General features: G+C 43.6%; 18 protein-coding genes across 50 annotated transcripts; 8 read left to right on the top strand and 10 right to left on the bottom strand.

Annotated features, from left to right (window-relative positions):
• Positions 1-6,527: 6,527 nt before the first annotated feature.
• LOC117141453 lies at positions 6,528-10,863 on the top strand. Its single transcript, XM_033304907.1, is given in 4 exon segments — positions 6,528-7,296; positions 7,362-7,615; positions 8,064-9,184; positions 9,677-10,863. Coding segments are annotated over 3 exon segments (1,944 nt in total). The 5' UTR covers positions 6,528-7,296; positions 7,362-7,553; the 3' UTR covers positions 10,438-10,863.
• Positions 10,864-32,553: 21,690 nt separating this feature from the next.
• On the top strand, positions 32,554-55,609 carry LOC117141447 (sex peptide receptor). The gene is made up of 5 exons (XM_033304901.1): positions 32,554-32,802; positions 33,152-33,336; positions 48,519-48,747; positions 52,467-53,569; positions 53,670-55,609. Exons 3-5 carry the CDS (start codon positions 48,680-48,682, stop codon positions 53,933-53,935), a joined length of 1,437 nt encoding a protein of 478 aa, XP_033160792.1. The 5' UTR covers positions 32,554-32,802; positions 33,152-33,336; positions 48,519-48,679; the 3' UTR covers positions 53,936-55,609.
• A 14,678-nt stretch (positions 55,610-70,287) lies between these two features.
• Positions 70,288-72,360, top strand: LOC117140399 (P protein). The gene has a single exon (XM_033303269.1). It carries the CDS (start codon positions 70,288-70,290, stop codon positions 72,358-72,360), a length of 2,073 nt encoding a protein of 690 aa, XP_033159160.1.
• Positions 72,361-77,373: 5,013 nt separating this feature from the next.
• Positions 77,374-81,402, bottom strand: LOC117140136 (E3 ubiquitin-protein ligase MARCH6). The gene is made up of 3 exons (XM_033302902.1): positions 79,569-81,402; positions 78,125-79,510; positions 77,374-77,926 (listed from the first exon to the last, which is right to left on the bottom strand). The coding sequence occupies exons 1-2, from the start codon at positions 81,120-81,122 to the stop codon at positions 78,137-78,139; spliced, it is 2,928 nt and encodes a 975-aa protein (XP_033158793.1). The 5' UTR covers positions 81,123-81,402; the 3' UTR covers positions 77,374-77,926; positions 78,125-78,136.
• Positions 81,403-81,649: 247 nt separating this feature from the next.
• Positions 81,650-82,333, top strand: LOC117141999 (thioredoxin, mitochondrial). Its single transcript, XM_033305847.1, has 2 exons — positions 81,650-81,919; positions 81,982-82,333. The coding sequence occupies exons 1-2, from the start codon at positions 81,738-81,740 to the stop codon at positions 82,226-82,228; spliced, it is 429 nt and encodes a 142-aa protein (XP_033161738.1). The 5' UTR covers positions 81,650-81,737; the 3' UTR covers positions 82,229-82,333.
• LOC117141998 (39S ribosomal protein L23, mitochondrial) lies at positions 82,284-82,957 on the bottom strand. Its single transcript, XM_033305846.1, has 2 exons — positions 82,582-82,957; positions 82,284-82,520 (listed from the first exon to the last, which is right to left on the bottom strand). Exons 1-2 carry the CDS (start codon positions 82,873-82,875, stop codon positions 82,362-82,364), a joined length of 453 nt encoding a protein of 150 aa, XP_033161737.1. The 5' UTR covers positions 82,876-82,957; the 3' UTR covers positions 82,284-82,361.
• Positions 82,958-83,168: 211 nt separating this feature from the next.
• Positions 83,169-85,943, top strand: LOC117141990 (nucleolar MIF4G domain-containing protein 1 homolog). Its single transcript, XM_033305829.1, has 2 exons — positions 83,169-84,129; positions 84,183-85,943. Exons 1-2 carry the CDS (start codon positions 83,250-83,252, stop codon positions 85,865-85,867), a joined length of 2,565 nt encoding a protein of 854 aa, XP_033161720.1. The 5' UTR covers positions 83,169-83,249; the 3' UTR covers positions 85,868-85,943.
• On the bottom strand, positions 85,942-87,013 carry LOC117141995 (uncharacterized protein C7orf50 homolog). The gene is made up of 2 exons (XM_033305843.1): positions 86,727-87,013; positions 85,942-86,671 (listed from the first exon to the last, which is right to left on the bottom strand). Exons 1-2 carry the CDS (start codon positions 86,881-86,883, stop codon positions 85,995-85,997), a joined length of 834 nt encoding a protein of 277 aa, XP_033161734.1. The 5' UTR covers positions 86,884-87,013; the 3' UTR covers positions 85,942-85,994.
• A 10,311-nt stretch (positions 87,014-97,324) lies between these two features.
• LOC117141986 (supervillin) lies at positions 97,325-198,728 on the top strand. 16 transcript variants are annotated; one of them, XM_033305800.1, is made up of 19 exons: positions 97,325-98,127; positions 111,849-115,890; positions 143,824-145,411; positions 148,647-148,978; positions 151,568-152,089; positions 152,518-152,966; positions 153,113-153,212; positions 153,622-155,224; positions 159,443-160,005; positions 161,007-161,129; positions 164,966-165,440; positions 184,330-184,603; positions 184,802-184,957; positions 194,828-194,969; positions 195,030-195,540; positions 195,605-195,762; positions 195,818-197,836; positions 197,899-198,146; positions 198,206-198,728. In XM_033305800.1, the coding sequence occupies exons 1-19, from the start codon at positions 98,113-98,115 to the stop codon at positions 198,443-198,445; spliced, it is 13,560 nt and encodes a 4,519-aa protein (XP_033161691.1). In that variant the 5' UTR covers positions 97,325-98,112; the 3' UTR covers positions 198,446-198,728. The 16 variants fall into 16 exon arrangements, with proteins under 16 accessions (XP_033161691.1, XP_033161692.1, XP_033161693.1 ...); XM_033305801.1 differs by having other exon boundaries at positions 151,571-152,089; XM_033305802.1 differs by lacking the exon at positions 151,568-152,089.
• On the top strand, positions 98,607-99,019 carry LOC117142001 (mitotic-spindle organizing protein 1). The gene has a single exon (XM_033305850.1). It carries the CDS (start codon positions 98,705-98,707, stop codon positions 98,954-98,956), a length of 252 nt encoding a protein of 83 aa, XP_033161741.1. The 5' UTR covers positions 98,607-98,704; the 3' UTR covers positions 98,957-99,019.
• Positions 98,968-99,582, bottom strand: LOC117142000. Its single transcript, XM_033305849.1, has 2 exons — positions 99,266-99,582; positions 98,968-99,204 (listed from the first exon to the last, which is right to left on the bottom strand). Exons 1-2 carry the CDS (start codon positions 99,548-99,550, stop codon positions 99,088-99,090), a joined length of 402 nt encoding a protein of 133 aa, XP_033161740.1. The 5' UTR covers positions 99,551-99,582; the 3' UTR covers positions 98,968-99,087.
• On the bottom strand, positions 99,637-100,367 carry LOC117141997. Its single transcript, XM_033305845.1, has 2 exons — positions 99,843-100,367; positions 99,637-99,786 (listed from the first exon to the last, which is right to left on the bottom strand). Exons 1-2 carry the CDS (start codon positions 100,308-100,310, stop codon positions 99,637-99,639), a joined length of 618 nt encoding a protein of 205 aa, XP_033161736.1. The 5' UTR covers positions 100,311-100,367.
• On the bottom strand, positions 174,491-175,463 carry LOC117141996. The gene is made up of 2 exons (XM_033305844.1): positions 175,009-175,463; positions 174,491-174,946 (listed from the first exon to the last, which is right to left on the bottom strand). Exons 1-2 carry the CDS (start codon positions 175,420-175,422, stop codon positions 174,599-174,601), a joined length of 762 nt encoding a protein of 253 aa, XP_033161735.1. The 5' UTR covers positions 175,423-175,463; the 3' UTR covers positions 174,491-174,598.
• Positions 175,957-178,301, bottom strand: LOC117141991 (probable cytochrome P450 4d20). The gene is made up of 5 exons (XM_033305830.1): positions 177,951-178,301; positions 177,497-177,883; positions 177,252-177,321; positions 176,993-177,189; positions 175,957-176,926 (listed from the first exon to the last, which is right to left on the bottom strand). The coding sequence occupies exons 1-5, from the start codon at positions 178,111-178,113 to the stop codon at positions 176,208-176,210; spliced, it is 1,536 nt and encodes a 511-aa protein (XP_033161721.1). The 5' UTR covers positions 178,114-178,301; the 3' UTR covers positions 175,957-176,207.
• Positions 188,575-192,425, top strand: LOC117141994. 3 transcript variants are annotated; one of them, XM_033305841.1, is made up of 2 exons: positions 188,575-188,771; positions 190,793-192,425. In XM_033305841.1, the coding sequence occupies exon 2, from the start codon at positions 190,936-190,938 to the stop codon at positions 191,881-191,883; it is 948 nt and encodes a 315-aa protein (XP_033161732.1). In that variant the 5' UTR covers positions 188,575-188,771; positions 190,793-190,935; the 3' UTR covers positions 191,884-192,425. The 3 variants fall into 3 exon arrangements, with proteins under 3 accessions (XP_033161732.1, XP_033161733.1, XP_033161730.1); XM_033305842.1 differs by having other exon boundaries at positions 188,598-188,668; XM_033305839.1 differs by lacking the exon at positions 188,575-188,771 and adding an exon at positions 189,674-190,286.
• A 633-nt stretch (positions 198,729-199,361) lies between the features above and the next one.
• On the bottom strand, positions 199,362-203,599 carry LOC117141993 (purine nucleoside phosphorylase). 6 transcript variants are annotated; one of them, XM_033305837.1, is made up of 5 exons: positions 203,136-203,599; positions 202,591-202,719; positions 201,060-201,131; positions 199,685-200,456; positions 199,362-199,617 (listed from the first exon to the last, which is right to left on the bottom strand). In XM_033305837.1, exons 1-5 carry the CDS (start codon positions 203,264-203,266, stop codon positions 199,531-199,533), a joined length of 1,191 nt encoding a protein of 396 aa, XP_033161728.1. In that variant the 5' UTR covers positions 203,267-203,599; the 3' UTR covers positions 199,362-199,530. The 6 variants fall into 6 exon arrangements, with proteins under 6 accessions (XP_033161728.1, XP_033161724.1, XP_033161729.1 ...); XM_033305833.1 differs by lacking the exon at positions 202,591-202,719 and having other exon boundaries at positions 203,136-203,598; XM_033305838.1 differs by lacking the exon at positions 201,060-201,131 and having other exon boundaries at positions 203,136-203,598.
• Positions 203,600-206,988: 3,389 nt separating this feature from the next.
• Positions 206,989-241,396, bottom strand: LOC117141989. Of its 11 annotated transcripts, none has more exons than XM_033305824.1 (15): positions 240,992-241,396; positions 234,697-236,204; positions 224,603-225,722; positions 214,285-214,305; positions 213,680-214,181; positions 213,193-213,622; positions 212,777-213,129; positions 212,518-212,717; positions 212,281-212,458; positions 211,856-211,909; positions 211,145-211,745; positions 209,761-210,568; positions 209,348-209,484; positions 208,628-208,854; positions 206,989-208,562 (listed from the first exon to the last, which is right to left on the bottom strand). In XM_033305824.1, exons 2-15 carry the CDS (start codon positions 236,195-236,197, stop codon positions 208,296-208,298), a joined length of 6,399 nt encoding a protein of 2,132 aa, XP_033161715.1. In that variant the 5' UTR covers positions 236,198-236,204; positions 240,992-241,396; the 3' UTR covers positions 206,989-208,295. The 11 variants fall into 11 exon arrangements, with proteins under 11 accessions (XP_033161715.1, XP_033161709.1, XP_033161718.1 ...); XM_033305818.1 differs by having other exon boundaries at positions 208,628-208,896; XM_033305827.1 differs by lacking the exon at positions 211,856-211,909 and adding an exon at positions 212,136-212,144.
• On the bottom strand, positions 225,832-226,999 carry LOC117141992. Its single transcript, XM_033305832.1, has one exon. It carries the CDS (start codon positions 226,941-226,943, stop codon positions 225,867-225,869), a length of 1,077 nt encoding a protein of 358 aa, XP_033161723.1. The 5' UTR covers positions 226,944-226,999; the 3' UTR covers positions 225,832-225,866.
• Positions 241,397-254,747: the final 13,351 nt, after the last annotated feature.

Below are 254,747 nucleotides of genomic sequence, written 5' to 3' on the forward strand. Positions count from 1 at the left end.
AAATGAACATAAATAAGGCTAACGGTCGTGTGGTGTGCGCACTATGAAAAAAACTAACATGGTTATGGCAATATTGCTTGAAAGCATCCTGCAACTAAACGCTTGAAATGTCTCACCTTTATAAGTGAATTTCCCAGCCTTAGTGTTAAGTATTGAATTTTCGATTGGTATTGAGTTTTTCCGAGTGTGCAGGTGTGTGCCAAATTTGTGTAATTTTCTAATGAATATTATTCGCACACACGCGTCGAATCGCGAAGGCAAAGGACATCAGGCCGCAGGTATGCAGAACAAAATTAACATTATCCTGCGAGAATTGCCACCCACAATCCGCACACATTGATTAGTGTGTATTAGTATGTACGGCACGGCAGTGACTTGGAGTTAAATGGAGCGTGGCGTGGGTCCTAATGCCCCGACTGTGATGAGGGGATCAGGATCAGGTGAAGGTAAACCGGGGCATTATGACTTGCCTCCAGGGTCTGATGTCAGAGTGAAAAGTTATCCAGGCAGACAGAGCTCATGGGAAAGGAAATATTATTCGGAAAAGTATTGAACAGCCTCGGGTCTTTCAGGTCGATTCTGCAACGCAAGGAAGAGGGGCGAAAAAGTTCGGGACAGGACTTTTTAATTGCGAGCTCTGCATTTCTGCTGGGAAACTTTTTAGGCAAATTAATGAGAAATGCCTGGAAAACATTCCACGCTCGGCAGACAGTTGGGCTTCAAGTGCTTTCAATTTATATGGTCTCCGCACTATGTCCATTACTTGTGGATTTTGGCAACTTCAGCTTGGGTGATGTGAAATTTATGCAGTAATAAGGCAGTATCAGCAACAATTTACCCCGAACCAAAGGCAAACAATTGGCCATGGCCAGCTGGTTTCGGGCAAGTAATTTAATTTTATTATGACATGGCAGTTAAAATGTTTGACTATCGAAAATGGATGGGACTTTTTGCTGGCCATTTTTTCGATGTCGTCTAGTCGGCGAGCACCGAAAGGCGTCTGGAAATTCAGTTAACGCCATTATGTTTTTTGCCCCTCGACGCACACTAAATGCTGTTAGCTGACGGCTTGTCCGCCAAATTGATGGCGCTTTAATAGAAAGAAAATTCTGGGAAATGAAAACCGTCGAACCGCGAAACACCAGCGGCAGCAGCAGGTACTTGATAATAAATTGAAAAATAATATTGAGCAGACTTTGCACCAGTTTTTTGCTCCTTCGGTTCCTTTTGCCTCTGCCTTCTTGTTTGGGGATTGCCTGTCATGTCCTCGCAATCGAAATTCGTGGCCATGGCGACATGAGGACGTGCTCGCCACAAGTGCCTGGGATTGTATCATTGGCAGAATTGCTGAGTCCATGCACTGGGAATAAAGTGTTACCTTGGGAAAGATACCTAGGTGACATGAGGTGAATACCAACCTTTTCTTATCCATTATTACAAAATAAAAGATAAGTATTATTATATTGCCAGCAGTGCCAAATTCTCTGATTAAGCAGTTTCTCAAAGTGCAGCTTTTGGCTTTAACATGCAACAGGATGTTTGCAAAACAGCATTTTCCCAAAAGGGTATCCTTGCACTCGAATTTCCCCCTTTTCTCAATCTTTTTCTTCGGAAAATTTGGTTTGCTTGTTAGGTTTATATGGCAGCAACGGATATTATTTTCCTAGCTTGACAGCCAGCATTCGAAAGCGGAAAGTATAAACTGAACCGAAGAGTTTCCGCTCTCGATGAGCCGGCGAATTGCTATAAATTCCTAGTCGACATGGTTTTGTCTTCAAGTCTGAACTGAACTCAATTTATGGACGAAACAGCTGCTGTGGAACAGCGGAAGTTGATTGCTTTTTTAAAAATGGAATTAACTTTTACTGCAGGCCACACATTTACTATTGGATTAGCGGGCGGAATTTTAATGGCCGCAAATGAAGTGTTACAATTAATAGCCAATAAACTGTGAAATTAGTTTGTGCTTTTATGGTTATTCCTTAATGACATTGGGATAATTAAAAATGTTAAAAGTCGCTACATACGATTTGTATTGACTACGTTTTGTTTAAACAATTTAAATTAAATTGGCAACAGTTTTGATTGAGTTCAAGTGTGAAGTGTCAATTAAATATGAGAGTTACTGGCCGAAAAACCACAATAGAATTAGATTCATTGACAATGTTGCTGGTACTATCTATTTGTTTGAAAGCTAACTAACATGTTGATTTGATCACTCCACTGTTGTTGATGAAAAAATTCTGCACTAGGCAGCCCGAATTTTTCCCAAAATAGATCCATAGTCAGCAGTTCATTCACGACAATGAGGTGTGAAAAATTCTATTTATCGCTGTCCGACTTTCTCCCGTGTGCCCCGCATATGTGGGTGCAATAATTTATTGATATTTTATAGAGCAACAGACAAAGGGAATAATCGCTGGAGAGCCGGGGCTTATGCTGCTAATCAACTGCCGATTGCCGATGGCAGGCAGAATTTCGCTGTAATAAACATGTCGATGAGCAATAAACCAGCGATGGGATGAAATGGCCTAGACTACAACAATAAACAAGTCCGATAAGCCGGCCAGATTAATATCATATTCCGTGGGCCCTGGGCAAACAAATTAAAATGGAAAAGTGCCAGCTCGCACGGAGAGCTGCTAAATTGAAATGAATTGCTGAGCCAGCACCATGGCATATGGCATATGGCTCCACTTGGGGGACTTTGGGTGGGGAAGTGGGCATAATGGTGGTATAATCGAAGTAAATGGCGTGACACTTGGCACACATCGGCGTACGTATTCATAACCACTGCAGTTTCAATTAACGCAGATTGAAATATTAATTCAGCGGCTGCTCTCTAACTGCGCAGCCAATAGTTAATCATTCATGAAATATCGGTTTATTAGGCACTTCCTAGCCATAAACGGAGTTTACTACCCTCGAAATGGGCTATCATTATATTATATCGCTATGTCCCGCCTCGTTTCAATTAAAATAATGAATTGCGCTCCAATCAAAGCCAATTAAGTAATGCAGCTGCCATTTCAACAACACTTTAAATGATTCTGAAAATAACCGAGGAGTGGAGGAAACTGCACAGGAAAACTAATCAGTGCAAAGCAAGCAGCACAATGGCTGGAAAAGTTGGCTGCAACTCAAGCTGTGGCCTAAATGGACTGGCAATTACCTTGAACTAAGCGAATGGCACAGAGATGCCTTCAATTTGAGTCCACTATTAGTGGGAGAAATGAGAAAACTTTTCGGACCAAACTAGGCAACTATCATATTCCTTTTTCATAACCGTAGTTTCTCTTCATTGTTCTCAAATATCTGTACAGATACATTCGCCACTCACTGGGATTTTCCGGATTTGGCCCTAAAATATGCAGTTGTGTCGCCTGTTTGCCGCAGCGTTGGCTTGATTGTCGAGTGAGGGACAGCCGTTGACATGTTTGTGGCTGATCCCTGGGCTTCCATCTCCTCCATGACCACACGACACTCAGCTGTCCGTGTTTGCAGCCGCTGAGCCAAAGCGTTTTGTGAATGCTTAATTACAAATGCGCTCGTGTTTGGGCGCCGACTTTCGGGGCGCCTCAGATCGGCAAATATTTGAGTGAGCAAGCGTTAGCACTCGACATGTTGACACTTTCCACCCACGCAACGCACATTTATAGAAGCAGTCAAATCAATGAGCAAATAGCCACGAAGCCAATGGCCTGCTGCGCAAGTACAAATAATTGGGACATGTTTACTGGAGAAACCATGAGCCTGGCCAGCAAATTTTTAAGATTATACTGAAAAGAGCTACGAGTCTTTATGGTCGGGATCACATATTCAGTTCTTCCTGTGTAGTGCAAATACAGTGTAAAGCGTGGGATCCAAACGTTCCATCAAAAACAGAAGCTAAAAATATGAAAGAACAAGGAAAGTTGGGATGTAGCAATACAAAAAGCTCTTAAGCGCATTCAGGATGGGAAAACAGTGCCCTTGGCACTTGGTATGCATACGTGTCAGAAGAAGACGTTTCCTAATGCCCTTCAATCTTATCTTCAGTTTCCTAGGAACCCAAATCAATGAGCGGCAGCTGTCAATCAAACTTTCAAAGAATTAGCCGGCTAATTGAAGCGGACCCACTCAATAATGGATTTATGTACTTGTATTAATTCCCCGAAAACTCCAACTTAAAGAGGCGAAACTTTCTTCGAAATTACCAGAGACCTTCATCGACACACAGCTTAAGAACTGTGGGTGATAAGAGCTTTTTTTGAGGGTCCAATCGGAGAAGTGCCAGAAGCAAAAACAGCACAGCAAATGCCAAGGAAGTTGAAAGAAAACTCGTACAGAAATTATGTCGAAGTGGGAAAATTCGCAGCAAGCCACAGCAATTAGGCAGCCAGAGAAGCCAAGAAAATTTTCACATGCAGAGCTCGGAATGAAATCGCCAAGCGGTTGGAGCAAGAAATAGGAATGAAAAATTGAGAATTAGAAAACAGCCCCTGGTCATGTCCAATACAAGGAGAAAAGTGGCCAGTTATCCACTTTTTTGTACTTTTCTCTGGGTTTTTGTTCTGGCCTGAACCGCAAGTCATATTGGATTTTATTTTTGATTGTGTTTTGATGGCTGGAAAACAGGACATTTCATACAAAGCTTGTAGTTGTCGTCCACACGGCACAGAATAAATTTAAAAATTCTTGTGCATGAGCATTTAATTGGCTCTTTCGGAATATTGCTCATACGCCGCATGTGCCCACGACAAGTGTTCAATTATATGCGCTTAGCTGTTGCCAACATCGCCCCTTTGGCGTCCTTGATGATGGCTTCCGGTTTTGATATTGTGGCTTCCTCCACGTTTTTCATTTTTTTTCAAGGGAGTACTTTTCGCTAACTAAAAACTCAAATGCCTGAAATGTGTGCGTGTGAGCTTTAAAACCGGATTTCCGACTCCCAAAAAACTGTGCATTTAAAGTGAGCCGGGTCAGCTGCACGTGGCTGTTGTTACCTTTTGGCATAATTTGCTGCTACCATCCCCAGTGATTCCTCGGAATGCTGAAAATGTGTGCCACAGCTTTTCGTTTCATAAATTCACGGCGCTTCTAACCGCACATGAAGGGCTCTCCTGGGCCCTCCATCCTGGCAAAGTATTTCCGGCCAGCGAAATGAGCCAGCTCACATGGCATCCAACGAGGGGTCAGGGACTACACAAATATGTAGTACTATGTTCTCTGCTCATTATATGGCCCCAAGCCAAGAGGAAAACAGAAGGAATCAGTGTTCTGTTCGCTTGTGAGGTCCTGCCTCGAGGACAGGCCAAATATGTAATTGTACTTGGCCAGAAGATGGCTTGAACCCAGTTCGAAGGGTACATAAAAGATACACTTGCCTTGTGCGATGTGTGGCTTTGGCTGCAGAGAAATAATCAGCAATTCCGAGTACATATTTAAGTATTTTTTACATAAAGGTGCAGGAATATGAAATTCTCATGCTTTTTCCCTTATTCTAACGACTTATTTCCCAACTCTACGTGCTGGTCAGTAACCGAATCTACTTTAAAGACATTACCACTGATCCCATTGCAAGATAATCGGATACCATGGCCACTACACCGTGTTTCGCTAATGGGCCAACACAATCAAATCTCCATTTGTAAGGACATTTGCAGTTGGCCAACTGTCAAAGGGGCGTGGCTCGGTAATTAAAATAAGGCGTTGGATGGGGTGAGTGTGGCCTGATTATGTAATTCCATTGTGCCGGACGGAGGTGGGTGGTGGCATTAATAATGCAGATGGCACAGCCTGGCGATGGCTTCATTAGATCGTTTAAATGGATGTTTTGTTGTGCGGTGTTGTCTATTAAGCGGCAAGTGTTGTTCCTTTCCTGAGGTCCTTTGACCCCTTAATTCCCCTCCCTACTTTATCCTGTCAGCTGCCATCGCCAGGCACTTTGGGCAGCCAAAGCCCCCCAAGATACTCCGCTGTTTCTGTCACAGTCAACAAGTACTCGCATTTACGTGACTGGACGCAACTTTAACGGCCTTTAGTCCTTCGGTCGGCAGGCACTTGACACTGGTAGCCCAGCCCAGTCGAGCCCAGCCACCCACTGGAAGACCACCCACTGGAATCGCCGAAAACTTCCGTAATGGGCGGCATACGGTGCGTATTAGTTACATTAGTGGCGACCAAATGAGACAGTGGGACATTTGTTTATTGCTTTACTTCTGCGTGTTTGCATTGTAATTTGGTCCGGGTCTTGCAACGAAGTCCAATTCAATTATAAGCCCTGACCACATGTTGGAATTAGCCAGGCATTTGAGGCTGCCTTAAAGGCTTCCGTTGTATCGTGGTCTGCCATGCTGTTTCTTTATCCCCAATTCAATATTTATGACGGGAATTAATTAAGAATTTCATACACAAACATACCATTTATAATTACCAGAAAAAGAAAAAGCGCTTACCCTGCCAACATTTTTGCCAGTCAGCATCGCTGGACCTTTCCAAGTCACTTGGCATAAGCCCAATCTAGGACAAATCCCCCGTCCGAAAGTCCTCTTAATCACTGTAATGGAAGTTAGGCCGGCTTACAAAACCAAAAACCAGATTTTGTGCTTCAAATCACAAGCACAACGAACGAAATATGAATGGAAAACAGAGGATTTTATCATCACTTGAAGGCTGACAAAACATTTGGCACAATTTACATTGTCCGGATTGATTGCCGTATAGAGGCAAAACACTCCGGAAAGTTGTCACCCTGCTTGCAGTAGGAAAGTAACTTTTAATTAGAGGTTACTGCAGCTATGCAGCTGCTACTGCGGCTGCTGCTAAAAGTGAAGTGAAGATATTTCCTTTGAATCTTGGCACAAACTGCATTCTCCGTATTTTCTCATTTGTCTAATGGAGTTATGTCACCGAGAAATGCGTGAGTGTTACACTCAGAAAATATGTTTAATTCTCAAGAAATTATTTTCTGTAAGTTAGTGCACAGCTTTAATTGTTTCGACATTATTAAAGACAAATGTATAAGAATGCCTTGTGTCGTCTACGTGTACCATGTAGCCAGAATGTTTGTTGCATGTTACATCGTTTTGCCACAAATTGCCGAAATCATCTGCCTCTGCCGGCCCACTGGTCGTATGCGTATTATTGATTACGGGCCGAGGCCTTGTTCTCTGACCATTTCGGACAAATGGTAATGACATTTCTTTGTTGATTCGTTTGGAATCATACCTTTGACCTGCCCTGAACTTGGACATTGTTCTTTGCATGTGGCATGCAATGCCATTGTATTTCGGGAATTTCCAAGCTTAAATTCTGGTAAAATTAAAACCACAACACTGAATTCGTTTTTTATTCACCTAACGCCTGGTGTTTATTTGCAGGTAGCACATAGCACTTTCGCCACGCAGCTTGCATATTTGAGTGTTGGAATTTCCGAAAAGGGAATTTAAATGAAACGCCAGTGGAGCAGCGGGGCGCACTGAGTTGGCAGCCGGACACCGCGGTCAATCAAACGGAGTCCTGCCAGGACATCCCACCACCGACTACCATCTGACCAGGCCATCATTGACACCATGGTCACGAACATGTCGCAGCCGCATTACTGCGGCACCGGCATCGATGATTTCCACACAAAGTGAGTAGAACGAGGACGTGGGCTTAGGCCTGGGCTCATAGCCCCAGGGTATGTCTGCATATTAATTACTTTTTTAAGTGTAATTTACATAATGATTTGCCAGCCGGGGGGCGCATAATGAAATCATGTGTGTAATTGCCTCAGGCCGAGGTGGCAAAAAGGCTAACGAAGTGTACCTAATGTGCATGGGCACCTTCGGATTAAGCTGAACAAATACTCGCAAAAATCCATAAAGCGGTGGCTACAAAAAAACCAATTGGAGTATTTAATATATGCATAATTTTTATAAAATAAAGGCAGATATGTAAAAGGTCTGAGATGAACATTTTGAAAAAAAAAATTGAGTTCAAAGCAACCATGCTGTTTATTCGGTTACTTTCTCTACATAAGCTTTGTTTCCTTTAAGAATTTAATCATACCCAATTTTGTTCTCAATTCTCCTCAACAGCTACAAATACTTCCACGGTTACTTCTCGCTGATTGTGTGCATCCTGGGAACCATCGCGAATACCCTGAACATCATTGTGCTGACCCGACGCGAGATGCGCTCCCCCACGAATGCCATACTCACGGGTCTGGCGGTCGCCGATCTGGCTGTGATGCTGGAATACATACCCTATACGGTGCACGACTACATCCTCAGTGCGAGGCTGCCGCGAGAGGAGCAGCTCAGCTACAGCTGGGCCTGCTTCATCAAGTTTCACTCCGTGTTTCCCCAGGTGCTGCACACCATCTCCATTTGGCTGACGGTGACGCTGGCAGTTTGGCGCTACATAGCGGTGAGCTATCCGCAGAGAAATCGCATCTGGTGTGGAATGCGGACTACCCTGATCACCATAGCCACGGCCTATGTGGTGTGTGTCCTGGTGGTGTCACCTTGGCTGTACTTGGTCACAGCCATTGCCAAGTTCCTGGAGACTTTGGATGCCAATGGCAGGACGATCGCCTCAGTTCCATTGAGTCAGTACATCCTGGACTACAATCGCCAGGATGAGGTGACCATGCAGGTCATGTCGAGTACAACGCCAGATGTTTCCTGGGCGATACCAAGTGATTCGGGCAATGGAACTGCATCTAGCTTGCTGAGTCTTACCACAGTGATACCCCTGACCACTTTAAGCACTGGAATAACCACATCCTCGGCGATGGGTGAGCGTAATGTGACTGTCTATAAGCTGTATCACAGTGCACTGGCGTTGCATGATCGGCAGTTCAGGAATGCGACCTTCCTTATATACAGTGTCCTGATCAAGCTGATACCCTGCTTTGCACTGACCATTCTTTCTGTGCGGCTCATCGGGGCGCTATTGGAGGCCAAAAGGAGGCGGAAGATCCTGGCCTGCCATGCAGCCAACGATATGCAGCCAATTGTCAATGGAAAGGTGGTTACTCCGACCCAACCCAAGAGCTGTAAGCTGCTGGAGAAGGAGAAGCAGACCGATCGCACCACGAGGATGCTCCTGGCGGTCCTGCTGCTCTTCCTGGTCACCGAGTTTCCGCAGGGCATTATGGGTCTGCTGAATGTGCTCCTGGGCGACGCCTTCTTCCTGCAATGCTACCTAAAGCTGAGTAAGTATTCCAGGATTAAGACACCCACTCCTCCGCTGTCTGTAACCCGCAATTGCTTTATTGGGTATGATAATTGACTGAATTTATTGTTGGTGCCTGGGTGGGCCCAGTTTGGCACATTCATCAATCATACGCACCGTTGGCTGCCATAATTGCACCACAAATTTGAGGCTTCAATGAAGGCCTGGCCTTGACGTGTTCAATAAGTGTACATTTTGTTTATCTAGTACACCCAAAATAAAGTAGTCCTACATTTGAAACTCCTCAGATACTATTAAATTGAGAGATATTTTTTAATTTGGCTAAAAGTATAAAACTGAAAAATAAAAAAATATTTTTAACATTAAAAAAATTTAGTTTTTAGCTAGTATATGTTTTTTCAAGTGTTGAGAGTATAAAATCTAATCGCCCTTGAACTTTATGATAGCCCTGCCCATAGATGGCGTGTTGGTGGCACCCGGCATTTATGGCATTTCGATTTTTTCGTTTCAGGTGACCTTATGGACATCTTGGCGCTTATTAATTCGAGCATCAACTTTATCCTGTACTGCTCGATGAGCCGCCAGTTCCGGAGCACGTTCGCGCTCCTCTTCCGTCCGCGCTGGCTGGACAAATGGCTGCCGCTGTCGCAGCACGACGGCGAGGGAAGGGTCGGCGGAAGTGGCGGCCTGGGCGGCTACGGCGGATATGGACGGCAGCGGTTGCTGCACACGGATGCCGTTAGCAAGAGCATGGCCATCGATCTCGGGCTGACGACCCAAGTGACAAATGTGTAGCAGGAGAGCAGCGGCCGGGCGGCGATGTCAGCCGCAGCCGGCGGAGCAGCTGCATCGGTGGCTCTGGCCCTGGCAGCCACTGATTTTGATGGATGTCCGGCTGCCAGCGATACTGCTGTTTCCACTAACGACATCAGCCTGGTCGAGAAGCTACATTTGCAGCCCAGTCAAAAGGGAACTGGGATATCCAGTGGCCAGCATCGAAGGCGGCGCAGTGGGAGTGGCACCAAGTGCATCTGGCCTACGACGGACTGGCTGAGGAAGCTGCGTAACCAGAAGGCTAGGGAAACGGAGGCATCCTCCGACCAGGACATAGAGCTGGGCAAGAGTTCCATCAACAGGCGCAGCAGTGTCCTTCTAATGGTATTATTAAGCAGATCCGATGAGGTTAAAGCCAAGGCGGTTTTGGTCAGTGAGCAGCCGCCGAGTCCAGCGGACGAGGATGTGGATGACGCCATCGACGCCCTCTGGCTGTGAGACTACCCCTCACTTCCATTTTGTACGCCCTGTAAATTATCCAAGTACCCACTAATATTTAACTACCGTGTACAGACCAATTATTGAGACAAATTGTTCTGCGCTGATTCCATTATTTTCCCGCCAGCGTTGTCTTGGCGAATCGAGAGCCCCTTTCGCTGAGGCTTTGCTCTGCTGGAAAATGAGTGGGTTTTCCTCGAAAGGACTCCCTGGAAGCAGCCTGCAACATTTTGTGACCACATTTGATAAGTGATATACTTGACTAAGTTTGCCCCCCTTAATAGTTGTGTAAGTGCTAAGCGCGTCTCTAGATAAAAAACGAATTAGTCATAGTCGAACTATTAATTAAGATATATTGATGCAACAATTCGGAAGCTAAGAGATTAAATTTCTTTTTATATTGAATAAATGTTTTTTCGAAGGAAACGGTGTTTCATTTCATTTTTAATTTACTTATGGTAAGTGTGATTGCGACACTTTGTTTTTATTAAACGAAATTTATATTGAACTTTAATAAAAGACCTTTTCAAGAATGCCTTTGGATGCATTTGGCTGCGGCGAAGGGCTGTTTAATTTTATTGTTGAGTTTCATTTTCGGGGGATTTACTGCCGACAAAAACCCAGTGATTGGCACTCAAACATCAAGCACCCGTATTGCCTTGGTCCTTCAGGCTATCCTGCTGGCATAAGGACGAATAATATAAACGCACAACTGACAGTAAAAAGTGACAGAGCGCAAATGGCAACGTTGAGAACGTCAAGGGCGTTGATTAATTGTAATTTTAATCAAAGGGCGAGGCGAATTTGTCAACAGCGTTCGAGTGGGAGTGGAACACTCACAGAAACAAATAAAAGGACTAAAACTGATGACCCAATTCGTAGCTGCTAATGGCCAGCAGTTTCAGGACGAAGATCTAGCAATAGATATGATGTATTACCCGAATCGAAGGGGCTGCAAACTCAGGAAGTACGCGGCATCGATTGCGATGTCAAAAGTTAAATTTGAAATTACAAAGTGCTAAGTGTTCATCATTCATGCTTCTGTCCCGAGGGTCCTGCCATAAATTCTGATAAAGGACCTCCCAATCTTGAGTGGGTGTACCAGTTGGGGGCATTCAATTCCCAGCCAGACATTTGCCTGCATAACAACTTCACAACTTCACTGTTCATAAATAGGGACTTAAAAGTGCATAAATTCAAGACTTTAATAAATGCCTAATTTGTAATTGTCACTGATTTCATATGATTTGATTCCATGAATTTATTAATCTGTTCAATGGATTTGGCTCACAACGGTGATTGCATATTTGATGAACTGAATTATGCAAATGACTAAGAATGTGACGAAAACCAGACAAGATAGAGAACATAAATGGTAAATTCATCATAATTCAAGACACATTAAGATGACGATTACCAGTTATGCCATCATAAAAGAGCAAAGTTATATTTCTCGAAGTAGATTAACAGCTCGCACTAAAGGGTTCTGCTTTCATGTGCAGTTCCATGGAACTGTAATAATATTTTCTCTCGAAAAACACAATTAGAAACCAATTTATGGTTGCAATCCAATAAGCCAAAGCCCAGGTATTTGCCTTAAATTACAGTTTGGGGGCCATCTGTAAATCCCAAATTGTATTTACAATTTGCAGACACAAGCCGATGAAATGAAACAAAAACACTAGCCCCGAATCAATAGAGTCCATCTCTTACAACGCATAGCCAGTTAAATGCCATTGAAAATATATGAATGGCCGATTCGATATGGTCGTCAACTCATACAGACTCCAACGATTCCAGCTTGGCCAATTCCCTCTTTGTTCGCAAAGGCACAGAAATAGTTTAAATTAAAATAAATAAGATAAACGAACTGGCAACTGAAATGTATTTAAAATAACATTCTAGGTTATCCATTTTATGTATTAAGTGTTGTCTTTGATTTTATATTTAAGCCAAGTTCATTGAATTCACTATCTATTTTCCTTTTTTTTTCTGTGTACAGAAATTGCCAAGTTAACTCGGTTTGCAGCTCTTTTTAGACTGCCAAAGGTACAGAAGTGGAGCGTCGGATAGAAAGTGTGGACAGGATGGGAGAAGCGATATAAATGAAAATGTAATCAAAGGGGTTGGGCCAGCGAGTGTCCGAGGGTCAAAGGACAAACATGGAAAATAAAACTAGTCTCTGAAATCCCTAAGCTCCCCTAGCTCGTCACACATTTGTTACTGGAAAGTTTGTGGTTCGGCAACATCGAAACTTTTCCATGCATTTCGTTCAATTTGGGGTCACTTTAGTGCTGCTAACATGCGGAATACTTTAACGTTTTAAATGAACACACTCCACGGCATTTAAGCATAAATTAAGCTGAAGAACTAAACTATTTGGAGCTTGGATTAATAAAATACGGTCATTTTGGCATACCAGTTTCTAAAGTTCTGCATCTTGCACATAAATCTTTTTAGATAAACAAATTCCCCCTTTAAAATAACCATTTCAATCATTTCCGTTTAATTCACCCCCGAAACTTTTGCAATAAATGAACAACTCCCAGCCATTAAATTGCAACAAAGCTAATTATGCAACTAGTAGTACTAGTGAACCTTCTGGGCGAAAAATCAAATTACAAATTCTTCCGACGAAATATGTTAATATTCCACACCAATTATCGCCAGTAGCCTTAATTATAAAATCAACCCCGGGCAAATTTTAAATGCAATTGCTACAAATTTCATTGAATTAAGCGCACATCAAGGCCAAAAAATTGAGGGCCAAAAGACCTTGGCTGTGAAAATTTTCGGCTATTTAACAATGGCCAAAATGTGCGCGCCAGTTGGTGGCCCAGCAGAAAGGGAAGAAAAATTACCATAATTGCCCGGAGGGTAGGGAAGAAAACTCAAATGGAAACAGCCCCGCAACAGATTTTCCTATGGCTCCTCCCTAATTAGCAACTAATTTATGCTCCCACGATGTGTGAACGTGTTTGCCAAACAACTGCATGTCAAAGTTTGAGGGATTCCAGTCGAAATGGTGTTTCAAAATGTGTAAAAATGGCTTATGTGCAGGAATAATATTTAGAGCTGTAGCACTGGGAACAAGAATTTGCTGTAATTTACAACGCCTGAAAGGAATTCCTTTCATATATTAACGCCTCCGCGAATTTGTTCGTGCTGCAAGGCCATTTCTATTACTCATGCGCAGCGTTGCCAGCGGTTATTTATGCCAAGTCGTTAGCCAGAACCCATTGACAGCTGTGACTCTTGACGCCCTCGCAACATGTGAATATTGTTTACAAGCCCGGCTTTTGTCAAGTGGTAGAAGGCGGGGAAAAATATTATCACACATCCACGATAAGGAAATTGGTAACTCAAAAGCATTCCCGCCACTTGAACATGATAGATTGTGCCAAAATGTCCTATACTAGCAGGCAACAATTTCTTGCCCTTTATCATTAATCAAATTTTTGGAGACTTTTAAAGGAGAAGGCTTTTTTAAAACGCTCACGCAACCTGTGTGTAATGTCCTTCCATAAATGCGCAAAAAACCCCAAATCGCAATAGATTTTTTCGCTAGTTCGTGTGCCGCGCAGAACAAACAAACTGTAGTCATTTGTCAACAAAGTTGATAAATGTTTTAATTATGGCCCACGCCCCAGTTGGTGGCCAAAACGGAATATTCAATTGCGAAAATTTCGTTGTCAAGGTGGCGAAAGGGAAGGCTTTTGCTCTATTGGATGAGGAATGGCTTGGGATTTAATTAAAATGCCTTGCTTAAGAGATTACGAACTAAAAAAATCATTCTGCCCTTTGGAGTGGTTCATTAGTTAAATGAATCAGTTGTTATCACCCGATCTGATATTCACTAATGTCGAACAGCCACGAAAAAGATTATAAATTATTCAGCGAAAGTCGGATAAGCCGGCAGCTACAGACAGACGTAGGCAGCATTGATTTATGCTGATGTTTTCCTATGGTTAGGCATTTGCATTTGGCCCATGGAAATGGCAAAATACTCGTATTTATTTGCCAAATCAGAACCAGCGGAGCCAGACGAGTGCACGTGCCATTGGTAATTGATTGATTGCAAGCAAACACGGGGCAACAGCTGACAAGATAAGCAAACAGCAGTCAGCTCACATAATCCGAAAATTCTGGTAGCGTTTTCGATTTTCATTTCACCCATTTTGGTGCGCGCTTTATGATTAAAGCCTGAAGAGGTTACCAATTTACTTCCAAATCAAGGGAGCATTTCTTGGAAACTTGGAAAAACCCTTTGAATTTAAAAAGCTATTGACCCCAAAAAGTGAAGGACCAACTCTGTAGTTTCCTCGAAATTGAGCCGCTTGCTCCTTAAAGCCGACTTAATTGCTTTTCAATAACAAAACAATGTTCTGTTCTGCCGATCCGTTGAAAACACGCAATGTCGAGCCAAAAAGTCGTAAAAAAATGCAAACAACTGGTGCGGGCCCAAATCTCATTAAACACACAGTCGGCAAACGGAAACAAGGATAACACTACACAACTACAATACTTCAGTACACTGCAACAAATGCCCTGTTGCGTGCTATTTGTCATTTTGCGATTGCGAACGGATGCCAGTGGCCCAGTTAAAGGCGGCGGGGGCGTGACCGCCGACCGTTCGACAACAATTGTTCCGGAGTATGCGAAAATGGGCAAAACTTTCCTTGTTTATGGCTGAATAAATTGTTGGGCTCGCCTTTTGCTTTTCTTGCTCCACCAATTGGCTGAAGGTGTCTACAGGTAAAAAAAGCGGCAAGGAACAAGGAACAGCTAGGGAAAAGTTGACAGGGGTAACTTGGAAGGCACCTGTCAGCAGGCTCTGTGCTGGATATTCTTACAGGTATGTTGAAACTTTGGGCATCCAACTGGATTTAAATTCCGCTTAAAATATGTGCATGCAGATAACACAAGTAACATTCTGTAAAACACTTAATTTTCAAAGAAAACAAAGTAAATACATATGTTAGATAAATAGAATTTTAAATGTGCAAAACTCATTTCCAAACTCCTGTATATCAGAGCTTCTTTGTTTTGCAATTCGACACTCATTAAAACATCGTTGCACTGAATGTTGTCACTCATACGTCCCGTGCGCCCTGAAAATACTTCAACAGCCGTGCCGTGTGTGGCTGTATGCGTGTGTATCTGTGTGTCGTTCGCGGCTGCATGTGTGCGTATCTGTGAGTGGGTGCACCGCTAACTGAGTTGTTGCTCCATTTTGTACGACATTTTTGCGGTGACGACGGCGTAGCAATTGTTTGTCTCCTTGAACCAGTTTTTGCCAGCATAACAACGGAAAATAAAGGCTGAGGACCGACCCAGTTGTGTCAAACAGTTTTTGATGCTACGCCAATTTAAAGCCGTGTGGCAGCCCCAAGAAAAGCCCCGAAAAATACAGGAAAATAAAGTCTGGGTAGCGGACTTGTCCACGTGCCGCTCTGGAACACATCCCAGCCGAACAACAGATACTTTGCTTGCCAAATAAATTTACATCTCTAAACTATTTTGTATAATTTGGGGAATGAACGTTTTGCGTCAGCACCTAAATGTTTGCATTTCGAGTGGAAAATCGTTCGAGAAACACTTTCAGTAAACCGACAAGGCTCCCTCGCCAAGTCAACACCCCTGAGAACCTTCGATTTATACACTGAAAAAAATATATTTATACAAATATAACAGTACTACCACCAAGCTTGTATTATATTCAGCAAAAGGTTTGTTTTTGTAACATATTGATGTATTAGTCAGTAGATATACCATATTTTCTACCTAAATTCATATATTTGTAAGCTTTATTTTTCCCAGTGTCCTTTGCCAAGTATTTACATGCAAATGAAGACAACAGTAGGCCAGCAGTGAGCAGCTGGCAACGAGATCTTCTGCTGGCTGTCTTCGACTGACATTTTAATAGAATTAACTGCTCGGTGAACGAGAGCCGGGCGCCTTATTGTTTTAGATGACTGTCATTAGATTTGATGGCTCAACTGAGTGTTGGGCAAAACCGGAGCCTGACACGTCCGAGCTTTTGAGGCTTAAAGGCTTGCAGCGAACCAGCAGCTAGAGCCACAAAAAAGCGTCGCAATGTGGTCAACTGCCATATTTCAGCACTGAAATTCAGCAAGCTGACATTCTATTTATGCCGGGCATTTAATTTTATTTATGTGACAACAGCCCCAACTGCACCTGGACAGGGGGCGTGGCATCCAGCCATCCAGCCAGGATGTAAGCCGGCGAGGAATGTCGAACAATGGAAAGGATATTTGCTGTGGCGCCCAGCGTGGCTGACACGCTGACAGCAAACACATTAGAGTGTGCAAACTTTTTGAGCGCAGTGTAATGGACTGCCGACAGCCGGAAAAGCGAAGGGACAATTTGAAATATTGTTTCCAAGGTATGTTTTTGAATTATGAGTATTCTTTTTTGTTCTACAATGTTTGCAAGATGTACATTTTTAATCAAATATTGCTTGGAAAGATATTCGCAAGATGCCACAGCAAATAAATTATTCCAAGATCCCAGCCAAGCAATTCAAATGGAGCACATGTATGATATGCGCATACTGCGAATTACATGCATTGCTTAATCGGAATTAGAGGGTAGAAAACAAGCAAATGTCTAAACGAATTTCAACTACTCTGCATTTTAAATAGAAAACTGGAAGACCTATTCAATATGAAGTCCTTAAAAGTGAGTTCACTTCAATTTTCACACTCTTTCACTCTTTGATGAATCGAATTTCAGCTTGCAATTACCGCATTATCTTTGCAATACACTTTACTTTCTTGGCAATATCCAGGAACCTCAATATTTAATAATATTAATATAGAACCGCGCAATGTTTCATAAACAGCTCATAACCGCAGCGCCAACACCAAAAAACACTTGGGAAACATGCGAGCTCTCATGTCGCGAGCAGCGGCAAACTGCCTTGCCGCAAACCACCGACCCACTGGAAGGCACCCACTGAATCCACACCCACATCCCTACCCACCAAGTCATCCAAGTCATATGGGCTACAAAATGCGAGAGTTTATATGCGCCTCGTGTTTGGGTTTTGCCCTCCAGTTTTCCTCTTTGAACTGCGGCAAAATTTGGCCTGAAGAGTACGGAAAAGGGAAACGTAAAATACGAGTGTGTAAATATTATTTTTAAATTGATAGCAATTGAATGAGCAATAACGTAATAGGGAGTAAATGTTGATAGGGACCGGGTTTGCGCATTGATAAATGCTTTGTTCTTGAATCGGTTAGGAAACATCTCGAGAAAAAGGAGCATTTTAGGTGTATATACAAATTCATGCATATACATATTTAATTTGGCTAAGAGAAACTGGTAGAGGGCAGAATACTGGACATAATTTAAGTCATAAGTGCCTCATTTGGAATGGCCATAAAGAGTTCAGCGATCTAGTTGTCAGATGACAAAGCCAAGACCGGATATCTGAGATGGCTTACTCTCACTTTCTTTGTGCCCAATCGCGTACTTGATGACCCTGAAATTGATGCGAATTAGTTTTTTTTCGTCTTTGAAAATGCGAGTGTACTATATATAGTATATCTTGGTTTTTCTTCGCTGACCCTTGACACTTGTGCCTCAGTTTTAATGGTCCGCTGCTTTTGTGACAAATGGTGCGAAAGTTTCCCTTCGGCTTTCCCAGGCCCTTTTCATTTGACGCGGGATTTAATTAAATTGAAAACTCAATCCGTCTGGAGCGCGGCCAGTTGTCAAGTTATTAGTTGCTATGCCCGCGGGACCCAAGTGAAATGGAGGACTTGGGTTTAATTATCATGAAAAAATCATTGAACCCCGGACCAAGCGAACCCTTGGACATTCTGGTCCTACAACTTGGGCTATGACTAGACCAATTGATGGGGCAATTAGCTGAAATGGAATTTGGCGCATGAATCATACACGGAAATCTGTTCCACCTGCTGAATCCTTAAGCAGCTTAAGTCCTCTGATCCTGGACGCACTGATACTGGGCCGCTGCGCCTGCTTAAGTGCAGATTAATCAGAGTAAATGGCCTTCGCGCGGGCAAATATTTAATACGAAAGACAAACAACAGCAGTTAATAGGAAACAATGCTGCGGGAAAACGCACGGAATTTCCTCGCCGAGCCGACAAAATTGCGTAATAAATGCGAGCGCACAAAAGGCAACTTTTATTCATACGGCATTAATATTCATGCCTGCATATACAGCATTCACATACGATGGAGTATATACCCATCCATATTCAACCATCGCATTCAAGCGGAAAATTACAACTTGTGTGTGGAAAGTTTTTCTCTTTATTGTTTTGCCCAAAAAAGCGAGCAAAAGGGTGTGCGTGAGTTAAGCTACTAACAATTGGACGACCATCGTAGATAATAATACAGAAAAATACCTAAAATAATAAAGGGTTTCTTATTCCACAATTCCCTTATTTTGTATTTCTGAGAAAATCAATTTAACCACATTGCAGTGGCATTCTCGATAGCAAATTAATGTAATTATTTGAGCCTCTTGGCATATGGGAATCTGTGCAGCACCCTTCATAATCCGATGAAGTACGGTGCTTATGCAAATTCATGGCATTTCAGCCGTAACCCCCACGAAAATAAGTTACGAAACTTTAATTACAGCACGCCGGCAACAAATTGATTCGAAAGTTGCACTCGCAACGCTCGTTGCCAACAATTCAATAGGATTTATGCGATATGTTTGCATGGCACTGCAATCACGAAGCTCCCGCTCCCAACTGCGTTTCTTCATAATTCCCACGGTGCTGCTGCTCCGGGCGAAAAAAAATGTACTGGCATACCCAAAACTTTCGTTCTCCACGGGTAAAGGGTGCATATGCCCTGGACACGCCATTCCATCGCACAGATAGATCTACGGCCAGAGTTCCGGATGGCCGGCAGCTCTACGTGTGCGGCTGGGTGAAAAAAATTTCTAAAATAATGCACGGGCTCACGCACACACTCATCAGCAGGGATTGCATGGCGGAAATAGTTGCGAAATGGTCGTCGCACCACCGCACCACCACCCACAACCACCAAAACCACCCATGACCACAGGCAGGCGTGTGCCAAAGGGGTGAACCACAAATGTAAGTGCACCGCGGGAATAAATTTCAGCAAGTGTTGTATAAATCTATAAATCCTAATCTTATAATTCAACTGTATGGTGATAATTAATGGAATTGCTTACACTTTTTTATATATATTAAATTATATTTAAGATCTATGATAAGTTAAATCTGTATTGCAATCTATTAACAATATGTTGAGTGCACATATATCCACGCATGGTCGCCTGTGTGCGGAAATGAAAGTTTTCGCAGCAGCGGTCAGGTACGACAAATGCGGCGGAGAAAGGTCAGCGGGCCGCAAACTTGCGGACTAACAAATCGCAATCGGAAACCGGCCAGGTCACGAATGTGCTGCAATCGAATCTGAATGGCGATGGTTGGGCTGCATGACCCTGAGGCTACGAAGCTAGAGCAAAAGTCCTGGCAGAGGTCCTTGCTTAAAATAGGGTGAAGGGAGCTTTAATATGATTCGCGATTTTCAGTCAAGATTTTCAGAGCGGATTTTCACGACTCACTTGTTGAGCCATCGCCGCGTTTTCCAGGCCCCAAAGTATGCAAGGCAATCTGCAGTTTCGGTACTGCTACACAAGTACTTCGGGGAAATGGCCCTAAAAAAAGATACTCCCAGTGTGAGGCCCTGTAAACAAAACGATTATGGGAAGCCAGGACCTTTAACGGGGCAGATAAACAAAACGATTTTCGGGACACACGCATTATGCACGTGATACAATATTCACGAAGGTTGCGCTGGAGTACGGGAATCGTATTAAATATTAATGAGCTCGAAACAAGGAAAGCAATCAAAATGTTTACATGAGCACATTTTCCAATCAGCCGGCGAAGGGGTGTTTTGTCAGCAAAAGTGACAGAAGAAGCTCTTTCGCAAATGGATTTCCCGGTTCGTCATTTAACTATTTTGTGGGCCCTTCAAGGTCGTCTATTGTCCTAAAGGAAACTACGCAGATGGCTAAAATTTATTGTTTATTATGTGCGTTTTATGGCACGCTGTGTTTGTTTGTTTTTCCATTGCGCATTTAGAAGTTTATTAATCATAACTTTCACTACGACGACTTTATGGGCATAAATTCTCGAAATTTGGAATTCCGATGAAACGAAAACAATACCTTTTGGTGAAGTTAAGGTAAAGTGGAAAAAGTTCAATATCACAAAGGGCTTAACGATGGCAGAAAGAGGTTTAAAGGATTTAGGCTTAAGGCTTCGGATACTTTTTGTTCAATTTTCAAGCTAAGGCATATAACCCTCTACTTTAAGTATTTTAATGGTAAGTTCTATTAGGCAAGTACCTACCTAATCTGTTCTTAATTTGAAATTTTTAATCATTCGCAAACTTAGACGCTTGCCATTAAAATCCCATTAAGTTTGAAACTCAGACAACAGGTCACAGGTCATATTACACCTAGCAACAAATACTTTTCTTTTTTATACATGTATAATACACTAGCTAAACACCAAATATGTTCGTAATTAAATCAGTTAAAATGGTATATTAACATAAGAATCTTAATGCTTAGATTTGTATATTATTTTTTAAATAACTTGTTGCATGGTGCTAGCAACCAATTTAGCGTAAATTGTTTTACATTACTCATACGTGCCGTGTGTCGAACGGGAGGAATAGGAGTGGGGTCTACTGCAGAAGCAGCCCACACAAGGACACTAATTGGCCGAATATCCTGGGCAACCGACGGATTGCAATCCACTCGAGTTTGCCTGGGGAGTTTTCCATGCTGCAGAGATAACTTTGAGCTGGCAAATTGAGGGCATTAAACAAAATGTAGCAGACATAATTGGGACTTGAGCCCGGCTTGATGTCTGTGCCCCCGAAAGTCAGCATCATTATGCAAATTGCAGCCAATGAATGCAACTAATACGGGTCGGAGCCCCTGAATCCCGGCCCGATTAGATATAATGTTATTTATAGGTAATTACATGGAACGATGTTCCATTGCAGCGACCACTTTTCGGCGTAATGTGATTTTGGCCGGCCTGGAAATGCCAGGAATTAGCATAATTATCACAGCTGCTCTTGCGTAACAGAATATTTCGCATTTGGGGCTGTCCATCCATCGACCACTGGGTGTGTTTGTCTGGGCCAGGAAACTGTAATTAGTCAAATTTCTGTGGACCCCTTCCACACGATGAGGGGTCAAAATAATTTTGGGTGAAAATCTTTTCTTTGGTAGTGCAAAATGACTGTCCACTTTCAAATGGATATTTCACATTCCCGAAAAAAAAACTTAAGGATAAAAGAGCCTGTTTTTGTTTTTATTATCTCCAAAAAGCAACATAATCCAGGGAATTCTGTGAACGCCCAGAAGATTGCTACTTTGATGATTTTCATGATTTTTTGAGCGAGGTAAGCCTGTCTGCCCAGGGATAAAAAGTATGGCCACAAAAGAATTTAGTGCACTCATGACAGACAGATTCATAAAGTTGACAGTTGGATGCCCATTAATTTTGTCCTCTGTGATTACCTTTTTGCTTTTAATGAGCCCTCGCAAAGCTGCATATCATCACCGCTCTGTCAAACAGAACGATTTATATAAGGGCCCACAAAAAATGATGTTTTAATGCAAATCCCGTTGGCCAGGACTTAGCAGGGCTATTGAAGTTGGACAAGGCATAAAGCCCTCGACTTAAGTTTCAAGGACATTCGCCATTCTGTTCAATGGAGTGCTTGATTGTCCTTCTTGCACTGCCAGCCACGAATGACTCGACGGTGACCTGGAGACGATTCAAGCAGATCTGGAATCTGGCTGCATTTGCATATATTTACCCGACCAAGTCTTTGAACTCCAACAGCGAGTAGTTTGTTAAGCCCGCTTGTTTTCAGCGCCACCCCCACAGGTTCGATTTGATTGCATTTCAATTTAAATGCGAATCCGGGGAGCTTTCGCCTTGGCGCCTGCTTAAATCAATATGCAGGCATCCAACCAGCACCCATCTGAGTAGTCTGCATCTAAATCTCCGGCGGTGGGAAAATCCCTGTTTTCCCGTCTAACAGCTCTGCGGTGGCTCCTTTGAAGGCGTCAAGGAATGTTAGCTTAGTGCTTTAATCACACTGAAAAATAACTTTATCCACGCCATGATATTCGGATAAAATGGCTTCAGAACTAACAAACCTACAAGTGTCTAAAACAATTTCTTCTCTATTTAGCAATTAATATATTTAATATTTCATTTTGTTATACCTCTGATTTCTCTCTGTGTACGCATCTTTTCTTCTGTTGGTTTCTGTATTGCGGTAGGTAGAGCATAACATGCTAATGTCTCGGGGAGTGAGGTCTGACTGACCCTTGATGCTTCGATGCTTTCAGGATTGATGCTGATTCCCGATGTCGGCTGTCATCTCTCCACGGGAAATCCAAGTGGGAAATGTTAAATTCGATCAATTTCCTATGGCCTGTGGAAAATTTTGTGATAAGTCCCCCACACAATTAAGGTAAAATGAGATAGCGACTTTAGGCTGTGCCCACATGTTTTGGCCGTTGCCCGAAACTGTTTTCGAAACTTTTAAATCACTTAATGGTTTTAAAAAGTTTACCCACGCACAAGGATTCACCTTTTTTGGCCACAGGCGGTTTTTGCTTCTGTTTTTATTAGGGTTCGTCCGGGAAAAGTTTTCCTTTTTGTCAATGTTCCTGTGCGCAGCCCATTGTTGGTGTTTTGTAATTAGTTTGAATGCGTCTTTATGGTACTTTTATTTTTGATGGCGCATTGATTCTACACTAAAGTTGTTCTTATATGCCACATGGAAAATAATCTGTTAAGCAGCCATTTAGCTTCTCACATTCGTGTGAAAAAGTCGGAAAATCGCAGGGACACACTGCGTATGAGTACTTTTAATTATGGATATGTGACGGAATATTGATTAGAAGCGCCGAGATGAAAGCTGTTCGGAGTGGGCTTATAAATTATTGGAATTGATTTTGATCAAACAATGACTGGCATAATATTTGATTTTTATTCAATCAATAGTGATTAAGAGAATATTTTACGAACGCAAATGCCAAATGTGTTCAATGTAGCTATAGAAACGTGAGTACAGAAAAAAGGAATGTGCCACATGTGCACAATGAACTTTGGCAACTAAAAGATACTTTTACTAGTGGCTGATGAAGAACAAACTAAAGGAACACATAAAAGGAAATAAGATTATATAAGCCCTCAGTCAGCCAACTGTTGACCTTTGCCAAATCTGTTCTTCAACTTCATTGATTGCTTTGACCAATTTGTTAAGACGCAGAGTAAATCCAACTTTCAACTATTGATTTTTGTGATACGGTCAAAGGGATAGCGAACATAAATATAATCGAAAAAGGCGGTCGAAGGACATCCGCATACACATTGAACGAGCATTAAATATTCAAGGACCAAATGGAGGTGTGCAAAATATGGCCAATACTAAAAACAGACAGGAAAATCCAGTCGCTACTCGCCGGTCCAGTGACAAATGTTATGAGTCCCCAATTACCATCCCTATTAATAAGTTAACGCGTTAACGCATTTCGTTACGCGATGGAATCTCCTCGGTCGGCAGGAATTGTATGTATATGAAACGTGGGAGTAAGGGACCTTAATGCCAAATTAAAATGTTTACGTGACTTCATTACATATTTGCTGTTTTTCCTCCAGGCCCGAAAGTAGCCCCGTTTTCCCATCTTTCGTATTCCTCCGACATTTGCTGAAGGCTCAGCTTTGTGTGCCTGGGTTTATTTGCTCGGGATTTGGCACTCAACTTGACTTGTTGAGTTAATTACTTCGACGGAATGGCGTACAGCTGCCATTGGCGCGAATGAGTTGCAATAAAAGATGAATAAATTAGTCGTCAATCCGAAATTCGAACGTAAATTTCGGTTATTGATTTCCGCATTTCGAGTGCAAGCCACAAGCCAAAACCAACACGAATCCAGACCACATCAGTTGCAGCTCAATCGAGTTAATGGACCAACTGCACACGGAATTTCATAAATTTCCATTAGAGCCGATATTTGCATGTTCGATTGAGCGAGTACATTTCGGTTATTTGGCAATAATAACACATTTGCAGCTGGCTAAGCCGCAGAAAATCGTTTGACTTAGTTAATTAAAATCTCAAATCGTGCCACAAACGCACGCAAAGATTGGGGCAAACATTAATGACAAAGAAGAACAAAAGGAATTTCTGTGGCTTGGCTCTGCCACTCTGGAGAATTTCTGATTGGGAAATGCTCCCACGATATTTAAGATTACATCAAACAACTCTGCGTAATCGCCGCTCAAAATCAAAGCCAGATTTACTCATTAATAAACATTAGTCGGAGATGTTTTGTGGTGAATTCCCTAGGCGCACTAAGCTCATTAATTTGGGGACTAACAAAAACCCCCAAAGAGTTGAAAATTCTGTCAACATAAGCCTTTTCCTCATTCAGTGTCACAACGTGCCTGGCCAAGCATTCGATCCTATAAAATATTTAAAGGCTTCCGAAAAATGGAAAAAATAATAACATGTTGTAGGCAGTGGAGTCGACACTGCATGAAATGATGCTGAAATGAAGCTGAAATGTTCCGCACGCCATAAAAGGGATCAGCACTAGAGTCATTCATGGCTCTCTGGGCAGTCGGCCAAGTCAATTGGCTTATGATTTATGCCGCCCATTAAGCCGAAAGCGGCTCATTGGGCCGGTTCTGCGGTTCTGGCCCACTTCTCGACCCTCTTTTCGACCCGTGACTGACGAAGGCTCAAAGTGTGGCTCCATCCAAATTTTGACTTTAAAATGGGTTCAGGGGAATCATTGTTCCGCTGCCAAAATGAACACTTGGGGCCCAGGCTTGTGGCAGTTAATACGCATTTTATGACATAATCACGAAAACGTAATATTGAAGGAAAATAAATTTAGGGCCACATCTGTTCTGCAAATATTCTATTTATTATTTCGCACGGGTAATTTATTTCATTTGCGGACTTGACTCATTTTTTGGGACTTGCAGATATGAAATATGGTCGAATTTCGGCCAACAAACTTCACACATACCGAGGTAATACTGTGGAAGTGAAAGTATTAATCCGAAATAATGAAAGTCTTAAGTTACTTATGTGGATGGACTTTTATTGTTAACAGTAATTTGGTACAGTGAGGAATAATTGGCCTCGAAATTCACGACAAAGAAGTATTCTCATGTTTCCCCCTGGCTGTGTACTTTTCTTTTATTTAATTTCCATTATTGTGGACCTTCAAAAACTTTTCTTACGTTCGTTAAGAAATTCCTGCTTTTCATACATATTAACTTGCTCGAAGTTAAACTTTTTATTTGCTCACTTACTTTCGGCGAATTTGTTATTTGCCTTGTATTTTTTGAATGGCAAGCAAACGTAGAAATAATACAGATGAGCGTACTGTGCAAACAATTGGAAAATGCCCGTTGGCCAGGCGAATTATGAAAATAAACAGAAGCTACTTTTCCATTTCCTGCCAAAAAATCTGCAATAAGAAGCCGTGAAACTTCGCCGAAACTCCCGGAAGTATGCTTCAGTCCGGAAAACCCACACACACACACACACGTCTCGGGAGCAACAGCAGGCCAATTAGCCTTCTGCGAGTTCTGCGGTTGAGTGTATAATTAAATATTTGCAGCCACCGTAGACTGGCAAGGGGGTGCAGATGGGGATTCCCACGTTGAAGGACTCTTCAGGTGACTTGGCAAAAATTATAATGGTAATTAGCCGCAGGAGCAGGCATTGAAAGGACTCAGCCAGTCGAGAACAAAGTGACTTTAAGGAGCTGATCGATAGAATGCCCTCAAATTAATTTCCAGTTATGGCATTTTATGCACCGGATGCTAGATAACTTGGCAGGCAGCCCCCATGCCGCCCATCCTCGCCATCCTACCAATTTCCCGAGCTTTTCACACTTGGCACAACTTCCGAGGTCCTCGGGCGCTTTCATCAGAAGATATTGCCTGTCCCAGTTGGAAAATTGCTCATTGTTTACAGCTTGCCAAGATGTTGAGCGCATATTCGAAAATTTAAGTTCGATTGTTGACCCAAGGGACAGACCGCCAGAATGCCAAGCAGGAAGCCCGAGTGAACTAAAGTCAGCCTGCTGAAAATTAAATGCTCCGAATTTCTATGCACACTCGCATCCGAGGCACGTGTCAGTTTTATACGTCGTGACTATCAGGAAAACTTTCATATCTCGCACGCAAGGGAAAAGTTTAAAGGCAAGCCGCCACCCGAAATGGTTATTCAATTTAATTTTATATGATTAAAGGGCTTCCGAATTATTGTCTTTAATCTGGAAGTGACTTGGGATATTATATTAAATATTATGAAACAGCATTTATTTTATAAAGCTAAGAAGGTAGTTTGCCAAACGTATTGAATTTAACAATTCTTGCAGCACTTCTATTGCTTTGTTGAGTCTTGAATATTCAAAAAATGAATGCTATCGAAAGATATATCTAGAAATGTATTGCTCTTTAGGCAAGACTCCTATTATTTTTATCTCCATTGTCCCCAAACTCACTTGCAATTTTATCTACTAATTCGATTTATGTTTGGAATTTTTATGAGTGTCGCAGTTAGCTGAAATTGAAATGAATGTTGTGTTTTGTTAGCCTGGCATTTGCATGTGGCTCTGGTGGGTGTTACATTTGCTGCTGACTTCGGGCATATTTATGCGGTTTATTTATAATTCAGGGCACAGAATGGATTCCGTGCTTTTGTCACAAGAGTCGTTATGCTCGGGGTTCTCGCTTAAGAATGCGTATTTAAAATGCAAGCAGCCCATGAATCAGGAGCCTCGAGTGTCAGAAATTACATTAATTCCGATTAGGAAATCCGAGAAATAAGTTCTGCAAGCAAAACTGATTTATTTTTGGACATTTTTCTTTTAATTGAGTTATACGCTCTACTTAATAATTTACAAGCAGTTAACAAGCTCTCAGTGGAAAAGTTTCGCGAAACGACTTCACAGGCAGGATAATTAATTTTGCATGAGCAACCAGCAAACTTGCCTTTGGGACTAATTTGTGCCTTTATCCAACACTTTTATCATTTGATTTAGCAAGTGAATTGCCGAATTACTGAATTACGTATACGCCCTGTAGGAACACCTGCAGGGCCAAGGGCATTGATTAAATTATTCTACCGCCGTGCTTCTAAATTATGCAGCTGTTGCTTTTAATTAATATGCCTAGCCGTCAAGACTAAAGCCAAGAAAAATTACCGCCCACGAAGCGGGTGGAAAATTGAAGGAAAACACTTGGGCCGGCCTGAGCTGAAAGCTCTTGAAAAATGCAAACTGGCTTTTCCGTCACGTCGCCATTACGCAGATTTCTCCAAGGTACGAGGCCCAAGGACCTTCATCAAAAAAGGACGAAAATGGAACGAGAACTGACCACAACCAAATTGCAGCGGATGTGCGATAAAAGTACTCAAACATTTTGGTACTTACATTTCATGGAAGTCAAGCGGATGACATTCATTACAAATGTATTTAAACCATAGCATCCCTTACTAAATTAAATTTAAATAGTAAATAACAGAATGAAGTACTGTCTGAACTAGAGTCCCTTTTTTTCTTTCGGTGCACTCACACCTGACCAGTTTGCCAATTATCTGGGGAGTGTAGTTTGCCAGCTGCAGATGCTGTTAACATTTATCACCAGAAAGCCCCATTCAGAACTTGTAGAACTAGCAAACTCTTTAACTCCTGACGTTTTCGAATGCCCGTTGTTTACTCGACGCCTACGTGCCGCCTTTCGATTTCAATGAGCGCATGGCATCCAGATTGATTTCCAGAGACGACGACCCACAGTCATTGACACGCACAAAGAGGCGAGTTGAAGGAACTGCCACCGAAGTGACCGCAAATTCTTTCCAGCTCCCGTTTGAATTAATCAACTGAACAATTCGAGTTTATTGTTATTATGTCCGTGACCCGATTTACGCATCCGCCACAAGTCGTGCAGGGTATCTGCAGGGTTTGCTGTATCTGAATCTAAAGCAAACTCAGACCGCAGGAGAGACCAACTCACTCAACTTGCAAATGGCACAACATTTCACTTAGCGGCGGAACATGACAAACGAAGCAGCTGCCGAGCAACGAAAATGAGGCTGAGGTCCTTTAATGAGCTTTTGTTTGAGGAAAGTGCGGAGCAGGAAAAGCACTCGACTTGGTTACACCAAATGAACAGCAGCCCCGGGCGCTGCATTTGTGTTTTTTAAGTCGAGAGATACAGTCAGGGCGCAAAATTTGTTCAAGGACATAAGAACCTGCTTGATGGGTTAGTGTTGGCGCACACAGAACACAAGCATGGCTTCCAGCCATACAAAGAACTAAAGCCAGTCAAACCAGTATTTGGAAATTTAAGTTTTCAAGTCACCAGCCACCAGCTCATAATTTGCGACCAGCTATAAAGCCAATTGCGCAACACTGCTAAGTGTATTAACTGGAACTCATTTCGGTCTGTTTCTGCTCATCTTTAAGTTTCTGCCTTACTGACCACGGACTCCGCACAATTTGTTGACAGGACGAGGCACTAAGGGAGGACTCCCGCCCAGCTGCATGGCCACGCCCAGCGTTGGTAGGCGCCACTTCCGTTTCCGCTGCCATTTTGTGGTCGCTCGCATAAATTAGTTTGCTCCGCTCGTCTAATAAATTTAAATCTTCAGCCGCATTAAAGTAAATTTGGGCAACGTGGGTCAGCACGCTGCTTCCATCAACTGGGAAATTTACTGTCGTATTTTGTTTCCTTATTCCTCTTCTTGCTTAGACGCTTTTCTTTGCTGCCCGTCGAGCTTCTATTTGCCTTTTGTGTTGTTTGCCTTTGCAGCGTTTTTAATTCCGAAAAACGTGCTAACTCATTTCTGTGGCTTTGCCTGCCCGTGACAACTTTTACGGTTGGGGATTTTCCATAATTTTATGTGCCACCACGCCTCTGTTTTTTCGTGTTTTCCCGCCGTACTTTTCCTATGTTTAGATTAGCAAGTGGAAAGTGTCCTTGTGGCCGTAAACGCCAACGCTCCGAATAAAATGCAAATCGAAATCGCCACGACTTATGGCTAGCTGTTATTGTAAATAATTTTGGCTTCGGCTGTCGGATATGGATATTGTCAGCGGGCGCCAATTCTATTTTATACGCTTTTGTTTACAGCTGGCATTTCTGACATTTTTTCAGGAACTGGAGCGCGGGGTTCGGAGGGGCTTTGGGAAAAATGCTGAATAAACCAGTGAAAGATAATATTGCAAAGTGAAAAGTTATTCACCCTTTCCCAGCGCCGAGAACACCGCGCTGCGCTCCTGGGATTTGTTGACTTTCGCTGGCAATTCCTGTTTGAAAACTGGGCGAAACATTGGCTGACACATTTCCCTCTACAAGCAAAATGTTTAGTATTACGCTGACGTGTTGTTTGTAAACAACAATGCACTTCATCCCCCTCCGCAAAATGACAACTTGTGTAACGCAAACATTACGTAAACGAATTGTAGTTTAAATATTTATGAGGCTTCAATTCGCCGAATCATTTAGTGGGCTTATCACGATTCAATAGGTCAATTGCTATTCGCATCAGATAAGCAATACAAAGTACTCAAATATTAAATCTCTCCCTTCCCGACCCTAAAAATGAAACAAAAATTCCATGGTATAATTAAAAGCAAAATATTAATATAGATTTGCGGTCTTGCCATTGGTTTTAGGCCAAGTTGATTGGCATGAACATATGCGCGTGCCATGCAAATTTTGGCCCAGCTGTCAGCACAATGCACACTCGCTTAAAACCAAATACGTGAGGGGAAAATCGAATAGAGTAACGCAGCAGATCAGTACACTGCTATAAAAATATATCTGCATTCTTAACACATATGACTGAAGGAGTATTAAATTAGTTAAATCCTTTCCATGTTGATTTTGATTTTTTTAAATTTTACAAGGTAATTTCCAATTCGTTGGCTTCATACACTCTCACATACGCTTTCGCTTCGTCGGGCAACAATGCTTGTTTTTTACATTCCAATTTTCGGTCCATTATTTATGGCTGCAAATATTCGCAGAATATGCAGCGATAAATTGTTTTATTTAATTGAAAAACATTCCAGGCGATTGGGGTTTTATTCGTGTTTCGTGGAAACCAATAGATAGCAACAATATTTCATAGGAATTCGCTTTAGTTGTCAGCAAGTGTTTTCTCCTGAATAATTTAATTAGAAATTTGTTTCCCCCTTGGATACACTATTTAATTTTTAGCTAATGCTGCCTAAATTTATGTATAAATAACTCACCCAGCACGTTTTGCCCATTAAACATATTTAAGGGCGGGCCAACCAATCTAATCGCCATATTAATATTTCACAGAAATTCATTGCTTCCTCAGCGCTGGAAAATCAGCATTTTCTTCGTGATTTGCATTTGACCCAGCTTTTCACTAATTATGCAGTTTGTTGCAGTTTCCACCCATTTCCTGCAGCTGGGAAAACTTTTTGCCTACATTAGGGCATCTGCTGCACACCCGAAAATACGACGAAAAACGATGGCACATTGTGAAATATATTTTCTCCGCATTCCCAGCGGCCATTTGATGGTTCCAAATCCGGAGGCACTATTCGCCACAGCGGAAGTACTCCCCCTCGTTAGCAATCACAGCATTTTGGGTTACGATGGCCAAAATATACCTGCCATCTAGACATAAAACATAAATTTAAAAACTAAATTATGAAATTATTATGAACTCGAATCTATAAAGGAATAGGAAAATAATATTTTTCATAACTCAGTAATGTGTATTTCAATGAATTTCATTCGCATCCGGACTATTAACTATCATTATTTTAAGGACAGCTGAATATGTATGTTTTTGTTTGTTCTGTACCAACTTAAAAGCTCGCATTTGGGGTTCCTAATTGTCTGGGGCGTATAGAGTAACCTCCGCCAGCATTATAAATTCAATTTGGCCAAAATCAACAGCAGTGCAAAGAAAGAAGGGCGCAAAAGAAAGGGACTGCCTGTGGGGCGACAGACAACGTCTTAAAGGATTAAACAAGTAAAAGCAAAAGTGATTGTCATGCGCCTGGAACATGGCAGGCGACACTTTCTCCGCTGGCGTCTCCACTCCCACTTGGACATTTCGCCGGCCCCATTTGCATAAAGGGAACCGGCCATAAATTCAGCCCACAGACGGTTGAGAAGCGTCTGAGCCGCCACTAAAATCTACGGGTGTTTGCCTGACAAATGGCCGGCTATTTGGGACTAGGTAAAGTACTAGAAACGAGCCCACAGATTGGCAGCTGTTCGGGGGTTTAGTTTAACCAGAAAGAATGCCATTTGTGCCGCTCTTAATTTGAGCAGCACTAATTCAGGGATTTAGGATACTTGATACAGGATAATACCAATATGTACTGCACACAATAAGTTGTTCAGCCTTGAAAACATTATTTCAAACCAGCAATAAATTAAAGTTTTCCCAACCACCTTTTTCGCACCTTTAACTCAAACGATGATTTATGACCAACTGGTACTTGACAGTGTTACGCATACGCCACGTGGGCCATAGTGCATAAATTAGTGGAAGCCATTACCATTACTACCAGTGCTCCTGGGACCCGTATCCTTCGACACTTTTTGTGGCCCTAACGGCAACAAAACGCCATCTGTTGTTAGAATTTGGCCTGACCTTAACCTCGTCTCAAGAAAAACCGAAAAGGAAAAGCGAAAGGAAAACTCCGAAGCGAGAGCCAAAAGGAAACGCCATCAAAACATAAACAAAATGGTGCCCAGCAGCTGATGGTCTGCACGGAACAGCTGTTTCCGGTGAGCGCACGCGCAGCACAAAGTCACTTAAGAGAGCCACTTCCGGCTTAAGAGCGTCCCTTTGCAGACCGCCATGGCGTTTGACTTTGCCCACTGTCTTTGCTTGTGGAACCCGAGGATGCGATCCACAGGAAGCAGTTGGCAACGCAGCAGTAACTGCCAGTTAGGCGACCCGAGACTGCGGATTCTGGCGCCGCCGCCACTCGCGCACAGTCTTCATCGCCTCTCGGTGGCGTTCGCATCGTCGGCGCTTCGGTCCCTCCAAGTAAATACTATATCCCCAGCCGAACCGAACCATCCTGAACTGAACCGAACTGAGCTGAACAGAACAGAACTGATTGGGACGCAACGGAACCGTTCACGGATTTGTTGACTTCCATGCACTCGGCTCAGTTGCGTTTTGCGTTCCGTGCGCTGCGGCTGCGTTACTAGCTGAATTCCAGTGATTTATCTTACACAAGTGAAAAGTATTTTCAACAAATTTAAAACTTATCAACATGGTGTTAAAGAAATTTTAAAAATAAATCGCTAATTACATTCATTGAACGAAAAACTTGAAACTTATTGAATCTATTTTCCATTTTTTTTTAAAGAGTTGTAAGTGAAATTAAAAATAAATTAAAATATAACTGTTCAATTGAAATTCATTTTTTTAAACGGTAATTTTAATTTGAGCTAGTTCGCCTAAATCTTAAAAGACAATGAGCATTGGACCGTGTAAAGATTTATGTACATTTCCATTTTCTTCTCTAACCGATGGAATATTTCTAGTTTTATCTTTATGAATTGTGTAAAAAAATGTTATATTATCCACAGTAATCAGTGAATAAACTTCATAAATTACAAGAAATCGATAAAAATGTAAATGAAACAGAAATCGTGAACACCAACACAAGATTTAAATGATAATAATGCATTAGGCAAATGAAATATTCCCAGAACAGCTGTTGAAAAATTTGCATAATTCGGCGTGGGAACAAAATTTTTGGGTCTAGTTTGCAGTAAGTGTCAACCCATTAAATTATTTGTGGCAATAAATTATCAACCTATGTGCGCAGTGCAATAAATGTCGGAATCTACGGGGATGGGAGCTGAAGTCCTTTTTATTTGTAAATAGTTAAATGTCAAATTGGGGCACCGATAAATAAAGTCCGATCGAGTGGCTCTCATAAATTGTGAGAAACTTAAAGCTACTCGAAGGAGACTCCTATCTCGACTTGAAAGTCCTTCGACATGAGAGTAATTGAACGCTTATCAAACAATTGCAGTAATGTTAAGTCGCATTTTCTGCAGATTTCCGGCGAATTTATCCGGCTTAATGGCAGTCTAGTCAATTGGGCAACGAGATTGCTTCCTTTTTTGTCATTTTCCAGCGTAGAAATTAATGGAGTGTTGAGGCATTTCTGCTTAGCACTTGCCTTCCAAGTGGAAGTTCGGATGTTGACAAAGGAAGGATTCCAAGGGGTCAGGTCCTTCAGCTGCGCTCGCAGGAACCCTTCAAGGACTTCCGTTAGCCATCCCTTCGGCAGTCCATTGTCCCCGACATCAAGTTCCAGTGAATTCTATATCAACGAAAGATAAAAAAAGCCAACAGAACAGTGACTTTGTCCTGCTCCTGGAACAATGCAAACAATCACAAAATGGCACTAGGCAAATACAAGAGCTGACCGCTTGCACGTGACATCGGAAAACATAAAAGAAAATTCGAGAGTGGGAAAAGAGTGGCATAGAATGCAAAACAAAGCCTTCGGCAAATAAACTGGCAAAGCAAACTAATGTTTTAGCTTAGTTTTAATTGCAAATGGTTTTGTTAGCGTTAGGCAATCCAAGCGTCTGAATTATATGCCAAATTAAAGATTTCAGTCCATCTGCAATTTAATCCTTTAGTCCGCTTAGCTCTATAAACTTGTCTCCTAATAGTTGCTACATATTCGGGAAACCAATAAACCTAAAACAATAATCCTCTGGCAAAGAAATACATACATTTTTTATGCATTGTGCAGCACATTTAAAAAATGCACGCATTTTCGTTTTCGTTATTTCTTCGATAATCTGCGAACATTTTTGGAAAAACAAGCTTTCCCACAAAATAAACAAGTGCTCAATAGAATGCTCTGCCGTTCCTAAAAATGTTTGCCGTGAGTATATGTTTGTTTATGGTAAGCAGAGGATTTTCCTCTGTTCCTCGTTAGCCTACCGAAAACTAATCAAAAACGAAAAACAAAGTCATCTGTCAATTTGCTGAAACAACAAATAAATAAAATTTAATTAAAGCCTCTTCGTGGCGCTCAATATGTTAGACTTTGCGGATGACTTTGACGGAAAATTTAATCAAAGTTTCCGTTTCGGTTTCGGTTCACTTTTACTTCCTGCCGCCGTGATACGATAAGATTTTAATCAAAAATCAGTTAAAACTTTGCCTTGGTTAAAACTTGGTGGAAACTGCCTCGTCAAACTTGATATGGCACTTTGTTACTTTTTCGTTTGCGGCCGTTTTTTCCTCTATAAATTATAAATTATATCCGGTTCACTAGCGCTGTTTTGGCCCAGGGAGAAAATTGTCTGATTTGCATAACGCGGCGTATGCGTAATAATGATCCAAATCAAGTCTGACGATTTGCCTTATCGACTGTATATTACTTTATTTGCGAAGTCAAAATTTGTAGAGATTTTCCTCGGCTCTTCCTATTGAATTTCATTTATTTACGTGTGTGTAGGTGTGGTTGTTTTCGCCTTTGTTTTATGCACGCACAAATATATCCGTTGGCTTTCATTTTTTGCGTGTTTGAGTTCGTAATTTGAGTTGATTTGTGATAAGGGGGCTGCTGATTTCGATTGTTTTCCCATACTCCAATCTGTCCCCCAAATTTTCTCCTCTTTTTTCGAAAAGTTGACCTGCCTTGACATCATTGCGGGTGCGTTTGTGTGCGTGTGTCTGTGAGTGTGTATTGGTGAGCGCATAGTTGTTGGCAATGCTTATTTTTTATGCTCGTTCGTCGTGATTGGAAGGGTGGTATTCCCGTTATGGGTGTTTATGGCCTGTGCCTGGCATCAGATTTGTATGAAAATGATATGCCAAAAATACCAAGCAAATCCCCCTCACGTAATGCCAATTACATTAAAATTACTTTCAGTCCTGCCAACGGGCAAGAGCGTTTAAGATGGCTAAGGCAATTGAAACATTAAATTCGGTGCATGTTCCCATTACGTTTTTTCTAGCTAAATAAATATTCAGAAATTTCCCTCCACGCACATTTTTATTTAATATCGCGCATGTTTTTTTAAAGCCACTCTCATTGGCAAAACAGAGGATAGAGTACAACATTTTATGTTTGCTTGCATTGGTTGGTACGAATTCCATTTATACTAAAATCTCATGAAACCAGACTACATTCCATTTAAAAAAACTGGTTTACACATAATGCCGCTCGAGTATAACTTATCATTGCAAATATCATACGAAATAGAATGCATTTAAACAACTTTATTTCAAACTGTTGAATGGCAGTAAAATTGAAATACCAAAAAAGTTTGCATTGCATTTCATATTTTTTGATAAGCTTCCCACCCACAATACAAAAAAATAGCACCATGGCAACTGGAAAACGATTCGGAAAACTTGAACTGCACAGGCTACTTTTCCACCCACGCGATTGCCTCGAGCCACGTTCGTTCCATATCCAAAAAACACAGTCATAGAAAAGTTGACTCCTGTTTCGGACTTTGCAACCGACAATTTATTAACAACGCCAACAAAAAAAGTGAAAACTTTCGCCCAGACAGCAAAAATTGTGACAAAAATGTTGGTGGCGAACACTTGAGGCGCTTTACAACATCACCAACTCGAGTGAACACAAACAGAGAGCGGTATATTCGCGATTTAAGTTGGCATCATAAATTCAAAAAGCCAACAAAAATAACCAGGGGACGACTCCTGCATAATTTATGAGCGCTCGAGTGGAGCGAAGCTGCAAAGCAGCGCGGCAAAATGCAAACAAATTTTTCGCAAAAAGTAAAAACGCCTAAAAAGATGCGCAAACTGTGATTATGATTTGCAACATTTGGCCAAAGCTCCGCCCTTAATTGCTAAATGTCGTACAAGCTGAGCCAAAATGCTGGCGACGTGACAGGACTGAATCAGCGATGCTAGCTTGGCTTCTTTTTTTGGTTAGTATCGAACTACAGGTTGTTTGGTTCGTTCGAAATATAATCGAAATCTTAAGGAATATGTTTTTATAAACTGTCTCAACTTGGCTGGGTTCAGCTGGGTTCAGAACTGAAAGTGGAGCCCGTAACAAGGACACCTTAATGAAGCTGCCTCATCGGGATCCGCAACATTTGGCAACAGCAAAGGGCCATTAAAAGTGCGGCTGAATGTGTCCAATGAATTTAACAGTATGCCGAAATCATTTCGACCTGCCCTCATCACAGTTTCATGAGAGTCCGGCCAGAAGGTCCTGGCCAGGAGCTCTAAGTGCTGCCATTAGTCGCCGTTGCTGCTGATTATAGGATATCCCCGTCGTCCAGGACGCCATCAAGTGTCCCCGTAATAGTTGCCTTTATGACAGGACGTTCCGCTGCCTGGCAGACGGCCAAACGCCAAAGGGTTTCCTCCGCCCGATTTTCACGATTTCCACGATTTCCACGAATCCACAGCTGGGAGGCTCGAAATAACAGCTTTCGGTTGGCAATAGCATAAATGTCACCACCGCCGCAGCGATCCGACCAGGCCAACACGTAAAACGGGGCTACGGAGCCCCATTTAAATTACATTTCAATGGAGGAGGCGAACTCTGCCGCCTTCTAACTACTTTCTTGCCAGGCACGTAATAGACAGCATTCTGGAACTGCAAACGCCTCCGTCACTTATTTATTGCCAAGCAATTGCAGCAATCAAGGCGAAAGCGATGGAACTATGCTATGCAGAAAACGAAAAATCAGCAGTTATAAATTCCAAGATGGCACAATCGCTTAACTAGAAGTTCCAATGAAGAATTAAACGATGGATAGAACGCAGCCATTATTAAAGATATTTCGTTAAGATACATTAACTTTATTAATTCCATCTTAAATCTCTGATATTACTGAGCTCCCTCCGTGGTTTTCCCAGTATCTGGAACAAAGTTTTCCGGACCAAAGGGCTGGCTTCATCGGCCTGTGTGCGTGTGCCATTTGGCTTCGTGTCAGCCAAGTCAAGCAAACAAATCATGGTTACAGCCCGAACTGTGGGCTCTGATGTAAAGGCGGTTTTACAATAGCGCGAAAACGCATCGCCAACTGCCAGACACTTTGGCATAATTGGGTCATAAACTAGTCCAAGGATCCGGATCCGAGCCATCGATGGCGGCTGATGACCTTTTCGAGTGCGTGCTTCATTCCGATAAAGTGCAATCGGTTCACTTGGCGGCGCATAATTAAGGGAATTGTGCACGATACTCGCATGTCAAAGGATTCCGAGCCCTCCTATCACAGAGGCAGAATTGGTGAATGGGCAATTGCACAGGGTCCTTAGTTCAGATCTCTAATCGAAATAGGAATGTACAAATTAGTGCAACAAGATAGAATGAAGTATTGCGCTACCTAATTGCATTTATAATATAATTAAGAGGAAGTTAGTTAGTTTCATAATTTATAGAAAACCACCTTAAGCTCACTCATAACCCTCAGGCAAATCAGAATTACTTACTATTTTGTATCCTTTCGGCTTCATTTCCTTCTAATCAGGAATTGCCTTGACCTTGTGCCCATTACAGTTTCTCAATTACAATAATCTGCTTTGATGATTGTTTTACCGATTCTACAAATAAACTTCGACTTGGCCCAAAGTTAATTGGCTCTCCACTCCTTCGAACTAATTTCACTGGGCTATCGTTGGCTATAATAAGCAAACGAGTGAATCAATTTATGCGAGCTCTTACTTTTATGTGGCTACATTTCGGGTTTGGTAAATATTTACTTGTTTCTTTTTTATTTTGCCAAGAGTTATGAAAGTTTGTCACGTTTATCGGCAGTAGTAAACTTGCGATTAGTGTAAATGCAGAGTAATGCCATATTTACTTTGTGGATTGAATGATAGGACATGCACGTACAATGTACATGTATATAGGGTGTCAATAAATAGGAAACCCGAATAAAGTACACAATTTAGGGCCCCCAGCTGAATGACAATTCCTTAGACAAATTTGCCCAAGTACATGGGAACTTACAAGCGAATTTCTCGGCTCTGTCAACAAATCTCCTAAGTGCGAAAACATGTTTGTCTTTAAGCCTTTCGAATCTGCAGTCCTTCGCAATTTGTACAAGTTAATGGACACCCTGTGCCACTCACATCACTCACTTAATTTAATTAGCCCGCCTCGTCCTTAATGAGAACTACAAAAGGCGAGCAAAGGGCAGGGCAGAATCCTGCCCAGCGTGGGGCGGCGAGCGGCACGCCCACTTCGAGTTCATTGTAATGCTCTGTGGTAAAATGCGTAAAATAATTAAAACAACATAAATAATGTTATTATCAACAAACGCAGCTGAGATAGATGTTGATGGGGGAAAGTTTCGGGAAGAGCGGCCAACTCGACTACCCATTGTCCTTGCTTTCCAGCTAAGTAGATTTCAAATTATTCCATTAGTGTTGATGACATTTGGCGCACGTCCAGCGAGTCCTGCGAGTCCAGCCCGTCCTGCTGATGATATGTGAAGAGAAGTGCTAATGCCTTGGTCCGTCTGCCTGGCGAAATTAGATGGGCAACTTAATTAGGCAAAAGTCCGCAGTCCGCAGTCCGAACTCCGGTTTCCAAGTATCACCGAATCACTCGAATCCTTGGATACCCGGGAAATGCCATTCAATTTGTCACCCACTTTATCGCCCGGCGACGACATTCGATCCGATTTCCAGCTGAGTCAGACAAATAATCGCCCGAAACTAGATTTCATCGAGGGCTTAACTAAAAATTAAATGCAAATTGCATGCACGAACGCACCAGACTATGTGATTTATGCGTCTATATGGAGGCAACGAAAACAGCTCTGCAAATGGATACCCATCAATCAGAAGCGAGGACTTAGGTGCTATACGATGCGATGAGCTGGTCCTGGTCCAATTTTCACGTGGAATGGGAGATTAATGACACAGGATTCTGCCACTGGCAGTGTCATCATGGCGGGTATTTATGTGCTAAGTATAGGCATGGCTTAATAAACCAGCATTTGTAACACAAATCTTGTGCACATTTCTGGGGACAGGGTAACTTTGCGCCTGCACTCTCTGCGTCTTGGCCGCCTTTTATGGTTACATTTTGTCATAATTTGCTTTTTCGCCTGACAGCACAGATAAAAAGCTTTCCCAGCAATTGATTAAAGCTGCCAGCAGAGACAGCCGTAATGTTTTAAAGTGCGGGGAACAAATAAAGGACCCCGCCATGGATAATAAATTAACTATGGCCGACACGTAGGCACATAAACTTCGAACTGCTTTTCACTTCTCCACGCCTCCTCCATCGAAGGCAGCCCCAAATTTTGTCAAGTGGTCAGCAGAAAACACCCAAACCATCCGGGGGCTCATGCAAAATTTATATTCTAAGACCTCCCACGATCTGATGCACTGAGATAAATAGCTATTTAAGAGAAAAACATTTCATCAATCCTAAAGCCGCTGAAAATGTAGATACAAGAATGCATTTTTATCAAAGGACTGCTTCATCTGAACATATCTTTGCCACCTCCCTTAAACGTTTAAAATATGTCGTTGAGCCAGGAATTTGTACTTTAAATGTTTTTCTCTGTATTCTGTAGAGAAAAAGTAGGCGCCCACTCACGCACTTGACCTTGCTGGTATTTATTCAGCGAATGACGAGGACCTGAGGAGCAGAGGAGCAGGACGAAGGAGCTCAGCTATTTACAGCTGACTTGGCAGTATTCTTTTTATTCCTGTGCAGCCGCAGGCAGCTGCAGGCTTTTAATTTTTTACAGCTGCTATTAAAAAAAAAAATGAAAAGCGTAGGGAAATATGAGCCCCCAAAAAAAGGGCAACCAATCCGAGGTGCTCGTCTGGCTGCGCCATTATTCATATTTTGACAGCCACCCCTTGGACAGGGCCCACGCGGCGTATGCGTTTTATTTGCTTTCATGATGAACTTTCTGCATATTTTACGTAGGCCAAATATTTTCCCAGGGACTTCTTCTGCCCGACCACCCACCCTGCCGGGGAAAAGCCTCTGAAAACGAGCAGCTAATGCGCGTGAAAATACTTGGCTGCCGGTCTGTGTGTTGTGGGCTTGTTGATTTAGGCCAGAAGGGGTTAAGCAAATAACACAAGTCGGAGACTGAGACTTGGCGATTCAGACATATTTCCAGAGTAACGGATAACTAGGAAATTAAGGTTGGCCACCCAGCATTGACACATCACAATTTCCTGGATTAAATGAGATATTTGATAGGCGCGTTGAAGTATCTTTTAAATGCACCTGTAGCAAATGCTATGCCTTCATTTTCATCCCAGTATTATTAAAAAATTGTGTCATTCAAAAAACTTTACAAGCTTAAATGGGCCGAGAGCCCATACTAAAACTTTATTAAACTTATCAAAGAGTTCAAAGTTCCTCTGCTCCATTAAACCTGTCAAGATTGAGCTTAGGTCAACACATTATTTCATATTCAACTTTATAGACTTTCCTTTTCAAGCGTCAGTGCCAGAGCCATGAGAACCTTGAGTGATTCGAATTGAAACGCACAGAACTCCTTGAGAACAAACTCTTGTTTCGATTTATTTTTTGACCCCTGGCCTGAACTCTCTGTCTGCGTCGTCAACCACTCAAATGTCAAGCAATCGCCAGGCAGCTGACACAACGGTTGCCCCAAAAAGCGGTTCCATTTTAAAGTTTAGACGAAAAAAGTGTAGTTGAGACAAACAACCGCAAACATCTGCGTGGGTGGACGCATTTGCATACCGAAAATAAGGACATGTGTTTGTGCCTGGAACTGATAAGGCCTGCGGCGCAGAAGACCCACAACTTCTGTCGTCCTGCGAAGGACTTGGTGTTGCATAATTTAGGGTGCCATCATCGCCAGAAACAATGGGGCGAACTGAACTAACATTGATTTAAGCAGAACTGCCTTACATTTGAATATAAATAAATAAAATGGTGTCGGGCCCATAAATAAATATGACAAACACCTCGGAAGTCTCAGGTGCGTTTAAGTCAGCTGAGTGCATTTGTAGGCCAAAATGTTTATTAAATGAGTCGTTTAGGGTTAATTTTCCATAATTTATGTGCGAAGGGTTCAGAAATGAGGGAAAAAAAGTGATTTGGGTAGCGCAGAACCTCCGTACTTAACCATTTGCTGATAAGCCGTTCTAATTTGCATAATTTTGTGTGGTATTTTTAAATGTGATTACAAGTATTTTAAATCCTCTTAAAGTTCGGCCTCCAAATTGAATCGTCCTTTGGCTTCGCAAGTCCTTTTATTGCCTGTGGCCATGCAGCCTTTTCCACCATTCGCTGGTGAGATCTGCCTATGAGTTATGATTATAGATATGCCGAGTCCTTCGGCTAAGGCTACTTTAAGTGTGGCCTTCAGCTCGTATCGTCCTCGGACTTGGCCCTAATTTTATTTGCTTTGGTCATGGCAATTACATTGCTGGACATATTCCATTTCGTGTTGTCTATTTTTGTGTTGGCCAAATGAAATTAACACAGCATCAACAGAGACTGAGAAAATGGAGGCAGAGCGAGCTGTAGTTCGTGGAAAACACACATGAAAATGAGATGCCATTAAGAGGGCGGCTGGTGAAAAGGGGGCGGGGCGCTGGCCCAGCAGGCGGTGAAATATCAATGGCAGAACAGCGGGAGAGACTGGTAGAAGCCCGTTTTCCATGCCTGCTACTTATGCGTGCAGCCCACACGCACACAAACACCCCAGGGGTAGACACACAGATACGCACAGAGACACACAGATACACGGCGAAAAATGTGTACACTTTAAAGAATTGAAAACTGAAAGGAAAACGAATTTACTAGGCTCTTAAAATTCCTTGCAAAGGAGTTCGTATCTTTTTCAATTCTTGGAATAACTTTGATTTCGGTACTATTTTCAGATAGTCTTTGTCCCTGTGTAACCATCAACTTATACAATACACCCCATATATATGCGAATTCATCCATTCGCTGGGCTGCCAGAGCGTCGCACTGCTCATTCATATCCATTGTGGGGGAGAAAATGCAATCAAATTACTTTGATGTTTCCATTAATGTCGTTTACTTTAACGCTGAGCAACAGTAGCAGTAGAACCACAACTGAGCTGGAATGATAATGCCGGAATCATCTGTTTTGCAGTTTGCTCCTTGGAATGCCCCATTTGATGTCTCTGTTTGCTCTTGCTGTTTTCCCCAGTTGTTGTTGCAAATCAGTGCACAATGTCCTGCCATCCTGGCGTTTTTATTGGGCCCGATGAGCGTCTCAAAGGACCTGGGCCCCAAGGCCCTCGACAACCAATTCATTTGAGTTATTATCTCGGTATCAATGGCCGCCGAATCTCCTCTGGATTCCACCTGCTGGTGAATGAAGGCTGAGGAGTCCTTAAAGTAGGTTTTAAATGTGTGCTGAGTTGCCTTGAGTTTTGTCTGGAAATATCCCTACACCATCACAGCGATAAGTGTCATTTCCGTTCTGGTTTTATGGCATTTCCCCTCGTCATTATCTGCACTTTGCGGCCAGGCAAACCATTTTTATTTTACAATTTCCATTGTTTGCCGGGCAAGAGAAAACGCATTTCCTGTCCCAAAGCACTGTGGCGAAATGCAAACAATTTTCTGGCGTCGGAAGTGCAAGACGTTGACTAAAAGTGGCTTTAAATGTAGCCGGCTAAGTGATTACTTTGCTAACCAAATTTTGAGAAAAGTAGAAGTAGGCAAACAGTAGCTGCAATTTTTTTTCAATTATTCTGACGACTCGCCGTTTGCCTGAACAAATTTACACTTCTCGAGATCAAATTTTTAATTACTCTTTGCCGTTCGCTATTTACATAATTTCATTTCACGTTCACACCTTCGCCCTGACCTTGTCTCGCCCTTTCAATGGCTATCTGTGGGCGGTGTGTGGTGAATGCTATTTGGCACCGAGTGCACTGACAGACCGACCTTGTCAAGGCTCCGTTGCGCCCCAATGCCTCGCTTTAATGATAGACGACGACCTCTCCAGAACTCGGGCTCTTCAGGCGACCCAGTCAAGCAGTGCCATTCAACAAAATGGCTAAGCAAACAGGGCGGGCGGGCCGAAAGGGGGCGCGGCCAGGACCAACCAGGCAGCCAGCCACTTGACAAGCTGGCCAATTGTTATTGCCCCAGCCAAAGGCGGGAAATAGAACCACCTGCTTATTAGAACAGAGAAGGTCGAAGTAATGGTCCTTTTAGCATGACTTTACATACCGATTTGTGGATTATTACCTCGTTAATGAGATGAACAATAATGATGCTTAAGTTTTCCCATTGGTGTATATGTAGATTTTATATCCTTGCACACACTACTGTTCATTGAAGCAACTACATAGCTGCACTATTTTTTTGACCGCAACTGTCTGCCACTATCAGCGAATTAAGCCAATATCAAAGCAGGTATTTTTACCGCGGGAACACGTGCTTCATGCTTGATTTGAGCTTATTGAAAGGCGTGTGGGTGTTTACTTTCCTAATAACTTTGTTGACAGAGCCCTGAAATGGATAGGCAATTACCAAACCCAATGGGCGACCAAATTGCTGACAATCAAGGGACCATTCTCTGCATCTTTAACCTTCTTCAACACCATGAGTTTCGTCTTTCTGCCACTCAATTAAGAGCAGCATTGTTTCAAAGTGAAGCAACTTGCACTGCCACCCGAAACTATTTGCACATGTCTCAAAGCAACAAATTGCTGGTCTGCCAGGCAACACGTTTCCATTCGGCCCAAAACATGCATCCCATTCAGTGTTATCTCTTTGAGGTTCGGGCTTAAAATGTTGGCCAGCAGACTGAAAGCAAAACCGAAATTCTGTCAAACATTTGGGGGTGGGTGCAATATGAACTCATGTGTAATTGCATTGATAAGCTAATGCGGTTGCTTGCTGGCCAAAACAATGAAGTTAATTACACATACCTGGCTTAAAATACAGCAGAGTAACATAGTCAGCTTATAATTTAGTATGATTAATGTTACACTGCCTGCTTATGTATATGCCAGAGCTGCATGATCCGCTTACTCGAAATTCAATCTCATTTGCTGAACAATTGATTCCCCGCAGACAGAGTTCCATTTCGTCTGCGAGTTTCCCTGCTTTGAATACTTAAAACTCTTTGAGACTAAAATTAGCCCTGGGCTTACCCACTCACCTAGTAGTATCCTCCATTTTAGCAATCTCCCATCTTGTTGTTTCTGGCGAATTACTCACTCAGACAAGACAACATGACGTATGCTTGATACACAAATTCCAGTCAACAGGCGAACATACACTCCAATTTCTGCGACAGCATTTCCATGGAAATTTTTTCGCGAAGGCAGCAAGCAATTTGCCAAACGAACAATGACAACTGGATGACATTTGAATTATGCCTGCGCAGCATGTGTATCACAAGGTTGCGGCTTCTGCGGCCACCTGTGCGTATGAGTAACGTGCCGAAATCATGGCGAACGAGCGATTCGCATGTCGTCTAATTACATCGACAAGGACAGATTTTTGTTTAGCGATTCTTTCTCGTCGAGTAGCGAAACAAAACTTTGACAGGATGTTTGCAGGGAAGTCAGACATCCTGACACAAATATTAGCAGGCTCTAGCTGTATTTATACTTGTGTGCCCATGCACAACCGCCATTTCACTCCTCAGGCTAGACCCTCTGTGTTCTCAGACTGCTGCCATGACTGGCAGCTCGTGTCCATGTGAGCCAAGTGGCGTCGCCATCAAGTCATCGTCGTGACAAACGGCTGCAGCCCTCCAGCGGTTTGGGTGACAAAGTTCGCCGGGGAATCCCCGCATGCCCCCCAAAACATCCGGCAAAAGAGTCTCAAGGAGCGGGGGCTGAGTTCTCATAAGGCTTAGCTGTGCAGTGGAAAATATGTCTTGGTTTCAAAGAGAACTATCATCTTGTATAAGCCTGAAATGAGTTTAAATTAAAGTCGCATTGACGTGTGTAAAATAAAGCACACTTTTAGACACCTTTAAATGGGATGTGAAAGACTGACGTGATGCCACAGAATGCCTATAATTTTCCCATTTTTCACCGTGTGACCTTGGCCATTATCTTCGCTCGACGCACTTGACACACGCTGCAAACGCTGAAAAGCTGAGAGCACTAATGGCATAGTATAATTCTAATCTTTTTGTTTTCCTCCTGCTCGAGACACGAGCTGCCAAGAGTTTCGCTCATTAAATTCCCGGTCAGTAGCTTTAAGGTTTACTTTGCCAAATTGTTGGAGGGTAAGCATTCCTTCCACTTGGCTGGCGAAAGCACTTATCTTAAATTTGATCAACTCGAGCAGCAACTCCAGCTGTCCATCTTCACATGGCGGGCGTGGCGGGGAATGACTTCTGCTTATTTCCGGTCTCGATATTTCGCACTTCCTGCCTTCTTATTTTTTGGCTAACCATTTAGAAAACAATTTAAAGTAATGCCACTGCAGAAAGCAAAGCAAACAAGCAGCGAATAACAAGTTTGCTTACGTGAAGAAGAAAAATGCAAATACGGAGCGAAGAACAAACAGCTGGCGAAGGAAAAGCAAACAGGGTAGCAAAACAATCAATCAATAATCAATAAGGAGCAAATATTAGTTTGAAGAGCAGCAAATAGCGGAACTCAATGTTGGCTTGAATCAAAAATAAGATTTCCCCGCAGCTTGAATTTCATTTCGCTGCGATTGTTGGCCATTTTCCGGCTCCCCTGCCACCTTAAGCATCCATGGATGTGTTGTGCTGTTTCTTCTCCGGGTATTCCCCATACATATCTGCTGTCCTGTCTGCCACTGCGATTTAGATGGCGGCACGAATCCGTTCAATATGGGCGTGACATAACTGGTTTATCGGACGAGGACCAAGCACCAAGGTCTTTGGACCACCACCGACTATCGAGCTGATGTATATGTACGTGCATCCCTCTTGTCAAGCGGAAATAAGTTTTGATTTTAATACCTCTTTCGCTTTCACCTCATACCCACTTGACGGCCTTATTTACGCTCTCATTGTTGCTGCTCTGTCCTGAAATGAAAATGCTTTTCTGGCCCGCCATTAGATTGCCTTTCATGGTCCACACTCAGCAAAAATATGTAATCCCAATCAAGTCACTACCAACTCAGATGCACAAATGAATAATTTGTTTCTGGCTAGAACTTGATTGAGGTATACAACATTTGCAAGGACTCTAGAAATTATTTGTTATAATTATTGTAGGAGTTCAGCATCCCCAATTTCTCTCATTATGCTACCATGTAATCTGTTAAGCTGTCAGACTTTCTGCATAGCAACAGCGTATTATTCTTTGCCATTGTTTGCAAAAATTATAGCATACATCTGCGGCCAACCGGCAGCTGTCATTCATTAATCATTTCATTTGTCACCTCACCAGGACACACAGCACACACACAACTCACACACAACCGCATCGGCACACTCGTGATGAACGGAGCAATCATCCGGCCTCATATAGCCACTATATATTCGCAATTATACAAAATTATTTCCGCTGGGCGGCAGCAGTTTGTATCGAATTTCGAATGAACCATGGGGATTGAGCGGCATATTCTTGCATAACGGCGTTCATCAAGCGGCAATTAATTTATATAATCGAATTATGGCGCGGCACGATTTTAATTAATATTACTTGGCCATTTGTCTTGTGTCATAATAATGGGCACAACAATTACATCAGTCAAACGGAGCAAAGCATCAATCAATTAATTTGACCGCCATTTGGTGTGGCTACAGTATTTAATTTCCACGCAGCGAGCCCAAATAAATTGCATTTTAGCCACTTGAGTACTTGATTAGCCCCTTGGCCTATTTACAGGCTACGCCAAAAAAGAAATTGGTAGCAAATGGAAATTTGCAAATCAAATTACTAAGCTTCCTGCACATTAGCTGCTCGTTCTCCGTGAATTTGCGCCCCTTGCCTTCCGCCTTTCCACTGTATCTCTGCCCTCTATGCATATTTAAACAGTGTGCTGGCTTTGCGGTTTCTGTGCCTCGTGGAACGTGTTAATTGCAGCCACATTCCCCCGCTTTTCCAGCGCTTTCCCAACGCTTTTCCGTCCGCCATCTGCAGCTGTAGCTGCCTAACAAATGCAATTAAAATCTTTGCGCAAGGAAATTGTTGCAGCATGCACGCAGAGATACTCGTACTATAGTTTGGTGGCAGATAACATATTGCCCACGTCCGACGTCCGGCTGAAATTGTACGGACAAGGCGAACTCAAAAAAAGAATCCCTCAAAAGGAGAGGCAAGAAAAATGGCATTTATCTCTGACCATGCTCCAGCCATACAAATCTAATTTAGACCACACGACGGCTCCAGATATTTTATATTCCCCACTCAGTTGCGGTCCATCCTGATCTCCTCCAGCTTGCTTGATGAGCCCAGCCGTTGGCCAAATGAAATTATTTATGGGCCATCCTAGGTCAGCTGGAATTTGGTTTTTTAAGGGTTTGAACTTTGCGGCTCAAAAGTGGCTGAGATTCGAATAGGAGCATTATTTCTTGACTTTTTTTGCATTGCATCCATTAGAGAAAGCACTCCTTCGGAATTCTAGTCAGCCACTTGCCACATAAATATCTTCTTCGGAGGGTAGCTAACTAGTCCTTATCTCAACTTCCCCATTTATCCTCGCCGCAAGTGCACTTTTCCCGCTGCTAATTAAGTTGCAAGGCAGCCTTCTCAGCAGGCGTTGCACGGAGTAGATAAAAGGAAAAGCCCCCGATTTGCAGACACTATGCTGGGAAAATATATATATATACATTTTGCTGGCTATTCACTAATCGGCTTAGGGCAGCCACTATGCGACCACAACAACAACAGCAGCAGTGTGCTCCATGCAATATTTAATCACATTAGTTGATGGGGTAACGGCCATGTACGCAACAATTTACAACTTGCATTAATTATACGTCTAGTTGGACAATGGCGCCTCTAACTATCCCACTCTAAATGTATCTCTATCTCTATCCTTATTTGCAGGGGCCACCCTTTGATAATAAATTATTAATGCATCTGCTGGGAAGGCGGCTCTGCACGGCTGTCCTTGGCAGCAAATCCAGTTGCAACATCGGTGAGTGACGGGCGACAATCACAAAGGACTTGCAACAGTTGCCGTTGCTTCTGCTGTTGCTGTTGCAACAATGGCCGGTGGCAACAATGAAACTGAGCCGCTCTACTGCGGCAGCGGCATGGATAATTTTCACACAAGGTAAGCGACTTTCACCAATGTCACGATCAAGGCCAAGGGGCTTTTCCACCAGACATGGCGACAACAATGCCATAAGCCAACAGTTGGCTGCGGGGGCGGGGGCGGAGGCGGTGGTGGCAACATCATAGCCATTAGCTGCTGGGGCAAGGGAATCGTTCAGAAATCGATTATCGCCCCATTTCGGGGGAGCTTCAATTTTGATTTGCCGTACAATTTTCTCGGGCGATTAAACGACGAAGCAGAACGAAAACAAAAAACAGATTTGTCAACAGCAAGGTCAACAATTGATGGCTGAAATCAATTTAATTGACCATATCCTGCGGGCCCTCCAAGTGGCCATCTGCTGCACCCATAAAAAAGTGAATCCGGGCTGCGAGTATTTATATATTCGTTGCATGCCAGTCGGTCGTAAAACCTCGAGATGATGATTAATAGCGGCCCTAAAAACTTGATGGCGGCTTAGGAAATTTAATTCGTGTAATTTAAGTCGAGTCACCATTCTCCGAAGTTCAACAATGTAAGCGATAATAAATAGTTAAGTCAATTGGCCAATAAACCTATCAATATTGTGCATTTACCACGATTAGACTTCGATTAAGGTGACGATGCAGATTTTTGCAGATAAAATCATATCTAAACTGCCCACAAAGCTATTTAGTTACTCTTAAATAAATATGTTATAAAGTAACACAATACTTTTCTTTTGCCAAAACCAGCAGAATTTTAAATTTATTAATTCGGATTTATCGTAATAAACTGTACTGATTAATGGGCCATGCAAAAATGTCTAGTTTTTCATGGCGCTATTTCTCTTTTTAGTTTCATAAATTAGGAACATAATCCAATCGGCAGATAAATCATTGATGGTCATATATTTGCCGTGATGAAGCTGTGAACTCCGAGTGAACTGCGAATTATTCACTCTACGGTTGCAAAACAGCCACCGAGGGTCACCTCTTAGACCAGGGCTCTTAGTTTTAATTATAGCCAGCCTGGCCAGCAGCAGTGTTAATGGCCACAAAGTGGCTGGCCACAGGATCAGCAGCCCAGAATGCGATGCCGCATTCGCTTTAATTAAAGGTGGTAGCTGGAGTTTGAAAGATGACTGTATGGCAATTAGATGTGTAGCCAGAACACTTGGCCATTTACTTTTGTGTCAAAGACGTGCCAAATTGCCAGCGGAGGCGACACTTGACGCTGTCACGCCCCAGACAGACGCAGACCGCCCCAAAAGCACCCACTCAGCCGTCTCCAGGCGCCACTCAAGCGGCAAAGGAACACCAGAACGACAGAATGCCAGAAGACCCGAAAAAAAGTATACAATTCAAACGCCAATGTGTCACACACTGACACATCGAAGAAGAACCCTTTCCCTGGCGGCAACGTGACGTATACGCAATATTAATGGCAAAGCGAAAAGGGACTCAAAAGCCAAGGAAAAACCGCAGCATAACACGCACAAAACAAGCAATTAACATAAATAATAAAGAACGCACAAAGGCGTTCGACTCTCCGTTGCCAACGAGAAAAGCCATCGAAAAGAATAAGAAAAAACGCCAAAAAGCCCCAAAAACCGAAGACCCAAAAAATGTGTAAAATTGCTTTCGGAAAATATTTAATTTACCAAATGCATGGTCGCTTTTTGCGGCCGCGTACGCCCCGAACAAATAAAACAAATAGGCACACATCGTCTGGCATTTCATGTTAAAGGCTTCTCATGCTGATGGACAGGATACACAAAATATATACGAAGTGAGGTGTGTCTACGTGCCACAAAAACAGCGAAATTGAAACGCTTTCCGAATGCCGGCGACACTTTTTGGCGGCACAACCCTCGTCTTGTCGGCCAACTAACTCCTGGGGAATTTACAACTCCATTCATCAAACTCACAAAAACTTTGCCTGCTGTACAGTCTTGGGTTCGTCGTCGCAGCATTTCACCTGGCTAAAAATCCAGACTCCCAGCCATCCCCGAGTCTAATTTATGGCCTTTGATAATCCATGTTGATGAATGGCGGCAACGACAACAACGTCGACGACATGAATGAAGTCCTGGAATTGTTTTGGACCGGGATGGCATCGGGGCTCCAGGTGGGGCGTACTGGCTCAAAGTTATTGGCCCAGAAATCAGGCATAGTTAGCTGTCGAAATGGAACCCAAATACCGAGAAAACTAGGCAAAACAAGCAGTAGTACACCGGAAAATGCATATGATTGTAAAAACTATATCAATTTACATAGAAGGCATGGCTTTTGAGCTTTCACATTTATAAAATATGGAAAATAATTATAAAAGTATAACATTAATTCTCTTTTGTCAATACATTCAGACACGTTATTCTGCAGCACTCTTATGCATTTATTTCTTTCTGTGTAATCCAGGGGATCCCGGGTTTTTCAATGAAATCCCTTCGAAAGGTATAAGTTCAGAATCGAGAGTTTTACGCCAAGTTGGGCATAGTTTTTCTACTCTAGCTAGAAATAATAGAGACATTTTCCTCCCACTACAACTGATTGCATTGCCGGTGCAGAAAGTTTTTTCAGTTGGCTCGGAAAAATTTGGTTCGCAAACAAATTAATAGGAACTGGCAAGCATTTTCCGGGCAAAAAGCTCTCATCTATGTAGATTGGAATGGAAATTCGGCCAGGATTGCATAAGACCGACCACCTGCAGTGTGGGCTAACACGACTAAAAATTTGCCCACAAATTTGGCTTAGATTCTCCAATAAAACTGTCGTTCGGCCAGGAATCCCCTTTTTGTTTCGAGTGAATGGGGAATTTCGCACGACAGCAATAAACAATTTAACTAAAGTCCTGCCACCGACAGCACCAGCAGCAGCACCAGCAGGACGCACACGTGTCACTCCATTTGGAGAGCTTGGAGTATATTAAACATTTTTTCCCCACCAGTCAGCCGCAGGACTTGCATCCTGCAGGCGCTAAAGTGTCGTGTTGGTGGGTCTCGCCTCGCATTTTCCTATATAAATTTTATGCTAAGTCTAATTTGTTGGCTGCAACTTGCACAAAGGCAAAAAATAAACAGGGCGAAATGCCGAAAGCCAAAACCCAACCGAAACCGTTGAGGGCTGCCTCGCTTTTTTCCTGTGCCGAATTCCCTGAAACTTTGCCCAGAAATTTGACTCCTGCGCCTGGGCCTTTCCTCCTCCTCCACCTTTTTTAGCCTCAAAGCGCTCGACGAAAACTAAACAAAAGCTGGTAAAATGTTTATCCCAGAAGGGGGCGGCGTGGGCGTGGCTGGCTTAAGCCCTAGGCACCCGAGAGTTTATTGCCTCAGTGCTGCAAACGCTGCTGCTTGGCAAGTCAACGGAAATGGCGTTCGGATGGTTTTATTGCCTACTTTGCTGCGAGAAAGCGGACTAGACATGGAAGTAACAAATTGGTTAAGGCTAACTAGAGCATAATAACAGAAACATAATTTGGGAAATGCCTGCCACTCACCCACAACATTTCGATTTGTGTCTTTATTACACTTCTGTCCCGTGCTGGGTTATAACTTTTGGATCCTTGCAGAGAGTTGGAAAATAGTCTAAAAATAAAATTTGCTTAAACTAATGTCACAAGACGGGTTGGTTTTTCAAACAATTTTAATGGATTAATGGGCTTAGGAAGTTATTATACGACATTTTCAAATATTGTTGCGTAGAATTAAAGAGTTAAGCTCACAGCTAATTCTAAATTTTCTCAATTCTTTTTTTCAGTTACAAGAACATGCATGGCTATGTTTCGCTGGTGGTCTGCATCCTGGGCACCATCGCGAATACCCTGAATATCATTGTGCTAACCCGGCGGGAGATGCGCTCCCCCACGAATGCCATACTCACGGGTCTGGCCGTGGCCGACCTGGCAGTTATGCTGGAGTACATACCCTACACCATACACGACTACATCCTGACGGACAGTTTGCCGCGGGAGGAGAAGCTCAGCTACAGCTGGGCCTGCTTCATCAAGTTCCACTCGATTTTTGCCCAGGTGCTGCACACCATCTCCATTTGGCTGACGGTGACCCTGGCTGTTTGGCGGTATATAGCGGTGGGTTATCCGCAGAAGAATCGCGTGTGGTGCGGTATGAGAACCACTATAATAACGATAACCACCGCCTATGTGGTGTGTGTACTGGTGGTGTCGCCGTCGCTCTATTTGATCACGGCCATAACAGAATATGTGGATCAGTTGGATATGAATGGCAAAGTGATAAACTCCATTCCCATGACCCAGTACGTAATCGATTACCGTAATGAGTTACTGAGTGCCCGGGCGGCCGCCCTGAATGCCACGCCCACCAGTGCACCACTGAACGAAACTGTGTGGTTGAATGTGAGCTCCCTGCTGACATCGACCACCACCTCTGCACCACCCACGCCATCGCCAGTGGTGCGAAATGTTACCGTCTATAGGCTGTACCACAGCGATTTGGCGTTGCACAACGCCTCGCTGCAAAATGCAACATTTCTCATATACAGTGTAGTGATTAAGCTGATACCCTGCATAGCACTCACCATTCTGTCGGTTCGATTGATCCTGGCCTTGCTGGAGGCCAAGCGGCGGCGGAAGAAGCTCACCAGCAAGCCCGCCACTCCGGCTGCCAGTAATGGAACCAAATCACCGGCCAATGGAAAAGCGGCGGACAGACCCCGGAAAAATAGCAAAACTCTGGAGAAGGAAAAGCAGACGGATCGCACCACGAGGATGCTGCTGGCGGTGCTACTCCTCTTCCTCATCACTGAATTTCCACAAGGGATTATGGGTCTGCTGAATGCCGTGCTCGGAGATGTCTTCTATTTGCAGTGCTACCTAAGACTGAGTAAGTAAATATGTACTATGCATAACGCCATAATATATTCTACAGATTCCCATTTCCCTATAAGAAGTAATAACCCAATGCCTTGACCTTTTGCCACCAGGTGACCTGATGGATATCTTGGCCTTGATCAACTCCAGCATCAACTTCATTCTGTACTGCTCCATGAGCAAGCAATTCCGCACCACGTTCACGCTGCTCTTTCGTCCGAAATTCCTGGACAAGTGGCTGCCGGTGGCGCAGGACGAGATGGCAGCTGCTCGAGCTGAGCGCTCTGCGGTGGCACCTGTCCTGGAAAAGGGACGACAGCAGCCGCAGGTGGTGATGGCCAGCACGACCACCAACATCACGCAGGTGACAAATCTGTAGCACAGGAGGAGTCGTGGTCGCCGAACTTTGCTCAGTCGCCTGCTGAGTGTCCTGAAACGCGGCAGAAGGCGCTCGTCCGGCGAAGGAGGCGTGGGAGGAGGTGGTGCCCCGTTGGCCGGCAACGATGCGGTGGAGCCAGCGTTCCAGGCCATCGTGGTGGTGGTGGACAAGGTGAGCGGGGCCACGGAGAACCAGCTGTACACCGCTGAACAAGCTCGCATTGTGACGTAGTAACCCTGATAGTAGTACATATTATATGCCTAGTTATCCTTGTAAAAAGTAAACTAGTTGTGTAAGAACCCCAGATAGCCACGAGTTATGTGCATACTTTGGTGGGAAATCGTAAAACCCGTACAGTCATAATAATAAAACGCTGGTTCATCACTCATACGCACCGTTTGACTTCACTCTATTCCCCATTCACAGTCAAGTAGAAGCTGTAAAAATGCTGTGCATAAACTAGCTCGTATAAGCTACAGCTGGCGTCACAATAATAGTTACCATTGTGTCACAACATAGATTAAAGTCAAAAAATATATAGTTTTGTAAAATGTTTCATACATCTATCTTTATATTTAACTAACACAATTCAGAAACTTTCGCTTTCGCTTACTAGTATAGAAAAGCATGGAAAATGTTTTATTTTCCCCACTTGTCCCAATTGTACGCAGTTGTTCAGCTTTTCGGCATGAATCAAATCAAATATAGTAAACTTTTGCATCTTTTCCACTTTGATCCCATGCGTTTTCATGCTGATTTCATTCGCATAAAGTATGCAACACACGAACTCACTCAAAACTACGAATTTTCGGCAACGATTTGAGCAGAATATTTGCAAGTTGTTGTACAGATTATACATATATACACACACTTATGTCCGTATCTTTATTAATGGCAATTAAGTCCTAGAAATATTGACCTGATATTGATGCAGGCATTGGAAAAATAAGTGGCAGTTGCAGTGCGGTGCGTAGGTAAATGAAATACTTTGCGAATTCTATTTTTGGAAATCGGAATTTGGGCTGTGAATGAAATTATAGTTTTCTTGAACGCACTCGGGAATTCAGTTCCGATTCGTGGGTTACTGAATTTATGGGAAATAATTTAAGGCAGTCACTGCAGCTGACCGAATAATCCAATGAAACATTGCATAAACATTTGCAGTTTTTCCACACTTGGGAAAATTGCAATTGCAATCGCGTAAGCCCCTCGACGAATGACAAATGGCCAGCGAACGCATAAATTATGGTGATTGAAGTATTTGCATTGAGCCCCGACAAATATTTCCAATCTCGTTAATAATAAACACGTAAATCAAACTACGAATAAGTACATGTGAATACACCAAATATGTGTAACTGTGTGTTGCTTGAACAACGATTAAATTAGCTGCTAAATTAACGGAAATTATATTAAATTAAATGAATTAAATTATAAAGTTGCCACTTTGCTTACTGAAAGTAAGCATAAATAATAGATTAATTGTTGTTTGTTATGCCCATTTAGATTGACGGATAAGTGTGATTTAAGCTACTCAATTAACCAATCGAGAGCCACCAAAAGGTTTATTAGAGCGTAATTAAGTTTTATATATAACAAAAAGGTTTAAATCGAATTGAAAAGCTCACTGATTGGTATTTAAATTAAGCAAGCGCTAAACATAATAAAATTAAATTGAACACACCAAAGTTGTTTCATTACGAGCCGACATAATTTTAAAATAACTTATGCGAGTTTTTCAATTATTTATGAAACAGGCCAATAAAGCGAGCAAGAGCTCCGCTTTGAAACATATTTTAGGAAAGTTTAATTTGCATTAGCCAGAAAATACGGCGAACCGCAGGGAAAAGTTCACACAAACGTATAGAAATGTTTACTCGTAGGAGGAAAGGGAATCCAAAACAATAAGCATGAGAAATGGGCCACAAAACTTTATGGCCCAAACGAGCTGGGAAAACGTGGCAGGAGTTCGGCGAAAGATGAGAAATGCTGGCTGCCAACTTTCCTAGTTCCGAGTAGTTGTGCAAAATAAAAGATTACTTCAGATTGCACTAGCCTGATAAGCCATGGAAATTGCTGTCTAAAAGACAAGTTAGTGGCGGTCAAGACTCGGGGCTTGTAACATTTCATTTGGCTTAAAGTTAGCAGACCGCGCTCAGCGGAAAATTCCCAGTAACTTTTTGAAGTTAAAATTAAAAGGGGCAAGGCCAAGTTAAACGGGTTCGCTAAGGATAATCATCTTTTGACGCCCCTCATTATCTGTACGCGTACTGGTAAGTATCGCAACCCAAGCCCAATCCACCTTGATTTCCGCCCTTTTGCTTATTGAATTATGAAGCCATTTAAAGGTTGTTCCCTTTTAATCTGCTAATTAACTCAATTGACACCTACCTGGGCCTACTTTTACCCAATTATAAGCCCACCACCTTCGGGCCTCCTTTTCTGTCCGCCGATAAGTTTACAATTTTGCAATTAATGCCCCATTTTGACGGCTACAATTGGCTACGCTTTTATTACCACCATTGTTTATTTGGCCGTGCTCAATTAAATATGAATCGCAACTTGGCCCCCGAATACCAGGCCATAAAATGCAGCGGTTCGGGACCAGCTTGCGGCACTCATAAACACATTTTATCGAAGGCAGTTAGGCCAAACTTTGACCATTATTCGAACGTGCTGCGACTGGAATGGAACGCCATGCGATTGCATATAGGAAAGTGGTAAAATTTGAACCGCCTTTAAATGGTCTTCAGTGCCCTTGAATTCATTCCGTATGCCCCTTCATAGACAAATTATATATTAATTTAATAATGCTTCTTGTCATATGTTCACCTGTTGAGTATACGCACCGTGGGCTTGGCAACTTGGGGCGCTGCTGCTGCTGCTTCAAACTTTCCATATGAAAAATTGATTGAAAAACTTTGCACAAGCCAACTGGCCCTCAAAAGGCTGCAACCCAAATCCTCCACCTGCTTTGCTGCACTTGGGTGTTCGGTGGTGAAAGGAAATTCCCGGTAGCAACGCAACGGGCAGCACGATGGCATGGCAACCGAGAGCTCTCCCTTTTTGGGAAGTGGCGCATGCAATCTTTAGTCGCCTCCTCTGTTCCCCACTTAAACGGTGGCCAAAAGGGAGTTGCCCCACAAGCACCTCCGCCCCCATACCCCTCACCCCGCGCCCATTTGCATAATGGATTTGACTACAATTAGCTGGCAGCTGCAGCTGCTTCTGCCAATGACATGATTTCAAACTGGCCCAGCAGGGTCATGTCTCGATCGCAGCTGAGCTGCCTGTATCTTATATCTTTTGCTGTGATATAGTTATAGTATAGAACTTCAGATGTTCCTATAATATTACCATATGTGCCTTTAGATATTCAGTATGAGTTAAAAGGTCCAAGGGATTCATTGTTGAATAGCTGCATATTTTTTGGCTACCCAGTTATTCATATCTCATCTGGCAGTTGAATATTAAATTTGAATCGCTGAGTGCTTAAATTAATTACGAGCAATTCCCCGCTTTATGTAACCATGAGTTGCCAGCACTGAGCCACACAGCCGTGAACTTGATTCATCCGAGCCCAAGGGGCTGACAGCAGCAGTCGTCCTGGAACATTGCATCACTGCAGCATCCTGGCAGCCGGATTCGGTTCACTCGACATACGAAATACGAAACACGAATGGAAATGGAAATGGAAATACCAGACCACGTCTTCTGTGTGCAAGTCTCCCAAGGCCTTTAACCCTTTGCAGGGGTACTCTGCATTAATACCTGGCATCGTGCCCCTAATTGCAACCGCTTTAAAATACTTTTCGTGCCACTTAACCGGAGAAGGGGGATTGTGGAGCCAACAGCGGAGCAGCCACTGTTGCCCTTTCGGTGCCCATCCTTTGCCCATCCCGCAGCTGCAGCTACTGCGCATCTAATGAGGCTCATTAACGTAATTACGTCATGTTGGCATATAACTGGCAAAAATCCCTGCCTCTTGATTACCACGATGATGAGGGATTGTGTGTGCACACACTCCATTGCTTGCCACATGGATGTGTAATCCGTATGATGCCAAAAGCAGTTTGTTTATTAATATCTGCCGAGCGAATTTCGGCGAAATTCAGCGAGTGGCCACAGATTAGCAGCTAATTTATAAAGTCGCTTCTGGGAATCACAATTTGTTATAATTATGCAGAGGATCAAATTCGAGGTCACTTTGGGCAAGTATCCTTATCCTGCGGCAACTTTTTGACATGACTATAAATAATGATAAATATGACAAAAAAAATACATTGTGAGATACTTATAGTCGAATATTTTTGGGTCCAGTAAACTTTTGCTACCACGCAAATCACTGAGCCGAAAGTGATTTGTCAAATGCACTTTGCACCGAATCGAATCGAGAACCCAAACTCAGAGATTCTATCCAGACTCACTTCTGATTTGCAGACTCGTGATGATCCGATTTGATGGAGCAATAGGAGCCACGGCAATTAATCTAATGGCAGACGTATAGCAGGGCCTAATGCATTCCTAAATAATTCAGGTGGAAATCAGCTTAATGTTCTAGTCTGCCGGCCATTTCGCAGAAACTGGAAAATAACATACTTAGGGATATTCAATCTTTGTCAAATTATTGCAGCGGGACAGCAGCAGCAGCAGATGGGCCAAAACCCTGTCTGGGCGAAACTCAGCTTACATATAATTGCTTTTCCGACCAGCCAACAATTTTTCAAAGAAAATGTCTTTGCCGCTTTCCGACCAGAGCTTTCATGTAACTGTCAATTGTCAGTAGCTGTAGTTGGTGGGATTTTCTTTCGGTCAGCAGATTTGTGTCTTGAGATTTAACGCCACGCTCGAGTGACTTGAGAGCTCCCCAGATGCATTAGTTTAAAAAACCGGCTTTGAAGTCCTTCTTGGAATATCGAAGGACATGCAAAGAGATACGTTTTAACAAATATAATATAATAATTGCATAAATGACCTCGAAACAAATTCCTCATTTTACAAGCTTAAAATTCCTAAGAAAATAGTAAGTAAACAATTGTTTTCCCGTAAATCAATAAACATAAATTCCATTTATTATGATGTTTACCATTTTCAGGACAGGCTATTGCTTTTGTTCCATTTTCTGTGGATTCTTTTTTATTTTACATATAGAAAGTTGTTAAGCCCGTCCTAACTTGTTTTTTTCAAAGTCAAAAGTTTGTGACCCGGAAAATTGATTTAAGCCTATACCAAAATGAATCCATTTTTTCTAGCATTGCTTTTAAGATAAAGAACCGAAATAAATTCATTTTCGAAGACAAATTTACCTTTCGATTAATTTACCTTCCTCTTTGGCAATTAATTTTCTCGTATAGAAACTCAAGTGTCGCGCTCGACTTACCTAAATGCCATTTCATTACCTGTGTTTATCCGCCGAGAAGCAAAATGAAACATGAGCACGGAAAAAATGGCCGGCTGCCCGTTTGAAATTTATGGCGACCTCTACGAAACGGCAGCACGAAGTGGCCAAAAAATGTTTGATGTAAATAATTAACAAGCCCTGAGAGATTTCGAGTACGAGCAGGGGATTTCTGCCCCATGGAGCGCTCTATCAAAGTGGCCGAAAGTTACTAGCTTTATGGACCTTCACTGGGAAAAGCGGGCAAAAAAGGGGCCAGGAATTAACTGTGGTAATTGAGCGAAATTGCCACAAATAAAATGGCCAAAATCTCCCGGGCCTTTTTGTTGGCTTAAACTAGCGTCGGAAGTGCGCGCACATAAATTAGTCAGAATGCTGCCATGCTCTGGCCAACTCTTCACGAAATGCCCAAAAACAAAAACGTTTTCGCTTAATGCAAGTCAATGTTTCTGCACATTTTGAATAACAAATGAATACGCGCAACAGCTTGAAAGTTTATTAATACTTAATCAATACAATTAGTTGACGCGCTACGTGACTCGATTAAATTTTGATCGAATGAATTAGGCACCGAATATGTTCAATATTTAAAGCCGGCTCAATTTCTTGGCAACCGAACGGAGCGAGTAACTTCAACAGTTTTAACTCACCAACAATCCCCTGGTTTCCATACCAATAACCAACTTTTGGCACATCAAAGCAATTGCCCTAAACCACATTTAAAATAATTGCTGTTCACCTCTTTGAACCTATCGCAAATATACTGTCTTTTGACTGGTTTAGTTTAATTTGGCATGATACTTGATATGTACGGAGAAGCATGACCTCGTAACCATGGCTAAAAATATTTTATGCGGTAACGAGGAAAAAAAATATGTGTATATGTATGGGTGGCTGGAAATTCATACGAAAAAGGGGCAAAAAGCACGAAAATGTCAAAGAAATAAAATGGGATAAAGAAAGAGTCGAGCGCAGCTACAATTTCAAAATTTGAGATGATTGGATTATTTGCTCTTATTGTTTCCCTCTTGACAACTTATACTTTTTTTTAGATCCCAATGCAATTTTGTGTCAAACGTGGAATCTTCACAGTGCACTTCACATTTTATTGTTCGGCAAAAAGAAATCATAGTTTTGCTGCACTTTTCCGTTCGGCATTCATTCATCTTTTCGCCATCCGCGTGGGGCCAATCTACAAAGCTGCAAAATCAGCTTGCCACTCTACTCGAGACCACTCGTGTTCCCGTCTCGATTTGCATAAATCGAGCAACAAGCTGCTGGGGCAGATGCAACAAACAGGCAGCAGCTAAAAGCCAGCAACAAAGCCAGCCAACTAACGTCATTTTTAACACCTGGCAAGAAGCCGAACAAGTCAGTCAGTCTAACACACACACATGATGGTGAATGTTTGCAGAGCAAGAAAAATGATCACTACTTCACGCGCCCCGAAGTATGCAACAATATATTTCAGATGCAGTAATGCCATTTCTACTAATACAACAATACTTGCAGACACGTTGTCAGTGAATTTAATTGGCATTGCCCCCTAAGTGTATAAATAATCCTAACATTTTCTTTAGATAACTATTTATTTGCGCAGTGCACACTCGTTATGGTTATATAGAGATGGTTTGTTGCCACTTATGTATGTCGGTGGTGTGAAAATTTGCTCAACATTTTGCGACTCAACCATCTGACGGGTGCTCAACTTTAAGTGCTCGAACATAGTGAACATATTCAAGCTGAAAAAAGAGAAACAACTATGGCGTCTGTTAGCAAAGTTAGTTTTGCAGCGGAATATTCTTCAAACTTTTCACTCACTTCCGCCGCTGGCAAAAAAAAGGCGTCAAGTACGAAATACCCTTAATTAATCTGCCCGGGTCAAAGACGAAATAAAAGTTTGCAAAACAATGGCTAAGTATTCCTCTTTGGCTTCTGGCATTGACTGGCGAGCTAAGGAAAAACTTTAAAACTTTGACCCTTGGCGAATTTTTAAATGAATTGTGCAAGGTGCGGCGGGGCGTATGTGTAACAATTAACTGGCTTAATTAAAGCGATGCTGTCATGACAACATCCAGCTATCTGAACGTGGGTGAAAAAATGTAAGCTGCAAAGTTTTCACTTAGCTCCTAAGTGCCATTGGGGAGATTTTCCAGCCAAGGACTCTTGGTGGCGTACGCTGAATATTACGCATACGCCGCATATGACGCGGGCAATTTGCCAAAATATGCTTGCAAATAGAAAAAAAAAGAGCACGCAAAACGGAGGTATGTAAGTGTAAAGCGACATGGGGCCTGGCTTGCTTCATTTTGGTTGTATTAAACGAAACCGGATATCCTATTTTATCATTTAATCAGCTGGTCTCACTATTTTCGTCAAACGATTGGTGTGACCCCTCTCCAATTAAAAAGGCAAGAAATATTGCTTTATTGACAGATCAATTGAGATCTTTGAAACTCAAATTTTTGTAGAGCATTCGCCTCTTCACCTGCATAGTAGAAATTTTCCGCTTGCCGAAACGACATCGATATCCTTGAGATGATGGTAGCCCAAAAAATTTTCCAAAGGGGAAAAAAGCGTCGAAATGAAATCTTCGCTTTAGCCTAGATGTCGCTGCATCCCACGCTTTTCCACTTTCGACATCACCAGCAGTGGTTCCCGCTCGTTGACATTTCAATCGCCTTAAGTTGTCGTGGACTTCGCTACCCGTTTTCCCTTTTATCTGCTGGTTTTTTTTTAACCGGCTGCAGCGCGGCCTTAAACAATATGCATAGATTGAAAGTGGCCGGCAGGGAGCTGACAGCTATTGGCCTTTTATTGCATAATCCGCGGAGCGCTTGGCATGACCGACTTCGATCATGTCGGGCTGGACGGGATATGGGCTCTGGTGACCGATAAGGGACTTACGCTGGCAAACCCAAATTTGCATAACAACTTCCGCTGTGTTTGTGTCCGTTTGTTTGTTCCCTGTCCGATTTTGTCATTAGCTGGTTTCTGTGTTTGTTCACCTGTTAAACCCGTTGATTGCGGGCTATAAATGGGATTTGGTGTGGGATCCTGTTTCTGTGTGATGCCAAAAAAGGAAAACACACATCGCATATGCATTTATTGGTCGGTGGGAGTCAGTCTGCATTAAAATGCATTCCACATTCAGGAATTCTTTTATATCAAAATTGGCTTTAAGCCAATAATTGCAGATAACGAGCTCCATAGTTTTGAATACATTTGATTTGAAATTAGTCTTGGGGGCGCCATAAATAGTGATTGCGTTGGGCTCGGACTGCAAACAGGTATAAACAAACCACAACAAGCCAGCAAACCTATTAGCATAAACCACTTGGCAGATAATCGCACCTTAAGCTGACTCCCAACGAAATGCAATAACATAAAAAAGAGGCAGAAGGAGCAAATGAAAACAATTCCGAGTCCTTGAACTTGGTATTCGTGTTGCGAATTTCGTTTACTGCCAATTGCTTAATAGTGATGACAGAAGTACATCTTTGTTCGTAGGTAAAGTTAAAGGTACTTTAAAAAACTAAAACAAAAATAGGAGCTTATAATAAATGCTACATATAAAAAACAGTGTTATACGTATTATTAATTTTTCTTTATGAAAGATATCAAACTTAAGCACGGCGTACCTTTTCTTAGATCCTTCCCATCTCTGATTTTTTCCCGGCAGATGGTGCGCGGTGGATGTGGCAATAAAAGTTGGCCACCGCTTGGTCGTGAGATTTACTGCTGACTAAAGGACACGCAAAGTCTGTGTTTGCATGTCCACTCCAACGATTTGCTGCAGTTTGCTCGAATACCTTCCGCTTTTCCACCTGCCACATTCCGCGATTTCCACGCTGGACCAGCGGAAAAACGAGGAAGAAATAACGAGGAACTAGCGCTGCAAGTTAGGTTGGAAGTTGAGACAAGAAAAGGAAAATTAAAATCGTTCAGATTGCTGGGAGGTCCTTTGGCCAAGACAATGTGTCAGGCGTCATCGGACGGGTCTTAATTAAACTGCATGCCAGGGCTTACTCCCGGAAAACCTGACGTTGGCCATTAGTGGGGCCAAACTATACCGCCTAAGGAGCCAAGGAAATGTGCAGCGCCCACACTGCGCATACTTAATATCAATTAACTGTCAGTAAAGGCAACTGCAGCAGCTGCAAAGTGATTATAATTAAAACTTCGAGTACGGGCCAGCTAATTAGGAGAACTTGGTCAAAACATGCATTCTATTAACCGCAGTCCAGGACTGCAGAACGGAAAAACGGAGGGTCGGAAAAGTTTTCAGCTCAGACGGAGGACAAAGTATCTCAAAAGTTGTCTGCCGGCGGCTTGTGCCCAAAATCAATTGAGAATTAATTAGGCGGCAGACGAAAACTTCGATGCTGGCGGCATTTTTCAACAATTATACAGCAGGTGAGCGCAGATGAAAGATGAATGGATGAATGTGCTCCGGCTTTCCCTCAGTGTAGGCTGTGATTCGATTATTCCAAACGAACACGAATTGAAGTGTCGCCTTACATGGTACTCACCAATTAATTACCCAATATTGTAGTACACTTAATACTGGCCAAATCCCAGGCGAAGTCGTGGCCTGGAGCTTCATTGGTTTCGTTCATTTATATCCATCGGCTGTTGCTTGTATTTAAAGGACCATTAATTTGCATAAAATTCGCATAAAATGCACTCCATGAATAAGAAACTGCTGAGCAGACTGAGTCGCAGGATTACAAGTCCCTCAATTGAATCATCATTAAGCATTCAGTCCTCTGCACGAAAATCCCAGAAATTTACATTCACATTTCGCCAAATGGCTCGAAATTATTCCCTTCTGTTTGGTCTACTAAATAAATTCCAAAGTCTGCTTGCTCTCTGCCAATTTGCTGTGCGTCTTTAAAATGTTCAATTAAATTTCGTTTGCACAAAACTGTTTTTCTTGTGATAACTGGACAAATTGCATGACAAGTCGACAACGAGCAAGGTGGACAAAAGGACAGGAAATGGCAACAAGTTATGACCGGACTAGAAAATAGCAATCTTTTAGCCAATTGGATTCTTCATTGTTATTTTTTTAGAGCCACCCCATCCTGCGATAATAACTTAACATAGACAATTTGGTCTTGCCTTTGTGATTTAAAGAGTTGTTAATACTTGTCCCCTACCATGTTTATCTGTTTTTTCTGCCAACTGATTTATGGCACCTTCGCCTGGCGCAGGACATTGCATTTTTAACCCTCTACATCCGATAATCCCCGGCCAGTTAATTGCCAGTCGGGACCTTTGCACACGACTCTCGATTTAAAGCCCCACCTTTTTAATTAATCTCGGGGGGCACTGAAAGTTGAATGCGCCGATAAGAGGGAATGAAAACACACGCTGTTTACCAATTAATTGTGAAAAATGCTAATTGGCACTGCCAGTCAATTTCGTGTTGATTTTTCGCGTTAAGACACGGCAGCCGCAGCAGCTTATCGGTATTTGCACAGGACCTGCCTAAGGAGTTGGCCATTAAAATCTAAATGAAATGCTTTGATTCGGCGCGGTCAGTGGCCATAAATTTAATGACTTGCCCTGCGGACCGAGATTGCCTTATTTATGGCCAGCAATCTCAATCTGGGCCTGCTTAATTAGATTATTTACGCAGTCCGAAAGGCTTTTGAGCCCACTCTATTTGGGCCAGCGTTTTATGACGCATCTAATGGACACACAGTCGCCGTCGCCCACAAATCCAATGGATCGATGTTGGCCATCGACCAAAAACCGCAATCATTGCGCTTAAAACGAATCAATTAGAGTCCTCCGAACCTCTGACCTATCAACCATTTGGGCGGGTGGTTCTGCTCATCCAGCCCACCTCCCATAGCAATATGCCGATGATGATGTGGCGACAAGAGTTATGGCCTGCGGAAATAATTTCAATGTGCAGGCGGCTGCGGAAAATTCGGCACTAAGCTCGTAATCCCAGGATTCCAATTTCTGGCGGCTATAAAACATATTAAATCCTGATATTCACAAGATACAACCGCATGTATTTACTGCGTTTATTTATAATATAAAATAGAAACTCATAGAATATAGTTTTGAACTCATTGCCATAAATGTACACATATATATATTACTTTTACTTTTAGCCATAAAGTGTGACATCATTAGTGGTTGTTAGGCAATATTTATATTTAACCGCCCACTTTCTCCCATTTCGCTGCAGATACTTTTCTAGGCCAAACATTTCATTAGCATTTCTGTCCCACTTGTTTGATATGACAACAGTTTAATGTCATCGATCAATTTAAGTGGGTTTCGCCAGCAAGGGACAGGAAAATTTGCCATTAATTAGCCAAAGCTTGGAGGACATCCCTTTCGACTGCGCCAGCAAACCCGAAGAAAAAACACAAAAATGGCAAAAGGAAAAAACCATAGAAATAACAAACGATGCAAAAAATGAAACAAAAACAAATGAGACAATCGGCTAGACATGGAACGTGGGTTGTCTCTAATGATGATGATGGGCCTAAAAACAAACTTGGCCAAACAAAGGCACACAAACTGTCGCAAATGTGTGTTTGGCCCTGAAAAGGGTCACTTAAAACTCCCGAATTGAGGCATTAAATTTAGAAAAATATGTAGGAGAAATGTGAATTCAAAGTAACAATATTTTAATAAGCAATTAAATAGTAAATTTAGTTTCAATTCAAATTGTATTAGTTTGTGATACTGGCGTGTAATTAGGGAATTGCCAATTATTGGATTATCAGCTGTAAAAATCAGTAGGCTAATTATTTTAAGCCAAATTGCTGTTTTTATTGTTTGCATTGGCTTGTCTATTAAGCATTTCCATATATGAATATTTAATTTTTGCTTATTTAATCAGCGCAACATCTCTGTAATTATTTTCGTAGTTGGTGGAAACACAAACAACGGAGTCAGAAACCAAATCAACAAAAAAGCAGCTCGCTTTTCAGCGCGAAATTCAGGAAAGTTGCCCCATTATATGCCGCACGTGTTTAAATATTCGTTTTATTTTTCAATTTTAACCGCCGAGTTAATCAGGCGACGTGCTCTTAACGAGCCCTTTGTTGTGCCCATCGAATGACGTGCGGCATTACTTTATAATATTTTAATAAACAAATGATGCAAATCGAATTATGGCTGTCGGGATAAATGGCATCTGCGAGAGAAGCGCATAATTGAAGTGAGTAATACACTTACTGCTAAATGTTTCAAATAAATGCGATAAATGTGTTGTTAATATATTTAAAATATATACAAAATGCATTGAGGGCTAATTCGATGGCAAAGCCTTTTAAGCACTCAGGTTACCCCTATAAAATCCATATTAAATTTAATGATTATCTGCAGAACCTAGCCAAGATGAAACACACATTTGATGGCCATTTCTGGACAGGACGGCTTACGATAACCGTTTAATTGCATATTAAAAGGGCCCAAGTTGAGCACGAGTCTATATGGTAATGGTAAATGCAATTACTGCGAAATGCCTGCCAGTTGTTACAAAATTTAATTACAAACGTAAATGTTGAAAGATGTGTGCTCCCAGCTAGCTGGCAACATCATTAACTTTTCACAGGCCAACCGAAGCAGCCGCTTTTCCTCCCTCCTATTTTCCGCGCGCTTTCCCCCCATCCAAATGGAAATATCACCGCAGGCTAGATACATAAAATGCCATGTGTCCACACGAAGGTGGCCTCCGGAAGGAGGAGCTCAAGCTAACCGACGGATGAGGACGAGGACGAGGACGAGGACTCCACCTTCTGTCTCTTCAGTCAGTACATATTATTTTTCAATTAAAGGACAGCTAGAGCTGCACGTCGATTCCGGGTATCCTGTTCGTATTTTTAAAATCAATTATGCAAATGGCCGTTCCTATTTTCATAATCCACATCGTAGAAGTAAGAGATATATTTACACATATATAATGGCCGCAACAACATGATAACAATTTGCATTCATGAGCACTTGTTGAAGAGTTCGTTAGCTCGGGCTGCTTTTTCCATTGTTCTGGCCAGGCTGACGTCAGGATAGCTAGGAGTGGGCATAATCCGGCGGGCAGGAGGAGCACTTGTCCCTGGGATTAGCATCTTTATAATGCGGACAGAAAAGTTTTGCCGCCCAGCTTTTGCTCACACTCGATGGCTTTACATGCGCTCATAAATCAGTCAGCGAGTGGTGGAGTTTTTCAGAATTTCAGCAAGGGCCATATGTTACGAAGCTGAGTGAACCAATTTTCCATTGAATTTTTAACAATTTATTGCGGCGATATATCAATCCAAAACTTTGCCAATTGGGAATCTAGGTGGGCTTTCCACGCATTCGAAATTCAAATAGGTTTACAGGCGAGCGGACTGAGTTCCTTTATCTCGTTTTCGCCCGAATTGGCAAACTTTTCATTAGCTAATGCCAGCGGTTGGCAATTAGCCGTGGGAGTCAGCTCTGTATAATAATCCCCGCCATTTCACCCACTAATTCCACACAATTTGAGCCGCGTGCCGCGCCACTTGAACTCTTGCGAAACGAAAGTGAAATCAAGTAAATTATTGTTTTTGATCCGAGTCCCATGCGAGACGCCCCCCCTTTGGAGCTCTGGGCGCCTTCACTCCCACAATAAATTCGAATAAGCCCACTTGCGCCGCCGAAATATAACCATAACCATTAGTTCATCCACATCTGCACCTCGAATGCCTGGATAACTGGATCCCGGTATCCGTGGGACTCAGTTTCCTGGGGTCTCGGCATTCCTTTGGCCCCTGAGCCGTCGACTTCAAAGGCGTTTAGCAGCAGCTGCTGCCGCTGCATCGCTGGTATTTGGTAATGAGCTCCTGGATGGAAGCCTAAGCCATTCTTGGGAGCTTCCAGTTGATACTTTGTCCACCTTTACCCAGAAGAGGCCTGCGGAAGCACATAATAGATGGCAGAAGGTAGCTTCAGTCCGCAGAGTCCCGAATACTCTAACCTTGCTTCAAAAATGAACACCACACGCTCAGAATATTTGCTTTTCTTATGTTGCTGATTGTTATGTAGTATTGTTTATTGTTACAAATAATTGTATAGATTTTTATAATGACATATTTGCAAGTAATTCATAAAATTTCCTTAGAGAGAGTATCCATTATCGTTTGCCCCACATGACTATGCGTATTATATTCGCAGTCTACACACACACACACACCCACACCCACATTAAGGTGGGCGTGACCCGTGCGAAATTCGAACGACAGGACAACTGTCAAAGTGTCGACCCGCCAGTCGTCTGGTTTTTTGGGCTTCGGTGCTTCATTCTGGACTCGTTTGGGGTTTGCTTTGCCAGCTGTCGACATTTGGCTAAAACACTGGGGTGACAACACTTGTGCGATGCCAAGGGTCAGAACATTTGGCAACAGTCATCACACGCCGCCCACCCTTCCGCCCACATGACTAATTAGGCAGCAACATCGGTGGATGGTGCAGGAAAAACAACTCTCGCAGACATAAAGCTGCGAAAACTAGGCCAAAAACTGCATTAATTCAGTCACAAAATGTTGTGAGTACACAGAGAATAAATTCTGTATCATCTAAAATGGGCTTGTTTCAGATTCAAGCCTGACTTAATTAAGGAATCACATTTAAATCTAAATTATTTCTCAGCCCTGCTTGTCCTTTTGGCAATGTTCTATGGATAACTCGATTATAATTTAGATTTTTAGCCTTGAATTTGCCAAGCTATTTTCCCACAGCTTCGTCCTGACTTGTGTCAAACAATTCAGACCTCATCGCCGGTGATATAAATTGATGGCATGTGCAAATCCCATTTAATTGCCTAGGCAACAGCAACACCTGCATGGGTCGGTGACCATTTTCATTACGCCGCCTGCTATTTGAAGCGGATCTCAGACAGTCTGCAGTGTACTTCGTTTCCAATTAACCGCGCTGCCATTTAAAGTTGATGTCAGGCCACTTGTGGGAATTAAAAAATGGAAATACAGAGCGAATGAAGTGGGCAAATTGTTGCAGATTGCCGGGGGATCTGGGATGTGGAATCTCACACATCTGCGGTACGTGCAGCGACCAGATTGAAAGCGCTGACTTAGATTAACGTGCATGGCGACAAATTGTGGGGAAAACTAAAGTGGATTATATGTGTCGTCGGGGACAGGGAAAATCGAAAAATGACCCAGCTTGAAGGCGAAAGAAGCAAGTAAAGTTGCTGAAAGTATTGAAGATACTTTTCGCCCACCTCATGGGCATAATATGCATATTTTCAGAACTTTTGCCGCCTGAATAATCCTCTTGAATGACACCCATTGTTTGTTTGGCCAGCAAAGTTGCTCTACACATACATGGTATATAGCATGCTATATAGAAACAAACAGCAGGAAGAATAGCAACAATTTTCCCAGATTTGTCATGCATCAAATACTGTTTTGTCCATTTCCATATGGCAATCCCATGCTCCTGCTTTATGTCGGATTTTCCATTCTCCGTCCATTTTGCGGCGTTATTAAAAAGTTTGCAATGCAACATTTTCCGCTTTTCCACACATCACGGCTACAATTTTGATGGTCAGCTGGGAAAATGGCTTTCACCTACTTTGGCCTACTTACACAGAACTCAAGTTTTCCCTTTGCATTTTTCCCAGTTTGTGGCTACACATTACCCACATGCTGACCGGTTGGAAAATAACCATAGTGGGTTTGAGTTCCCTTATTAAGTTAGCCAGACCACTTTTCACAAACATGCTCAGCGGCCAACTGATGTTGCCACAACATCTTGAACGGAAAAGTGCTGAAAAGTCAAAAGGAAAAATCTGTGGTGCTTCCCCTTTGGGTTCTTATCAAATGGATTAAAAGTACTTTAAGTGGTACATATATATTTCGTATCACGAAACTGATGTTTGACTTATACTTCAAATGTTCACATTAGTGCATTCCCAAAGTAACTTTGATCCATATGGCCGACCATGAATCCAATTATCAAGAAATATCGCTTAAGGCTAAGGAGAACAGAACGGGACTCTACCACTGGCTATGTGTTTCGCATCATCCGAATTGTCATTCTACTGTCGCTCTGGATCGGATCCACGATCATACTGTTTCTCCACAAGCCTGAGGAGCTCGCCACGTCGATGGTGACCGTGATGCCCAACAAGACGGCCCTCCGGAATGTTAAGATGAAGCAGGACTCCGTGGAGATACGCCTGAATGGGGCCATAAATGCGTATCTGACGAACCACAGGGTTAGGACATCCAACTTTTCGGCTGTTGGAGTTCGATTGGAGTGGCGCGATCGAGGCATGAATCGTAGCCTTTGGCGCACTGGCATTTGGATGGTGTACATGTACACGGATAAGAAGAAGTACCTGCAGGTTCATAGGGTCTTTCAGTTCTCCATTTCGGGATGGCAACATGAGAGGTCCCTGATCCAGCGTACTTTGCCAAATGATCGTTCTCTTGAGAGCTCCATCTATGACTGGGCCTTTGCGCAGACGGTGATCTCATTCGAGAGCATGAGCAAGGATCCGGTGGGTCTGCTCTTGACGGTGAACAGCACTCCGTTGAAGCACGGACTGGGTATACTGTATGCCGCCCTTCTGGTCATTGGTCTATATGCCATTATCATCTGGGACTTTTCGGACCGTATCCTGAGCACTTTGCTCATAACAGCAATGTCCCTGGCCCTGCTCACCGTTTTGGGGAACAGGCCCACTGTGGAAACGATAGTGAGTTGGGTGGACTGGGAGACCATGATGATCCTGCTGGGCAATATGGTAATAACATCGCGCATGGCAGATACAGGCTTCTTTGACTACCTGGCCATGGTCGCCTATCGCATCTCCAAGGGTCATGCCTGGCTGCTGATCGGCCTTTTGGGATTCTTCGTGGGATTGACATCGACTTTTGTGGACAATGCCACCGTGGTGCTTCTCTTCTGCCCACCCGTCATTCGATTGTGCGAGGTGATGGACTTGAGGACCACCTTGGTGCTCGTCATCGTAGCAATCTATGCAAATATCGGAGGGTCCATTACCCCAGTGAGTGGGCCACCCAATACCATCATAGCGACCAATAAGATGGTGGAGTCCGCAGGGATAAATTTTGTTCGTTTCTCGCTACTCATGCTCCCGACTGCTTTGATCTGCCTGGCGTCTACCTTCGGCCTAATCTACTGGACCATGGATAAGAAGATCTTCATCCTGGACGAACATCAGATGAATCTAGCAAAGAAGCGGCGAGAAAATATCAGAACCTCATTTGATATCCAGCTGAGGATCGCCGAACTGCGAAGACAGCCAAGGAGCAGGATGATCCCTCCGGCTGAGGGCTACTTCGTGACCCTGGCAACCTTGGAGGCGAGCAATTTTGTCCGCAAGAAGGTGCTGCTGGTGGAATCCCTCCTGGCCCTGGGCTTTGCCGCCTTCTGCTTCATTCTGCAATCGGTTCCCTGGGCCATTCCCGGAGCCTCTCTGGGCTGGATATCAATTCTGTCCGCCTTTCTGCTGCTCATCCTGATCGACCAGAAGGATATCGTCAAGGTCATGGCCAGCGTCGAGTGGGGCATCATGCTGCTTCTCGCCTCTCTCTTCATTCTCACCATGGTCGTCGATGAACTGGGCCTCATCCACTGGCTGGGCTCTCTGGTGCTGTCTGTGATCCTTCGAGTGGACGAGTCATACCAGACCATGGTCGGCATGCTCCTGATCCTCTGGCTTTCGGCCCTGCTCTCCGCCTTTATCCACAATGCGGCGGTGGCCCCCATCATGGTGAAACTCTGCACTGACATGGTCGTATATGACGAGGTCCAGATGCGCCTACTGCCGCTCATCTGGGCCACGAGCATGGGCACCAGCTACGGTGCCAATGGCACGCTCTTGGGCTCCCTGGCCAACGAGTTCGCCGCGGTGGTGGGCAAAGCTCATGGCTACAGGATCACCTTCAGGTCATTCTTTGTGGTTGGATTCCCTATCATGCTCTTCACCGTTGTCATCTGCTCGATTTTCCTAATTATTGCCCACTCAATTTTTGATTGGCATTAGATTCGAAAAGCTTTCATTTGTTTGTGATAAAATTTATACCATATTTTAAAGATTGTTTTGTAGTTCACTATTTCCTAGCGTATGTATGCGTTTTTCCAAATTTGTTGGCCGGTAACTGCTCGCCCACCAAATATTCGCTGAAACCATTGAAATTGCTGTTTAGGGCACAACACCATTTTCCGACGAGCGGGGGAAAATGCAAATGAGTTTCATTGTTTTCCAGTCATGCACACATGCACTGAGAGAAACCAGTGCTATGCAGCCATATGTTAACATTCTTTTATATTTGTAAGTCAATGCTGGCACATTTTTCTCAGTGCATGAATGCGTATCTATGCATTTGCTCGCACATATAGGCGCATGTACATATATTAAATCGCGTTTTCGCTGGCGTCTTTTGTTTAGCAAATTGAATTTTTCATTACCGCCTGGCCAAGTGCTGTTGTTGTTGGGTTCTGCAATGCAGTTGGCGTTGCTGTGTCCTTTGGAGCCCCGTGAAGGACCCCCCTTGCCCCCATCCAGCACTCGGCTAACACACACGCTCTCGGTTTATAATTGGATTTTGATTCGTTTTGCATAAAAAGTATGCTAACATCCAGACGCCAGACAATTCGGCGAAAAAGCGCTATGTGCGTTCGAATTTTATGGCTTCCACAGAGGCGTCGCTTTGTCCAGGACCAAAATCGAGCAAAAAGTGCGTGACCCAGTCGCAATAATAGCGAAAAACATCTGGAGTCCTTATTGAGCTGCTCCCCCTTCCCGACCCGATTGACATGTAATTCGACTGCATTCCTAGTCAGTTGTATGTCTATGGCTTTTGTATTTATTGCATGCCATATTTGTGAATTTACATAATGGGCTTACTTACATGCGTCATGCTTATGCAGCTTCATTTGATTGCCACAAATATGTCCAGTTGGCATAGAGAAAAATCACTTTTCGGCCATATCAAGCAGATGTTGTTTAGATGACTTAGTTTATTATATGGGGCTCTGATTGGGGATTTATTCATATCAGTAATTTAATATTGGGGTCAGAGAATAACTGAAAAGCTGGCATGTTATGTATGTTTGTGGTTTGTAAAGATATCAATATCAATAATGATGGCTCTTTCTTAACCAATCTTATATCTACTTGTTTCAACTCATATTTTTAGTTGTATCTATATTTTTCTTCACTTTTAAACGGTTGAGACTACACCTTTAGCTCTTAATGTCCCGAAAATGTCCCCAAAGGGAACAAGGGTTTCCTTTACCCTTCTCTCAGCTTCTCCATTAGCCCAACTAAATTATGGCCAACTAAAAAAATGAGTTTACAAGCTTGCGGGAACAAGTGGCTCGTAAGTCGGGTTAATCTCTCCATCTAGTGGCCACTTGTCCGATCCCAACCAACACATAAATCTGCCCCATCCACGACTGCAGTGGACACTGTCCACGAGCACACCTTCCTAATGTCCCATTCTGTGAGGCATATTTAATTTTTTGGCCCAGTCGAGTCCTGGCGCCGACATGCGTGCTTTATGGGCCGTAATCCCGGCGAGGAGCAGCAGACGCACCACGGGCACTTAGCACTCCTTAAGTTTTACAACTTCACGCTCAATCAGACGCTGCCAACGGCTGCTGGCCATAAAAAAGGAACACCCCGAACTCGAACTTTAACCCGGACCAAGTCCGATGCGGATGTACTTTTTTATGTATCTTTAAGGTAGCGTTAGAATTTGGGCTGGGCTCTTTTTTTGGTCTATTGTTGTGGTTGGCAGGAGCCCAGAAAGTAAATAAATACGCATGGGTATTCAGCTTTCCCAAATCCCCTTCCTTTATCGGTAAACCAGATACCCTTTCTTGATTTGAGGTATATTAACGATGATGGAAGATATGCAAAATGTAAAAACTTTTGATCACTGTTTATGGTTCCTTTTCTGCTTAAAAATTATTTCTTTGCTAATAAAAGAGTCGTTAAAAATTAGAATAACGATTTTCCTGAATAATATAAACTTATCTACTTTTTATTGCTAAAAGGGACTCCTTGAAAATCCATATTTGTGCTGGAGTAAATAAAGATTAAAGCCAAAGGATAAGTTTTAGGAGCACATATTCTATTATTTGGATTACTTGAGAAGAGAATTCGTCTGGTGACCGTCTCACTTCCTGTTTTCCTGTTTTTGTTTTCGTTCTGCGGTGGTTAACTACTTTGTGTTTTTTAGGACTGACCGCTCTCGCGTTTCCCATGGCGATGCTTTTATCCAAATTATTTTATTTTCGCCGGCAGAAATAATAAATTATGGCAACGGAAATCAAAAGGCCACTTCAGCGACGGGCGAGTGTGGCAACCAGAACCGACATATTTGGATATGGATATCCATTCTAGGGATACATAGTTGCCACGTCCGTGGGATTTGCAGGAGGGTTTCCGGATGCCTATGATGGCTATAATAAAGCATAACGAGCTTAAAGCGGGTGTCAAGTGGGTGGGTGGTGGTGGTGGGGCAGGTTGCTACACTCTTGAGATTGCTGCAACCGTGGCAACTACAACAACAACAACAACAGCAACTTGGACGGGTTGTTTGTTTTGTTTTATGGCTAATTTTAGACAATTTATGAAGTGTTGGTTATGCTTGATAAGAGCCTCAAGCGGCAGCGACAACAATAACAAGCTGCGGAGCAATTCATGCAAATGAGCTCGGCTTTAAGTCCTCGCCCTGCCACATTACGCATACGCCCCGTAATGCGCGACAAATGATAAAGCCGCGTAAGCCGCTCCCGAGCTCTACATACATACATGAATGCCTTTCCACCCTTCCAGAGGCACAAAGTTATCACGGCTGACATATGAAGTTGTTAATTTTGAGCAACAACAACGCTCGGCTCAGAGTTCAAGATGAAAAAGCGAATGACATTAGGCATTGTTGACAAGAGTGGCTGAAATCTTCATCTGAATGTGTTTTTTTTCAACTTCCGCAACTTCTGAAATTGCCTCCTAATGTTGCCCAGTGGGGAAGGCAGGAAAATAAATTTGATGACTTGGCAGTGGTAATTAAAAATGAACCGCGGAAATCCGAGCGCAAATTAGGGTGAATTAGCGCAATGTCATAATAAATAAATAATCGCAATGAATGAAAGCTAGTCGGAACCTTTTGCATTCATTTGTAATCAAATGGAGCCAAAACACTTAATAAGTGGTAATTGAAAGGTTTCTGCGGAAATTGAATCCAGCAAAAGGGAGCAAACTAAAGGCCAAATGGGCCAAAATGGAAATGAGTAATGCAATTTGCAGCACAGCCACATTTCGAATTGGCCACAGCTCGGCATTTACTGTTTACATTATTAAAAGTAATCAAATCACACTCCCCCTCTTTGGGCCATGGTCGAAAAGAGATGGACGATGGCCGATAGCGAGACTGGTTTAATTATTCAAATGAAATTCTAAATAAATTGATAGGCAGCAAGTTGGCAAGTGCTGTGTGTTTTCCACTGGAGTGGCGAGAGTTTTGTTAGCCAACCAGTGGCATTTTCAAAACTTTATTTGTCTGCCTGCTGGCATTTGTGGCATTTTCTGTGGTCCTTCCGGAATTTCTGTGTCCCCCTCAAAGGGGAAAAGAGCATTAATGTGGCAACAGCTTAAAGCTGGAAATCCGTTTACGCTTACCAAGTTTTGCTGGCCGAATATGGACTTTATTCCAACCTTGATGGAGCCATAAAATTGCATTGTTTTGATGCGTTGTCAGCCTGGAGAATGTTTGCGAATTATGTGCGATTTTATTAATGGCCCATCCGACATGGATGACTATTGATTTATGGAGGTGCGACGAGAATGCGCTCGCTGCATCTCATCCTCGTTGCCAGGCACTCGCATAGTTGGAAATCCAATTAAAAGTACTTCTACTTGCAGCCATTCAACTTAATGAACTATTTCCTTTGGGCTCCTCCAACCAAGCAGCTTCAGATATTTCAAAATATTTGATTTAACTATTTATAACAAAGTTTGATGTTTGTAAACCTTTAAGAAACAATTTATTCAAGTCAATCGTCATCATGCGGTGCCCAAATGGAATTTATTCCAATTTACCCACTCGCATCTAGTGACTGGTTCAATGAACCGCAACGCAAACCCTTCGCTTCCTGGCAGCAGGCGGAGGAAATCTGGGCGATGGATCTACTATCCCGATCCCGCCGTGGGTCACTCCAACACGCGCCAAAGTTTGCCAACTTTAAAACGCCGTATTCCCATTTGGCTGGGTCCTCCTACTTAAGCACGCGCTGGCAGGGAAAATGTTTCGGCAACTTTCAACTTTGACATAATGCAAATTATTTGATTTCGCTTTATTATTTGTTTATCTCTGCGCCTCGGCCATCTGCAAGTTTGCTAAGTGTTTAATTTGGCCAAGTCGTGGAGGGGCGGCACTGGCGGCGGATGAGGACCTGCCATACATTTTAATAGCCACGGCACATAAGCCACTTGGCTTTCTGTGTGTGTGTGTGGGAGGAGTGGTCGTGGTGGCCATGTCAAACCACAAAACAATTTAAGTTGCAAACATTGAAAAGTTTTCTATTTCTGTTCCCTATTCTATTCTATTTGTCGCACAACAAATTCGCAACAGTCGAAACTTTGCTGGGGGAAGCGAACAACTTTTCAGCTTTTTTTACCAGGAATTTTCGGGGCGACCATCCTGGAATCTCCCTGCTGCCGGTCTCCCTCCACTCCAGCTGGTCATCCCTCATACGTGTGCAGTGGGCGAGACTCGTTTCTGTCAATTGCCGCTGGCACACAGGGCGTATGATTGACATCGCCCCCATAATTTCGCTCCTGGCCAACTCAGCACGAATTCAATGATTAGCTCACTTGAGCGGAGCGCTCATCCATTGACTCCACTTACATTATGGTGCTTCATTTAATATGTTTGGACGTTGATTAATTGTCTGTATATATTTCTTTTCGACTTGGCACAACAAATGCCTTGATCAATTTGTTTGCAAGAAGATTGTTTCGCCATCATCTATAAACAATTTCGAAGGCTTCTTTGAAGTTTAAAGTTTAATTTATTAATTAATTTTAAATCAGTTATATTTATAATGTTACATATGTAATTTTTACAGTTCGTAAAGCTAGCTCGAAAATGTTCATTTTTCTATTCCACTATCCATTCGTTTTTCACCACTTTCACCATATGGGATTTGGTTTGTTTCGGGGTTTCTCTAAAGTTCCTAAAGTTGACAGCTCCCAGATGTAGTTTCTGCATACGGCTCTAATACAAGGTTTAATCGCTGCCCATCGATTACTTCTGTCAGTGCGGATGTGGCGGAAGTCAAAATATCATACAACTTAGGATCTATAAACTGTGTAGCGTAAGGATTTAACAACAATTGCAGCTAACAAATTAATCGTAAAACAAAGAGGGGAAAAATTAACTAAGCTAGAACAAAATTTCCAAATCCTTGCGTTTCGCAGAGTAATAGATGGTAAACAGGGATAAATTAGCAGCAGAAGCATCTCCACGACGAAAAAGCACGGAGCCTTCAACATCTTGATCATCATGGTGTCCTTCTCCTTGTCGGGTTGAAATAAAAATCTTCAAATAGAAATTGGACATGCTTTAATTGCTTAAGATAAAAACTCAAGATTGCCATCATTTTCAATAGAAAAACTTAAAGAATTCAAAGAGTTTAACAATTTGATACGTGAACACCTAATAGCCTTCGTGAGCTGATACTTTATTGACTCCCCTCCTGTCGCACAAATTAGAAACTGAAAAGCCTACGATTCGCACCTGATCATCTCGTTACAGAAGTTCAGCCAACTCGTGCTCCTGGGCCAACTGTTCCCGCTCTCGCTCCCGATCTCTCTCCTGGTTCTCCCTTAATTCGCGGGCCGCCCGCTGTTGCTCCTTCTCCTCCTCCTGCTGCTTCTTGCGGTGCTCATAGTTGACCAGCCTCTGACCCACCAGGTACTTATCCACCTTGATGGACAGGTAGAGCTTCTTCAGCTGGTCGATCTGGAACAACAGGATGCATATGCTGCCCACCGCAATGAAGCTTACGGGATACACGAGCCGTGCGACGACATGCTGCGCATAGGCGTCTGCTAGGAAAATCGGGATCATCATATGTCCCATGACATAGGGTATGGCCAGGGCCAGACCAATGGTAGTAACGACCGGCACAGCCAAGTCCCGCATCACAAACTTCAAGTCGAAATCGCGCAATCCATCCATGTAGGCTCGCTCCAATGCCCGCTTCAAGTGCCAGTCCGGACCCATCAGCGTCAAGGCGATGGCTATCTTGCAGTAGAGCACTCCCAGCGCCCAATCCTCCCATAGGAAGTGGATGGGTGTCTTGCGTAGTGGAACGCGTAGGGGAATGACCACCGCCAACTCCATCAGCAATCCAATCAGCAACGGAACCAGCACGAAGATTCCCAGGAGTGTTAGAACGGGCAGGGCATATTGCAATGCCACTCGGACCCAGTGCTTTACTTTGTCGACAATAGCCGCGCGGCCTTGTGGCAGCAGGGTGACCACCGCAGCTACTGCCCGGCAGACAATCCAGCACAGGTAGCCACCAATCTCAGCGGTGTACAGCTCATGCGAGCGCAGTAGTCGCTCGTTCTTTCTGGCTCCTTCCGGATCGATTGGATCTAGATTTCGTACCACTTCAGCCGCTCCTTCTGCGGCTGCCGCTCCGGCTGCCTTCTCACCCGGCTGGGCGGACCAGAGCATCATCAGCCGCCGACCGATGTAGACTGGAACCGTGAGCGTCAACATGGCAGCACAAACGATGGACAAACACATGAGTGCCAACAGGGCACACAAACGGATAGCGAACAGCGATGGCTTGTCGTACGGCTGGAATCCCACGGGTGCATCCCGTTGCATGATGGCCTGATGGGCGGCGGCAAGGTTTCGTGGTGCCGGCGCCGGATCCACTGGCGGTGGCGGTGGAGGAGGTGGTGCTGGTGGTTGGGCTGCCGCCTCATTTACGCCAGCGGCATTCTCCACGCCTTCTCCAGCAGCGCGAATGTCAGGTTCCGGCTCCGGTGCTGGGAGCAAGTAGCTTCGGATGCCCAGCAACCAGGCCACCGCTGTGCACCAAATGCGCAGCAAGCCCTTTAGCCAGATGCGTGTTTGGGTCTGCTCGAAGAAGCCCGGCAAGACGATCTGGAATGGCGAGTTTAGATTGTTGACTTACATTCAAATAAGTTTTTGTGAAACTTACTTGTAAAAGCAGCAATTGCAGATTGACCTCTGAATCGCCACTAAGTGCATATGGCAAGAAGTCCGGACAAACCAACTGCAGAATTCTAATGGGCAGCCAGAGCATCAAGAGCACTGCAAATCCAAAGATCATAGCCGAAGCGACCAGCCGCCGGATGTGTCTCACAATTGGTACATGGATCATTTCCTGGATGGGACTGAAGTCAGGATCGTTGACATTGCGGAATATCCAGAGCACTCCCGGTCGCAGGACCTCGCGCAACAGCGATACAAAGGCAGCGAAGTAGTAAACGTATACCATGCCAAACATCCAGTGGACAAAAAGTGAGGTGCCCGGAGCAGCCCTAAAACTCTCTTTGCGATCCTTGAGGCTGGCATCTAGTAGGGGCAACGAACAGATGTCCAGCCACCAGCCGCAAATCAGCGGGAGTACTCCGATCTCCAACACCGACAGCAACGACACCTTGACCACAATATAGCACAATCCAATGAACCAGCAGACTCTCCGCAGGCGGAAAACTCTGGAGAAGAAGTGCAGCACCACCAGGGTCAATCCAATGCAGCAGTAACCGAACAGCGTGGTAATCAGGCCGTGAAAGTGCAGCAGTGGTTTCTCGGGCTGCAGAAGATCCATGGAGCTCAGGATGAAGTTGCCCACGCAGTAGGGACAAAAGGCGAATGTGAAGATGAACATGGTGTTCAGTGAGATGATCCAGAAGACGTGCTCCAGAAAAACTAGCGAGCCATCGAGTCCGAGCAAGCGTTCCCAGGTGAGCTCCTCGGCAGCCCGATCCCACTCCATGGGATTCCAATTCTGCTCATCGGCATCGGCGTCCACGACGGGAGCTGCAGCCGCTGGAGCAGCATGCTGGGCCTGGGCACCCTGCCCCCCGTTGTCCGCTGGAGCCAGAGCTTCATTGTCTGCATTGTTGTTGTCGTCCTGGGGCTGTGGAGCTGCCTCGGCGGCGGGAGCAGGCGCCGGATTAGCAGCCGCTGCCTGCAGAGGGGCATCGTCACGCTCCAGCCAATCGGGTCCGCCGCCATGCAGGATCTGCTCGCGCAGCCAGACCAATCCTATGAAGGACAAAAGCGTGCATATGACCACAAAACAGCCCCGAAAGGCATCCGCTGCCAGGTTTTCCACGGAGAAGATGTCGAAGGGCAGCGTGAGAATCATATCGAAGGAGCTCGCCCGGAACAAGTATCGGTAGGTCCTGTAGGCAGACAGCGGCACCACTGCGAACCAGGCCAACCCGACCAGGGTGTAATGAAGCCAGCAGCGGGCGCCTCCCAAAACGGCGGACATCAGTCCCACGAGGACATCCTTTAGCGGCAGGACTCGCGGCATATCCGGTGCATAGATGGGCTGGAAGCTGAAGGGGTAGCTGCACAGCTCGCAGTATTCCTTGTGCGAGTAGCGCATCCATTGCATCAGGCAGTCCTGATGGATGTACTTGATTGATCCCGTGCAGATGCATGGGTAGAAAAGAGGCCTATCCGGCTGTGCCTCGCATCTGCACACGCGGCAAATGTCGCCCTGCGACAGGTCGTCCATACTGATAGCTTTTTCCCTGATCCTTGGTCTTCAGTTTGACTGAAATACTAAAGTTCCACTGGCCATTTGCGAAATTCGCTGGACAATTTCCGTAATTGACCCGAGGGTACGGGGGTTTCAAGACGATTATTCCCGCTTTTTATGAGCTCCAATTAACCTTTCGATGATTACGGACCGTATTACGATTGTAACAATTGAATTTTAACCGAAAAGTTGGGATATTATTACGACAAAACAAAACAAGCCTACTTCTCAAAAAAAGTAGAGCCAATGTGTGCACACCATGAATTTGGTGATTATTTTCACAGCGGAGATGCCAACTAGATTGAGTGCACGAATTTTCGTTATTTATTATAAATTCAAAATTCAAAAAGATTACATAGTCTTGCTAAATAAATATAACTATTTAACTTAATAAATATAAAATAAATTCTCACGACTTATGCAAACAGTGACCGGGAAGTAACAGTTTCATCAACAGTGTGTACACACATCATTAGGCAATACCAATCCATCTGGCAACTCCCCACTCATTGTTGTTGTTCTGATTCCCTTGTCATTATTTTGCAATCAATTGCTGAACTTTTTGCACTGAGAAATTGTAGAAAATAAGCCATGCAGCGACAGATTATTAACATTCTGGGACAGACAACGCGTCGTCTGACTAGCGGCCAGCAAATTCGCATGCTGTCAGTGTCTGCGCCGCGACAGGAGATCTTCAAAGTCCAGAGCGCCGAGGACTTCGACAAGAAAGTAAAGAACAGCCAGCAGCCCGTGATTGTGGACTTTTTCGCAACGTAATTTTCATATTTTTAATCTGAAGACATGGCATATTAATGTTTATATTGTAATCCTCAAGCTGGTGCAATCCCTGCAAGCTGCTGACCCCGCGCATTGAGAGTATTGTGGGCGAACAGGCCGGTTCCATCAAGCTGGCCAAAGTGGACATAGATGAGCACAGCGAACTGGCTCTGGACTACGATGTGGCCGCCGTGCCCGTGCTAGTGGTGCTGCAGAACGGCAAGGAGGTGCAGCGCATGGTGGGCCTCCAGGACGAGGACAAAATCCGCGCCTGGGTTGCCGCCGCCGTCAAGCAGGCCAAGTAATAACCAAGAAATCCCAAAAAAATTGAGGTTGACCTCCTCGCAAATAAAGCTGAGCTTTAGGTTAATTCGGACTTTCGAAATAAATGTTTATTTACCCGTTGAAAAGAAAAGTACTAAGATTACAGACTAAAAACTAAATGGAAAACCAGCCCGGAGTGCCGGGTCGTTTCTTGTTCCTGTCCAGAAATCTGCGGAAGCCGGCTTTCGATTCATCCAGCGACTTTTCCTCCTTGGCCTGCTTCTCGGCCTTTTCGGAAAAGAAGTCGGGGAAGACAAAGGACTCCTCCCTGGGCTGGAATACACAAATATCATTGGGAATATCCATTGAATCAGGGGTTTCTAGAGGGCCATACCAATGTTACATAAGCCAGCTTCACGTCGTCTTTTTTGGTGATGTAGCCGTAGGTCTGATCCTTCTTGGTCTCGCCCATGGCAATTCGAGTACGCACATCCACCACCGGCAGCTTGTAGATCTTCTCCAGATAGCTGCGCACATCGTACTTGGTCATCTCCATGGACACCGAAAAGGTGACCACATTGGGCGGCTGTTCCTCCGTGGGTCGGATTAGCTTCATCCAGAAGTTGGGCAGGAAAACGCGCAGCTGCGGATTGCCGCGCTGGTAGATGGGATACCACCTCGTGGACATAATTGTTCACTAATCTTAAATTCTAATTCAAGAATACAAAAATTAAATTAATTGTTGTGCGTTTATGAAATGCACTAAAAAAGGCCAAGGGTTTCGGGCGGACACAGGCGTGGCAAGGGGGTCGAGTAAGATTGTAAACTAAGACTTAATGTATTTATTAATTTATTTTATTATGCTGCCAACTATAAAATATTCCAAATTTTTACCACTTTTACAAAATAATATAACTAAATCCAGATTCCTCTAAAACTGCTGTTACCTACACCCGTGTAAAAGCACGTGGGTTGTCCAACACTTGTTTTGAACAGCTGATTGTCAACCACAACAATTGTTAAATTCGGTCCAGCTGAAATCTCTGGTAAAGGCCGTTGAAAATGGCAAAAATAAAGAAAAAGGAGGCGAAAGCTAAACCTTTGACCCGCAAGGAGCAGAGAAAGCAGAAGTCGGAGTTCAAAAAGCAGAATAAACGACTTTATTTCGCCGGCAAAACAAACGGTTCACAGCGCGTGGCGGCGGCGGCAGAGGCGTTGGCGGCGCAGTCGCTGCTGGGCAAAAACAAGAAGAAGAAACGGAGCAAGAAGCCGAAAATAATAAATCCAGATGAAATACCCAAGGAGCAACTTTTGTCCGGTGAGATAGACAGCGACGATGACGAGACCATAGATTCGGATTTCAGCGATGCGGAGGTGGATGCTCTGATGCCCGCAAGGGAAAAGGTGGAAGTCTATGAACCACTGGGAAAGAAGGTAAAGAAAACGCCAGGAGGCGCCATCCAAAGACAGGATGAAGAGGCGGTCAGGCGGAAGGAACTGCGCCAGCAAAAGGAACTGGAGAGCAAGTCCAAGAAGCAGCGAATCAAGCAACTTCGCATAGAGAACGAGGAAGATGATCGCGAGATCAACAAGCTGGAGAAGAAGCTGAAGCTCAACAAATCCAAGGACAAAAACCGCTTGGTGCGGAAGATGTTCAACGATGGCCTGGACTACCTGCTTGACTTTGTCCTGGATGACGATGAGGAGAAGCGGAAGTGGGAGGAGAAGCAGGAGCGTAAGAAAAAGCTGAAGGAGCAGCAAGAAAACGAGGAGGAGGGAATGTGGAGCGATGAGGAAGAGGATGAGGAGGACAGGAATGAGCCCATGGAAAACTTTCCAGAAGAAGACAGTGGCTCTGAGGGTGAAGATGATGATGAAGACCTAAGTGGAGAGGAAGAACAAAGCGAGGAGGATTCGGAGCAGGAAGAGAATGCACCTAAGGGTGAGTACACACATCATTTACAGTTATTCATTTAATTAACGAATTAATTACAGTTAAAGAGGATATCTACGGACGCAAACGCGATGCCGAGGGAAACATCCTGCCTGATCCCGTGGAGCTCGAGTCCTCAGCCGCCGGTCAAAAGTACATACCGCCACATCAGCGAGCTTTGATGGCAGCCAGCGCGGGATCAAGTGAAAAACAGGCAGAGATACTAGCTCGCCTTCTAAAGCAATGCAAAGGTCTGCTCAATCGATTGTCAGAAGCGAATCTACACAAGATTGCCGCCGGCATCGAGGAGCTGTACATGAAAAACTCCCGCTACAACATGAACGAGACCCTGACCAAGTTAATTCAAGAAGCCCTTCTGGGCTCCACGCGAACCAACGAGCGAATGGTGCAGGAACACATGGTGCTGCTGGCCTACCTACATGCCCAGGTGGGCAGCGAGATTGGAGCGCATTTCCTGCAGACTTTTGTGGAGATATTCGATGGTTACGTCAAGAACATCGCTAGCCTGCAGGTGGAGGATAAGCAGCTGAATAACCTAGTACTGGTGCTCTGCTACATGTACCTCTTCAAGATCTACGAGCTGAACTTGCTGATGGAGCTCATAGGCAAATTGTCAGATCATCTTTGCGAGAAGAGCGTGGAGTGCCTTTTGCTGATCTTCCAGTCCATTGGCTTCCGGCTGCGCAAGGACGATCCACTGGCCTTTAAGACCATGATGCAAAAAGTTCAATCGCAAATTGCCAGTGCCCCCCTGGAACTGAAAGAGAATCCGCGCCTGCGTTTCATGGTTGATATTCTGAATGCTGTCAAAAACAACAACATGCAAAAGCTGCCCCAGTATGATCCCGAGTTGGCGGAGAATCTGCGAAAGCGCCTGAAGGCCATGCTGAAAAATGATCGCTACGTGGTGACTCTGAACATAACCCTGGAGGACCTCCTGCGTGCTGATAAAGTGGGTAAATGGTGGATTGTGGGCTCCGCCTGGACGGGAAATCTTGATGAGATGGGATCCGCAAAGCAAAAGCAGGATAAGAACTCATCGAAGTCTGCCAACGGAGGCTTTGCGGACCAGCTACTGGAGCTGGCCAGAAAACAGCAGATGAACACAGCCGAAAGGAGGAATATCTTCTGCATCGTCATGAGTGCCGCCGATTATGTGGACGCCTTTGAGAAGATTCTGCATTTGGCTCTGAAGGACCAGCGAGCGGTGGCCTACGTGATCATCCATTGCGCTCTGAATGAGAAGCGTGCTAACCCCTACTACGCTCATCTGGCCCTTAAGTTCTGCCAATTCAACAGAAAGTTTCAACTTGCTTTCCAGTTTGCCAGTTGGGACAGAATCAATGATATCGATAAGCTTTCCAAGTCGCAGATTCGCAACCTGGCTAGTTTTCTGCAGCAAGTAATCCTAGCTGCTGGTCTGCAGCTGTCAGTGCTCAAAGTCGTGGACTTTATGCAGCTGGACAAGCTCAGCTTTTACTTTATGAAGGAAGTGATGGTCAGGCTGCTTTTGGCTAACGATGAACGCGAGATTTATCAGACGTTCGAAAGAGTGGCCAAAAACACCAAGCTGCAGCAGTTTAAGCAAAGCGTAAGGCTCTTCCTGCAGCATTTTCTTTTGAAAGAGGATCAGCTGGACAAACTGAAGCTGAAGGACGAGGATCGACAGCTTCTGCAGCAGCGCGTTGATCACATAGACAAACTTTTAGCCTATGTGGACCTGTAGTTATAAGTAAATTTGTAAAATGTTATACATAATGAGGATGCTATAAAACAAATCAAGAACAAATTCTTGTAAAATAGGAAGGCATGTGTAATTTATTCCTAAGGCAAAAATTAACAACTAACATAATCTAGTCGAAGCTCTGGAGGAGATCGCGTGCCCGCTGGTACTGCGTGGACTCGATTAGCTTTCGCCTTTCCGCCTCGTCCTCCAGTTTCTCGCCCTCCTTGTCCAGTTTCAGGATCACCTCCTCGGCCAACTGACTGATCTTGGAGCGCGCTGCTCCCTGGGAACTGGCCAAATACTCCAGAGCAGTTGGCCACAGCTCCTCATCCAGTTTCTCCACATCAAAGGCGGTTTGTTGTATGGAAATCTGTCGCAGTTTGTTGAACTTCCAATCCTGGCGGGATTCCTTCCATTTCAGTAGATATTCCTTGTTGACTTTGGCATCTTTGTTGGAGCTCTGACTCTTTTGGGCCTCGAGGCGCTGCTGGTGCTTCTGTTTCTTCTTTTGGCGCACGGTAACCACTGCATAAGCGTTCTCCGGACGAGCTGCTTCTTTTAGTTGCGCTGTTGTGGGTTGGGAGTCCGCATCGTCGTCGTCTTCCGAGTTACATTCCTGCGTTTTGCTGCGTTTCTGCTTTTTGGTTTCGTTTGCATCCTGCACCTGTTTTCTCTTTTGGGTCTTCTGAGGAAGACTTTCATCGCTTCCACTGGTGGCCACCAGCTCCTCCGCTTGGTTTTTCCTTAAACGTTTCTTAGTGACCGATACTTCTGCTTCTTTTTGCCGCCTCTTGGCGGGTTTATCTGTAAATGTTGGACATGTTACAAATAGCCGATATAGATTTGAGCTGAAACCCACCTATTGCGGCCTCCTGTTGATCTGCCTGTGGAGCTAGAATCAGACTTTTGTCGGCCACCTCGTCGTCGCTGGCCGCATGTTCAGGGTTCTCAGCCACCTCGTGCTTGCGTTTTTTGCCCTGGCGCTTGGCCTTTTTCTCCAGTTCAGTGCGGGCCATTCCAGAAGTGTTCCGTTCAAAAATCAACTTTGTACACCAAGTTATTCAAAAGAAAATTTAAAAATCCTCTTAAGTTACAAACAAAATGTGTTTCTGTGTGGCGTTGCCAAGCTGGTCCCAAAAACCGCTGTTAGCCAACACTACAAAGTGCGGTGCTCTCGCAGTCTGGCAGCAGGCTCACCATATGACTAACCACAATCGATCTGGCAACGGCGCCAAACAAATGCTAAATTTTAGCTTTCGTTTAACAATAAATAATCAAAACAAAATAAATAAGCTATAAATCACAAAAAGTGCATTTCGCGTGTGTATGGGCAGCGCCTATGCCATCCCACCGTCTCTTTTTAAACGAAATCGCGCCAAAATCAACAAAATACGTGTCGTGTTAAAGGCGCGTAAATAAAACCGGTGTGATAGTTGTGATTAATTAATGTAAGAGTGATTAAGTAGTTAACAAAGCTTTGATTAAAGTAAAGAGCGGTATTAGCCGTATTACAGGTAAGTTTTTTGCGCAATTTATCCATATTCCATTTTTCATCTGGCGGCGGCAACAACAAATCCAGCCGGCAAAATGCAACTGTTTACTTGCGCGTGTGCATGTGTTTTCGGCAGTGCGTGCGTGTATGTGTATGTGTCACCGGCAAATAAAAATGAAAATTCCTGTTTATCGGTTTTAAAACGACGAGGAAATATCCAGATGTAAATATAAAAGCAAGGAAAGGCGACATATTGATAAATGCGAAGGCGGGTGTCCTGCAACAGCTGTTGTTTGCTTGGTGGAGTGGTCCTGCGTTCCAGCTGCATTTTTCAAGGTACGTACAAGTGTGGGTGTAAGCCGCCATCAAAACTTACCGTTATAAGTTAAGCAATTACACGTTTTACCGTTTTATCTTAGATTTGCGAGGGCGGATTATTATGTTTTCAAATATATGTACATTCCAAATCAAATTGATTGTTAATGAATGCTTGTCGAACAAAAAATATCTTTAGGTCGGCCAACTTGAATCCATGTGGAAGTTATAGTTGAAATTTAAAATGTTCTATAAAACACATTTCTCGATTTTTTCTAAAATATATATCCCGGAAATATTTAGTTTAAAAATTCCTCGCCAATTGCAATTTTATTTTCAACCGCTGAACGCCGGCGCGCCTTCCACCCAAAAATCGTTGTAAACAATTTGCTACGTCGAAATGTTCACACATAATTTCTTCATTATGCTTTGGCTCTTTGAGTGGTTTTCCGGCATGGGCTAAAATAGCATTTTCCGACTTTTTCTCAGTTTTCCGCCCATGTCGAGTGAGAGAAAAGCTCTCACTCAGGGATCGCCTCAGAATTTGTTGGCCATTGGATTCCTCCGCTGGCCATTTAGTTCTGCTTTGGTTGTGTTCCCGGTCGCATCGCGTTTTCCCTCGCGTTTTCCGCTTTTCCGTCGCGGTCTTCGGTGGCTTTCCACGCGTTTCTATCCCAAGTTCTAAGCAAATCTCTTTGGCTTCCGAATCGAAACAATCCCAAAGATATTTCAGTAATTTTTCGGTGGATATATCGTGAATATCTGGGGTATTAGCCACTACTATCTGATTGTTGGGGCGGCATCTTTACTGGCTAATTGGATTGCCCACAGTCACAACAACAAAAGTGCAGACAGCGAGCTGTCACAACAAATAGAAAAAGAATAAGGCTAACGACTCCGGTTAACTTCGCCGGTTGCACGCGTGTGTTCCCCTGTGCCTTTCCACTAATCAATATAGTGGCATTTGTTTTGCGCGCGTTTTACTTTCTAACATACTTCGGACCCTACTTTTTACTTAACCCCCCACTGACTGCGGTTTCTGTGACAACATGAGCGGCCTAAACAAACCCACCTGAAAGGCCAACCCCAAACGGAACGCAGAATATATCGTTCAACTTTCTGTTCTGGAATGATGAAGCTCGGCATGTTGTAAATGCTCGACAGTACGCGCTATAAGTGTAAGTTCAAGTCAACCCACATTTTCTTTGGAACTGTCCTCTGATTAGGAGCATAATATTATTAATAGTCTACAAATTAAGGAACGCAACTGAATATTGCTTGAAGTCTATATCATTTTTGATTTTATCCATGATCCAATTTAAGATCTATATGCTCTTTTTCTCTCTGTGCAATTTCCTTGTTTGTTTATAAACATTTCGGCACATCCGTTGGACCGACTATTACATCAGCTGAGGCGGGGAGGTGTGGCCGAGGTCCACTTGTGTGCGTCCATCATGATTCAGATTCAGATTCGGATTCAAATCTGTATCTACTGTATGCGCTAGCAACTTGTATCTATTTGGCAGCCGAATCTCCTGAATCGTTTTTCACCTCTGCCGTTCTCCGCTGGCGTGTGTTTTTCCAATAGTTTTCCTCTAAAAATGGATCAGTTCGTCGGCAATTAAGGCCCCCCAAAAATAAAATATATGTATTCGGACTAAACTCATTCGTTCGTCTAATATGAATGAATCGATGCTCCACATAATTTCCCCTGAAAGTTTAGGCTGTAGTGGAATTCGTGAAGCTGTATATCATTCCGGCGGTTTTGGAAACTAATAAATGGGAATATTTAATATTTCCATCTTGATGAGTAATGAATCGAATAGTATACCCTGGATTTCGAGCACATACCTTGCGCCTCAAATGCTCTTTTGTACTTTCACTTTGCCTTGCGGCACTCGTTAAATGTATATTTCGAGCACAAATGTCAAATATCGCTTTTTAAGGGTCAGCGGCTAAACATTCTGCTCTTTGCATACTTATTTTTCAATGTTGCCCATTGCAACTTGGCAAGTTGGCCAACGAAAGACGCCCTTTGGCTCATCGGTGGTTGGTTGTCGGATGGTTGAGTCATTCTCCATTAGGGGTTGAGTGCAATTTCAAACCCCACAGATAGTTGGGTCGTAAATTCTCTGACCAGACTATGAGCAAACAAATTGCCGGCTTTCTTTGCAGTATATAATTTAGCTTAAAATAGTTTCTTTCCATGAGCTTTTTGATTTATTTCCTAAAGCGCAAGTGAGGCGCAAATATGAAAATACACATTCATTGGGTTTATTTTGATTTTGCTCGATTTCGAAGTCAGATACTTTTATACTTCTGTTCTATTCTGTTCTCTTTCCATTCGAATTGACGTCAAATTGTTTATGCAGGCCATGGGCCGTTTAGTTGATGGCCGGCTGGTTTATATGTTCTCTATATGTGGATATCTACCTATATGTATGTGCTACTGTTTGCCGATATTGCGATTTCTATATAGGGAAATTAAACGTTCCGATTCTCAATGCAAGTCAGGATTTGGCGACTCGAGGGCGTCACAGATTTGCGCGTTCGAAACGCGACTGAAATATTAATGCACCGCCTGCCTTTTCGCCTGTTTTCCGAATCGTTAAATACACATTATAAGGCCATATTCATTTTTTGGCTTAAATGGCGTCGCGCCGACACGCGCACTTCCGTCACCGAAATGTTTTCAGAGAAAATCCCAAAAAACAATCGCCACATATAGAGAGAAACAAATACAATTTGTTTTTCGGGCGACAGAGTAACGACATGGGGGAGCAAGTGTTTAAATAAATTGTGACAGATTGTTGGGGGTGGCACTTGGACCGCATTCAATAGCTATATAATATCAGGGTCCCTTTACGATAAGTCGCGTAATTTTAGCTCGTTAAAATATGAAAAATTGTCTGGCCAAAACAGAGCAAGACGGTCAAGTCGGGTATAATGGAACGTCCGCAAAGATTAATGAAATGCGTTGAAATTCTTGGTGTAATGAGCCGTATGAAATTGTTAAATATACTCTTGAACAGTACAATGATCTGCGGATAAAATATATTATTGATAAAGAATGTGCATTAAATGTGCATTGTATTAATAAAATTTCCTAAGATCTATCGAAAACTAAAGTGAATTCCTTAGAATAGAAACTTTTGTATATATTGTTTCTCATAAGAAAACCCCAAACATATTTTAAAATGTTTTCGTAGATTTTCAAAACTGTCTTTAAATAAATTTTGCAGAAAGAATTCCATTAATTTAGTAGACAGACCGACAGACAGATATAGAATGGACAAACAACAGCGGGATAGCTAAAATAATCCGCCGATCTGACGACATCGGTGGCGATATAGGAAGGCCTTGGTGAATGTTGCAAAAATACGAGCACTTTTAGTTAGTCCATTTGGTTTCACGTGACCCTGAAAGAGCAAAATTGAGCATGAAATATGGCTAACTGGGTCAGTACAAGGGGGCAACATGGGTTGACTCAATTTCGCGGACATTGAGGTCGGGAATAGATAGGCCAACCCGCTGGGAGCATGGCAACCACCCCCATTCACCCAATAAACAATCCAATTAAACAATTGCCAGGGACAACGAGCGATATCCCAATGCGTTTTGCATTGCGTGTGCTTGTTTGGTGGGTCTTAATGGGTCAAGTAGGTTCGTAGTATCTGATGGATAGTTTCCCAACTATAAATTTCTTTGCCCTATCGGTTTTTCTCGGCCCGTTCGATGGAGGAAAGTGAAAGTGCGTCGGGCCAACCAATTTAATGTACATTTGTGTTCATTAATCTTTGCTTTTTTTTGGTTTTTGCTGTCCGCCGTTTTTTGCGATAATGCTTTGATTGTTTTGCTCCATGTGCGACTGCTAAGGTTTGATTGATTTGGCGTGCCTGGCGAAAAACTGGAAAAATAGTAGTTTCTTTCTTCATTCTGCGGTCGGCCGCAAATTGATACAAATTAACATTCGGCATACCAAATTTGATTATGAATTTGTTAATTTTGGAGCACTATTTCTGCGATTTGGGCCAGATTTCACACTAATCCGATTTTAGATCATCTGGGGATGAGAAGTTAATGCGTTAGACTTCAGACAACTTAATGACTTTGCTTTGGGCCACAGCACATTTAAGATTTCTATTTGTTTTCACCTGACTATGATAAATGATCATCGCTGTTTGCTTAGCTTGACAGATTGATTGTCGATTCAGTTCTACTGGTTTAAATGAAGAAGTTTCTATTTTTGTTGAGCATATTTTTGTAAAATATCAGGTTAGTGGGGTTCCTACAGTCTTAGTAAACCATTAACAAGAAGAACCCTACCAGGAAATGAGCTTCTTGTGGTCTAAACACACAGCAAAGCAAATGATCGACATTTCTGGTTTTCAGTTGCCATTCTGTCGTTCCGTTTAAAATGCCATAATGCTCGGAGGTTTCTCCCCAATTTGCCCGCTTATTAGCTGCTCCTCAGATCCCAAAAACCTGGCCGAGCAATCAATCCGGCTGTCAGCATATGGGGACAAGATTGTTTGGTGCTCTGTGGGCTTTTGGTATAATTACGTTTGGGCAATTGTCTGTAACCCAATTCGAGCTTGGCATTTCATTCAAGTTCACATGCAAACACGTTTGCTGTTACTCGATATCGCTGCGTGGGTTGGAAAATCGTTTCGCGCCTTGTTTTTCGTTCCTCGACAGAAATGCAGAAAAGATCAAATTGAATTTGCATGGAGCCGAGAGCCCTGGAATACACGATCGTTATGTGCTGCGCCAGCCATGTAATTTGAATTGAAGAATGGTGATTATGATATTTGCATATAAGTTGGCAATTAATTTGCAAACACCGCGAGCGGCACTCCCCTCCGTCAGACGTCAAGGATTGGCCATGCAGTCGCGGATTAGGGTCCGTCATAGGAATCAACATAAAATAGGCAAACAAATTTCTCGAACTGCGTTCAGCCCGAAACGTGCTTCTCCATGGCATTCTTTTCACTATTATACACATATACGTCTACTTTTTATTTTTCCACAACTTTGTCTAGGCAAACAAGAAATCCGTGGCACGTGAGCATTTTACAAATGAACCGAAATCGTCAAGAAAAACCAAAACCAGAAATAACAACATCATAGGTGCGCACCTACAAACGCCAGATTTCATAAAAATACATGAGTAGAGCCCATAAAAAAATTAAAATAAAAATCAAAACCAGCAGCTGGATAGGTAAATCTTGTTTTTTTTGTTTCGTTAATATTCAAACGTACTTTGCTGTCTCTTCATATCGATGCGAACGTTCTACGAGACATACGTAAGGTTTAATGGACATGACTTTGGGTAGGGCAGATTCCTAAGTAGTAGGTGAATGTGGAATTCCCTCAACTTCAAGATTTCATCAACGAATTAGTTTCTTAATTTCTTGTTGCAATTCAACGGAGTATCTAGTGTAGAGTACTCGTATTTTTCCCCAACTATAACCCATCATAACTTGAGATCTGGACGTGCTGTCGATGCGGAGCGGGAGTCGGTTCTCATTTAGATTGCATCTGGCATGACGAACGGACTCGAAGTCTGGGCTATATTTAGGCGAATTGCGCATTGTCTTCTAGTTTCGCCGTCGAGGTGCTGATATAAAACGCCCGATTAAATTTATGCGCACACCATGGAATGGACTGCGCTTTTCCCCAGTGATTTATGCCGCCCGGGCGTGGCAGCTCGATTGGGTGGGTGCGGGTGCAGTTGCTCAGGTCTCAAATACCCCGGCACTGCAGCACCCACCCAATCCTCGAGAATTTCTTAGTGGTCAGATGGTTGGCTGGCCGGGGGTCTCGTTACGTGACCAGCTGGAAAAAATGCAACGAAATGTTTTCTTTTTTAACTGCGAAAGCGAAAATCGAAAGTGCCAAGTGGCAGATTGTCGCCGGTCGGCTCCTTGGATTGAAGCCATCTACTCCTCCTTCTTTTGATCGCCAGTGGCTGGTCGATTGCCGCATTACATCATCTTTCTCATGGCGTATCTCTCGAATGGTCGTCTGCCGGGCTGTAAATACCAAATATAATTGTTTAACTGTCCATAAAATTGAAGAAGCATAAAAGGAGACCCTTTTCTGCGTCTGCCAACGAGCGTCCATTGAACTTGGCGCAGAGTGGGTCTGTTGGGCTCCAAAAACGCCTCAAAGAGATATCTTTGAGCGGCCTCAGACGAAACGAAATTTCACACCAATGTGGCAGAAAGTATCTGCTGGATTGGTGGCTGCCCCCGACTACCTGACAGTGTCCCATCCATCAATCGGTGGAAAAAGATTGCGCCACAGGTCAGCAGGTGTTTGAGTTGTTTGGGGGTGGAACTCATAGGCGTAGAGCCAGATGATCTGCGGTTTGTTTTCCTTGAGAACCGCCAGTTGAGACATCAGAAAGGTGTGGGAAAATGAGGGGAATTGCATCAAGGAAGCTGCATGGTTAGATCAGGGATAATTGGCGTGGGAAATTAAGGTATTACTATTATTCCATATATATTAAATGACCATAAAGGAAACGATCCTTACATTATGCTCTACACTACTTATATTGGAGTCTATTACACCCTGAGGATTGAAGGAATCTTAGGGGCAATAAATAACTAATTACAATTGTATAATTACCCAAGTATCTGGAGCAAAATTGTTAGTGAGTTGGTTTCCTAATCATTTCGCTTAAACACCAGATAAATACGGCACGAAACCGAAACTCTCTATTATATCGGCAGTTCCCTTTCGCCACATTTCGCCACATTCCTGACCATTAACTGCATTTGGTTGGCCACAAAATCTGTCGCCATAAACCGAACGAACGTAAGCCTCGATGGAGCAAACTTGATTTATGAGCGATTGCAGTTGCAGATACATATTTCGCTATCGCCGCACTCTCACTCTCTACTGGTCCATTCGGAAAATGGCATGTCAACGGAAATTGCTTAATCATTTCCACGCATATCATGTACACCTCGCATATGACTAATGCCATCTGTCTGCGATCTTCCTTTCCGCGCAGGTAAGTTTCACCGATATCGTTTTTGGGCCATAGGCAGTTAAAGGAAATCATTGCGTAAGTCAATAAAAAACGGAGTTGATTTGTTTACTTAGGACTTCCCCCCCGGGGAGGAGTTGCGTAATCCCCGGTTCCTGCGAGGAAGTGGCTCGTTAAAAGGGAGCCATTAGCATGTGCAGTCTGAAAAGCGAGGCGCATAATGGATTTTCCAATCAATGCAGCCCATGATTATGCTCACCAATGAAGTTATTGGCTCATTTGGTCAGGCGGCTAGCGAAATATCATAAGTGGAAAATGAACTGAACGGAGATACCCTCCACTCCTTGATTATCGTGGCCATCATACAAACATATCTCCTTCACCACCACCACCACTACTACCTGACCCCTTGTCGCGCCTAACGATCTTTAACCTGGCCAACAACGATCCCATCCCATCTCGGCCCAGACAGTCTGCCAGTCTTTTGTTGTTATTGATCGCCGTGCTGCACAGCATTCAATCGTGCGTCGAGTGAATTTGTGTCTTTGTATCTTTGCATCGCAGTACCTTTGTATCTGGCGAATGCATTTCGTTGTATCTCAAGTGTCTGGGCTTGTTTTTGCCAATGTTTGCCCGGCTCATTTGCAAAATCTGCTGGGTAATCAGACACCGGCTAGGGATGTCAATTAGCTTGTGCGGCTGCTGTTTTGCCAAGTGCGTGACCATTGAACCTGCATTTCCCATTTCCCTGCTGCTTTAAGTGAAAGTGAAAATGCCAGTCGTTCGTTGAACTTGCTGGGAACTTGGCAAAAGCAAAGCTCTCCCGCCCCAGAACTAATGGAAGATTTCATATCTCAGCATTTATGGCCCTTTGCAATCTCAGTGTCAGACTCTAGGAGTCTAAAGCAGACAATTTATGATACAAATTAAATGCATGGAAATTATGATGAATGCGAGGCGAAATTTATGCTGATGACATACCCAACAAAAGAGCGCCAATCCGCCCAGACTCCTACGGCTTCCCAAGCTCCTCCTGCCTCGCCTGCTCCTGCTCCTCCTCGTCCGCTTCCTGGAGGGCAGCTCCAATCAAGAGCCAGACGATCCACAGACAACAAATCGCCGAGTCAAGGAGTTTGCGGCCCAAGTCGTTTGTTGTTCATGGATACACGATGAAAACGATATATTGCATTGAACATAATAATATATTCATAATATGAATATTATGAACGATAATATGTGGCTCTCTCTAAATAAGGATTCATTTTCGATTCATTTTACACAGACCAACTAAGATATTTAAACTTACTAAGTTTATTCGTGCCACTTTCTCTAAGTGTATGTCTGGATCTGGTCCTAAGACCCATTGCCTCCCGCCCCTTCCTTTATGGTTTTTGAGCAGCTGCATGAGGGGCGGGGTGGACCAACGAGGTGGACTCCTTGTGGCTGGCAGCCTGCCTCTAGCCGAAAGTTGTTGCGTATTTAAAATGGAAATTGCAAGTTTTTCGCTGAGCGTTCCCGATGTCTTTTCCCCGTCTCTCTTGCTCGCTCGTCGGCGCTTTTGTTTCACTTTCGTTTGCTGATTGCAGGTTTTTTGTCTTAGCTCATTTTGATTTTATTTCTCCCGTCTTATTCGGTGCATTTATCACGGTGCCACACATTTGTGCCACAAGATGCCAGAGAATCGGGCAGGCATGGCCAATGAAATTGGCCGCAAGTTTCCTTTTCATTTTTATTTTTTATACTTTTGCAAATTGAAAGCCGATTTCAAGGGTGAACGATTATTGGCCAAGATACCGCACCCCTTTCGCCTTGGTATTTGGGTGAAATTTCTTCACAAGATGCAGATCCATCCGCAGTTTTGTCATCTCTCGCTGGCAGGTTATGAAATATTTCGCAACAATTTCCTGTTTTTCTTTATTTCACTTACGCACTTCTCTCCTTTGGCGGAGTTCGGTGGGTTTCTCGGCCGATCGGTATTAATTATTATGGTCTCGTTTTTTTCGCCTTACGGATTTCTGCAGCTTTTATTTTTAATGCCCGGCGAACCTGTTGCAATGCGTTCCACAAGCTGAGACTTGCGCCTGGGTGTGGAGAGATGAATAGTTATGAGGTTTTGGGTTTGGGTTGCATATGACTGGGCTAGGCAATCTTGGTTTTCAAAAGGGTGCCTATACACACTTTCCTTAATACTATTTAGTTTTATTTACTATCATAAAAGTACGAATGATCCACCTCTAACCCATGACCAACTCACGTATGTTCGCCCCATGCTATTCATCCCTTAGTCTTTCCACCCATTTAAATCATTTAGCATTCATTAAGCCCAATTTCTGCCCCATCCATGGTGCTCGGAATAATCAACAAATTAACTAAATTCCTAGTGGGCGCCTCCATCCCCAGAATAATCCGAATTCCGAAGTTGTGACATCAAGAAATGTCGAAGCGATTTCAAGTGCAGCCCCGGGAATCTTGGGAACATAACCGAACATTCCCAATCGTGCGCAACCTGTTTGATACGGCGGCTATCAGAGATATTTCCAAACATGTTCGAAGCGAACCTCATGATGAGGTTGCATGGAATCCATAAGATACAATCCACAAGCTGCTTTGCGGCTACAGCCCAGCGGAATTTCAGTTCAGTTCGCGCTCAACTCACAGACACGATGGTCATTCAAACGCGTTTACGAATAACAATTTAGAAAACAATATTCAAATGACAAATACACTAAATATGCACTAAACCACGCACTAAACCTAAACCCACGAACTGTACATATTTGTGTAAATAAATAAAGCATAAACAAACAGCGAAGAAAAACCTCGAAATACCAAAAGACCGCTCAAGTTCCCATACATTGAGCTGGCCAATCGTGTTTGAAAATATTTGTTTGATCGATTTTGTGCGGTGTGAACACCTTGCAAAGGCATTTGCAAACCTATTGCCATAGCAAGCAAAGTGTGTTAAGCAGGGAAACACCCTCTGAAAAGTTTATGTACTACCCCTTTCGATCGGGCTAATTTCACTGCCACAAGACAAGCGAGTTCAATATCTACCCCACTTGCCTTTCATTAATTTTGTGTTTACGTGCTGCTGACTAATTGCGTTTATATAGCCCGACTATATACAACTGTACAATAAGACACGGCCAACTGTTTTAGTTTGAACGCCTCAGTTAAAGCTGCAAATTGCTTCGCTACCAAGTGAAGTTCTACATTTTCGCAGCGAAAACGTTTTTCAATTGATTTTCATTGAGTGAAAAAGTCCCGAGATCGCCTTCTCTTCGGTTTCCAATTGATCGCAATTGCACCAGACCCATAAAACATACGAAAAGTGAGCTGCATTCCAAGTAGAGCAAGACAGTAACCACTTCATCATCACCACATCAGATGCTGCATAATTAGCATTCGTTGTGCGGAGCGTCGAAAAAAAAGCGGAAAATGTATCTCATACAGGTGAGGCCAAGCGATACAATAGATCCCCCTCTCACGATTAAGTGTTTGCTCTTACTTATCACATGCTGGCGGCACTGCACTTGCCGACTGAAAAAGATCTTCATTTAAGCGTTTTTTAATTGTCCGCCAGCTGAGATTTGAGATTTCTTCAGCATTTACAATTCTCCCCTCCGCTTCAAAATGGCTGTGAGAGGCACGCATCTCTGGCGTATATAATTTGTTTAATTTGTAGCTAATTTATCTTTCCACTTGGCAGCGGGCAGATCGGATGGCGAGCGAATGGGGGTTCACTGGAGCAGGTGCCTCATTACTGAACTTTGAACTTGAAACGGTGTTACGATTTACAGCTGGCAATGTGGATTACGGTTAGGCATCGGGGTTCGGGTTAGCAGAACAAATGTGCCAGCCTGGGATTATGAAGGGAAATCAAATATTCTGACATAGCCACGATCATTAATCACTTGAAAATTATACATTCAATCGATTGGTTTTGAGCTATCTGTCATCATTGCCCCTAAATTATTTTGATATTTATTCAGAGTTCATATCAAGCTATATCAAAATTTGTGCAATAAGTATGTCAGAACAACCGACACAACATAAATCCGACGATCGCTTGACCATCCTGCAAACCATATCGGATGTACTGAACTCCGGCCTCAGCAAAGAATCCCTTAAAATCTGCATCGAACTGGTGGACAATGGTGTCTCTGGTGGCGCACTAGCACACGTAATCCAGACCATTAGAAGGGAGGCTCAAGATGATGAAGATAAGGAAAGTGATGATTCCGGAGAATCGGATGCATCAACAGACTCAACTTTGTACTAAATGCATATAAAATGTATTTTTGTGTTTATATTTTGAGTTTGTTAAATTAAAAGTTCAACTCTCCGATGGTCTGTTTCCGAAATTTGTAAGACGCTGGTTCTTGGACATCCATTGCATGATTTTTGAAGGCTTCAATTCGGGCCGACTCTATTTGCATTCATCAATCGCAAGCGACTGGCATTTCTGAAAACGGTATATGTGCCGGCCAAGATAATGAAAAGCTGCACCACTTTGGCTTGATAGTAAGTCTAAGATGATAATGTGTTTAGCTAAAAACTTTATGGCAAACCGAAGCAGCAAACGACTCACCTGTCTTATGTAGATGGGCAATGGAATGTGCGATCGATGAACATGGTAATCCATTCCTCTGAACAGCCAATAGCCCGGCCACGCCCCCAAACTGGCGAAAAGAAATGGTGCTGCAGTACTGTAGGCCTTTTCAAACGATTGCGAATGCACTAGTAAACGTATCTCCTCGCCAAGATTATGCATCCGAGGTGGGTGGGCTCTTGGCTTGGTTGGTTCCTCCTCCTTTCGCTTGAGCCTCGTCAAGAACTTCTCCTTCAGATTGCCGTAATAATTTTGGATGCCCATCTTCAAAAGGTTTAATTTTCGACCGAAAGTTGTGTATTGTGTGTGTTTAAAGTCTGGACAGAAACATATATCAAGGCTTACCTGAACTAAGAGGAGTCTCCGATGTCATCTGTTTCTTCCTGATTATTGTGCACAGTGTGCATTTCTATTGGTATGCCGGCAGGTCGACCCATTGATATCGTGAACAGACCAGTGGCTAAGATGGCCAACTGCATTAGCTTGGCCTGTTGATAGGTCTGAAATGAATAGTTTTTAATGGGTTAATTGCACGGTAGACTGCTGTATTTCAAACCCTTTGAATGTAAAAAGCGATTCTCTCCGTTTTCCGTGCGGACTGCCAGTTGTAGCCGCGCCAAATCCAAAACGCTGGCCAGGACAAAAAGCTGACTTCCAGATAGGGCATTATATCCATTAACTTCTTCGACAGACCCTGCGGGGCGTTGCGATCTACGAAGTTAACAAACTCTAGCTCGTAGTTTAAATGTGAGGCTGTTTGTTCCCTGAACTTTTGCAACTTGACATCTGGGGTTGGAATATCACCAGAGGTTAGGGGTTCAGTGGTATCAGGTGAAGGGCGTTTAGAGTCCGGCTTCCCAGTTTCCGGATTCCCAGTTTCCTGGCTCAAAGCTTCTGGTATTTGGTTTGCAGAGGTTTGGGTTTCTTCTGCGTTCTCTACATTCTTAGGACTGTATACCACCGCTGCAATGGGGGAAGTGAAGTTATGAAACAACTCGGAGATCTTCTGGAGCAGCGAATCCATGCTGAAAAGCTGAACTTTTTAACTACTAATTTTCAATTTTCCCTAAGGTGCCAAAGCAAACAAGAAAAGCTTGCTGGGTTGTTGGTTTCGTTTGAAAAGTTCAAAGACTCGAGGCAATTGCATAAATTATCGCCTTAACTCGTTCGCTCATGCGGGCTTACATTTGTTTTAAACTAATTTAGCCTATTCATTTTTCTATTTTCCGTCTTTTTTATTTGGGGGGCCCACAGAAGCCGCAGAACAAGCTTCATTATTGCCGGACTGCGGGTGCCCAAGACTCGGGTTCTATAGTAGAGTCTATATGGTGTGCCGAAGTGGGTCAGTTGGTGCAGCGGTTCATGCAATTATAAAGCGCATATCTACAGGTTGCATACCAGATACCTCCACTTCCACCTCCAGCTCGACTGCGACTTGGGTCCATTGTGTGGCAGTAGCCAACTGCTAACGGCTTGGACTACGGCAGGTGTCTCCTCAGTTCATTGTGTGTTTTTGTCTTTCCTCTGGGTCTTGTGTTTTTCGGTTGAAAATGTGGCTTACCTTCGACGAGCATTTTTGTGTGCCAGCTTCCTGCCACTATCTGGATTCTGTAAACTAGTTTTGCTCTCGACGGAGAACGCCTAATGATCAATGCATTTAATCAAGTAAATTACGAAAATGCCGAACGAAAAACAATTTAACGGTGGATAGCATGGAGTTGTATGGCTTATGCCGATGTATCTCCATAGACTCGCTGGACAAAGACGCACCTAATGAAGTGAAAATCTTTGGTTCTATTGTGATAGTTCTTTGATTAGCGGACTTCGTTTGGAGTATTCTTAAGCCACTCCTGATGGTTCATCGATCATGTGGAAAGTTGACATCTAACACTCTAACAGTTCTCTGCATCTGCGGATGAATTGAGAAGACTTAGAATTGATCCACTTGCCCACTTATTTACCTGAGCGTATCAGAATTACCATTTTAAAGCCATTATTTCTCCCCGTTTCCAGCATCTTCAGGCCAAACTACTCAAGCGTTGAGCCCGAATGGGGCTTTCATTCAAGACGCTTTGAAACCACAAATTGCATTTCTACGACTTCACACAGATCGATTCCGAAACTCTGCGTCCCTCAGTATTCTATCCACATTTCTCTGGAACAACTGCCTACACACAAAAATGCCTCTACCCTTTTAACTGTTCAAAGTCAAGCTCAATTAACCCAATTTCAATTTGGAAAATGATTTACAAAAAGCCAAATAAATCGTTTTGAAAGTCTTCGGCCTGTTGTCAAAACACTCGAGCATAAATCAGCGCCACAACGAAATTTCTTTGGCCAAAACGCCAACTCGCTTTTGGGCCCACCTGCAATTAGTGTGCTCAGGTGGGTGTCTCTCTTCTACTCTCTTTCACTCCCCGAATCGTGTGAAATTGCAAATTTGACTGCGGTCAATGTTAATACATTTTTCGATAGAAACCATTAACTGGTATCTTTACTGGTAAATTGTATAATCAATTGACGGCTGTAAATGTCTGGGTTTCTGTGAAAGGTCTGCTCGTGCGACAGGTGACGACACTTCAGGTGTCAAGTGCGCAAAATTCGCTTGAGATTGGTTACCAAAAACGGTTAAATTTGATTACATTAACGGACGTTGCTTAATTTCAGTGTTTGAAATGGTTATGTACGTTTTTTCGAGTGAAAACATTTTATAAAGAGAATAAATCTCGGATGTTGTAGAAATGGTTGAATGATCAATTAAAGCGACCATATTAATTTATAAAGATTTGCCGCGCTGTGTGCTTGGCTTAGAAATCTGAGTTCATAAAAGTAACCTATGGCCATTATAAACACCACTTTACATCTAACAATCCATGGGTTTCTTGCATAAAAGCTTTTAAGCCGAAGACTATCTAAGAACTTTTCAAACCCGGCTCACCTTGACTTTCCATCAAGCGCTAATCTTGATCATTTTTAACTGCATGCCCCTTATCCACTTTGGGCTACCGGCCTTGTCAGAGAAGCAATGAATCTTCAATCTCGTGAGCCTGCCTGCAACGGCAAAAAGCCAATCCCCAATCTTTAGTGCTCGCATAGCATGCCTCATCGTTCTTCTCTCTGCATTATTATAAAATGCCGCATCACTGGCCGCCAATCTCGACTAACCCATCTCCAAAGAGGCCCGCATACCGAAAACCCGTGCATATTACTCAATTTTCAATGCTCAGATTTCGGACAGACAGCGAAAAAAACAAAGGGCGAAACGAAGATGCCACACCAGACTATGCTCGTATATAAACACAAACAATGCCCGGAGTTGACACTTTGACAAATGATATTGTGGCTGAGTCGATAAGAACTCGGAACAGAAAGCCTCATACATCAGAAATGCGACATATTTTTATTCCAAGATTTTTTTTTTTATTGCAAGAGCCAACAAAAAATTGTAAAGTGAATGTGATGCTTAGGCTATCGCTAGAACCTTGGATTGCCGTTACACTGGGTCAACAACTTGGGCAAGACGAGACGATCTATATTGATATTGATATGGATTTGCTCCAGATTTACACTTGAGCGCGTCGCTGATCCTCAAATGTCGTCTGTGGTTTTGGATTCGAATTGGGATGGGTTCGTCTGGGTGCGTAATAAGAGCCTTATTATAGGAGTCACTGGCCATTTGATCTTGGCCAGAATAAATCCCTGGCTTAGCGCTGTGGAATTCTGTTTGTGTTTTGGGCGAGGCTTTCATCCTCTTTGGGATTCCTTTTTCTCTGGGGTGTGGACCATATAATTCCGCATTCCCCTGACATGAAATATGTATCAATTTAATTACCTCGAGGTCCTGAACACGCAATTAAAGTTCAGGAAACCCTTTCCGAACCAACCCTAAAATACCTTTTTACCTTCGTTCCAAACAAACATTTTATGATGTAGCCAGAAACAATAAGACGACACACCCACACCAACTACCTGAAACTAGAGAACAGGATTCTGTAATTCCTTGAAATGCCAGGCTGAAGAAAGAATAAATACTATACGGTTTTGATTCCTACCTGTTTCTTTCTTCGCTGGCCTTTCTTCTCGATCTGGGAGGATGATTTATCTTTGACAAACTCATTTCATGCCCTATCAATTGGGGAAAAGAGGAAAACCTTTGAATTTGAATATTTTACGGAGGTTCAAGTTCATTGCCTTTGAGGCGTGGATCATAACCATTTGTTGAGATGTTTTTTTTGGAGGCGTAAGGGTTTTTACGGGTCTTAACATTAACGTAGCGAATCAGGCGTATATATTTCCCACCTAGAATCGTATTAAAAGCGGAACTCACGCTCCAATGTAATTCGATAGAGCCACGAGGAAAACTTGTTTTCGTGTTTTTCTCCATCGATAAACTTGGCATGACTGAGGCCACAAGTCCGAGGCAGGCATTACTTTTATTGTTGTTATGCCTCTATCTATATTTAATTTAATCGATGCAAATGCTACCCAATGACCTTCAAAAGTCTGCGAAGAAATGCGTTAAAAAACATTACCTTAAGTACCATAATTACGTTCGATTGAACCACTCTACTCCTCATGCCATGCCAGTATTTTTTGTGTATTATTAAGCGAAATTATTGGCTGCTCGTCTAATTGCCGCACGTGTGCCAGCTGGAAAATAAAATAAAAAAGAAATCACAAAATGTGAAAAACGTTTCATATGCTGATGCTGATGGGCATGTCCATGTACCCATGACACATGCCAGGTGGAGCTGCAGCTGGATCGGGGAATCGGGGGATGAGGGCAATCCCCTGCGTCTGACATTGATGAAATGGGCTTTTTATGGCCATGTTTTTGGTGCCCGAGAGTTGTGTAATTGTTGGCTCACGTTGAATGGCATGTCGAATGGAGTTTCGATTCTTTTTCCTTGTTATTCAGATAAAAGCGAATAAAAGGGAAAAGTTTTACTCTTCAATGTTGTAACTAAGTAAAGTGTATACTATACTATACTAAAAGTGTTGGCTTGTTCTCAGCCCGATTCCAATTGATTTTATTATTTCACGCTGAAGTGCGCACGTCGTCTGAGTAAATGAAATTTGTTACGTGATCGTCGCTTACGAAGAGTAAATCTTTGGCATTAAGTGGAAAAATTGTGTTGTAAAAAGTAGATGGAAAATAAAATGGAAAATTACTAGAAAAACCACTGTGTGGTCCACTGAGTTAGATTGATATCTTTAGATTCAGAAATTAAATTGAGTTAAAACTCGGAATCGCAGCGTTTTCTTCAGCTGTTTCTACTTTATTGCACAATTGTTTCTGCAGTATTTCGAGATCGTTTTACGATGCAATTTGCTTTCATTGCACTTTTCTTTGGCTCACCACCAACAGTTTGTTAAAATCCGATTAAAATCAACTGAATCCATATTCGTTGCTCAATGCACTTATATAAAGAAAACAATTTTCCAATTTTGATTGCTCTTCGGGGTTTCGGTCACTCTTTCTCATCCATTTCGGCTCAAGTAGTTACCAAATCCAATTAAGTTCAATAACAATTTGGTGGGCAGGAAGAAGACAAAACAAACAAAATCAAATGGGCTGCTCTTTAATTACTCGGTTTAGGCCTTAGTTTATTGCTCTTTATCGCAGTCCCTTTGCTCATTTGGCCATTTGGTCATTTAATTGAAGCCCCTCAGGGGCAAGTTCGCTGATGTATCTTTCTATTCGATGATGTTGGCTACTTTTATTGTCAAACAAACAAACACCAATCGATGACACTCTTTGGAAGTGGCGGCTTTTAATAGGTTTAAGCCCGGGCAAAAATCGATAGTGCGTAAGTGCTGAGTTTTGTGTTGACCGCTGCTGTCTTTCATAAAGAAGAATGTCAAGAGGCCACAATAATTGCAACTAATCCGCAATGAAGGCTCGAACCTTGGGCCACAAAATCTAGACCACCTGTCATGTATCCATGTGCCAATGTACCAATGTGCCAATGTATCCATGTAGCCATGTTCGCAGTTTGTTTGGCATGCATTAACTGTGAAGATTGAAAGTTTACCATATAATTTCTCGACTAAACCGAACCGTAATCACTGTCCGTTCAATTGCGGTCTTTGTTGCCGAGCGGAAATGTAAAATGCTAGCTTCCGGCTATTTTTCCCGCTCTAAGGATGTTAGAAACAGCTTCGCGATATGCGAAATTAATTTAATGCCTTTGGTCTAGCATGCAAATTGTCGGCTTCCTTCCTATTCGTACTAGTCACTTGTCTAGCCAAAGTCTCAAATGATGCCAAACTTGGCCTTGCCCTCGGAGCTCGTAAATAACGAGAACTAACTATTTGATTCGGCACACATAGTATAAACGATTCAACTAATTCAAAAGTGATTCATTCGCGAAAGATTCACATTTTTCATCCGCAAATCTCAGGTGTATATACAAACTCAAAGATTTTGCCGGCATTAACTAAATATATTCCTATGCGGTCTTTGCACATATATTGTATAATTTTTGCACATCTAGATTTTCTGCCAAAGAAATTTCCTCTAGCTTTTAACTGAACTGTCTGTCAGCAAAGAAAATTGAAAAAGAAATAAACACAAAAATAATATTTTGAAAATAAGCACTGAGTAAAAATGATCATTCACTGGTTTGTGTAGAAAATCAAATACATTTTTGACACCTTACTTTTACAAGGAAGAACTATACCCATTGTTTACTTCATTAATCACACAACTTTAAATGTAAAATATTCATTACCGAAAAACCTATTCATTCTTCATCTAACACACCTCCAAAATAATTACGTGTGCGTTAAATAAAAAAATAAATACGCTTCAAAATCTCGTTTGGCTGCCGCTCAAATTTTGTGTGTACGCATTATAAACAAAATGATGATGTGAATTCTTTTTTTTGGGCCATGGCAAAATCCATTTTGAGTATTTTAAACCCGAAAATATTACGGAAATAGCTGAGTAGCGCAAGAAGATGCACGTTTCATGCGTGTTAGCATATAATGTACAATTTTCGAACAAGTGCCTTTAGCAATTCATAATTAATTCCGGCATACGCCCCGTTCGACATTGAAGTTCGGTCTTACCCGTCGATTACCTCCTTTTTTCAGATGGCTGGGTCAAGGTCTTGGGACTGAAAGTACTCGAGACGTGTTAATGGCTTGTTAATCCCACAAAGCAGCACAAAAAACAAGTTCAGCCGCTTAAAGCGACTGCGAAGCGTGCAAAAAATGCATTTTCTGGCTCGTCTCGCAATAAAATGCTCCGCTTTGTGAACTCTAACAAAGATCGCTGTCTGTGTTTATTTTGAAATCTTTCCCCAGCCGTTGATGTGATTTTCCCTACAAACCCTGAATGATCGTTAAAGTTATACGTCTTTAGTCACTGCCCACGCAAAGCTAAACAAACTTTTAATATTTCCATTAAAAGACTTTGTTCTGTCTTTTGTGTCGACAGAGGGATACGAATTCTATAAACAAACATACAAATTAAGGCGTTAATGGCATATCCATACTGAATCAGAAAATCAATTTGGGCTAAAACTTAAGGTGCTAATTAAACTCACACTTTAAGCAAGAACTTATATTTCTTTTAGAAGTATAACTCTACTATCTTTACTATTACCAATTTCTTCATTCATAGTCTTCAATCTGAGATATAAGCTCGGATTGAGCCATCTCCAGTGAACCTGTTGCTCCGATTAACATTTCATTCATCCAAAACGAAATCCCAAATCCCACATAAGCTTACGCAAAAGGCCTTCGAGAGTTTCGCGTAATTATGCAGATTGTGTGTTTCCCTATCGAATCAAAGTTAACTAAACGCTACAAATTAGCCGGCTCTGCAGCTCAATCTGTGATCCCCCTTCCCAGAAGTTGAATTTATAATCGGACACATAATTTTCATAAATTTAAATGCATACTTACCACCTGCTTGTTAGGCTCCCCAGTTTCCCAACGCACATTTCGTAGCAATTAAAAATCGATTTACATGTGTGTGTCTGTGGATCAAATGCTGATTTCTTTGGCTCACACTCGAGTTTGGGTGAAAATTAATGACTTCCAGTGAAAGTCGGTTTTGTATAACAAACAGCAAGAAAGGTGAAGTGTAAACCAATAGGTAAAATCGGGGGCCCACCGGCCGACTGCCCAAGATCTCCATGTCAAACGCGGCTTTTCTGGGAAAAGTTCAACGCCCCGATATTTGAAAACGAAAGCGACAAGTTTCGTCTGTTTGTTATGTGTTATGTGTTTTTTTTTCGTTTAGATATGCAAAATATTTTCTCATGCGTTGGCCACGCAGAATTTTTATTTTCTTATGAAATTACAGCAGCCACAAAACACTTTTAATGCCGGCGGCTGCTTTCAAAAATTGTTTTTCGCTTTCATGGTCTGTTAAAGTTGTGAGCTGAGTGGCGAAAAGTTTTGAATCTATGGAATATAGAAATTTTTGAAAACATGTTTTGGCCAAGTGGAAAATTGCTGGGGTATAACAAGAAATTTGTGGACTAATTGTAGGAGAAAATAGTTGTAAGCAAACAATTTCTAGCTGAAGAAAAATGATCAAAATGAACTTTTAGAATTATATTCCGCTTCCATAGGATTCTTGAGTAAACCCAAACCAAAAACATAGCATATCAGCATAACAAATTCTCACATATTTCGGCTCCGTCCGACGTGAAAAATGAACAAAATATGCATAATTTGAAATGCGAGGAAGGCTGCAGAGCGATGTTAGCTGAGCGTACTTCCTGGTTCACCCGGCTACCCCAGAGATACTCCTCCCTTCGGCGATTCCCGCCCGAAACAATGGGAATGTGGCAACATCAGCGATATCACGCACTAGTCATTAGCTCGTCGGGATAAACAAACATGCTGACTTGCAGCCAAGAAGTGCAACACGTGCTGTGCATAAATATAAATAATAATAATAAAATCCGGGAGCGGGGGAGTTTCAACCGGAGTTTTTCCAGCCGAGTTGGTCAGTTCTGATGGCGTGTTGTTGACCCCGCGTTTTCGAGCATAGAAATTAGTATAGATTATGCATGCTCGAAAGCCGAACCGCTGGAAGACAGAGACATTCGCTTGTCGGGGGCCATCCCGAATGAATTAGAAGTGGAGCCAAGTGGAGCCCAACCACTTGTTTCTGTCAGCCCCAAGACTTGAGCTCCGCGCAGAAATTTCTTAATTTCAGCTCGGCATTTGAGTTTTTTGCGGCTTTTTTGCATAATGTGTGTGATAAGCTTGGGGGATTTTCCGCTCTGACACAGATATTTCAACTTCTTTTGGCTGCCGCAGAGATGCTTTTGCAAGCGGATGTGGCAGATACTTAAAACGGTATTCAAACAACGCTGCCAAGTTTATAAATACACTTCACTTATCCCTCGAAATGTACAGCACTTACCGCATAAATCTTGGCAGCTTTGAAGTCGCCCCACGAGCAGCGATAATATTAAATTGAAGTCATTAAACATGTAATTAAAATTCGTGTTTCAGTTCATTAACTTTTCGCCGCACAGCTGCGAATAAGGAGCGAAACCGATTTGAACTCATTTTTATTGAAGCGATTGAAGCTGGGGAATCCAAGGTTATCCCAGTTTGCCCAGGTAGTTCTCTACCCCAAGTTCTCGAGGATTGCGACCCATATTGCCGCGTTCCTCGCTCGTCTGATCTTTCCCCAGTGTATATATAGCAAATGTCCGACTATAATTAGATGGAACTCACTTCACCCACTTTCGAGTGCACTTTAGTTTCGCCACCGACTAGATCTTCCGCATAGCTCGGGGCTTGTTTTCGATTTTCCAAGCTGTCTAAACAGTTTTCCTACCTTTGGACTACAGATAATTGCATTAGCCATCGTTTTATATACGAGCCGAGTGAATCATTCGGACATATTTATGTGACACAAGTGGAACATCTTCGATCAGTGTTATAGAGATGCTATTTTCGGGAACATTCATACCCAGAAGTTGGTCACATATTCCCTTCGCCTCTCCCGAAATTAATGATCTTGTTAATCGGGTGACAGAACCACAAACAAAAGGTGACATACACTCATACAAATAGTTGAGTGAAATATGGTCTTAAAGTTCTAATTAATGAATTCAATTTTATTTTTATAAGAATTAATGGTGAAAAATCCATAATCTAGTCACAATACTTTAAAAACACATTTCGAACTTGGGGTAATTTATTTCTGAGTGCAGCCTGTGTTTTTCCGCTGGAGGATGAATGTATGAACCGCCTTCACCTGCAGAGTTTTCCCTGCCCACTTAATTGAATTGTGTATTTTCGGCCTTAATTAAAATGCCCGAAGGCGGGGTAAAAGTTCATTGACTGCCCGCAATCGTAATACACTTTTAATGATCCCGATTTGGGCAAGCTAGAAAAATCAATTTAGTTTCCAGTTTAGCTGTTTACTTAATTGAAATTTAGCCGACGGCCAAGGGACTAACTAAAGGGATTTCCTCTAGAGCACCGCCTCTCTCGCCCCAACCATGTAAAACGCACTCTTGGGAATGCTTCACCCCATTCGTCGGTTCTCTTAAGTTCTATAGGTGCTCTTCTGCCCATTTGGGGAGCTTCTTTTGGGAGCTTTTTAGTCGCCTGCGAATCGATCTTCACGGAAAGTTTTTCCTTAGCCGTAATCAGTCTAGAAAGCGCGAGTGCTCGTGACGGATCGGATCGGATCGAATCGGACCCCGGATTGTACCTTCTATATACCTCGATCTATATCGCGCGAATTTATTTCCACCCAGTTTGTACTTTTGCTGCCTGTTTTATTTATAAGTTTTCTCAAATATTTCTCGTTTTGCCCGTCTTTTTTTGGGGATTTGCCATTTGAGTTTCGGGAATCTCGTTCGGTTTCGCATCTGGAGTTGTTGCGTGTGCTTATTTATAGTTTCCCCAGAGATACAATCGCACGTTTGATATGTGTGCCTATTGTTGTTTGGTCGGCTTGCGCCATTGCGTATGAGTGATTTGCGTTGGCCATCTTACCCAGCCGCATATGATTTTTACTGGCACATTGCCCGACATTACGCAGCTGTTTAGGAGACCGTAAATTCCCCAGTCAACGTTCTCGTGTAATTTACATAAATATAGTCTAGATCAGATTTTATAATGAGTCTCTAAAAAGCGATTGTGAATCACGCCGAGGAACAAAGATCTTTGGGGAAGTCTTGCATATATTTCCATCTGTAAATCAAAGTTGACAAGTGAGCGAACGGTGGTGACCACACGATGAGACATGTGTTCTTGGAAGATTTTAAAATTCGATCGAAAAAGTTCTTAAAATTTTTACTAGACTTTGAATTGTTATGAAAGATAAAAAAAGACTAAAAAGACTCAATGAATAATGGATGCGAGTAATCCATTTCGTTGAAGATCGATCATTTAATATCGAAAACTTCCAAATGAATTGAAACTGAATGGTGCTAATAAGCCAATGTTTTCCATGACAACTCCAAGTGTTTCTCGAGTTCGCTTACAGATGCCAACGATATCGAATGTCATTCGACACGAGCATAATCTCTTTATGCTTATGTTTCCTCATTCATTGTTTACCACTTGGGAGGGAAGCAAGTGTTACCCTTTGGGATATTCTTCTGCCCCCATATCATTTGCCGTCATCCTTAGCTATTTCGAATGGCGTCAGCAACGGAAATGATGCGTCCAGATCCCACACGCCGCCTGGTGCCCCAAAATCGGACCAATTGCGGAGCTTTCTGTATAAACAAATATTATATATGTGCCCTCCCCGTCGAATTTCACACGCAATTTGGTTTATTTTCGTTTAATATCTCAAAAAAGAAAAAAAATAAACCGGAATGAAAATTGTATGGAGAGGGCTGTAAAATAAATTAAATTAATTAGTTTCAGCATTTGTTTGCGGGGCCTTTCAATTGGCAAGTGGGATTGGCAGATAAGATTAAATAGTTCCTTGGGTCTTAAAAGCTTTGATGGATCACGAGTGAATTGGCTGAAATGCTTCCAGGAACCAAACAATACATTATGCATTATGTATAAGCACAGTGGCAAGAGGTTTATCTAGATAAGTCACTTCTCAAAGTGCTCGCTTAACTTCTAATTTGCCATGATAATAAGCTGCTTCCGCTCTGAATTCACCAAAAAAACAGTATTTATGTGCAAGTACTGTGTGGGAGCCGTATGCAAATGATTTTGCTTAGGAAGAAAAAAACCGCACTTGACACGTGGAAAAAGATTGAAGTTAGATGTCTCTTACACTGGGAAAAATGAGCACCACTAAATTTTGTCTAAACCTAGGGTCCAACGACCCTAAATCAGATGGAGTTTAAATTCTGGTTGTCATGTAAATGCAAGCGACGTGAGGTCGTAAAAAACTTAAACCTTTTAGATAGCCGAAAAGATCGTTAAAAACTGACTGAGTTTGCTTATCTCGAGGTCTTCGGGCCAAGTTAACACAAGTTGGCACCACGAAATCTTATCAGACTCGCGGTTCCGCGAGTTGCGGGCAAATAAAACATTCATTTATCTTGATTGCGTTTGAGTAAACTCAACTAAATACTCTCTGTTTCTCTCGTTTCATTTACAGACTGTTCAGACCACTTGGCGGCCACAATTGCCGCTGCCCAGGGAGCTTCAGCTGACCAATGACCGGAGCAGCGCCGACGACCACGATTCAAAGGTGATCACGACCACCACAACCACAGCGGACATCCATCACAACAACCAGCAGGAGGAGGACGAGGAAGAGGATATGGATCGGCTAAGGGGCAATCACAGCATTGGAGGATCCTCGCAGCAGCTTTCTGGCAAACAGAAGTGGTCCTTCGGGAGGCTTTTTCGCAAGAAAAAGGAGGCTGAGAGTGCCTCCTCCAGCGAGGAAGATCGCAAGGCGGGATTTGTGCCTGCCCAGCGTCAGTCAGCCAGCAAGCCGAAGGGAAAACATGGCAAAGGATCGCGAGGTAGCAGCAAGTTCGATCACATTGTGGTGAGTCCGCGGCAAGAGCAGGCTCCACCGCATCCACCCCAACCGCAAATCGACAATGAGTTCTTCTTGCCTTTGGAGGCCATACAACCGGAGCCCTACTATCAAAATCAGCCGGGCTACTATCAGCGATCGAGTAACTCGCTGGACAGGAGATTACTAATGCAGCCTGGAGCTCAGGGAAATGGTTACCAGCAGCCCAAATCTCGATCGGCGCAGCGAGGTCCCAAGCCACCAGGAGCTCACTCCAGCGAGGAGGAACTGATCTCGCTGAACTCCTCCACGTTCTCCAAATACCGCAGCGATGAGAGTATTCATCTGGGTTCCGCTGCTGGCCAAAGTCGACGCAGTCGAGCGGCCCGCAATGAGCGTTACTACAAGAGATTGTCCCGGGATGGCGAACCAAGTCATGGCGGAGCACCCGTTGTACCCCAGCAGCGATACAAAACCCAGCCACTGCCTTTATCCATCTACCAGCCAACGAACGCCTCCACTGGCTATGTCCAGTGGCAACCGCAGCCCCAGAAGAACCTGCAGAATGCGATGCAGAACGATGGAAAGCGAAGCATCAGCTACGACAGTCACATACACCTGCAGAACATGAATGGGAGGATGCAGAGTAAGCCATTGCCACCGCCCCCGCCTCCAAGGGATCCGCTGAGGAGAGTGCATGTTGGAGGTTCCGGGCAGATTGGATCCAGCTCTGGTGACCTGCGTCCCGTGTCCTACGCCTTCGATCACAATAGTCGCTGTGCGTCGGACGATCGCATTTGGCAGCCACCCCACTACCAGTCGGTGCATTCGCTCAACTCCCAGCCCAGTTCGTCAATTGTCAGTGCACCAGTGAGTCAACAGCAACCGCATCACAGGAGATTCATAACTCGATCCGAGAGGAACGCACATCCTGGCAAGCAATCCCTGCCGAATGGTATTGATTTCCACTATGTGGCAGATGCAACGCCACGCTCCAGGAAGCCCATACACATGATGGATGCAGGCAGGATGGACAATACAGGAGTGCCAGCATCCAGTGGCATATTGCGAACCTCTAAGAGTGGGCTACCCACACCAAGTCCCGTTCCCCAGCAGCCGTTGGCCAAACCGCGTTCGTTCTCCAGCTCGCGACTTAGTGAGCTACGAACCTATCCCATGCCAATGTACTCTGAGGTGCAGAAACCTAAGAGGACTGCGCCACCAGTCAATCCCTCGCCGAATCAGGATAACATAGTGTGTGGGAGTCTGCACATAAAACCCACACAAGAGCATGGAAACCAGAACTATGTGGAGATTCGTCATCGGGATGTGCATAAGACCAACTCAATGCCGCACCATTATCAGAACAGGCGATCTGGCGAGGATTTACCCAACAAATATGAGGAGTACGTGGCAGAAAAGAGGGAGCAGCATCAACAGGCACCTCCCCCAGTTTATCCGGAGCGCAAAATGAGCTTGACACCAGCAGTGGCACCACCGCCTCCTGTTTACTTCCCCCGCAAGAAGCCTGCCAATTTGGAGGAGGCCATCAACGAACTGGAGGCCATTTACAAGTCTCTAGGACTTACTGAACCAGCCGAGCCCAAACAGGAGCCAAAGCTAGATATTTCCTCCAAGATGCGGGTACCAACTCCCAGTGATTTTGAAAAGTTCGCCTTGGCGCATGCTGATGACTACGAGGATGAAGATTCGCCAACCGGAGAACCAGATCCAATCAGAGATGATGTGGCCTTCAGAAACCTACAGTTGGCCAATCTGCAACATCGGCCATCGGAGAAGCAGCCTCCATTCGGCATCCCAGTGGGACCCATTGTGCCTGCTCCACAGTCGGATTATCTTCACGTGGAGCCAGTGAGGGTTAAGAAGAAGAGTGGCTCTCCTGACATCATTAAGGATGATCTGGCTGTGCGTTCATTGAGAAAGGATCCTCCTGGTCCCAAATCCAGCTTTGTCTACCCAATGCAAAAGAAGCAACGGGCTATTCGAACCCAATCGGCCAACATATACAATCTGATCCAAAGAGACGCTGCGAAACCATCTGGTGGAGATCTCAAGAGCTACATGGAGCTGACTCGCAACCTTGAAAGAGCTGGCAGCATGTCCAATCTGCAGGGTGAGGATGGCAGTGATACCAAAGACGTACCCGCCACACTGGACCTTCTCCGAAAGTTAAAAGCTCAGGACGAGGAACTCGATTTGGCTAGGAAGCACCACCCCATACCGTTTAGGCATCCCAGTCAGGGAGGAGCTATTGCTCAACTGCCAGAGCGGTTGTCCAAAGAGGAAACACCCAAGGCAGCGCCTGTGCCAGCTCCCCGTAAGAGTCTGACTCCTGAACCCATGCTAGATGATGCTCTCAACAAGATTGCCCAGGATGCGCAGGCCAGCAGCATTAAGCTAAGTCAGGAACTCCATGAACTTCGCAAGGAGGCATTGATCACAGCTGCGAGACCAAAGTTGAATGCCGAGCAACAGAGATTAGAGGATGAACTGCAGCAGATTGAAGCTGTCTCCGAGGCAGCCAAGCGTTGTGGCCAAATGCTGCTCGAAACTCTGCCAGATGCGGGACCGGAGGGTCAGGAACCTCAGGATAAGCCCCTCAGGAAGCTACATAAGGAGGGCAAACTCATCCGAGCTATCGATGAGGTGTCCGAAGCTGCTAATGCGGTCTGTGAGAAGATCCTCAAGGACATAGTGACCACAGAACCACCGGTGGTAGTTCAAGAGGCCCTCCAAGTGAGGCAGACCACAATGACTGGACCAGGCGGAGAACAGCTGGTGATGCCGCATCTTATCAAGAAACTAGATCCCATACAATCCGACAAGATCGAGCACATTGCCAGAAGATGCATGCGGCAGTTGAGCGAACTGGCCAACAATCCGGACTACGACAACCTGGCCACCTGTAATATGAGCAACCGCACCACCAACGCAACGGGAGGAGCAGCCGCTGATGCCACTCTCGTTTGTCCCGTTCCAGAGACCCAAGCCAAGAGCCAGACGCTCGAGGAGATTGACAAGATCATGCAGGAGTGCGAGCGTCAGGCGAAGAGCAGCAGCTCAACCACAACCACCGATGATCAGCGCACCACCGCCCCCAGTCTGACGAGTGGGAGTGGCAGCGGGAGCTTCCCACCCAATGTGAGCACCACCGCCAGTTCGTTCAGCTCAAGCAGCGACTGTTTGGCCAAGTCGTCGAGTCCCTCGCGCGCCAGCCGTCCGCTCTCCTCGAGCATCACCTCTTTCAATCCATATTCCTCCAGCGACTACATCAAGTCGCAGAGCAGTGATTGCCATGCACCAAGCACCGATCCGATCAAGACCTTTAGCACCACCTCGTACGAGGTGCAGTCCACACCGCAGAGCACCACCATTAGCACCAATACGATGAGCACGAGTCAGAGCAACACGATCAGTAGCACTACTAATCCGAGTGTGGAGTCCAAGCCATCAGCCCCGTCGGTATCGCCACCACCCCTGCAGTTGACGCCAGTGGGTGATCGGAGGGGCAGGAACCGGGAGCGGGGAGCTTCCTGCTCCTCCACATCCTCACCTTCACAGTACAACTCGAGCGAGGAGCTGGCAGCCATTTTCGGCATCGAGGAGCAACCGAAACAGCAGCGTCGCAGCCGGCTGACGCGTAATGCCACAGGTAACGGAGATGATCCCGCCACCACTGAGGCCCCGAGTTCGCCTGTTTCCGATTCCGCCAACGCCAATGATACTGCCAATGCCAATGCCAATACTACTAATCCCGCCCAGCTCGATTCAGCTAATAGCGCTACTAATCCCGTTATGAATGTTCAACTTGATGTTACTACTAGCACCTCCACCTCAGCCTCAACCACCCATCCAACCTCTAACGATAATGCTAGCACTTGTAGTAGCCATAGTTATAAGCTAGAGACGATTCCGGAGCAGGATCACGAGGAGGTGGAGTCCACGCTAAAGTTGTCGCCGAACTTCAATAGGATTTATGCCAGCAAGATTCGCATAGTAATGGATCGCGATGGAGAGGCAAGTCCCCTGCCGGAAGGAGCAGCGAATGCTGCTTTAACTCAATTCGATTCCTTGAGTTCTCTGGAAGAGACCTCCTCCAATCCGGATTCTGGGAATGTTAGTCTCACGGATTATCCCCTGGCTAACCATGCGAATGCCTCCCTGGAACTGCAGACCGCTTACAATAGTCGCTTTCAAGTGAGGGAGCATTACGTATCCGAGGTATCCATTAGTGCTTCGGAGTCAACGGATGAGGAGCAGACGGACACGGGTTGTTTAGGAGATGCTGATCGTTTGGAAACAGAAGACTTTCCACCTTTACCCACAGAAGAGGAGTTAGAGGAGAGTCTACGGGAAGAAATAGAACTGAACGACAGTCTTAGTGCGGGCACTTTAAATTTGTCTAGAGAGAGTAGCGGAGAAACAGAACCAACAATGGGGGAAGAAAGCTTAGCGCAAGAAGAATTGGTTGAAGACGTTGAAGAGTTGAACCTTAACGAAACTGTCAGTTTGAGTCAAGAGGTTTACAATGTAACCACTGAGACGCTGCAACGAATAACGCCAGACGAAATAGATGGCCTGAGTTCCGCTATAATTGAGGTTAGCGAAAGCTTACTTAACGAATCTGCATTTGATGAGATGCACTTTAAACTAGACGAAACGGAACTGGACGAATCGGAAATCATTGACAGAATGCTTGAGGCTTCCTTTGACGAGTTAGACGAATTAGATCTTGAGGACACAGAACTTGACGAAAGTCGACTTGACGAAGAACAAAGCAGCGAATGTCAATTTAACGAAACCTATAACGAGCTGGACAGCATAGATCTTGACGCCACAGAACTTAACGCCACTGGACTAAACGAAATTTCATATGACCAGCTGGAGGAACTAGAACTTGACGAAAGCGATTCCGTAATGCCGTTCACACGGCGCAAGAGCATCGTTTACGAGACCCCGCAACTTAACCTGAGCATTTCCGAGCTGAAAGTGAATTACGAAACACAAGCAGAGCCAGTAATTAAATCAGAGTCACTCAACGAAGCCATTAAATCGATGAACAACGATGACAAAGGCGACGAGGAGATGCAGGCAGGCAGTGAAGAGAAGGCAGATGAAGAGGAAGACAGTGTAACTGAGACCCAGACACATCGTCGTCGCAAAGGACTTCCGGCGAATCCCGCTAATGATGATGAACGGCCGTCCACCAGCTGCAAGGCTCTTTCCGTTTTTGGCGAGGTGCGAACTGTGGCACCACTTGCACCACAGGCGGCGGCAGAGGCAGCTGGAGCGGTTGGTGGTGCAACGCGGGGCGGTTGGACTACACTCGAGCACGTATTTGTCGCCTGCACTGTGGGCCTGATTACACCGAACGATTTGCTCACTTTGTGCCTGATCGTAATTGGTGTGATTATCATTATTGCAATTGCGCTCACCTGAGTGCGCCGTTTATGGCCCGACTGTTGTTGCTGTTATATTGTTTGTTGTAATTATGATGAAACTGGAAAGAGAGAAAATTATGATTTTTTATGAATTAGCCACCAAGTGCACTTAAAATTTCCATTTACAGTAATTAGCCTAGGATGAATATACATGCATATGTGTACATTTATGTTTAAATTAGCTTTTATTTCGAAGAACCAAAAGTATTCTCAACTTCTATGCTAAGTGCAATTTACATATATAGTATACGAATCGAAAATTATGTTTATTATATTTTTTTTTAAGCCCACTGTGCAATTGCAAACGAAAATTATACCATTCATCAATGCTCTCTAACCGTGGTAAAAACAAATTAGTTCTTTAACACAGTTTCCTCGTTTTCCTTCTTAATTAATTGTTAATTTGACTGCAACTTGTGCCAATGATTTTTATACGTTTACTTAATAATGCTCTATTAATTATTCAATTAAATACTTAATCCACCATATGTACTCTCCAAAATAATGTTAAGCACATGAACGAGAAATTCGAAAATAATTTACCAATGAACGAAGACAAATTACATTTACCAGCTACTAATGAGAAAATATTTTCTAAAATCTCTGTATATTTTCAGCTCAAAATTTAATAGTTTAAGTTTGACAGCGAACCATTTCTTACGTAGCATTCATTATTTCGCTATAATTTAAATGTTTATATAATTTACCAGACAAATGGAAGCAGGAGCCATGAAGCAAATGAAACTTATATTATTAATAAAATGTTATTTAAAAACAATCTACGATTCTGACAACGTTTTGTTTTAGTTTCCTTTTCTGCGTTGCTAATGCTTTTGATTTATTTATATTTGTGCGTAGTTTGAGTTTCCTATTCCTGTTCCATTTAATTCTCCATGATTGACTAACACATTTCGTAATAAAAGATCAAAATTCGCCAATCGCAAGGAATATGTTATTTAAATGTTGTTGCCGCCGCTAATATGGATTATTGCTAATATTATTGGAAATTTGTTTAAATATTTTTTTTTTCAGATTTTACTTTATGTTAAATTAAAATACCCTTTACTTTCAGAGAAGCGGGTATTTATAGAAAGAAAAGCTGTTTATGTTGGTTTGCGTCTTCGCTAGTTGTCTTTGCATGTGGTGCAAGCTTTTTCAGAGATAGGTGGCGCTTCACAAAATGTAGAATGCCGTGTAAAATTTGTGTAGATGAGTACGTCAAATAAGTGTGGGATTAAAATACTTTTGAGCTTAATAAATAAATTGCAGAGGTTTTATTTTTGGTGTATATAGTTACAAAATTTAAGGTAAATTAGTGGGCAATCACAGAAAGAATTTTTAAAAGCAAAACCAAACTTCTTTCTGAAAACTTTTCATGAACTTCGCAAACCGAAAAGCCTAATATCAAATAGAAATGCAGACCAGACAGAGTTGAACAAAAAACTTTTTAGTGGGCAGAGTAGAAACCAAAAAACTTGCCTAGCTCAAACTTAGTTGCAAGTGTAAAAACAAATAAAAAAGTTAGACATGTTGGAAAAAAATTTGGTCGTGCAGATAAATGTGTATGGAATTCTGTTTACAATTTGTCTGTCTCGTGGGGTCACAGACTGACGAGTACTGCAAAACGCCTGAAAGGTATTTATTTTCCTTTTGAAAATAGAAAAGTTAGAGCTTAAAGCCTAAAGTCTTCGCACGGCAATAGGAACAACAAAAAGGGAAAGTCGTGGCCCCATAATGAAACCAATTCAAGGAGCTGCTCGAACTTTTCTTGTGGCCCTCCATCGGTTCGTGATGTTGTGGCGTAAAAAGGACATTCAACTGCATGACCTGGGTTTGCTCTGGCATCTTATTGTTGTTTTCTATGGCCATTGTATTTGGGTCCTTTTTTCATAATTATGTTCGGCCTTTTTTGCCTAATGAGGTGTATGATTTCGTCGGGTAATTTAAGCTAGGTCGGGAGTCGCAGGGAGCAGAGGCCCATGGGATGTACGTATTTCTTTTTAAATCTCTGCTATCGATCCGTTTGTCGTTGTGGGATTCTGTCCATGATTTATGTCGTCAATCTCTGTGGATGCTTGGGTAATTGAAAATTGGCCAACGGAAGTGTTCGCCTCGACTTTAAGCAGCCACAACAATAAGGTTTTAAGCCAAGAAAAATTCTCCACAAAGAGTTCATTTACCTTAGAAGCCGAGCATTGCTCTCGTTATACAAACACACACAAAATCACTGGCACACCAGGCTAAATAGCAATAAAAATGTCACCCGGCTCTAATTTGTTTTTTGTCTACGCCGGGACTCGCTTGGCAGCTCAGCACCAAGGACCTCAAAATGTGGTTAAGTAAAGGAGGGCTGTGCCATAAATAAACCAACCACATGGGCGTGCGAGTGTGTATGTCCTGGAGTTCCTTTTCTGCATGTTTGCCTCCTTCTATCGCTGAAATAATCATAACTCACTTAACCCCATTAAATGTGCCTGGGAAGCCCAACGGGCGTATGAGCGATATTCGCTTGAATGAAACACCCCCAGGGGGCGTGTCCAAGTGGGCGTCGGAGCGGAGGCGGCAAACGCTTCATTGACAACCTTTGTGCCCGATAATTACTATCAGGCAAGACAGGCGTTCCCCTTTTTCAGCGTTACTCATACGCCGCGTGGTACACCGCAACATTCGTAATCATGTGTGTAAAAATACAGAGAAACAAATTGATCATGCATAAAACATTCTAAAGTTTATTTATTTTTTATATTTATAATATCTCGGTTATGGCATCATCATACTAATAATAACGCACAAAATAGTTAAATAAATGCAATAGATAACGATAAAATCTTGAATTCTTCAGATCAGTTTGATCCTTTTGAATATATTTATTATGTGGATATATACCACTGGAATGAGCAATTATGGTGACACTTTTTCTCGCAGTGCTTGAACATTTTGTGGTCTCGATTGCCAGTCGACGACTCGAGGCATGCGGTCAAGTGTGGGTTGCGTTTGTTTTGTCGCTTCTGTTGCGCAGATTGTTGTGGTTGCACTTCGGACTCCCCTTCGGCCCCTTTTGCCCCACCCACTTTTCCCACCCAAAGTGATCAATTGGGGCACGCCAGAAAATTTTACAGTCGGGAACTTGGACCAAACATAAATTTAGACTAAGGGGCAACTCTTTTTCGGGGTAGGCAACTTGTTCAATTTTGTGTAGCCTGTTGTAGTAGTTGCTTTATTGGGCGTAACGAGAGGGTGGAGGCTCAGGGGGCTGGGGACTGCGAGGTCCTTGCCACTGCGCAGGTACAAACAAAATGAGCTGAGAGAGAGAGAGTTTTGGCCAGGGCGAATTGCAAGGACAACCCAAAAAGAGTCCTTACAGAGCAGTTGAAGTATCATTGCCAGGCTAAAAAAGGGAGTAGTTTTGACAACAATATTTTAAACACACAAATCCAATTAATTCAATAGTTATTTTACAAATTTAAAAATGCATATGAATTTAATGTAATATTTTGTATTGTAGGAAAGGAAAGGAATTTCACTCTTAAAGGGTACAAACACTTTTCACTCAAATTCAACCAGTTTTTAAATGTGTATTTGCTTAGAGAACTTTGTTCGTTGCTCTTGAAGAGTGAGCTTACGATTAACTCTCTTTCTGACCCCCCAATTCGCCGTTTCCAAAAACCGGCTGAAAAAGTCAGCTGTTCGGGCGCTCAGGACTTGGTCGACGTGGTCGTCGCTAGTGCAGTTACTGCCGCTCCTGCTGTTGCCTCTTTATTACTGCCAAATGGTGGCGAAAATCGCATGGAAAACCAGTCTCTTTGCAGCCTTGTGGCCAAGCCATCATCTCATCGGATCTCAGTTCGCGCTGAGTTCTCCAACGAATCGGAAGTGGCGGCGCAAGCAAGTGTGATTCGTGTCCTTCGAGTCGGGTACTTTACGTAAATCTAGAGCGAAACCTGTATGAAAAATCACCGTAACAGTTATTAGAGAAATTCATTAGAAGCAACGAAGCAAGGGAAACCTAGAGAAAAGAACCCAAAACAAAAGCCAAACAAGGTGCGTTCTGTCAAAGTTTTCACATTGTCGGCGGTGCCTAATGTTTGGAGTGTGTGGGAAATGCACGTGTACGCGTGGTTTCCCTCCACCCAAACTCTCTGGAAAATCCGTTCTGGCCAGCAACAGTTACGCGGAATTTTCCGGAATGTATAGCACAACGACTGTTTGAAGTTGTGGAGTTACTTTATTTCCGCTTTGATTGGTCGCTTTGCTGCGTATAATTTTTTGCAATTCATTTCACTTAGTGCGTAATTCATGTCTCCTACATGCTCATGGCCACGCCCCCCGTCGACACCCGCCTCCGCCCCTGGAACACGCCTTTGTCCTGTTTAGGATCCGTCTGACATTTGTTGGCCAATTTCCATTGTTGCCGTTGCCGCCTTTGTTGGTGCGTTGAACTCGCTTGGCTTTTCCCCCTTTCACCATCACTATTACCATTGCCATCTGCCCCCGCGGTATTCAACGCATTTTGGTGGCTCAAGTTCACTTTTGTTACTGCCTTACACTGCTATGTATTTGGCTTTTCTCTTCTTTTGGCTTAGAGTGCAGAAGTTTCCTTTCGACTCATCAGCTTCTCGTTGCAGCCTTTTGGCTTATTTGCATTTTCATTTCAATGAGCGGACGCTGGGATTTCCTTTCCATTTCGGCGTTTTCCACGACTCATTGTGTGGCTAAGGACATTTATGTGGCTATTTTTACGTTTTTCAACTTGCTGCTCGGTTGGTTCTAGCCATAATATGGGCTTAATGTTGCTGAACAGGAAGAAATCTAAGGACGCCATCAGCATAATATTAGCTCTTTGGGTTCTATATACCACCCTTACATCTATTGTATTACCATTGAATATTAAGTACTTAAGACATTTAAAAATGGCTTTAAAAAAGAGCTTCCTGTTGTCAGGTTTTCCTTTCAGTGCATGAGTAAAAATGCAAGAGAAATGTTCTTCTCCGAATTTCAGGTACAAATGTGGAGAAGAAATTCAAGGAAATGAACCAAATTGATTGACAATTGCAGGAAAGACTTTAAGCTGATTGGTTCTTCTTAGAGATTTTGCCGTATAATTGCTGGTGTTTCCGTTCACTTTCATTTTGGGAATTTCTCAGCTTCGTCTGTCATTTGCCACCTACAGATACATTTTACCGTTTCGCTGCTCTGGGTATCCTTCGGATACGTGAGTGATTCAACATAATTATGTTTCATCATCGGCTGGATGTCGGCAGATGTGGCTATAAAGCCGCATTATAACGGTTATTTGTGCACGTATGCACGAAGTAACAGTTAAAGCCAAAAAGTATTTCAACATTCATTTGGCTCTGCGAGCAAATTGCCAACTGATTGTTTTGGTGGTTTCGGCATTCGCGCGGCATCATTAAGTTAAGCCAAAGTGGGTGAGATAGAAAGATACACAGATTCGCACTCATATGCTATCGAATTTGAAAAGTCGGTCTTAAATAGGGTTTAGGCCAATGCGATTTTATCGATAGTAACTTACTATCTTTCAATAGAGATGAGCAGCATAAAGCGATTCAATGAAGCTTTTTCAACAATTTAGTTTCGATCAGCGTAGCTTTGCTGCGACTGTTATTGATTTAAAAAGAATTAAGATAAACAAAAAATATGTTTTTATGAATATCTTTAGATTTTATTTTCCGTTCGACGTTCGCTGTTCGATTCGAATTCAATACACCAGACACGCCCCACGAACTCGATTTTGACCAGTCCAACCACTCCAACACGGATATTTACGCAAGAATTTTGTATGTTGGTAATATTGAACCCGTGGCCAATTAGTGGGCATTAAAGGTCAAAAGGGAGGAGAGCCAAATTCCTGGGCTGTGCAGGTAAGCTCACAAAAAGTGTCCTTCGGTTGAAGTGGGTCCTGTGTGCGTATGATTGCGATTTTAGTCCCCCGAAAAGGGTATAAAATCTACATAATTCAACATTTTGGCAGGCCGTTTAGAAAGTTTTTCCCTTGCCTAAAAATTGCACTACAAACTTGGCCAACTTCTCGTTGCTAATTTGCATTTTGGCCGAGTGTTATTAACTTAAGAACGATGAATGTGTTCATATATGTATGTATAGCTCTGGGGTACTTCTCGGTAATTAATTTTAAATAAAGATCTAACTTTCGGATGGGTCTGAAGCGATAAAGCGAATTACCTTTTTACGGAGTATATGGCTAAATATTTGTTAACATAATTAATTAAAAACGAACTTACTTCGTAAATCATTTTTTAAGGGGTCACATCTTTTTGTTCGTAAATTGTTACTCAATCATTTTGAGCCATACAATGCCTAATTGGATTAACCTCATTCCTGTTTTTTTTGACGATTTAATAACAGCATTTTAAAGACTTCTGTCGAGGCGGATGACTACTACCCATTCCCCTTTGATCCGAGTCCGGATGAAATATGATACAGTCATCCGTTTAGCATAAGACGGGTGATCATTCAGCAGGCGCCAGTAATCCAAGTCCTCGCATCCTTGCCCAGATTTTTATGGATATTGTGCGACGATGTCACGTGACTTTTTGGCCACTGGCAGGGGCCATAAAAGCGGACTTTAATTAAAAGTCCAAAGCGAAATAAGTCATAAAAAGCCAGAGCGAGCAAACAGGCATAAACCATAGGGAGCAAACAAAGAGCTAAAACGCTGACAAATAGCAATTGAAATGTTTGCAAATAAAAACTAAAAAAAAGGAGGAATGGCAAATGAAAGAGTTACAAGGGAACCGGATCGAAACACTCACTCAAGTTTTGCTTTTCACTCAAAAAAGCAGAAGCAGACGCCCACCCCTAAAAAACTAGCTCCCCCACTTTTCCCACCGCTCGGTTTCAACTTTTCAGTTTGAGTTGCCGGCTGTCTGGCAAATTAATTAGTTAATTATGCTTTGTCGCTATTTTGCTACTTTTTGAGGCACGTGCCACAAGACGCGCGACGTGACTTCATCATTTTCGCAACACTCCAATTTATCTGTTGAAATATGTAACTTTTTTGCCGTCGCCTATTAACATGCAATGATTTATGATTAATTTTCCGAACTAGTATAACTTACATTTTCCGTTTTTCCCTCTCTTTACAGGTGAGTCACGACCAGTTTTGAGTACTTCGACCTTCGCCCCGACGACTGTCTTATTTATTATTTTCTGTTTTCGGGTGAGTTAAGGATTTACTGCGATTTAACTTTTTATGGTCGGTATGAAAACAGAACCGTTTATTGAAAAGCCATTGGCACTGCCGGTCGTATAAGCGTTTATGACTCGAAAATAAAACGTATGCTTAAGGAATATATTTGCCATATAAACATGAGGAATTCGCAATGGCTTTTCTTTAAAGTTTCTAACCCAAAATCGGGCTAAGAGCAGCGCCTTGAGCAGTGAAAGTACAGGGTACTGAGATCATATGATGCCATTAGATTTCCACATTTTTAAGGCCATACTTTCTTAATGATTCTCGCGACTTTTCTATGCTCCGCATTTCCAATAGATGCCTCATTATCCGAGCGAGTTTGATTGAAGTGTTTTCAATATTTTTCTTTTTGCCTCCACTTATTTGCATCTGGTTTGATTTACCTGCCTCGCTGGCTCGTCCAATTCCAAATGCAATCTCATCTTAAACTTTTTCTTCTGCAACCATTAAACTTGGAACCTCACCAATCATCGAGACTGCTCCAATCCCCTTTAGCCACGGCCCCCTTTTCGATTTCCGATCCCAACCGAATCGCAATTTGAAGTGTGCCGCCTGCGCAAAATATAAAAAAATAAATAAAATAATACACAAAAATAAAAGCATGCAGGTAGAATCCGGAAAATTCAGTGTGCAGTTTGGCTTTTCTTACATTCAGCATCATCTCGGTAGGGTTTCGTACGCAATAAATATTCTCGTGTTTCGCCGGCAGATATGTGAAGTGTTCTGTGTGTTTATACATATTTAACCACTTTTATGGACGGTATGGGGAATAGTTTGTGGAAATGTTCTCGGTGGCAGTTTGCCTAATGGCACTGAACTCGCTCTGTGACTTGGTTTGGTTCGGTCCACTGTGATCCATTGGACTGGTTGGGTGACGAGCGAGAGATTCTATGACCATGATGGCCACGAAGGCCATTTGGAGCAGACGCGCAGCGAAACGGTTCATTAAGCAATTTTCTATGGCATTTCCGTGCTTTCCGAGCTTTTCATCATTATTACGAACGAGCGAGATCATGGCCAATTCTTGACCATTGCATCGCTCATAACGGCACCTGCATTGCCAACTTTCCTTACCTGTGCAACGTGCATAGGTGTTCATTGGCCACCAGATTCTGTCATTAAGGTACGAGTGCAGTGATCACTGGAAATTGTGCGGAATGGTAGGAAATCAGTGCACTGGTCAACCGAGAATTAGAAATTCTTCGAGTTCTTAATTACGTGTAATTTTCGAGATCATGGTTTCTATATGTCACTTACTTTTCTTAACCCAGTTAACTGGGTTCAATTTCTTCAAATCGCCGGTGTTTTGTAATCTCAAAAAAAGTGTGCGAAAGTATGCAACAAAAAGGTTAGATTGTGTGAAATTTCAAGCTTTTCCGTTCAAATAGATTTGGTTTGCATATAAATTATTGGTAGTGCCCATCTATAAGCACAAAAACCAGTAACCGAATGAAAACAACTCATGTGTGAAATCACATTCAACTATATAAGTGCTTATGTGATATATATCCAGCAAAGCACTCATAAAACTGCAAATTAAGCAATCGTACTAATTATTTCAGTAAAGTATAGGCTTATATTTTTCTAAAAGCATGGTCTGTGATTCTGTTTTGAAGACCCCATCTCGTTTGGGTGCCCTATTAATAGGTTAATTAGTCTGGTACTAAAAAAGTAATAAAAATAAAAAACATTTGGCATTGACTTGTTGATATATCTCCGGGGAGCAGCTCTCTCTCTCACTCGCTCCCACTACTTTCGCAATGACAGAGCCGAGCGCCCTTTCCCTTTTCAGCAATACTCGTAACTGTTGTTGCTGGTTCTTTGCTTCGACTCTTGCACTGCAAACACCCACACAAGTACACTCGCCCGTACCACTCACAGATACACTGCAAGAAATAAAGATACATCTTTATCTTATATACATAAATAATAAATAATAAATACAGAGAAACTTTAAAGCATTCTTTTTTATTTATTTTTGTATAATTTCACATTAACATTTTTGTTATCTTTAGCTATTCAAAACTTTGTTACTTACAAATATTATATAAATACATAAGGAATTGGTTGGGTAATTTAGATACCATATCTATAACAATAAATGAATTACCTTCATTAAAGTACTTTCGACCCCTTTTTGTTTCCGGTGTACTCGTACAATTGCTATCGGTAGACACGATCGGTCGATCGTTGTCGTTGTTGCCATTGTGGCTGTTGTTGCTGTTGCTGTTGTTGTTGCCCGACGGCAGCAACTTTTGGCGCAGCGGCAACTTCCAACTTGAAGCTGGCTTCAGTCTTTTGTTTGCCCTGCTCGCTGTTGGATCGTCGGCCTTCCGATTGGACGTCGCAAATGCAATTGGAGAGTTCTGTCGCTGTTCTGATCAGAGTTTCCGCTCCGGCCGCGTGTGCTAGTGTGTGTTTTTGTTGTTGCCGTAAACAAGTTTAGCAATGCGTTTCAAATCCGCGCCGATTGTTTCGCTTATTGTCATGCTCGATTTAACCGCTTAGAGTTGCGGCAGTACGGAAAAATACACATAAAATTCACAAAAGTTGTGCAAAAACAAAAACCGAAAAAAATGCAATATAAACTGCATGCGGTGAATAATATAATTGCAGTTTACTGAATGAAAACCAAATAAATATAACATTTTCAACACTTCACTTCGGCAAACCATCAGAATTTGGAGTTGAGTTGAAAAGAATTGTAAGTAAATAAAAGAATACACCGCTTTCAAATAGAAGTTTTCAACAATGAAATATACATAATAATCTATTAATTCTGGAAAATAATAGTTGTGTAAAAGATTTAAACCTTCAAAAGTAGACCACATTTTTTGGAGTGTGAAAAGCTAATAACAGAATCAAAAAATGGAATGTGACAGATTGAAATCTCCGTCTACCTCTCACTCACTCTTAAAGCCGTATAAACGGTAAAATTGAAAGCTCTAAATTCGGTTTATTTTCCTTTTTTTTTTGGAATGTTTTTCGGATCTACACTTGACCGACAAAGAGGGAGCGAGAGGCCACTAAGCCTCTGACCTACTCTGTCACTCTCGAGTGCTCCATCTCGCTCGCTCTGTCTTGTTGTTATTTTTAGGCAGCGGCTTATCAAAAGTTGTCTTTATTTTTAGCTTAGGCTACTTTAATATAAATGTACACATTCCTCATGTGCGTTTTATTGCGCGAATTTGTATTAATTTAATTCACTGCTCGACGAGCGTAAGAATCGCGTTTTTTTCCATCTGAACTCTCAGAATAAAGATACAGCTATGCGCAAAATAATAGTTGTTTCTTTGGGGGACTTTTAAATTTTTAATTTCATCTATAAAGGAGTGGAAGAAATATTTACTGAGAAGTCAAAAATCAACATTGCTCTTTTTTTGTCGATGAAAAGAGGTGGTGAATGGAGTGAGGGGGAGGGGGATAGAGAGAGGTGGAGTCACCTGCTGCTTGTTTGTTGTTGTTTCGTTCTTGTTGGGGAGTTGTTGTTGTTGTTTTTGGAGCATTGAGGCGTGCGTTTTGTTTGCGCGCCCTTTGTTGTTATTTTTGTTTTATTGTTGTTTGTACTTCCATTGTTACTACTATTATTGTTACTATTTTGATTGTTGTTAATGTTGTTGCCATGGCAAAATCCAACTTTCAACTGCATTTTACCCGATTGCAGTTTAATTTTGGAAAGTTTAGGCCTTCGGTCGATTTTTCATTTTCAGTCTATTCTAATTAGAAACTGATAGTTGGTTGAAAATTCAAACTTTAATCTAAATCTAAATACAATAGAACATAATGGTAAACTTCATTATAATTTCATTGTTGCTTTTAGTTCATTATAATTGGATTATTTATGTTGTCATTATCAAAAGAACCCTCATCATTTTGCTTTCATATTTCTGCTTTGCATTGTAGCTCTTGTCATTTCCGCCAACCTTTATCTTCTCAATTTTCATTGAATTCATAAACTTCTTGTCCAAGGCTGATTTCAATTGTTTGCATTGCACAATGCACAATTGCAAATCAAATCTGCCGAAAAATGCCGCTCATTACTGCTATTATTAGAATGAATTCGTTCCATTACAAAACTAAAGGAATTTGTTGCAATTTTTCCCGTTGGCGGCTGTTGGTAGTTGGCTTTTTGGCGGATAACTCCGCAACTGCAATTTTGTCTGCCCCTGAGCGCGTTAATTGTTCATCTCGGTTTGGCTGAAACGCGGCACAAAATGCAGTTTTGCGCAGCCATCAGCGAAATGCCATAAAATTTCACTACCGCAGTGGCTGGGATGTATCTTTCTATCTGTTCGTAAATGGTAGATGTATCTTTCTATCTGTTCGCAAATGGTAGATGTATCTGGTTTTTGGAAACGCAGCACTGCGCTGCTTAATTATTCCAAGCCGCCAGCAAGTCAATAATTAACCGTAATACATTTAATTTTCATTTACTTAATTATAGTACTCTTTCTAGTCGCTCTTTCACTTTTTGTGTGGGCGTAGCTGAAATTAGAAAATGTGGTTACGCTCGTGAATAATTTGGATTTTCATTTCCATCCCACTTTGACAATATTCGACATTTTACTTTGAAATAATGCCTCGCTTTTACTATAAGTTGCATATATTGTGTGGTATTTCCATGTGAGCACTTCTGAGAACTTTTCCCCGATAATCCAGACCAAATTATAATTGTAAGTAATAGCACTTAGCATATGTGTGGTTCCACTTGAAAATTTCGCCCAACAATATGCGACCTTTTACTTTCATTTGTGGCCATGACAAAAACTGAAAGTTTCTGTGGCAACAATTGCAGCGTCTTAAAGGTCACCCGACTTGCTGCGCTTCCCTTAGCGAAATGTACTTCTTCACTTTGCGAGTTGGCTGGGGTTATCTTTCTCCGCCGAGAGTAACCTTCAAGTCCACCCAACCGCCCACTCTATCTTGGCTATTCCATTGCCAAGGCAACGCGGAGGAGGTGGTGCTGTCGGTGCTGGATGGCCTTCTTCCGCGATTATGCCTTCCTGTTTTATGACAAACAAAAATTTATGCGTTTTTGTTTTCTTGCTTACGCTTAATAAATCTCACGCTGGTGATTTTTTCTGCTTCGCTTAATTACGGAATTCTCCAGTCGCCTTCAATAGCTAACGAAAGTTTGAGGCGCCTGTGATTTATGTGTGCCGTCAACGGGGCGTATGAGTAATATTAAGGATAAACAAAATGGAGGAGCAGATTGACGAAACGAGCAGCAAGCAGCAGGCGAAATGTCAAATGTCAGTAGTTCACTTTCATTGATTAATTCGATTGCTTTAAAATGTAGAGCCAATTTAGAGAGCGTGCCTTTGCCCCAACAGCACTTAAACGTATTAATTCGATCGATAAATCCGTAAATAGCATTTACAAAACGCGCGACTTTTCAACGTCAGCAGATGGAGATTCCCTCCTCCCCCGACTACAGACATACTATGTAAAACTGTCGCCTCACTGAGTGTGTCTTCCTTCCGCTGGTATTTCCTTTCCCCTCGCTCGCTTCCTGTGAGCTGTCAGCTCAATTGACTGACGAAAGCCCGCCGTGCCGCCCACTGAAATCCGCCCGCCACCCACCGCCCACCTCTCGACGACTGTAGCGAATGTCAGGCTGCGTCGGTGGAATCCCCTTAGTAGTCCTTACACTCAGAAAACACTACGTTAGCTATAAAGATTGATAATATGAGCGCCTTTTAAAATATAATCTCATTAAAAATGAAATTATTTTAACTTCGTTGCAATGTCTTGCAACTAATTACATTTAAACTTATTATAGACGCATTTTCTCCCTGTGTTGTCCTTCGACCTTTTGTTGTTTAGACTCTGTCTGTCAATAATATACAAAGCAGAGCTCAAGCCCTAACATCTATTAAGTAAACAAACAAAACAAATGTGGGGACAGATAAATGTGCCATAAGCACTTGGGGCCCATCGAGGACTCGGATTGACGGGGAAGGACATCGCGGGGCACGACAGGATCGCCTGTCAGGTGACAGAGCTCAGCGAATTTCGGTGACAGCCATTTTTGGCCAGCGTTTTTGGGTGCACTCATCCATGATTCGTGCACCAGCAGTCGCCGACAATGAGTCTTTGTCAATGTGTGGCATCGAAAGATACGGCTGGCAAAGATACTTTTCAGCTTGGTTTGCTCTCTGTGGCCTCATCTTTTGTCCCGGAGTGTGAGGGATACAATTTTTGACAGCTCCCCCGCCTCGTCCTTGTTGGTTGAAAGGGAGAACGGAAATGCGGCTGGGCTCCAAGGGTTGGTAATGAACTTTTCTTTGACAGCCGAATGAATGAGGTTCGAGTAAACGGAATGGGATTACAAATTGATGGAAGTTGAGGCTGAGTGACAAGTGGTGACTGGTGAGGCTTCGAATAGGTGTAATACGACGTGATAATGGTTCTTGAAAGCAAATGCTATAACCGCATTTGGATTACCCAACTCTCGTTGCTAAAAGCGCCATAAACTTGAACGCAAAGAATACTATTATATTGCGTTTAAAGCTTTTCGGCTCTCGGGCACTTAGCCATAATTGAATTCCATACTTGCACTTCCTGCCGCCTGCATATTTTCACTGCCCTTCCGAAACTATTTGGCACACTAAGTCCCTGGGCCACCCACTTCCTCCGAAGGACCCCCCATTCCCAAACAGCGCCCCCAGTAAGTGCATTGCAAGCATAACTTTCATATTGCATTTCCCAGCTCATCCCAACCCCCCGTCGCAACTTTGGCACAGTTGGCAAACTTTCAAGTCGATATGCGACATTGGACATCAAAAGCCCACTCAGGCAGCTGATGATGAAGTTAATGATGGCTATAAGGGTCGATGAAACAACGTACCTATAGCCAAGTTCGGCTGTTATTGAGATTAGAAACAAAAGCTTCTAATTCGGTTTATTTTATCTTACTTAAATGAAGAGATCTCCTTAGTAGCAGAAAAGATAGTTCAATTTTCCCATTTTCTTTCGGCCTGTTTACCTACATTTTAAGCCCATCTTTAAAGAGATTTTTCAAGATTAAGCTACAATAACATCAATAATCATTACCTTTCTCTCTTTCTTCTTGGGTGTTAATAAAAAACTCAATCTAATTATTCATATTTCCTATATCTCAACGTGGCGGATATCTTTTCGCTGTCTACTCGGATTTGATTATTATGTCACGCCTTGTTAATTAGGTTTTAAACAATCTCTTTCGCTGCTCGGCAGCCACATCTTCATTTCGTCTTGCATTCAAACCTCCACTCACAATTATTCAAGCATAATGAAACGAAGTTGCATTTTAAATTTGCATATTTGTCTGCTTGCCCCTCGGTTTTGTTTTTTTGTGTTTGTTTTTACTTTTATTTTGTTTCAGCATTTACGAGCGTCTTCATTGCATAACTGCTTTGATTTGGGATTTGTGTTTTTAACGCTTCGTAATTGGAACAATTTGCATATAAATTTAAGTTTATTGATCAATCAATTATGTGTGTGTCCGTTTATGGAAAAGTGTTCATTTCGCACCGTTTCCAATGGAGTATCTTAAATGGCTCGATAGGCGCCTTAAATTTATGCACGGTCGTGGGAAAATGTTGGTGGAAATGGAACTGGTCCACTTCACAAAAACGATATTAACTTGGCCCAGGGGAAGGCGACTCTTCACGATGGCATCATCAGCGGTGGTTGGCTTAGTCACAAGTCAATTATCGGGTTATTTAGCAGCAGCCTAATTCAATTTGCAAACAATCAAATTTGATTTTCGCATTTCCGTGAACATTTTCCCAGGCCCAGCGCCAATTGCAGCAGATTTGCTTGCATTCATGAATCATTTTCCGAACGCTTTGCTATCTGCTCGTGATTTGCGCTCGATTTGCAATTCATTCATTTCATTTTTTTTTTTTTTGAGCTGATTAGCAACATTGTTTTAGCAATTAATTCACTCTGTTCTGTTACTGTGGGCCTGTGGCTTTAAACTTATGAATAAAACACGAAGATCAGAAGTTTTGTTGAGCATTTTGATACTACTATAATGAATATGAATGATTTGGAGTCACTTAAATATTATTTTGATATATAACATAATAATACGATGACAGGGGGGCTCCTTTGCCTAAGTGCAATGCATCGCCTAGTCATCACAAAGTGCACTTTTCTCACTTCTGTCACCTTCAAGGGCCACGTAATTTGCAACGTGCATTGACGCTGAAATTTCAATTGAAAGCAACAAAAGACAGCTCGCTGTGGGGGAAAAACGGCCAGGAAAGCGAAAAATAAGAATGAAAATATAGCGAAAATGGTGATGGTAGTATAAACAAAAAATAAAAAATAAATGTGTAAGGCAAACTTGACCCTAATACTCGGGAACGTTGCGAAAAAATAAATATTGTGAGCCAACAACAAAGCGCCTTGTTAGATAAGAGTTTTAGTGTTTTCCGCCAAGGTGGGCACACCAATTTCATGGATAAATAAACCGAACCAATAATGACATCACCATTATCGGACTTTGCATGTCAAGTGCTGGATGTAGGAAAGATTCTTTTATGGCGAAATTGAACAAGGCAATCTCTCCTTGAACGCACACACAACTAAACTAAATACTTATTACAGCGCCCAAATCTTTGCCTTTAATGGCCAGCGGCCTTTTCTATGTTAATTTCCTGCATTCTGCATGATTTGTTATTTATTATTTATTCAACACCTTGGCTTATGCAAAATCCATTTACAACCGCCCACAAAATAGTTTAATCCCTAAACTTGCAAAAATAAAAAATACAAATGAAAAAGTACCACAATTTATTTCCGGCGCCCACAGCAAAAACTGTTTACTCGCTTAACAACGCCGCTGTTCGAAAAAGTTGTGGTTCTTTTTGTCGGGTGTTCACTGTCGGCGGTTAGATGGCAGCCATGTTCGTCAGTCCGACAACGGATAACCACATGGCACCCACGTCATCATCAGCATCATCAGTGGCCAAGAGTTATCAGTCCGGTGATTGCTTATCTGCAAATAGAAATGTACTCAAGGGGGGTTCACCCCTTCACATCCCAGCTGATGTGAGTTCATTAGCAGGTTCTCTGAAATTGCAATCTATCTAACTTGAATACTTGGAAATAAATAAGACGTACTTTGAGCTATTTCAGATGCTAACTTCATTTCTATTCTAACGAACGCATTTATTGGTAATAAAAACTTCAAGACAGCGCAAGTTAACACTTAACTGCAATTCGCTGGAATTTTCCCCACGGATTTGCCGGGATATCCTGTTTGGCTGTTCCAGAAAGCTTCTGCTCTTGCCATGCGCCGCAAATTAAATATAATTTAGTTGTGATTAAATGGCACTGCGCAATTATGCTATAACATTGTTGATCAAGTTATTTCCTCAGCAACTCCAGCCACTTGCTTCCTCAGTCTCGGTTTTCCTCGCTTTTACTCTGTTTTTTTTTTTTTTTGCTGCCCGGCTAATTTACTTTCCGAGTTGCCTGTCATGGCAACTGCATTTGGTGTCTCTGGCTTGTCGCTTTGTGTCTGTTAAAGTGCACTCTACTCCATCGCCGTCGCCATGCATCACATGCACATTGTATAAACTACAAACTTAAACTCAAACTCATTGCTCATTCTGGCGCTGCTTTAATTGTCTTGGCTAATTGCGCCAAAGTGCGAACAAGGCGGGCATTTGCAACGACAGCTTGGATTGGATGGGCCCGTTCAATCTGAATGATGGCCAAGTTAGTTGCCCGACGGCCAACGCGTTCCATTCGATGGCTTGATTACTTGCCCCGCGGCCATCTTCCATGCTGCACTGCATCCCAGCCTTGACGGCGTGAAAAGCACTATCAGAATGGCCCACCTGCGACCTTGTGCTCGCCCACTTTTCATTCGATGCCACTCCGCCCACTCGCCTCGAAAAAAAAAACAGGCTCCTAGTGGGATTCACTGGGATCTGGTTGAACATGGAAAGAAAAAGTAGAGAGTGTTTCAAAAGAAAGATTTAACTATACAAATGCACATTCCAAATGGAATATCTTCCCAGTATAAATATAAAAGTCCTGTTTAAAAATATATATTTAAGTACTTTCTTTAAGATATCTATATGATGAATGGCACGTGCATCCTGTCGTTGGTTTCATCTTGACGCCTTTTAAACCGGTTAAATGGGCGTGGCTGGTATTGACATGGTTTTCCTGGCAGCCGCCCACCTCTCGTCTGTGAGTAAAAGTAGGTTGCTGCGGTCAGGTGGCATCAGGTGTGCTTGCAACTAATCCACTTTCATTGCTAAATAATGCGTTCTGTGGTTGCGCCACTAAATGTTATTCACATTCTAGGCCCCCACTTTTGCACTTCCCAGTGGCTGTCAAACTGCGAGTGGCAAAGTGGAGAAGTGGAAAGGGCGCAGCCAGTGATGGATGAAAAGGTCGATAAACCAAAAAGCAAACACTTTTATGGTTTGTTTGGTCTCGTCTTTACTTGGCTTGCGTTTCGACTTCTTGGTGTTTATGTCAGTCGAGAGGGATATACATATATAGGAGGAAATTGGTCATAACTAAAGAAAGCTTGATTTAATAACTTTATTAAATGGCAAGTTATAGCATTTAGATATGTATTTTTTTCCAGTACATTGGGTTTGTCAGTTGACATCACTTGAGTTATAGAACGATGTGTTGCATTATTCAATTGCACGAGTGCGTTTCGCAGGCGCATCAATCATACGACACGTATGCTGCATATTAATAAAGCCCAATTATTGGCATAAATCATGCGTCATGAGATGCGAAAAATCTCGACTGTCGCTCGCTCACATCACTCACACACTGAACTCGCTGGCGGCGGGTGGAGTAAGCTCGGAATTAATAATTAATTAATTAACTGGCCGCGTGCATGTACATTTCCCACTCTAATGGACCGCTTTTCTCGCACCCCTCCCCCCTCCCTGCGCTCGTGTTTACATCATAAATGTTCAACAACAGTGCGAGATAGCAAGACAACAAAAGCGAGCAAAAGAAAAAACAACTTGCCGCTTTTGGCCATGACTCGGGTAAAGCGAGTTCAATTCATACAGCTATGGGTTACTACATAATACTACAAAAGTTATATATTCACAATTAAATAATAGTTCATTTATTTTGTACTTTGTTTTTGGAGACTTTTATTTAAGCTCATTTACTAACATAATTTATAGAAATGCTAGAGCACTATTATTTTCGCCTCCGCTGTAGAAAATGTGTAAATACAATTTGTAGCGGGTGTAATGAATAAGTAAAAAATAGCTAGGAGTGCAAACTCATTACGGAAATGAACGCGCAAGAACAGAATATTGCGAGTGGGCAGGCAAACGAGCCAGCGCAATCAGTGATCTAAGCACACGGCTAGAAATGGCTGCTTTCCAGACATAATGATTTCGCTTAATAAATCAAGATGCAACCGATGCTGGGTGGCGCTTACTGGTTTCAATTTGTCAGCGGCTTAAGTGGCAGGAAGTTTTCACTGCTTTCCACCGCTCTTTTGTCATATTAAACACGCATAAATTGACACCCACAGCGGAAGTTTTTGTTTTGCTCGCTCGCCATAGAGGCAAACTCAATTTGTTGACTTTGCGGGGCTCCGATGCGATATCGCCGTGGAATAGACGAGTGTGTATGATGAGGTCACGTCACTCCGCGTTGACCCCAGAGCCACGTGCCTGAACTGCCAGATTGCGCATACGCCTAGTTTCGCCTTGGTTCGCCATCGAAATTGATATAATAATTGTGGAAATCCCATCCTACGCTTAGAAGAAACGAGAGAGAGCGAGAGAGTGGAGGAGAGCGAGCGAAGTTGCCCTCGCTTACATGCAAATATCGGGGTATAGGGGAGGTCAAAGTTCAAGCACAAAACCGCTTGACATTTGCCATAAGACACACACACAAACAGCCCCTAAAACTGACATAAATACTGGAAAATGTCCGTGTCACACAGGTTGAAAAGCGAGCTTGCCAAAAGTAAAAGTTTTCTATGCTACCCAGGCACTTAGCGAAAATGCATACTGTATATTGGAATATCTTTTTAATCCATCCATTCAAATGTTTTCAATGTGATTTGTTGTATTCCCTATGCATTAGGTAAGAACTAAACTTTTCGGTGGCTTTTTAGTGGTAATGGGGCCTGTGGTGTTTTCTGAATATTAAGTATACGACAGGTTAGCCGCAAACAGGTTGCCACAATTCCAGTTGCCAGCTGAACCAACGCATCCTCCAAGCTGGGCTACGCCAATTATGGCACGCACTCATTAGTGTCCGCTCTTGCATCCCGCTTACCCCGTCGTCCCCTTCCCAGCCACGCCCCCTCTGACGCCCCAAGTTGCGTTTACCGTTGGCCAACCTCATAAACCAGATAATGCCTCAGCCGCAATTCTGTTTCTGTTGCTGGCTTTGGCTCTCCTGCCGTTTAATGAGCTTTGTTTCTAGTTGCTGCTATTTTAGCCATCATGTGGAGCACACGATGCCCGCGTCCCCCGATCCGATCCCTTGCTGCCACTGTCTCTGGCCAAGTCCCCAGGTCTTCCCGATGCTTGAATTGGATTGCTGGTGTGGCATGGTGACATGCCCCGCCATCTGCAGTTGGTACCGTTGCAATTCTGCAAAGTGGCACAGTGTCACGTGGATGGTCTCCGTTTTAGCATCTGCTATCGGAGAAGTAACTAGAAGATAAACAATACCATAATTAACATTTATTTTCCATTTTAATATTTATTTGCATTTATGCCAAACTTTCCTTGTACCAGCGAGCAACAAATATTTATTATACTATATAACCTTCTTCAGTTAGAAAATATCAATACTTGTTATCTTTATTTACTTACGTTTAAATAATTAAATTGATCCCAGAATTGATAGCATTGCACCGTGCAACATGTATCCAACAGCAGATCGATGCCTTTGCATTCTTTCAACACTTGTATCTTGGCCTCTGAGTTTTCCCAGCTTTTCCCCCGCCAATCTCCACTTTCATGCCATCTCCGGCATCTTGGTTTTTCACGCCTTGTGGCAGTTACCGTTGCAGCACGTTTTTCGTTTTGTTTTGGCTATTTTGTTTTGATTTCGCTGCTTCTACTCGGAGCTCGCAAACACAGCGGCAGTCTGGGCACACAGATACAAATACTCGGGGCACACAGATACTCACAAACACATGCTCGCGTTTTGTTTTAATTCTTTTGCTTCGCCGAGTAAGAGATAAAGAACGAAAACGCAGCGCACACAGGCAGCCCCGAGTTCTAGATACTTTTGTCTAGCGTTCGCCGCTCAGTCGCAAAATCGTTTAGCGCCGAGACGGACGGCCAAGCCGTTGGGAAATTATTCGAAACAAAATAAAAAGATACGGGAAATCGCTGAAACAACAGCGAAGCGAAGACGACACGTCGAGTGTCTCTTGTTGTAACGTTGACGCGAGTGAAAAGCGCTTTTCTATTTTCGCCTCAAGTGCAGCCTCCTCGTTGCTGCAAAACCCAAAAAAAAAAGAAGAAAAAAATAGAAAAAAGTCCCCAGCAACGTTTCGCTTTTACACAAAATAAACACTTGACGCGTATGTCTTACTTTCTAAAATAAAATAAGAAAATCCGCAAGAAGATCTGAGAAAAGAAGCTAGACGACCGCGTTTTGGGGCGGGCCAATTTTAGCCAGGTTGACAAAATGCTGGCCCTCAAGGAGTGCCTCATACGGGAGGGTGTTCTCAATCTGGACAGCCCCGAGAAGTACCGGCCGTACCATCTGCACGGCAGCAAAAGCAGCGGCGCCATGGATTTTCCCCGATATCGCAGTTAGTATCCAAACATTCCGGACAGCATTACGCAGTTGATAGCGGGTATCTGTCAGATACGCCGCACTTTTATGAGATAGATGGGCGGCAATTTGTAAATATAGCAGGAAAAATACCTTCTATTCCATGATCCAATGTGTCTCTTAACAGAAGTGCTATTTATAGGTAGCACAATCATTCTCTAATCTGAAAGATCGGATCTGTAAGATACACAGTGCGCTGGCCAGATATATTTGCACTTGTGAATGAGCAAATAAACTAATAAGATTCGCAGTGATTTTCTGTCGTCTGAATCAATCTGTAGCCCAGCTTTAGCTAATATAGATTTCAGTATATCTAAGAACGAAAATACATTGACAATCTCAATATATATAAATGATATTTATCTTTTACTCATTGCTCATAATGATTGCTCATTAGTTTTATTATTTAATAGCAATTTTTATCAAACTGCTATGGCAAAAACTTGTAGACTCTGCCCCGAAAGAATCAGTTTTCATTCCAATTGGTTATTTTTAAACGTTGGCGTCGCAGTTGTCCAGCTATCGTTGGTATTTCCTATATAAATGCGCCTGTTTTTTACTGGATTATTGTTTAATAACTGTTAACGATTTGTGTCATTGTTCACCTGCTGGAGTATTGTTTTACCTTATATTTTTCTTCTGCCCCAACCCTTCTTTGTCTAAAAAAATTGTTTTTTTTTTTCAAAGTTGTCGATAAAGCGAGACAAGTTACCCGAACCCGGACCCAGAAAGATTTTGTCATTTGTCTATGGTGTGTGCGGTGTTCCTTTGTTTTACGCTCGATTGTTGGTCCGTCCGGCCAGCTTTTATTTCATTTCGATTGTCTGTGCATATTTCTCTCTCTAAGTCTTGATGTATGGCCATTTTATTTGATTGTAAAGGGCTTAAGTGCTGAGGAGAGGAGGGCTCCAGTTCGATTCCCCAACCTGCTTATAAAGTTGTTCCAATCAGAGGTCATTTGTGTATAACGACCTGTTATCCAATCTTGGGCACAGAACGAGCGAGAAAGATACTTTGGCCAAGCGGATTAGTGCCGATGGCTATCAATGGAGTAATTTACTTGGGGGGAATTAATTTGTTATTTATGTAATCTACCTTAAATGATTGAAACTGGTCCTATGATGCGGGATTTATTGCAATGCTATAAATCGTTAGAAATGACATGTGTAGCCCGGATGGTTTAGGCCTTAAAATATCTTGGGTCAATAAATATATTGCCAACATAAAATCGTAAAATAATCTATAATTAAGCTTTCGATAAACGCGAACTATCAATTCATTCGGAGGATGATGCATACTAAACCAACAGGGAATCAGTGTTAGACATGACTTGGCCATAGCTTATCGGGGGAAACAACAGCAGTTTTCCTCGAGTGTAAATTTCACCAGCTCACGAAAACTGAGTACTTATGGTTTCGATTACCAAGTTGAAGAAATGTGTTGACTCAAGCCATATTGAGGGTCACTCGCCCAGGGTTATCCATTAAAAGATATACAGAGAGGAGTACCCAGGCTTAATATCCACTTCCATCGACTGCAACCCACGCTCAAGAACTTTTCTTAACCCAATTTCCTGCGATGCTGCCACCCACATGTCTCAGGCGTTCTTTTAACTGCTTTTGATTGCCAAACATGAAATTACACAATTTGATGATGCACTCGTCAAGAGTTTCCCAAGATTCTCCCAAGAAGGGAAGCCCATCAAGACCCGGGCCACTTTATGACCGATGTTGTCGATAAGGCGTTTTCTGGCTGTTGATAATTAAATGTGTGCTTGTTGCATAAAAAAGTGAGCCACAACGGGGAGGGGCGGGGCAAGAGTGGGAGTCCATTTGGTCGTGGGCAGCATGCCCTTGCATTTAAAAATAATCCCAAACGACGTTGCAACATTTCGCTGCCTGCCTCTTCTGTTTTTCTGCGGCAAGCAGCAAACTGCAAACTGTAAACAACGAGACGGCAGCCACTTCTGTAAAATGCAGTTTTTTCCTCAATATTGATTCAACTTCTGCCTTTTTTCGTCCCTCGTCGTTTTTTCCCTCGCGTTGCAGCCACACACGTATTTATAGGCATTGGATGGCTTTTCTGAGTACATTTGCAAAAAGAAAACGGGGCTATGCTTTAAAGTGATGTGCAAAAATCTTGAAGTAAATGCGTTTAATTGATATGCAATCAGAATGATTAATTTATAGCATTTCTGGATAAATTTAACTTTCGAGCTTAAGAGTCACCTGCACTACTTTCGAGCCTAATTTCTGGCAGTGCAGCTTTTTTTCTGGTCTGCCTCCGACTGGGATTGCCTTGACAATATGATATTTTTGCAGCAAGTTTAAGCCGTGCCCCTGTCCCTGCCCCTGCCCCCTTATTAATTATGCAACCTGGGACTGCGGCACAAGACGCAAGAAGACAAGAGCCAATCGATCAATCAGTTAGCTGGCTGAGCTGGCTGCCACACACAGAAGCGTTTGGTAATTCAACGCAACGAAGCCGCAAAAATGTTGACAGCACTTTGTTATTGCATCTGTTGTTTCTTGGTCTTTTTGTCTTTAGTGTTGCATGTGTAATTGTTATTGTGGCTGGAAGCGTTTTGGTTACTCGAACCGAACTACCAGCTGTTTTTACTGCCCATAATAATTAGTCAAAGTTTCTTAGTTGGGCCGTAAGAAAAGTATTGGCCAAAAGCTGCTTGCAAATCGGTTTTCTCGTATAGCCCATAAGGCAACGTGCCAACGGCTTGGTTTATTTATTTTTCTGGTTTCGATTTGGATTTTGGCATGCAACCCATTCATATATATGTTGGAGAATCCCACGCTGGCAACTTGCCTCGCAGGATTTTCATTTGCAATTTGTTTATGGCCAGATTTAGCCATTGCGTAAATGCATTCGGGAAATATAATATTTTGGCGAACACGAAATGTTTTTATCCCACGTTTTTGATCCGCTTATTCAAAAGCGCAGCCCCATGGAGCTCCGTGCATTCAACTCTCGGCCATTGTCATCCAGAATGCCATTTTCGGACTTGTTGTTTTTAAACATTTCACATCTTTGTGGCGTGTTGGCAAAACAAAAACCAAAGCGCGAATATTTGCTTTCAATTATTTATGTTTTTTCCCGGAAAGGAAATTGGCTAGCGAGATAAGCACGAGAGGTGTGCAAGTCTTGTGTTTATCTTTGCGTTCAATATTCTTTTATATACATTCCTTGTTTCACAGTCGGGGTAAAATGTTCTTAATTTTTGGCATAAACTCCATATTTGTTTATGTCAAATATCCACGAAACATCCGCCTTACATTGTAACCAATACTTTCAATATACCGAACTACAAATGCAGTTTTTTCACCCCATGGCATTTGCAATTCTCGGAAAATAGCTTAACACGTGCACAGCACAGATTTGCCGTCTTTATACGGCTTGCCAATTATATGATAATGTATTCTTGCACTTGACTTGGCACAGAAAAGTTTCGCAGGTGATAAAAAATAGACGCGACTAGGAATCCCATGCGATTTTGTTGAATTAAATTCAGACAGAAATTCGTTTAAACGTAAAACGAAAGAAAAACATTACAATTAATTAAGAGAACCGAAAAAGAATGGCGCTTGGCAACATGTTGTTTTACTTTTTTAATTGAGCGTGGGATGTGACAGCATAGGGGTTAAACAGCCCTTTAATTTCTGATTGGAATTAAAAAGCGGTTTATTGGGACTGCTGTTTTCATAGAGTTGAAGCTATGACACAATCTCGCCCACACTCGTCTGCTTTTCCTGCTTTTTCCAAATTGAATTACCAATATTTGTGTGTACTTTTTTGTAAAATAAAATACATTGTTGATATCGGTTCTTAATTATAAATGGTTTCAATTTACTTGAAATGAATATTTACAAACAATGCGAAATGTATAATTTGTTATATCTTTGTGATTATTGTTGACTTAATTTTGTGTATTTCTATTTTTTCCGATCGACAAATTGACTTTTGCTTTGTGGCTGTTTGCTCTCATCGTCTGATAAGATATGCGATCTTACTACTATACTACTATTTGCCCTCTTGAGATGTGCTAACTGTTTCAATATTTGAATTTCACTGGGCATTCGTAATTGCTGGCCAAATATATCCCACAGATCACTCCCCACTCTCTCTTGTTTGCCTGTTAATTGTATTTGTATAATTTTTCCTCATTTTCGACTGCCTGTCATAATAAATTAGGCACAAAAAATTCGCCGAGCTCTTGCATTTGTTCAACATTTGGCCAAAAAGGCCGGTATTTTATTCGAGCACATTCGTGAAATTCCATTTGGGCACTTGGCATTTGAAATGTGCGCAGCAGCTGTCAAATAAGTTGGTTATATGAAATAACAACGTGCATTACTTTCTGTAACGAAATAAGCAAATTTTTCGTTTGAGTTCCCTCCACACTTATGAGATTAATTAGGCCCTCGTGTTAGGTTTCCCAGTTCTACCAATTTTTACCCCACTCACACAGAGCATAACTAATCGCTCATGCCTTGGCAGTTGTCAAATGAGATTTGCATTTACATGCACAGTCACTGCCAAAAGTACGCGGCCAGCAGAAACTGCACTCATTGCCAGAGCAGAGCAGATGCTTGGCTATAAAAAGCAGGCAACCCTCACCTCACCTTGACACGGTTGTAGGTGTTTAGTGGGTGGGCATGGGGCGGCCCAAGATGAGGGGGCGTTCTGGGTTGGCTGTAGAGCATGCCATATATTAATCCGAGTGCTCAGGTGCAATTTAATTGCTGCCAAGATTTGTTTTTTTACGCGCCAAGTGCGGTGCGGGAAAAGTGAATTAGAAAAGCAAACACACGGGCGGCAAGCGAAGGGGGGAACTATACACTCAAAAAAATAAGTAAGATACATTTAAAAGAATGTAATGAAAGTGCATCATCATTATATTTATATCTAAAAGGCCATTGAATTTAATCATTGCATACTTTTCACAACTGCTTCTTAAATTCCCTGTTGCTAAGTGTAATAATCCCCAGTTGGGGGACATCTTGCTGCATTAAGCGGAAATGCCATTGGGGGAATTGAGTTAACATTACTTTTCATTTGGCCCACTCTGACTCACGGTTTTTTTCTCCCCTTTCATTCGCAGAAACAATTGCGGCCTCAAGTGACTTATCCACAGCACCTGCCACTGCCAAGACCAGCTGCCAGCCACCTGAGCCACTGAAACAGAAGCCACCGCAGCAGCAGACCACCAAGGACTCGGAGGATTCCAGTTCACAGAAGAGTGCTCCAGTCCAGTCGTATCGTGGTCAGCATCCGCACTTCCACCACCACACCACGCCCGCTTACTACACGGATCTCCAGCTGAGGATCCACACGCCGAACGCATCGGATGTGGGCGCCTTGAACGAGAACTATCGAAGTGTATACAGTACTCCGAGCACCCAACTGGTGGAACAGCGATCGTTTCCAAAGAGCTCCACGGCCACGAAGGACCCACCGCTGCCCATAAGCAATCCGGCCAGGGGAACATTTTTTCGTGGCGACTCTGCGTCCAGCGACAGCCACTCAAGACTCCGTCGGAGCCAGCAGAGAACCGGCAGCGAGGGACGCTTCTTCAGATACTCTCAGGGATCTGCGAGCCCTACCAAAGGTGAACCTCCAATCGGCCACGAAGGTGGTGAGCAGCCACCCGTTGTCGCCAGTCACTCCCCCATCACATCCACCAGCACCACCACCATCAGTAGTTGTAACCCTGTAGAGCAGGCTAGTCCACCACCAACCGTAGTAAATCCCAGCGGATCCGGTCGCAACAGCCGGCACAAGCAGCGTTTCCACAGTCGATCCCGTCGAGCGGTGCGCGTGCGCAGTGAATCGCGTCCGATTAGCGCCCTCTATGACATAATATGCAAGGAGAAGAACCTGGAAAACAGCAGCAGCAGCAGCAGCAGCAACGAGCAGGAGAAGAAAAAGGATCAGGAGCAGCCTAAGACCACAACCGACAAGCTGGCGACCTTTTGGCCCCTGCACCATCACTACCTCAAACCCCCGATGAGCAGCGGCAACTCGGGCGGCAGCAGTGGCAATCCCAAGCAGCAGCAGCAGCAGCAGCAACAACAGCTAGAGCAGCTTGGACACCAGACACATCTTGTGCTAGGAGCATCCAAGGAGTTGCCCGCGGGCAGCAGCAGCGATGAAGAGGGATGCCTGCGGACTCTCCACTCCAGTCGCAAGGTGACCAATCTGAATGCCAAGGCCACCTCTCTGCCACCCGAGGAAGGACTCTCGGGTGATGTCTCCCTGGAGTCGTCCTCCAACCGACTGAATCTGCGACTGGCCAGGAGCCTGGAGCCATCGGTCCGCAATATCAGTGCATCCGCCTCCAAGGAAGTACAGAGCTACGATGCTGGGGAGCCTGTGAATACCAATCGATTGTTTGTGGAACCGCCCAAGATTCCACTGTCTGCCATCCGAAACACTCTTGACGATCACGACCTGGATATTGAGGAGTGCGACAGCACCACCCAGTTCGATCAGGGGGATGTCTACGATACCCTGGAACGCTGGAGCCAGGGGGTCAGCTTGGGGGCACATCTATTGAACGGCGCGAATGGCTACGATCAATCTGATCCCGAGGCCGACCATCAAACCGATCATCAGCATGCACATCAATCATTGCCAGTAGAACCCAAGTCTCATCACCATCAGCACCACCAGGCCACCAACGCGCGCAGGTAAGCCGGAGGGACCCCATCCCCGCATGGAATCCACCTCCCCAAAAACATCACAAGTCCCTAAATGTATCTCTATCTGTTGCGGGGGCAATTACGCGCATAATTAGCTTCCTTTTCGCCAGTCGTTAGCCGAGGAAAGGTTGTCCTGATTACAGGCAGGTGTTGTTGGGTATCGAACGCCCCCACCATGTTTAGTTATTCCAAGCTGGTTAATTACGCATCGATGAACAGCGGTGGCTAAAAAATAGCAATTTATAATATATAATGTATTTGTTTTTTGTTCATTTTTCATTTTTCTCAATTCATTTTCGTTCTAACCAGAGTACCACTATAGTACAAAAGTGTTTTTCCAAATCCCAGTGTATTCTTTTCGTGCTATTTTTTTAACCGCCACTGTGATTGTGTGTGCTTTGATTGGAATTACTCGAGGGTCATCAAGCTGATTACCGCTGAGGGTGAAAGCGTTGTGTTCTCGGAAGTTGTGGCTGATTAAACAGCAAATGTAATGCGATTTTGGTTGTGTGTATAATTTTATTAAAGCTGGAACTTAGTTCGAAGCTAAACTCTCTCCACTTCTGAGAGTCTAATCCGTTTTAAGGCTGCACCGGTACCGCCATAATCCTTGGCGCACAATCAAAACAAATTGCATGTATTGTGGGCCACCTCTTTCTTGTTGAGATCCATATGCCATCTTCACCCATATTGTTCGACGTCGCGTTATACAATGCGACTTGGCGGCCCTCTTTAAGCCGGGCCCCCAAACAAATCGAGATTCACAGGGGCAGGGGGCTTGTTAACAAATGAAATCCATGTATTGTTCGCCTCTTTTCTGTCGGGTGTTACGTGGTCCATTGTCTTGGGGTTGAGATCGCGATTGGGATTGGAAATGGTCTTTGGGCTTCGGTTTGGGATCGTATCGTATCGCGGCGGCGACATCTTCGACAATCGCGTCAGTGCGTGGAGTGCAATTCGCAGCGGCAGCCGGTGTTTGGTTCCATCAATTATAATGTGATATATCAAAGCGAATGGCACATTGACGCTGTTGTCGCTGTCTCCGAAAATGACCCCCAACCTCGGACCCACCACCTGCTCCTCCTCCTCCTCATCCTCCTTGGATCCGCCGAAAGAAATCCGGCGTAGAAAGCACCTGTTTTACAGCCAAACCCGAAACTAGCGACAAGTTTTTCCAATGGGCTTTCGCTACAAAAATGCCTCATAAAAAACACGCGCAGCATTAAAGAAATGAAGATTGGGGAAGAGAAGAAAAGAGCCAAAGAGACAATTTTCTAAAAATGCATTCAATGTAGAATCTCGACGAGGAAAAATTTGAATGCACAGCAATTAAGTGTGGAATTTATCTGGGGCCCCGTTTGGGCCGTTTGCGGTGTCAACACCGTCATCCGATCACCTGCTGCGTCTGCTTGGGTATCCGTTTAATGGCCAGCCAGTTGGTGGCCAGATTGCCAGTTAGCCTGGCCCAGATCGTCGATGGTCTAGTCCTGGTTTCGCTTTCATCGCAGCTGTGGCGACTCCCAAAAAACGCGAAGCCACCAAAATGGATGAAAAAAAACAGCATCCACGAACTGGTTATTATCACTTTTCCTTTTTCCCCTGAGATTTTCCAACGGGTTGGAAAGTTCTCGGACATCCAGTAGCTGATACGTCATATGCGTCTCTAGCAATTTATACAATTTATGGAAATTTCCATTTGACGGACGGGCAAAGTCAAGCATCAAGAATATAAAACTGAGCGCATGGCAGACGAAGATCGTAATGATGATCACAGCGGAGATTGAAGGCCCGGGGAATACCCTTGAAAAAGAGGTTCCAAGAAGTCCAGCCCAAATGTTGATTGCTGAAATTGCGGTATCGAAATCTAGAAAACAATTAAATTCAACCCAATTCCCTTTCAGTTAAACGGGTTATTTCCATGATTTTATTTTAAGCTTCCTACTTCCTCTTTCCAAGTATCTGACTATGCATTTTAATGAAGCAGACATCCTAAGCCCGCAAAGTCGTAACTCAATCCAACTATCCCAGTTTTCATAACAATTATCGTGGGACTTCCTTATACAAATATTATCCTAAAGTCAGACATATTATTTTTCTTTGGGTTAATCCCCTAACCTACTTTCGCGATACTAGAATATCACTCCCTCGGGAGACTTTCCCGTGTTGACGATCGACATAATCATGCCCTACCTCTCTACAAGGACGGACTGAAAGATATTGTATCTGTGTATCCGTAAGACTGCCAGGCACGAGACATCATAAAGTACACAAAGCACAAAGAGTGACATTGATGCGTCGCGACATTTAAATGTGCAGCCTGTCTACCTGACCAAAAACCAAAGGAAATACAAGCAAACTCACAGATAGACAAACCGACAAACTGACAGACAAAACGGGCAGCTAGACGAAGTCTTGCGCTTGATTGAATGTCTGCGACAAGCTGCAAAATTCTTCACTCGCTCGCTAAACAGATATGGGCAAAAGATGCATTGTCAGCCGAGGATGAGGAAGTGGCTCAGCTAAATGTGGCTATCATTTACAGACGTTGAGATACTTTGCTCGAGATACTTCGCCTGAGATACTCTTGGCTAGCTACCTGCGCACCGCCTTTTGCGCATGCGTGCAATAGTCACACCAATCCATAACAATAACAGACTTGTTACGCTTTGTTCTTTGACGGTCGGGAGATAGAGCCACGGCTTGTGCATATACAGATATATCTTGTATCTGACAAATACCGCTGCTACCTGGCGCAAATGTGCGAATTTTGCAGCGCTCTCTTTTCGCTTTTGAGTGAATTCGCTGCTCGGCGGAGTGACTTTGTTGCTGTTCTCTGTGTATCTGCAAGATACCAAGCGGCAAAACCCAAATAATAAAAAAAAACAGCAACAACACCGAAAACCAACAAAAACAAATAACCGACAAAAAAGCAGCTCCGTGGGTTTCCACTGTGTTTGCTGGGCGAGCCGGCGGCAGTTGCCGAGCGTGTTTGCTGCCGTCTAGCCGTGCCGCATTTAGCGGAACTCTCAAGAGTTGTATCTTTGTATCTGCGATTTGTCGAATGGATATCTCGTTTCACAGAGACTGTATTTTGTTTCGGTGTTCTGATACTTCTGCTGCAGCGTCGCGTGTTTATTTCCGTGTAACTAAATTAATTTAGAAACCGCTTATGTGGGGAGTTCGAGCCAGCAAATATAATAACGTAATCCAACCGCCTCCGCAGATTCATAACGCGCACCACGCGTTCCGCCAGTCGCCAGAGTTCCGCCGGACACTCCCCACCTCCGCCGCTGCATCGCAGTGACGACTCCTCCAGCAGTTCACCCTCACCGACCCGCAGACGGACTAAGCCAGGTGGTGCTCCTGCCGCCACCGATCCACCATCCTCGTCGGCGAACGGGAATAGCTCCGCTTATGAGACGGCAGCCACCACTGTGATGACCCATGACCAGCAGCGAGATCCTCCAGTTGAAGTTCCTAAGGCTCTAACCGTCGAGCCACCGCAGACAAAAGACATCGTCCTGGGCTCCTGCCCCACTGCATCTGCCCACTCAGGTGAGTCCTTGAGTCGCTAATCTGTATCTGTGTTTCGTTGTTGCTTGCGGGACGTCTCTGTGTTGCCTGTTTGTGTTTCGAGTTCCAGTTCGTCCATGAGCGTTTTGTTATGTCCGTGCTACCCCGCTTACTGAACCTTTGCTTCCAAAGAACAGTTTTCCATTCATGGCCTTGGCAGAGTTCTTTATTATCCTTGGGAAACTCTCTTCCCGTTTACTCCACGCATCCTGTTCGAATTTCATTGTTAGGAGGAGAATCCCTTTTACCTTTTATATACATCTTCTCCCTTTTATAACTCTTTATTTGGAATATTAATATCAAATTACCTCTTGTGCTCCATTTATCATTATAAATTTGTAGATCAACACCAATCAAATTGTAGTTATATGATCGAAATTTCCGTCTTAATTACTGCTTAGATTGGTACAGGTTAATTACACAGTTCAGTAGATAATAAAATTAGACCAGGCATTTTTGGTCTATGTAATGATTTTTAAGGCTTTCATCATTCCCAGCCATCCATTTTTCAAGGCTTACATATGACTAATGATGCATCAGTTGTTGGATTACAATATTACTATCTTCTTACATTGAACCCTTAGTATCACAATAGATCCAAATCATTTCTTCTCCGCTGGCTGGCTATTATTTGCCCTGATCGTTTTCTGATCTCACACTTCAATTTACCCTCGCTTAGCCCACTTTGCGAACATTACAAATTCATTAGTTCTTTGGGGAAACTTTCCCAACCAAAGTTCGGTAATTAGCCCGCCCCATGCCGATTCAGCCCTGAACCGTGGGCCTGTCAACGTTTTCTGCAAATTAGCCGAGAAGTAAAGCCAAAAACTCCATCATCGGAAGAGGCGAGTCGCCGTGTTGCTTCGTTTCTGTTTCTTTTGCTTGAAACACTTAAAAGCAATTTAAACTAAATTAGATTTTTGTCGGCTTGCCAATCAAGCGAAAACGTTTTCTAGAAAAATGTTAATTTGGCTCATGAGGCCTTCGGTCAAAACATTTAAATCAAATTGCAATTGAGCAACTCGATTCAAGTCGTCGAATCAATTCCAAAATGTTTTGACTGCCGAGGTTTCTCGAATGTCAGAAAAGTCTAACATTCCGAATTATTATATAAGAAGATAATTTGCGCAATTTTTATTCGCATTATGAGTGTCAGTGTTTCCCAAGAAATGTTTTTTCGCAAACCTTCCCTCTGTATAAATGAATAAAACTGTTTGTCATTTGATAAAACCGATGCCCAGTCTTCACGCAACTTAGGCAAATGAAAGATGCCATAAAATTGCTAATAGACCCCAACCAAAACCCAACCAGACCGCTCTTCGACGACGAGAGCTGTGCCCAATTTTCATTTTATTTATCAATGAATGGATCGGACGGATGGGATCGGATCGGAACCGGGTTTATTTTCAATGGCTGGACGAGGGTTTCATAAATTTTTGACAGTCGTCTCTGTGCGTCTGGCATAACGGATTGAGAAAGTCCGCCCGAAGATCGTTGACATATATCCGATGGTTATGGGAAGTTTCCGTTTAATCGAATAGATTTAGTAAGCATTTGCGACCTCACAGAACGAATGCGCAGCTGCTAAAAAATCAATAAACAACTATGATGCTGATGATGGCTATGATCGATCGATCAGCCGTATCGATTTCGTTTCAATTGTTTTCGGCCTTTGTTTTGCCACTGCGCGTATTGATTTCAATATTTACCAATTTGGCAATTTTTGATTCATTTTATGTGGAATTAATTTGATTTTCGCGAGCTGTCTAGAGGGCCAACGATCGCCCCGAAAGTTTAGAGCGTTCACTGATCTCTGACAGCCAGCAGAAGGCAATGAACGGGCGGAACCCGGAGATGCTGGCAGATGATTTGCCGAAAAATGTTTTTCGCCCCTTTCTTTTGGCCCGTCTTCTGGGTGGATTATGAAATCTTTGGGGTTTTACATAAGCCACCACTTTGGGGGCCAAAACATCAAAGTTGAAATGGATTACAGAGCTTCCAGCTGTTTTGTTTGCAAAGAATCTATGGGGAAATCACAGATTCCTCATCAATTCGATGCCCAGACTTGAGATAATACTTTTTATGGTATTTTCGATTCGAAACCATTACACAAAGTTCCCACACTCAGAGCTCTTCAGCGAGTCATAAATTCTGGTTTATTTGTGAACGAAATCTAATCGCTGGACGATAATCTAATCGCTGGCTCTGTCAGTTTAATGTCCAATAAAGTCAGCAAAGCTAATACATCATCGTTAAATAGAGACCTAATGACCTGAGATCGACTCGAAACTTTCGTTTGGCGCCTAATGCATTTCTTTTGTCCCAGAGACTTTCGCAACTATTTCGTGTTTGTCACCACACCAATCAATCTTAGCCAGCTAGCCATTAGATTGGAGTCGAGTTTTTCCCCCAGACACCCATATTTGCATTATGCAATCCAAAACCAAAACAACAGCAACAGCAGCAACCACAACAAGCAGCAATCATAAGCTTTAATGTCTCACTAAAACTCCACGCATTTTACACTCCTAAAAAATGACAACAACAAAAAAACACATCAAAATGCTACAGCAGACAGCCAAAGTCGAGGAAAAGCTGGCAAATGCAGTATTAATTGCACCTACAGCCGCAGCCACAGCACCAACAACAACTGCAACGCGCGACAACGCAACAGCAGCAACAGCAACAACACCAACAGCAGCAACTGCAGCAGCAGCAAAAGCACTTGCAACAACAATAGCAAACAGCAACACGCCACGCCCATGCCGCCCCTAGCTAATGCCAACAAAGCCCCGTTAATTGTGCTTAAGACAGCCGCATCTGCAGCAGCAACGTCCATTGCAGCAGCAGCAACAGCAGCAACATCCAGCGGCACGGCAGCAACATCTGCTGCTGGTTCGCCCGTCAAGCGTCGCAAGAATCCGCTGTCGCCGCTGCTCCTCGGCAGCCAGTGCCAGTCCACCATTGCGCCTCCGCAGGCCATTGCCAGTCCGCTCCTGAGCGGCGGCAGCTGCTCCTCCTCGACCACCTCGCCCCAATCCTCGCCAGCGGTTCGCACCACCAAGGCGAGTCGTCTGCGCGCCGCCGCGCTTGGTGAGTCTCCTCCTCCTCCTACAAGCCCATCTTCATCCCCGAATTGGTGGAGGTCATCAGGTTTTCCATCTGTCCAAATCCATTAGCCCCGTAGCCTAACCATTGTAGTTTGTTTTGTGTGCACTTATGTTTTCAGGTAACACACAAAACTTTCTCATGCAACCAAACCTCAATAAACAAAGGTTTAAAATCACTTCATATCTTTATAATCGATTTTATATATGAAAGTGTCTATAATCACAATTTTTAAGTTTAAATTTTATTTAATAACAATATCAGATTTCAATTTATCTTATTACCAACTGTCGGTTGAAATTTGTAATAGTTATTGTAGAGAATGGTTGTACGTGTTTCTCTGTGTTGCCACGCCTGCATTTCATCATCCTCAATATCGTGTGCGTTTCCCCTTCTTCTAACCCAACCCGCAGATAAAAAGAAGGAAGAGGAGCAGCGCCATCGCTACAGTTCGCCCGTTTCGCCAAGAGCCTCCAGCAACGGAGGAGTCCAAGCACAACGTCGTCTTAGCAACTCGGAGCTATCGCCCAAGTCGCCAGGTGCAAGTGGATTCACTTCGGAGCCAGTCGCGTCCGCCACAGCGAACAGAGTCTCGGCGAGATCTGCCTCCCATCCTGTGGACACACCGCCCACACAAAGACGACAGCCTCTGGTGGCCGTGAGTTCGGGCATCTCCATGAAGCAGAGTCTCAGCGAGCTGCACTTCACGGGTGGAGCAGTCAGTCCGCCCAAGGCTACGGCGGAATGCACTCTGAGGATGCGACCACGTAGCTCCACCATGAGCACCGAGGACACGGAGAATGGCCGACGTGACCACTTGGCTAATCTGCAATTAAGTCCCGTGCAAAAGCAAAAGCGAACGGTAAGCGGAAACTGCAATTTTCATGAAGTAAACCACATTAGAGGTTAAAGAGTCCAGTTGGAAACCTTCTAAACCTTCTAAAGTGGTTTATCTCGTGAAATTTAATTCTTGTTAATTGCTTATATTAATCCATCTATATTTTACAGCCCGAAGTATCACCACGCCGTTTGGGAGATCGCGACAAGTCGGCCAAACGGAAATCGAATTTGAATCGTTCGTTGACCGAGGAAGCCACCAAGGATGGCGGTAAGTTGGCTGGCAACAGCAACGGATGCAGTGCAGCAACAGCAAACAGCAAGGGGAGATGATCAGCTGGGCACCAAATTCGGAACGCCTTCAAGCTTGAATAAGCATTCCAATGAGTCCGCAGCAAAGAGGAGAGACCTCATTATGATTCATTCGATCTTCGAGCGTCATGTGGCAACCATCGCCTCAGAATAATACGTATTTTAAATACCACTTTCAACACATTCACTTAAATCATTTTGTGCTGCGTCCAGAAAGCTTTTTCACCGAAAGAACTTGTGTAAAATATGTTAAAATCCAAGCTGTGCCGAGTCCCTACTTATTGTTATGCACGTGTTATGTCCAGAATCTGCTTATTTAGCTCATGAGATCCAACGAGTGGTTACTAATTCCTGATCTTCTTTTGCAGATGAGGTTGCCTCCTCGACCCGCCGACGCCGACGTCGTGAACTGGGAATGGCGCGTCCCCTGGTTCCGGGCGATGATGACGCCCTGAGAGATTTGCTAACGCCGCAGAAGAGTTCCTGCAGCGAGTCAACCAACTCCATATCCGAACCACATCTCCAGTTCATACCAACCGTTCGTCATCCGGTTGTTCCAGTACGCACCATGACTGCTGTGCTGCCTGCACCACGACCACTGCATACTCCTGCGGCCCGCAACGTCACCCAGAAGTTCAATGAAAGGACCAAAACCGATCTGGCCGAGATCAAGAAGATTGCTGAGCAATCGGAGGCGCAGATGCAACAGCCTTCGGTGGATGATAACCAGAAAATGTCAGCCATAATGCGCAGGAAGAGCACGGATGAGGGTGGAGCCGCTTTGGGGGCAACAAACCAGAATTCACCACCTGCCCCAAACCAAATTGTATCCATACTGAAGAAGAAGGAACATGGACTTGGCGAGTGCAACTCCAGTGCTTCAAGCAATCCCTCGCCGGTGACCTTCTCTTCTAGCGTGGTGGATCATCCCTTGGCTGGAGCTGGCCGGTGCAAACGGCAGGGAATACTCAAGAAGAGATCCAGTCTAGATGAATCGCGCTACTACTCCCGTTCGCATTCACCCGACGAACGTAGTATTCTCATTAAGTCGGCCAGGAGGAATTCCCTGGAGGAAGCGGGCACTGGATTGAGTCCGGCTCAGGCTCATGGTATCCTCAAGCAGAGCAGCTACGACAGCAGCAAGAGCGACGGCTGCCCTTCGGCCACGGAGAGCCAGCCACACAGTATCCTGAAGAAGAAGGACTCGTTATCGACACCTTCGGACGGAGGATGCCACAAGCATGTTTCTATATCGCAAGCTGTAACTTTGGCTGCTGCTGAACTGGCTGCCCATGATGGAATCACCTTCGATGATGGTGAGGAGCATGAGATACGTCCCATCCTAAAGCAGGAGAGCACCTCCAGCGAGGAGGCTGTGCGTCCGCCAAAGCCCATACTCAAAAAGAAATCCTTTGGCGAGGCTGATGAACACGAAATACGTCCTATATTGAAGAGCTCTCGTAAAAGCAGTCGAGAGGAGTTCGATTTGAGTGGCTTGGAAAACGAGGTCAACGATTCTCTATCGTCAATCCTAAAGACAGACTCGCCGTCCAAGCGTCGGTCGCTCGGTTCAGCTTTGCATGATTTGGAGGAGTCCACCACTTCTCCGAGCTTGCTAAAGAGGCGCACCCGTTCGCTGGAACGTCAAGATGTCCAGCCTGGCATGGATTTGGCAGCTGCACTGGATGCCATCGCCACATCGCAGGCTGCTCCCAGCACCCCGGTGGACTTCGTGACCACACCAACAAGTATATCGGTGGCGGAGCGGATCAAGCGCATGGAGATGCTGTCGACGCCCACTTCCCGTGCGGCGGGTGGGGCCAACAGCAGCTGGGAGTCGCCACTGCAGGCATCGTCAGCGGAGCATGGAGCACCCACCACCCCAAGGGTTCTCAAGCCAAGTGTGCTGCGCAGGGATTTGCAGAGGGAGCGGTACAAAACGCAACCCGTGACCAACGAGGAGATGAGCTTGTAAGTCAAAACTAATTGCTACTGCTTTGTTTTAGGAGTATTACACCTTATAAAAACCTTATAAATATGGATGATTTGAACAACTTCATAAATATCCTTGTCGGGGCAGTATTTTCCAGAATTTCCATTCAAATTGCCACATTCTCGCTCACAAATTGCGCATACGTCGTGTGGCCCGTCAAGCTGTCAACTGATTCTGCAGCGAACGCCAGTTCACGCTTCGTTGGTCCCAAGAATTCCAGCCCCCGAATCCGAATCCCAATCCGTATCCGTATCTGTGTTTGCGTGGAGCAATATTTGTCTATATACTCGCATTCATTGCTATTTTTGGTCCGCCGAGCACATTTCTGGCTGGCACTTGGCCGAGCCTATAAATATTTATACCATCATGGTGCCCACAACCCCGCCTCACTGTCAACTGGAAAATGTACAATTGTTCGGCCATTCATGCGCCATAGTCGACATTATAATCCAGTCATGATCGGCTTAATTAACTTTACTGTGGACATACTCCGGTAAACACATAGCCATAAACTAGCCGATTCCGATGGAAACTTCAACACATTTCGCCCGCGGATATTTTGGCAATAGTTTAATTGCTTTCCCATTGCTCCGCATCCAAATGTCAACAAGTTTCGTTGGCGAACAAGCCATTGAAATCCTCCATGGCTGCTGACCTCAATTCGATCCGCTGTCATATCATTCACTTTTCTTTGCCGCCTTTTAGTTTTTATTGGCCCGACTGGCTGTTGCTGGTGTCACTTAAGCAGCTTATTGCTTGCCTAATTACCTGCGCAACTATTGAGGCCAAACAAGAACACGGCGAAATACAAATAAAGGTTAGTAATGGCCAGCGATTATCGAAGGTCGATTGGATTCGCGAGTTTGGAAGGGGGCATCCATAGAAAGAAATATGCTCATATGTGCGGAAATATTTGTTCCTAGTCTTTCTAGAACCAAAATGAGATACCATCAAGTACTATCTTACCATCGTTTGCAAACAATTAGCTCTTACCAACTATTTGGCCACGAATTCCCACCTGAAATGACAATTTCTGCGAATCGCGGATTGGCCAATGTCGTGCTCGTAAACCCAGTTTCTTTGCTAAAAGCATTTTAGAATTTTGACTAGAAGATAGAGTGGCACCTCTTCCACTTCCACCTGCGCCGCCTCAAAGTTGCCCGTTCTTGTTTAACTGTGTTTTTATGTCAGCATTTTATGTGCTTGTTGGTGAGTGAGTGTTTGGCTGTTATTATTGTTATTGTTGGTTTGTGTTTTGGGGGGCCTTTGTTCCACTCTGGCACTCCCTTCCCTCAAAAAAGCAACAATACAGCGAAATCAACCAACAATAACAGCATAAGCCAGGTTGTTCTGGAAGGCTTTTGTTTTTGTTTCACACTCTCGCTGGCTGTCACATTTGCATTCAGCGAACGGTATTGTCAATATCTTTTGCACTTTTGCCGACGCTTCGTGCCGTGAAATTTATGCTGTCCATATTCGCCAGTTGCACTCAGTAGTTTGCAGCGGGCGAACGCGTTCAGATACAGATATTTTTGTATCTTCTATCTGGAATTTCCGTGCCTGCACCTTTGGACCAGGAGGATTCCCCGGAAGGGCGGCAGTCGTTCCATGTTATTGCTGCAGCGACGTCAGAGCGAAAAAATGTTTGAGGCGTACATCAGAAAACGGTAACAAGAAAACCGAAAATCAATCTCAAAAAAATGTCCAAAGCAAAAGCGAAAGATAGTAAAAAAGTGCACGCTGACATGTGTTGGCCGATTAAATCGATACAGCTCATAAATGTCCAATTCGAAGTTATGCTGTATCTTTCCTAATCTCCCGATAAGATAGCCAACGAAAAAGAGTTAGTCAGCCACAAACGAGACTTTGCCTTTCGGTTTTACGGCTAAAAAAGAATCACATTAATAGCCCAATCGTAAACATGTCAAAATACGAACTTTGCGGCGAGATCTATGCAGGTTTGCTATGGGGAAATAATTATTTTATGCGCCCATTGAGAAATTGTCTGCATGTCTGCATTTTCTATAAATAAATCATGTATGTCACACCTCAGACGGTCGGTCGGTCCATTCACAAATTCTTAAAAATGAGTATTAGGCATAATGACAGGGCCAAAAACAATGCACTTTTATGTTGCAGTTAAGAGTGAAGTTTTTTATGCTTTGCAATTTTTAAGCACTATTATTAGTCATATTCGATTGTACTTTGAATGATGTCCAGTTTTTAGTATTATAGCTGTATTATATTTGCTTTGCTCTTTGCCTTGCCGAAGATTTCTCTTTCCCCAAACGAAAGAGTCAAAGAAAATGCACCGCAAAGGAAAAGCCAACGAAGACATTTCCCAGACAGACGGCGGAAAAGAAGGAAAATACCATACCAAAATAAATATAAAGCACGGGCAATAAAAAAAAAGGCAAGAAAATAAAGCTGAAAATAATTTAAATTTGCCGACAGCGACGTCGACTGCGGCAGGGCAGCCCTCCCCACCACTTTCCTCTGCCGACGTTCTCTGCTCTTCAGCTCGGCGTTTTGTTTGTACAATTTTTGCGCTCAGTTGCTCGCGATCGCTTTTTCACTTTTCACGTATCCGAAGCAGCGCTGAAATATAAATTGTATTTTACGTAAAGAACTCGAATTTGAGTATCGGAAAACTATAGATTCCCCGCCTCGTAGATAGGAAAATAAACAGTGAATAGTGTGTGCAGAAGAAATCGAAACTAACTGATAAATTTATCATCCAATGCGACTCGGTTCGGTCTTCGCGTTATCAGGTGCAGAACCAGATAGTAGGGAGTAACTATACCCTATAGTCGCATGTGTGTGCTTAGTGGAAGGAGAACCACGTTCCCTTCGGAAATTCTTGGCCAGTTGCCGGTGGACGAGCTCGCCAACCGCGTGTGAATTGAAAAAGGTAGTCAATAAAATGAAATTTGGGAAAATCCGTGGAAATTCAGTGAGAAGATGTGTGCCACGAATCGCTAGTTTTCTCGCTCTCGAAATGTATATATTTCGTAATGCGCTAAAAATAAATTCCATGGAAGTGTGCAGTCGTGCAGCCAAATGAAAATTCCAACATTCGAGTGCCACAAATTGCCAAATTTGCCAAATATATTTAAATTATATAGCAATGCCAGTGTCTGCAATAATTTGCGTGCTAAATGTGTGTTTTTTGCCCGTGAAATATTCCGCCAAATGGCTGTTTGCGGTTTGTGTATCCGCTAGATTGGCAAAAGCCGAGAGCTGTTTTTTATATATTTTGGCCAAATAGCTACGCCGCTGCTTTTCGATTAGATCACTCGAAATCTACAGTCGTATATATTTGCTATAATTCTCGACAACTGTTGCCGCAAATCATTATTTTTTTTTTGAGCCTTAAAGTGTTCGAAATTCCAACGAGAGAATTCTCACGGACCGTTTTTGCCTCCACCGCCCTCAGCTGAAATCCAATTAGCCAGTTGTTGCATTAAAATGTTGTATATTTTTAGTCTTTTTGTTATTTTCCGCTTCCTCTTTTCAACATTCGATGTGCGCCAGGCGTGGAAAATAGGCCTGATAAACAAAACAAATATCGGAAAAAGTCGAGAGTCGAACAAGTTGTAGGTGAGGTACTAAATATAGAAGGAAAATGTTCAAGAGGCCTTTGGAGAGTGATCAACTTGCAAGTTTATGCAGCAGAGAGCCTGTGTGTGGAAAAATACACACAATCGGCAGTACATATATTTAGCTTTTATTCCTCTTATCATCAATTCAATTGCCTTTCACTGCTGGCTTTTTATTGCCGAAACCGTTTGGCTAATTCTTCTGGCCATCGACGGGCTTGTAAACTTTTACCTTCGCTCCCCTGGAGGCGCGCAGTGAATCCACAACAGCAGCAGCCGGCAGCGCCAAAGTTTCACCACCAAAACATAATTAAGTTGGCCAAAATTGCCTATAATTATGTCCGAGGGAGAATGATAGAGATGAATGTTCACACAGAGATTCACAGTGTATTAAGCCTGTTGTTATGTAAATTTCTGCGCCGGGGGAAAACAAGAGATTTTAGACAGAAAACAAACAATGTATATGCTATACAAATATTTCTCCATATTTTAATGACATTAAATTATAATATTGACATATTAAAACATGCTGTTAAACCATGAAACCAAAACCATCGTTGACATTCGCTTATTGATTTGTATGTTCCTCTATTGCAGCTTCAAAGCCAACTCCGCGCCCTTCGACATCTCGGCCACATCGGCCTTCAAGCCCACCAAGCCGCTGGACATCCGCTTGACCCACGCACCGCACCCACCGCTGATTTCCCCGATCACCGGACAGCCGCTCAGCCACGTGCCCGCGCCACTGCTGCTATCCTCGTCGACGAACTCGGGAGCGGGATCCTCGTTCCGCCTGGCCCGCAGCTCCACCCAACCGCTGCAGTCGCCGCGAGTTGTCCACTTGGCCGGTCAGGCTACTGGTGGCTCCGCTTTGGCACGCCAGAACTCGGTGAACGACAGCATCAATCTCAGCGAGCAGCTAACCCTATCCATCGGCACAGACAGCGAGCACATCTTTGAGATGTCCGCTCTGGAGGAGGACTCGGCCATCCAGTCGCTGAGCGACGAGACAGCCGCTTCCGCATCTGCCAACTCAACCTCCGCGACCACCGCAACCACCATGACACCGCCCAGTGGCCTCACGCGGAGCAACAGCGTTCGGGCCAGGGCCAATATGTTCCAGCAATTGCAGGAGCAGTCGCGCAACCAACGGGCAACGGGTTAGTATAGTAGCCAAATAATAGCAAAGGTCTGCTGATGGGGAGTTTGTGGGTCGGGATGCCATTCACCCACCTATCAGCAGCGCCATTATCGTCGTCATTCGCTGGCTTCGCAGAAATTAGCATGAAGCAATAAAGCAGACGAGCAGCGACCGCTAAGTGAACCGGTGGCACTGCGAACTTGGTTGCCCCATGTCGCAAACCGACCGGAACAAGAAGGCCAAGACCACAGTGGCCAGAATGGGAGTAGATTAGAGCTGGAGTTGGGCTAGGGCCACAGTTCTTTTCTGTGGAGTTAGCAGTATTGTAGCGAAGGAAGTTAGTTGATAGGAAAATAAATAGATAGGGCTTAAGGGTTGGAGTTAGTTAGTAAATGATTTATGACAATTCTATTTTATGGGCCACTTTGGATGACACTAAGCAAACACCTAAACATTTGAGAGTCCCAACAAAAGCCATACCTCTGCGAATATTAATTAGTTGAGCCCCCACTGCTGGTCAATGTGTGTGGAGCCCACTCCAGAGTGCTTGCCAGATTTTGCCATTAGCTCGGTGTTGTTGCGGCAGGCCTCTCATGGTTGTTGGCCAAGTTAATAAGCTGTAAAATGTGTGTCACTTGCCTCACACTCACCCGCACTTCGGAAAGTCGCCGTCTCCGGCAATCAGCAACTAATTGAGGCTTGCGTGTTGCGCAACATTTGTGACCAGGTGAATGGGACACGGGAAGGGCTAGTCGGGGGTTTCTGGTGCAGGTCACTTTAGATTAGACTTTCGTTATCGAGCCCGTATCGAAGTCATGTAATAGTAACCAGGTCCGCCTGGAGAACTATGCCAAAATTTGAACGTTATTAGTAGTACACTCGAAGAGAAAGCACATAACAATTTTCTTATTCTTGTTTGTGCAACACTTTTGGGATACAACATTTGATTTATTAACTTAGATATGCCTACCACCATCAAGCGGCACAGTACAACCATTGTAATCAAATCATACATTTCAGGAACCTCCACCACCCGTCAATCTCCACCAGCGTCATCGGCGGAGGTGTCTTCAAGTGCAGCCGGCAACTCCATGCAGAGTGACGAGCAGTCCACGCCAAATGCAACGATAGATGCGGAATTCGGTGAGTAACTATATGGATATTAATCGTATCTTAAGGGAGGAGACTGATAACTCAGATAAGCCGGGAACATAGAAATATGCTCCAGCTTTTCCGCCTTTCAACTCCTCCCTCAACTTGGCCATTTTATCTTTTACGTTTGATTTGCACGATGCTCATTTGGAATGATAAACATGTACAAAATACTTATTGTTGTTGCTTACTGTGTCTGTGTTTTCTATAATTTCATATAGTTTTTATTGACTCGCCTGAGACTAATTCATAATTAACTCGAACAAATTCGCAATGGCCGATAAAAAATAAACAATGCCGAATTCGGGATGCAAAAAAAGCAGCCACGCCAAATTGCGCAATGAAAGAAATGGAAAAATGCAAAAGAAATTTGTACTCTAGTTCGGTTTTCCATGCATGTGCGTACATTGGGTTTTCATTTACGAGTTTTTCATTATTTTCGCCAGTTTGAGTTCTCTAACAAATGAATTAACTCCTCGTTACTGTTGCTGTTTTGACTTGTTTTATTGCTGTTGTTGTTGCCGCATGAGAAAACTAATAATAATTTATGCCCCACAACTGTATTTTTATGTAATTTAAGACGCGCGTGATTTATTTTTCCATATTTATTTGCCACATTTCCATCGGGCTCTTTAGCGCAGTTAATTAAGCGTTCATAATTTAACGGTCTTAATTAACAACATTTTTTACGCCTACCCGAATGGCGTTTTCTTCCTTGAAAGTCATCCACCACAACTCCTGACACACTTGAAAATGGGTGAGCCTCCTTCATATCACTTATCGGTATGCTTTATGGCCGAGAGATGTGAGCTTGCGTCATGTTCTTTGTGGTTTGGCCTAAAAACAGGCAGTAAAATGTATTGCCGATAAGCTGGAATGGCGTTGACCTTGATAGACGCCAGTTAAATATATAATTAGCATGCACAAATGTTTAAGGGCCTTTAACAAAGAAATATTAGCAATCAAAAAGCAAATTTTTAATTAGCCACATACATAACTCTGAAGAACTTTACTTGTACCATATCGCGATACTATCATATGATTAGATTTAAATCGTTTCATGATTTATATTTATGATTTCTTTAAGCTCGAAAGCGGTTCCCTTTAATAAATAATTCAAGCCATTTGGCCAGTTCTTCATAAGTAATGTTCACTAAATTTTCCATAATTTCTTTGCGTTTATCAGTCAAATAACCCACACATAACATGTCACTCCGACGCTTACAAAGAAAGTTCATATCAATTGAAAGCGCTGTGGAAGAACCAATATCGAAAGTTACAGATGAAAATGAAAATCGAGAAGATGGCAGTTGTGTGTGTGTGGTGGACAAAGCAAAAAGCGTAAATGGCGCAAAAAGTGGCGAATTATAGAAATTGCTTTGCAAACGCCAGACAAACTTTCTATGATTCAGTTATGCGGGGGTACAAATCATCTTTTGTGATGGTCGGTCGGTCGGTCAGTTTGTCTGGTGCCTGATAAAGGCAGCTGCAAATGATAGTGTGGTGCGGGAAATGTATAGCATTATCGCAGCAGCGGCGGCGACAGCATTTGAGTGTGGGCAGCGGATATAACCGAATGCGCAGCTCGTCATTGAGTCTTGTAAGTCGCCGCATCTGAAAGAAACCACAGGCAGCCAGAGCAGCAGCAATGAATATTTAGACTTTAATAAACTTCCAACTAGTGACAGACAGTTCGAGCAGATTGTGCAAATGCAATGCGTAAGTGGTGCAAGGACCACAAGGATTAACTCTAGCAAAAACTAATCTCTAAACCAAACCCCATATAGAACCCTCATCCCTGTCGCTGGCTGAGCGGCTGGCCTTCTTCAGCAATCTGTGCGAGAGCGGCGGAGGAGGTGGGAGTGCCAGTGCCGGTGGTAGGTACCGCAGTCGCACCAGCAGCTACTCGAGGAGTCCGCCCGGCGATCGCACCACTCCCAGGAGCAGCACATCCGCCAGCAGTGTCAGTGTGACGCCCACGCCCATGGACTACTCTCCGATTCCCCACGACAAGGAGCCATCTAGTCTCACGCTGGAGAGCATCATCGAGCCCGAGCAGGAGGAGGTCAAGGAGCAGGTGGTCCAGGATGAGGTCAAGCTGAGGAAGAAGGAGCCAGTCCAGAGGGAGTCTCCCCAGCACAATGGCTTCCACGTGCTGACCAGGTCCGCCACCGATCCGCCGCCGTCCACCTCGCCCCTACGCATCAGCATACGGACTGTGGGAAAGCTGGTCCTGCCCGATACCTTCCGCGGCGATCGCAACAATAACAGCAGTAGTAGAAGTGGGAGCACCAGCTGGAGCAACTCTTGCATGGTCAAGCTGCAGAGCCTGGAGCCCGTTAGCCTGTCCGTTCATTCGCGCACCATTGGCAAGGTTAAGTCTCCCTTCATAGAAAAGCAGCAGGAGAAGCCACATACTGAGAAGCTAGCGAACGGAACCAGCGACAGTGGCTCCGATTCGGGCAAGGAGAACTGCGCCTCAAATGAGCAGGAACATCTGCAGCACCAGCAGTCGCAGGACGAGGATCGCGCTCCGCCCAGGGTGTCCGAGATGCGGAGGAAAATCAGCCGACTGGTGCAACAACAGCAGCCGCAACCACAGCCCGTCAATCGGCGACACACCACCGAGATCACCTCCGTGACCGTAGGAATGCGATCGCCCAATGTGGACGATCGCTTTGCCAAGTACTTTGGTGTCAAGGAGACCTGCAACAGCACGACCATCCTGCATAAAACCCAATCGCTGCCACCCAGCCAAGTTGAGGCCACCAATGCGCACGTGAAACTACCGCAGATCACTACCGTGGTTTCCAAACGGCGGGAGCTGCTCAAGAGGACGCGACCCCTGTCCATGGATCACTATTCCAGCGGCTGCACCAGTCCCACAGCCATGCCAAGTCCCAAGAGAGCACATTCGCCCGTCGGCAGGCGGAAGGCCGCCATTTCCAGCATCGAGGACATTGAGGTCACGCCCGACGAACTCCGGGCCGCTGGCAGGAACTTCAAGCTGTTGTACGGCGAGTTACTGGGCTGAAAAATTGTCTATTTTGGCCGAGCATTCAAAATTTCCCAATTTTTCCAAATCCCCGAAGTCCCAAACACAAACACAAATATCGCTCTCTTCGTGTGGGTCCGCGCTCAGTGTGATAGATGCGTCCGATCCCGATTCCAAGCTATTAAGTTTCTAGTTGTCTCACAGTAATCCCAATAATGAAAACAAACTGAACGAAACGAAAATTCCACAGATATGTCAAGCGAAAACGAAGTAATAAATGAAAATAAACCTATGTATGTTAGAAATGTATTTAAACCGAGAGACAGTTTTATTCCCAACGGCTCGTATATTATGTCTGGCCAGCAAAGCCTTCCAGTTTACCTTTATCCTATATTATTATTATGCGAAACAGCTTTGTGCTTATTTATACATAATACACTACTTTTTATTTACATTTAAAAACGAATTGTACCTTAAACGGAATTATATTATGATGAGTATGTATTACATTTATTATTATTATTGTAATATTTAATTAATGGAAGTTGTTACACCAAGAAAATAAATACAAGAAATGTGCTAAAGAATGGGAGGTACATACTATTAGCTAAAATTCAAATGCTGAGTAAGTACTTTATCGTGTTTCAGCATGTTTGTGGCCTCGAGCCTTTCTCTGCGCTTTTCAAATTTGTAAATAAGCAGTGACTGAGCATGTTATTTATGATTTTTGCCTGCTTTTAAGGATTGATTTGCTGCATTCGTACTGATTTCACAATCGTCATTATTTGGCAAATTTAACATGAATTAATATGTGAATATTAATATTTTATAGGAAAACCCAGCACCGAACCACTTAAGAGCATTCTTAAGACGGGAATGCCAGTGCTGGGTATGGGGCGAGGTTTAATGCCCGTGGACCTCAATGCCGAGCTGAAGAACCGGCTCAAACGCTCCACACATGCCACCGTTTCCAATCTCCGCAAGTCTGCCACCTCGGCAGATGCCACTAGACCAGCCAGTGATGAGGTGGACAATCCGCAGAGGAATTTAGCCCAGATCCTGAGGAACGTTTCCAAGGAGAACTCCACGCCGAAGCACGATGATGCCGTGAACCTGGTGCGGAATCTCTCCACTTTGGGACAACCTCGATCGCTGGCTCGTGACGATGCAGCCGGGAATTGTGCCTCCGCATCCGAAGGCGAGAGTTCGGGGGGCCGCGAGATCGAGGCCATAATCAAGAACAGCGCTGTGGCCAGACGTCGCCGGCAGCAACAGCAGCAGTCGCAGCAGCAGAATCAGCCAGATGGGTGAGTCCTGGTCCTGGTCCTGCTCCTCCTCGTCCAGTGCTCCGTGTGTTAGTGCACTAACCCATAGCTATTACTAACCTGCTGTAAGTGTGCGACGTTCCGCGGCATCGTGGTTTTATAATCGTATATGTAGACATAACGTTTAGACAGCAACACACATGCATCTAATGTGTGTGCTCCTCAAGACTGGTTCCCAAAAGTAAAACTAAATATTTACAATTATTGTCGAGTTGAGATGAAATTTACATTAGTTAGACGTTCATCACTTTGTATTGAACATTTGTATATGTCTCCGCCACACTCCACACCCTGTGTTCGTTTGCCGAAGAGACTTTTGCTTTCGATTTAACCGATTTTCCGCACTCGAACAAAAGATTCCTAGTCAGAGTGCAGCCCGTGGCAAGGAGCTACTACTGGCCACTGGGCCAGCGGCCACAGCAACATCAGCCGCATCCGCCGCAGCAACAAGGCCAACAACAGCAGCAGCAGCAGCAAGTGTTGCTCATGCAGCAGCAGCCGAAACCCCTTTACAAGCTTCTTCAGCCCAGACATTTTGTAAAAAATTAGAAACTAAGTTTAAACTTGCATTGCTTACTACCGTTTGTGCAAAACTAATTAACTGATATATACACAAGAAATAATATATTTTATTGAAAACTTGTTTAAACGATATATTATTGCCACATTATATATTTTTACGTGATGCGAAAAAGCCGATAAATCAAATAAAAAGAAACATTAATAAAGTTGACGGAAATCCTAATTAACTGTAGTTTTGTTTGGCCACTAACTGTTCTTTCTTACTAACTGAATGTTTAATAACAGCATGGAGTTTGATATAATCGACTGCTTATATTTCCTAAAAGTTCCAAAAGAAGTATTCTATGTTATCGTTTCGCGCCAAACTTCCAAATGGCAAATTGATAATTCCTCTTTTGCTTCAAACTTGATATCGATAACGATACGAATCGATTTTTCTCTTCCACTATAACAGTGTTTCAACCTTTTAACAAAAGCTGTAGTTTGAATGTTACCTAGCAGAATGTCAACCTTAACATTACTGGTAATTCCGTAGTTTCAAACCATCGACCCAAGTTTCCAACTTCTGCCGCACTGGCGCTTTTATCTCGTACAACTTAACAGAAAGAGAGTAAGGAAATGTACTTAAGAGAGAATTAGAGTAGCTGAGTGCAAAAATAATATGGCAGCGTTATCCGCCGCAGTGAAACTGGTCACTCTGTGCCGTATATAAACAGGCAAAAACCGGAATTTTTAAACAGTTTTCGCCTCGAACGGTCGTTTCAGCGTCGCGGAAGAAGAAGAAGCAACGACGCACAGCTGTTTGCGACGCGGGTTTTGTTTATGAAACATTACAACAAAAGTTAAGGATATTAGTGCGCACAAAAATGATGGAATATATTCTATAGTAAATGTACAACGATTTTATTAGGTTTCAGTGCAAATACGTGTTTTACGTTTTAGTTGTTTACCTTTTGCAAACGCGCGCGTTTTTGTGCCGGTTGTAAAAATTATAAATTGAAATTCATCGTTGAAACGAGCAAAATGAAGGTTTTGCTTCTTAATTAAAACAATTGCTGGCAATTGAAAGTGCAAGTGCAAATTGCATCGGAAACAGCGGCTTTTATTGCAGTCCCTGAAAGGTTTGTACAAATTGGAGAGAGGATTCTCACAAAAACCAGAAGTTCCTTTATTTTTCGCAAGGGCTGCATCTGCCAGGTTCCGTCTCGCTCCAACTCCCGTTCTCCTTGTCTTACCTGCAGTCGAACAGCCGAAAAAAAACTGTAAAATGGTTGTTTTGTTTCCATTCAAACATTTTGCTGATTCACCGAAACCTCTGCAGACTTCAATGTACTGAAAAAAGTTGTGTCTAAAAAGTAATGAAAAAGTATTGTGCTATTGAAGTAAAGTAAATTAATAAGTAATGGATTTTTAGATTACTAAATGCCTTACCAATAATTTAAATATATATGTACCCATATTTTTATTGAAAACTTACATCTTTATCAGTTTGGGGAAATTCCATTAAAGTTTAAGAATTCAATGGATTTAGTATATTACTTTGCGAATCTCCTACGGCCAGTTTATTTTTTCAGTGTATCGCCCTATCGCCACAGACTTGTTGTTGATGTTAAGCTTCTTGTCCAGACATTGTTGTTGTTTTCGTGTTTGCTTGCTCTTGGATTCCCTATTGTTTTTCTCTCTCTGTCGATCTGTACGAAAAAATGTTTGCAGCCGATGCTTTTGTTTTGGTTTTATTTCTTTCCAGTTTTTAGAGTTCGACTCGCTTGAGCAATTTTAGCCAAATTTTGTTGACTTAGTCGATTTTAATTATCAAGTGTTTGGTGTCTATTGTCTCTGAGTTCAAGGTCCCAAATTTAGGCCAGTTTTTGCATAAATATCCAAAGCAGACACGTTCGAAAAATGAAATCAATCAAAATTATAATAGTTTTACCTCCAGCAATTTATTTTAACTCTATATTTGTTTATTCAAACATTTCTGAGTTGTATTGCATAATTTCAGTTCGCCGATGAACTCCCCCACAAAACAGGTAATCCAAAAAATCGCAGCTAATGAATAATCAAATGCGGAGCGTATCAAATGTTTAAGTTGTTGGAGAATGCCTTTCGTTTTCAATGAATTTGCATAATTTGTACTTTTATTCACCTTTTTTTCTCGTTCGTTTTGGCCCGTGGCGAATTTCTTTTGGCGGTTCCATTTGATGGGCGAGAAATGAAAACGAAATTAGTTTGCAATTTGTTTTATTTTGATTTGTTTTTTAATGACGAGCGTGTCTGCCCATAACCAATTAAATAATAGTTAATCGCCAGTGAAAATAGTGCAGTCACTGCTTTCAGGGAAACCGATTAGACTCAAATTTCAGCACTTATGATTATTCAACTGGTCAGTTCCTGGGATCTGAAAAACAAATAAATACCTATTGGATGTCAAATTTGTTCAAGGAATATTGACATTTGTTTAGTAGCAACTTTATTAGCTCTGTTTGATATTTCAACAGGGAGAAATACTCGGAAAAGTAATTGAGGAAGGTTTCTCTACACTTGGAAAATATGCCTATGCAGTTTACCTAGATAAGAAGTTGCCTCTTCGTTTTCCCTTTTTAATGGCCAAGTGCTCATTTGTAAACAAACAGTAGATTGGCCATAAATAGACAGTCGAGTGCTGCTTATCGCCTCGGATTTTTATGATAGTCAAGGGGCACTTGGGGTTAATTTCACTCCATACTACACATGGGAAAGTGTTGGAAGTGGATGTGCATCGCCATTACCCCAAATCCACATGCACAACACCCACAGCGAAGAAAGAGAGGGCCACTAGCCGAGGGATAGAGATTGAGATAGCAATGCCCGATCACGTCGGTGTATAGGAAAAACGTGAGTCCAAACGCTAATGAGCCAAAGCAAATAAGCGAGGCGGATTGAAACAAAAGTTCTGCGGGAGAAGCCAGTTCGTTCAGCTGGAAAAACTAAGGGGCCTCGCCCTGTGAACAAAGAAAAAATCATATAAATATATTAAACATAAAGCAGTAAGAAATCATACCATTTGACCATATATGTTGTTATGGATAATCTTCTCTAGACCGATATGTAATTTGCTTTTAAACAAAAGATCTGCCTTCAGATATCTATGCTTAAAAGCCATTTGCCTGAGTGCATATGGCGACTTGGATCGACTGGCATTAATTGAAAAATGCCGCCACCGCCGTCGCCGCGTGATCGAATGATGCATTATCAAACGGAAAGCTTTGCGGCTGAACCGATCCTATACAATGGGATCCCATAGCAATATAGCATATAGTATAGCCGATATCCCCGCCCCCGAATCGAGTGGAGAAACATTTCCATTTGGGGGCATGTTATTTGATGCTGCGCTGCGTGCTAGAGAATGCATTTCCAGATTACACAACCATTAAACTCACATAATTCCAAGGCACTGATCCATTAATTATGTTTTCGCTTCGGTTTGTTCTGCTCCCCCTCCACGGGGCTATAAATATTATTTTTATTGGAAAAATCTGAGCAGCAACAGCAACAGCGTCGATTGATGAAGTTGTTCGCGTCCGGGAAAGTTTTATGGGTCCTGGTCCTGCGACCAACCAATTCCCGATCCAATCGCATTTGCCTTCCCCAAGTTGTCTAAAATATTACACAATCGCTGGGCTCCGGTACATTGACTCCTTTCGGTTTATACCCTGTTTGCTTAGCTGCTTCCCTCTCTGGCCTTTTGGCTACGCTTTGCACAGCTGTCGTATCTGTGTATCTTTGTATCTGTGTGTTTCTGTATCGAAAATGTATCTACCGCTGGCTGTTACTGTCAGTTTCCAATGCTCCGCTTCCTCAATTTGTCTGGGCAAGTGCTTTTGGGGCAAATTGGCCTGTGGCGTTGATTGTCCAACTATCGTTTAATTGGACTTACTGGGAGATAAACCCTTGATCGAGTGCATTATGAAACACATCTCCCACACTCGCAGCTCATTAAATACCCCATCAATGCCCCCTCAGTTTTTTGGGCCAGCTAATTTATGGCTCGTGTGCTCCAAAAGCTCGAGGATTTCGCAATTGGATTCGAATTACTCAAAAATACAACTAGCAAAAAAGCGAACTAGAAAATCCACTGGCAGGAAATGACGAAACCCAAAAATTGGTTTCGTGGATTTAGCTGACTTAATATGACTTTAATGAGGACTAATTGCCAACAGTTGGAGGCGATAGAAACGCTTTCGAAACAAGCAGTTTCTCGAGGAGATTCGAGTATTGGAAATCAATAAAAATTGTACTGTGCTGAATGATAGCTTTTTAATGTTTCTAGCTTATGGTACTCGATAGTCTGTAAGCCCATTTAGAATTCACAAATAAATAGCTACTCAATAGCATTCTCCATTCGCTCTGCCTCGGATTTCCAGGCAGTTAGTGCACATTTCATGAGTCATTTTTCGGCCAGCGCATCACATCCTTTTATGCTTGGACGCCACCATAGTGGCCATGGCCATAAATCTATTCGGTTTTATGGCCAGAAGCGGAAACGTGAGTCGCCGCTTTGTGGGCGCATATTTTATATTTTTAGGGCGCAGGAGACGTAATAGATGCACTTAAACTGTCACTTCAACAGTCCCAGACGGAGTTTTTCCGACATTGACTTTGACACTCGCGAAGTCAACAAACCCGCCAGGATAATATGCAAATCCGCGGGGCTCCTCACTATTTGCATGCCATGTTTGCCTGGCCTGTCTGGCTGGTAAATAAAACTCATCAGGCCAGTTGACAACTCATTAGCCGGGGCATTCAAGGAGGACGTTCTGGGGAGGAATGCCACCTCCTTCGCGTCCCCGTACAATGAACTCATTTCGGACAAAGTTCTGCCCAGCAATGTGGATTCGTGGACTCGCATTCGCTACTTTTGTTGTCTGACAAGCGCTCATAAATCTGCAACTGCAGCTGGTCCTCATACTTGGAAAAATATTTGTGGTATTCTTGGGAGATTAATCACGCGATTTTTCATCGAAAGAAGAGCTTAATTCCTAAAATAAATTATATTCATTCATTTTGTTAAATTCTGATGGATATATCTGTATTTTTGTGATCAAATTGTATCTATAAGATGCGACTGTCAGTTCGGAACTTCATGCACTCTCATTGCAATCTCGATTTTCTCTGTGTGCAGCTTCCAGCGAATGCAAAGTGGAGGTGCCCCATCCCCTGCCCACTGCCCTCGATTGCGGACTCCATCTTCCAGCAGCTGAAAGCAACTTTTTGTGCTGGGCCTGCTGGTTTGGCTCCTTTGTCTGTCTGGCCTGTCATAGATATCATCATTGGGCATTTATTATTTCAGTCCTTCGGTTTGGCGCAGCATCTTCGTGTGCCTGGCTATTCAATTTCCTCTGTACGTACTACGTGGCATGTACTGCAGCTTCGGTTTCCTTGATGTGCGCAGCATTCAGGCCACTTGCTATCGCGTACTATCGATTTCTGGGCGACAGAGTGACAAACAATGAGCTGGTTTCCTTTGATATATTGAATTGCATTGTTTGGCCCTGGCTGTCAGTGCATTGCCATTTCCATTTGCACATCCAGCTCCACCTGGAGCTGCAGCTCCCATCCAACTCCCAGACCCCCAATCAACCCATCTTGGCTGTCGGTTGTCGACTGTCGCTTGTCAGTCAATCAATTAGACACCTGTTGCTCGGTGCTTAGGCTTCTACGCTGAAAAGCGAGACAGCTGGCATTCGCAGACGAACTTCCATATGTCGATAAGTGAGCGCTATAAAAGTCACAAAAACAAATATTTCCATTGATTTATCGAGAAGTTTGAAGCAACTTTTGAAACTGAATATCCTCGAGAGTGGGAAAAGTAGCAAATCTAATAAGTCTTTGGCATTAAATGATGTCTTCATTAAATGCGTCTGTTGCTAGCCTGATGTTGATAGCCTTTTAATCTTCTAAATAGCGTACTCTCTCTTAATCAAAAAGGAAGGCCCGAGCACTTCCATTCCCAGTTTCCTGCGATTTGAAGCCGTCCATCGGCCATCATCATCAGCATCCTCTCGCCATAAATTGTTAATCGATTATTAATGACTTTGGCGCAATTAAGTAACAAACAAAGCAAAAATCGCTTCATCGGGCAGCAACAACATGCCATTACCCATTAACAGGCGGCCTCACAAACTTGGCCAAGACAGCAGGAAAAGGGGGCGGGGCGTGCTCCCTGTGTGTTCACTGACAGTAAAAGTTGCAACTTGCAACGTGCAACTGGCAGCTACAGCAACAGCAACAGCAAAAGGCGGCAAGTGCAGGCCAGGCTGCAAGGCAGAAATCTTAAGAAAATCAACATGCAAAACCAAAAACAACTTACGCCTTAAAATGTGAAAATGCGAATGACCCGAATACACCAACACATAGATACACACACCCATACAGCTGCGCTGAAATTGATAGCACACACGGCGCATGCGCAACACGCCAAAAAGCCTTAAAAGGCAGCAACAGCGGCAACAACAACCACAACTTCGATGACGACGGTCGACGATTTCCTTTTCTGCGCTTTCAGTTGTTGGTTTTTTCAGCTCCAGGCAAACTAGTTTTACGTACAGTTGGTTAAATACCCTGTATACAGACGGATAGCCAAGGTATATTGAGATAATGAGCACATTATGATAATAATATCTAAAGGATACATAGATATAAGCGGCATGTTCTTAAAGCCTTTAACTTCTTGGGCATTTTAAGCATTGCATTTAAATCTTAAAAGTTATAGTTCATACAGGATCTAATTGATTCGACACCTCATTTACTGACTGCCACATGTTTTCGTGGCTTTTGTTTTTGGCGACAACGATGCCGCCATCGCACTTGCAACTTTTCCTTAATTGGCCAGGCTGTCAGCCCGCTTCGTTTTTGGCATAAGCAATTTTCATTTATTTATGCAAAACACTCGCAAATATTTATTGAGCATTTTTCACTGGCGCTCTCAGGTTGCATTAACACATTTCCCCCAATTTTCAGCCAGTGGCCCAATGAAAACGAAAAGTTCACGTTTTCGGACGAGGAAAACTCGTTTCGTTTGGTTATGCATAACGTTGACAAGCCTCAGATTTTCGTGCGGCATTTGTTTTTGTTTATTTTTGTACAATTTTGCCATGGCTGAGTGGGTCCAGAGTCTAGAGTCTCAGGCGAAGCTCAATGAAGCGCGTAAATTGTGCCGTCAATGTGGGTTAGGAATGGCGTTCTGCAGCTCACATGAGTAGGTGATTAATTCCTCGCATTTCAACATCGGTCGTATCGGATGAAAGCCGGTGCGGGAAATTTGTGCAGTTGAGTAATGGTGGCCGGTGCTTGGTCAAATCAATTAAGTTTTAATGCAGCGCTTAAATTAATTAACTAAGTTGTGGTTGTGGCTTATAAATTGCAATCTTTATCACCTTAGCCTACGTAGCATAATCGCCACACCCCTTGAGCATTCCTTGGGATTTTCACCGGCAATTATCAGGGACCACGTCGTAAACACCCAACTACAAGTTGCATTTTAATTAGATTCGCAGCAAAAGTAAATTAGAAACCCACCAGCCAGATAGCCAGCCACTCCCCTTCGTCTGCGGTAAAACGCATCCAGATTGACGTAATCGCATTCCGGGAATTGCACATAAGTGGCATACTGCTCCGCGGTTCTGCTGGCCGGTCCATAAAAAGCGTCTAGCGTCGAATGCCACGCCAATTGTGCTAATAAATGAGCCACTTGCTCTGGGCCCAACAGGTGTTTCGTCTATGGCCATGTCTTTGTCTTCCCCTGAATCTCGTTCTTTTCATTCTACTCAAGCCCTAGAAGGCGGAGGCATTCACAGAGAAAAGCCGACTTGGCCATCGACTTAAAAGGGAAAGAAGCATAAAAAAAACAAAAACCCGAAAGCCATAAAAGCCAAACGTGTTCTTTTGATTGGTAAAAAGGGGCAGGGGATCGCGGACTGGGGATTGGGGATGGGGCTTGGCACCAAAGAGCGGCCAGCTTCAATGGCTTATGGCCATTCTCCAGTTTGGCCAGCTCTGTGTGCTCCTCCACTTTGATTTTCATTGCCATAAATGGCATAATAATTTCGCCTTTATCTAGCTCTGCCATCTCAAGATCTTGTCGAATTATTTCGCATTTGGCTCATTATTGGCTCAAATAATTTCTTTATACGGTATCATTAATCAAAGCGTTTCCGCCTTGAGGTGTCGAAATCGGAAAAGCCTGGGGCTGCAAATCTTTCCTTCGGATCTCATCAATCATGCTCTAAACTTATGGTCATTTATAGGCGAGCAAAGTGGGTTTCATGGGTTTCTACGATTCTGCACACCAATAGCTTGCAGTTAAAAATTAGTTAAAGGTCAACAATTTTAAAGCCCTTCCACTGACACAAGCAAATTGCCAGGATATTCCTTTTCCTAGTCTAAATATTTTGCTAATTCCTTCTTCTTTGCCATTTGCGAAACTCAATCCTTCAACCCCTTTTTGCAGGGTTAATTTATTTGCCAGAGGGTTGAATTTCGAGTTGGGCAAATGTTTGCCCAAGGATTGTGTGCTTGGCGACTGCCCTGTCTTTAATTGCGAAGCTTCTCCTTCAGAAAGTTGTACACTTTGGTGGGCATTAGTTTAACAAATTCAAAAGCTGCTTGAACTGATCCTCGACGTTTAAAGGGGCCTCAGTGGTGGTTGGTGGTTCGGTGGGTGCCTCGGTGGTCGTGGTAGTGGTGGTGGTGCTCGTTGTGGAGGTCGTGGATGTGGGCTTGGGCATGGGCTTCGGCTTAGCGCGGCCATCCAGACAGGCCTGCAGGTAGTTGTAGTTCCTGGCAGTGGACTCCACGTAGTGCCGCTCCGCCCGCTGGCAGCACTGGCCGTGGCGCAGATCCACCACTCGGTAGCGTTCCTCCAGCACGCTGGCCGACTCGGAGGCGTTACCCGAAATGCTGTAGGTGGAGACAGTGTTGTTGGAGCCCTGAAATGGTCGGGAATTTACAGTAGGGGCAAGTTGTTTCATAGTTTAAAGGGTCCACTTACCACATTGGCATGACATTGGAAGGATGCGAGGGTTGTGTTAATATTGTTGCAAGCCCTGAGCTCGCTGCAAACTCTTTCGGATGAAAGTCGGATAGTCCTGCGAGTGGCCAGGAAGTCGGCATCGATACCCTTCCTGGAGTCCGCCGCCGCATTGTAGCACTTGGTGTAGTTGGCACTGTACAGCTCCGCGATCAGGTTGGATTCACCGATGTAGCCACCGAAACATGCCACCGAGGCGAAGGGATCTGTCTGCGTGACCCGTGAATTGAGGAACAGACGCGTGAGGCCATCCTGGGTGGGCAGACCCACGTATGGAGGCAATGGTCGGCTGATACCCTCCGCAGGAGACAAAACCAATAAACCGATCACGGCCAGCGAGGCCAGCACTTTCACGGACGACATCTCGGGACACATTGCAGATATTCACCATTCACCGGAGACAGAAGCTCTTTTGACGCACTGCCTCCGGCGGAGAGCTCTTTTATATGCAAACCCGATGCGGCTGACAGGCGCGATGATAAGAATGTTATGTGATTTCCTTTCGCGATGCTCTTATCTGTTTTGCAAAACTTTTCTATTGCCTTGGCGCATTATCTTTTGGCCAATGATAAACCATAGATAAACACCAGGCTGCTGGCTTGATTGAATTGGGATCTCGGAGAATTTACTGCTTCCGTGCAGTGCATTTCATTTTCCATTTACAGCTCCGATTCATATTTTATATGACGCTGGAGAGCACTTCACAATGGCCGCGAATAACTTTCCACGGTGTGAACGCTTTCTAAGTAGCTGGTTAATATTGGCCCTAGGTAAATACAGTATATTACGTTGATAAACTAGGGATTCTTTATGGCGCGCCACGCTCATCCGCTGTTCAAATACCCTTTGTTTGGGGGCCTAATTTTATAAACATCGCAAATATTGAAACAATAAGCTCGGCGAGTCGCATTGCGATTAAGGGGTTGTAATGGAAGGCGGATGAGTAAGTGATTTATTTAAAAACTATTAACATATTTCACCCCTGAGTTATTAAGCTAATATCAATTCCACGGATCATCAATAAAATACGGTTCTGTTTCAAAAAAGTGTCAATATCAACAGCGTTACAAGTATTTAATGATTAGATAATAATGCTTACATACTAAGTATCACGAACATCGCAGTTACCTTTAACCGAAACCCCAATGCAATTGAAAACTTTAATGGTTCGACGACTTTCTGGGCTTTAGACCCACATTTATGCCCGAAGCTGAGCGCAGGATGAAGTTCAACATGGGCTTGACCTCCTCTCCAAGGGGCAGCAGTTCATAGAACCTGAGGACCTTGCTGATCAGGACCTTCATTTCCAGAACGGCAAACTTCTGGCCAATGCAGTTCTTGGGTCCCGCACTGAAGGGCACATAGGCAAAGGTATCGTGGCCTTGCTCTTGGTCCTCCAAGAATCGCTCCGGCTTGAAGCTGAGGGGATCTGGGAAGTAGGCCGAATCCCGATGGGCGTAGTAGAGAACTAGGTAGATGCTTGTGTTGGCGGGAATGGTCTTGTCTCCGATCTTCAGATCCTTCTGCGCGTGCCTACCAATGGCAGGCACTGGCGGATACAGTCGCATGGTCTCCTTGATCACGCAGTCCAGATACTTCAGGTCCTGTAGCTGGGCTTGGGTCACTGGAGCGGAGGCGTCCGGGCCCAGGACGCGCAGCAACTCCTCGTAGATGCGCTGCTGAACCTCGGGATGCCTGGCGATGGCGTAGAGGGCGTGGGACACACCACTGCTGGTGGTGTCGTCGCCCTCGAACATGAAGGTGTCGACCTCCTCGCGTATGTCCGCATCCGACAGTGGCTGATTGTTGATGCTCGACTGCAGCAGGATGTCCAGCAGAGCCATCTGCGACTTGCTACCGATCTCGGCATCGCCCAGACCTGCAAGAGATTAGACAAAAGTCAGCAGTGATGACATGTGACTTCCTGGTGAGTCAGTGCACCTACTCAGCGGTCGGTAGGTGCCGTCGGCCTTAGCCCGCCGCACGGTTTCTCGCCGCTCTCTGATGACCTTGTCGGTGAAGTCGTGCATGACGCGGATATCGCTCAGCAGTTGGCGGTGCAGCAAAGGTGCCGCCAGCGGGAACAGCCAGTTGTAGCGCCTCGAGAACCTGAACATGCGATCCGGTTGGATATAGACCACACTATAGGGAGTGGAAGTGGGGAAAGTCTTAGCAAGTTTCAGTTTATTATATGTAATGCCCACCTCTTCAGCGCCTTGATATAGGGAAAATCGGGGTCGTTCTGGGCATTCACCTGTACACCCATGGCAGCCTCTGCGAAAAGATTGAATAAGTCAATACTAAATATAAGCATCTTTATTAGTGTAGTAAATTATACGTGTCCAGTAAGCAGAACCAATTCCCAGAATTCAAGTGTGACTTATTTAAGAGTCAAGTTTAATTTATTTTAATTGACGTTTTAAATTATCCTAATCTCATCTCGACTCACCTGTTATCACGTCAAGAGCTGCCAGCGACACGTACTTGAGCATATCCACCGCTGTCTTACCATCGGCCACCTTCCTCAGATTATCCGCCATAACGCCACTATGTCGATCCATGATCTCCACATAGTGTTCAAGGACCTTGAAGTGGAATGCGTGGGTGAAAATCTTCCTTCTGGCGTGCCATTTTCGACCCGTGCTAACGAGAAGTCCGTCGTTTAGGAAGGGTCTCAGATACTCGTAGAGTTGACCCTTTTCCAGGAGAGTGGTGCTACTCAAGATGGTCTCAAAGTACTGCAGGTCCTTCGTGTAGATCAGGGACTCGCCCAAGATCCAAAAACGAAAGGTCTTGCCATACTTGTCGAACTTTTCCCCCACCCATCCGATAATGTCTGAAAGGGTTCAAGGTGTTAGTTTTTTTTAAATATTAGTAGTATTCTTGTGATCGATAGAACTCACTCTCCGCTCCCAAGTGCAGAGCCTGGACACCACAGCCCAGGATCGGAATGGAAATGGGTCCTGGGATCTCGGACTTCTCGAAGGCGAGGACTCGTTGCCGCTTGCGTCCAAAGTCCCAGGTGAGGAGCATGATCAGAGCTCCCGTGATCAAGGTCAGCCACATGCTACTGTGGCTACTGTTGTGATGACCTTTTGGGGGTGATTAAGTCCGCGGATTGGCCCCGAATCCGTTCAGAGTTGGCTGTTTTAATTCGGTTTCACTTTTTGCGTTGTTGATGCCGCAGCTTTTGTAGATCAACTGTTTGGGCCGAGCGATGATAACCGGCCGCTTGACCAGCCAAGCGCAATTTCAGTTCAGTTTTTAAAACTATACGTATTCTCTGTATAATCGGATTCTCCGGCTCTCAGCACGTTCCTCTCCGGGGAACTGGTTTTGGTTGAAACATATGAGTCGTGTTTTGATTATGAGTCCGAGTGTTGCAAGTCGCGGTATGCGATTCGCATTCAAAGCGGCCTTTTTGCTCTGACAGATAGTCAAAGTGACCAAGTCGAATGAACAAGTGCTGATATTGAAAGTGTAAAGTGTGTACATACAGTGAGCGATCGATGTAGTGAATAAAATGAGTAGCTGGATTTATTGGTATAAGTTAAAATCTGTGCTGAAATACCAGTTTTGCTCAGTAGTTACTAAAGTAATTATAATCTCAATTATTTATATAGTCATTGCAAAAAGGGGTCTACTCATTCGTTTGATTCTTGTTATTGTCATTGGACAGTACATTGTTGCCTACTAAAAATTCAGCTCGGTTTCTGTTTTGTCTCGTAATCTAAACGCAATTACTGAGCTTTTTAACCCCAAGCTAAACAATTTTAAAACGAGAACAGCATTTCCCCGCAGTGTGTGAAGTTGCCGATCGAGTAAAAGGCTCACACCTCAATTGTGTCTGGTAATTAAAGGAAAATTTATGCACCAGACCAACCCCTCGAAAATAGCAAATTCGCGACTTGGCGACATGCAGGGCACCCAGGAAACGGTAGCATCTCCCGATGAGCAGAACAAGGCACTTGACAAGCCACCAGTCCAAGCCCTCCAGTTCCTCAGCTCATCCCACCGTTCCCGCCAGAAAAAACAGCTGTGACAATCGGAGCGAGGCGACAAGACACGAGGCCAGACCTCAAGACTGCACTCGGAAAAACGGGCAGTAATAAATAACAAATCGAACTAAAAAATATTTATCTTTTGTATTGATATAAAAATAGCTTGGGGACTGTGTAATTGAAAACATTATCAATCCTAATCTATTTAATTTGTTTTCAAAGTTGATAATATATATAAATTCGTTTGTTTACCAAATGCTATTTTCTCCGAGTGTTTGAGGTCTTCAGTTGAATGGACTGCGATTGCTGCTCGTAGTTCTGGTTGCCGTTGTTCCCGGTTAACTCGTTGAACTTGGCGGCAGAGTTCATTGGAGTTGAAGTAGAAGACCGGGATGAGGGCATGGGCTCGGAACCATTGCGATATTACGATGTGGACGGGCACAAGTCGGCGGAAAACCGGAGACAGTCGTAGCAAGTACATTCACTTGGCGGTCAATTAAGGCACTCGGATGACATCCGCACATGTTCCGCCGACATGGTCGTGGGCCTGGCCAGAAAACAAAACAAGTTATCAAAACGTCGAAAAGACCGAAAGAAGTTTACCTTTTTCCGCGACGATGACGCGGTTCCTCTGACGCCAGCGGAACGGTAAATGGGAGCGTCACATCAAATATATATAATATATCTGTTCTACAGAAGATACCAGATATAAGTAGAAAGAAAAGCAAACAGTCGGCCAAATTGTAGACCATCTGAAAAACGTCGACTCACTTTATTCCCAGGGAGACTGAAGCAAGAATTTCATGGTGGAGTAATAGAGGTAATTATGCGGGTCCCAGAGTTGGGGAGAATATATAGGAAAACTCAATCAATAAGTGCACGCCCATCTGCAAGACCGGGAAAAAGCCGTGACAGGCACGTAGTACGGACAACCCCAGTGAAATATGGATTTCCCCGCCCTAATGGGATTCATATAGAGCTGCATCCCAGATCTTAACCAGCTGTAAGTGGGATTCGAGGAAACTCCTTTGTCTGGCCTGCCCAAAAAACGCATGTTTCCTGCTTCCACTGCAGTCAACACACGGAGTCACTCAACTGCCATTTACCCGTGCCCCAAACTCCCAAAAATCCACACAATCTCCCCCGGATTCAACACCCCCATCCATGGCCATTGGCATCGAACAAAGAGCCGGGCTGAGTTTTGTTTTGACGCATTTTCGGCGTTGTCTCGGCAACCGGCAAACCGAGGAACCAAAAGAAGAACAAGTCTGGGGATCCCCCAGTGGGTGGGGCTCTGGGCGTTGGATGATGGGTGGTGGACAGGGGCTGCTCACTCGAGGGTTGCTTCTGCCGACAGCACGTGTCTGGGATACTGCGCCTGCTCGTGGAAAAACAAAAGCAGCTGATTGCAGGAGTTCCGCAACAAAGTTGCGGAGGCAAATGTTGACAAGCGTTAACCCCAGAAAGGTTGAAGGTCAAAAAACTATAAAGTTTTAAGTTTTAACAATATAGGGAATATAAAATACATCTATTGCAAGGGAAAATCTGCCAAATGCGAATGATGAGGTAAACAACTTTTTGCTAAGATAAGTGCAGCCCATTGCCAAATTTCGATTTCACAAAGCAACCAAAAAGTCGCGACACCTTGAACTTGAGGTGAAATTGTTTGTAGCTTTTAACTCAGAGTAACAATTAAGCAAGTTTTTCAGCTGGGCGCATAAGCAAAACTGCTGAACAAAAGGCCCGCGAGTTGGTAACTACTTTTAAACCTTCCACTGGGCCGGCCTAATGAAATGTCGAATGGCCAGACAAAAGACAAAAGAGCCAAGCAGCCAGGCAAAAAGCGAAAAAGCTGTAAGCCCATGTTGACGTCGTAATTTTGCATCATTACCGCCGCCTTCAACTGCTCTCCTCCGGACTTGAAAAGCGGGCAATCTGCGGCGTGGGAAAGTCAACCCGACGCGATCTTGAATCTGGCCGATTCAATCCGATCTTGGATCTCGGATCTCTGATAATCTTCGCGCATTGTCCGGATCTTCATTGCCTTTCATTGCTCTCATCAACTTGGAGTTTGGCGCCTTCGTGGGTAATTGTCACTCTTTGGGCTGCCAAAATCGCTGCTCTTGGGACTTTTGCGAGTCCCATTCGCTTTCTGCCATAATTCATTGCATAAGTCAATTTCTGCTTACCTGGTGATTTATATGACGCGATGCATTACCGGCAATTCACCTGAGCTTCATATGGCTGCACTGGGAAAAAAGTGTGGCTCTTAAGATCACTTTAAACTCATAGCAATTGTAAATAGTCCCATGGTCATATATCTTAGACAAATATTTGTGTTTATTTTCTTAAAATAAGTCAAATACAATTTAAATAATAGTTGTAGATTTTTCTAAGTGCCGCCACACGATCCAACTCGATGGCCCGCCTGATATCATTTTGCGGTTTGCCATCAAGTCAGATACTTCTGTTGGGAATATATCATGTTTTAGTATTATTAGCTGTGAGATATTATTATTTATACTTATTCAGCCTCAACTGCGGCTGCAACCTTGCTAAAAAACCGCTCAAACTCAACAGTTGCGGTTCGTTTATCTCGAACCGGGTACTTGACATAGAGACAATGACAGAGACCCTCTAGGAACGGGGAGTTGGCATTGATCGTGATCGGGAGTGCAGCAGGCACTCTTCACATCATTTATATGAGCTATATGAGGTATTTTTGCATACATTTTCAACACCTTGAGGGAATCTGTGGGCTTACAACTCCATTAGAGATCATTCCGTGTGAGGGCCTCGTAAAGCGATGGCTGGATGGCGTGCCATTTTTTATGCCGCGCCAAATAGTTTATAAAACAATTCATTTTGTTATATCATTAAGTCGCCATAAACCGCTGCCGCATTGCCAAACTGATCGCGTGATCACTCTCAGTCTCGGTTCACATTCACTTTTGGCCAAAGAAATTTCAATTTTAATTACCGCACTGGGTAATTCAATTACAAAACGCGAGTGAGCCGAGCAAGTGGCCTGCTGATCAACGATCCCTGGAATGGCTTCTAATTATATGCAGAAGCGTCTCAGTTCCGTGGAACCTGAGCTCCCTGAGCTGTCCGTCAGTCGTGTGGAATGGAGGTGGTATCGCCTGGGCTTTCGTACATGTATGTATCTTCAGGGTGTGGCTCAGCATGTCCATTCACCGCACCCAGGAGTTTGGCACTCAAGCTAATTGCTCGCTAAACGCTTTCCAAAGGGCAATTACTGCACTAAAAACTATAGCTATCGACTGTGGAAACAGGAGAAGTTCAAGCCCGGGAGGAGCCACTCGCGTGTCTGCCCTCTGACCTATGGCTCCTGGCCAGCAGATATTCCCCAATCCCAATCTCACTCCACCGCGTCTGCAATTTCTGCCATTATTCCATTAGCCAGGCTTTTACTTTGATTTCACGTCTCAGCAGTTGTGGCTAAACTTTGAACTTTACCAATGCCATTTTCCATGCGGTTATGCATGGTAATTGAAATCGAGTTTTAGTTTTGTTTGGATTTCAATTGGAGACTCTAGCTTAGAGATACAGTTTCAGTGCTATTAATTCTGAGATTCTTGAGATAATACATTTGATTTGATGTCCTCCTGACTGCTTAGGAAATATTTCCAAAACTTATTCGGTTTCCTGAAGTAAGATAATAAAATGTAAGGTGCTAAAACGCTCCTGACATAGTCATCATGTTGCTCTTCAACGGATTTACACACGATCAGCAAACAGTGGACACTTCGTCCGACATTTTAGGTAGATGAGGTCCGAAAACCCAGCACCTGGTCAGCGTTTGCCTGTCGCGGGTCTGTCAAAAATTTTCCAAATTAATATGCAATTTAGCTGTCAGCAGTTTGGCTGTTTGTTTACCTGCCTTAGGTTCGCAGGTGGCGAGCCTCGTCGGGATTGGAACTCAGATACCTAAGTGTACTGGGACCCAATCCATGCTGCCTGCTCATTCGTCTTTGTTCGCTCGTCGCGTGCAGTTCGCTTTTCAATCGCTTTTCCAGTGCCTCTCGCAGTAAGGAAAACACGTGCAGAGATTTCCCAAATGTGAGTGCGCCTTGTTTTTCCTTTAGCATGGCCATTGCCAAATCGAAAACCAAACAAGTTCTTAGCGGTTTCTGAATGCCGCCTGTCGTTCCGAATAATCAGTGACATATATAAATGCCGGGCCCATTTCGTTGGGGTTTTGTTTTCCGCGCGACTTTGACTCACGCTGTGAGATATTTCTCAAGGCGGTCAGAATCCAGAAATCAAAATGTACCGAATCGTGTCCGGTGACTAATAAGCGTCTGCTCAGAAGTTTATGAAAAATCTCCGAGTCGTTCTTAACGGTGCTGCTAAAAAAAAAGTGAATACAAGGCGGTTTCCATTCGATACAGATAGAATCTTGTTTTGCTGAGACAAAGCCCAGCTTTTGATCAATGGAAGTGCTGAATGAAATGTGCGGGAAATAACGATTCCAGTGGAATTCTATGCCATTTCGATCGAGCATAATAATGAATTGTGTTGTCCCTCAACAAGTATTTGAAATTTGTTTTACTGGCAAAACATAATTCTAATAAAATCATAGACCGGCAAGCTTATGAATAATGCAGAATAATATGCTTGCCCCAACTTCCACCGTCTTACATGCTTTAAAATGTCAGTTGGTACAAGGAAACTGAATGGCTAAGAGGATAATCCCCCGAGCCAAGCAATCAACTTGTCTCATTAGCCGCCCGCGGTTTTTTAACGTCAACGTCTGACGGCCAATAAAAATGAGACCCAGCCATAACAATAACCGATCCGATGACCATTTGCAGAAGAAAATACCATTGCCAACTGCGAGGAAAATCGCTGCCCAGCGCCTAATAAAATCCATGGTCCATGGATGGTCCCCTATTAAAGGAGAAAGTTGCTTTGGCTTGGCTGCAGAGGAGGGCAAAAACATTTCAGCAGAAATAAAAGGCCGACTGACTGTCGATCGCTTCCTGTGCATTCTATTCGAAGAGGGACGTTCGAATAAGGCAGCTCCACTCGTTCATTAGTGGCCGAGAAAATGCCATGTCACGAGTTTCCTATTAAGATGGGGAAAATGGGAACGGATTGTGGAGTCCATTGAGGAAAACGCACGTTTTCAGCCATTCCTGCATGCATTCGTATCTGCACTCGAAGCTCTTTATCTCATATCTCGTGGATTCGCACCTTAATTGCCACACTTTATGCGCACTTTTAACGGTCTATCGTCTGTTTCTCTCTCTTGCAGAAATATCGTTGCGAAAAGCAAGAGTCACTCGGGCATATCAGCACCCATCGGCCTTGGCCCCCAGCTACCACCCCTTCCCCTCGGCGGCGGCTTCGTTAAGTTGCGTCATGTAGCCAAGGAGGAGGACACCAGTAGCAGCAGCACCACATCCTCCGCCAAGGAATCGCCAGATAAGAAGGATCTCGGCCAGGAGCAGGCAGAAGCTTCGGGAGACTCATCGCACCCGACGGCTCTGCCACAGTTTCTTCAAGGCGTCCAACGATCATCAACCGAGGTGAGTCTAGTATCCATCTGAAGAAGACGGAAGAGGTTAGATGTTAAGTAGAAAAATCCCAAAGAGTCAAGAACGAATCGATTCCCTTGGATAATTTCAATACAGAACCCCCCTAATTGTATCTGACCTAGTGTCAATTGAACCGATTCACGTGTGAGCTGATGCCAACCATCCATTATCGATTATCCATTTATCCAGGTCATGGGCCCCGATCAGCGCTCTTTGGTGATTTCGAAGACCGGCTCCATTGCGGAGCGTTTGGCGGCACTCCACAAAAGTGGCGAGGACGACTGGAAGAAGCGCATCTCGAAGCGCGACGAAGTCGACGATGTGCACCGTGAAAACTTCGTAAACGTGAGTACCCACCACTTGTATCTGGTATCTGCAATCTTGAATATGGAGTATGTAGTGTATATGGTATCTGGAAGATAGGTTAAGCTGCACTGCATGCGGTGGTCTGCTGTGGACCGCAACGAATCCGATCTCGATCTCGATCGCAATTGCGTGAAAATGGTTTCCTTATTGCTAATCGTTTTGTTTATTAACGTTGTTGCACTTTTCTCTGCAATTTCTGCAATGTGCCCGTTGTTCGTGCAATGCCAACTGAGCGTTAAACCTGACGGCAATGACATAATAATGCGAAAAGTGCAAGTGATACCGATCGCGGAGGGATGAGGATGAGGCTGGGGGTGTTATCTGGATGATGTGTGTGACTTACATCCGAGGAAGGGAAGTGACGTAATTGAAGTGGGTAGCGCGATAAGGTGTCTTTCTGCGAATTGCGTGTATTATGAATAATCAGAATGGATCATAATGCTACAGAAGGCCATTCTATACTTACCGAACCTAAATACCTGTAAAATGTCTCACGGTTACCAAAATGAAATATTCGATAAGAAAATGAATCACTGGCATCTTGATTCGCTATATAATACATTATAATATATTGCTAAGTAATTAAGAATTTTAATGTTTATTTTAAGTTTTACATTGCAGTTTGTCTGTCTTACTTGATAAATTTACATTACGTATACGTCATGTATACTACATGTCGTATACACAAAAACGTTGCATACTTTCGGGCATAGCGCCAACACACGGCATGTTCGAATCTCGTAAGAAATGTTGCATACTTTCAGGGTGACATTGATCCAACTTTGCATTGATTTTCAAACGAAAACGAACTTTTGCACCTTTTTTTGGGGGAAGTGCAAGTTTGGCAAGTTTGCTGTTTTCACTAGCCAACTCAAGAGCTTCGCCTGCTTTTGCCTTATTATTTATGGGCATGGGCACTTTGCCGCTGCTGCTATCAGACCTGGTTTAAAATCCGATTCCGTTTGGACTGTCAATTAGCCGATCCATTGAAAATTGCCGCTAGCTTTTGGCGAGACATGAAGTTTAGTGAACCCTCTCTCTGGTAAACGGTTACTTCTGGTTCATAATTATGCGGGTAGTCTTCGCCCGCCCTTTTCGCGCCTTTCCCCAAAGTAGTCGCCGAAGTAATCACACTTAATTACTGGGACTCCGCCTCCTTATACGAGTTTATATGTGTATATATATGGTGCCCACCATCCCATCGTCTGTTGGGTGGAGAAATTGTGAGGAAATCGTGTCAGAGCGATCTTCTGACCCACACACCAAACAAAATGCATATTATATTCCCCACTCTCAGGCCAAATGAGTTTTCAAGTGCTGTCGCTTTTGTTATTGTTGTGGTTGCTACAGCTGTTACTGTTTTGGGTTCCCTATTTTCATAGTGGCTCAGTGCACTGAGAGAAAGAATTGTGTCTTCCTCGTGAGAGACTAATATTTTATATACTAACTACAAAGTATTATTTTCTGTGTGCTTGACGACAACACAGTGGGACAAGGTCAATGTGCAGAGCGTATATTTAGAGAAGATACATCATCTGAAAGGGAGTGCCCATTTCGCTTGCTCCCCACCCAAAGTTCTACCCTCATTTTCCGCCCCACGACACTTGACGCCCATTATAGTACAATTTATTAATAATTAAGATGAATTTCTGTTTTCCCTGCTCTGATGGACGCGAGACACTCGCATTCATGCGCTGTTTGGCAGACGTCCCAGGTGGCGTATGCGCAATTAGTCTGCCCAACTCTTTGACGCAGTCCCCAAGCGCGTGTCAAGGCAGAAAGAAATCTTTGTAATTTAGCACAATTTATCAGGCCGCGATCGCAGAAAGCGAGTGAACAAACGAGCGGAGCAAATGAAAATGCGCATAGTAATGAAGGGCTCGCCAGAGTGCCGCATCCAGAATACAGCAACAAGCATCCAGCATCTTGCATCCAGCATCTCGCATCCAGCATCCAGGAGTTTCGGTTCCAAGAGGGCAGCTAAAAATATATAGACAGTGTCTAGTTTTCTGCTCCTGCCTTCACAATTTGGAGGCAACTGCCAACTTACATTTTGCCATAATTTTCCAAACTTGCCTTGTGGGCTGTGGCAAGCGCAGCATCTGGGAAAGCAAACCAAGAGCAACTACAGCAGCCAGACCAGACACTCGGAGAAAAAATGTAACTCAAAAATATACGTTTGGTTCCTAAGCTGTAGGCAGTAAGTCCCTAAACTATAAAAATATCTTTCAAATATATTCGTCTGATATTCAACTATTTGATTAAACCTTGGAAATAATATATGTTTTTAAGAAGTTTGCTTACTTTTTTTCCCTAACTGTAGCAACAATTACAAAGCAAAGAAATAAAGATGGAAAAGGAGGCGACCGAAGGTTGCTTTTGGACTGCTTCTAACTGGCAGAAGTTGTTGTTTTAGGGGCTTCGCAGGGTCCGCAGCATTTGATCTCCGCCTGGAGATCTTGAACGTGCTCATCTTCCAGCTGCAGGCCTCGCCTCATGCTGTTGTAAATTGTTTTGTAAATTTGATATACTTGCAGTTTTGTGCTGCAGCTCGCCGCAGTCTACTTCATTATCATTGTTGCAGTTGCGATGTTGCTGCAAAGCTGCAATGTTGCTGCGGTGCTGTTGATGTTGCTGCTGTACTTGTTCATTAGTCCATGCCCTCCTCGCTGCAGTGACAACAGCGGCGGAAAGGGGCAGAAAAACAGCAGTAGCCCGAGCTGTTCATAAACTTCTAAAATCAACTGCGGCCCTCTGTTTTCCCCGTTTGTATCTGTATCTGTATATATATATATATATATATCTGCTGCTGTATCTGTATCTGGCTGATGTATCTACAAGCTGCAAGAATGCCTGCTTATTGCTGATTACTTTTATTGCTTCTGTGTGTGATTCATTACTTCTCGAGATAAGGTGGCTTGCTGCTCTCGATCCTCTACCTTTTTTCTTAGTTTCTTGGCAGCTATTGAATTTTTAGACAATTACATCATTGTGCCTCAAGTTGCTGAACTTGCATTGGTTTATTTTTAGTGCGACTAAATGAATTTCGCGTTAGGCCTTCTTGGCTGCCTTCTTCTTCTCTGGTGATTCATCTCATCAGCTTGGGCAGATGTGGGCCCAGCCCAAAAATTTCGTTGTCCCTTTTTATGTGGTCACATTCCAGTCACGAAGTGTACAGAAGATGTGTGTGTATACAGATGATCGTTTTAAGTTTTGGTACAATGTAAAAGTAAGACTTAAAACAGCTTGCTAAACAATAATGTATTTCGATATACGAATTAAGAAATAATTACAAAGAACCATTACTTGTTCAGTTTTATAGCTGATATTTGGCACTTTATATTCACCCTTTTCATATTTTACCCTTTTTCACGGCATGCCCACAATGATCTTGTTTACAACGCTTAGTTTAATTTAAAAACCCTTCTAAGCTGACGTCTTCGCAGCTTCGTCTTTCTCCTCGTCATCGGAGACTCGCAGCTTCGTTTTCCTCGAAGACCCGGCTTTTGAAGAATCCGATCCAATGCGATACGATGCGATCCCGAGTTTCCGAGTTCCCGACTTCGGCGGTCTGTAAATTTACGAGGCAGTTTGAATCGCGACTTGGAAGCGAGTGGTTCGCACTTCGCAGCGGCAATTCGAGTTTGATTTAAGCTCTCGATTCGCCAGACTTTGTTGCTATTGTTATTAGTATGCATTATTACCCGCTGCCGGTTTCAATTGACATTAAAATTGATAAGCGGCAACTAAAAATAAAAATAAAACTGGAGGCCCGCTGCGAGTTGCATAAAAAGTAATGCGAAGTGGTTTCCTGAGTTGCATAAACTGTCGAATGCAGCAGGAAGCGAATGGCACTGTTTTTACTTATCTATTTTTCTTTTTTTTTGGTTCGCATTCGCTTGGCAGCGGCTGAAAAGAAAAAGTGAAATATGAAATTATGAAAAGCGATATATAAATACCAAAGTGTTTCAAGGCTGGCTATTCCACTTGTGTGCACAAATGGGCACAAATACATACGTGACTACCCACCCACCTGCAAATACAAAACTTTCTCAAAGTGCGACTGTCAAAATAAAATAAGATTTGACATGAAATCTCCGAAGTGACCGCAATCTCTTTGGCCATTACAAATCGCGTAGACAAGATTCGGAAACAGAACCAGAACCCACGCAAGTGATTCAGAAATAAGTATTTCACTTTGCTCGACACAAAATGTGTTCTGAAATCCGAAAGGCGCATCTGTTTTCACATCTATGCAAATGTCTATATTAGATGGGAAGATTTTACAGAAAGATGACACAAATTTCTAAGGGGCGCAAGATCAACAATTAGCAATTAATTCCCATAAATCACAAAGAGGCACCCCAGTTGCTCCGCTTGTTGTTGTTGATCGTGCCTTTCTATATTTGGTTTATTTACCTACGTGAGCTGTTTGCATATGTCGCGTCTCTGATAAACCAGGCAAATAGCACCCAAGATGATACAGAGCACAGTGGAAATGTGGAAACCCCTGCAAATATTTACACTTATTTTGCAAGAGATAAATAATATATTCCTGAAAGAACCTGAAAAATATAACATGCTATTAAAACAAAAAATAGGAGTGCGAACTATTATCATATAAACGTATATCTAAATTACAAAAAATATTAACTTAAAATACAAAAATTATAATATTTAGTACAAGTTTCGCAAAGGGTTAAGTTTTGCTGAAAGAACTTCTTTGAAATGAAAGTTGCCCATTTGCTGGCTCCCTCGCACGCGCACGCTCTTATCAGACATGACCAACTACTTGACCCAAGCAGACCCAACCAGAACAACAACAACAATTGCAGACCGAACAACAACAACAGCGCAACAGCATCATCAGATTGCCAAGAAGAATTCTGCGCAAGTGCAGCAGGTTTGCTCTCTCGAAGAGCGAGCGTGAGGCGACTGCGCTCGCCAAAGAGAACAGACGAGACTGCGAGAGAGCAAAAGCTCCCCGCTTTGGGGAGCAGTTTCGTATCGCACCGCTGAATTTCGCATCGGCATTCGCGTTCACGTCTGAGTTCGAAAAGAGGAGCCGAAGAGAGGAGAACGACCGCGAGGCGCAACGGAATACAAAAAGCGGCTGAAGAAACAAAAGAATCCGATCCGAAACAGCTCGCAAAAAACTAAATTGCAACTAAATAAATAAATAAATAAAGCTCGGGATATCAGATGTCGGGCCAAGATAAAAATACGCACTAATGAAAATATAAATATAAATATTAATGCAAGCTGCAGTCGCAAAGTGCAAAGCGCAGTGGACACCACTTGAAGAAAGGTGTGTGGGTGTGTGAGGATGTAATCCTTAAAACTACGAAACTTTTGAATACGAGTTTGCAATGTTTTGAGTATCACTCATAATTTTATAAATGTCATACCAAGCTTTTTTTATTCAAAACAAATTGAACTTAAGCTGAAGTGGTATAAAACATAGCAAAACTCAAAACAAAGCTTGAATAAACATTTAAACAAGAAAATAACACATAAATACCTAAACATATTTGAAAGAAAGAACCAAAATCTGCGAAGTGTAATGACCAGCTCTTGAAAACACTTTAGAAACAAAATCTGGATAATTTCCAGAACTCTTTCACAAATAAAGAGAACATACATGCATATATTTTTGTGGACACAAAAAGAAAAACGCGAACTAAGTAAATAAACCAGTCACGGAAGACATTGCTAAATAAATAAAAACTCCAAGTAAATATTTTGCAATGTGTTCCGTTCTGCCAGCCGTGAAAATAAATTAAATATCCCGTTATTTAACCAATCCCCTTGCAGAGTGATGTGATGTCATAATAAAACTTTGCCCTTATCGACAATATAAAAAAAGTGAAATAAACGATATCAGCGGAAAAGCGAGGTAAAAGTTAATAAATACCCGCCAAGCAAATCGAATTGCAATTTGTGATAACAAAGCGAGCATGACGGACTACACGGAATACGTGGAAACCGCCTGGAAGTATGCGGAATGGCTACCTTACCTACTCGTCTCGTACGTGGTAGTCACCCTGCTGCCCAAGTCCCTCATCCGGATGAAACGCTTCGCGGACGCGGACTACGAGGCCAACAGGAACATGTTCCACCGCTGCTACGGCCCAGAGCTGTGCTGTCACGTCCTGGGCCAGGAGCAGGTCGCCGGAAAGGTGAAACCCAAGGCCAGGAAGCCCGTGACCCGGGTGTATCCCAAGCGTCAGCAGGTGGCTTCCAAAGCGGAGCTACCACCTCCAAGTCCCGCTCCCGTGAAGCGGAGCAACGTCACCAAGATAGCCAGGATGTTTGAGACGGGCAACACGCGCCAGGTGAGCCGAGTTGCGCCCATAACGCTTCCCGAGATCAGGATGTTCGGAGCAAGCGATGAGTCCAGGGACTCGACGCCCTGTGCCTCGCGGAAAACCAGCATCTCCAGTCAGCTCTCGGCCCAGCTGCAGCACATCGAGCAGTCGATGCACCTGTGGCAGGAACTGGAGGAGGAGCCCTCCAAGAAGTCATCGGGCCACAGCGATTGGGAGCCCGTGGCAGTGCCGGTTCCAAGACGAACCCGTGGTACCTCTGCCACGCCATCTACGGCCTCCCCGCTCTCCAGTTCCCCGGAACCGGAGCACTCCCGCTCTCCGGTTCTCCTGAGGAAGCCGCCTTCCCTGTGCCTGCAGACCAGCATGGAGGACATATTCCAGGTGATCGCCAGGTGTGCCGAGGAGCCGGAAGACTGCCCGGACTGCCAGTGCCTGTCGCCGGTGACCAGCATCGATGATATTCTCTCCGAGCGGAGGTTCTCTCGCCCCCTCTCCGCCTACTCCATCACCGATCTCCTCAACGAAGAGCAGGCCTCGTGTATCGAAGAGACCACGTACATCAACGAAACCAGATGAGGATCACAGAGGGATTGAAGGAACGTTCTATAGTGCCATCCCCCAGGGTCAGATGGAACCACCAGGTGAACTCCCATCCCATCCAGGCATTTGTCCAGGTAACAAAGCCACCGGAGACCTTGCCAAGTCCCAAATCCCCAGGAAACCGCCCGCATTTTGTTTGTTTAATCGACGGAAACTTAAGCAAATCAAAGTCAAGACTTTCCAACCCAAATCGCAATTGGCAATCGAAGCCTGTACTTAGAATCCCAATCAATTGATAAAAACGTTTGTTGTGTCTGGAAACCGAATTCAAATTGCGAAGCATCTCATTCACAGAGAACAGTACTGCTAAACTAATATGCTGATTGTACGTATTAACTTATGAATAAACATGAATTTGTATGGTAGTATTACTTATCGTTAAATGTACTATATGTTATAAACGAGAACTGTAACAAATGCAGCGCACACACCTTATTGTCGTATATTCTTAATAAAGAGAAAACACTGTATATTTTCGTATGCACAGCTGCTTGGGCATGCGAACAATTTTAGACGAACGTTGACCATCTAGTTATTTCTTGCACCTTTTTAGCCCGGCACAGCTGCCAGCTAATTTATTTTTCAGTTTGGCAAGTCTAGCAAGACCATCCAAGCGTGTCTTGGCCCCAAACACAATTTGTCAAATAAATTGACGCAAATCAAAACGTTGGAGCGATCATTAATTATAAATTGGGAGATGGGAGATGGGAATTGGGAAAAGTATTCACCGCAAAACGATTGTGATGTGAGGTAATTTCGTTGCTGTGGCTTTTGATTGATTCGATGGGGATTTATAATGTCGACGAGCAACAGCAGAAGATACACCAGATACCCTACGGTGAAAGGTCTCTGGGGATGTGAGTTCCATTGAACCTTGGATAGTGCAACAAGTGGCCGCTGCTGCAACACAAACAAGAACGAACACTAAATCCGCAGCCGGGCGACCTTATCAATCCCATTATGCTGCTCTCCAGTTGATGGGGCCGCACCCAGGGAACTTTAGATTAAGCAGCTCTACAGATACACGAGTTCCGGGAAATTTTCCAGTTTATTTCTCCACAGCGAAGCCACAAAATTAGCCAGATGCCCACGCATTCCGCACTTGATCTTGACCATCAAGCAATTGGCAACCTCAACTTGGCCTAATTGGCAGCGAGTCGATTTGGTTTGATTTTGCTTGGCTTAGTTTTACCGGTTGCCAAAATCCACCAAAAGCAGAGAAAACTAAATATGTTCATATGCTAATTTTAACATTTGCTGTAGTTTTGCTGAATAAATCTATTTTTCATCTCATGCGAAAACCAAATACAGCGACGCAAATAAGCACAACGGCCAATAAAATATTGTAAATTGGCCTTTATTGGTCGAGATTCTGTGGCGTCATACCTTCTGGTTGATGTGGCCACATCACTTTTGGGCTCTCCTCTAGCGGAAGAATTCTACCTTTCGGTTTCAATCGCATCGTTCGTTAATCAAATTGTTGTCCCGCCGCTTTGTTTTCCTTGTTCATTAGCCCCCTGCTCTTGCCCACTTCGAGTTCCATTATTTGTTTTATCAATTTATGTATGGGATGATTCATTCCGAGGGGTTCGCATGACACACGCTGAAATTCAAGAGAAATACGTCGTTGTGGCGAAAGAGTTAAGAGGGTCCTCAAGGCTGGCTACTATTTTTGTCTCTTCGATTGCAGCGTTTGGCATTCAGGCTTTAAATTATCATAATTTATTGTAGAGCACAATTACTGAGTTGAGATAGACAGGGGCGCACAATTAATGCTGAAGTCGAGCAAACAAACATACGCAAACATTCCTAAACATTGCATAAGCAAATCAAACACAGATTTGACAACATTAAACAAGATAATGCGATTATGAACTTCACCCAAAGACACAGTTTTGGTCAGATAAGATACGCTTGTTTTATATCTCTATCGATATTTCAGTCACGCCATAACTTATGCTGATGCCCGTGTAAACACATGAATTAACTTTTCGCTAGACACTGCCAGTTTCAGAATGTAAACAAATCAATAGTGCAGGCAAGTCGAGCGAACACCGCGTTCCATATCGGCAGCTATTCGTTTCTTATCTTTCCACTGAATTGAGAGTACAGAACACCAGGAGAAAGAACTACATACATGGACTTATGAACTGTCCCCCGTAAAAGTTTATATTGCAACTGCAAAAACTAGTACATATAAATTAAAATGTTATAATGGCACTCATTCTACAATGACAAGAATATTATGATCAGAAAAGATTTTTGCACAGATCCTGATGCTCTGGTACTAACCTATACCAAATTCGACCCTAGCCCAGCCCGATATTTCGCAGTGCAGCCTTATCTAATCGAATGACGCGCACTGTCTCCCGCCGGAGCTCTCCAGTGGCGCGGGTCTAGAGCTCTGGAGCTTCGGCGAAGGTGCGCAATTAGCCAAGCGGCGATTGGCAGTCGCCAGATTGGCATTGTGCTGGCCGGCAGCAAAGCAACGACACTCGAGTCGAGTTCCCGATACTTTGGCGCATCCATTGCGGGTCACTAATGGAGCGTACTTGGCTGTAGAGGCCTTCAGATTTCGAGGTGTGCCAGGGAAATGCGACGCAGCAGCTGGAAAATCGCCAATCGCTAATAATAAACAAACAAGCTATTAAATCGCAAGCATGGAAAAAGTAAAACTGGTAAAAGCTTTTTCCTCAATCCAAAAACCTTTGGCAAACAGAAGCGTTGTGGCCCGTGACTCATTGGAATTGGGAACAACCCAGCCGATAAGGCCGCGAGACTGTTGACCATATATTGGAGGCTATTAAAACTTGGTTAATTTCTTTATAAACGCGTTCATATTTGGGGCTTAGAGCGTGGGTGGTCCCAAATTTTTGGAAAGTGAATGTAATCACGATCTCGTCTAACTCTTGTTTTTCAGGAATCGCTATCTTTGGCCCACTCGCTGTCGGACAAACCACTGCCCCCATCACCTTTGATACCCACCAGCTTGGAGGGCGGCAAGGTCTCCGATCGTTTGAGCAAACTCAAGTGCAACTCGGAGAACTGGAAGCAGCGCATAGGTAAGTGCTTATAGCCAGTGAAAAACAGAGAGTAATACTAATATAATGCACACCGTCCAGAGCAAACCGATGCCAAGAAGTTCACAGTCGCCGGTCGACTGCAAAAGAAGGCCCAATCCCCCGTGGAGCTTCAATTCGAGCGTTCTGCCAATGATGCGGCCAAAAAGTGTCCCATGCTGGAGGTGCGCAGCGCCAATCAGCCGCAGCTTGGTCTGGCCAAGAGCCCCTCCATGATGGTCACCTCTAGCACCAGCACCAATAGCACCAGCAAGAGCGCTCTCCGCAGCCTGAGCGTGAATCCCGAGGAGGAGGGACCCACCAGCCTGAGTCGCTCCAACAGCAGCAGCTCGGAGTCCGATGGAGAGCGCAACTCCCCCCAGAATGCCAAGCAGAACAAGGAGCTGGCCAACAACAAGAGTGCCGCAGCACCCACCAATGTGGGAGCCAGGATTCAGGTGCACCGGCTGGACGACAAGGAAACTTTCGAGAACTTCTTCTCCTCCAAGCCGAAGAAGGAGGAGAACGTTGAGCTGGAGATCAGCGCCTTCGATGACATCAAGCCTACTGAGCGGTAAGTTTCAAATTTCAGAGAGAGTGAATTCCAAATTCAAAATATAAATTTCCGTTTTATACAGCTTGGTAAGCAAGCGACACGTACAGGGGCCCAAGGGTCGACGGGCTGCACGCAATCCTCTCAAGAGTTTAGCTGCTCGTGATGACATTAGCTCCGAGTACACAGAAATGAGGTCGGGCATAGCCGAGCGAGAACTACGGCGCCTTAAGCTGGAGTCATGTGAGTGAAGCCAACAACCAAACTAGAAGCCCAACTAATGTTATTGATTCCACAGATGGTCATAATGCCAACTTGGCTGCAGAGGCTATAGCCGGATTGGCCTCCGTCGAGGACTTCAAGTCGGTGGCACTGCGCTCCTCGTCGATTCCACTGCAGCAGATGTGGCTACCCCACAAGCCAGTGATGTTACTCCATGTTAAGGGGCGCACCCATGTCCAAACCCGACTAGTGGAACCCGTGCACACCTCCCTGAACCGTGGTGATTGCTTCATCCTGGTAGCCGGATCGCAGCTTTTCCGCTACGTTGGATCCTTCGCCAACGTAATTGAGATCTCCCGGAGCAAGAAGATCTGCGCTGCCATTGTGGAAAACAAGGATCTCGGATGCACCGCTACCCAGGAGGTGATCCTGACCGATGGAAAGTATTTAAAGGAGCGCCAGTGGCGTCAGTTCTGGCAGCTTTTGGGCAAAAAAGAGGATGATCAATCGGATATAGCCGAATGCGGTCATGCCGATGAAGACGACGTGTTCGAAAGCAGCCTGATCGAGACTAACAAGATCTACGAGTACCAGGATGAGGCGCTCATTCCGTTGGAGAAATTTTGGGGCTGCATCCCTAAGGTGGACATGTTGGACACGCGTAAAGTTTTGGTCTTTGACTTTGGCAGCGAGTTGTATGTGTGGAATGGCAAGAATGCCCCTTCGGATGCCAAGCGAGCTGCCATGAGATTGGCCCAGGAACACTTTGGTGCTGAGAATTCGGCAGATTATGCCGACTGCTACTTGAATCCCCTCAACTATGTCGCTATAGTGGGTCGTCGTGAGAACACTAAGTATGCCAAAAGGTGCGCTCAGCGTCCAGAATGGTGTGTTCTCGGCAAGATCACCCAGAACATGGAGACGGTGCTATTCAAGGAGAAGTTCAGTGACTGGCCAGAGATAGAACGCGAGGATCTAGAGAAGGATTACCTTTCAAACGGAGTGCATATGGTGCGTGCTTTAAACGGCACCGCTTTGCACAAGGGAGAACCCTACCAGGAACCAAATCTGGTGCTCGAACAGGCCAACTTGGGACGTGGCAATTTCTACTACGATACGGACACTATGCGGCACTTCGATGTGATCACCAAGTCAACGGACAAATGGCAGATTCACGAGTTCAACTTTGATGCGGCCAATAATCGCGACGACTACGGTCACTTCTACTCGGCGGAGAGCTATATAGTGCGCTGGATCTATCAGATTTCGGTCACGGTTCGCGAACTCAGTGGCAAGGTGTCGAACAGGAGCACAGTGGGTCGGGACAGGTGTGTCTATTTCACCTGGCAAGGACAGGACTCTAGTGCCAACGAAAAGGGTGCAGCTGCTTTGCTGACTGTGGAGTTGGACAAGGAGAAAGGCGCACAAATGCGGGTGTCGCAGGGAGATGAGTGCACAGCCTTCGTCCGGCTGTTCCGGCAAATGTGGCAACATCGTGGACGCAAGGAGCAATGTCTGGAGAGGCACAGCGAGTGGAGACTCTACCAACTGCAGGGCAACGTCAGCGAGGAGACCATCATCAAGGAAGTCGTCTGCCAGTCAAGCCATTTGCGATCACGCAGCTCCATGCTGTTAATTCACGGCAGTGAGGGAAATGTGATTGTCTGGCATGGATCGAAGAGTGCTCCTCATACGCGTAATGTGGCTGTAGGGGTTGCTCAGGATCTGATCAAGACGGTGCCTAAAGATCTCTTCAGCGCCGAAACTGCCAACCTAACTGAGGTGGAGGAGGGTTCCGAAGACGATCAGTGCAAGAAGGCCTTGGGATTGAAGGATGAAAGAAATGAATACGGCAGCCTGCTTAAGGCCACCAAGTCCTTCGATTACCAAATAAGGATTTTCAACTTCTCCAGCACCCAGGGTGTTTTCAAAGCGCTCGAACTGAGCGATCCGCTGCGTTGCCAGGATCTGCACAGTCCGTATCCCTTCAGCCAGTCTCAGCTGTACAATGCAAGGCAGCCGACTATCTTTTTGCTGGACGACGGCGATGAGTTGTGGCTCTGGATGGGATGGTGGCCTCTGGAAGATGTTAAGAGTACGTACTGTATAGTCAACGATGTGTTTGGATAGCAATTAACCTTTTTACTTTACTTTTAGTAAACACCGATGAGCGAAGCAGTCCCACCAACGACAATCGCGCTGGAGTAAATCGCTGGATCTCAGAGAGACGTGCTGCCCTCGAGACAGCCGTTGACTATTGGCGTGCCAAGCACGGCGAGAACGAGAAAGAGCCCTTCCATGGCATCAAAGGCCAGGTGGTGTGGGCAGGCCTGGAGCCACTGGCCTTCAAGGCGCTATTTCCCGACTGGACAGAACGTCCGGATGTAAGGGAAATCAACGAAGAGGTAAGTTGGGAAGCTGCAAATCAAATGCAATGTACTTATTGCTCTTGTTTCCCCTGCAGGATGGGCGAACTGATGCTTCCATATCGATCGGCACAATGCTGGCACAAATGACGCAGACCGAGTATCCCCTGGAAGTTCTGAAAGCCCGACCGCTGCCCGAAGGTGTGGAGCCCACCCGCCTGGAGGTCTACCTTAATGCGGAGGACTTCCAGGCTGCACTGGGATGCAGCCGGGCGGAATTCGAGCAGCTGCCCATCTGGAAACAGACCAAGCTGAAGAAGGAGCGAGGGCTGTTCTAGGAGAGAGGCAGGCACAATGCAACTTTATAGACTTGAACACAATCACAAAACACAAACCAAGCACTTTTATAAGCACTTTTTGTAGGCGGCGATGCTTTTGCAACGGACACAGACAGATCTGAACTATCGTATTCTATAGGCCTATTTAGTATAGCATATACACACGTGCGCATATCCCTATGTACTCTCTATTTTACACATATTACATAGCCTTTATATATGTAACGACTACTATGCAAGTGCACGATGCCAGGCAATAAATTTCAACTCGCTTCATTCGGTAGCTGTGCGGAGTTTCGAGTTCTATTATATCGTATACCTGTACATAATATTAAGTTGAGTTGTTTTACCATTATTTTATTTAATATTTTATCGATTTAACGAAATTGCATTTGTTCAATCTCTGCAAACACCAAAAAAACAACGAGCTCTCTCGTTATGTCATTGTTTTCAATTCGAAATCATTTTAATGTTAGCTTTATTTCCTAATTTTATAACTATGTGTTTATATGTTAAAAATTATTGCGCATATTTAATTTTTATTAAATAACATTTCATTATATTTTAACTCTTCCTTGATTTTTTTTAGTTTGGGAGACCGGGGGAATCAATCGATCACCTTGAATTTCTGCTGATCTTTTCTGAAATTTCTGTTCGCCTGGTATTTTTGTCATACTGCGTGTAGAGTTTGTTCTGTGCAGCTAAAAGTGTGCAAATATTGGTTCGTTTTATAGAAAAGTATTCACCCAAAAGTATGCAATGACTCCAATGACTCCCTTTGTGTCCTTTTCTATTAATTCTGCCCATTTGGGCGCGCCGGCTAACTATAGTTAGCTTTCCTTGATTCACCGCCCAAAAGTATGTCATCAAATCGCAGACTTTTATAAAAATTTACTCAATAACAAACAAAATGTGCTAAAATTGTGATATAGCTAGTTTATTTTACATAATTTAGTTAAACTATTCCCTAAGCCTATACTGTAAGATTTTGGACAATCCGTGTCATGTGAGTCTTAGATGCGAGCTCAGAGAATTAACTATTTTTAAATTTAGAATCCAACGCTACTTCTTCTTCGCTTCGCTACCTAAGCGGATGCCATGTGGATTTCCCGGATGAGTCGGGAGACCAGTTCGCAGCAGGCCTTTTGCCTGTTCTTGGCCACAGCCATAACCTAGATGGTAATAAACATGAAAGTTAGTGGCTTGATTTAATCAACTAGTAGGACTCTAGGAACCCACCTCATCGTGGTTGGCCTCATCGTCCTTCTTATCGCTGTACTCGGTGGCGCATTTATTCGTGATGAGGCTGAAGGCAAACACCTTCATGTCGCAGTGCCGTGCAGTGATGACCTCATGGACGGTGGACATGCCCACCGCATCCACGCCCATCATGCGTAGAGCCTTCAGCTCGGCGATGGTCTCGTAGTTGGGACCACCCAGGCAGGAGTAGACGCCGACGTGGATGTTGGACTCGATGCCCATGGCCTTGCCAATCTCGATGGCCTTGTTGATCAAGTCCTTGTTGTACGAGTTCACCAGGGCGGGAAAGCGGGGTCCGAAGCGTGGGTCATTGGGTCCCTGGAGAGGAGAGTTTCCGGCAAAGCCCAGCATGTTGACATGGTCATGCATCAGCATGATGTCGCCCACCGCGAACCGTGGGTTGATTCCTCCAGCCGCATTGGTGGCGAACAGGTACTCCACACCGCACAACTTCATCACGCGCACCGGCATGGAGCACTTGGCCAGCGGATAGCCCTCGTAGAAGTGGAACCTGCCCTGCATCGCCATCACAGTGGCGCCCTCGAGTGTGCCGACCACCAGTCGTCCGGCATGGCCCTCAACTGTGGATACCGGGAAGTTGGGGATCTTCTCATACTCGAAGATCTTCGGGTCCTGGATAATGTCGGCCAAGGAGCCGAGCCCAGAGCCGCAGATGATGCCGATCTTGGGGCGCATGCCGGAGCCCTTGGTAATGAAGTCGGCGATCTCCTCGATGACCTCATAGGGATACCTGTCGAAAACCAGAATGGGGAATTAGTTTTACATCTTGTTTGGGTGAGTATTGCGTGTGATCATTGAACGAATAAAAGTGGAAAAAATATACGAGTGAACTGCAATAAATTTGGATGGGTACATGTTAATAGGCCAGAGATTCTTTTCATCTACTCGCCACGATGGTAAACACTGAAATGAAGAATGGAGTTCCCAGAGGGAACAAATAAGATACATTTACCAATTGATGAAGTTCCACACAGGAATATAATTAGATTCAGTTACCAATCGAAGTTTTATCAAAACAAATAATTCATTTATGTACAATCAGTTCGATGATATGATAAGAAAACAACACAAATAATATACAGTGAGAACTCAGAAGACTAAAAACTTTTTAGAGATCATGGACACACATCGAATTACATAGATATTCTTAAAAAGGACAAATACAAAAATTGAATTTATGGATAAGAATTACTTTGAAGAACTGAAAGTGTCTTCTTGAAGATTCTTAACAGCCTTATGCCAATCACAGTAGTGTGAATAAATGTATTTTAATAATAAGGTAAATGACGATTGAACACAGAGAAACAGAACTCAGAAGAATTGGTCTACAAACGTGTCTTCGTTGAGAACCCGAAGGGCTCTTAGCTCTTCGTGCGTAAGCTCGCATTGGATTTTTCCATTTCCGCTGCAATTGTGGAAAAGAGTAGGTTGCTGAGTAGGTTGGCAAAGGTGTGTGATAAACGGATATGAAGGCACCCAGATAAGGACCCCCTATCATTTATGGTTTTTCTTGGCAATCAAAAGAATGTGGTAACATTGTCATGACTGCTTGCCTCGCTTGCTATTATCGAGTAACTCGAAAACAGCAATTAAGTGCTATTAGAGCCATAAAGAATTCAGCTGGTTCTGGGTTAAGTTGCTCGAACTTGAACTGCAAGTCGAGTTATGTTAAGATGTTGTTACCAGAACTGAACTCGTGACCTCCCACGTGTTTGTTTTCGGATCAGTTCAAATGATTTGATAAGCCGGGGGTGACGATGATGCTGAGCATTATCAGTATTACATGGAAAAAACAAAAGCTGGCCTCCAAACAGTAAACATAAAGTGCGTCATTAAGACGGGAACATATAATCACGCATAACTAACACTAATTGGGAACTTTAGCCACAACTCCTTAATAAATTGGTCTTTCGGTAGCCAGACATTTATGGAAATTCGATCTGAACACGCGACGCGGCGTTTTCGCCGCTTCATCAATATTCAGCATTGTGATTCCAACGGAATGGAAACAAGTTTCGAAATTAATCAATGCGGCAACATGTTTTAGTTGCGTTCTTTATCGAACCATTGGCCAATTACCCGTATCTGAGGCAAAGATTACGAAGTGGAGGCCTATGTCAAGATCAGGGAACACACCCGTTTTGCGCAGCCAATCAGCGGGAGCCGATTTCCCAGTTAACTTGGCCATTAAACACTTACATAAGCAGCTGGCAATCTTGGCTTTTAATCAGCAAAATGTTTGGTACACAGAGAAAATATAACTAATTAAAACAAGGCACTCTAAGGAGCGTCCAGCTGCTAAAAACGTGCTCTAAAAATATTAACTCTATAATAATGAGAAAATAAGTTGATTAAAAAAATATTTCCTGAACACTTGACTATTTCGAATACATTTACATTTTCTACTGTGTATTTCTACCTAGGCGAAACCACTCCATATAATCATATGCAGATTAGAGATTCTTCGAATGGGATTTTAATGAGTAGCCAGCGTCGACTGACGAAAATTGATAAGCCTGGAATACTGGAATGTCTTAATTCAAATTCAAGAGATCTAAGTTGAGTTCATTTCTTGATAGCGGCGGAAAGATCAAGGACAGGATCCAGCTCCGTCACTTGAATTTTGATTTAGGTTGCCCGAAGTAAACAAAGTTTGGACTTACAGCAGACTTTCTGGGGTTGGTATGATATCTGACGAATTCGTACTATTGATGGCGGTTTTGGTGCCAGCCTTGCCTTTGGGATTCGAACAGCAATCGGTGTTACACATTTTGGGGCCGAGGGATATAGTTTTGGGGTATCGAAACGAATGAACCAGACTGACAGCTAAGGATAGGCCTAATTGGACACCAAAATCAACTTACAGCAGGCTCTGTGGAGTGGGTATGATCTTCTCGCCAGTGATACTGCCGGACTTGGCGCCCTTCTTGTCCGCGCAGGTGTTGCCTCGGTGGGAGCCACCTGGTCCGGAGCAACAGTCGCGGGAGCACATTCTGCGGGTTGGTTGGAAGTCTTAGCCCTTAGAACTACGCACTAGGCAGCGAATTTTGGTTGGGGTCTGTGCCTGAACTTGGTTTCCTGTAGGCCGGAGCGAGTTTCCTAAATGACTGATTCAGGCATAGAGTGAGGCTACTGGCAGGGCCTACTGGATAGCCAAGGCCATATCGATTCGGCCCCTTGAAAAGCGGGTCACACAAGCTTTAGCATGGAAGGAAAGGAGGGAGAGGCGTGCAGAAGGACAGGTGGCGCAGTGGGGTTAAGGCGAAGCCGCGAAGCATTGAAGCCAGAACCATTGGAAGTTTCAATTAAAGCTGATTGTAGTTAACGAGCCGCTGGCGTGATGGCCTCCGATATAATACCCCCTTTTTATGTCTGTTCGAACTTCGAACCAACAACTCCCCCCACTTACGTGGGATTCTCCTGGGCGGTGTAGTCCGCCGACTTGTGTCCATTGCTGTGTCCGTTGGTTCCATTTGTTCCCTTCGTGCTTCCGTTTCCATTGCTGTGTCCATTGCCATTGGCCACCTTGTAACCCGTCATTGTGCAGCTGGAGTTGGAGATGCTCTCGCTCAATCGAAATACACTGCAATTATATAATCGCCTCGGACGCGCTTCTTCTGGTTATGCAAATGTGACTTTCGCGCTTCAAGTTATGATAAAATCGACTGTGCACGTTTTCTATTTCGCGAATCAAAACTAATTTAGAAATCTCTAACTGGAATTCCTTTTGTAATCTCGTTACGTTTCACAAACGATATTTTGTGGCCGCGTCCAGAACTCGATGATATGGTATGTACATATATGTGGTGTGGTACTATGTGCACTTTCTTCACGTTTGTTGCCTGCTCGACCGCTGATTGTAAAGTGAACGCTGCCGACTGGTGGACGAGGGTTTATAAACTGGAGCTCCGGCGCAGTCGACGTCGCACGGCTTCAGGAAAAGATTCTGTTTCTGGCTCTGATTCGGCTTCGGATTTGGGTTCGGAATCGAAATCGGAATCTCTGGGGATGCAGAGCGACGCTCTGCCGAGCCTCTGCCGGCGCTGGTTGTTCAGCATTCAATTTAAAATCGTTTAGCGCGTATACTGCCGGAATCGTTGCTCCTAACTAATTGAATTGAGCGAATTTAAATATTTGAAAGAAAGTGTGTGGCGCAGAAGGAAAACAACTCTTTTAGTTACACATTCGATAGGAAACGTAACCGAGGACCATAAATGATTTCGCAAAAGTGTTCACGATAAGGTTTTTATGGACTTCTGATATGATATGGTGTAGTTCTTAGAGAAACACCTGGGAAGCACAAGTGAATTAAGTCAACTTTATGGAGAAATATTGTCATTTGTCGATTGTTTTAAGAGACAAAGTATTCGCCAAACAATATAATCAGTGATTCTATTTTTAAATCATTTTGAAAAACATGCCACTTGCCGAGAATTTTCTATAATTCGTACACTAACCTCTGACTTGGCTTATCAGCCGGCTAGTCGGAAAGTTTTACCAGGTCATCAGACACCTTGGGATCACCACGATTTGGTCTGTTGTAATATGGAATGGCTTTTGAATCACCCAGCAACCCATTCATCACCGCGATAAGAGATTTGCCAAGCAGATCCCAGTCGCACCCGTAAGTACTTAACCTAATAATGGCTCTTTAGCAAAACAATAGGCCTACGATGTGAAAAAAGTGGGAAAATAATATAAACACTGATAAGGATGCAACATGAAAGAGCTTATCAATTCATGGGGGTCGCAAATTTCTCTTGTGCGCTTAGTCGCAGTGACGTTGATGGCAATAGCATAGTATTATTCCGGGACACAACTTTGATAGCATTACGCAAAAGTGCAATCAGCGTCAGATGCACAATATTATTTGAATACCCAGGCAGTTAAAAAATTACAGCTAAGCTTATGAAGGAAAATGCCAATACTCTTACTAGACACTTGCTGTTTTCAGCTTATAATCAATTTCGGAATCGGAAAAATAGTACAAATATATGTTGCTAGGTTCTCTATTCGTGAAAGTATTTTTCAATTTCACTTATCAACCGTAGGCAGAAATTAAATCAAAACAAGATTCCGTGAGAACTACATTTCAATGGAAGTAAAGCCGAGGCTTGAATACTCTGTATAATCATATTGAATCCAACCAAAATCAAAACATTAGTTAGAGACCATAAAAACTGACCTCTGCGCAAGATGCAGGCAACCAATGTGAGTGGAAAATTCCCAGATGATAAGAAAAAACCCACGAATGCTCAAAAATGTTCCATTCATGTTTCCGTGGAAGATTGGACACTCAGGCTCCGAATATTGTATCTGTTGGTGGCCTCTTCCCATGAAGCATGCATGTATCTTCCTATGTTCGATTTCCGACTGACTTTCACATTTTCCCGGCTTGTGCAGTACAACAAACCCATTAAGATGTTGTTTTTGAACAGGACTACAGATAAGAAATTGTCAGGCGAGTAAACAAGAAATTCATTTCATATTTAGGTTTATTTCAGAGTATATTTATTAGCACTGATTTTGAGATTTATTATTTTCCATGATTTGAGAGATTTGGTTGCGATTTTTACTTTTCAATTTACTTGTTTAGCTAATTGCAGTGCTGTCATCAATAATAATTGGCTAGTCGCATTAATTGCTATATGTAGTGTTTCTTCTATGAACCCTCACAATACTTTTTGCGCTGACCAATTCTGTTTTTATAATTTGAGGGAAGGGTAATCTAATTTCCAATTTATATGCGTGAAAGTATCAATAAAATGGCAACAGAGATTGAAGCAAGCTGGCCAATCGACGAATAGATTATTTTGTATAGTTGTATAAACATATTTTTAATTCCACCTCATTGGGGATTGGCCCAAGTTTTTATTATCTGCTGGGACCGTCTTAATTTTATTGCAAATATAAATAGTACACTCAAAAAACACACAAAGTGGACACAAACTAGATTTGAACAAACCCATATAGAAACCGAACTGATAGGACGAAACAAAAAAAGGACCAAATCAAATACGAAGTACATTTGGTTGGGAAAACATAATGAAATGAACAAGGTTTTCGGAATATTTCAAAAGAGAGAAATGGTTTGTGGAAACTCCAGATAAATTCACACCTCTACGTGTCGGGGCCACAAAATCCAGCCAACTTTGTTTGCAAACGGAGAACTAAAATAATTATTTCGAAAATGCTTCAAAACCTACAAGCGAACTGAGTAATGTTGGATATCTAATGGGTAATATAATTTTCTTGATTTAAGGCATTTGCGGGATTTAAATGTTTCAACGTATTCGTGACAGAGGATCTCGGGCTCTACGATTTCGGAAGTTGATAGTATCCACTAGAGACCCGAAAAGATGGTATTCGTATCCTCCGATCGGTTATTCTGGTTCTGGGACGGTTTTTCGCAATGAAAAAGGCACGAATGTGTTCCGTAGGCTCAAACATTTCGTTTTTTATGTTATGCGACTGGCCCCTACTCTTTGAGAATTTCGGGGCAACAGCTAAATTACTTGTATCATTAATTTTACGAATTTTAAACTGGTTTTTGATTGTTAGATTTTTTTTTTTTGCATTTTTCTTTTCTTTTTTGATGGTGTTATGTATGGTGTAAAAAACGCTTACAAACAATTACCCAAAAATAAACTTTAACCGAGGTACATATTCAAAAAAATAACAATTATCTTGGAATACGGCACGCTTGCGATTCTGAAACCGGTTTTTCGAAAGGCCGGATGCCCAAAAAAAAAGCGGAAGTTTGCGTTCAAAATTGCAGGCGAGCCGCATCTGAATTTACTGATTTAGTTATTCGTTTTTAAAGGTGTTTTTATCGTTTTTTCGTAAGTAATAACGGTTGATTTTCTTTTGTTTTCGTTGGTGGCACTGTTTAGAGGCGAGCTTTTCAAAAGCTATATTAAGGACTTGCGACGAGACGAGTGAGACACATGCGGTGATTATGCGCTGCCGGCCGTCAGGTCCACAGGATCCTTCATCCGGTGGGATGGAGTCTCCTCCTGGCCGCGGCCGGGGTCTTAAAGTCAAATAGAGACAGAGTGATAGAGAGAAGAGAGTATTCGTATATACGTATGTTGATAAGTATTATATGCTAATTGGTAATCAACCAAGGACTAGTTGCTAAATTTGGTTTTTCCTCGATAAATCAAAGTCGGTTGGATTGTTGTGGCCCTCGATTACGGGGTGTTGCATTCACAGGGAGTGGAATTGTTTAACCAGATGCTATCTGATAAGTAGAAGGAGCCTTGATTTGTTATACATACACCGGCATATGTATGCGGTTTTATTGCAACATTTCGAAATTATAAGGTAAATAAAACTACGTACACAACACAAGTACACGAAGTAAATACAAACAACTAAGAATATGAAATACGAATACTAAAGGTTTCATAAATATTTATACAAAAAGTAAATTGAAATTAAAGCTACAATCACGCCCATTCACACAGACATACTTGCTAACGAATAGAAATCGCTCTTGAAGCTTGCTTCCTTTTTCTTTTTGGCTGCTTAACAAATTTGGGTGGACATTTTGCATTGATTTGGCTGGTGAAGCTGCTCAAAAAAGTAACAGACTGCATCTCAGTTAGTTAGTTAGTTTCCTGGCAGCCCGATTGGTAACAGAAAACACACACTTCCACTAGCTTCTCTACTTAAGTACTTAAATGACTTTCAGGCATAGCATACAGTACAATACTTTAGCATTAATTTTTAGGGGATAGTACAGTACGTTTCGTAAATGTCTTGACAACTAACTGTTGCACACACACATATGTATATGTATATCTAGAATTGAATATTATTGAATATGCGCTAGTCATTAAATTACACAGATTAATAATTAGAAAAACGAGACACTCCCTTGGGTGCTGCCTTGCATTAACTTAAACGTTATTACAATATTAACCTTATATTCCGTATTTTATTTGAAGCAGCTCTTACACCGTTCAAGTCTGTTCAGCGAATTCCTTAAGTGTTCTATGCTTTTGTTAGCAACTCCAATTCAAATGGTTCATTTTGGTTTTGGTTGGCTTTAAAAAAGAATTCCTTTTGTTTGTTTTTCTTTTTAAATTAATCATAAAATCAGTCAGTCCAACGCCTTCTTGTTAGTTACTTAGCTTCTTCTTTTGGTTGTGAGTTCGATTTTTAGTCGGGGAAGTCTGAGTGCCATCGGTTGGATGTTGGGCCCGGTTTGAGTGTGGGATTCGGGGTCATTCCTAACCGAGATCTACTGCTACACTACCACTCCTGACCCTGATCTGCTACTTGCTGCTTTTCTTGCTTTTCTTTCCTTTAGAATAATTACGTCTAGTTGCCATTAGGTTCGATAGGTTAAAATGTAGTACGTATGTATAATAGATGTATGTTGTACAAATAAATTATATTATCATTACATGCATATAAATATATAACCGAATAGATATATGTTTATATATACGCGCGTGTTTTCCTTGTGTGTGTTGTGTATGCATGTATGTATATAGACTACAATATATACTGCGTATGCTTTTGGTTTTGGCTACTTTGATGCTTATCAACTAGAATTCAACTACTTCTTTTTGGCCGCCTTCTTCTCGGCCTTGCGTATGGCCTTCTCGCGTTCCCTTCGCTCCCTCTCCATGTCTTTGCGCTCCTTCTCGATGTTGGCCTTCAGGTCCTTAAGACGCTTCTTCAGCCGATGCTTGTCGTCGCCACAGACACCCAAGGTTTTGAAGTCCTTTGAGTCCAGGGTAAGAAGAGCTCCGCCCTCCACGTTGTTCTCCTTGAAGACGGGGATGTAACGCTCCAGCTCGATGCCCATCAACCAGTGTCCCACCTGGTGTGCGGTTAAGGAGTCATTAAAGGGGATATGGCAGAGTAATGTAGTATCCTTGGACGTACCTGATCCTTGGTCCATTCGTGAACGGGTCCTCCCTTGTAGGTGTACCCAGCTGCCATCGCCTTGCGATCGGAGAAACTAGAACTGGAACCGGACAGGTCCAGGGTGCGGCTGGGGGAGTATCCGGGCGAGGAGCAGCCCGAGGACATGCTGGTGGGCGACGGAGGACCGGTGGTGTGGGCGGACGGCTGCTGCTGGATTTGCTGGTGGTGCTGCTGCTGCCAGGGCACTGTGCCGGGCGGGGAGAGTGATTGTGGAACGACTTGTTTAACTTTGGAACGATTGCGGGTTATGGGTTAGTCGAGAGAGAAAGAAGCGGAGAGATAGAAAAGTCAGAGTTAGTAAGATCGCATTGGATCCATTGGCATTGCGACGCAGAGCACATGGTATCGGTTGAACGGGTTAGCTTAGACATTCATAGATATTTATAGAGATATACATATGGGGAAATGCGAGTAATGTAAACGGGTAACAGCTGCAATGAACTCTCAAAACCTTCGCATATTAAAAATGGTTATAACGAAACAACGGTGTTGGATTAGTTAAGTAAGTCTTTTGAACAGTAAACATATGTACAGATCTGTATGAAATGAGATGATGATCATGATACGTTTTTGCTCTCTTGGGGATTGGGATTGATCTACGGGTTAGTCTACGGTCTTGCTAGAGAGAATCGGAGGATTGTGCTGGTCTAGTTGGTTGGTTGGATGGTCATAGTTCACCTTTGGGCTGTGCTTCGTTCACCGCCTGGCGGATCTCGTTGATCAGCGTCTTGCAGTTGATGGCCGCGGCGCTCTGGCTCTTGTTAATCTCCGTGTAATCGTCGCTGGAATGTCGCGAGGATCCATCGCCGAGTCGCCTGCAAAGCACGAGCAACCGTATAACAGAGTTCATAATTTATTATTAATTCCATTTGGTAGTTTTCCCCTCTAACAGATTTTAAACTCTTCATAATAATTGTAACAATTTTTTTTTTAAAGTCGGTGAGAAATAAATTGTTTTATATCCCGGCTGAGAACACATAAAGTAACTAAGTAGATCTTTAAAGTAACTAATAGTCTCCGGTTCTAAGGAAACCTCATTCGAGAATATAATACTCTTTGTCCCACCAACTCTCTATGGAGCCATAACCCACCTCTCTCGATCGGACAGCGCCTGGTTGAGTTGATCAGTAAAGCTGGATCCTGGCAGTGGGACTTTGCTGCCATTTGGTGCCACTCGCCTCCTGCTGGGATACATCCAACTCTCTGCAGGATCGTTCTCCGCTAGCTTATCGTTGGAGCCCAGGATGGAGTCGTACGAGCTGTTGAGATCACGATTGCTGCTGGTGGCTGGACCCGTTCCGAAGGTGGTCATGCTGCCGCGATGAAAGTCGTTGAGCCCGTTGTCCGCCGGAGAACCCAAAGCGTTCTTGAAAATGCTTGGAATACTGGTGGTCACGGCCTGAGCCTGCTGCTGTTGTTGCTGCTGATGTTGCTGTTTGCTGGGGTCCTTGTGCACCTGGGCATACAGCTGGTTGATCTGGGCCTCACGTGCAGTCGACTGGTTGGACGAACTAGACGAGGCGGAGGAGGTGGAGTTCAACAGAATGGGCGTGGTGGTGCCCAGGTGGCCATTCGAGGGAGTGGCGACCACAGTGGCCATTGCTGGCGGATGGTGCTGCAGCAGATTATTCACGTTGGCCAGCAGATGCGAGTTGCCATTGGAGAGGCTGATGGTTTCATGGGCGACAGGAGCCCCTGCCAGGTTCAATGCCGATCCCTCTCGCTCCTCCTCCTCATCCGTGTCATCCAGCGTGCAGTCCGAGCTGCGACTGTTGCTCCGGCTGCGCTTGAGCAGGTTCCCATTCGAAAGCTGGCCAAGATCGACAGCGGCTCCATTCGATGTGCTACTGTTTCCATTTGCTGAGGGCAACTGGCGGTTGGCTAAACCACCACGGGAGGCTTTTGTTTTAAAACCGATTTCAATTGGCAGGGTGCGAATTTGGTTTGATTTGGTGTTGATCAAATTTATTTTGGTTTTTTCGTTTTGTTGAAGTTGGGCAAAATGAGGGCGCAGCGTGTAGGCGTGGCAGTCACAAGAACACAACGAGCAAAGAACGTAATACAAACATGAACAACGATATAACGAACGTGAACAGACGGCACACAGAGATCAAATAAAATCGAGAGAAATGGAAAGAAAGAGAATAACAATTAGCACAGAATGACAATGACGGAGCACAAAAGAAGAAAGTAGCAAAGGGAAATGAAGAGGAGGAGCAGTGGTCGAATCTTTAGCTCAGGTGCAGTTCAAAGCTCAAAGCACAAAGAACGGAAGGCTCACTTAAAACAGGATTATCATGGTTCTAAACTTGAGCATTGAATAAGTAATCATTTGGATTAAAGGTAAAAAAGAATATCCTTAACGACAGTGCATTTGTGATATTCAAAGCATACTTTCTTTAAAACCCATGACATTCTTGTAGTTAATGAGTAAAAGGTGCTTGGGTAAGAAAATATCTAATGGTGATGACTCACCCAGATCGATTTTGGTCTTGTTAACCGAGTTATCCAGCAGCTCGTGCTGCGGCACTGCCGCATCCAGTTCGTCCTTGACCGGAACCTTGCGCTCCACAGTGGCTGTCTTAACGCCATCGCCGTCGGGTGAGAGATCGGATATCTCCGTATCCGACAGCTCCGTCTCGAGCTTGTGGAAGAGCGGCTTTGGCGGAGTCTTACGCATCATCTGAGGCGTCAGCTTCAGAGTGGCACTATCGTAGGGCAGGCCCACTGGGAAACCGGCCTTGCGCTGCGTCTCCTGCAGCTCGTGCTCCAGATTAATCACACGATCCTTCAGCTTCTTCACCAGCGCATTGTACTCGGTGTCCTTCTCCTGGAGCAGCTGCTGGTAGAACTCCTCGCGATGGCACATGTCCAGCTCCCGCTGCTGGTACTCCCTGACCAGCCGCTTGGCCTTGTTGTACTTCTTGTCCAGCGCCATGTACTGACCCTGCGACTGCTGGAGCATGTTCTGCAGGTTAGCCGCCTCCTTCCGGATGTTTCCCAGCTCCCGCTCGCTTTGCCGTAGTCGCTCGCTAAGCAGCTCGTTCTCATTTCCCGTCGTCTCGAGCTTGACCAGCTGGGAATGTGTACAAAAAATATTAGTATGCCGTACATTACTCTTAAAAAAAGTTGTGCAATTGATGGATGATGATGTTAGGATAATAAATAAAATAACTGAAAACAAACCTTTCGTTTAAGATTTTGAATAATTTCCTCTTTAACCAGGCAACCCATTTCGCTCTGGGAAAATAAAAACAAATAATGGGAAAATAATAAGTATATTGAAAGCTAGCAACAACTAAATACAATTGATTATTTAACGCATTCTTCAAACCTAAAACAAACATATCAACGAGTTAGTTAACTTAAAAAAACTAAATAGGTATCAAAGTGTTTTAAGAATGTGCTCTACAATTTTTTGAGTATCTAAAATTTTGTTTTCAATGATATTTTCAAATCCAATTACCGCTTTGTGCTGCATTTCAATATCCACACAATTTTGAAATTCAGCAAAAGGAGAGAGAAGAGAACACACAAACACACAAGTTAAGCACGGCTGTAAGAGAGATCTCGTCGGGATTGGCGGTCCTAGGACGCCCTAGAATCCTTACCTCCTGTAGCAGCCGCTTGAGCGACTCTACCTCCTGCGAGTGGGTGGCCTCCACCTCCATCGGATGCTCCACTTGGACGGGACTCGAGGGTCCCTCGCAGACACTCGAGTTGGCCGAAACCGGCTGAGTGGAGTCCTCGGAATAGTCGAGAGTGCGGCGCAGGTACTCCTCTTGTTGGCTGAAATAACTTTAGTTCAATTAATATTTGTTGACCAGCCGTATCCCTAACTGACTAACCGCTTCAAGCGCTCCTCTTTTTCGCGATCGGCCTGCAAACTCAGTCGTATGAGCTGGGCTACCTCAGAGTTTTCAGGATCGCGCTCGCGTCCGATTTGGAATTTGACTAGACCGGAAGTATTGCGCAGAACTGATGCTGCATATGCCTGTGTAACGCCCACGAGACTCTTGCCGTCCACCTCAATTATCTGATCGTTGACCTGGAGATCAGAAAAAAAAGATCAGAAAATACTGACTTAATGGTTAGACCAACGCCCACCTGAATGCGACCGTCTCTGGCTGCTGCACCGTTATCGGTAATGGTTTTCACAAAGATTCCTAGTTTCTCTAAGCCTGCATCGGCGCCAACGCCCATGCCAATTATACTGAGACCCAGACCCTCAGGACCCTTCATCAATTCCACAGGGAAGACGTGCATCTTCTCCACGCGCTTTTCGAGCTCGTATTCCGCCGAAGCGGCCACCGGATCAACATCTTCATTCCGGCGATCGTAGTCGTTTACGGAGAAAGTCGAGTACACGTGTATGGGTCCGGAACTAAAGCGAACCTTGGGATTCTTGCGTACAGTGATGGGCGGATAAGAACAGTCGTCGTCGTCAAAGTCTAAGAGACCTGTTAAATATTAGAAAATAAATAAGTCGATGAAGATTTCATATAACCGAATGAACAACTCACCAGGCACTTCCATCCAGAAGTTGCCATCTTCGAAGTAGTGGACTCCGGCCTCTACAAGAACCTCCTTGCTCCTCACTGGCGGATATTCTGGGATGTAGTACTGACTGTCGTCGAGTTCGGTAACCCCAGTGCTCAAAACCGTAGAGCTGGTGGCCTGTTCGGCATCTGCCAGGGAGTAGGTGGAATTGTGCTTGCTGGAGATGATACTGTCGTCGATGGTAGTGGTCTGATTGAGTGTGGCATCCGATTGCGTGGACTCTACCGAAACTATCGACTCGTGCAGTGATTCGCCACCAGTAATATACGTTTGATTGAGATCGGAATGTTTCTCATGTAGATCGTAGCCGTTTTCCAGCTCTTCACGCTGACCAGGTCCTCTGGACGAAGTGGCGGAGGTGATTAGCAAGTTCTCTAGGCTGCGCTTGGGTGCCTAAAGGGAGACAATTGTGGTATTATTCGTTTATAGAGCATGCCTGATATGAGCTACCTCTAGGACATCCCTTAGCCACTCGGGCTCGTCGTCGTCGTGGCGAGTGGTGGCTGTGGTGGCCGTTGAAGGAGTGGTGGTGGTGGTCTCTGTCTCTGTGCTGTCGGCCTTGACGAAGGTGGCATTCAGAGCTGTGGATGCATGGCCATAGCCCACAATGTCCACGGCTTCAACGTCATCGGAATCGCCGTCAGCGTCACCGCCGTTGGCATCGAAATCGGCCCTGGCGTGGTCCTTCTCGTCTTCCTCCGGGAACTCCTCCTCTTCGTCCTCGTCCTCCTCGACAATCGCAGGGACAGCTGCGATTTGAATGTCCTGCTCCCCGTTGGCAGCGATGGCGGCGCCTGCCGATTGCCCGGGCAAATCCTCAATGAGATTCTTGATGCTGGTCGGCGATGTTGCTGTGGCAACAACGGTAGCAACTGCCACGCCCACGCTGGGGGCGGCGTTGAGTATTTGCTCGACTTCCTTGGCCTGTTCGTCCGACAGCAGCGACTGTTGTCTGTTGCGGATCAGAACAAGAACAAAAACATAGTTTTAGCAACGTTCCTCTGGGGATCAAGATGAATTTAAGGCGACGAATGCACAGAAAAGACAGGACCAACCTGATTTTGTTTTCCAAAATGCTACGCAAACAGGATACAGGATGCAGGACAGGACACAAGCACAACAGAAACAGGCAATTTACGATAAATAAATGAAATTAAACAAAGTGAGAAATGCGAAATTATGAAATATTAATGAAAACATGCAAATCATTTTAAATAATACAAATAAATGCATACTATAACTATGTGGCGCTTAAAGATTTATAAACGTTGCGAACGCAACGAGCGTGTAAATAAAATTAAAGTGCATATAATAACAGTAATTAAGTGGAGAGCCCAACGGTCGACAAGTGCGTGCAATTAAAATGTAATGCACTTTTAATTCACACCATCCAGCGGTTGGGTTCCCAGTTCGCAGGCTACCGCGTCCATTTTTCGCATCCAATTACCAATTGGTCAACTCAAATTCGTTTCAAGCGCAGCTATCCTTAAACTAAATACTTTAACTAGCTAATTCTTTGGCAACTTCGATGACATTGTGTGTGTTTAACAGACGCCTAACAGCTTTGTAGCATACGGCCAAGAGAATTGATGTTTTCTTTTAGTTCTAAGCTGGTAATTTGCCGTCATTTCACCTTAAATTAATAACAAGACGCCCTTTAATTGCGCGTAATAACATAGTAAACCTGAGGACTGATGGAAAATGCAGCCAGCGCCGCAAAGTACGCAATGCCAAATTAAACATGCACGCTTACACGGGCACGTAGCCCCAAGCGAGTTGGGTGGAAAATCGGGTGAAAAGTTATGTCGCATACGCCGTGTTGCACACGCAATGGCACCTGAAGTGAGGAAAACAGGTAGCGCAGGCAGACAGTTGTCAGCTCGGCTCAGCTCAGTTCAGTTAGCTGGGTGCATTTAACGTTTAAGTGTTTGTCACTCTCACTTGTGCGTGACGTCACGTGTAAGGTGGATATCTACCCATCGCAGTGTTTGTTAATTACTGCCAACAATTGCCAGCGACAACGACAACGAGGACGAGCCCACACACAGGGAAAAATTGAAGCAGACAAAGGATATGGTTTATCCAAAAAAGAAGTACATTAAATAAAAGAATTGTATGGTGAACTTGTGGCATTTATATTAATAAATAACGCTTTCTATAATATATTATTCTAAAATGTTAAGTAGTAGTGCCAAGTTTAATTGCAAACAGTTTTTTCCCGTGCATTCAGAGCACGGCTAATCATTGAAACTAACACACAGAGCCTCAGTAGTTGCAAGTGGTTGATTATGTTGTTGATAATGAGAGCCAAGTGGCAGACAGTGAGGCAACAACAAACAGTCGAGCAACGGCCCAAAGTGGGTACTTTCCCGCTTTTCCACTTTTCCATTTCCCCCCCAGGTGCTGACACACAGATACACCATGCATTTAAATGAGTTTTCCAGCGGAGTTGCAGTGCATTTATGTAATTGCAATTGCAATTGGCATTTTCACACGCAGCGCAGCAAACTGTAATTAGCTTGGCTTCAAAAACATATTGCAAATGGCCTAAAATTCAACGATATTGCCAACAGTTGACGGTGGTTTCGATTGAAAACGGTGGTCCATTGAAAAACAATTCGGATGTTTCGATAGCCCCAATGCAATCCAATAAAATGCTATAAAACAATTAGCCAGCGATTTGCAAGCGAAATCTCTATAGTTCTCTCTATTTCGTGACCACTTGGACAAAACTAACAATCAACAAAAACAATTGAAATGGCCCAAACAAAAACTGCAAACTTATTCCAGCGGCTAACTAAGCGGCTTATGGGAGGGGTTTGCCAGCGGAGGTGGACGGATTTAGCCCGAGGAGGGCTTACTCCTCCCTTTCCAAATGATTCCCTCAGCCAGGAAAAACGAAAAGGAATTAGCATAGAGTTATGGCTTTTTAATTAAAATAAAAATAACACGCTACCGTTTTTAATTGCTGGGGAATGTGGGACACCCCCAATCCTTTTTTAACCACACCTCTGCAGGTTGCCCAAAGCGAACGCAGTTGCATGCATAACAAAATATTACGCATACGCCGCGTGCGACGCGCGAAACAGCGATGACAAAGTTTCATCGTCGACGGCAGCGGGAAAATAATTACGAGCGGAAAAAAGTCCGACAATGGTCATCAAACTTTAAGGACATTTAAAAATGTATGGATGTTTATACAATATTGCAGTGTCCGGCTAAATAATAAAATTTAAATAATCTTCTATCACTCTGGTTTAGATTTTGAAAGACTACTTTTCAATTCTTTAACAAAAGAGCTCTCTCCACGAAAGTACTCCTTTTGCCCATTGTACTTGCGGCGAAAATAAAATGCGAAAGACAAATGCAATTATGCGACGCTTGGAATTCTCCGTTTGTGCCGAGTAAACAAAGGCGGAAAAGCCGGAAAACGCAGAAGGGGAAGAGTGTGCGCTCCAACACTTTTCCTTTCCTATTTATTGGAGCACAAGTTGATTAGGAAAAAGCAACAGACATATGGCAAGTGCCATTAAAAGGCGTTTGCACAGAGAGCCGCAAACAAGGTCAGTCTGCTCATTGTTTCGTCATACATTTATAATTAATTTAAATAACAACGGCCAGCGGGAAACCGCAATGCAAAAGCCTTGCCCCACAAACCGAGAGCGGATTAAACTCACTCAAGAGCGGGCCGTCGCCTCGTTCGTTTTCCCTGTGGAGAATCGCTCTCCGAGTGAGTTTTCCATGTGCTGCTCCTGGCTGTGGCCCTGGCCCACAATGACGTCATGTGTCTGACTTGGTTAGCCCTCCATTGTTGTGATAAATTTAACAGAATTTATGTTTAGTCATTCGTGAGTTTTACAACGAGCATTTTCGTTTATTAATAGCAGTTGGCTCGAATTGGGAGGCAGTGGACTAGACTCCATCCTGGATTCGTCCAGTTCGCCAGCACTTTTCAAAGTCACTTGTCTTTGGCGGAGTGGAGCGGAGAACACTGAGAAAGTTGTTGGCCTGGCTGAACCCGCACTCGGCCAAAACCAAGTCAAGGTGAGCTATGACGAGGATAATGTGACGATGTGCGTGTTCAAGGGGAGAAATATATCCCAAATTGGCCAGTGTTTGCAGTGGGTGCGGTTATCAAATTGGCTTTTGTTTAAGTCGTATCATAGTGGCAATAAGATACTTTTAGGACAAACGAATATAATGGTATTCTTTTAAAGAGACTATTAATATTTCCGTATATTTCTTGCGCATATGCATGGAAAAACCTCTGCGGCTGACTTTCCAATTGTTTGGTGCCATTATCGTTTCGGATTTATCTGCATAAATTGGGCCAACACATCAGAGGTTAACCCGTTTAGCTCTCAATCATATACACAATATCAATTTGAATGCACAGAGGCGGGCGGGGCAAAGCGAATCGCATTCGCCAGGGCAACTATGAAAATTGAAAAACCCCATTTTATCATGGCGAACACGTACGGGAAGAGCACAAATTCCACAGCAGCTACAGAACTCCGGCAGAAACAACAATCAGGCGGGAACAATATTTACTGCGTGCGCACCAAAGTATGCAGCAAGAAAAATCACAAACGCAGGATGATAACAGGATGACAAAGGACATCAGAGGGAGTGGAGTGGAGTGGAAGGAGCTGGAGCAGTGAGCAGCGAGCACGATGACAATGTTGAAAATGACAACTTGGCAACAATTATATTCCAGGACGAGTGTGGGCGGCTGTGTGTTGGCCCGCATATGAACAAGAAAATGGAAACAACAATGTCAACAGTATCAACATGGCGTATGAGCAACGTTCAATTGCAAACCCATTCGATTCAAGTGGCAACAATGCGATAAACTGTTCCAGCATCCAGCAGCAACGTTTTGCATTTGCCCATTCATTGGTAGATTGTGCAGGAAATTGAGGTAATTAAACGCTCGATGAATCTACGGCAAAATGAAAAACTTTGCTTCCTTTAATCAGCTCGAAGCGAAAGTTACCTGCCTACATTATTTGCCTCAATTTTTTCTTTCTTTTTCTTTGCAGGGCGCGGTGTGCCAGATGCCAACAACTTAAGTGCTCTGCATACACAAATATGAATATAAAAACTGTTTTAAATATAATTTGGGCACAACTCGCCCGCCCTCTCAACGCTGGGAGGGAAAAAAACTCCCGTTTGGAGGATAAAAATTCCATAACTTGCTACTAAAATGCAAACTTTTGCAGAAACTTTGCCCGAGCAAAGTGAATGCATTCCCACTTGCAGGCAATCAACGTGGCAAATAAAAACACCCGGGCTCTTCACCTATTTATCTTTATCACCCCGGCTTTACCCACCGAATTAGCAGGAACGTCACACATCGCACGCAACGGCTATAAATTGCAGTATTTGCCTCAAACTGAAACTTATGCGAACAACTGGGTAAACAGTCACCAGGACTCCAGGAACTCAGGATCCAAGGACTGCAAGACAGCAGGACAACAGTCAGCAGGACAAAACAAAGTGCTAAAGGTGCGTCCCACCACCCATAAAGTCGCCTCTGAAGAGCTGCTTTCATATCGGATGGGGGGCAGCATTAGTGGACCGACGTTGAAGGAATCGCTGGAGGCGACTAATGGAGGCACAGCAACAATGGCAGAGTCACAAGTCGCTGGGAGAAGACCCTCGGGACTTTCACAATGATTTCCAAGCCTTTGAATGCCGGACTTTTGAGAGAAATTTCTCTTGTTAATAGGGTAAACAAGTTATTTTCGCATTAAGTAGTTTTATAATCACGAATTTACTTTTCATTGAATAAGTTTCAACTATAATTTATCTCAACTCGCATTTGTAATTATTCTGATTTGTATTAAATATTATTGTAATCACTTAAACCCCCTCAGATAGTCACCACTTCCCTGGGCTTCCCTTCTAAGCGTAGAGTATCTCAAGAACTATTGAAATAAATACCAACAAATGGGCCAAAGCGTCATTCGTGCTCCATTTCCAAGTTGCCTTCGAAACTTTTGCGTTGCACTTGCAGCACACTTCCTCTCGCCGCCCAGCGCCACCCACTTTGTTGCCATTTTGGTTGCATTTGAGCGGGTGGCGCAGGGGGTGGAAATAAAAACACTAAAAATATAAAAAACAAAAGTGGGCAGGACAGGGGCGTGCGATAAGCCAAGCACACAAATAAGATTACAACGCCCCAGCAAAGCGGGGGCAACAATAATAAAAGCGAAAGAAATACTAGCACTAAAAACGCGAAACCAAAAACTTTTTTTAAATGCAGTCAAAAGCAAAAGTTCAAGCTAACCAGGAGAAAAAAGGCAGAAACTAACCAAAATGAAAATAGAAGGCAAAGTTAAAACCGCCGAATACAAAAAATTATTGAGAAAGCGTGAAAAGAGGAAAGTCGCCAGCGAACGGGCAGCGGAAAAAGTGTTGAGAGCAAAGGGCCAAGTTAACTAGAAAATGGCCAACAGCTAGAGTCAGCAAAGGGCCAAGTTAACTAGAAAATGGCCAACAGCTAGAGTCATCCAAAAACGGCGGCAAGAGAAGTAGCAGCCGCTAAGAAAGTTAATCCTGCAATCAGTTTCAGTTCTACATGCCGCTGCAACAAGGACACTTCAAGAAAAAGCACAAAGCTTTATTAAAATCATCTACAAAATAGTTAAGGGTTTTAACAGTCAGCAAGGAAATGAAGGCATTTGCATTTCTGAGTTTTCAGTGTTTTAAGGACTCCTATCGTTTTGAGTTTCCTACTATTCAAACTATGCTGAACTATAGGATGATTGCTCGGAGTGCAGTTGAAAGTACTCCGCAATTACACAGGCCAATGCCGAAAATGGCCCACAATTGACCAGCAAATTGCCCGAAAATTTGGCCCACTTGCCTCCCAGAAAAAGGATTCAAGAGGAGCAGGAGGAGGTGGAGGCGCAGAACAGGCCTTGTGTCAAGGACAAACGTTTTGGGGACAGCGAGCTCAGCTGGGCAGGCTGCCAAAAAAAAAAAGAGAAGGAAAAGGGAGGCACAAAGAGTTGCTCCTGTTGAGCCCCAAACATTTGGCCGAAAGATAAATGAGAGTTGGACTTGCAGCTGGTCCCGGTCCTTGCTGCTCCTCTGGCCACGACTTTTGGCCAAGGACGACAAGGACATCATCAACACATGGCCGTAACTGCTGTCGCTGCTGCAATTTATGTAAATTGCGGGCTAGTCGAAAGAGCCACTGCCAGAGAGAGAGTTGTATGCCAAAAAGGCGAGATCAGAGAGTTAAGCAATTGCCACTTGCGACAACGCTGCGTATGTGCGATTTCCCTAGGCCTTCCTGCTGCCCTTGCCAACTGCAAATGAATTTCAATTTTGCATTTCGAAAAGCATTCCCAGGGGGCGTGAAGTTTTTCAATTAGTTGACCAACTTGCACTTTTGCCGCTCGCAGGCAAATTGTTTCTTTTTTTCCAGGCTGAAATTATGCAATTTATTTCAGTTCATCCGAAAGTTCCATGCGCCTGATAAAATCATTTTTCCAGCCCTGAAGTTATGTTAATTGTACAGGCGATAATCATGGGGAGATTGTACTTTACACAAAGGACTCTCGAAAGCATGAGGGTCCCATAGTTGGGGAGCATTTTTCTTTTGAGGGGGGAAATTGTGCAGAAAAGTATGCCATAACAACTGGGTGGAAAACTTTTGAGTTTACTGCACCACTTCTCTTTGGGGGATTAAATCAATTGGTTACATTTTATTTCGGTATGTGGAAGCAATGCCACAATGTCATGTCATGTCATCTCAGTCTATTTACTGGCATTTACTGCTTTTTATTTCCAGGACAAATCCTTGACTTATCCGATCCCACATTAACTCATTTCCTGCTGCTGTCACTTGAACGTAAAAGCAGACACTCGTACAATTTAACTAAGCACAGAAACCACTTGCACAATGCACTTATAGCCCACCATTCATTTCCCAGCCACCCACTCAGGCAGCCCCATCCTCTATCCCAAAAACCACCCGTCCACACCCCCTGTGGCTTAAGTCGCCACCGCAATTTAAATAAGCTTAAAAGCGCAGCGAAGACCAAAGGCAAACTTGACTGAAATGCATTTCCCCACCCGCTCTGCATTTTCCCGAGATTTTTCCACCGCCACCGAAAAAGCCAAGGGGGAAAACCCAGAGATTCGGGCGGGGAAAAGCCAGCATATTGAATGCCAAATGAGCGATTAGCACTTGTCGCCCTGTTGATGCCTTTGGCAATGTCGTCCAGGATGTGACGATGAAGGAGGAGATGGGATAGAGCGCTGGGATTCCCCGCTTGTTGGTTTTTGTGATTGCGCTCGAATTACACTTAACACAAATTTCATTTGAATAAACTAAATGAAATGCACGGCCAAAGGAGACGGGCTGCATAATCAGCAAAAAACTCATTAAAATGTTTAATCAGGAAAATGGGTGGCAAGTGAAGTTGTCAAATGATGGTCTATTCAAATTAGTTGTTCTTAGTAAGAAAAATGTTTCAAAGGTTTTGTTGATTTACCCTAACACTTGGTTTAAGTAGTAATGACTATTTGGCAAATGAATCTAATAAAATTTTGATTAACATAATACGCAGTCAAACGCATGATAATTTTAATAAATACCATACCATATAATCAAATATTAATTTTATACCGATGTGAAAGCCTTTGTGTAACTATTTAGATTATCACAAAGAGTAACTTTGTAAATTAACTGTGTGTCAATCATTGAACTGTTTGTTCGTAATTAAATGTGATATGCAGTGATTAGGCTAATCGACTCCGAGTGCCAAATTAACCGCAAAAGCCTCATTCCGAATATCCTTGAAATACACGAGCATGTCAAACCACAAAAGCGTCCTGTTGGCAAACAAATCATAGGCAGGAGAGGGCCAGGACCAATTGCCATTAATGCATGCGATGGGAAAACTACGGAAACTGGCCAATTGGACCAATTGGTGAAGGGGGTAAGTAGACATCGCTCTGGTTAGCCGTAAGTACGCCTGCCTATTGACACACCGAAGTCGGAAAATTGAAAACTGGCCACTAACGAGACTTACGACGCATGTGTGCGACTCTCCGACACGACAGACGTCTAATTAAAGGCCAACAAGGCACTGATAATGCCAGTCATAACCGGATATATCCTCGCAATGGGATCCGTTCGTCATCATCATCATCATCGGAACGGCGGCAAAATGTCATCAGCAGGCAGAAAAGTGCCAGCGATGGCGAACATTAAATATTGATAATAATATTTTTCACCTACCAAACGGCGGGCGCACTGTGTTGACACTTCAGCAGTTCCTCCTGCTCCTCCAGCTGCAGTTCCACTGGCAACTCGGGACGACTTAAAGTTTAATTAAAACTTATTTCCTGCGCCCGAGCACGAAAATGTTAATTAAAACGATGTTCGGCGAGAGATTGCCTCACATTTCGTGCGTTTTTCCGCCTTTGCCACTTTACTTTTGCCAGCCAAAACGGATTTCGTTTCGCGCGCGGAATTTCCCGTTTGCCGTTCTGCGTTTTCCTATTCTTATTTTGGCAGCGTTACGATTTACCAGCCATGCGACAGGATGAACGAGCGGCGGGCATGTGATTCGAGTGGCTCCGCGAATGCAGGACAAAACTGCACAGGACACGCAGGAGCGCAAAATGAGTGGAAAGTGCAGGCGAGCGGCGGCGACGAGCACAACGAGAGAAAAGCGAGTGGAAAAGCGTCGGGAAAGCCTCGGTCGTTCGTTCGTTTGTTTTCACTCCATTCCAAGTTGAGCTCGTCGTCACACGGCAAGCGTTCATAAATAAAGGGCCAAAAAACGGTCGACTAATTGACGTATGCAGCGCAGCACACATATTGCCAAAGAAACTACGGTTAAGTGTAATTTTTTCCGCGGCTAAAACGAAATTGCTTATTTGCGTGCGAAACGTGAAAATTCCACGACGAGGTGGCGAAAAAGCCAAGCCAAGGATACGTAATTCCTCTTCCTGGTAATGGCTCATAATAAATTGCCCCGAAACAAAAGCGTCGAAGACCGAACGCAAACTTGAACGCAAATAAGCGCAAAATAGCAAGCGCAAAAACTATAACGATTGCAATGGGAGCAACTTGCTGGGAAATCGTTTGAAAATTGCATTTAAATATGTGCAATAGCTTGCAGGAGGTGGAGATTGGACGGGGTTGGAGGTGCGTTGGAGCTCAGGTTCCCCTGCCAGTAGACAATAAATCAATGGCAAGTCAATTCTGGGAGCAGCCACGAATCGTTTGAATCGCAGAAAGCGAGGCCGAGAATAAATGACTGCGAAAATCTAGATAAACTTAAACGTTTAACCGCCGTGTTTGAACTCGAGCATTTTGGGTTCACATGCGAAGATCTCAGTATTGGACTGCTTTCTTTCAAAGGGTTTAGGGTTAAAACATTATACTGCATGAATAGCTACAGCATCTATGTATCTCAATCTTTCAAGTTCTAGAAATCCAGTATCGAATATGGTCACAAATCCACTACCTCAGCTAATACCAACGACTAGGACCAGTTGACTGGATTAGAGTTGGTAATAGTTAAAAGAGTTTGGCAGTTTAAAGTGGCATCAGTTTAGGCCATCAGCTCAGCTGCACCAAAGCGAGTATTCACGTGCACTCACACTGCAACTGCTACTGCAACTGCTACTGCAACTTTAACTCCGCCGGAGTCAACACTTCCGGGCGGAACAGACTCCGGATGGCGAGTGCATCAGCAGTTGACAAGCGACAGATTAGCTTACAATTACAACAAAGCCGGCGCTGAAAGGTGACTAAGCTGATGATGAATAGTAACCTGGCAGAGGAGAGGAGATGTGGGTGGTGGTGCAAAGTAAATATTTGCTCGATATGTGAGCGAGTGAATAAAGTTCAAGCAGGGCCAAGAAAATGCAGGGAAACTGCAAACCGACTGCTACGGAATGCCTGGATTTCTGGATTAATTATTGGCTACAGGTAATACATAAAATGCTAATGAGATGGTTACCTAGCATCAACAGAATGGGCAAAGGCAAATGTTGCTATTTTATTTGGGTACTTATGCTGATTAACTAGGAATAGCTTAGCTTCCAATGATGAATATTGGCAGATAATGTCAGAAATCTAAGAAAATGCTTCGACTACAATAAACTACACAATAACTAGGTAATACAAAAATGCACATTATGTAGAAATAAATAAAGAGGATAATCAAATTACACTGAGGAGTAAATTATATTAATTTACATGATAAAACTATAAGAGTAACATTCTAGTCTTTAAGTACATACGAAGTAAACATTACAATACATAAAAGAAACAAGACACATGCCTAAATTACAGACAATAAAATAAATACTAAATAAACTTCCTTTGAAGTGACTTACCTAGAGCTCAACAATCTTTCGGCCTCGGCGGCGGTCATGTCATCCGGCAGGCTATCCTCCCGTGGAATCGCCGCAGCTGGAGTAGCAGCTTGAATCGGAGGAGCAGTGGCCACACTGTGATTCACATGAACCTTGATCACCTCATCCACGACATCGTCGATTAGTTCCACATCCAATATATCGCCGTCCTTTAGATGGTTTATGATGTCCTCCTCATCCTCGCCAGCGCTGGTATCGGCATACTCTAAGTCCTGAAGCTCCAGGGAGCCTTGAGCCGGAGCTCGTCGCTCGGGAAGGACCGGAGCCTCTTCCTCCTCTTCGTCCTGCTGGAGTTCCAGCACCTCCACATACTCAACGGCCAGGTGCTCGTCCTCCTCTACGAGATCTAGTTCCTCCTCTTCATGCGCATCGATGGAAGCAATGGGGGCAATGCCCTTCACCAAGGCCGAACGGGCGGGAGAACATTGGGGCGTGGACTTGGCACTGCCTCCACCACCCACACTCTGATCCTGATTGCTGCTGTTGCGCCGCCTTATAGGTGAAACCACTCCCACGGGTGGGGAACTATACGACCCGCGATGCAGGGGAGATCCCTCCCCGCTGGAAGAATTGGGCGACTGGATGAGAACGCCTCTTGAGGGAGCCACTGGCTGGGACTCCTGCACATCCGTCTTGATAATGGCGTAGACCGTGCTCGATTCCTGGCCGAAACCATTGGCTCCGTGGAACTTGCGCTGCATATCGGTCACCTTGGCCGTGTCGTATAGTTCAGCCTCCGATCCGTAAACCTCGCGGCTTTCGCTTCCGTCGGGATTCAGGCGATAGCCCACGTCCACGTAGTTCAGGCTGTGCGGCTGCTCCTCCGTCTGGTCGTAGGCGGGCTGCAGCTTGGCCTTCAGCTCGGGCACGGACTCATTGAAGCCACCCTCGTCCTGGCTGGTCGTCGATATAATGCTCGGGGGACGCTGGCCAAGACCGGCGGCTGGCATGTTCACCGTGATGCTGCTGCGCTTGTTGGCCACTCGCTGTGGAGATCCGGTGGCGGAGCCCGGAATGGAATGTTGCTGCTGCTGCTGGGAGTTGTTGGCCGATGGCGAAGAATCGTCCACAGATTTGCGACCTGGAAGATCAAAAATTAACCATTAATATATACATAGATTATATTTGAAAACTACCAAGACTTTAAACATCCAAAAAGATTAAACTTTAAAAAAATTACAAAATGGTATCTTTTATTACGAAACTAATTCTGAAACATATGTCATTATGCCAAATCCTCATTAAGCATCCTTATCAGATCTTTTTGCATGTTGAGAAGCACATGAACACGCCCCGAGTTGGAAGGCGGGTCAAAGTTCAAACCATCCTGCAAATGAAGCTCGAAGAAATTCCTATATCTTTTCAACTCCTCCTCCAAAATGTCTTTGTTATCCAGAATCGGTTCACCACGCAGTTCCATCCTAATAAGTTCCATCAAATCGATCATACGTTTCCGAACATCTTCGGGTGACTTCTGACTATCTGAATTTTGAAAAGCGTTTGGCTTGTGACTTCTGAGTGAAAATTTAGACGGTGAAGATTGAGATCGACTGGTGGACGATTGCGTGGCAGAGGTAGAAGATTGGTTTGAACGAAAATTCGCTTTTTGGTTTTTGTAAAGCTGACGCACATCGTTATCACTGGTCGTGGGAACGGAAGGGAGGAGCCGTCGCATTGTCTGCAGTTGTGGTTTTGAAATGGATTCACTAGTCCCGCCGGAAGGACGAGCACAATTCGAGAAGGTGTCCCAGTACTCAGATGTCGATCGTTTACCGCTGCAGTCGCATGACGAAGAGGAGGAGGTCACTGCGGCTAGAGAGGATTGATTCAGATCGCAGGAACGCTGCATTTCAGTCAGGTTTGGGCACTGCTGAGCCTCTGGCTTCTCCGAGAAGTCGACCCAAGCCAACTCCGCCGGCGGAGGCTGCTCGAAAACGCCAGTCAGTCGCCTTTGGTTCAAGCAAACACTGAAGTGACTCATGTACGCGTTGCGCATGCGCAGCTCGTAGAGGGTGTGGCAATGCATGGTGGTCAGTTTGTTGAGCCACAGCCACGAAGTCCTGAACTCCGGCGTATTTTCGCAGAACACATCCTGTGGACTTGGCGAGCTGTCCAGCATCAGGACAAAGTCATTGGAGAGCAGCGAGCTATTTTGGTCGTTCTCATCCGCCGCCCTGACGCTACCGCGATGGCCACTGGCGTGGCTTTCCGCGTGCTGCACATGAGTGGAGGATGTGGTCAGGAGCAGGCTGGCATGGCTATTACTCTTCCTTCTATTACTCGCTACTTTCGAATCTGGCATAATTCATTTGTGTTATTCGGGTGTGTATTTAATTTTGTTTTGATCTAACAATTCAAAAATGTCAAGGGCAGAGATTCTCCTAGGTTCCTTCGATACTAAAATAGTTTGCACATTCCTGATCTTTAAAATATAAATAGTTGATTCACCGCTAAATATTGTGACACTTTCAATGAATTGTTTAATTAATCGTCCGCTTTCCTAATTTATTTATTTATGCACAAATTTGCCGGGGAACACGAATGCCTTAATGGATCAGAGCTAATCGCAACTTTCATATACACATTTCTGTATTTTGGGACTTTGCAGACTATTTTCGTGAGTAGGTGCTGATGCTAAAGCTGTCAACGGAAGGCATAAATATAGCCGCCTCCAAATATACGTATGTTTATATACATCTCTGAATTGGACCTTTGGGGATCTTTAGTGGGGAGATGGAGCAGACATGCGACACATACATATACATTTTGTTTTTTTTTTTTTTTTTTGGTAAAACGTGTAGGCATTTTCCAATTGACAGTGGAATGTCTTAGAAGTTTTGTAAGTTTGCCAATTATCTTGGGCGCAGACATATAAAAGTTCCAAGTTATTTTAAATATTTGTGTTTAACAATAGTTTTTATGCAGACACGTTTTTCTTTTTACCAATACCCACCTCGACAGGCTTGACAAAGTTTTCGCAAACTGAGACACATCTTTTATTCAATTCACTACCACTTTTCAATGTTCTGAGACACACATCTTGTGATTACTAAGTATAAATATATGGTAAATTAGCTAAGATTGAAAACGAATACGTTGCCACGTGTTCTGATATAGTAACCATGATTAGAATTAAGTTCATAAATTTCAACTCAGTTGGAATTGAAACAAATTCTTCTTGCCCCAGTAAGCCTGCTATTATTTGCCAGCGAAGAGGGCCTGTCGAAGACATGATGATGACATGAAGACGGGTGCTGCCAGTTGACCGACCACAGGGGCCGGAGTTGGCCAGCTTGCTGGATCTGGTCAAGTGCACCCTGGCGTATGCTTAATGCCAATTAGACATGCGTGCGCTTTTAATTAAGACCAGCATGAATACTTAATGCAAACGGGGAACTGAGGTCAGTTTGGGGGGCGGGACGAGCGAGAGCAGCTGGCGAGGGCCAATGCGGCGTATGTGTGATTTCTGTTTCGGTTCAAGTAAATAAACTTGATGAAAATTCAAGCCAAATTCCGAAGGTCGGCCGTTGAGTGGGGGAGGCGTAAACAAACGCAATTGAAATCGATGAAAAATCGAAGGGGAAAATCACACTTTTGTTCGCTCTGTGTGTGCGTTGTATAATGAGATGCGAAAATTAATGAAAAACCGGGCCAAAAATAAATGCTTTGCAAAAAAAATGGCACGAGAATAAAAAAAAAAGAATAAAAGCAAACAAAAGACAATTAATGAGAAGTAACAAATGGCAAATCAGAAAAGGGGGGTAAACGAAATGGGAAAAAGTTTCCAATAAATCAAGGTTTATAAATAACTTTCCCAGTAATTGAAGCAATGAAAATGAATGAATAGAAAAAATGCAACTACATATATACATATTCAACGAACGCTTTCAATGAATCAAAGGCAAAAAATCGATTTGAGTTTCTAAAAAAAAAATGGGTGAAAAAATGTAGGCACTTGCTTTTCACTTTGAGGAACGACCACTAAAACCATGAAAAAATTTGACTAGTAAAATGCAAAAATAATTGTTTGAGGAACCACAGCAAAGCAACGGCAAATTAGAGGGGCCAAAAACAGGGAAAAGGAAGATTTTGCAAGAGACGCCAGAAGAAATGTCAAGACAAAAAACGGAAGTTGCTGTCAAAATGTGCCGAAAACCAACAGATAAGAAGGGGAATCCCGGAAAGAAAGGCAGCTGCAGTGTGTGGGCTGGCTGGGTGATATAGAAAGTCGGCGCTTGTGTACTTGTTGGGTCAACTTGCAAAAGTCCTGACAATGCAGATATGCATAATGAAAACACAAACGAGACCAAAACAAAGGCGAGTCTTAAATCTCTGTGGCTAAAAAGAGGACACAAAGATCTTCTGCATGTCCTGCAAAATAGCTGAGCGGGCTAAACTCCTGGGAATTCATTAAAGCAAAAATAAACAGCAATCTGAACGAATGCACATATATTTCAAATTTCCATAGAAGATAAAATTCTGTTAGTTGCAAATTTAAATGCTTCGTTTATGACAGATAAAAAAGTTTCGAAAAAATAAAAAAAAGTTCTTAAATAGGCACAGCCTCTTAAAAATATATTTTGATTTATATCTAAAAGTTTTTATTGACAGAAAACTATTTCAAAGTGAACGCGATTCACTGACTACAACGACTATAACTTAAATAAACTGAATTACGACAAATCAATATTCAAATGGAAACGAAGAAAATATTTCAATGCATTTAAAACCGAAATTGATTTTAAATACTTGAGGACATTTTTAGCCCAAGGAAAATATCCCAATGCAAGTCGGAGAATATCTTTTGGCCACATTCCTTATTTCTGTCCAGCAGCAACAGGAAAACTGAGGGAACAAAAGGCAACACTGAAATATTTTACAACCTCTGAATAAAATGGCGAAACTGCAAACACATGACAATCGCAAACATTTTTGTTGTGGCATACAATTTCAAATTTGAAAATAAACTCGGCGAAAGGAGAAAAGGCAGCGGAAGAGTGCGAGAAAAATGTGAAAAAAAAGTATAGGAAAAGTTTAAACGTTCTCTGGTGGCTGTTGCCATGCCAAGAAAAACTTCCCACAAATGTGAATGAATTTTTTGAATATTTTGTTTGTCGCCACAACAAACTGCAGTTCGCTGAACCTCCGGCGAAACAAAGAAAGGCTTCCATAATTTCGATATCCAGAAGATACTTTACAGCTGGCAGATGCTTGCATCTTTTGCGTTCTTTTTGCACATTTTTCTCTACATCTGTATTTTCTGCCCGCCATCAATTAACTCTTTTTAAATATATATTAGGGTCACTCGGGCAGCTTGCAATTTAATTTCAGTTCAAATCCATTACGCAATGCGTAAAGTTGCAAGTGAATGAATACCTCCACACTTAGATCTGATTCAAAAGGAGGATCGCCATTCAATAAAAGCACTTTCCCGGCGCAGTTCAAATTGTCAACTGATCCAAACGACGGTGACAAGAAAAAGCCAGAGCTCTCCGCTCCATTCAAGACATTTCCAGACTCCGAAGGCGAGGATCTGTTATCAGCCAGGGGGACAAAAAAGCCAAATCTGACACCTCACGTGCCCCTCGAAAATCGAACAAACCCACAACAATCACGCCCCTAGCTCATGGTTACTATATATTTCGATTTTCTATTTCTTCGCCTCGGGGCAACGTGCGGCAAATAATTTGTTTTGATTTGCGCGGCTTCGGATTATCTTCACTGTACTATAGAATATATTTTGAATTATTTTGTTTTGGGAATTCTTCCGATTACGCGTTCGAATTCTTTTTTCGATTTTATTGTGAAAGTTCCTGCCCGCTTATCAACGCGACATCAACTGAAGAACGACCGCAGAAAATTTTCGCTTTTTCAGCATCGCCGCGAAGAAAAGAGCGTGGAAAATGAGCATATAGCCGAGATCGACCGATCGGCGCATCATTCTCTCTCCGCCGTGCGTTTTTTGGGGCCAGACATGAGGCAGCCAAGTTACAGGGTATTCCGAGTGGCTTTCGAACACATTCTTCTCGAGGGTCGCCGCTTGTCAAGCTGCCAGATTGCAAAATCCGCAAAATAAAATGTTGGGAAAGGCCAGAAATCCGAGAGAATCAGTCAAGTGTCGAGACAGATTTTTCGACTAGTGATATCTAATAATAAAATTTAAAGAAAATAGCTGAGAACGACAGAGTAGGGAATTTGCTGTATATCTTTTTGGAACCATTCAAAATAATCCTTTTATGGCTTTATGGTTCAAACAAAAAAGAGCTGCAAATCAAATTAATTATTTGCAGGAAAATTAACACAATTTCCTTCAGTGTAGTTGACAATTTGGACATCACACTGCGTTTGTGGCGATTTCCAAAGAGTTTTCTCTCTTGCGAAACGTCGCGTTGATGATTTTCTCGATGTGAACATATTTCAGCACATTTTCGCAATGGACGTCATCAGTTTGGCGTGAAAAGAAGTGACGGAAAACTGTGAAAAAACTACAACATAAATGAGAAAAATGCGAAGATGCTGGGTGGTCAAAGTAGGCAAACAAAGATGAGGAAAAGCGAGGGGAAGCGTCTGCAAGTGGCTGTCGAAAAACCCACGCGCCTACCATTAAGACATTGGATCATTGAACTCTTGCGGTAAATTGCTCAATAAAATTCACAACATTTATATTATAACTATATTCTCAACTAACTGTTATTTTTTGCTATTGTCAGTTGAATAGTTTTAAGGCAGTTGTTAATGCTTTTTATTTATACCTTTAAATAAAAACATAACATAATTGGACAGTTGTCGTAAGCAGTGCAAGCAGTTTTGCACTGGCGCCATCTGTTGTTCGGCAGACTAAGCTGTGGTGTATAAGCAAACTAAGAGAGCACGAATGTATCTGAGACTCGAACCACAAGTACCAATACTAGGGCTGCAGTGACTTCAGCGAAGACAGGAACCCTCTTCTGGCAAAATACACCGAGCAAAAAACAGTAGTTAACACTAAAGGGGCTTTAAGCATGAGCATATGAAAAAGAATTATAATAATGATAACTTTCAATAGAAAGAACTATTAAGCGATAAAGACACCATTTATTTGTCGGCATTAGTGCTCTTTGTGAATAAAAGCGTACATCGTTTGTTGGAAATTGTGTGCGCTGTCTTCATTGTTTTCGTTTTGTTTGCGTTGGCGGCACACACACACAAATGCAGCCGAGCCCCCTCTTTTCTACCAGTCTATTCGTAACATATTGTCAATATTTGAGCGGCTTTTAATTTGTGATAAATAAAACCTTCCGTTTGGGATTAACCAATATATAATGATAAATCATTTGTGCCCATCATGTTTCATTGTGCTGATATATAAAGTGGAGCACAAGCAACTTTTGGCAGGCATAATTTACTGACAGACGGCGGCAGACATTGTGCACTAAAAGAAAATATATAGCTTGTCTTCTATAATTATGGGAACGTAGTGTTTTGGTGCTAAGCAATCAAGAATATGCTTTATCAATAATACTAAGGAAGTTTAATTTCCTTTAAGTTTTTTTAGTGCACAGTTTGAGACTTTCCCCCACCTGAAAGCACCCATCTCTTCTCTTTGGCGTCGCAGTTGTATTTGAGTAGTATTTTCCGCGTTATTTATAAACTCTTGAATGTGACAGGCGGACGCAGGCCATTCAAAATGTGCCATGCAGCACAGAAGCCTAGGCCTTCCGTTCGACTCTATGTTTCTATTTCTCTTCACTTCGCCCCCGATCCCCCTTTTTTATCCCCAATGAGTCCATGCCCCATTCATGTGTGCTCGTCATGTCTCGAGTCTGACACTCGTTAAGGGTATGGCCAAAGGTACAGTGATTCATTTAAAAATATTAGTTGAAAACTTTCCTTTCATCGAGTTTGTGAACTAGTGGTTACTACCTTAAGGTTTAAATAAAATTATATCAAGAGATGACACAATTTCAGCTTACTGTGTCTTCACTGTAGATATGATGTTTATAGGGCACATTCCCATTTGCATTTAGATGGCGCTAAGCAAATGACGGGTGCTGTGTCAGCGATTTGACAAGAAAATGCTGTAAAAATTGTGTTTGGTCTACTAAAAGAGCACGGGAATAGGTGAGTACAGGGAAATGGGCAAAAACGACAGACACTCCATTCAGAGAGAAGAAAAACTGGAACTTCAAACATACATACTACATACTAGGCAATTGCAGACACAACCTACCCCAACTTGAGCACATAATCCAATCCACTTAATTCCATTGCGCCCTCCGCAGCCATTAAATCAATAAATCAAGGTGCGCCACGCCCCCTTCATGAACCACACAACACTGCCATTTATGAATTAAAAAGACTTCCAGACCCCAGTTCGCATCGCCAGATAACCAATAATCGGCAGAAGCTACAACTCGTGGAGTAAAGCAGACAGTGGAAACAACATGACTTTACAAAAAATGTAAATACCCTTACAAACCAAATATTATAGGGTACTTTAAGTGCCAAAGTGCTTATGTTTTTTTTTACTATACTATGTTATTATACAGCCAAGTCTCAGACAATTAGCAAGCCAAATATGTTAATTTGCCAACTATATGCTATATTTGTATATATAAATCGGGCATGTTGCCCACAATGATGTAATTAACATCCATTGTAATATCAACTTAATTATATTTAAGTCAGAAATGATCAAAATTTCAATATATCCTACTTAACCGCTTTTCCATTATAATGCCATCTTGATTCGCCAGTCATAAGACTCCCCCGAAAGAGTATCGAAATGTGGTATCTTCGGGATGAGAATCGAACTGAGATTGAGAACTGAGGCTGCTGGCGGAAGTGCGGTGTGCAAATTCCAATTCTGTAATCAGCAGCAGGATGGGATGGTTTGGGATGGCGGACGAGAAGGCAGAGGAGCAACGCATCATTGAATTCCTAATCTGGCATTAATACAATTTTATGTGCGGAGTCGCTAGAAGAGCAGAGTCCGAAGAAGAAGACCCCAAGAGGGGGCGGGAATCCCAACAAAATCCGCCAAACGCCAACGAGCCTCGGACCATGAAGATGGGCGACGACAGATTGTGAGCATTGCACTCGAGGAGGAGGATGAAGTGCACCAGGGAACAGGGCAGCGGAATGCTCGGGAGGCGGCGGGCGGCGGGCAGCAGCGTTTGGAATGTTGTCGAGCCGTTGTCGTTGGGGGCTGCATTTGATATGCCTGCTGTGTTTGACCCATATTGGAATTTGCCTCCAGAGCACACGCAAAAAAATATAGTTAACTTTTTAAAAGGCACATGGTCGAACATCTCACTGTAGTTCTTAAGGTTACTCTATTCTCTCCCAGTGTAGAAACAGCAACAGAGTCGAGTTTGAAGAGGTGGTGTCAGGAGGACAAGGAAGGGTCTTGGGCGGTGGAAGGGCGGAGTTGGGGCGGCGCGCAAGTCACGATTTGTACACCGCTTAGAAAAACTTGTAATGAATGTGGGATGCAATGAAATGGAATGGCTGGGGATGAGCTGGGGGCCAGTGGAGGACAACAGGAGGCCACTGCACAATGAAGTCGACCTGGCAGTTCAGCACACACACACACACAAGAGGAATGTCTGGAAGGTGTTTGAACTCAAGCCAGCAAAGTTCAAAACTTCGCAATAAAGGAAGTTCGAGAATGCCCTGAGACGAGTTGCTTCTGGTTCCTGATTCACAAGGCTATCAATTATGGCCAGAAAGGAAGGAAAAGACCACAACAAAATGGAGCAACATGGAAACTAGAACTTCCTTGGATTAGCTGACTTTGATGTCCGCAGACAAGGCGTATAATAAGATTGGAAAGCCCTTTTAGCAAGCCCCTATCTATTTACACATTTAATCTAAATACTATCAGCTCCATGATGAATCATGTAAATATTCTGGGCTGTCACCTTATCAACGTTATCAGCGGGGTTTTTGTTTGGCTTTTTAGTACTTTTCCTGAGAAATTGTTTTGCTTTTGTATGCATTTTTGTCTACCAAAAATGTTTGTGAATAATTTGTTTAGCGCGGAATGTTTTATATTATCATTTTAAAGAGCTCACCTTCATTTTCACTGCGTCGTCGCCTGGGAACACTGTTGTAGTTGCCTCCGTGGTAGTACTCCATCTCCGACTTCTCCGTGGACTCGTTCTCCTGCTTTTCATCTTCAGTGTGAACTGGGGACGAAGGTCCCGAGGAGGCACTGGCCACCGGTGAGCCAGAGGTGGCCGAATTGGTGCTGCCACTGAGTCCATTGCCGGGATACTGTCCGTTTCCGGATCCGCCGTCCAGCGATCCCCTCTTGGCGGGCTGCATTAAGTACGAGCTGGTGGGCGAGGCGCAGGATGAGGGTGTGGAGCAATTGGTCAAGGGCAGAGTATCCTCGATGAGATCTACGGACTTTTTGCGCGGCTTCTCCGGCGGAATGGGAGCTACTCCCTGATCGCAGGAGTTCCTCAGCAGCTCCTGCTGCTCCTGCATCAGGGATCGCTGAAGCACAGCTGCCGATTTGGCCGGAGGCGGAGGCGGAGAATTATCCGCAGTTTTAGTCGGCGACTGACGCACCCTGTCCGGATTGAACTTCACCGGACTCACGTTCTTTGGCTTGACCGCCGGAATGGGCGGCAATGGCGGCGACTTGACCGGACTGCCAATCTTCCCGCTTCTTGGCTTGATTTCTGGCGGAGCCTGCGCTCGCATTGGCGGATTGGGACTGGCATTTGGTGGAGGTTGTGGCGGTTCCATTGCCGGTTTGGCCACCTTTTCGCTATCCATGATCAGCCCGGTTCCGGGCACTGTACGTATGATATCGCAGCGGTTTAGATCGCTGTGCGTCCGAGTTGTTTTGGTCTTGGTAAAATGGGAGGTCCACTTCTTCTGCTTCTCGATCAGCTCCCGTGAATTGAACTTTCGCTCCGGTTTCTCCGGCTTGTCACCGCCTGAACTGGCGAACAGAGCACTCACTGACCCGCTGGCCGGTGGCGGAACAGGCGATGGCTCCTCCGACTTCAATCGGGATATATTGTGCTGCGGGTACTTGACCACCGAGGTGGGGACCACTTGCGCCGCTGGTTCCACAATAAATTTGCTGTTGCTCAAGCGTTGCTCTGGTGGCACTCCATTCTGGGCCACAATGGCGGCATTGTTGTTGTTGTGAACGAGTGATACCCCGGAGGGAAACGGAGTCCTCCGCTTGGGCGGCGACTGTGAGCGATCCGAGGAGCGTGAGGACGAGCGATCCGAGCCGTCACATAAGTTGTCCTCCCGCGAACCACTTCTCAACAGTCGAGAACTCACATTCGAGTTGGACTCCACGCCCAATTTCTCGAACAGAGCCCGGGCGTTATTGAACCTGGCGGAGTGGGATTCCGTTCGCACCGCCGGAGCTCCTTGGACGTGGGCGTGGTGGGCAGCAGCAGCGGCGGCTGCGGCAGCGGCGTGGGCGGCAGCCACAGCGCTAAGCTGCTCCACCGGCTGGATCTCAATGGGCTTGCGCTGGAAGATGTTGGCTATCTGGCTCACCTTACCCACGGGAGCGGGTGCATGGTGCATCGGTTTCTCCATGATTAAACTGCAAAGAATTCAAAGAAAAAATGGTTTAGAATAAGTAGGTTCGATCATTCGTTATCCAATATTACAATTTAATGCAACGTTTCTTCTCTGGTGAAACCAAAAAAAAATGATCCATTAACTTATAACACAATGTTTAATGCGTATTCCGGTGTTTTTCCTTTACTATCGAAAATCGTGTATATTAAGAGATTCAGTTATCTATGATACAAATTCAACCCAGCCGCACCCTAATGGCCAAACTGATAAAATCGATGGGTAACTATAACGCTTATTGCAGTTTTACCTTTGCCATTTTCCTGCTCATCGATTTGACTGACTTTCGCGGCGATTTTCACCTTCACTTTCTGCTGATTTCTATGATTATTCCTTTGTTATGCGTATGTTTGTTATTTTCTGCACATCAAACACAATTAAGGTTCCATTGATATGGATGGGCCCCTAATATCCGGTCCCTGCTCCCTCGTCTTCCAGCTCAGTTCCCAGGTGTTGGATGTGTGAAAGTCTTTGAAAAAGTGAACAAATTTCAGTTGTTGGTGCCTCGGCGACTTGGGTGAGAAAGAGATGGCATTGCCATAAGGTATCCAACTGGGGCTTTCTTTGCAGAAAGGCGAAGAGAGGCCGCGAGAGACACGGAGAGCCTCGGAGAGTGGGGAATGTCGGTGCGACATTGAAAGCTATGCGATGAGGTGTAGGTGATAGGGTAGTGGTTACCGTTATCGGTATTGATTTACGAGTTGGGCTAGGTTGGCGCCGCAAGATGCCCTACTGGCAATGGGAAATATTCCTATGAAGAATGGTTTGTAACAATCTGTAGTGGGATTTTACAAAAGATTAAACAAAACTTCATAACTGCTAATAAAGTAGAGCTATCTTACCCTGCTCGTAGAATTTTATAACTACTAATCTCCGCTAATGAGCCAAACTAATTTTATAAACATTACCCCACCCAGACCTAACTAAGACGCCTAAACAAAACTAACTTCTTTATAATCATAATTCTCTGTGTATTTTCTGTGTGTCAGAGCGCGGTAGGCGAAAAAAGCGCAGTTTGTGCCACACAGACTATCTTAACGCAGCAGACAGTCGAAACTTATCGCAAAGTCAATAAGAATACGCGCCTAACTAGCTGGAAAAGAGCAAACACGAGCGAAGAGGTAAACAAATGGCCCGATAGTGAACTCACACCCATGTCCACACAATTAGGAGGAGCGACCGAAACCGAGACAAAGGTCGGATCTGAACAGTCGGCCGTACTATGCAAATATCTGCCCGGGGTCTTGTGTCTTGTAAATATGGAAGCGGCGCAAAAGTCAGAGCCCGAAACACGAGACAATGGCGACGGATGGGCACTAATCTAATCTAATCGAAATGCACAATGCATGTGACCGCGAATAAGGATGGAATAAGGTGGATAAGATAAAGATTACGGCGAGATAATTATAGCCGATGATCTCGTCCGTCGTTGGATCATTCAAAATCACCCGTACCACATGGCGGATGAGTTGAATCGTAAAGGCTTCACTTAAAATATTACGCATCCGCCGCGTTGCTCCTTCCCGGGGGAAAACAACGTTGCACTCAGTGCATAGTATCCGTGGTAAATGTTTAAAGAGCTCGCAGATTTATTTGGCTACCGAGCTGATATTGATTTAATGACAGTTCCTCTCCATTTATCCACATCCATCCACCCTCATTATAAATGAATGGCGCTGCCAGTGGTCAGAGAGGCAAGGACGTGAAAGGACATCGACATGGACACGACCAGCAAGCTGCTCAAGTGCACAATCCCTGCAGCTTTTGGGGTGGTATTGGCTGCTCGTTTGGCAGACTACACTGCTATTTATAACAACCCCATGGGGTCCCTCCATGGCTCCTTGTCCTTGGCTTTTTGGCATCGCAATTTAAGCACACAGTTCATGGCAAGATCTCCCATTGAGGGCTTTCAAGGGTGAATGCAAGATGATGAATAGCCCATATAGTTTCTATATATGATTTGCACAGAATTATCGATTTTTATAACCCCTATTTAGTTTTACTCTCAAAAGATGCACACCATTCCCAACTGTGAACCATAATATCATTATCTATCTAATATCTGTATCTATTACAGTTTCCGAGTAATTTGCATTATAAAAACGACGGAGAATCCATTCAGCCGCACCCTCGTTCTCAGCACAACTGTCACCATTATCATTAGCATAAATACGGATTAAGACACCCCATTAGAGCACTGTAATCAGCGCTAAATGCCCCCGATCATAACGATAACGATCATAATTTGCAATTTACGCCTTGCAAATGACAAAAAACTAGTTTACCCCTGTCTCTCTAATTTTTGCATAAATGTTAATTGCAGTCGGCAAAATGTTAAATTGCACTCGTTAGCTCAAGCACGTGATCCCGGCGAGATGATGGAGGAGGAGGAGGGACTGGCACCAGGAGGAGGCCGGCCCAGGTGAGCAGCAGGTAGCCAGCGACGACGCCATGTGTTATAATTGCGTCAACATTCAGTCTCTTGAGCGTGAACAAGAAAACAATGTCAACAATGAAATGATGGCCCCATTGTGAATGGCAGTGGCACACCGGGTGCAAGTGGAGTGAAGTGGCGGGCACAAAAGATTGGTAGCAATTAGTGAAGCCACCTACCTACGCGCTCTGTGGATCCGTGGATGGTACTCCACCAAACCATTCCATATACTAGGCGAAGGCGAGATGGGAAACCCCGCTGGGAGGTCTTGGAGTTGCCCACCAGTTCACACGAATTAAAGCTTGGCGCCAGGGAAATGATTCTTAATATGATATGGATATAGGAATCGGAACAGCAGTAATGATGACGACATGATGATGATGATAATGTCGGGAACCAAAGTCACTGCTGTGAGCAATCAGATCGGGGTTAACAAGAGGACAACCTCTAATAACAAAGTTATACAGATCATTCATACATTGTTTCTTAGTAAATAACTAAATTAAATAGAATATAACTAATTCAAAGCTGATGTTGTGTCTGCCAAATAAAAACACTTCCTTTGGAATAACTTTTGTAATGATGTAAGATATAAGTTCATTCGTGTACTTTTTCCACATTTTCTGTGTCAGCATTTTAGTTACATCTATGACTCTTGATTCAAAGATCAACCTTGGACGCTACTTCACAAAGAGTCGCCGTAGTCCCTAGCATTATTCTCCAGCTTTTGTGTGCTTAACAAGTTGTATTTCTTTCATTTCGATTCCAAGCCCAACCTTCGCTGGTCGTGACAACTGTCTGGCACACAGACTTACAGACTTACAGACCTGTAGACCGGCGGGCCATTTTCCGCGTAGGCCTGGTTAGTAACACAAGTAACGAAGGAACAGAGAAATATATAAAAAAAAAAAACACAGCCAACAACATTCACTTATTAAACGAGAACACAACAATTCAAGATGTTTTGATACGGTCGCCTTGCTACCGCAGCGGCGATGAATGCGAAACGAGTTGTTCTCAATGTTGTGTGCTGTGTGTATATTGTGTGTTGTCTGTGGTTCGCTGGTCTTGTTAGACAAATTATGCCAATTAAACGGTGGGAAAACAAGTTGGCAAGTCTGCACGAGGTGGCCCCCAAGAGTGGGTTTCGCGATCCCACTCCGGCAGTCTCCCACTTCTGAAATTACGCATCCAAACTGGATTGTGCCTACGTGCAAGAGCAAAAATGCATGCCCCACCGAACGGGTCTTCAAAGGATGCGCCCTGCCAAATTGAATAACCAGAGGAGCAGCTCCAGCTCCGCACTCCACAGATCCCAGGCCAGAACCAATTGAGATACGTCCTCAGCGCTCCAAAGTGTTTAGAGCTTCACACATCGATCCGGGATCCATTTGCATAATCGAACCGATTGACTTTTATAAGCCTGACAAATGACTGCCAGTGAGTCAGTGGCCTGGAATCGGGTGGAGAAAACTGTCGTCGTCGGCTTGGCGAGTCACTATTCTTGAGCATTCCCAGGATGCTGGCACAGCATTTGCATACACTCCACCTCAGGTAGCAACCTATTCCATATGCTCCATATTGTACTGAGGGGATTCTTAAAATATTTACATTAAAATGCAGATTTGGGATAAAAAAAAAAGTTGATCTAAAAATGGAAATCGATCAGAACTTGAACCAAGAAGTTACCTATTATTACCTATTACTTTATTATTCAATAGTGAATATATTTTATATTTTTATCATTTTGCCAAACTCTTGTTGCTACCCTCGAGTGGTGTCCAAATAAACTAGACCTCAACGTGGCGCCATCCTCCTCGCGTTTTCCCCGAATGAGTCTCATGTGCGCATAATTAAGGAGTCCAGGGATCTACCAACTTGGCTAAGGATTCGCTACGTGTATATGTGCTAGCGAGTTTTTATGGCCTAACTGGGAGATGATGGGCTTCTAAAAAACAGTTGTGGCAGCTTTGGGAAGGGGACTTGCCACGGCTTATGGAACAAATGTTCCATATACTAAGCATACGAGTTGTCAGATGGGATTATGCTTCATCAGCTATAAGTTGGGCCATGCATAAAGTCTAGTTTATGGTAAAAAAGCGGTAAAAACTATTAAAATAAATAATGTAATCTTTAAATATTAGACTTTTATTGTTCATAAATGTGTTTTTATGTTAGTCAAGGTGTAATTATTTCCTAAAACTAATATATGGGATGTGTAATTGAAATTTACGAGCACTCCACAGTTGCATTAATCTCGCCATAAGCCCGCTGGGCACTTGGATTTATTGCCCGGCGATAGCCAAAAGTTGACTCACCTTTCTCCTGGCCAATTCAGGTGCTATGTGGTGTCCTCCTTCCTCCTTCTCCTCGCTGGCCTCCTCGGCTCTTCCTTTGTTGTTTGATTAAACCTGCTCTACACCTAAAGCCTGGCTCCGCTCCAAACATTTGTCATTGTGGCGGGATGTTTGTAGTGCGCTTTTTCTGCAGTTTTTTTTTTAACTCAAGTGGAGCCAGGTGATGCTGCTCCGGCTCCCCACTGCCAACTCCAAATCCACTTCCACTTCCACTTCCTCCCACTCGATGCACTGAAGCGTGTCTAGCTGTTTCTTCTCGTCCGTGGACGTCGTCGTGGTTGTCAGCCAATCAACCCACCGCTGGCCTCATCGGTGTCAGCATTTTTTGTGTGTTTGGTTTGCCTTTTGCGCAAGATGAAAATGCAAATTTCTGCAAAAAACAATCGGAGAAACAAACGCAAACAAGAGTTAGGAGAGCGAAAATGCAGTTAACAGAAATGGGAAACTTAAGTGATGCATGGTAAACAATTGCACTAGTTCACTGCTTAAAATTATAATTTATTTTAAAGCGTTGTAGGTACATGTGTCTTATTTAAGAATCATTCATATCTCACACTGCTTTTAATCACATTTAATGTCATTTTATAAGATACCTATTTTATATTATAATATTTTTCTCTGTGCACTTGCAGGTTCAATGAACCGAAAAACAGCCGAAAGCTGGCCAACGAAACCCAATAGAATTGCCACATTTTTAAGTTGGCCCTCCGGGGCACACGAAATTAGTTTGGGCTCTCCTTCGAGGGATTTGCCGTAGGGTTTCTCGCCGGAAAATTGAAGGTGAAATGTTGCCAACGGAAGCAATTAGTTTCATTTGGAGCTGCAGCAACTGGAAAGGGGAGAAAACACAAAAACACAACGCAACAGTTCAAGACGAGCGCCCAATCGACTGAAACCAAAAACCGGGGGGAAAGTCCGGCCAATTGATAAACAGACAGCGTGTTTCCAGTAGCTGGAGTCGTCAGCAGTCATCAGTCAACAATAACAATGTTATTAGCTTTGGGGGTAAGGTAATCAAAGTGTCGTCTTAATTTGCCCCCTACAAACTCTATTTTCGGGGGTCTTTGGACCCAAGGTAAGCCCATAAATTTCCTCTGCCTTTTGCTGACGCCTACAACTTCAGCTGAAAATCATTCAGAGCATTGTAATTGTCTAATTTATTGTTGTTAAACAATTTCACTCGTTTATGGTGCGTGAGAAAATCGTGGTGGGTGTAATCAAATGGCCAAACAAAACGAAGAAACATAACTGAAATGCGAGTCGTGTTAATGGAGTTACTTGAGGCAGGTCGCAAAGTTGTGGCAGATACCAGATAATAGCCTCAAGAGCTTAATTTGCTAACTATATATTAGTAGTAACAGACTGTGGAATGGAAAGGGAAAGTCACGGAAGGAAGGCAAAATATTTATACTGATTATAGCCAATTTATTCAGTGATATGTGCAAATATTTATAGAATATATTATACTTTAATTACGTTTACAAGCACAGTGAACGGAGTCGTTCTGGCCAAGTTGCCTGCTTTTCAAAACCCATTTGCAACATCCTCCTCATAATCAACACGCAATTCCGTCAACTGCCGCTTGACATTTGCGATTCATAAACTAGATGCTGGCTGAAAGTGCCAATAACTTGGCATTAGAATCTGCTGTCTTGCGGTGCCTCTAATTACAATCAATCAGATTTCTCTCGGCCAAAAGCCTATGTCATTAGCTGGCCGGGTTTATTGGCGCTGGGAGTGAATCAGGAAAAGAGGTCTGTGCGGTTGCGTCGGCTCATAACGGTTTGATGTCGGTTCGAGCCATATGTGATTATTACCAAGTTGGCTTTCGAGATGCGTATAAATCGTGTCGGCGAAACAGCGAAAACAGCTCGCTGGCTTGATTATAATTATTAGATGTCATAACTTTCAATCACAAAAATGCGTCAAGAGGTTGTTTCTTTTCGAGTGCTCATCGCATCAAGGCCGATCGACATGACTTGATCAAGATTTCCACTGTAACTCTTACAAGACTTGCTAAATACAAAAGCAAATTAACAAAAGCGCTGGCCTTTTTCGTTTGAAGTTTCTCGTGTAAAACACATTCATGTTAGCTACATGTCGTGTTTTAGTTTTATTACGAACCCGGCTAGGTGTTGGTCTTCTTCTCCATCGCACTCCCCATTCTTTTGGCTTTTTATGGCCTCATAAGCTCAGGCCGATGTCTGTCTGAGGAGGAAGAAGTAAACAACTTTTTCATGACCTTTTACGGTGCAGAGCCAGAAGCAGAAGCAGCTGCCCAATCCATAGCTAAAACTGAAAGCCAGGCTAAAACTAAAACACAGATGAGCAGCTTGACTCCGCCGCCGTGGAGGCCATGTAATGCCAGAAATTGGTTTCGAACCAGAAAAGTTCTCGCCGATGCTGTCTTGCCTTATTAAGAGCCAAGTTGCCGAGTTACCAAGTTTTAGGTGGGATGTGTGCTCCACCGAACTCCGGATAGACCAATAAAAAGTGACAGCCGGTGGGAAAATGTTAGAAGCCTTCCTCCTCTTGTTTCCAAACGGATTAAATGGGTAGTCAAGTGAGCCAGGTGGGTGGCTTTTTGATGTTTGTTGAAAGGTCGTTTAGAAACTACAGTCGGTAGAAAAGAGAAAAACCCTTGCACATAAACAAGAGTTCATTACAATACGGATCTGCGGTTCTTTTAAGTACTATTCACTCTTAAACTAACTAATTCCCAGCTGTAGAATTCGTTCTATATAACTTATCTGTTAAGTGCTTCTCAATTTCCGATTCTCCCAAGACATTCCACACATTTTCCGCCTCATAATCAGCTGAATTATCAGATTGCATGCCCCATCATCGCAGCTTGACGGCAATCGGGAAAAGTATTTCTAATTCACAGTTAAGCCCGCAATAAGCCGTTTTAGCCACGTTAGTGCGCGTTGGCAAGACATTTTGCAGTGCGCAGTGCGAAAATCGGAATGATAATAACAATAAGTTAGGCATGCGAAATAAATTGAGCAAAAATGTTGGTAAATTACCCGCGCAGTGGAGCATGTAAGTGTTACATTAAATGGAGGCGGGACGGCCATTTTAATTGCCAAATACCCCACCAAATTCCCCACCGTCATGGGTTAATAATAATTATGGCTGGCCAAGTTGCAATTACAATTGGAATTGCTACGAAAGCCATTAAAGTAATTGAAAATCCCGTAAGAAATGCAGCATTAAAATAGCTACAGAAAAGGTATAGGTAAACCATTTCAGGGCGTTACCCGTACATAAAGTAGATGAACATGCAAAGTGGCGGTGATAAAATAAGGCCTCTAACAACTTTCACAAGTCCTGTGCTCCACCCCGCGTCTCCCGGCCTTTCTTCCACTTTCCTCCACTAGACAAGCTCATAATTTATTGTCGCTGCGGAAAATTGCTTTTTAGCTTTTCCAGGCTCTGCAAAGTGAGTTGCAAGGAGCGCAGCTAAGTACAAGTTGCATGTCAATTTTAATTGCACATTCGACGCTGTCAAATTGAATTTGACGTGCACGTGGCTCCCAGATAAGATACACCAAGTTATACATACAGAATAAATATTTTATTGGACGACAATTATTGATTGGGGCCAAAATCACGCGCTCTTATCGCCAGATAAGCCCAATATTCAGTTCCAAATCAAGTCTGGCCAATATCAAGTTCGGCCAACTTGGACAAATCCGCCAGCAAAGACGGAACTCTCTGCAAACAAGTTTCCATCGCAGCCGGCCAAGTTAATGAAATGTTGCAGCTTGCACAATATTGCCCATAATAATAAATCCACCAGCAGCAAAGTGCTGCTGCCATCCATCCACTGCCTTACACCCCCCTCTCCCCGCTCTCACTCTTCAAATGATGGATTGTGGCAATGAACTTGACATTAATAGGGTTTCCTCTAACTGCCGCCTTGCGTGACCGACCCCGCCCCTTTTCTCCATTTACCATATGCCTTCTATGCCACATGGACTGACCCACCTGATGGACGAGTGAATCCCCGAGAGGAGGAGCACACATTTTCTCATGCCTTCCATGTTGGGACAAGTCAATCTCTATCTCCGCCAGAGTGCGAATCGTGGCCAGTGCACAAAGAATTTTTAATTGTGCAGTAGAGAGATGAACAAAGTTGCACTGGGAAAAATAGGTCTCGTCACATGATTGTAGATAAATCAAACTGTTGCGAATACTTAAGGTTCAGGTATAGGTTCTAATAATATTTATGTTGAAATGTAATTTAGATTTTAAATTTTTCAGTGCAATGACAGTTTCCAGCCAACAGAGACAACAGCAAAGCCTAGCCATAAAGACTTAAAAGGACCCGTCCGTAGATGGCAGGGCTTTCCATAGAAAAAAGAATCCAAGCCACAACCAAACGGAACTCGTGTTTTAAGCCTGCACTTGTCAACGGTCAATATCCGACTCAGCAAACGAAACGAAATGAAATGAAATGTCAACTGAGAAATTGAATCAACTTGGGTATAGAATGACCCAAAAAAGTGGCAACCCAAAGGCGCAAAAAGGATTACAACCGCAGGCCCCAAAAGGAGGTGTCCAATACCTTGATGTAAATTAAAGGCCTTGTTAAAAGTGGAAATAGGGACAACCATCTAACAAGTGTTTTGAATTACTTCTAAGATTCATAAAATTGGACGAAATCTTCATGTTTCTGCCCAAGAAAGTCGAACATAATGCCATGTAATTGCAATTCCAAATTAAAAGCTTCATAAATAATACCCACTAAAAGTTGCAATCAACAAAACTCGATTAACACGATTTTAAAACTCAAAAGTAAAGCAAATTAAAAACTCGTAATAAAGACTGTGACAAAAACTAGACTCCATGGCCATGACCAAAGGTCTTGGGGACTGTGATCTCCCCCAGAAGTGCACCTGCTCCCCCTGCTTTCCCATCCTCCTGACGTTTTTGATAAATGACGACGAATGCGTGTCAGACAGCTGGTCGCCAAGCCGCTCGCTCTTAACCCCTTTCACCCGTCGCCAGATGAAAGCGAATGGCTGAAAACGAAAATAAATAAGTGAAATAAAATAAAGCGTGGAACGGAGCCGTCGGAACTAAGATCGTTCCAAGGGTCGAAGCTCCCAAACTCCCCCTTCTTGGCAGGTGAGAGCGTGACAATGTCAACAGAGTGAAAAAGTACAAAGTACATTACGAATAAACACACACAAAACCAGTTAAAGCGTGGCCAAATGGAGTTTAACGCCTGGCCCTAAAAAAAGCAAAAGTTGAACAATCCATAAACAGTAAAAACAATAATTATACCAACCTCAATTTCTGTGTCTTTTTCGTGTTAAATGTGACAAAGATCACTTGCAGTTTCCTATAAGTGCCGTGTAATGCACGATTGCTGAGATAGCAGAAATAGCTGGTGGTTTCTATCTTTAGTGGAGATATGGCAAGTATTCTTCACCAATGCGGAAAGTGTAATTTGGCTAATGGAGGTTTCGACTACGCGACAATCAAGGTATCACAAGGTGCAGATGAAAGCTGATATGCGAATGGAAAATGTATACGATTTTTTGTTTGGACTACTAAGCTCAATGGGAAAACACACATGGCTGCAAATATTGTGGGAGTATTAGGTTTCCCTCAATTAATTTGTTCAATCAATGAAATATATACGTACATATGGTTCTATTTCACTTTTAATTTCCAGAACTATTCTAATCATCAGAATTTATTCTATCGTCAGACTTTAAAGATGGTAGGTAAAGAGCTGCTCCCAGCCACAAATGGCATCACTTTTCTATCCGTTAAGCCCAATTTCCGTTGGCCAACAAATATTTACACAAATCTCCTGTCGTAATCGCTTTCGTCTGCAAGTTCAAGCAGCTCCATTCCATTTCGCACCCACCCGCCCACAGAAATGAAACCATTTTGGCACCCCATTCAAAGTTCAGCATTTGGCGACTTTGAACTTTTAAGGTTTTGCACACACGGTGCAGAATATTTCATAATATTTAAAGGCAGGGGAGACTAGAGACGAAGTTTTCCATTCATTTGCAATGCAGTTTGCGTTTTTTGCCATACTTTTTTCCATTCTCCCCCACTAAACAAAACAAACACACGGCTGGGAATATATGGAAAGCAAATCCAGCAAATCCGCTTAGAGTGCAAAAAGGCAAAGCTGTTGCAATTGCCAAGTTGGCTGGATAGTAAACTACTCAGTCAGTCACCCACAATTTCCACATTTTCCCTACCCCATGTCTGCTGTTTTCCCACTCGAGAGTCAAGTGCAGTCAAACATTTGAGACGCAAAATGGAAAAATTCTGCATTTCCAAGCCGCCGCAAAGTGGGTAATTTACGTGTGGCCCAGCTGCGATTCCATTCCCCCGACTTGTGCAATCCTCGTGACAGTCACGATGTCTAGAACTGAACTTGGATTGGGTTGGATTGGGTGGGGGATGGGGTTGCGTTGGCTTATCAGCTGATTCACACCAATTAAATTCCAATTTTCGCACAACACTAGCATTATCTCCACGGAACAGAGGCGCACTTCCACTTATCAGGTTCTAATTCATCTGCCATTCATCGATTAGTTTCACATGAACTTTGTGCCGTCATCATCGCTATTTTCTTTCAGACTGCGTAGGTTTTGTGCCTTTGTTTGCTCGCTTGAATGTGTAAAAGTTTAACTCCTCTTGCGATTTAATTAATGCTTATTTATCCGAGTGAGAGTGCCCATTTAAATTGTCACTCGTCAACTGTTTGTTTGCTTTTAATTGGATCCTGCCGTAATGCAAACATTAGCATTGAGCCGATAGAATGTATCTGACCACTGAAAGATACATATTTGAATATATATATATTTGCATATGGTTCTACACAACTGCTCACAAAGGTTGCCTTCGAATGTGGAGCACTCTCATAACCGCTGAGTGGACACACATTTTTAATGGCCACTGCAGTGGGGCGCAAAAACAAGTTCAAGGAACTTTAAAACGAATTGTTCTTGATTTAAATAAATTTCGGCCTAGCGGATGCACAACATTTAAATGAGCGTGACAAGCCAATATGATTTATGTTCTTTTAAATATGGATAGCATTTCCTTTGCTGCTTATTAATACTTCGTGTCAACAAGCCCTTATATTATCCAATTCATTTCATTATCCCTCCAATCAAATAACTCCCTCGCTCTTATCCCCATTTAGTTATCCCAATTGCATCTGGCTGACAATCCCAAATGTTCCAATTTGCATTCAGCCCGCAGCAGTGACTCAAAATAAGCTTCGATCCACAGAATCCCTTCTTGTCCATTTCAGCTTTTGATTCCTGTCACATCCCAGGTTTCGCAGGGTGTCTTCTGCTTGGGGCAAATTATTGATTTATGGCCACGCGTCGCCTGTCACTGTCAAGATAAAGTGCCACACCGATGTAGAACTTGAAGTTGTAACCGAAACGTGCAGATGCACGGCAAAAAATCCAGCACTCGGATGTCTGGGATTGATATGAAACTTAAGATGCATATGTATTATGGGTCATTTATGGCCGGTCCTTCTTACACGAAGATTTAAATGGGAATTTGAAAAGATACATATATAGAAATTTCTCCCACTGTAAGGTAGATAGATTGCTGCTGGAGAATGCAGACTGAGACTGCAGTCTGTGGGCAGCAGGCGTGACAACTACAAATGCCACAGGACGGCGGAGACAAAGCCAAGAAAGAAAGGCAGAATCAAAGTTGACTCAACCTTAAGTAGACACTTCACACTTGGCAGGGTCGCCGTCCGTGGGTCCCCCTGTCCCCCTGCCCCGCTTCCAACCTCCCTCCTTGCCAATATAATCCCGCCTCCTTTGTCAGTTCCCAGGGTTCTTGGTTGCCCCTGCCGGTACTACTGTACTTTTGCAGAGGCTGCTCTGCAATGGTATGGAAGCCAAAGGAACAACCCTTAGAAATGCAAGCTAGCGAAAAAGCTTAGACACTAAAGGACGCATACACTGGGGAAAAATGGTGTTTATAAAATAAGAATTAAGATGCATCAGTGCTGCATTGTTATTTTGGTATTTTGCTTCATTGGAAGTTCTGAAATATTTTCAAAATTAGGTTTCTGACTCACTTTAAAAACCAATTTTGTTTTACCGTGTACGAAAAGTATGGAAAGCAGGAGGAAAAGGAGGTACACACCAGAGAACTGCAAGGGTGGCACTTTTTTACCACTCGACTCACACCCTACAATTTTGTGTGCGGGTGCTACCCGCCACGCACATCGCGGGTACTTACAAACACACAGTATAAATCTGAACATGCAGACAAGACACCCCGTTGTGCGCGCACCCGAATCAATACGGTGCTCTGCGTCGCGGGTGCCGATCACACACTGCCTAAAAAGGGATGAGTGAGAAAAACACTTATGGGTTTACCGTTAAACACATGGTTTGTGTTTCCAAAAATACTCGGGTGTTTCCAAAAATACTCGAGTGGTCTCGTAGGTAGTCGAGTCACAGACAAGATGCGTAACTCCATACGTTTTACACTCCATACGTTTACACACTATACTTTCGGCGTGGCTCTAGACTTTGTCGAATACTTTGTAAAATATGCCCTTCATCTTATTATTATATATTATTATAATTATATATATTATATTATATTTTATTATATTATATATTATTAATTTATATATATATACGTAATTTAATTATTATATATATATATATTATTATATCTTATATATATTTTATTAAATATTATTATATATTATTAACGTTATTATTATTTAAATATAAATTATAGTAAAAATAATAGTAATAGTAATAATGCTAATAGCCGAATCTATGTACATAATGTCACAAAATTCATTTCAAAAAAGACTTTATGTAAGAATATTTATCATTAGAGTATTCAGCTAGCGACGTTTGAAAAATTAATAAGCCCGTTCGAAACGGGTGGCACCCATTGAGTCCATCAAAGAGCAAAGACATGAGCACAAAAATTTTCTTGGGTATTCCCTTTTACCCTTCATTTCTTATACCCGTCACGCTTCCTCCCATACAAATTTTAGGCGTACAAAAAATGACCAGAGAACTGCAGCCCGCATACAAAAAATGACGTGCGGCCGATCGTTGACTGTGCGTCCACTCACCCAAACGGCTCTTGCGCAGCAGGCCTCGGGTGGTTTTTTTACTCGTAACAATAACACCACGTTGGTAAAACACTCGAGTATTTTGTGTTGCCGCAAGTAGGGTGTCAAAAAACACGGGGTGCCTAGAGTACCGAGTGTTTATCGGGTGGACGTAGAGTGCGAGTGGCGGGCTGCAGTTCTCTGGTACACACACACCGGTAACTGCAAGGAAATTGAATGAAAAGCCAGACACAAAACCAAAACAAAGCGAGAAGAGCTTCCCCATGGGTTTTTGTTTAGTTTTCAGTTTACAGTGCGAAAATGGGAGAAAAAGTGAGCCGGCGGTTGGAAAAACTTTTGTCATTATGCAGGCAGTGCTTTCTCTAAATTTCCCACCCGCCCCCACTTCCTGTCCCGCTCATCAAACAATTTCCCCTGCCTCGCTTATCTGGTGAATTGTCAAAAAACTTTTCGCCATCACTTTTTTTGTGTTCTTTCTATGTGTAAAAATAACTCGTCAAAGGAACTGAATTCAATAAAACGAAAACATCGTGGAACAAAAGCCACTCCCCCTAGGAAAACCCCACTCAAATGCAACCCCAGCATAGGCAAATGAAGCCAATAAATGTGTGCCGTGAAGAGCCACCGAATATTGACAGGGGAAATTTTTAACACGGTTCATTTACCAAATTGGGCCTAATTTCTGTGGTCAGGTCCTGGAAAATGGGGTCAGCTGGAAATGAGGATTGGCCGGTGGACGGATAACACTGAAACGAGCGGGGGAGGTGTCCTAAATTAGCTGGCAATTAATTAGGACCGAGCGCAGATCCATAATGTTATGAACAGCATTATATCTCGCTTTAAGATTGCGTGTTTTTTGTTTTTGTAGTGGGTGGTGGGTGGTGCTGAGAATGAACCTTGAAGGTGGCGATGGATGGTGCAATTTACATTGTTAACTAAGCTGCGACGGAGAGACCAGTCATGCAACTTTGGAATCTCATGCTCGGCAGCTCTATCTCAGCTCTTTTCCTAACTCATTCGTTTCAATCTCGCTGCAGTTGCAATTGCAGCGACAGAAGGTTGCTAAATTGCATAATTCAGAAACCACCTCGTAGGGTTAAAGCCTTCGACAACGCGACAGCTTATAAAAGTTACAGTAATGTTTTTGTAATTGGCTTAAAAACTTGTTAATTAAGAAATTAACAACGTTGCATTACATTATGTTAACATACAGTGTGGGAATACAGTGTGTGCCTTATAATTCCCAACTAGCCATTTCGTTCGACTTATTAAGGGAAGTAATCCTCTGTTGTTCAGAGGGTTAAACGCTTGGTAGACTCAATGGGATGGGATGTCCATACCAAACGTATGTTAATAATGCCCAACGACATGGCCCGCAGGCTCATTAGGTACATATACATACATATCGATCGGGGATAAGGAGGCGGTATCCGGAGGAGGAGTGCCTCAAGTGGGGCAGTATAACCCACCCATTTTCGGTGTTGTACGTTATGTGATTCGAAAGCTTCGCCTGCCGCATGTTTTCCCCTCTCTGGTTTTGTGTTTCGGTTTTGTTTCGCCGTGGGTTACACAAACATTTCAAGTTGTTCCACAGGGTTTTTTCAGTTTGCTGTCCGGACAAGTGGACAAAGTGGTGCGCAAGTGGTTGCATGGCCATTAGAGAGGTGTGGGTTGAACTCTGGGCGGGAATAGGCCCCGTGGACCACTGCAGCTGTGGCCTAACTATCAATTACCTAAATGCAACTGGCGTAATCATTGGAATCTCATGCGGAGCTGCATACTTATTTTCGATAATTACGAATGTATTCTGGACATAAAGAAGTTTAAAATAGTACTAAGTCTTATTAAATCATACTATAGTGTAATGTCAGTCAGTAGTTGTATCAAGTTCAAGTTGCTCATACTTGTAATACCACAATTTCTCCGCCAAATTCGAGCGACTAATTGAACTGCAATCTGGGTTCAGTGAACCCTGTAAAGATCAAATAAAAATCAAGCCACAAATGGCCACATTAGGCTTAGCTAATATCGCTTTTCCTCAGACAATAAAAGCAAAATGGCCCCAAGCCATGAACGAATCATGATCATTGATCAACCGAAAATCCAAGACCCAAAACGCGCACACAATTTAGATGCCTTATATGGCGGATCGCCAAACGGCAGCCTCATAAAAAAAGGTAGGAAAAAAATGGATGAATAAATAAAGGCGACATTTTGCGGCGACTGTTAATATCAGTACAGATACATATATATACACCTATAGCTAGCTACTACTGCCATTGTTGCTGGCTATGGGTTTCCATTGAAAAGTCGAGCGAAAATGCCAGAGATCCAAGATCATATGGCCAAAAAAATGGATCCAAAAGAGCCGTGTGCTAAGCTTGCGCCAAATCAAGTGACGCAAGGGATAAAGTCAGGGGTATCTATACTTTTTTGGGGGGCTACGGGGGAATTCCTAAACTTGATTTCGCCAGCTGCGCGTGGGCCACCGAAAAAAGATACAAAAACAAACGGAAAAACATAACACTCAAGAGTGCGGAGATATCTGTGATCTCGATTTCGTTCGAAATAGTTGCAAAAGTTTTCCATAAATGCGAAAAGTATAAAACAATATATCAGTGATTAACATAAAACTCAGATTTACACGAAAACAGAGGCTGTCTACTTCTTTAATTAAGAATTATCTCTTGAATAACTATTCTCTTGTATGTTTGCGTTTGATTTATTTAATTCACACAGATCTGCGATCTGGATTCTGTGGAAATGGTTGCGACAAGATTCAGAAGTAAAATAAATAGCATAAATGTGAAGCAATAAATCCAAGCCTTTCAACTTTGGTCATTTGTTTGAAAAGTTAAGTTCTTTAATCTGATCAGCAGATTGATATACTTATAAAAAGCCCACAGATGTCAAGATTTGCCATAAACAAAACAAAATAATTTGAAACAATAAATTCACGTTAAGACTTTGGCACATAATCAAGATTATAGCTATTTAATGTTTGATCTGTCATCTGGCTTCCTATATGGTTTTTCCTTAATGAAGAAGAACTTTTTTGAAATACTCGGTGCAGTTTTGAGAACATTTAAGCCGTTGCAAAAGTTTTCCATAAATGCCAAAATGGTGAAACTATAAATTCAAGGCGTAGAGTTAACTTTTGGACACTCAAAGACATTAGCATAATGCCCAGATTTGCATGAATATTAACGCATTTGAATGTTCAATCTGTCAAACGCTATGCGACTTTGGCTATTTCGTTAATTAAGAATAATTTGTTGAATAACTTTTTGTGCCTGCATTTGACTAATTAAGTTTATGCAAATTGCGCGAGCGTGGGCGAAAGTTTTATGGCGCCGGAAAAAAGCTGAATACTTTATGAGTTTTTAAGTCGCCGACAAATTGACGATGGATATTGTGTGGAAATAAAAATTGAAACATTAAAGTGAAGCAACTATAAATAAATATACACAGAAGTCATAAAACAAAGGCGGGCCCTTCTTCTTGTTGAGTTTTTCCCCAAACTCCCCTTATTGCATCTTTTGGGGCTCCCTCTTCCAGTGCACTGAAAAAAAAACGTTCTATAATGTTTATCAATTAAGATATTTCTGGAATATTTTATTCACTACCACACAGCTAAAATTTTCAATACAAGACCCTTAAATTGAAACAAGCATCAGATACCACATTTTTTCTCAGTGTATTGGGGAGTGACATGAAGCGCAACTGTTTCTGCGAGACAAAGAAGGAGCAGAGAGAGAAGAAGAAGACGAAGGAAGAGGAAGCGGGAGCGGAGAATAAGGAGCACAACAGAGGGAAGTCGTTGAAATTAAATACGGTTTGTAACCAGAAATTCCGCAACTAAAAATAAACAAATGAGAAAAAGAAGCGCAGAGCACGCGACGCACAAAAGAGGGTGAAATTTTACCCGCGAAGAGCTGAGTTTAACAACAATATAATGTTCTTGGCCTCGCCAGCGATTTTTTATTGCGGAAATAGTGCAAATAGAATTGTGATTTCTGCATATTTGCATAAATTGCGGCCACTCGCAGAATTGCAAAACAAAGAACGGCGATAAATAAGGCCAAAACAACGATAGCGAAATTATCAGAAGAAACCCACACATGCAAACAGAACCTAAGACAACAAGAGAAAAACAAAAGTCACTTGCTTCGTTTTGTTTTGTTTTGTTATGTTATGGTTTTTTATCACCCAGTCTCCATCTCGCTCCCGCTCCCCCTCTCTCTCACACATCCCTTTCTCATTCCCACCCGATCGCAGTTGCATTTTGCGATCAACGGTTCTTTGGTTGGGGCATACTTCCTGCTCGCTCGCACCTACGCGAAAAGGCTCTGCGAAACCAGTTATTAAAAGCCATAAAAAGGAGAACCGTTTAACTGTTTAAGTGTCCCATGTTGGTTTTTTCGCCAGGTGTCTGAAACTTCGCCAGCTGTTGGCAGAAACTATTTTCGTATTTTCGTGTTTCGCTCGTATTTCTGCAATTTGCAATTGTTTTTTTCGGGGGTTTTTCGCTGTCCTGCTTCTGCGCAGAGGGTGCAAGCAGGACGGCAGGACTCGAACTCACACACACCCCTAAAAATGCCG

This window comes from Drosophila mauritiana, chromosome 3L (assembly GCF_004382145.1).
Source record: "Drosophila mauritiana strain mau12 chromosome 3L, ASM438214v1, whole genome shotgun sequence".
Classification (NCBI taxonomy): domain Eukaryota; kingdom Metazoa; phylum Arthropoda; class Insecta; order Diptera; family Drosophilidae; genus Drosophila; species Drosophila mauritiana.

What these genes read in the sequence shown, in the direction of transcription:
- LOC117141447 (XM_033304901.1), top strand. Translation starts at nt 48,680, where the DNA reads ATGGCCGGTGGCAACAATGAAACTGAGCCGCTCTACTGCGGCAGCGGC. An exon ending in ATGGATAATTTTCACACAAG is followed by an intron (nt 48,748 to 52,466) that starts GTAAGCGACTTT and finishes TCTTTTTTTCAG; the next exon opens with TTACAAGAACATGCATGGCT. An exon ending in GCAGTGCTACCTAAGACTGA is followed by an intron (nt 53,570 to 53,669) that starts GTAAGTAAATAT and finishes TTTTGCCACCAG; the next exon opens with GTGACCTGATGGATATCTTG.
- LOC117140399 (XM_033303269.1), top strand. Translation starts at nt 70,288, where the DNA reads ATGAATCCAATTATCAAGAAATATCGCTTAAGGCTAAGGAGAACAGAA.
- LOC117140136 (XM_033302902.1), bottom strand. Translation starts at nt 81,122, where the DNA reads ATGGACGACCTGTCGCAGGGCGACATTTGCCGCGTGTGCAGATGCGAG. An exon ending in TGCAATTGCTGCTTTTACAA is followed by an intron (nt 79,511 to 79,568) that starts GTAAGTTTCACA and finishes TCGCCATTCCAG; the next exon opens with ATCGTCTTGCCGGGCTTCTT.
- LOC117141999 (XM_033305847.1), top strand. Translation starts at nt 81,738, where the DNA reads ATGCAGCGACAGATTATTAACATTCTGGGACAGACAACGCGTCGTCTG. An exon ending in ATTGTGGACTTTTTCGCAAC is followed by an intron (nt 81,920 to 81,981) that starts GTAATTTTCATA and finishes GTAATCCTCAAG; the next exon opens with CTGGTGCAATCCCTGCAAGC.
- LOC117141998 (XM_033305846.1), bottom strand. Translation starts at nt 82,875, where the DNA reads ATGTCCACGAGGTGGTATCCCATCTACCAGCGCGGCAATCCGCAGCTG. An exon ending in AGCTGGCTTATGTAACATTG is followed by an intron (nt 82,521 to 82,581) that starts GTATGGCCCTCT and finishes TGTGTATTCCAG; the next exon opens with CCCAGGGAGGAGTCCTTTGT.
- LOC117141990 (XM_033305829.1), top strand. Translation starts at nt 83,250, where the DNA reads ATGGCAAAAATAAAGAAAAAGGAGGCGAAAGCTAAACCTTTGACCCGC. An exon ending in GGAAGAGAATGCACCTAAGG is followed by an intron (nt 84,130 to 84,182) that starts GTGAGTACACAC and finishes AATTAATTACAG; the next exon opens with TTAAAGAGGATATCTACGGA.
- LOC117141995 (XM_033305843.1), bottom strand. Translation starts at nt 86,883, where the DNA reads ATGGCCCGCACTGAACTGGAGAAAAAGGCCAAGCGCCAGGGCAAAAAA. An exon ending in TCAACAGGAGGCCGCAATAG is followed by an intron (nt 86,672 to 86,726) that starts GTGGGTTTCAGC and finishes CAACATTTACAG; the next exon opens with ATAAACCCGCCAAGAGGCGG.
- LOC117141986 (XM_033305800.1), top strand. An exon ending in GCTGACGCGTAATGCCACAG is followed by an intron (nt 115,891 to 143,823) that starts GTAACGGAGATG and finishes TTTCATTCGCAG; the next exon opens with AAACAATTGCGGCCTCAAGT. An exon ending in TAAGGGAAATCAACGAAGAG is followed by an intron (nt 198,147 to 198,205) that starts GTAAGTTGGGAA and finishes TTTCCCCTGCAG; the next exon opens with GATGGGCGAACTGATGCTTC.
- LOC117142001 (XM_033305850.1), top strand. Translation starts at nt 98,705, where the DNA reads ATGTCAGAACAACCGACACAACATAAATCCGACGATCGCTTGACCATC.
- LOC117142000 (XM_033305849.1), bottom strand. Translation starts at nt 99,550, where the DNA reads ATGGGCATCCAAAATTATTACGGCAATCTGAAGGAGAAGTTCTTGACG. An exon ending in TGCCCATCTACATAAGACAG is followed by an intron (nt 99,205 to 99,265) that starts GTGAGTCGTTTG and finishes TTATCATCTTAG; the next exon opens with ACTTACTATCAAGCCAAAGT.
- LOC117141997 (XM_033305845.1), bottom strand. Translation starts at nt 100,310, where the DNA reads ATGGATTCGCTGCTCCAGAAGATCTCCGAGTTGTTTCATAACTTCACT. An exon ending in TCGCTTTTTACATTCAAAGG is followed by an intron (nt 99,787 to 99,842) that starts GTTTGAAATACA and finishes TATTCATTTCAG; the next exon opens with ACCTATCAACAGGCCAAGCT.
- LOC117141996 (XM_033305844.1), bottom strand. Translation starts at nt 175,422, where the DNA reads ATGTGTCCCGAGATGTCGTCCGTGAAAGTGCTGGCCTCGCTGGCCGTG. An exon ending in TCCAATGTCATGCCAATGTG is followed by an intron (nt 174,947 to 175,008) that starts GTAAGTGGACCC and finishes CGACCATTTCAG; the next exon opens with GGCTCCAACAACACTGTCTC.
- LOC117141991 (XM_033305830.1), bottom strand. Translation starts at nt 178,113, where the DNA reads ATGTGGCTGACCTTGATCACGGGAGCTCTGATCATGCTCCTCACCTGG. An exon ending in TCTGCACTTGGGAGCGGAGA is followed by an intron (nt 177,884 to 177,950) that starts GTGAGTTCTATC and finishes GAACCCTTTCAG; the next exon opens with ACATTATCGGATGGGTGGGG. An exon ending in AGCTCTTGACGTGATAACAG is followed by an intron (nt 177,322 to 177,496) that starts GTGAGTCGAGAT and finishes ATCTTTTCGCAG; the next exon opens with AGGCTGCCATGGGTGTACAG.
- LOC117141994 (XM_033305841.1), top strand. Translation starts at nt 190,936, where the DNA reads ATGACGGACTACACGGAATACGTGGAAACCGCCTGGAAGTATGCGGAA.
- LOC117141993 (XM_033305837.1), bottom strand. Translation starts at nt 203,266, where the DNA reads ATGACGGGTTACAAGGTGGCCAATGGCAATGGACACAGCAATGGAAAC. An exon ending in CCCACTCCACAGAGCCTGCT is followed by an intron (nt 201,132 to 202,590) that starts GTAAGTTGATTT and finishes CCACAATTGCAG; the next exon opens with CGGAAATGGAAAAATCCAAT. An exon ending in ATGAGGCCAACCACGATGAG is followed by an intron (nt 199,618 to 199,684) that starts GTGGGTTCCTAG and finishes ATTACCATCTAG; the next exon opens with GTTATGGCTGTGGCCAAGAA.
- LOC117141992 (XM_033305832.1), bottom strand. Translation starts at nt 226,943, where the DNA reads ATGCCAGATTCGAAAGTAGCGAGTAATAGAAGGAAGAGTAATAGCCAT.
- LOC117141989 (XM_033305817.1), bottom strand. Translation starts at nt 236,197, where the DNA reads ATGGAGAAACCGATGCACCATGCACCCGCTCCCGTGGGTAAGGTGAGC. An exon ending in ACGACGCAGTGAAAATGAAG is followed by an intron (nt 225,723 to 234,696) that starts GTGAGCTCTTTA and finishes TTGATCTTCCAG; the next exon opens with GTCGCAAATCTGTGGACGAT. An exon ending in GGCTAAGGGATGTCCTAGAG is followed by an intron (nt 213,623 to 213,679) that starts GTAGCTCATATC and finishes GTCTCCCTTTAG; the next exon opens with GCACCCAAGCGCAGCCTAGA.